Source organism: Lepidochelys olivacea, assembly GCF_965140295.1.
Source record: "Lepidochelys olivacea isolate rLepOli2 genome assembly, chromosome: 1".
Lineage (NCBI taxonomy): Eukaryota > Metazoa > Chordata > Testudines > Cheloniidae > Lepidochelys > Lepidochelys olivacea.
The window spans coordinates 350,387,030-350,672,356 of NC_140411.1; the positions used below are offsets into that span (position 1 = coordinate 350,387,030).

Consider the following 285,327-nt stretch of genomic DNA (forward strand, 5'->3'; position numbering starts at 1 on the left):
CACTTCCCCTTCCCACAGTCCAGTCTTTGTTTCTCAGGTGTTTCCAGGTGTGTTGTTGTAGGGAGAGTGCGGTCCCCCATAATCTCATTTTCCCCCCACTTGCTGGAAAGCTCTTTTGCTGTGACTGGGGTCAAACAGTTCCCACTGTGTAGTGCTATCTCTGAGAGGTTTCTATTGTACACAGTTCCCAGAGTAATCCTTGTGTGCATTTCCTCAATAAGCCATTAACGTTGTTTGGCCTTTTTACGGTCGTACCTGAAAGGCTGCTTGTGGGTGTTTTCAACCTTAGGACATGTTTCGGCAACACATACATAGCCAAACTTCATAACTTCACATAGGACGATAGACAGTAATATTTCATTGGACTATATGGGGTAGCAGATCAAGACTTTTAGATATACAAAGTATACCTTGTGAGATGTCAAAGACATATCTTAATGACATGACAGTGGTGAATATTGGGATGTCAGGGTGTCACAGGGGCGTTCAGGACTAGTGGTGTTTCTCCCTTTGATTGACTGTGTCTACCACTAAGGAGTTTGGTGGGGATGTCTGAATAAAAATATTTTTTGTCACACCTCTTACACAAGGGTGGTGCAGTAGCTGGAGTCTGCCAGATGATTTTTGCAGGCTCCATAATCGCATCATTTATCAGCAGGACTATCTTTGCTGATGGGGATGCCTGGAGTATGTCCATGAACTAATGTTGGAATTCTGGCAGCTGTGCCACAGAAATGTCTAGGGACTCAGCAGCCCTTTTGAAGAGGTCCTGAAAGGATTTGAAATCATCCCCATAATAGGGGGCGGTGGCATTATGGTTTCATCTGGGGATGAAGATGAGATGTGAGTAGGCGGCGAAGTGTCATGCTTGGCTGCATCCTCAGGTTCCTCAGTGTCTTCCTCTTGTGTTTCTGAGGGTGCTGGGACAGTTGGTTAAGGGGACTGAGCTGTTCTGAACCTATACAGGCTAGGGGGCCTATGGTTTTGGGCCTTGTACATTGCCCATGGATCCCAGCATGACCAGTTAGGTGGGAATGGTGGAGGGGGGGGCAGTGCCCATACCATCCTATTATATCCTCAGGTGGTGGGTGCTGAGATGGTCCTGGCTTGGGTGGGGAGTGGTGAGGAGTGTACATTGCTGCATCATCCTCTCTCATCACTGGAGAGAGAGTAGGGGCTGATCCGCAGGGAGTAGGTCAGCTGGCTTGTTAACGATCTGGATGTGGTGCCCTCTGGGCCAAGTAGAGGAGATTCTGGTGTTGAAGCCACCTTCATGCCTCATAAATTGCTGTGGTACCATAAGGCTTGGTGCCAGAGATGGCATGGTGGATGGCCCGGGAGCATGAGTTAAACTGCCAGTGCCAAGCATTTATGGCTGTGTGGCACAAGTACAGCAGGTGGCGCCATTGTACCACTTGGTGCCGAGATCTTTGGCTCTGTGGGTGCTGAGTTGGCAGTTTTCACTTTAGTGTGTGAACTGCCATTACAGCTTGCCTGCTTCAGCTGTAATGCTTCAGGGTCTTCAGCTTGTCGGGAGCCCTCGGTGCCGGACGTTCCCGATGCCTCATGGTCTGGTGCTCTTGGTGCCGGGGCAGATTTTTCAGTAGGAGATTGCTTTCTTTTGGATGACTCCTGGTGCGGGGATGTCTGCAACCACTTTTTTGTAGCCTTGGAACAGGCTCCTTGGCGGCTGTTGTTGGAGCAAAGTCCCTGTCAGAGGCTGCAGCTGGCAACCGTTGGCCGGGGGTGACCTGGACTTGGGGTCGGAGGCTGGCCTCAGGGATTTCTCCATTCTAAAAATCATAGAATATCAGGGTTGGAAGGGACCTCAGGAGGTCATCTAGTCCAACCCCCTGCTCAAAGCAGGGCCAACCCCCAAATAAATCATCCCAGCCAGGGCTTTGTCAAGCCTGACCTTAAAAACCTCTAAGGAAGGAGATTCTACCACCTCCCTAGGTAACGCATTCCAGTGTTTCACCACCCTCCTAGTGAAAAATATTTTCCTAACAGCCAACCTAAACCTCCCCCACTGCAACTTGAGACCATTACTCCTTGTCCTGTCCTCTTCTACCACTGAGAATAGTCTAGAACCATCCTCTTTGGAACCACCTCTCAGGTAGTTGAAAGCCACTATCAAATCCCCCCTCATTCTTCTCTTCTGCAGACTAAACAATCCCAGTTCCCTCAGCCTCTCCTCAGAAGTCATGTGTTCCAGACCCCTAATCATTTTTGTTGCCCTTCGCTGGACTCTCTCCAATTTATCCACATCCTTCTTGTCGTACGGGGCCCAAAACTGGACACAGTCCTCCAGATGAGGCCTCACCAATGTCGAATAGAGGGGAACAATCACGTCCCTCGATCTGCTGGCTATGCCCCTACTTATACATCCCAAAATGCCATTGGCCTTCTTGGCAACAAGGGCACACTGTTGACTCATATCCAGCTTCTCGTCCACTGTCACCCCTAGGTCCTTTTCTGCAGGACTGCTGCCTCGCCATTCGGTCCCTAGTCTGTAGCGGTGCATTGGGTTCTTCCGTCCTAAGTGCAGGACCCTGCACTTATCCTTGTTGAACCTCAGATTTCTTTTGGCCCAATCCTCCAATTTGTCTACGTCCCTCTGTATCCTATCCCTGCCCTCCAGCGTATCTACCACTCCTCCTAGTTTAGTATCATCTGCAAATTTGCTGAGTGCAATCCACACCATCCTCCAGATCATTTATGAAGATATTGAACAAAACCGTCCCCAGGACCGACCCTTGGGGCACTCCACTTGACACCGGCTGCCAACTAGACATGGAGCCATTGATCACTACCCGTTGAGCCCGACAATCTAGCCAACTTTCTACCCACCTTATAGTGCATTCATCCAGCCCATACTTCTTTAACTTGCTGACAAGAATACTGTGGGAGACTGTGTCAAAAGCTTTGCTAAAGTCAAGAAACAATACATCCACTGCTTCAGGATTGATTCCTTGAGGACCTGCTCCATGATTTTTCCGGGGACTGAGGTGAGGCTGACTGGCCTGTAGTTCCCAGGATCCTCCTCCTTCCCTTTTTAAAAGATTGGCACTACATTAGCCTTTTTCCAGTCATCCGGGACTTCCCCCGTTCACCACGAGTTTTCAAAGATAATGGCCAATGGCTCTGCAATCACAGCCGCCAATTCCTTTAGCACTCTCGGATGCAACGCGTCTGGCCCCATGGACTTGTGCACATCCAGCTTTTCTAAATAGTCCTTAACCACCTCTTTCTCCACAGAGGGCTGGCCACCTATTCCCCATGCTGTGATGCCCAGCACAGCAGTCTGGGAGTGGACCTTGTTCATGAAGACAGAGGCAAAAAAAGCCTTGAGTACATTAGCTTTTTCCACATCCTCTGTCACTAGGTTGCCTCCCTCATTCAGTAAGGGGCCCACACATTCCTTGGCTTTCTTCTTGTTGCCAACATACCTGAAGAAACCCTTCTTGTTACTCTTAACATCTCTTGCTAGCTGCAGCTCCAGGTGTGATTTGGCCTTCCTGATTTCATTCCTACATGCCCGAGCAATATTTTTATACTCTTCCCTGGTCATTTGTCCAATCTTCGACTTCTTGTAAGCTGCTTTTTTATGTTTAAGAGCCGCAAGGCTTAACAGTGAAATCCAAGCTGGTCGGCTGCCATATTTACTATTCTTTCGACACATCGGGATGGTTTGTCCCTGTAACCTCAATAGGGATTCCTTGAAATACAGCCAGCTCTCCTGGACTCCTTTCCCCTTCATGTTAGTCCCCCAGGGGATCCTACCCATCAGTTCCCTGAGGGAGTCGAAGTCAGCTTTCCTGAAGACCAGGGTCCATATTCTGCTGCTTACCTTTCTTCCCTGTGTCAGGATCCTGAACTCAACTAACTCATGGTCACTGCCTCCCAGATTCCCATCCACTTTTGCTTCCCCCACTAATTCTTCCCGGTTTGTGAGCAGCAGGTCAAGAAAAGCTCCCCCCCAGTTGGCTCCTCTAGCACTTGCACCAGGAAATTGTCCCCTACATTTTCCAAAAACTTTCTGGATTGTCTGTGCACCGCTGTAGTGCTCTCCCAGCCGATATCAGGAAGATTAAAGTCGCCCATGAGAACCAGGGCATGTGATCTAGTAGCTTCTGCGAGTTGCTGGAAGAAAGCCTCATCCACCTCATCCCCCTGGTCCGGTGGTCTATAGCAGACTCCCACCACTACATCACTCTTGTTGCTCACACTTCTAAACTTAATCCAGAGACGCTCAGGTTTTTCTGCAGTTTCATACCGGAGCTCTGAGCAGTCATACTGCTCCCTTACATACAGTGCTACTCCCCCACCTTTTCTGCCCTGCCTGTCCTTCCTGAACAGTTTATAACCATCCATGATAGTACTCCAGTCATGTGAGTTATCCCACCAAGTCTGTTATTCCAATCACGTCATAATTCCTTGACATCACTAGGACCTCCAGTTCTCCCTGCTTGTTTCCAAGGCTTTGTGCATTTGTATACACACATTTGAGATAACCTGCTGATCGCCCCTCATTCTCAGTATGAGGTAGGAGCCCTCCCCTCACAGACATTCCTGCCTGTGCTTCCTCCCAGTATCCCGCTTTCCCACGTACCTCAGGGCTTTGGTCTCCTTCCCCCGGTGAACCTAGTTTAAAGCCCTCCTCACTAGGTTAGCCAGCCTGCTTGCGAAGATGCTCTTCCCTCTCTTCGTTAGGTGGAGCCCGTCTCTGCCCAGCACTCCTCCTTCATGGAACACCATCCCATGGTCAAAGAATCCAAAGCCTTCTCTCCGACACCACCTGCGTAGCCATTCGTTGACTTCCACGATTTGGTCTCTACCCAGGCCTTTTCCTTCCACGGGGAGGATGGACGAGAACACCACTTGTGCCTCAAACTCCTTTATCCTTCTTCCTAGGGCCACGTAGTCTGCAGTGATCCGCTCAAGGTCATCATTGGTGCCACGTGGAGAAGCAGGAAGGGGTAGCGATCCAAGGGCTTGATGAGTCTCGGCAGTCTCTGTCACATCGCGAATCTTAGCCCCTGGCAAGCAGCAGACTTCTCTGTTTTCCCGGTCAGGGCAGCAGATAGATGACTCAGTCCCCCTGAGGAGAGAGTCCCTGACCACCACCACCCACCTCCTTCTCGTGGGAGTGGTGGTCATGGAACCCCCAACCTCAGGACAGCGCATCTCATGCCTTCCAACCAGCGGAGTCTCCTTCTGCTTTCTCCCCCCAGATGTATCATCTGGTCCACTCTCCATAACGGTACCCATAGAGAGAACATGAAAACTGTTACTTACCTGTGTCTGCGTTGCTGGTACCCAAACATTCCCCCTTCTTCTGGGGGTCACATGTTGCCAAGCTTCTTCGCTGGCCTCTTGGCTCCGCTGTGCAACCTGCTCTAAATCTTTAGAGCTTTGTGCCCGTAGAAGCATATCCTGACTTTTATCCAGAAAATCCTCAGATTCTTGTATGCAACACAGGGTCAATATCTGTTGCTCCAGACCTTCAATCTTCTCTTCCAATATGGATACTAGCTTGCACTTTGTACAGACAAAGTCACTTCTGTCCTGTGGAAGAAAGATAAACATGGCACATCCAGTGCAGGTCACAATAGCTGAACCCCCCCCACCCCTTCCATATCACCTTTCTACTCTGAGCTTCCTCAGAGAAGTTGGCAAGATGTAAGCCTCACTGGGCTCACTCCAGGCAAACTCCCAGGCAAATTCCTGCTGTGTGCTGCTCAGCTGGTTCACCGCTGCTCATGAGGAGCTTCAGTTGGAGATCCCTGACTTTTCTTGTCCTGGCTGTTAGCTTTCTGCAGCGTGGGCACTTTTAAGTAATGTGCATCTCGTCGAGGCAGCGGACACACTGAGCGTGGCCGTCAGAGATCGGTATGGAGAGTCTGTAGGTCAGGCAGTGTTTAAAACCAGGTGAGCCTGGCATGCCTGACAGAGTTGGTCCCTTAGAGAAAAACGTTAAGGCTAAGGCTGTACACCTGTCAGAGAGGTGGGGGAGGGGGGTGAAGGATTTTTAATGAAATTAAAGAAATTAGGGTAGGGCAAGTGGATAGGGAAGCTAACTACAACTAAGCTAACATTACCGCTATGAATTATCCACTAATTTTTTTCTGAAGTAAAAGAGGGTGCTGCTGATTGCTCTGACTCAAGCCAAAGGTGGTAGAGCAGGAACTGTGGGGGGACAGTTGGCTATGCACTGCTATGTAACCACTTGGGAGTGGCGCGAGACGGCTACTGTGTGTGCGCGGCCCAACCGGGCACTACTACCACAAATCTCCAATTCAAGTGCAGGGTCTCAAGACACCTAAAGTGGAGCACCTACAGGGACACTCCTTGAAGAAGGACACGTGGATACAGACAGATGGTGGAGTATAAAGAAATCATAGAAGATTGGGGTTGGAAGAGACCTCAGGAGGTCTAGTCCAACCCCCTGCTCAAAGCAGGACCAACCCAACTAATCACCCCAGCCAGGGCTTGGTCAAGCCGGGCCTTAAAAAGCCACTAAGAATGGAGATTACACCATCTCCCTAGGTAACCCATTCCAGTGCTTCACCACCCTCCTAGTGCAACGATGCTGCCTCTGGTGGGACACAACTGAGAGCATCAATTCAGGACAAATTGCTTAGAGCAGGGCAGTCACAGCCCCAGGCTGGTGGTTCTCCACCTCTAAGGCACACCAAACCAGCCAAACAAAGAGGACTTTGATCTCACCCCACTGGTTAACCATAAATCATACAAGCAATTCCCTTAGACACTCCAGTTTCCCAGTATCACCACCACTCGTTATGGGGGTGAATGGTTATGAAAACCAATGCCACAGTAAAAGAAAAAATGTTCTCACGATCTCAAAGGACAAAGCCCCAGACCCAGGTCAATATACAAGTCAGATCTTAAGCCACAAATCACACTGTTGCCAATCCTTTAGAATCTAAAATCTAAAGGTTTATTTATAAAAAGAAATATGGAGGAGAGTTAGAATTGGTTAAATGGAATCAATTACATACAGTAATAGCAAAATTCTTGGTTCAGGCTTGTAGCAATGGTGGAATAAACTGCAGGTTCAAATCAAGCCTCGGAGTACATCCACAGCTGGGATAGGTCATTCAGTCCTTTGTTCAGAGCTTCAGTTTGTAGCAAAGTTTCTCCAGAAGGAAGAAGCAGGATTGAAGACAAAATGGAGATGCTGCTGCTGCCTTTTATAGTCCTTTTGCCATGTGGCTTTTGCTTTCTTTGTTCCAACCACAAGCCACGCAGCACATGGCATGGAAAAACCTTAGAGTTCCATCCATAGGCATGTCTCTGCATGCCTGGCTGAGTCACAAGGTGTATCTGCCTTCTCTCAATGGGTCAATTGTATAGCTGATGGTCCTTCATGGGCCATCAAGCCAGCGCGGACGCCACATTGTCTGGAGTGTCACCCAGAAGCTTAGCACAAGTTTGAAATAGACAGTATAGAGATGCTTATAACTTTAAATACAAAAATGATACATGCAAGCAGATAGCATAATCATAACCAGCAAATCATAACCTTGTCATAGACGTCTTACTTAACCTCTTTGTAGAAGATTGGGTGCCGCTATATGACCTTAGTTGCAACAATGATCTATACGGTCAGTTTATGTCAATAACGTCACACCTAGTGAAATAGTTTTTCCTAATATCCAACCTAGTTTTCCCCCACTGCAACTTGAGACCATTGCTCCTTGTTCTGTCATCTGCCACCACTGAGAAGAGCTAAGCTCCATCCTCTTTGGAACCCCCCTTCAGGTAGTTGAAGGCTGCTATCAAAACTCCCCTCACGCTTCTCTTCTGCGGACTTAAGTCATGTGCCCCAGCTCCCTAGACATTTTCATGGACTCTCTCCAATTTGTCCACATCTTTTCTGAAGCGGGGGCCCCAAACTGGATGCAGTAGTCCAGATGTGCCCTCACCAGTGCCGAATACAGGGGAATAATTCCTTCCCTTGATCTGCTGGCAATGCTCCTACTAATGCAGCCCAATATACCGCTAGCCTTCTTGGCAACAAAGGCACACTGTTGACTCATATCCAGCTTCTTGTCCACTGTAATCCCCAGGTCCTTCTCTACCGAACTGCCACTTAGTCATTCGGTTCCCAGCCTGTAGCAGTGCGTGGGATTCTTCTGTCCCAAGTGCAGGACTTTGCACTTGTCCTTGTTCAACCTCATCAGATTTCTTTTGGCCCAATTCAACAATTTGTTCAGGTCACTCTGGACCCTCTCCCTACCCTTATGATCTTAAACATAAAAAAGAAGCTTACAAGAAGTGGAAGGTTGGACATATGACCAGGGAAGAGTATAAAAATATTGCTCGGGCATGTAGGAATGTTATCAGGAGGGCCAAATCGCACCTGGAGCTGCAGCTAGCCAGAGATGTCAAGAGTAACAAGAAGGGTTTCTTCAGGTATGTTGGCAACAAGAAGAAAGCCAAGGAATGTGTGGGCCCCTTACTGAATGAGGGAGGCAACCTAGTGACAGAGGATGTGGAAAAAGCTAAAGTACTCAATGCTTTTTTTGCCTCTGTTTTCACTAACAAGGTCAGCTCCCAGACTGCTGCGCTGGGCATCACAAAATGCGGAAGAGATGGCCAGCCCTCTGTGGAGATAGAGGTGGTTAGGGACTATTTAGAAAAGCTGGACGTGCACAAGTCCATGGGGCCGGACGAGTTGCATCCGAGAGTGCTGAAGGAATTGGCGGCTGTGATTGCAGAGCCACTGGCCATTATCTTTGAAAACTCGTGGCAAACCGGGGAAGTCCCGGATGACTGGAAAAAGGCTAATGTAGTGCCCATCTTTAAAAAAGGGAAGAAGGAAGATCCTGGGAACTACAGGCCAGTCAGCCTCACCTCAGTCCCTGGAAAAATCATGGAGCAGGTCCTCAAAGAATCAATCCTGAAGCACTTGCATGAGAGGAAAGTGATCAGGAACAGCCAGCATGGATTCACCAAGGGAAGGTCATGCCTGACTAATCTAATCACCTTTTATGATGAGATTACTGGTTCTGTGGATGAAGGGAAAGCAGTGGATGTATTGTTTCTTGACTTTAGCAAAGCTTTTGACACGGTCTCCCATAGTATTCTTGTCAGCAAGTTAAGGAAGTATGGGCTGGATGAATGCACTATAAGGTGGGTAGAAAGCTGGCTAAATTGTCGGGCTCAACGGGTAGTGATCAATGGCTCCATGTCTAGTTGGCAGCCGGTATCAAGTGGAGTGCCCCAAGGGTCGGTCCTGGGGCCGGTTTTATTCAATATCTTCATAAATGATCTGGAGGATGGTGTGGATTGCACACTCAGCAAATTTGCGGATGATACTAAACTGGGAGGAGTGGTAGATACGCTGGAGGGGAGGGATAGGATACAGAAGGACCTAGACCAATTGGAAGATTGGGCCAAAAGGAATCTGATGAGGTTCAATAAGGATAAGTGCAGGGTCCTGCACTTAGGACGGAAGAACCCAATGCACAGCTACAGACTAGGGACCGAATGGCTACGCAGCAGTTCTGCGGAAAAGGACCTAGGGGTGACAGTGGACGAGAAGCTGGATATGAGTCAGCAGTGTGCCCTTGTTGCCAAGAAGGCCAATGGCATTTTGGGATGTATAAGTAGGGGCATAGCCAGCAGATCGAGGGACGTGATCGTTCCCCTCTATTCGACATCGGTGAGGCCTCATCTGGAGTACTGTGTCCAGTTTTGGGCCCCACACTTCAAGAAGGATGTGGATAAATTGGAGAGAGTCCAGCGAAGGGCAACAAAAATGATTAGGGGACTGGAACACATGAGTTATGAGGAGAGGCTGAGGGAGCTGGGATTGTTTAGCCTGCAGAAGAGAAGAATGAGGGGGGATTTGATAGCTGCTTTCAACTACCTGAAAGGGGGTTCCAAAGAGGATGGCTCTAGACTGTTCTCAATGGTAGCAGATGACAGAACGAGGAGTAATGGTCTCAAGTTGCAGTGGGGGAGGTTTAGATTGGATATTAGGAAAAACTTTTTCACTAAGAGGGTGGTGAAACACTGGAATGAGTTACCTAGGGAGGTGGTAGAATCTCCTTCCTTAGAGGTTTTTAAGGTCAGGCTTGACAAAGCCCTGGCTGGGATGATTTAACTGGGAATTGGTCCTGCTTTGAGCAGGGGGTTGGACTAGATGACCTTCTGGGGTCCCTTCCAACCCTGATATTCTATGATTCTACCCTCCAGTGTATCTACCTCTCCCCACATCTTAGTATCATCTGCGAACTTGATGAGGGTGCAATCTAACCCATCATCCAGATCATTAATGAAAATATTGAACAAAATCGGCCCCAGGACTGACCCTTGGGGCACTCTGCTTGATACCGGCTGCCAACTAGACATTGAGCCATTGATCACTACCTGTTGTGCCCAATGATCTAGCCAGCTCTCTATTCACCTTATAGTCCAGTCATCCAGCCCATACTTCTTTAACTTGCTGGAAAAAATACTGTGGGAGACTGTCCCAAAAGCTTTGCTAAAGTCAAGGTATATCGCGTCCACTGCTTTCCCCATATCCACAGAGCCAGTTATCTCATCATAGAAGGCAATCAGGTTGGTCAGACATGACTTGCCCTTGGGTGAATCCATGTTGACAGTTCCTGATCACCTTCCTCTCCAAGTGCTTCAAAATGGATTGCTTGAGGACCTGCTCCACGATTTTTCCAGGGACTGAGGTGAGGCTGACTGGTCTGTAGTTCCCCAGATTCTCTTTCCCTTTTTTGAATATGGGCACTATATTAGCCTTTTTCCAATCGTCTGGGACCTCCCCTGATCGCCATGAGTTTTCAAAGATAATGGCCAATGGCTCTGTAATCACATCAGCCAATTCTCTCAGCACCCTCGGATGTATTGCATCTGACCGCATGGATTTGTGCATGTCCAGGCTTTTCTAAATAGTCCCTAACCTGTTTTTTCACCCCTGAGGCATGCTTACCTCCTTCCCATGCTGTGCTGCCTGGTGCAGCAGCCTGGGAGCTGACCTTGTCTGTGAAGACTGAGGCAAAAAAACAAAACAGCATTGAGTACTTCAGCTTTTTCCACATTATCTGTCACTAGGTTGCCTCCCCCATTCAGTAGGGGTCCCACACTTTCCCTGACCTTCTTTTTGTTGCTAACATACCTGTAGAAACCCTTCTTGTTACCCTTCACATCCCTTGCTAGCTGCAACTCCAGTTGTGTTTTGGCCTTCCTAATTACACCCCTGCATGCTCGAGCAATATTTTTATACTCTTCCCTAGTCATATGTCCAAGTTTCCACTTCTTGTAAGCTTCATATTTGTGTTTAAGCTCAAAGATTTCTCTGGTTTCAGAGTAACAGCCGTGTTAGTCTGTATTCGCAAAAAGAAAAGGAGTACTTGTGGCACCTTAGAGACTAACCAATTTATTTGAGCCTGAGCTGTAGCTCACGAAAGCTTACTTCATCAGATGCATACTGTGGAAAGTGTAGAAGATCTTTTTATATACACACAAAGCATGGAAGAGGTAGTATTTTTTCATGCTTTGTGTGTATATAAAAAGATCTTCTACACTTTTCACAGTATGCATCCGATGAAGTGAGCTGTAGCTCACGAAAGCTTATGCTCAAATAAATTGGTTAGTCTCTAAGGTGCCACAAGTACTCCTCTTTTTTTTTTTTTTTTTTTTAAGATTTCTCTGTTAAGCCAAGCTGGTCGCCTGCCATACTTGCTATTCTTTCTGCACATTGGGATGGTTTGTTCCTGTGCCCTCCATAAGGCTTCTTTAAAATACAGCCAGCTCTCCTGGACTCCTTTCCCCCCCTCATTTTAGCCTCCCAGGGAATTCTGCCCATCAGTTCCCTGAGGGAGTCAAAGTCTGCTTTTCTGAAGTCCTGGGTCCATATTCTGCTGCTCTTTCTTCCTTTTGTCAGGATCCTGAACTAGACCATCTCATGGTCACTGCTGCCCAGGTTGCCATCCACTTCTACTTACCCTACCAATTCTTCCCTGTTTTGAGCAGCAGGTCAAGAGGAGCAAGGCCCCTAGTTGGTTCCTAACTTTCTGGATTGTCTGTGCACTGCTGTATTGTTCCCCAACAGATGTCAGGGTGATTGAAGTCTCCCATGAGAACCAGGGCCTGTGACCTGGAAAGTTCTGTTAGTTGTCCGAAGAAACCCTTGTCTACCTCATCCTCCTGGTCTGGGGGTCTATAGCAGATGCCCACCATGACATCACCCCATCGCTCTCACGTCTAAACTTAACCCAAAGACCCTCAACAGGCTTTTCTCCAGTTTCACACTGGAGCTCTGAGCAATCATACTGCTCTCTTACATACAGTGCAACTCCACCTTTTCTCCCCTGCCTGTCCTTCCTGAACAGTTTATACTCCTCCATGACAGTGCTCCAGTTATGTGAGTTATCCCACCAAGTCTCTTATTCCAATCACATCATAGTTCCTTGACTGTGCCAGGACTTCCAGTTCTTGTTTCCCAGACTTCTTGCATTCGTGTACAGGCACTTAAGATAATTAGCCAATTGCCCTACTTTCTCAGTAGGGATCAGGAGGCCTCCCCTGTTGCACCCTCCTCCTTGTGTTTCCTCCCAGTACCCCACTTACCTCAGGGCTTCGGTCTCCATCCCCTGGCGAACCTAGTTTAAAGCCCTCCTCACTAGTTAGCAAGCCTGCCTGCGAAGATGCTCTTCCCTCTTTGTTAGGTGGATCCCATCTCTTCCTAGCAATCCTTCTTCCTGGAAGAAAATCCCATGGTCGAAGAATCCAAAGCCCTCTCTCCGACACCACCTGCATAACCACACATTTACCTCCACAATTCAATGGTCCCTACCTGGGCCTTTTCCTTCAACAGGGAGGATGGACGAGAACACCACTTGCGCCTCAAACGCCTTTATCCATCTTCCCAGAGCCACATACTCTGCAGTGACCCACTCAAGGTCATTCTTGGCAGTGTCATTGGTGCCCACATCCCCAGTAAAATAATAAGACCATATTTGTCAGCATGATAAAGTCATGATCTCTCCACACCAGCAGCCTAACCGTTGTCAAGATTTTTGTAAGTGTCACAGAAAAGGTGAGTTGAGGAGGGCTCTGAAGGTGGATAATAAGGTGGCTTTGCAGATGTTTAGGGCGAGCCCTCCCAAGCGTGTGGGGCAGCATGGGAGAAAAAATGAAGGGATTTGTTTGAAAATGTAACAAGTGGCCAATGGAGGCTGGTTATGTGGGCCGACTGGAGGTGAGCATGAACAGTGCCTGAGCAGATAGGTAGGTGGGGCTTGATTGTGAAGAGCCTTTAAAGTGAGTACAAGCAGCTTATGTTTGATGCAGTGGAGAAGAGAGAGCCTGTGATGGGTTCAGTCACAGAGACCCCCTTGAGACTGTCACCTGGTGTGCTGAGACTACCTCTGCGCTCGTTTTCTCTGCCAGTTTGGGCCTCCAGAACCCTGCCTTCTTGAGCCAGACACACAAGCCTGCTGCAACACAGACCCAGGGTCTGCAGTTTTGGGGGTGTGGTTCAGACTTAACTGAGAACAGCTTAGTAAGTGCTCCTGTCTCCAGCACTGAGACACCCAGCTCCCAATGGCATCCAAACCCCAAAGAAATCCGTTTTTCTCTGTATAAAAGCTTATACAGGTTAAACTCAAACTGTCCGCCCTGTATAACACTGATAGAGAGAGATGCACAGCTGTTTGCTCCCCCAGGTATTAATCACTTACTCTAGGTTAATAAATAAACAAAAGTGATTTTATTAAGAATAAAAGTAGGATTTAAGTGGTTCCAAGTAATAACAGACAGAAGAAAGTCAGTCACCAAGTAAAGCAAAAACATGCAAGTCCAAGCCTAATATGTTAAGAAACTGAATACAGGTAAATCTCACCCTCAGAGATGTTCCAATAAGCTTCTTTCAGAGTAGACACCTTCTTAGTCTGGGCCCAGTCCTTTTCCCTGCTACAGTTCTTGTTAGTTCCAGCTCAGGTGGTAACAAAGGGGATTTATCATGACTGCAGCCACCTTTGTTTTGTTCCACCCCTTTTATAGCTTTGGCACAAGGCAGGAACCCTTTGTCTCTCTCTGGGTTCCCACCCTTCCTTCTAAATGGAAAAGCACCAGGTTAAAGATGGATTCCAGTTCAGGTGACATGATCACATGTCCTGTGAGACTTCATTACCCACTCGCTGGCACACTATACAGGAAGTCTTACAAGTAAACAGAGCCATTTACAACCAACTGTCCTGGTTAATGGGAGCCATCAAGATTCCAAACCACCACTAATGGCCCACTTAATTAATTGCATAATTACAGTAGGACCTCAGAGTTACATTTCATATTCCTAGTTTCAGATACAAGAATGATACATTTATACGAATAGGAGGACCGCACTCAGTAGATTATAAGCTTTTTAATGCTACCTTAAAAGAGACCTTTTGCATAAAGCATATTCCAGTTACATTATAAACATATTTTATAAAAATATGGAATGCAACGTTACAGCGCCATTGGAGGGATTCAAAGGAGGGATTCAAGCAACAGGCTAGGAAAATGATCTATGCAGCAGCATTTTGAATGGATCTAAGCTGGTAAGATTGCATCTGTCAAGGCCGGAGAGAAGGATGTTATGTCAAAACATCTTCAGGTTACATCAAAACACTATCATGCACATCACTGTTGTCATTTTACATGAAAATGCTATCACATTGTGTCAAAAGGACAGCACACAACAACATTGTATTAGATACAATGATATCACATTGCATCGGATGTGTGACCCTAAGAGCTACTCAAAACCCCCTGGCAGAGGACCCACTATATTGTGGCACTTATCAGGCCTAACACACACACTCACTACCACCCAGTACACTTGTCAAGGTTCCTTCCCCACTCTGAACTCTAGGGTACAGATGTGGGGACCTGCATGAAAGACCCCCTAAGCTTATTCTTACTAGCTTAGGTTAAAAACTTCCCTAAGGTACAAACTTTGCCTTGTCCTTGAACCCTATGCTGCCAGCACCAAGTGTGTTAAACAAAAAACAGGGAAAGAGCCCACTTGGAGACATCTTCCCCCAAAATTTCCCCCCCTCCCCAAGCCCTACATCCCCTTTCCTGGGGAAGGCTTGATAAAAATCCTCACCAATTGGTACAGGTGAACACAGACCCAAACTCTTGGATCTTAAGAAACAATGAAAAATCAATCAGGTTCTTAAAAGAAGAATTTTAATTAAGGAAAAGGTAAAAGAATCACCTCTGTAAAATCAGGATGGAAAATACCTTACAGGGTAATCAGATTCAAAATATAGAGAATCCCTCTAGGCAAAACCTTAAGTTACAAAAAGACACAAAAACGGGAATATCCATTCCCTCCAACACAACTTATTTTACCAGTCATTAAACAAAAGAAAATCCAACGCATGTTCTAGCTCGATTACTGACTAACTTAACAGGAGTTGGAAGCTTGCATTTCTGATCTGTTCCCGGCAAAAGCATCACACAGACAGACAGACCCCTTTGTTCCCCCCCACTCCAGATTTGAAAGTATCTCGTCCCCTCATTGGTCATTTTGGGTCAGGTGCCAGCAAGGTTACCTTAGCTTCTTAACCCTTTACAGGTGAAATAGTTTTGCCTCTGGCCAGGAGGGATTTTATAGAACTGTATACAGAAAGGTGGTTACCCTTCCCTTTATTTTTATGACAACACTGCAGTCAGCATATGTGTTCAGAAGGTATCTTGTAAGGGATCATATGTAAACTGGTGAAACACAAGTCAAGAATATTGCTGTGGGATGTATATACAGGATATGGATAAAGAATTATACGTGTGTGCTGGAAATATGTTCTTAAAATGTGTTTGGGAGGTAGTGCATAAAGCATGCCTGCCCTAGACAAAGGAGAGTGGATTCCCCTGCCTGACTGGTTTGCCTACAGGCAAAGAACAATGACATACATTAACATATAAGGTAAACAAAGCAATGAAGCTAACAAGCGGTGGAGGAAAGAGTTTAGCAAGCACATCTGGGGGACAGAGCCTGCACTCCAGGAAGCCTTCCTTGCTCTTAAGGCAAAGACAATGGACTCTGCAAAATATAAGGTGAGCAAAAAGACATTCTAGTTATCCATCCCTTAGGGAACCAAGGGGACAGCACCCTCTGAGCCTGTGAAAAGTGGAACCTCCTATCTGAATGGCTGGTGTTGCTGGTAGCTTGATGGAAGTGAGAAACCTGCACAGGGAAAGATTGTAACTCACTAGAATTATATTTTAGGCACTAGAAAGCATGTTTTGGTTTGTTTCATATGTAACCATACCATCTTCTCTCTTGCTTAGCCTTTTATTTTATTTAAAATGAATTTTGTAATGTGGTGTTACACCACCGTGGGTTTGGCTCTGGTGGCTACAGTTTCAAGCTTAACAGAGTTAGAGTCTTTGGGAACACAAACACCAAGGGTAGTGACCACACAGACATTCACAAGTACAAGGTCCAGACTGTTTTACAAGTTTTATTAAAGATACAATTAAAGTTATGATTACCCAAGTGTAGTGAAGCAAAGACTCACCAGCATGGCACCTCCTGCTGGTCATCTTGGGAATTAGCTCTTCAGCCTCAGAGCACCTTCTGCTGGCCGGTGTCTCACCTACCTCAGGCCCCCGTATCCCTCCCAGACCCCAGTGCCCTTTACCTTGAAATGCTGTCCCAGAAGTGCCACACCACGCTCTGGGTCTCCCCTCCCAGGGGAACCCCCAACCCCCTCACCCACCTTGCCTCAGTGGCTACTGCCAGTTCTCATCTAGCCCCCGTTCACTGGGACAAACTGCAGTCTGTCATGGCCACTCATCATTGGCAAGGAGGTTGGACCAGCTGCCTTTGCCTATCTCTGGGCTGCACCTCCCAGCCCCAGTACCTGCATAGGCCTTAACCAGGCTGGAGCTCCCCAGCTCCTCTGGCCTTTCCCCAGCCCTGCTCCACTCCAGGGTCAGAAGCTAGAGAGAGACTGACCTAGCTCCTTCCTGAGTCCTTATAACAGGGCTAGGTGTGGCCTGATTGGGGTGTGGCCCCAGCTGTGGCTGCTTCCCTAATCAGCCTGGCCTTTTCTCTCCGGAGCGAAGTAACTGCCCCGGGTGACGAAGTGGGACTGTTCTTGATGTTTCCTCTGAATACTGTAGGGGTACCTCAGTTTCCCCTAGGCATTTCTTAAGTTTAGGTGGTGGGATAAGGCAGGGGATGTAATTGTTGCAGACTACAGGGCCAGTGTACATAAATGGCCGACACTCTGTCTCCTGGCAACTGATGGCCTGGCCCTTCCCCCCTGCAAGGTGAGAGCTGAAGGGTTGGAAAACAAAGGAATCAGGTGACCTCCTGGCCCGGGAAAGGGACAAAGCCCAGAGGAGGAGGGGCTGGAGGGGGAGTCAGTTGGGGGCTGGCTGGGGGCGAGGAGTGAAGTGCAGACGGGGTTGTCTGGCTCACTACCCCCCAAAATGGACCCCGTTGAGGGGTCGTGTTCTCTGCACCTATAAGCTCTGTGTTAGACCATGTTCCTGTCGTCTAATACACCTCTGTTTTACTGGCTGGCTGAGAGTCACATCTGACTGCGAAGTTGGGGGGCAGGACCCTCTGGCTTCCCCAGGACCCTGCCTGGGCAGACTCGCTGGGGGAAGCGCATGGAGGGCAGAGGAGGCTGAATCCTCCGAGGTCAGATCCAGGAAGGTGGAAGCCGGGTGAGCTTTTTGCCCTGCAGACAGGCTGCTCACAGAGAGGAGGCTCCCCCAGAGTCCTGCCTGGCTTCGTAGGGAGCAGTTCCAGAGCATCGCCCGGGGATGCCGGGACACCCCACTACATCAAGCTTACAGAAATTCTATACAGACCTATGCACAAGTTACTAAAAGGGCTTCTAAATTTAACCAGCCAAGAGTGGCGCCTTAGGCGCCGACTCCATGGGTGCTCCCCCCACCCCCCACCAGGCTTCCCGCGAATCAGCTGTTCGCGCGAGAAGCTGGGGCAGGCTGAGATGCAGGCTGCGGCTTCCCGCTCAGGCCCAGGGAGGCGGAGGTGAGCTCGGGTGGAGGGTGGGGGGGGTGCGAGGAGGGCCGCCCATGCCGCAGCAGGTAACCGGGGTGGGGAGGGCGCAGGGGAACTGCTCCCTGCCCCAGCTCACCCTTAGCCACCCTCAGCCTGAGCGGGAAGCCGCCGTCTGCTTCTCAGCCCTCCCCGGCTTCCCGCCGAACAGCTGATTCGCGGGAAGCCGGGGGAGGGGGTGGAGAAGCAGAGCGGGGCGGTGCGTTCAAAGGAGGAGGAGGAGTGGCAGCTCCCCGCCCCGCGCCCGGCCCCAGCTCACCTCCCCTTCTCCTCCTCCCCTGAACGCACCGCCCTGCTCTGCTTCTCCGTCCTCTCCCCCGGCTTCTGCAGACTCAAGTGGAGAACCAGTGTTGCTGGCCTAGGCGTTAATACACTGCTGCAGGGCAGAAGTGAGGGTGGCGTGGTCTGGTGTTGCCACCCTTCCTTCTGCCCTGCTGCTGGCGGGGCGCTGCCTTCAGAGCCGGGCGCTTGGCCAACAGACTCTGCTCTCCGGCCGCCCAGCGCTGAAGGCAGCATAGAAGTAAAGGTGGCAATACCGCAACCCCCCTAAAATAACCTTGATGGCCAATAACCTTGATGGCCAATAACAGAACACCACTGGTCATCACATACAGCCCCCAGCTAAAACTGCTCTAGCATATTATCAAGGATCTACAACCCATCCTGAAGGATGGTCTCTCACTCTCACAGACCTTGGGAGACAGGCCAGTCCTCGCTTACAGACAGCCCCACAACCTGAAGCAAATACTCACCAGCAACCACACACCACACCACAGAAATACTAACCCAGAAACCAATCCCTGTAGCAAACCTCATTGCCTACTCTGTCCCCATATCTACTCTAGCGACACCATCAGAGGACCCAACCACATCAGCCACACCACCAGAGACTCATTCATCTGCATGTCTACTAATGTGATCTATGCCATCATGAGCCAGCAATGCCCCTCTGCCATGTACATTGGCCAAACCGGACAGTCCCTATGTAAAAGAATAAATGGACACAAATCGGACATCAGGAATGGTAACATACAAAAACCAGCAGGACAGCACTTCAGTCTTCATGGACATTCTGTAACAGATTTAAAAGTAGCTATACTTGAACAAAAAAACTTCAGAAACAGACTTAAAAGAGAAACAGCAGAACTAAAATTCATTTGCAAATTTAACACCATTAGTTTGGGCCTGAATAGGGACTGGGACTGGCTGGCACATTACAGAAGCGCTTTGCCTCTCCTAGAATTGACACCTCCTCATCTATTATTGGGAGTGGACTACATCCACCCTGATCGAATTGGCCCTGTCAACACTGGTTCTCCACTTGTGAGGTAACTCCCTCCTTTTCATGTGTCATTTCATGGCCTGGGAACTACAGGCTAGTCAGCCTCACCTCAGTCCCTGGAAAAATCATGGAGCAGGTCCTCAAGGAATCAATTCTGAAGCACTTAGAGGAGAGGAAAGTGATCAGGAACAGTCAGCATGGATTCACCAAGGGTAAGTCATGCCTGACTAATCTAATTGCCTTCTATGATGAGATAACTGGCTCTGTGCATAAGGGGAAAGCAGTGGACGCGATATACCTTGACTTTAGCAAAGCTTTTGGGACAGTCTCCCACAGTATTCTTGCCAGCAAGTTAAAGAAGTATGGGCTGGATGACTGGACTATAAGGTGGATAGAAAGTTGGCTAGATTGTTGGGCACAACGGGTAGTGATCAATGGCTCCATGTCTAGTTGGCAGCCGGTATCAAATGGAGTGCCCCAAGGGTCGCTCCTCGGGCCGGTTTTGTTCAATATCTTCATAAATGATCTGGAGGATGGTGTGGATTGCACCCTCAGCAAGTTTGCAGATGACACTAAACTGGGAGGAGAGGTAGATACGCTGGAGGGTAGGGATAGGATACAGAGGGACCTAGACAAATTAGAGGATTGGGCCAAAAGAAATCTGATGAGATTCAACAAGGACAAGTGCAGAGTCCTGCACTTAGGATGGAAGAATCCCATGCACCGCTGCAGACAAGGGACCGAATGGCTCGGCAGCAGTTCTGCAGAAAAGGACCTAGGGGTTACAGTGGATGAGAAGCTGGATATGAGTCAACAGTGTGTCCTTGTTGCCAAGAAGGCCAATGGCATTTTGGGCTGTATAAGTAGGGGCATTGCCAGCAGATCGAGGGACGTGATCGTTCCCCTCTATTCGACATTGATAAGGCCTCATCTGAAGTACTGTGTCCAGTTTTGGGCCCCACACTGCAAGAAGGATGTGGAAGAATTGGAAAGAGTCCAGCAAAGGGCAACAAAAATGATTAGGGGACTGGAACACATGACTTATGAGGACAGGCCGAGGGAACTGGGATTGTTTAGTCTGTGGAAGAGAAGAATGAGGGGGGATTTGATAGCTGCTTTCAACTACCTGAAAGGGGGTTCCGAAGAGGATGGATCTAGACTGTTCTCAGTGGTAGCAGATGACAGAATGAGGAGTAATGGTCTCAAGTTGCAGTGGGGGAGGTTTAGGTTGGATATTAGGAAAAATTTTTTTACTGGGAGTGTGGTGAAACACTGGAATGCGTTACCTAGGGAGGTGGTGGAATCTCCTTCCTTAGAGGTTTTTAAGGTCAGGCTTGACAAAGCCCTGGCTGGGATGATTTAGTTGGGGATTGGTCCTGCTTTGAGCAGGGGGTTGGACTCGATGACCTCCTGAGGTCCCTTCCAACCCTGATATTCTATGATTCTATGATTATATAATGCCTGCATCTGTAATTTTCACTCCATGCATCTGAAGAAGTGGTTTTTTACCCATGAAAGCTTATGCCCAAATAAATCTGTTAGTCTTTAAGGTGCTACGGGACTCCTTGTTGTTTATGTGGATACATACTAACACGGCTACCCCTCTGATACTATTTAAAGAAGTGTTGTTTACTACTTCTCATAACACAAGAATTAGGGGGTCACCAAATGAAATTAATAGGCAGCAGTTTTAAAACAAATGAAAGGACGTATTTCTTCATACAACGCACAGTCAATCTGTGGAACTCCTTGCCAGAGGATGTTGTGAAGGCCAAGACTATAACAGTGTTCAAAAAAGAACAAGATAAATTCACAGAGGCTAGGTCGATCAATGGCTATTAGCCAGGATGGGCAGGGATGGTGTCCCTAGCCTCTGTTGGCAAGAAGCTGGGAATGAATGACAGGGAATGGATCACTTGCTGATTCTCTGTTCTGTTCATTCCCTCTGGGGCACCTGGCACTGGCCACTGTCGGAAGACAGGATACTGGGCTAGATGGACCCTTGGTCTGACCCAGTAGGGCCATTCTTATGGTCTTATGTTATGTTCCCATTGAATTAAATGGTAAAATTTCTTTTGACTTCCATGAGTGAAGGTTCCAACCCCAAGTTTGTTAACTGTGTTTTAAAACACAGTTTGAGTTTCATTTATTGCAGACTTTGCTGGTAAAGTAAATTAAAACAAAGTAAATTCTCTTCTTCCTGAGTCGTCTGACAGGCAGGATGCATTTTTCTTAGGGCGTGTCCATATGAACAGTTAGTGCACTGCAAGATGGGGTGTAAATCAACCTTGCACTAACCTATCACATCCTAACCATCTGTGTAGACCCTGCTCTACTCGGCAGCTTTTGCCGACAAAACAGTGGAGGTGCACACACTACAAAGCTACTTTGGCTGGCAAAACTCTGCTGTTTTGCCGACAAAATAGAACCACCTTGCCAAGAGGCATAGAGCTTTCTGCGGCAAAGTTCAAACGTCAAAGCATCAGTGTAGATGCTGCCGTTCATTATATCACCAGAACTGGCCTCCCCCAGTATCCCACAATGCCTGCCACGACTGCTTTGCTCACTGGTTTGAACTGAGCTGCCCTGCAGGCATGTGCCCCTCTTCTTTCAAAGCTCCAGGAGGTTCTGACAGCTGATCATGCCGCTCCACTTCATCAGCAAGGAGCAAATCATTAATGTGGAATCCTCCTGCTCTCCCCCGCACTATGAACACAGCAGCTGAAAATGGGCTCTTCAGTCTAGCAGACAAAGGTCTAACAAGGTCCAATGGCTGGAAGCTGAAGCTGGACAAATTCCGATTAGAAATAAGGCACCAATTTTTACCAGGAAGGGTAAATGACTACCAGAACAACTTGCCAAGGGCCATGATGGATTCTTAATCACTGGAACTTTTTAAATCAAGGTTGGATGTTTTTCTAAAAGATCTGCTCTATTTCAAACAGGAATTAATTCAGGGAAGTCCTATGGCCTGTGTTATATAGGAGGTCAAACTAGATAATCACTGTGGTTCTTTCTGGACTTATCTATGAAACTATGAATATCCCTGCTAAAAACTTACTTCTTCCACAAGGTCTGGAATTGGGGAAAATGGAAAATATTAGATGATGGAGTGGGGCACAAAAATAGCCAAGAGGAATTCCAAACTCCTGATCTCCTGGAGCATTTTGACTTTTTATATCTGATTTATTATTAACTCTTATGATTATTTGTATTACAGTCAGAGCCAGGGGCCACATCTAAGATTAGGTCCCCGTTGTGCTAGACACGGCAAAAACGCATAGTCCCTGCCATGAAAACCATCTAAATAATCAAGACAGGCAAAGGAAATATTATGATTACTTTTTCATTTTACAGGTTTCAGAGGAGCAGCCGTGTGAGTCTGTATTCGCAAAAAGAAGAGGAGGACTTGTGGCACCTTAGAGACTAACCCATTTATTTGAGCACAATATTTTATTTGAGCTCAAATAAATTTGTTAGTCTCTGAGGTACCACAAGTCCTCCTCTTCTTTTTTCATTTTAAACTCTCTGGGACAGGGACTTTCTCAATGCTTGCGCATTGTCCAGTGCCAATCACATGGTGCTTGACAAATAATAAATAAAATTAAAATAATACATTTTTGCATACATCGTACCAATGGGTACACATAGGCTTCTGGTGAACCTCATCGATGTGCCTGTATTTCTGTTGCCTTTCTTTATGCCAGAGTTAAATAGGAAATTTAAATAGGAAATGGTTGATTTTTCCAGTACTCAGGCTGATCGGGTGCTTTTTGGGAAGATTCTGAGTGAGAGTATTTGAGATGGGAAGTTGAATTATGTATCAACTAATCCTCAATTTGACCTCAATTGCACTAGAAAAAAAAATCTCAGTTGACCAAACCTGGTTTTAAAACATACATAAGTTTTGTCTTCAAATATGGCATGACATTTTGCTTGGAATAAAATAACGTTAGTACACGTTGTTGTCAGATGCCACCGGTGTGGTGCTCTGCTCTAATTGATGAAGATAACGGTCGGCTGTGTGCGTGTGTTCCCTCTGTGTGCTGCCCCGGCTCCGCAGATCACTGGGACAGGAGACCCCGAGAGAACCCCCAGTGACCACAGACTCTGATAAGGTTCAAAGGCACCTGGCCAGGTTTATTGTCAAACGAAGCACAGGAACAGTTCCCCACAGACAGGGCCGGTGCAAGGATGTTTCGCGCCCTAGGTGAAATTTCCACCGTGCGCCGACCCCCACCCCAGCCCACTCCACCAGCTCCCAGCCGCGTTGCTCCGCTTTCCACCACCACCGCTGGTCAGTTCGGGGGCAGGCCTGACCTCTTCATCCAAGCCCCCTCCCCCAAGCGACAGTGCTGGGAGCTGGGGGAGTGGAGCGGCCTGGGGCTGGGTCGCTCTGCTTCTTGCTGCCACCGGTGAATGCGGGGGCTGGTAGATCCGACCCCTGCTGCCAGCGCCAGGCCCCCCGCTAATCCCCCACACTGCTCTGGGCCTCCCTGCCCTGCTGCTGCACCCCACAGCTCCTGCCCCTGCAGCCCTTGAGCACAGCCTCCCCCCCAGAGGGGCTGGCCCCCCAGCAGAGCAGCTGCTCCCCCCACAGGGAGGGTGCAAGTACTTGGGCTGTGTAGAGCACCACCATAGATAGGGACGGCCCTGCCTGTGCAAATCCATTTAGAGCCAAAGAGGTTACAAACATGTCCTTGAAGTCAGAATCTGAAGACAATGGGAGTTGCACAGGTGTAACTGAGGAAGCAATATATCCAGCAGAACCTCTGGCACTAGTGACCACTTGTGAGATGGGAGGAACCCAGCTTGACAGTCAGAGACCAGTGTGAGTCTGAGGGGCTAATAGAGAAAACAGGCCATATTTTTAAAGATATTTAGGTGCCTAGTGGGATTTTCAAAAGTATGTAAGTGCCAAAAACCCATGACTAAATACTGCAGGTGCCTAAATTCACTCGGCACCTGTCATGGAATGCTAAACTGTATTATATTATCAAACCATTAGGTGGCATACTGTGTAAAATACCCTACTTAAGCTAACCTCAGCCATACCTGACAGAGTGTTAAAGGATCTTACACTGAACACGTCTGGAGTGTACAAGCAAAGCTCCATAGCCAGTCCACTTCTGGTACAGAGGGACATGACATGGTGTCAGGAGTAAACTAACAGAAAGAAAACACCAGCAAAGGCTGCAGACAGAAGGAACAGCACCAAACGTTGCAGGATCTCATCCACATGCCATTCTTCAATGCCCCAGAGAACTTCAGCTTTGACAAACCTTCACAATGAAAAGACCGGAAGCAGGATTTTGCAAGATTTTGCATTGCTACCAAACTGTATAAAGAAACTGGAGATATCCAGGTATTAACTTTAATTTATACGATGGGTAAGCAAGCATAGCGTAACTTTAAATCCTTTGGCTTTACTGAAGACAGTCATAAAGATGACTATGAAAGGGTTCCAGCTAAGTTTGATGCATTCTTTATACCTCAGAGAAATATGGTGTATGAAAGAGCATGTTTTCATCAGAGAATTCAAGGACGAGGGGAAAATGTTGAATGTTTTCTAAGAGTTCTGTATATATTGGCTGAAAAGTGTGATTTTTATGGGAGCGCAAATAATGAAAATATCAGAGACAGGCTGGTTATTGGGTTAACAGATAATAACTTTTCACAAAAAGAACAGGAGTACTTGTGGCACCTTAGAGACTAACAAATTTATTTGAGCATAAGCTTTCGTGAGCTACAGCTCACTTCATCGGATGCATCAGCTCACTTCATCGGATGCATCCAATGAAGTGAGCTGTAGCTCATGAAAGCTTATGCTCAAATAAATTGGTTAGTCTCTAAGGTGCCACAAGTCCTCCTTTTCTTTTTGCGAATACAGACTAACACGGCTGAAACTTTTCACAGCAGCTACAAATGAAGAGAGCTTAACCCTTGTCACAGCTATACAGAGAGAAAAACAGTCAGAATTAGCCAAACAGAACAAAAGGCAGGAGCAATTTGAAAAACCTGAAGCTAACTTAGAAGCTATAAACAGACACTTGAGTGTTAAAAGTATGATCATAAAACCCGGGAGGCAAGGAGAGAGAATGCCCAGGCTAAGAGGGACGAATTCCAGTCTACATGCACAAGGTGTGGAAAAGGTCCTATTCCAAGAGATGATGCATGTCCAGCCAGAGGCACATGGTGTAATAATTGAATGAAATATGGACATTTTGCAGCTGTTTGCCGCACCAAAGCAGTGAGACAATTGACTCATATTACAGACAACCCAGAGCCATTGTTTCTGGGATCTATCAGGTGTGATGATATAGAGCCTGCCTAGAGAGTGAAACTGAATATTCCTGGCAATGTTGTTGTAACCATGACTGTCCCAGGGTATTAGAGAGACAAGGTGGGTGAGGTAATAGCTTTTATTGGACCAACTTACGTTGGTGAGAGAGACAAGCTTTCAAGCTACACAGAGCTCTTCTTCAGGTCTGGGAAATGTACTCAGAGTGTCACAGCTAAGTACAAAGTGGAACAGCTTGTTCCTTTAGTTGTGACACTCTGAGTACATTTCCCAGATGTGAAGAAGAGCTCTGTGTAAGCTCGAAAACTTGTCTCTCTCACTGACAGAAGTTGGTCCAATCAAAGACATTACCTCACCCACCTTGTCTCTTGAATATTCCTGGCAAGACTATTTACTTTAAAATAGACTCTGGAGCTGACCTCACAATCATCTCAGACGGGACTTACTATCACTTTCAACCTCTCCCTGAGCTGAAGTCACCTGACACAGCTCTGACTAACCCTGGAAGTATTCTGAACTGCCTGAGCCAGTTCACCAGGGAAACAAGTTACAAAGACAAAAGCTATGCATTCAGAGGACATGTGGTCAAAGGATCAGAGACCAACAACCTCCTCAGCCGTCGTGTGGCAGCCATGATCAGACTAATGAGAAAGGTGGAAGAACTTGATGGAGGATTTGATGATATTGGACTTTGGAAGGGAGATCCAGTACAAATCAACTTAAGAGACCAGGCTGAACCATACAGTGTGCAAAACCCCCAACTGGCGGTGAAAAGAGACCTTGGAAGAAACTAGCTGCAGATTTATCTGAATTCAGGGGACATTATTACCTGGAAACAGATCTTAAGATGTTTAAAGAAAACTTAGTTTGACAGCAGTCTGTCTGGCAAGAAATCACTTATCAATAGTTGTGGCTGTGAAATCCCTCACTTCTTTATTGTTTTGTCTTTATGGTCCCCACTTCTCTGTTGTTTATCTGTATGGTCTCGGTCTGGTTCTTTGATTGTTTCTGTCAGTTGCATAACTAATTTTGTTGGGTGTAAATCAACTATGGTGGTGGTGACTGATTGGTTAAGGCAGGGGTCGGCAACCTATGGCACACGTGCCGAAGATGGCACCCGAGCCGATTTTTAATGGCACGCTGCTGCCTGCCGGGTCCTAGCCACTGGCCCCACTCAGCCTGCTGCCGAACCCAGGCCGGGATCCCATTAGGCAGCAGAGTGCCATTAAAAATCCTGCCCGCCCTGGCCCGCTCTTCTCCGCCCCACCCCCACCCCGCGGGGGCAGAGTGAAGAAGCTGGGTCCTGCCCGCTGCTGCTGCAGGGCAGGCAAGGTCCCTGCTCCCCCGCCTCTTCCCCCAGTGTGCTGGGGCCCTGCCCCTCCTCCTCTCCCTCCTTGCCGCCCATCAGCTGATGGCCCTTGTGAGGGAGGGGAAGAAGCGGAGCCGCAGCACGCTCGCTGCCCGGGGAGGAGGCGGAGAAGAGGTGGGGATGGGGCCTTGGGGAAGGGAGGGTGGAATCAGGGCTTATCTCCTCCAGCCCCCTGCCGTAAGCCGCTCAGGGCAAGGGGCTGGGAGCACCCCCATGACCCCAGCCCACACCCCCAGCCCTCTGCCCTGACCCCTACACCTCCCCCCCACACCCCAGCCCCCTATCCTGACCCCTGCACCCCCCACACTCCCAGCCCTCTGCCCTGACCCCTGCACCCCCACACACCCCAGACCTCTGCCCTGACCCCCGCACCCCCCACGACTCCAGCCCTGACTGCAGCACCCCCCCCACATACCCAGGCCCCCACACTCCATGCCCTGACTCCTGCACCCTCCTCACACACACCCAGCCCCCTGCTCTGACCCCTGAACCCCCCACACATTCCCAGCCTCTGCCCTGACCCCTGCACCCCCCACATTCCCGCCCCCACCCTGAGCACCAAACGGGAGGTCCTGTACCCCTCGTGCCAAATGGGAGCTGCCCAGGTAAGCACTCCACACCCAAACCTCCTGCCCCAACCCTGAGCCTGCCCCCCCTTTCTAGCTCCTGGCCAGACCCTGCACCCCAACACCCAGCTTGTTCCTTCACCCCCTGCCCTGTGCTCAGTGCACCCCCAACCTCAGCTCAGTGCAGAGAGAGAGGGCCGGGATCCCAGACCAGCAGCGGGCTGAGCGGGGCTGACAGCCAGGACCCTAGCTGGCAGGAGCCGGTGGACGGAACCCCAGACCGGCAGTGGGCTGAGTGGCAGCAGGCTGAGCCGCTCAGCCCACTGCCGGTCCAGGGTCCTAGCCACCAGCCCCGCTCAGCCCACTGCCGGTCCGGGGTCCCAGCCACCAGCCCCGCTCAGCCCGCTGCCGGTCCGGGGTCCCGGCCGCCGGCCCCGCTCAGCCCGCTGCCGGTCCGGGGTCCCGGCCGCTGGCCCCGCTCAGCCCGCTGCCGGTCCGGGGTCCCGGCCGCCGGCCCCGCTCAGCCCGCAGCCGGTCCGGGGTCCCGGCCGCCGGCCCCGCTCAGCCCGCAGCCGGTCCGGGGTCCCGGCCGCCGGCCCCGCTCAGCCCGCTGCCGGTCCGGGGTCCCGGCCGCCGGCCCCGCTCAGCCCGCTGCCGGTCCGGGGTCCCGGCCGCCGGCCCCGCTCAGCCCGCTGCCGGTCCGGGGTCCCGGCCGCCGGCCCCGCTCAGCCCGCTGCCGGTCCGGGGTCCCGGCCGCCGGCCCCGCTCAGCCCGCTGCCGGTCCGGGGTCCCGGCCGCCGGCCCCGCTCAGCCCGCAGCCGGTCCGGGGTCCCGGCCGCCGGCCCCGCTCAGCCCGCTGCCGGTCCGGGGTCCCGGCCGCCGGCCCCGCTCAGCCCGCAGCCGGTCCGGGGTCCCAGCCACCGGCCCCGCTCGTCCCGGCCGCCGGCCCCGCTCAGCCCGCGGCCGGTCCGGGGTCCCGGCCGCCGGCCCCGCTCAGCCCGCTGCCGGTCCGGGGTCCCGGCCGCCGGCCCCGCTCAGCCCGCTGCCGGTCTGGGGTCCCGGCCGCCGGCCCCGCTCAGCCCGCTGCCGGTCCGGGGTCCCGGCCGCCGGCCCCGCTCAGCCCGCAGCTGGTCCGGGGTCCTGGCCGCTGGCCCCGCTCAGCCCGCTGCTGGTCTGGAGTCCTGGCCGCTGGCCCCGCTCAGCCCGCTGCCGGTCCGGGTTCCTGGCCACTGGCCCCGCTCAGCCCGCAGCTGGTCCGGGGTCCTGGCCGCTGGCCCCGCTCAGCCCGCTGCCGGTCCGGGGTCCCGGCCGCCGGCCCCGCTCAGCCCGCTGCCGGTCCGGGGTCCTGGCCGCTGGCCCCGCTCAGCCCGCTGCCGGTCCGGGGTCCCGGCCGCCGGCCCCGCTCAGCCCGCTGCCGGTCCGGGGTCCTGGCCGCTGGCCCCGCTCAGCCTGCTGCTGGTCTGGGGTTCTGGCTGCCGGCCCCTCGCCAGCCGGGGTCCTGGCCGCAGGCCCCGCTCAGCCTGCTGCCGGCCTAGGTGATCGGAACCCCAGACTGGGAATGGGCTGAGCGGGCCAGCGGCATAAGATCAGCATTTTAATTTAATTTTAAATGAAGCTTCTTAAACATTTTGAAAACCTTGTTTACTTTACATACGACAATAGTTTTGTTATATAATATACAGACTTATAGCGAGAGACCTTCTAAAAATGGTAAAATGTATTCCTGGCACGCAAAACTTTCAATTAGAGCAAATCAATGAAGACTCGGCTCACCGCTTCTGAAAGGTTGCCGACCCCTGGGTTAAGGGATTGTTTTACAATACAGTAGGATTGGTTAGAGAATTGTTGAGTAATATTTTAGTAAAATGATTGGTTAATATACAGCTAAGCAGGACTCCAGATTCACTATATAAACTGGGGTCCAAAAGGAAGTTCTTTGGCACCAACTCCAGGACACAGCTCCAAGATCAGAGCTGCCAGGCCTCAGCACCCTGCCAATCACACCGTGCAGAAACTGGAGTCCTCAGGTGACCTGATCCTGACTGGCCACCAAGAAAAGTTCATCGGCCTTATTGGGAGTGGTGAGTGTTGTGTGCTTCGTGTGTGCATTCTGATGTGGTGACTGTTAATAAACAGAGGTTAAGGATATTCCTGTGTAAGGCTCTTTCACGGGTAAAAGACCCTGTAAACCCGCAAAAGAGTACACCCTGAGCCCTATGAACTGGGAAAGGGTGGGGTGCTTAAATTTACAGGGTTATGCCTTGAGCCCATGGGAGGGTAAAGGTGGGTTCCCTAGAGTGTGCAGGGGCGACTGGTTTGTATAATTGTTGGTGGTGCCCAGAATGGGTCCAAGTCCTGTGCAGGTCCCTCTCCCCCCCCCCCCCCCCCCGCACCACCGGCCTAAGGCTCTGGGAGGGAGTTTGGGTTCGGGGTCTGGGCTGGAGCAGGGGGTTGGAGTGCGGGGAGGGGCAGGGGGGACTCTGGGAAGGCATTTAGGTGTGGGGTGTGGGCTCTGGGCTGGGGCAGGGGGTTGGGGTGCAGTTGGTGGTGTGGGGGCCAGGCTCTGGGAGGGAGTTTGGGTGCAGGGTCTGGGCTGGGGCAGGGGTGCAATAGAGGGTGTGGGGGGCAGGCTCTGGGAGGGAGTTTGGGTGTGGGGTCTGGGCTGGGGCAGGGGTGCAATAGGGGGTGTGGGGGGAAGGCTCTGGGAGGGAGTTTGGGTGTGGGGTCTGGGCAGGGGGTTGGGGTGTGGGATGGGGTGCAGGGGGCAGGCTCTGGGAGGGAGTTTGGGTGTGGGGTCTGGGCTGGGGCAGGGTGTTGGGGTGTGGGAGAGAGTGAGGGGTGCTGCACTTACCTCGGGCGGTTCCCAAAAGTGACCAACACCCCCCTCTGGCAGCAGCTCCTAGGCGGGGGCCCGGAGGGGTCTCCACGTGCCGCTGCCCGCAGGCCCCACCCCCACAGCTCCCATTGCTGCAGTTGGCAGAGTTGGCACTCGGGGTGGGGGCAGTGTGTGGAGACTCCCCCACACACATGCAGAGACGTGCTGGCCGCTTCTGGAAGCGGAGCAGGCAGGCAGGAAGCTGCCTTAGCCCTGTTGTGCTGCTCGTGGTGGCAGTGGGGGCCCCGGGCCCTTTTAAATTGCCCGGGGGTGGCAGGTGGGGCTGGGGAAGAGACCTGGCCCCGAACTTTGGTGGAGCCAGGCCCCTGTGCTCTCATATTGGTGGAGCACGGGCACCACGGGCCCATAGAACTCGTGGCCCCTGAGCGTGTGTGTAACAGAGAATTTTGTGCGGGTAACACTGATGGGAAGACAAACCAGAACGACTGTTCCAGTAAGATCCTATCTCCAGCCACGCAGAGAGCAGCCAAAGTGGATAAAAGGGTTTCTGAACACTTTAACAACAGACATCACGCCGAGAACTGCTGGGTCTCAAACCCGGTGACCGGGTTTGTGCCAAACTGGATGGAGAAGAGGGAGGGACAACTGCAGCTGTCGAGAAATACAAAGAATTCAGGGCCCAGATCATGTGACTGAGACTGCCAGTGAAGAGTGAAATAGAAACTGTCGACATCTGCAGTTTGTTATGCAGAAAGAAGAATCAACAGGTCAAATGCTACAGACTGTAGGTGCAGAACGAGATGACGAAGATTCAAGGATTCCAAACCGTCATTGCAACTAGCAGACGGCCAGAGGCCCAAGTTGTTACGCATTCAGGTCGTGAAATTCGAAAACCAGCACGATTCAGAGACACTTGACAGCCTGAGCCGACCTGAACTTGAAAGAGAGCGCGACAGTGTAAATACTGTATGTGGTAGGAATGCAGAACTGACAAGGAATGCAGATGTAATCGGAGGCTAAACTGTGTTATACTCTTCCACTCCAAGGTGGTGCTCGGTGCTAACCTCAGCTAGGCCCCAGGGTACAGTCAAGCACCTGACGATGAACGCCGCTGGAGCGTACAAGCAGCGGGTGAGAGCTGGATTCGGGTCAAAGAGGAAAGGCCCGCTTGCTGAAAGGCAGGAATCTGCTTTCTGTAGCAGGAATGTTACATGGAGAAGCATAAGTCACTTAGGAGGGTCTGGAGACTTGGGCTGAAGTCGACTGGATTTATCACAGATATTCCCAAGCCAGGAATGCAGCTGGGGCAGCCATCACAGCATCCTCTGGCTTCCCACTAGTGCTGGCCCACAGTGCATCTCATGGAAGCTTCTTTGACTGACGTGGCGCTTCCTCTCCTACAGCAGAGGTCGCTGTGTCCCACTAGCCACGTTGGTGCGACCTGTCAGTAGGACAGGGATGCTGAGATAAGAGAGGTTTCAGAGGAGCAGCCGTGTTAGTCTGTGTCCGCAAAAAGAAAAGGAGGACTTGTGGCACTTTAGAGACTAACCCATTTATTTGAGCCTGAGCTTTCGTGAGCATCCGATGAAGTGAGCTGTAGCTCACGAAAGCTCAGGCTCAAATAAATGGGTTAGTCTCTAAGGTGCCACAAGTCCTCCTTTTCTTTTTGAGATAAGAGAGTGGATTGGATTTGAGAAATCACTGCTGATGGCTTTCAGAGGGAACCCCAAACCAGAGCTGTGACCGCTCAAGGCCCTGAGAGATCCCCCGGCAGTTTTCATCAGAGTGGAGGGGTTAGCCGTGTTGTTTCCTCCCCTTCCCCATCAGAAAGCCCTGCTCCAGGAATTGCAGGCTACCTCCAAAAGTCTCAGTTGGATACAGGGTTCCTATTCACAGCCTGCTTTAAACTGTTGCTGTGCAATGTTAAACAGCTTCCACGTTCCACCCCAGAAGTGACTGCATTGCATCAGTTGGTGAAGTGATCCCTCTGGCCAAACAATCAGTGTGTGAGTTCAGTGGTCCCGCTGTGTTTCAAGATCTGCTTTATTCTCCATTGGGCTCCAACAGGCAGCCTCTGGTGCATGACAACAAGCGTTTCCCAGCACCCTGCCCAGACTCTCTGCTTGGGAAGCTCAGCCCTTAAAGGCATGACCCCCTCCCCTGCATCCAAACACCACAGAGCAATTTGCAAATATTTTGTTAATACAAATTGCAAGTTTGCTTTGGGACTATTCGTCGTGCCACACAGAGATGCACTTTAATACTACAACATTTAGGCACTTGAGCAAAACCAAAGGTATTTGTTATTCACAAGTGTTCAGAACACCACAGGGTTTGTTCATGAAACCTGCAAGTTTCACAGGTTTTAGCTTGAATGATTAGTCATCTGGAAACTCGTACTGGAAAGTTTTTTTTGTCTCCCATTATCTGCTGGTTTTCATTCGTTAGTCTCATGTTTAAAATGTTGCAGACATCTGTTCAGGGAGCACTAGCCACACCATGTGATTTAGGTGACCAGTCACAGACCACAAAGAGCGAACAGTGGCCACTACCTGCTGGCAAACAAGCCATCGCTTGCCATTTGTGTGCGTAAGCTCAGTGTATGACTAACTAATGTGTGCACAGAAGTCGGTATTGGGTCATGAACAATTTGTGAACAGAAAGGGCCAAATGCATCAGAGCATATTTCCAGCAAATAATGTGTCCCGCTCACCTTGTCCGTCTGGTTTATACAGATCTTTGGTGGGACTCTGCGGGGAGACAGGTTATAATAGATGCCTGGCCTGATGCTGGGGGGATGAGCAGGGATGCGGGCAGGGAAATGACCAGCACTGCTTTAGATCAACGAAGAACCTCCACCTGCTAAATCAGGGCAGGATGTTGCCTTTCCCTCAACGAGTTCAGCAGAACAGAAGCCAGGAGTGTGCAGGAAACCCCCCTGAATTGAGACTCGTGGGTGGGGGGTGGCTTGCTTTTTACACTGGGGCAGGCTGCAGCATGGACTCTGGAATCGAGTACGTCTGGTTAACCGGAGAGTAAACTCATGCCGGCCATGGAAACATGCAATGCAGCAGGAGGCAGCTGAGGGTGTTACTGCCCTGGGGCAGGGGGATGGCTTTTAATTCTTCTTCTTCTTTTCTTCCAGGAAGTCCAGGCTCCTGCGGGCGACAATCCATGTAAGTACCCAGCCACCTTTGCACAGTGTTTGCTTTGCAGAGCGAACCCCTGTCTGACCCGAAATTGGAGCGTGAATGGACAAACAGGTGCCTGGAGTAGAGCTGGGGACATGAGGAGCCAGCCCAGCCCACTGACCGGCCAAGTCCTTGATGCTGACTCTGACTAATGACACTCGACTGTCTGGTGTGCAATGCCAAGACCGATGGTTTAGAGGAGGCAGCTCTGGAGGGTCACTTCACATGGGGTATTGCTATGTGAACCCAAAGGGAACGGCAGGTAAGAGGGAGGGTTTGGGTGGCTCTGGGGCTGGGGAGATGCCCTGAGAGAGATCCTATTCCCTTGCTGCGCTGTCCTCCGGAGAGCTGCGCAAGGAGCTGTATCGGCCCAGGGGCTGTCCACCAGCCGACTGTGTTCTCAGGGCGCAGGGCACACACTGTGCTAGCTGACAGACACTGGAGGGATCACAGCTAAGGGGCAATGGCAAGGCAAAGACACCGGAGCCGTGGTTTCTGGGGTTAATGGGATCTGGTTTACACGGGATCGAGGCCCTGATCTGCCTTCTCTCTCTCTCTTTCAGTTCTTTGCTGTCAGTGGTGGGATGCTGATCAGCCAGGCTGGGTGGAGAGCTGCAGCTGGACTGTAATCGGGGGCCAAGGCTGGGGGCAGGGCTGGAGCAGAGCTGGGGGTAGAGGGGGCTGGGTGGTGCTCCCCGTCACCCCCATGGGGGCTGGCCTAGGGCCTGCTGCAGCCCCAAGCCTGGTCTCTGGTCAGACGAATCCTGTCTCTGGGTGTTGGACACATTGGTCTCCTGGACTCTGGGCTCAAGCCTTCGCCAAGTGAGGGAGGAGTTATTGTTCTTGTGAGGTTCTGGGTGAGCCAACTGGCAGGTCCCCACCCCCGACTGCATGGCCTTTTCCCCTGTGAGTGCGTGGTTTGAGCCCAGAACCACAAAGATACTTTGGTGTCTTCACCCTGGCCATAGGCGCCTAAGGCCCAGTTTTGGCTTCGTGAAACTCCCACCGAACCCAGTGTCTCCGGACTCACTGGGTACCTAGTTTTCAGGGGGAAAGGGCCCCTCAGTTCACACCTCGGCTCCGGAGTGATGGATAAACTGGGGGAAGATGGACATTCGGCCGCCTACGTCGCGGGCGGGACCTGGTCTGTAGCAGCGCTTGGAGGCCTCCCGCAGATCAGAGCCCATTCAGAATCCAGCTGCTGGAGGAGGCCATGGTCCCACCGCCAACCCCCTTGTATCTTCTAGCTCAGTGGTTAGCGTGCTCTGGCTCTCCACTGTGGTTAAATCATGATTAGAGCAGGGGGATGGGCCCTGGGTCTCCCACCTCCCAGGTAGATCCCCCAACCAGACGACTCGAATCACTCCCAGTCTCTCTCTGGCCCAATGACTGCTCCACTGAGGGGGAGGGTGGGGCTAGCCTGAAATCAACCAGACGAGGGGGGCTCCTGCTAGGGTTTGGAGCTCTGACCAGTCGGGGGTTTTGCAAACCATATTTGCATTCACTGGGCTTTGTGCTTTGTCATTTGAATCCCAGCCCCCCTGGTCTATCACGTATAAAACACGCTTTCTAGCTACGTGAGGTGCCTGTGCTTTGTGTTAGGGACAGAACAGTGGATAGTTATTCCCACCCCTGCTTTCTTTCCAGCCGTGAGTTTGAAACGCGCAGCCTGGATCTGAAACCGGGCTAAGTGAGATCACCAACCCTCGCGCTAGAGGAGTCCACTGCCTCAGTCTTTTATTTCTCTGGGGTCACTGCAGTGCAGCTGAGGTCCTTCCTTAATACCAGGCAGCTTTGAATTGCAGCGCGAGGGGGCCGCTCTCAGCCCTGGGTTTAAGATGGAGACTCGAGAGCGGATTGCTGGGACCCGCAGGGCCGCCAGGGGAACTTTCTGTAATATTGTTGGCAGTGACTCTGGGCTGGGGAGAGCTACTCCATGGGTGCAGAACTCTTAAAAAGCTGCTCCTGGGGCAGAGCAGGAGACACCAGGTGCATGTGTTGTTAGGATATAGATATTCAGGCCTGTCTGCAAAGGCCTAGACTCTAAGAATTCAGGTGTATTCTTATCACTTGGCTAGTTCTAGAGGTATAAAACAGAGAATCAAAATCACTGTCTGCTGGTGTAAGGGCCTTCTCTCACTGTCACAGTCTGAGGCCCTGTGCTTAGGCTAAGGCCTTTGGCTAAGCAGCAGAGGCAGCCATAAGCTGGGAAGTGACCGGTCACATTCTTACAGTTAAAATTGGTTAGTTAAATTTCAGTAAAATGACAGGTTAAGGTTTAGCTAAGCAGAACTCAAGTTTTACTATATAGTCTGCAGTCAATCAGGAAGTAAGGGTGAGCATGGGAATAGGCAATGGGGGGTGAGGAATTGGAATCATGTTTTGCTAAGGGGGGGATGGGAACAGGGACACAGGCGTAAGGCTCTGTGATCTCAGAGCTGGGAAGGGGGACACCGAGGAAGGAAACTGGAATCATGCTGGCTGGAAGTTCACCCCAATAAACATCGAATTGTTTGCACCTTTGGACTTCGGGTATTGTTGCTCTCTGTTCATGCGAGAAGGACCAGGGAAGTAAGCGGGTGAAAAAATAAGCCCCCTAACATGTGTCACGTAAGGTAACTGTCTGGGTGGGATGAATGGCTGCAATTCACCCATTTCAACTGAGAGTCCGGAAAGACAATGGGAACCCCAGGACTGAACAAGTAACACCTAACGAGGGGAAAGTCCGACAGGCAGAAGGTGTGAACCCAGCCTGGGTCTGCAGGACAATGGACCGAGAGGTGACTGGAGGCTGGGATAAAAGCTGGCCCTTGGAGACACCAGCTCATGTGGGACTGGGAGACAGACAAGGACAGGGACAGAGTGAGGAAACCAAGATGTTTTCTTCAGGAACATGGCTGAAGGGATCCCTGCCTTGGCCAGTTTGGACAACGTCTTAACCTTTGGTTCTCTGTGCTGACCTAAGGACTTCCCAGGGCTATGTTGCAGTTGACTAATAAACCCTACTTTATTTGGAAAGGGCTGCCTGGTGTCACTGCAAATACTTGCAGAGGTGCACTGGCCCCTGGAGAGCGGACAAGTCTCACAGCACAGGCTGGAGCCCAGGGGCTCAGCCTTGGGGCTGCTCAGGCCGGGTGGCCTCCCCTTAAGAAAGAGTGGGAGCCCTGGGGTGTCTGTCACAGTGAAGCAGTTCCTCCAAGGGGCTGTTTTAAAGCCAGGGCGTAACATCCTGTGGGGCCATGACACCCGTGCTCTCATTCAGCGCTTCATGAGGTAAGATTCAAGTATCGAGTTCACCTGGCAGTTCTTGTCATGGGGGTTTTTGTGGGCTCCCGTGCTCGTTCTGCGGTTCCCGTCTCGCTGGTTTTCCATGCAATTTGCCTTTCTCCCGGGCAGGACAGGTGTGGAGTCTTCCTTTAGCTCCCCTTCTCCTCAGGATGCTGCCATCTTGAATTGCCTGACCCCAGCTGAGAGAGACACATGGCAGAGGTGAGGTTCAAGACTGCAGGGCACCTCCCTTCTAGCTAGTCCCAGGGAGTAACGCAGCTGCCTTAGCAACTCAGCCCCTGCGCAGCCCCCGCTCTCCGCAGGAGTCGCTACAGAGCTGTGGCTCTCAACCTATTTACCACAGTGGGCCGCATCCAATACTACCGCTACGGCCCTGCGGAGGCCACATGGGCTGCAGCGCTCTGCTGATTGGGCCACAAGTGGCCCGCGGGCCGCAGGTGGAGAATGCCAGAGAAGACGGTGATTGCGGAAGTTTGATGCTGACTGAATCCCTTTGCATCTTGGAGTACGTTAGTCGTGGCTCTTCCGGGCTCCAGCTCAGTCAGGGGTTGGGTAAGGGCGTGTAGCTGTCTGGGTGGTTATATTTTCCCATAAGCTTTTTTAGGGTCAAGGAGCCATTTGCAGGGCTATAACACAACCTCTGGTAGTGCAGTTCCTAGCTGGTGGAAAGAGAATGAGGAAACCAGCTCTCCTGCCATTTCACCCCCACAAATAGCTCCCTACAAGTAAAAAGAAAAGAATATCCTGGAATTTGTGCGTTCCCCCCACAGGGTATCAGCATTGCTGCACAATCCAAAGCGACAGCCCCCGGGATGGACATCTACCCCTACAACAGATACAGGAGTTGTGACAAAGTGGGAACTTTCTTAACGTTTTGCATGAATATGGTGTGTGCCTCAGTTTCCCCATATGGTGCACAAGTATCTAGGTGGGGCGGCAAAGCTGTGTGATCTTGCAGAGGCCCTAGCGGGCAGCTGTGAGTGCCATATAGCTACTGGTGCACAGACAGTGGCCAGCGCTCTGTCCTGCAACTGATTGCTTGGCCCATCCTCTGCAGGAGCCAGCCGGAGGTGTTTGAGAACAGAGAGAGAGAGAGAGAGAGGTGGAGCCCAGGTGACCTGTTTGCCTGGGAAAGAGACGAAGGAAGGAGGAGGGGCAATGGGGCACGACTGAAGGTGGGCTGCTGCAAGCTGGTCAGGCTCTGGGTTTGGACTCAGTGGGAGAGCCCAGGGCTCTCGCCGCCCCCAGGATAGACTTTGCTGCAGGTTCCTGTTTCTGTGCAAACAAAACTCTGTTCTACGCTATGTTCCAACTGATTAATAAACCCTCCTGTGTCACACGCTGGCTGAGCCACCTCCGACTGTGGAGCTGGGGTACATGGGGGCATGAGGCTGCCCCAGGTGTCCCAGCCAGGTGGACTCACTGTGAGGAGCATGGACGGGGGGCTGAACGCTCCGAGGTCAGACCCGGGAGGAGCTGTAGCTAAGAGGGCTTGCCCTGGTGAGAGCGCACCCTGAGGGGTGTCACACTGGCCCAGGGTCCTGTGGGACCTCTCAGAGAGTGGTGCCAGAGTCCCAAGCCAGGGCACCCATGACAGGAGCAATGAATGCGTTAGTTAGCACCCCCCAGCTCGCTACAGAAACTACAAGGCGGCTCACTGGCCGCAGAGGGCTGGGAAAGGGCTGACAGCTCCTCTCCTCAGAGCTACGCTCTCCCACTCCTGCAAACAGAGCAAGGAAGTAACAGAGCTTCAACCAGGAGCAGGAGGCTATCCCTGCTTCCAGCCAGCGTCTCTGGCCAGCAAGCCATCCCTGGTTCACCACCGGCAAGAGCAGGTCTGACGAGATTTAGTGGCTCCCTGAATAAGCCCGACTCCTACAGCTTGACTCCGACTGTCAGGGGATGCCATGCAGGAGACAATCCAGTCTCAACAGTGGTATCAATGTCACTTCCCAGTGAAAGGCAGAGACTTCACAGCAGGGAGAGGAGGAATAAAAGCTTGTTCGAGACACAGTGTCCAGGTTGTGGAGTTTTTATTTTACAGGGAGGTCGTACTGGGCACTAGCAAGTTATAGACAGGCTCGGCTGTGCTTCGCGTCCAGTGCCTTAGACAGAACCATCCAGCTACACTTGTTTTTCCTGTTTGGGTGGTCACCTGCCCTGGTCTCCACATGGCTCTGACAGAGCCATCTGAGGACGGGTTTCGACCCTCCCCTAGGAGGCCAATTCCAGAGCAGCCATTACTGCCCACCTCACTCTGCCATCTGGGTCCCTGTGCCACTGTCAATCCACAGAGCTTCCCATGCTTCAGGATTTTGAATGGGTGATTACAAACCCCTTTGGGAGGGGTTAGAGCAGCGGTCCCCAGAGTGCAAGCACAGTTCTTTGCCTAATGTAGTCAGTACATGGTCATCCTCAGCTTGACTACACCCAGTGCAGACTGCATGGCCTGCTCCAGGTCCAACATGCAATGATGGTCTTGCTTGGCTGAAGATGAAGCACTGAGTGCTCAGACAGGGAGTGTCTGGAGGCCACATCCATATTGTCATGATGAAGAGGGCTGCGTTCTGCTCCACTCTGCTGCGTGTTAGCTCAGCCTGCTGGCAAGCTGCCAGCGGGACAGTGCACCTGGAAAGACGTCCAGGGGCATCCAGAGTGAAGCTTGTCTCACTGCCTGTCAAAGTGATTTTGGTCTCCTGCCTAAACCTTCTGAGCTAATGGTGTCTTTGACTGTATGTTGACTTCTACTAATCTGAAGGCTTGAAGCACCACAGCCAGCTGCAAACAAATGCCTTTCAGGATGTCGATAAGAGGATAAGTCAGGTTCCGGACGCTGCAAAGGACATTCAATAGGAATAGCAGCAGGGGCTGCAGGAGGCTGTTAAACACGCCAACCAAGAAGGGCTTAAGAACGTGATCTCCTACAGTTGTCAGCAGGCCCACCACCAAGACCTGGAGGGAGAAGATGGATTTTGGTTAGTTGTTTACAGAGTTATTTATATAGCTGAATATATTCACTAACCAGCAGTATGTACTGTATCCAGCCAGGTGTAATGGAACTGCTGAGTTTATGAATAATTCGTGCAGGACAGTCCACTAGCAAGGACCCTGTGAACAGACCAACCATTGAGGTTGATGGTATCCAGATACAAGCTCAGGCTGGAGGGAAGTTCTCCATGCTGAGAAGGGGGAAAGCAGACAGAAGAGGCCAAGAGATTGAGGGTAGAAGGAACAGTTGAGAAATCTCCATTTGTCTCCACCACAGAAAACGATAGCCTCTGTGTAGTACAGAAAAATCCAAAGTCACAGCAAAGGTGAAACTTCCCCAGGTATTACAGAGCATTGGTAACTGCTCTAGGGGTTAAGATGAAAACTAGCTTCCCATTACAAGCCTGGTTTTCAACCCCTTAATCCAAAGGAGCAAATCCTTTTGAAACTCTATATGACACATCTCATCCCAGGGTAGAATCTGACTGAAGTACTGGAAGGGAATCGGGAGTTTTATTCTTAGGGCTGTAAACATTTTTCCATCATTGACTGTGACAAATTTCCATCCCTTTTCCTAAGCTAGCTTTGGCTCATTCGTCTCCCAAACAGCTGGGCCTCCAACCTCCAGAGCCACTTTGCTGCCTGAGCAGAGGCACCTTTCGGTGTTTGGGGAAGTGACGGATTTATAGCAGGGTTTTGTTTGAGAATTTCTTAATGTTTGTGTTTTGAATGTGAGATTCTTCATAATCTGCATTTCTCTGTCTAGACAACGTGGGGGATCAAGATACTAGTCTTCCTTTAACTCCTTTTCTGGAAAGCAGGGAGAGCTTCCAAGCATGGCATGTTTGCTTGTCTTAGACTGGACAGTTCTTTTATGAATCAATTTCTTTGGTTCCCAAAACCAATCATGCAGGTAAAATTAGCCAAATGTTGGAAGTCCCTGAGCCCTCCAATTCCTAGAACACACCCTTCTCTCAAAGGGAAGAGGAGTTCCAGACGCGCCTCAGACTTTGAGAACGTTCCTGAGGCTATGCAGCAAAGGCCACTGGCCTCAAAAGCCACAGACTCCACAGGGGTTATCCTCTTTTCTATATAGGAAAGTAAGTTGTGTTCCCTGAAGGCCAACATATCTCTGGACCCCATTTACCCCGCCCCTGCGCTGGGAGTTGTTGACTTCACTATTTAGGCTAGGGCTTAGGTTACAAAGGAACCAGCACTTATAGAAGGAGAAAGTGGGATACATACACCCCGCATAGAAGACCTACTGCAAGAGGGTCAGCTCAAGGAAAACCTCTCCCCAGCCACGATGCTTCACTCACACAGAATCCACCCTCTCCTGCATACCCAAACATCACAGAAAAGCATGTTTTGGTTAGAGTTTGGCAAGTACTTAAAAGAAGCCATGTTGATAAAGCAGAGTCAGGACTTTCATTTTTGAGTTTTCCATTTCTCCTCTTCATCCACCCACAAACCTAAAGCCACCCCCTGTAGCATCAACTCCTAGGAAAGTTCTAGGGAACATCCTGTTTCCTTCAGAGGACTGAAGTTGTGCCCACCTCTACCAATACAGTCCCACATTATGTCTGGGCAGACTATGGTTTTAAATTGAATTGGGATAGGCCAAAGGCATGTGACCAAAAAAGGATGAGGTCATGAGAAAGAAGAGCTAGTATATTAAACTTACAGTGACCATTGGAAATACCAGTGTTCTCTTATTTAAGGTTTGGGCTAAAGTAATAGGCATAAACCACAGTTGATTGGGTACCAGGTGCAGTAAATAATTGGATATAAAAGAAAATCTTTCATCTGGCCTTAGGTAAGAGCTGATACTTGGCAATGACATCACTTGTTTGTTAAAGTGTACTGAAAAGTAAACTCTTAAAGGGTTCATTGCAAATACCTGTCTGACCATGCTGGAGCTGACCTATATGGGTCTACGCACCCCATTTGTGAGTATCTTGCTCAAATGTTTGTAAATGTTTTGTTACTGTTTGGATGTAGTAAATTACTTAATTAGTTAGGCATGTTCAGAGCAATTTCGGCCTCTAGTTTAACAAAGGAAAGTAAGGTTAAATCAGTGTCATGGTCGTACCCTGCAACAGTGAGGATGATGGAACCCCACCATCACAATCTGATCCACCTAGGGTGCTGCCAGAGGTGCCTTTCAAGGAGCAGGGAGGCCAGTGGAGCTCTGGGAAGGGCCCTGCTCACCTGGAACACTGATTTGCCGAGAAAGCGGACCAGCTCAATAAGGAAAACAAGGACCACGTTCATCAAGATCCTCAGCAGGCCAAAGAATTCCCTCAGGTTTTGCTGAATCACCTTCTCAGAGCTGCCAAATGGAGAGGAAATACAGGTTCTCACGCTGGCAGGAAAGACCAGGCTCTTTGGGAATGAATCATGCTAGCTCTGCCCTGGGTGTTACATCAACACAGAACTACTGTAAGAGTAAAATGACCCCCGAGCCCCACCTACCCACACTAGGGGCCAACGTTTTCAAACGTAGGTGTTGAGCTCCATATTCAGGCACTTAAATAAGTGGCCTCATTTTCAAAGATGCTGAGCACTCATCACCCAATGAGCCTTGTGGGTACTTGGCCCCTCTGTCGTCAGGCTGCTTATTTAGGTGTCTAACTTTAGGTATCCAAGAGTCAAAGCTGTGGTCAGGAGCTTGAAGAACCCCTTCCCCCATCCCCATCCTGCATTTGATTAAGCTGCCCAAGGGCCCAAAGCAAGTCAATGGCAGAAGCTGGAACAGAACACGGAGTCCTGATTCCCAGTCCCCTCCTCTAGCCACACTCCCCTTCACATACACAAAACCTGTCTCAGCCTCTGACCTTTCAGCTAAAAGCAGCTAGATTATTTTAGTCTTTCAATATTACTCTTTATTAGCTGGCTGGACAGGTTGTTCACAAGCAATGCAAAAAGTTCTTCCCCCTGGGCTGAGCACAATTCGTCCACAGCACAGTGCCCTGCTCATCCAAGAAGGGAGAAGTCAGCTCTCAGATCTAAATAAGTCTCTCACATGGCAATCTGGAGTACTACCGACAGGCACCATCAGAGAGGATGAACGATTCCATAGCTTATAGGGAAAATCCAAGTCTTAACTAGCCCTTACCATTGAAAACTGCTCATCTATGAAAAAGAACGTTATCTTGCAACAGCTCATAGATAGCCTTCATGTATTACTGCAATGGTATAAGAGATCGTTATTTGTGGTGGTGGTAAAAATCTCTCCGCTGCATTGTGCAATACTTTCACCAGCCTACCTTCTTCAAACATTCTGTTCAATAATTGTCCTGTGACAGTAACGGCCAGAGCAGGATGCCTGACTCTGCCATTCAGCAATTTGACTGAGAAAGAGATGCATCCTCGCTGGCTCAAAATGATTCGTTCCTTTACATCAGGAACAATAGGAGGCTCTGGAGGCTGGCCAGATCAGGGTAATGGGTTATGAAGACTTCCATCTCCTGGTAACTAGCGAACCAGTGACCCAGAGTTGCTACCATCTGCTGGGAGCTCAGTGGCCCGCCAATGTGATACAGCAGTCTAAGTTGGAGTCCCCATTACAAAAGACACCCAGAAAATGCACTGGCCTCATGTTAGGTTGCCTCAGAGAGAAGCTGGTTACAGATGTGCTGTATAGGGCTAGATATCATTAGGGTTATTGCACCCAGAATCCTAGCGGTGATCTTTCTCAGAATCATAGAAATGTCAGGCTGGAAGGGACCTTGAGAAGTCATCAAGTCCAGCCCCCCCCTGCCCTGTGGCAGGACCAAGTACACCTAGATCTTCCCCAACAGGTGTTTGTCCAACCTGTTCTTAAAAGCCTCCAATGACAGGGATTCCACAAATGCCCTAGGAACCCTATTCCAGAGCTTAACTGCCCTTAGAGTTAGAAAGATATCCTAATATCGAACCTAAATCTCCTTTGTTGCAGATTAAGGCCAGTACTGCTTGTTCTGCCAATAGGGGACTTGGAGAACAACTGATCAGATCCTGCCTCAGCTGTCTTGTCTCAAGACTAACCATGCCCAGTTTTTGAACCTTTCCTCACAAGTCAGGTTTTCTAAACCTTTGATCATTTTTGTTGCTCTCCTCTGAACTCTCTCCAACTTGTCCACGTCCTTCCTAAAGGGCGGCACCCAGACCTGGGACACAGAACTCCAGCTGAGGCCCCGCCGAGCAGGACAATGACTTCCCGTCTCTTACATACATTTCCCTACCTTTCCAGGGCAGAGTTGAGGTCAGCGAGAAGGGGCTGGGGAAGAAGACACCCTTGCACTGCTACTGCCTTCACTGTACCAAAGAAGTGCAATTTTCAGGGCCACTAGTCAACGGTCCATTCATTTTAGAAGGGAAAATAAATAAATAATTCGAGACAGCTGCAGGCGGGGACTTCCCACAGGACAGCGAGTGCTGGTTACCTTTCTGCCAGCTTCATCATGTAGGCTCTCTCATGATCTTTCTTCGGCTGGTAATAATGTCTGTTTCCATAGTCAAAGCAGTACATGCAACTGGAAGAGCCAAAAGCGACACAGTTGTTGGGGACCCTGGGGCATGGCCACTCGGTAACTCGAGGGGATGGAAGACCACGAGTGTCGATGAAGCCCCCTCGCACGAGGCCCAGGTGTCCTTGGCCCCCCCTCCTGCCAGGAGGCACTCGCAGCAGCTCTGCGTACTAAGCCCAAGTGTCCTTGCCCCCACCCGCCTGGAGGCACTCGCAGCAGTTATGCTGAGAATCTGCAACAATATGCTGCAGAATCAGGCTGCCTGAAACTAAGCAAGGCCAAACAGGGCAGATATGGACGAACAATGCTGAATAAAGCAGCTTTATGTATAGTTTAACAAATGATACAGAGAACCAGGGAACTAGCTGGGAACTGGATTGGCTGGCTATATGGATACTTGGGGCAGCTTGCTATTGGATAAGTATGCTGGGAAAAAGGATGTATAAAAGCCTGTGTAACTTCCTGCTCTGTTTCAGAGTAACAGCCGTGTTAGTCTGTATTCGCAAAAAGAAAAGGAGTACTTGTGGCACCTTAGAGACTAACCAATTTATTTGAGCATGAGCTTTCGTGAGCTCACGAAAGCTCATGCTCAAATAAATTGGTTAGTCTCTAAGGTGCCACAAGTACTCCTTTTCTTCCTGCTCTGTGTACAGGATTTGAGATTCAAATCTCCCTGTACCTATTTGAAGCTTCAAATAAACTTTTCTGCGTCTCCACCCCCTTGTGATTATTGGGTGTAGCACACCGGGTAACGAACCACTCAAGCTGTTGTTCAGCCTCTCGGCACTGGGTGCCGGCAACACAGTGAACACCCACAGTGTGCAACTGTCTACCTTTCACACTGTGAAAGCTGTCAGAACGGGCATCCCAGACGCTCCAGAGCCACCATTATCAACAAACAACGTTGCACACTAACTCTGGATGGACTGGGAGGGTGGGGGGGGAAGGGGAAGGGAGGAAGCTATATGCGGCAGGCACCACAAAGATGTCCACAGACCATGCTATTAATGGAGGGGAGTGTGCCCTCTAATGGCACAACAGAGAAGTGCTCTAGCAAGGCTCTGTGCACAGAATTTTTTGTCCAAAAGGTTTTTCTCAAGAGTTTTAACAAACATCTACTTAAATGGTGATTATCTGAAAAGTGGGGTGGGGGTGGGAATTCCACGGTACTGTCCCTCAGTGACTCAACAAATGTATTCAGTTTGCCAGTAAAGATGTTTCCCGCCCCCGCATCCTCCCCGCAACTACCAGTTCTGCAAAGTTCCTTGATAATAGAGAGTCAAGCTGGGCTCTTTCCATCCCATGGGCCCCCCACTAACAGTTCTACAGGCTGAATTATGTTCTCACTGACATCTGTGCCACTCCATTAGCTGCTTGCACAGGTGTAACTGGAGCTTAGCAAACCATTCTGTTGCTGACACCTGAGAAGGAAAAGACTCCAGCTTGCTCTTCCCTAGCATGTTGGTGCTGCAGATCTAGTAAAAATAAAAAGCACCACAAGAATGTGCAAACAGAACTCTGAATATACAAAAGGAGCAGCCCTGTTGGGTAATATGTTACCACTTTTACAATCGCTTTTCAGAGGACAACACTTTTAATCACCTTTGTCTGCACTGGTGAATGTATAGTTTGGCAATACTGGCCTTAATTAAAAAATACAAACTGAAGAAATGATTGCCAATTGGATGAGACCTGGAAGGCCCTGGAGGTCAAAGCTTTGGCCACCCCTTTTTCAGGCTGCTGTGGTCACCTCTCTGGGGTGGATCATGGTAGCTGTTTAACAGAACACAGCAAGTGTTTAGAGCAGGAAATGGAAAAAAAAAAAAACTTTCCAGTTGAAAATGCCGGTGAAGTTTGAGGGCTGGTCTACACACAGAGTTACGTCAGCTTAACCACATTGCTCAGGGCTGTGAAAAACATCATGTCCCCTGCTATGCAATTAAGCCGACCTATGCCCTCCTGTAGACACTGCTAGGTTAGCAGAAGAATTCTTCCACTGACATAGCTACTGCCTCTCGGAGAGGTTGATCTACTACAGGGACGGAACAACCCCTCCAGGTGCTGCAGGGAGTGTAGTAAATGCCTATGCTACAGAGCTGCCGCAGTACCACTGTTGCGTTTCTAGTGTAGACGTACTCTTAGGTAGGAAAAATACGATAACCCATATTGGGGTTTGGCTGGAACACCAGGATTAATACCGCTGTTACTGCAAGAAGTGCTCTACAGCTTTAGAAACCAGAGGCGACAGGAACAGCCTGGGAATCTGTCTGTGTGCACTTATGGATTCCAGTTAGATTTTACATTTACACCCCTATGGGGGTTGTTCGCAGCATTGTACCTCTTGTGTTAAAAGAAGGGGGACTGGGCCTCTGCCCTGAATGGGACAAATTCACAGACCATCAGTTGGTTAATAACCTTGCCCTAGCAGGGCAATGGAGGCTCCTTGGAAGGGCTATTGACTTTCTAATGACTTATCAGATCCATCCCCTCTGAAACAAAGGGGTGTATGGAGGTGAACCTACCACAGCTGGGGTCCAAGGTCTCACACTGGGGCTCATGACCAAACCCCCTCTTATAAGCCAGAGTGCTTCAGTGAGCGCTTGAGCAGAGAGAGCCCAGAAGCAGAAGACTAGGCAGCAGGAGAGGGGGTGCAGAAGAATCTGGGGTTCCCTGGAAGACACTGACTAAAACCCAAAGGACTCTCTGGAAGGGTGAGGAAACTGAGGCAGGTCCTAGCATACAGGTGTTTGTTGTTTCTTATAGATCTATGTATCTCTTGTGCTCTCTCTAATAAAATGAAAGTGTGTGTATTTAGTAACACCTTGGCAGAGGCTGCATGTTACTTGCTTAGGGTACGCCTACACTAAAAAATTAAGTTGACATAAGTTCGGTCGGCCTCCAGCTACCGCAGTAATTAAATCAGCGCACACTGCATTCCTTCTGTTGGTGGTCTGCGTCCTCACCAGGATCGCTTGCACCAACTTACGTGGCACATCGTGGGGCACTGACAGGCAGCGTAAGCAACGCAATGTCGACATGCACACGGCATCGAGCTAACTACATTGACTTAAGTGCTACGTCTCTCGCGGAGGTGGAGTTATTAGGTCGGTCTAGTGGGCAACTTACTTCAGCGTGAGCAATGTTACAGTGTAGACGCTTACAGAGTTCAGTTGATGTAAGCTGCTTTACATCAACTGAACTCTGTATTGTAGACCAAGCCTCAGACTGTCACTTAGTCCCTCAAAGGGGAAACCACAAACCAGAGGGTCCAAAGCTTTTGTGGAACTCTGGGAGCAAGTAGCTGCTACTGAGGAGTTTGGGGAGAGCAGTGGTAGTTTCAGGGCCCAGGGGTCCCCACTGCCAAAAGGGGTGTCAGACATGGGGGCTGCACCTGTACTGCCTGACTAGAGGTTCAAAGCCAGAGAGACAGTACCTAAACTTCATCCAGCCCTTGCAAGCCAAAAGCCTGTGGGACCCAAGGTTTGGGTGCAGTACAGCAGCCTGCTGAGTGTCCAGGAATGGGAGCTCATCTAGGGGTGTAACACCACATATGCTCAGGACAGAAGTTATGCATCATCTGAAAGATGGTGCCTCCAGCAACACTGCGCTCCTCTCTCCCTGAGAGGGAATGGGGCTTGGTTCACTACCCACTCTGACTCAATGACCCAGTCTACCTTAATTAGTTTGGGGGAATATAAGAAAATCGCATACCAAGGGATGTTGCTGCAGTCACCAAATTCATCCCAGCCTAGAACTCCCTACTAGATGCCCAACTCCCAGTATTTAGGAATCAAAAACGCCCTGAGAAGAGGGGAATGGGAGAGCGAGTCCACAGGAAAGGGAAACAACAGGTTAGAGAGGCCTTTTCCAGGAGCAAGAAGGGAATCAAGCATTTCACTTACTGGTCATCTTTATAACTAACATCTGTTACAGTCCCCACTTTAACTCCTTCCTCCATGGGACAATCAAGCTTTCTATACAGTGGCTCCGTAGTGAACCCATAGTTAATCCAACCAAGCTGTCAAAGAGAAGATACAAAAGTATACATAAAACATATTAAACTATTTTACTCTATCCAAAACTCAAGGACTGTTTCTAACACAATTTCTGGAAGAGAAATGTTCTTTGCATTCCTGCGCTTTTGGATGGCTTTTTTTTTCTGATAAGCTCATTAGTTTGTTCTTGTTGAATAACACACTCATGCTGTATATGGTTCTTTGTAGAATTAGAAAAAATAGACCTGAAGTCTCCCCTATAAAGGGCAGTGTAGATGCAAGGGCATGACTTCAGGAGATGGGGGGGGAGAAAGAATAAAATCCTCCCCAGTAACTATCATTCTGGGGAAGCAACTCCTCCTTGAATGTACTGATGGTAAATGACCACGGGAATAAACTACCAAGGGAAATGGTGGATTCTCCATCACTTGATGTCTTCACACCAAGACCGGATGCCTTTGTGGAAGATGAGCTTTAGCCATACAAGTCACTGGGCTCAATACAAGGGAAACTGGGGGAAACTGACCAGGAAGTCAGAGTAGATGACCAGACGGTCATCTTCTGGCCTTAAACTCAAAAGGGAATTGGCCACTCTTGGCAACATCAGAAGCTCTCCTTGTTCAGGGGTCTATTATTACCACTCCTAACGACGAATACCATGCTTTATGTCCAGTATCAGTCATTCATTCAGTTCTTGACCTGCTCTGCTGTGACGGTCAATGATGGGGGTTTACATGGGGGCACCCACCTGTCCACTACGAACAGGACTGAGATCCACTAGCTCACTTCAGACCCAAGTGACAGCCGTGACGATAGCAACTTCCAAGCTGGGTTGGCTGGGAACCAGTCACAACAAGCGAAAGGCTTTGTACCCCAGTCCTCTACAGTGAAGGGTTGTAAAAACCAACCCTCAGCAGCAACATCACCACATGCCTCAAGGAAGTGCTGGTACTTCACAACCTCTAACTCTGTCAGAGAAAAGACACGACGAAGTGGGGGGATAGGATAGAGGTCTGTCAGATCACAAATGGGGTGGAGAAAGTGAACCAGGAAGTGTTATTTACCCCTTCACATAACACATGAACCAGGGGGTCACCCAATGAAAGTAAGAGGCAGCAGGTTTAAAACAAATCTAAGGAGGTATTTCTTCACACAACACAGAGTCAAACTGTGGAACTCATTGCCAGGGGATGTTGTGAAGGGCAGAAATATAATTGGGTTCAAAAAGAATTAGGTAAGTTCCTGGAGAATAGGTCAAATAGCTATTAGCCACGATGGTCAGGGATGCAACCCTATGCTCTGGGAGCCCCTAAACCTCTGACCACCAGATGCTAGGACTGGATTGGATAAATGCCCTGTTCTGTTCATTCCCTCTGAAGCATCTGGCCACGGCCACTGTCAGAAGACAAGTTACAGGGTTCGATGGACCATTGGTATGACCCAGTATGGCCATTCTTATGTCATTTAGGAACTGAGGCCCTATATAGGATGGCATGGTGCCATCTTCACCTTTAGCAAAAGAAGGTCCAGCTCTGGCTTCATACAGTTAGTTGTACCCTCTCACACCAGGAGAGAATGTGGTCCCCAAGTGAGAGTGAAAGAAAAAATGAGCGTGCATCAATGCTAGAGTTTACTGTCCATGAATAGGCCTGGGTAATGTACCTACCTATTGTAGGGTTAGCCATTGTGCCCATCACTATAGCAACCAAGCACTGAACAGCTCTCCCGGGGATGACTTGTATACAGATGAGATCCACACCAGGATTGAGGTGCATTGGCAGAGCTGTGCTGGGACAGCTGGCACAACACAGCACCTGCTCACCATGCCAGCCTAAGCCACTTAGTTCCTCATTTCCAAAAGCCCAGCTTTCTTCTGCTCTGTTCTCTTTTAAACCAGCTGACCAAAATGCTGGATGGACTTTATAATAAAGACAGGCCCAAGTATCAAAGCTCCCTTGAAGCATGTGCATGCGCATTAGAGGTCGGGGTGGGGCACAGAAGTTGGGGTCCAATGTATTGCTTCATCTCTGGTTTGCAAGGGACTTGGTAAAGTACAAACACAGCCAAGTTATGATTTGGCTCTGCAGAACGGCATGGAGGCCTGAATATGGGGCCCACAGACTGCATTGGGGCAGAACTCTGAATATGCTCAGGCGTACCTTTTGGGAGTAGAGGGCAAAAACCCTTCAACATAGATCAGTCACTGCTCTTGCAGCTCTCTGATCACCATCACAGGTTGGCCAGGACCTCTAGGCAGAGTCGTCTCAGCTGAGAGAGTGCCATAGAGACACAAAGTATTGGAGTTTTCAGAAGTCAAGTGACTTGGAGAGAACTGTGCTGTTATCCTGAGATACACCCAGCTTTTGGATAAAAGGAGTTTTTAGGCACAGCAGAGAACCAGACAGGGTTTCCAGTCCAACCTCAGACACAAGTAGAAGGTAATCTAGTGGTTAAACCTCTTCCTAAGGAGAATTTTATGAACTAAGCAGACATTTCCGGAAGACAGAGCTCTTCAAAATCCCCTTCAGAAATGAAAGCCAAACCTCTAATCTCCATTCTGTTAGCACAACAGAGGTCCTGGATTGAGAGGAACATCCCAGTTTGGGCTGATCAAGTGCTGAAAGAGTCTGCAGAACAAATGACACAAGGATGAGCAGCCCCCCTCTAGAGGCTCCCACATTTCTTTTTACAGGGAGGCACTTTCATATCAGGGTTAGCGCTGAGCCCGAGTGGGGACAGGACAATTCGAGGGCTGGTTGAAGGCATCCAAGGATAGTCACACTCGGAAAAGTATCTTCGATTGAAAGCTCTTGGCACAGCATCTGCCTGACCCTGATCTGAGCTTTTGGGCATTACCGTAAAACAGATAATAAATATGAAAACTATGAAATAATAATCAGCACTTCACTCTTCACTATCACCTGGAAAAAATGCCGGACTGAGAGAGATTTAAAGAGCTCCATCAATTTACCTTATCCAAAACCAAGATCAAGAAGAAGATGGATCCCAGCCCACCTCCTAGCTGCTTGCTCAGTTACCAGTGGGGATGCAAAGAGCAGAAGATTTTCAGTGTTTAGGTAGGTGTTTGCAGCACTAGCTATTGGGGAGAAAATAAAAAATCATCTATTGACTTGTAAACTAAGCACTCTGGCTCCTCAATCACAGCCTGAGGCTGCCACTGCTCTCACCTCTCCAGATCCTTCTGCAGCTGGGGTCTCTCCTGCTGACGTTTACTGTCATGGCCACTTTTGGCATCATGTGCCAATTTGATCACAGCTGAGTTTACACCAAACACACTCTGCTTTCTATTACGCTTGTCACTCCAGCAGCCAACCGCTTCCATTACAGGGATTGAAACACAAGAGCAGAACAGGTGTAGCTGATCAAAGGCTAAGTAGAAAAGAAGAGGTTCCTCGAGAATGCCCCCGGACAGCTTGCAGAGGCCATGAAGTAGCTGCACAGGATGTGGAGTTGAGAGTCTCCAGTGGCTTTGTGGATGAGTTATGTGTTCGCCAACTGGGCTACAACGCCGCTTGAAGCCTCAGAGATGTTTAGCTGCTGTAACAGGAGACCAGAGACCCGTGTGAGAACCATTGAGCTCTACACAACACAGCTCTGCAGTCTAGTTGGCTCCGCAGATCCGGGCCCCACAGAGGGATACTGATATATTTTAAGGTACCATTTCAGAATCAATTACTCTAGCACAGGCCAAGTCTATAAATCGCTACAGTTAACTTGTGCACTACATTATGGATGCATGTGTGTTGCTAGGCAGTCCTGGCCAGAGTCTGACAGTAAGATGGCTGCAAACGCTGCATGCTGTAGTGGCTAGGCACAGTGCGGCACATGGAGGTCGCTTCCGACACATATATATCGAAATAGGACTCTCACAGTCCTATGCTGTACTGAATTGGGAACTGCCAGATGAAGCTACAGAAGGCTTTGGGCAGCCTCCACGCAAGTGGGTACAGATGATCCGTTACCTCTTTCAGTTCCTCTTCACGCTCCACTACAGAGCCCTCAGCCCACTTCCTTCCTGCTCCTCCCAGTGGAGGGGGAGAGTTCCTCTTCTCAAGCCCAAAGTTGTTCTTGTTCCCTCTGCCATCTGGGAAGCAGGGTAGCTGGGTCTGGTTTGGAGAGGATTCTAGACAAATATCCCAAGAAAGGAAACAAAGAGGAGCGTTAGAGTCAGATATGGCCACCAATGAAGTCTGGGCTCGAGGGGGGTGGGGCTTGCAGGTTTCTTCGTTTTTTTCCTCTCTTTCTTTGGAAAAAGAAATGCAAACAAGTCAGTAGCTCCCCCACAAGCAACAGCTGGCTGAGTCAGGAATCAGATTTCACAGCAGCTGGGAGCTTAGCCAGCCTCCCATTCCACCAGCACCATGATGATCACCACACATTTCCTTTAGCATCACCACAGTCTATCAGATTAACATAGACTGCCTGAAACCACATCCCAACTGGCTGGTTGCATCATACTGAAGTCACACTGCCCACCTGCTGCATACATCTCACGATGTCGCTAGCTAAATCATGCACCTCCGGCAACGCAGGCCTCCCTCACCAGAGACAAAGCAGCTCTCCCTTAGCTTGTGATAGCAGGTTTCTTCCTACCCCTGCCCCTTTGCTTTTCCTGCCTTTTTCCAGGCTGCATCTTGCACGTGAACTCCCCACCCCAGTACCCAAAGCAATATCAAACTATTCACTCACATCCCTCCTTAGCACTCATTTCTTCTAACAAGACTCACTTTGTGTAGTGTTCCTTGCCAGAGAGAAGAGGCAGAACTAGGCTGCGATCAATACAAAGGGGACTCTTCACTGAGGCAGCAGGACACAGACAGTCCCTGTGGTTTTCCCTGACTCTATAGCTTCCAGACTGACTGACAGACACAATTTGTGCTACCAAGTGTCACTTCTCATCTCCTGAAATCCTGGCCTGGACCATGCAGTCATGGAAAGACCTGCTGACTATGCTAGTGGTATCAAAAAATCCTCCAGTTGCCTAAAGCCTCTCACAGCTGACTTGTTTGGTCTGCAAGCAGCTTGGGACAGAGAACACATCTTCCTGCATGGAGCATGCTGCAGGCACTTAATACATCTTTGGAGCATGTCACTGTGTCTTCCAACTCAGAGCAACAACATACCCTTTGCATTTAGGTACTGCCTCCAATGTGCTAGGCACGGTCCAAACACACAATCCCTGCCCTGAAGAACCTATGATCTAATAATATTTGGCACTTATAAAGCTGGGCCAGTATCATCACCCCATTTCACAGATCGGGCAAACGAGGCAGAGAGGTGAAGTGACCTGCCCTAGCTCTCACAGGGAGTTGGCAGCTGAGTCATGAATAGAACCAAGGAGTCCTGGCTGCCAGCCCCACTCATATACAAATTACAAACAGATACAGTCAGCAGCAACATACAGCCTTCTCCTGCTCAGTGACCGTGCCTGGCCTGGGCCAAGTTACCTTCAGTTTGTGTGCTCTTGGTAAGGGGCTGCATCCGCCTCGGACTTTTGATCTCAGACCGAGCCTCTGAGTTGTCACACTCCTCTCTTTTTTCAGCTGGTGCTACGGCCAGCTTAGCCAATGGTGGTGGATCTCCTGTTGGAAAGTAAACAGTACAGGCTCTCTTTTTGTGAAAGAGGCAATGAAGAGGCATTCAGGGCACAGACAGAAGACTGAATGGATAAGAAAGGAGACAGTGGACAGAGTTTAGTACAAGCTCTACCAAGGATCATCTAGTCCACCCCCTACCAAGCCAGGACACACTCCCCAGATAGGGGATGGTATCACACTCTAAACCAATCATCTTTTACTGTTAGGTGGTTACCTACTAGTCAGACAATATTAGACTGCAGCTGTTCACTCCTCACTCTAGTGCCAGGTACCACCGTAAGCCATTCTTCTCCCTCTCTAGAAGTCATTCAACTTTCAGATACTTTTAGAAGTGTGTTTCCCTTGGGCATTGCCTGGGCTAGTTGGACATGTCTAGTTCTCACAGCTCTTCCTCACATATCAAACCCTCCAGCCTCGTCATCAATTTCTCTGTACTCTGAGTTGCCTCTAACTGATCTTTGCATCTCTCTGGGACTGAAGTGATGCTCAGGGGGGCGGAGACAGGACAGCTGTACCTTTCTCCAGTGCGTTCTGGCAAAGGGCATTGACAACATTCATGAATTAAGCCACCCACCTTCCACCTCTTCTGTGCCAATTCATTCATTGATGCATCTCCCTTTCCACTCATCTCAGCCAGAAAAAGTCCCCTGCTCACATACATAGCATGACCTGGTTCTCTATTTCAAATTTGGCTTCTGCTCTCTGATGCAATTGGATGGTAGTCATGCACAAGGCCTGAGAAAGGGTCAGCACACAGTCATTTGGAAACTAAGAAGTAGCTAGGATACCAAGTGGCTAGTTCACTGTAGCTGCCATTCTGCCCCAATCTCAACTTCTATACGATTTTTACACTCAGGCAGGGTGGTCACTGCTAGCTTGTCTCTGTCCATGGAAAATTCCTGAGTCCACTGGATTTTCAGACAAAGCGGAAGCGCTCTTTCCCTCCACGGCTTTGTTTATACCTTACAAATGCTGGGTACATTTCAGAGCAGGATAGCCTCTTGTGGAACAACATGCTTACTCCGCTCTAAATGCGCTCCTCTTGCTCCAGCCTGGTTTCCAATGACAGAAATGGAGCAACTGGAGTTTAGAGGTTTGGTTAATCTCTAATGTTAATATATTTCTGCAACAGGATCCAGCTAACTGAGAGATCCTGTAGAGCAGTGGTTCCCAAACTGGGGTTCGTGAAATGTTACAGGGAGTTCTCAGGAAAAATTTCCCTAATGGCGGACAGAGCTCTCCCTAGGGACCTTGGGCAGCACGGGGCCAGCAGCCCAGAGCCTTTGGACTTCCAAGAGCTAAGCAGTTCAAAGCAACCATATCTATCACACTGAGGAGATTTAAACTTCAAGACTCCTTATAAGAAATGGAAAGGGAGGGGGATGTTTTTTGCTGTTTTTAAAATTAAATAGGCAACTAGTATTGTTTTTAAAATTATTATGAAGAACAAGTTTAAGCTTTGCTGTAACGTGTGTTGTTTGCCTGGACTGCTCAAGACCTGAATGCTTGTGTAGGAGGAACTCTTTGAGTTGGCTTCTTAAATACCTTCCTGCTGTTTCACATCTGATACTCCTTGGTGAAACATAGGAGCCTTGTCTTATAACAGGCTTATTCAAAGTGATACAAGCTATGAAAGTGGGATCTTGGAAGAGTGTTGCCGTTTTCATAATGTAATAAAAATACTGTAATAATAAATAGTGTGTAATAAGCATGTCATAAAAACAAATTTTATGTTTCCAAGATCACTGCTTTTATAATTTATACTCAGATAAAGGAGAAAATCCCTGGAAATATTCATTTTTAGGAGGGGGTTCACAAGACTTGACATTTTAGTGAAAGGGGTTCACAGGTTGTTAAAATTTGGGAACCACACAGAGAAAAGCAGAGCTGGAATATTTTTTAGGCAGAATAAAGTATGCAAAGCACGGTTCCGGTTCTTGTAGAAGGACTTCAGGCAGAATCATTCCTTCGATTGTGAGGGGTCTGGGTCGGTATCTATGTTTTTGTCTTGTTTTCTTGATGTTTTTATTTACCTTGAGCATGTTCTGTTGAGCTGGACTCATAAACAAAGGCTCTCTGATTTTTCACGGAATGTTGATGAGATTTAGCATCTTTGGGGTCTTGATCTAAGAGAAATTAAGGAAAACAGGTACAAGAAGTAAACTGTCTACTGAGCCAAGCCACAGCCACTCACATGCCCCAGAGATGGCCACAGTAAAGAGTCCTGAATGGAACAGGATCACTTTTTTCCAAATCAAGAAGTTATTCCAGTCCTGGGTTCCCCACGCACACAGCAATTCTGACGTCCCTCAGTCCTGGCCCACAGCCCTTCTGGTCTTCTACGCTTGCATCCCCACACTGCTCTACCAATGCATCCCTCTACTCCTGAGCTAGAACATCCTCTACTGCTGAGAATCTGCTCAGACCAAGCAAACCCGCCACTCAGGTTGAACTGTGCTAATCTTGTGGCAGTTTGGGAAGGTAGAATATGCACAAGGCTGAGAAGAGCACAGCCATATAACAGTACATTGAAGGTAGTAGAGGGTTATATTTGTGTCTGATGCAGAAGTCATCTGTAAGTGCCAGTTACTCAGATGTGCTCTGTGCCAGCCCATCGGATTGGTGGGAAGCTGGTAAAATTCACTGATATACGATTTGTATATTTTTAAAGAAATCAGCTTCATAAAAAGATGAGATCCTTTAACAAAGGCTTTGAGCAGTGGGGCTGGGGTAAGGGGTAAGGAGAGCGTGGAGCTGCAGCAAGCTCAGCTCTCCAGGCCAGGGTTGACAGGACTACCATACTTGGCTCTGCTGCACCCTCTGTGGGCAAGCAAGGTGCAGGACTGATGGCCTCACAGGTATGTCTACACTGGAGCTGCAGGTGTAACTTCTAATCCTGGCAGACAGACCCGAGCCAGCCGCGATGGACTAGCATGCAACAAATGGAAGTACTGCTGCAGCAATGTGGAAGGCTAGCAGCCTGAATACATACACAGGGCTTGAGACAGGAGTGTGCTCCAGCTCCAGAGTAGATTAAGAGCCCCATCCAGTTCTTCAGCTTCCCCTGTCAGGAAGATGCTGGACTGGAAGACAACTCCAAGTGACTACAGAACATGAGATCTGTTCTCCAGGCCAGTCAGAATACAACCCAATAATGACAAACCTGCCTTCACATCTATCAGATAAAGTAATCTGTTACAGTTTCAAACAGGACCTGAAAGGCACCCTACAACCTCATCTTCAGGAGAGTTCTGGGGACATCACCTATCGAAATTCCCTTAAAGTCCTCAAACGGAGGTTTCTTCTGATCCACTCTCCTGCTTGCCACCTTTTTCCTTGGTGCCTGAAGATGGCTCTCCCCCTCAGCAGAGGCTCTGGACACTTGCGAGTGGGTGAAAGCAATATTCATCCATGAACTGTAGAGATTAAAGGTCTAATTAGGAAAATAAAGGGCTACATACATAGAATCATAGAATATCAGGGTTGGAAGGGACCTCAGGAGGTCATCTAGTCCAACCCCCTGCTCAAAGCAGCACCAATCCCCAAATAAATTATCCCAGCCAGGGCTTTGTCAAGCCTGACCTTAAAAACTTCAAAGGAAGGAGATTCCACCACCTCCCTAGGTAATGCATTCCAGTGTTTTATCACCCTCCTAGTGAAAAAGTTTTTCCTAATATCCAACCGAAACCTCCCCCACAGCAACTTGAGACCATTACTCCTCTTTCTGTCATCTGCTACCACTGAGGGTATGTCTACACTACGAAATTAGGTCGAATTTATAGAAGTCGGTTTTTTAGAAATCGGTTTTATATATTCGAGTGTGTGTGTCCCCACAGAAAATGCTCTAAGTGCATTAAGTGCATTAACTCGGCGGAGCGCTTCCACAGTACCGAGGCAAGCGTTGACTTCCAGAGCGTTGCACTGTGGGTAGCTATCCCACAGTTCCCGCAGTCTCCGCTGCCCATTGGAATTCTGGGTTGAGATCCCAATGCCTGATGGGGCTAAAACATTGTCGCAGGTGGTTCTGGGTACATATCTTCAGGCCCCCGTTCCCTCCCTCCCCCTGTGAAAGCAAGGGCAGACAATCATTTTGCACCTTTTTTCCTGAGTTACCTGTGCAGACGCCATACCACAGCAAGCATGGAGCCCGCTCAGGTAACCGTCACCCTATGTCTCCTGGGTGCTGGCAGACGCGGTACAGCATTGCTACACAGTAGCAGCAACCCCTTGCCTTGTGGCAGCAGACGGTACAGTACGACTGGTAGCTGTCATCGTCATGTCTGAGGTGCTCCTGGTCGCCTCTGTGAGGTCGATCAGGAGCGCCTGGGCAGACATGGGCGCAGGGACTAAATTTGGAGTGACTTGAGCAGGTCATTCTCTTTAGTCCTGCAGTCAGTCCTATTGAACCGTCTTATGGTGAGCGGGCAGGCGATACGGACTGCTAGCAGTCGTACTGTACCATCTTCTGCCGAGCAGCCATGAGATGTGGATGGCATGCAGTCCTTCTGCACCGTCTGCTGCCAGCCAAAGATGTAAAAGATAGATGGAGTGGGTCAGAACAAGAAATAGACCAGATTTGTTTTGTACTCATTTGCCTCCTCCCCTGTCTAGATCACACTGCACTCACTCACAGAGAAGGTGCAGCGAGGTAAATCTAGCCATGTATCAATCAGAGGCCAGGCTAACCTCCTTGTTCCAATAACAACGATAACTTAGGTGCACCATTTCTTATTGGAACCCTCCGTGCAGTCCTGCCTGAAATACTCCTTGATGTACAGGCACCCCCTTTGTTGATTTTAGCTCCCTGAAGCCAACTCTGTAAGCCATGTCGTCAGTCGCCCCTCCCTCCGTCAGAGCAATGGCAGACAATCGTTCCGCGCCTTTTTTCTGTGCGGACGCCATACCAAGGCAAGCATGGAGGCCGCTCAGCTCACTTTGGCAATTAGGAGCACATTAACCACCACACGCATTATCCAGCAGTATATGCAGCACCAGAACATGGCAACGCGATACCGGGCGAGGAGGCGACATCAGCGCGGTCCCGTGAGTGATCAGGACATGGACACAGATTTCTCCGAAAGCATGGGCCCTGACAATGCATGCATCATGGTGCTAATGGGGCAGGTTCATGCTGTGGAACGCCAATTCTGGGCTCGGGAAACAAGCACAGACTGGTGGGACCGCATAGTGTTGCAGGTCTGGGATGATTCCCAGTGGCTGCGAAACTTTCGCATGCGTAGGGGCACTTTCATGGAACTTTGTGACTTGCTTTCCCCTGCCCTGAAGCGCATGAATACCAAGATGAGAGCAGCCCTCACAGTTGAGAAGCGAGTGGCGATAGCCCTGTGGAAGCTTGCAACGCCAGACAGCTACCGGTCAGTTGGGAATCAATTTGGAGTGGGCAACTCTACTGTGGGGGCTGCTGTGATGCAAGTAGCTCACGCAATCAAAGATCTGCTGATATCAAGGGTAGTGACCCTGGGAAATGTGCAGGTCATAGTGGATGGCTTTGCTGCAATGGGATTCCCTAACTGTGGTGGGGCTATAGACGGAACCCATATCCCTATCTTGGCACCGGAGCACCAAGCCGCCGAGTACATAAACCGCAAGGGGTACTTTTCGATAGTGCTGCAAGCTCTGGTGGATCACAAGGGACGTTTCACCAACATCAACGTGGGATGGCCGGGAAAGGTGCATGATGCTCGCATCTTCAGGAACTCTGGTCTGTTTCAAAAGCTGCAGGAAGGGACTTTATTCCCAGACCAGAAAATAACTGTTGGGGATGTTGAAATGCCTATATGTATCCTTGGGGACCCAGCCTACCCCTTAATGCTATGGCTCATGAAGCCGTACACAGGCAGCCTGGACAGTGGTCAGGAGCTGTTCAACTACAGGCTGAGCAAGTGCAGAATGGTGGTAGAATGTGCATTTGGACGTTTAAAGGCGCGCTGGCGCAGTTTACTGACTCGCTTAGACCTCAGCGAAACCAATATTCCCACTGTTATTACTGCTTGCTGTGTGCTCCACAATATCTGTGAGAGTAAGGGGGAGACGTTTATGGCGGAGTGGGAGGTTGAGGCAAATCGCCTAGCTGCTGGTTACGCGCAGCCAGACACCAGGGCGGTTAGAAGAGCACAGGAGGGCGCGGTACGCATCAGAGAAGCTTTGAAAACCAGTTTCATGACTGGCCAGGCTACGGTGTGAAAGTTCTGTTTGTTTCTCCTTGATGAAACCCCCCGCCCCTTGGTTCACTCTACTTCCCTGTAAGCTAACCACCCTCCCCTCCTCCCTTTAATCATTGCTTGCAGAGGCAATAAAGTCATTGCTGCTTCACAGTCATGCATTCATTATTCATTCATCACACAAATAGGGAGATGACTACCAAGGTATCCCAGGAGGGGTGGTGGAGGAGGGAAGGAAAATGCCACACAGCACTTTAAGCACAGCACTTTAAAAGTTTACAACTTTAAAATTTATTGAATGACAGCCTTCTTTTTTTTGGGCAATCCTCTGTGGTGGAGTGGCTGGTTGGCCGGAGGCCCCCCCACCGCGTTCTTGGGCGTCTGGGTGTGGAGGCTATGGAACTTGGGGAGGAGGGCGGTTGGTTACAGAGGGGCAGCAGTGGCAGTCTGTGCTCCAGGTGCCTTTGCTGCAGCTCAACCATACACTGGAGCATACTGGTTTGGTCCTGCAGCAGCCTCAGCATTGAATCCTGCCTCCTCTCATCACGCTGCCGCCACATTTGAGCTTCAGCCCTGTCTTCAGCCCGCCACTTACTCTCTTCAGCCCGCCACTTACTCTCTTCAGCCCGCCACCTCTCCTCCCGGTCATTTTGTGCTTTCCTGCACTCTGACATTATTTGCCTCCACGCATTCGTCTGTGCTCTGTCAGTGTGGGAGGACAGCATGAGCTCGGAGAACATTTCATCGCGAGTGCGTTTTTTTTTCTTTCTAAGCTTCACTAGCCTCTGGGAAGGAGAAGATCCTGTGATCATTGAAACACATGCAGCTGGTGGAGAAAAAAAAAGGGACAGCGGTATTTAAAAAGACACATTTTATAAAACAGTCGCTACACTCTTTCAGGGTAAACCTTGCTGTTAACATTACATACATAGCACATGTGCTTTCGTTACAAGGTCGCATTTTGCCTCCTCCCACCGCGTGACTACCCCCTCAACCTTCCCCCCTCCCTATGGCTAACAGCGGGGAACATTTCTGTTTAGCCACAGGCAAACAGCCCAGCAGGAATGGGCTCCTCTGAGTGTCCCCTGAAGAAAAGCACTCTATTTCAACCAGGTGACCATGAATTATATCTCACTCTCCTGAGGATAACACAGAGAGATAAAGAACGGATTTTGGTTGAATGCCAGCAAACATACACTGCAATGCTTTGTTCTACAGTGATTCCCGAGTACGTGTTACTGGGCTGGAGTGGTAAAGTGTCCTACCATGAAGGACGAAATAAGGCTGCCCTCCCCAGAAACCTTTTGCAAAGGCTTTAGGACTACATCTAGGAGAACTGCAAATGCCAGGGCAAAGTAATCCTTTCACATGCTTGCTTTTAAACCATGTATAGCATTTTAAAAGGTACACTCACCAGAGGTCCCTTCTCCGCCTGCTGGGTCCAGGAGGCAGCCTTGGGTGGGTTCGGGGGGTACTGGCTCCAAGTCTAGGGTGAGAAACAGTTCCTGGCTGTCGGGAAAACCGGTTTCTCCGCTTGCTTGCTGTGAGCTATCTACAACCTCCTCCTCATCATCATCTTCTTCGTCCCCAAAACCTACTTCCGTATTGCCTCCATCTCCATTGAAGGAGTCAAACAACACGGCTGGGGTAGTGGTGGCTGAACCCCCTAAAATGGCATGCAGCTCATCATAGAAGCGGCATGTTTGGGGCTCTGACCCAGAGCGGCTGTTCGCCTCTCCGGTTTTCTGGTAGGCTTGCCTCAGCTCCTTCAGTTTCACGCGGCACTGCTTCGGGTCCCTGTTATGGCCTCTGTCCTTCATGCCCTGGGAGATTTTCACAAAGGTTTTGGCATTTCGAAAACTGGAACGGAGTTCTGATAGCACGGATTCCTCTCCCCATACAGTGATCAGATCCCGTACCTCCCGTTCGGTCCATGCTGGAGCTCTTTTGCGATTCTGGGACTCCATCATGGTCACCTGTGCTGATGAGCTCTGCATGGTCACCTGCAGCTTGCCACGCTGGCCAAACAGGAAATGAGATTCAAAAGTTCGCGGTTCTTTTCCTGTCTACCTGGCCAGTGCATCTGAGTTGAGAGTGCTGTCCAGAGCGGTCAGAATGGAGCACTCTGGGATAGCTCCCGGAGGCCAATACCATCGAATTGTGTCCACAGTACCCCAAATTCGAGCCGGCAACGTCGATTTAAGCGCTAATCCACTTGTCAGGGGTGGAGTAAGGAAATCGATTTTAAGAGCCCTTTAAGTCGAAATAAAGGGCTTCATTGTGTGGACGGGTGCAGGTTTAAATTGATTTAACGCTGCTAAATTCGACCTAAAGTCCTAGTGTAGACCAGGGCTGAGAACAGTCTAGATCTATCCTCTTTGGAACCCCCTTTCAGGTAGTTGAAAGCAGCTATCAAATCCCCCCTCATTCTTCTCTTCCGCACACTAAACAATCCCAGTTCCCTCAGCCTCTCCACATAAGTCATGTGTTCCAGTCCCCTAATCATTTTTGTTGCCCTCCGCTGAACTCTTTCCAATTTTTCCACATCCTTCTTGTAGTGGGGGGCCCAAAACTGGACACAGTACTCCAGATGAGGCCTCACCAATGTCGAATAGAGGGGAACGATCACATCCCTCGATCTACTGGCAATGCCCCTACTTATACATCCCAAAATGCCATTGGCCCTCTTGGCAACAAGGGCACACTGTTGACTTATATCCATCTTCTCGTCCATTGTAACCCCTAGGTCCTTTTCTGCTGAACTGCTGCTGAGCCATTTGGTCCCTAGTCTGTAGCAGTGCATGGGATTCTTCCGTCCTAAGTGCAGGACTCTGCACTTGTCCTTGTTGAACCTCATCAGATTTCTTTTGGCCCAATCCTCTAATTTGTCTAGGGCCCTTTGTATCCTATCCCTACCCTCCAGCGTATCTACCTCTCTTCCCAGTTTAGTGTCATCTGCAAACTTGCTGAGGGTGCAATCCACACCATCCTCCAGATCATTTATGAAGATATTGAACAAAACCGGCCCCAGGACCGACCCTTGGGGCACTTCACTTGATACTGGCTGCCAACTAGACATGGAACCACTGATCACTACCTGTTGAGCCCGACAATCTAGCCAGCTTTTTATTCACCTTATAGTCCATTCATCCAGCCCATACTTCTTTAACTTACTGGCAAGAATACTGTGGGAGACTATGTCAAAAGCTTTGCTAAAGTCAAGGAACAACACATCCACTGCTTTCTCCTCATCCACAGAGCCAGTTATCTCGTCATAGAAGGCAATTAGATTAGTCAGGCATGACTTGCCCTTGGTGAATCCATGCTGACTGTTCCTGATCACTTTCCTCTCCTCTAAGTGCTTCAGAATTGATTCCTTGAGGACCTGCTCCATGATTTTTCCAAGGACTGAGGTGAGGCTGACTGGCCTATAGTTCCCCAGATCCTCCTCCTTCCCTTTTTTAAAGATGGACACTACATTAGCCTTTTTCCAGTCATCTGGGACCTCCCCTGATCGCCATGAGTTTTCAAAGATAATGGCCAATGGCTCTGCAATCACATCCGCCAACTCCTTTAGCACTCTCGGATGCAGCGCATCTGGCCCCACGGACTTGTGCTCATTCAGCTTTTCTAAATAGTCCCGAACCACTTCTTTCTCCACAGAGGGCGGGTCACCTCCTCCCCATGCTGTGCTGCCCAGTGCAGCAGTCTGGGAGCTGACCTTGTTTGTGAAGACAGAGGCAAAAAAAGCATTGAGTACATTAGCTTTTTCCACATCCTCTGTCACTAGGTTGCCTCCCTCATTCAGTAAGGGGCCCACACTTTCCTTGACTTTCTTCTTGTTGCTAACATACCTGAAGAAACCCTTCTTGTTACTCTTAACATCTCTTGCTAGCTGCAACTCCCGGTGTGATTTGGCCTTCCTGATTTCACTCCTGCATGCCCGCGCAATATTTTTATACTCCTCCCTAGTCATTTGTCCAATCTTCCACTTCTTGTAAGCTGCTTTTTTGTGTTTAACATCAGCAAGGATTTCACTGTTAAGCCAAGCTGGTCGCCTGCCATATTTACTATTCTTTCTACACATCGGGATGGTTTGTCCCTGTAACCTCACGAAGGATGCAGATGAAGTTTCCCTCCCCTCGGGTTAAAAGCCAAACCTAAATTATTCGTGACGATATCTACAACCCCGTCAGTAAACCTGTGATCTAGTTGCGCAGATTAAGAAGATATTTGAACCAGAAGGGGAGAAAAATCAGCTGTCTGCGTTTTGTGGCTGTGTAAACAATTCTAGGATGGTTGGCCACGTCCAGGTGATTTGGAACATGAACATCTGATGTTCCGTCAAAGAGAAGTTCTCTGTAGTTGGTGCTGCAATGCTTCCATCCGATCCCCACACGAAGGAATTCTCGTGTACAGCAGGGATACAGACTGACTGCTAGTTTGCCATGCAAAATCTCATAAACCTTATGGTGAAGTCCTTGCACTATCTCCAGCTGATCCCCACTCAGCCCCTTGACAAATGCCGAGTTTATGGCTCAGTTCCCACAGCTCCGCAGATGAGAGCTGTTGTGCTAACTGGGCCTACAAATTTACCCTAATTGTGAGTTAAACTGTAAAATGTGAAGGAACATTTATAGAGCGGGTAACAAAATGGAGAAACTAGAGCTACTGGTGCAGGAAGTGAAGCCAGATACTATAGGGATGTCAGAAACATGGTGGAATAGTCGCCATGACTGGAGTACAGGTATTGAAGGCTATGTGCTGTTCAGGAAAGACAGAAATAAGGATAAAGGTGGTGGAGCAGCATTGTATGTTAATGATGAGGTAGACTGTAAAGAAATTAGAAGTGATGGAATGGATAACACAGAATCCATTTGGGTCAAAATCACTTTGGGAAAGAAAGCTACTAGAGGCTACTCTAGGATAGTGCTTGGGGTATGCTAAAGACCCCAGGATCCAATCTGGATATGGATTGACACCTTGTTAATATTTTTAATGAAATAAATACAATTGGAAATTGTATGATTATGGCAAACTTTAATGTCCCAGATATAGATTGAAGGACAAGTGCTACTAGTAATAGCAAGGCCCAGATTTTCCGGGTTGTGATAGCTGGCAGATGTCTTCATCAAACAGTCATCGAACCAACAAGAGCTGATGCCATTTCCGATTTAGAATTGGTGAGTAGTGAGGACATGGTTTGAGTGATCATGAGCTAATTCAGTTTAAACTGAATGAAAGGATAAACAAAAACAAATTTGCACATAGAGTCCCTGATTTCAAAAGTGCAAACTTTAAAATATTAAGGGAATTAGCTAGGGAAGTGGACTGGACTGAAGAACTCAAGGATCTGAATGTGGAGGAGGCCTGGAACTACTTTAAGTCAAAGTTGCAGAAACTCTACCTGCATCCCAAGAAAGGGGAAAAAATTCATAGGGAAGGGTTGCAGACTAAGTATCACAAAGAGGTGATAAAGAGAAAGCAGAAAGCCTACAAGAAATGGAAGATGGGAAGGATCAGCAAGGAAAGTGTAGGGATAAATGAGAACTGCTAAAAGCTAAGCAGAGTTGGACCTTTTAAAGGAAATTATGTCCACCTAAGTTAGGTTGGCGTACAGCCGATGCAGTAATTAAAGGAAAGAAGAAGTAGGATCGCCAAGCACTGAGGATGGGGTGGAGATTAAAGATAATCTACGCATGTCCCAACACCTAAAGAAATACTTTGCCTCAGTTTTTAATGAGGCTAAAGAAGAGCTTAGGGGCAATGGCAGGGTAGTTAATAGGAACGAGGATATGGAAGTAGAAATTACCATATCCAAGGTGAAAGACAAACTCAAACAGCTTAATGGGACTAAATTGGGGAGCCTGGATAATCTCCATCCAAAAATATTAAAGGAACTGGCACATGAAAATGGGAGCCCAATAGCAAGAATTTTTAATGACTCTGTAAACTCATGGGTCACGACTGGAGAATTGCTAACATCGTATCTATTTTGAAGAAAAGGAAAAAAAGTGATCCAGGAAATTACAGGTCTCTTAGTTTGACCTCAACTGTATGCAATGTCTTGGAACAAATTTTGAAAGAGAAAGCAGTTAAGGACATAAAAGTAAACAGTAATTGGGACAGAATATAACATGGGTTTACAAAACGTAGATCATGCCAGACCAACACGATCTCCTTCTTTGAGAAAAAAAAACTGATTTTTTTGACAAACGAAATGCAGTAGATTTAATCTATCTGGATTTCAGTAAGGCATTTGATAGAGTTCCACATGGGAAATTATTAGTTAAATTGGAGAAGATGGGGATGAATTTGAAAACTGGAAGGTGGATAAGAAACTGGTTAAAGGGAAGACTACAATGGTCATACTGAAAGGTAAACTGTCAGGCTGGGCAAAATTTATTAGTAGAGATCCTCAGAGATCGGTCTTCTTATTTAACATTTTTATTTCTGATCTTGGCACAAGAAGTGGGATTGTGCTAATAAAATTTGCAGATGACGCAAAATTGGGAGGTATTGCCAATATGGAGGAGGACCGGAATATCATACAACAAGATCTGGACGACCTTGAAAACTGGAGTAATAGAAATGGGATAAAATTTAATAGTGCAAACTTATGCACTTAGGGACTAACAAGAAGATTTTTTTCTATAAACTGGGGATTTATCAGTTACAAGTGACAAAGGAAGAGAAGACCTGAGTGTGTTGGTTGATCACGGGATAACTATGAGCTGTCAACGTGATTGCGGCCATGAAAAGGGCTAATACAGTCCTAGGATGCATAAGTGAGGTATATCCAGTAGAGACAAGGATAACGATACTAACACTTCCAAGGCACTGGTGAGACGTCATCTGGAGTACTGTGTGCAATTCTGGTCTCCCATGTTTAAGAAAGTTGAATTCAAACTGGAATAGGTGCAGAGAAGGGCTACTAGGATGATCCAAGGAATGGAAAACCTGCCTTGCGAGAGGAGACTCAAAGAGCTGGAGATATGACTGCTCTCTATAAATATGTCAGCAGGATAGATACCAGGGAGGGAGAGGAGTTATTTCAGTTAAGTGCCAATGTGGACACAAAAACAAATGGATATAAACTGGTTATCAACAAGTTTAGGCTTGAAATTAGACAAAGGTTTCTAACCATCAGAGTGAAGTTCTGGAACAACCTCCCAAGAGGAGCAGGGGAGGCAAAAAACCTAACTGGTTTCAAGACTGAGCTTGATAAGTTTATAAAGGGGATGGTACAAGGAAATTGCCTACAACTGCATGCAGCCGATCGGCAACTGCTGGTAGCAAATATCCCCGAGAGCCGGTGATGGAGCACTAGATGGGGACGGTTCTGAGTTACTAGAGACTTCTTTCCCAGGGTCTTGCCCACATGCTCAGGGGCCAGCTGACCATCATATTTGAGGTCGGGAAGGATTTTTCCCTCAGGTCAGACTGGCAGAGACTCTGGGGGTTTTTAGTCTTCCTCTGCAGCATGGGACACAGGTCACTTTCAGGTTTAAACTACTACAAATGGTGGATTCTCTGTAACATTAAGTCTTTAAATCATGACTTGAGGACTTCAGTAACTCAGCCAGAGGTTATGAGTGTGTTACAGGGGTGGGTGGGTGAGGTTCTGTGGCTTGCAATGTGCAGGTCAGACAAGATGATCATGATGGTCACTTCTGACCTTAAAGTCCAAGATACCAGGCCAGAGAGAAGGAGCCAGATGACGTTTCCATCTCTACTGGCTAAATCCAAATACCACCTGGGATATCAAACTTTGTCACACACCGCCCCCACCCCTTTGTGTATTCTTTTCCTTCCCCACATTATTTCTTCTCCTTCTCATCCCTCCCTCTCCTTTTTACTTCTATTTAATAAGAGTCTGGCTTAGCTGGCCAAGACTGCATATTTTGCAATTCTGCTGTAAGCCTGTGAGCAAAAAAAGGCAGCTACATGCAATGCCTTAAACAGTCTGAAGCTGGGACAAGTCTGCCAAGTCTCTGAGGGTATCCCCACACAGCAACTAGACACCTGCAGCTGGCCCGTGCCAGCTGACTTGGGTTCGCAGGACTCTGGCTGTGGGGCTATTTCACTGCTGTGCAGACCACTGGGCTTGGGCTGCAATGCAGACTGTAGGATCCTGCGAGGTGGGAAGGTCCCAGAACTCAGGCTCCAGCCTGAGTCTGTAACTCTACACAGCAGAGAAACAGCCCCGCAGCCTAAGCCCCACGAGTCTTCTTTGCTGTGTAAACATACTCTGTGTAAGCATACTCTGAATGCCTGACCAGACAGTGTGCTGGGTCTGTGTTTCTCAAGCAGTGAGGCTGCAAGAGTCAATACCAGAGCCAGAAGCTGCATTTTGTCTCTTTGCTGTCCTTTTCTCTCCCCCTTTTGTGTTTATTCCTCTTGTCTTGTCTTCTAGGAACCAGGATTGGACCTGAACAGCAGCAGCAGCAATGACAGAGCGAAGTCCTCATGTTGCTCTGGATATTTCAGGAGCTGCACTGCTCTGGAGTGAATGTGTCCAACCCTCCTTAGCCAGAGGGATGGGGCAGTCATGGTAACGTGTCTTGATAGTAAGAGCAAATACAGTAGAGCGAGAGGGAAACCCACGCGGGGAAAGAGAAAAGCTATGAACCATAATAGCACAACTACCTCTCCAAAAGGCAGAAGAAAATCTCCCAGTTTGGGCGGTGCTAGTTGGGGATGGACCTACCCATCCTGCTGTGGAACTCCTGCTCCATTCCCTTGATGGCTTTGCTGCTTCTTCTGTCCCTCCTCTTCCTGACTGCACAAGGACTCGGTAGCACCAGCCTTGGGAAAGATGCAGGATGTCAGCAGTCTCATATTGCTAACCAAAACGTTTGTATCACAAGGTGAAGACACCAATTTAAAATTGCTCTTTAAAACAAGGCATGCTCTCCTTCGCTTGAGATACATTACAGCACCCAAGGAACTAGCTAGGGTTATAGATGGGGAAAGAAAAGGAGGACTTGTGGCACCTTAGAGACTAACCAATTTATTTGAGCATAAGCTTTCGTGAGCTACAGCTCACTTCATCGGTTGCATTCAGTGGATAATACAGTGAGGAGATTTATATACACACAGAACATGAAAAAATGGGTGTTATCATACACACTGTAAGGAGAGTGATCACTTAAGATGAGCTATTACCAGCAGGAGAGCAGGGGCTGGGGGGAAGAAAACCTTTTGTAGCGATAATCAAGGCGGGCCATTTCCAGCAGTTAACAAGAACGTCTGAGGAACAGTGGGTGGTGGTAGTGGGGGGAAATAAACATGGGGAAATAATTTTACTTTGTGTAATGACCCATCCACTCCCAGTCTCTATTCAAGCCGAAGTTAATTGTATCCAGTTTGCAAATTAATTCCAATTCAGCAGTCTCTCATTGGAGTCTGTTTTTGAAGTCTTTTTGTTGTAATATTGCAACTTTTAGGTCTGTAATCGAGTGACCAGAGAGATTGAAGTGTTCTCCGACTCGTTTATGAATGTTATAATTCTTGACATCTGATTTGTGTCCATTTATTCTTTTACGTAGAGACTGTCCAGTTTGACCAATGTACATGACAGAGGGGCATTGCTGGCACATGATGGTATAGATCACATCGGTAGATGTGCAAGTGAATGAGCCTCTGATAGTGTGGCTGATGTGATTAGGCCCTATGATGGTGTCCCCTGAATAGATATGTGGACACAGTTGGCAATGGGCTTTGTTGCAAGGATAGGTTCCTGGGTTAGTGGTTCTGTTGTGTGGTGTGTGGTTGCTGGTGAGTATTTGCTTCAGGTTGGGGGGCTGTATGTAGGCAAGGACTGGCCTGTCTCCCAAGATCTGTGAGAGTGATGGATCGTCCTTCAGGATAGGTTGTAGATCCTTGATGATGCGTTGGAGAGGTTTTAGTTGGGGGCTGAAGGTGATGGCTAGTGACGTTCTGTTATTTTCTTTGTTGGGCCTGTCCTGTAGCAGGTGACTTCTGGGTACTCTTCTGGCTCTGTCAGTTTGTTTCTTCACTTCAGCAGGTGGGTATTGTAGTTGTAAGAATGCTTGATAGAGATCTTGTAGGTGTTTGTCTCTGTCTGAGGGGTTGGAGCAAATGTGGTTGTATCGTAGAGCTTGGCTGTAGACGATGGATCGTGTGGTGTGGTCTGGGTGAAAGCTGGAGGCATGTAGGTAGGAATAGCGATCAGTAGGTTTCCGGTATAGGGTGGTGTTTATGTGACCATCACTTATTAGCACCGTAGTGTCCAGGAAGTGGATCTCTTGTGTGGACTGGTCCAGACTGAGGTTAATGGTGGGATGGAAATTGTTGAAATCATGGTGGAATTCCTCAAGGGCTTCTTTTCCATGGGTCCAGATGATGAAGATGTCATCAATATAGCGCAAGTAGAGTAGGGGCATTAGGGGACGAGAGCTGAGGAAGCATTGTTCTAAGTCAGCCGTAAAAATGTTGGCATACTGTGGGGCCATGCAGGTACCCATAGCAGTGCCGCTGATTTGAAGGTATACATTGTCCCCAAATGTGAAATAGTTATGGGTGAGGACAAAATCACAAAGTTCAGCCACCAGGTTTGCCATTACATTATTGGGGATAGTGTTCCTGACGGCTGGTAGTCCATCTTTGTGTGGAATGTTGGTGTAGAGGGCTTCTACATCCATAATGGCCAGGATGGTATTTTCAGGAAGATCACCGATGGATTGTAGTTTCCTCAGGAATTCAGTGGTGTCTCGAAGATAGCTGGGAGTGCTGGTAGCGTAGGGCCTGAGGAGGGAGTCTACATAGCCAGACAATCCTGCTGTCAGGGTGCCAATGCCTGAGATGATGGGGTGTCCAGGATTTCCAGGTTTATGGATCTTGGGTAGCAGATAGAATACCCCAGGTCGGGATTCCAGGGGTGTGTCTGTGCAGATTTGTTCTTGTGCTTTTTCAGGGAGTTTCTTGAGCAAATGGTGTCGTTTCTTTTGGTAACCCTCAGTGGGATCAGAGGGTAATGGCTTGTAGAAAGTGGTGTTGGAGAGCTGCCTAGCAGCCTCTTGTTCATATTCCGACCTATTCATGATGACGACAGCACCTCCTCTGTCAGCCTTTTTGATTATGATGTCAGAGTTGTTTCTGAGGCTGTGGATGGCATTGTGTTCTGCACGGCTGAGGTTATGGGGCAAGTGATGCTGCTTTTCCACAATTTCAGCCCGTGCACGTCGGCGGAAGCACTCTATGTAGAAGTCCAGTCTGTTGTTTCGACCTTCAGGAGGAGTCCACCTAGAATCCTTCTTTTTGTAGTGTTGGTAGGAAGGTCTCCGCGGATTAGTATGTTGTTCAGAGGTGTGTTGGAAATATTCCTTGAGTCAGAGACGTCGAAAATAGGATTCTAGGTCTCCACAGAACTGTATCATTCTGGGGGTGGAGGGGCAGAAGGAGAGGCCCCGAGATAGGACAGATTCGTCTGCTGGGCTAAGAGTATAGTTGGATAGATTAACAATATTGCTGGGTGGGTTAAGGGAACCATTGCTGTGGCCTCTTGTGGCATTGTAGTAGTTTAGATAGTTTAGTGTCCTTTTTCTTTTGTAGAGAAGCAAAATGTGTGTTTCAAAGTAACAGCCATGTTAGTCTGTATTTGCAAAAAATAAAAGGAGTACTTGTGGCACCTTAGAGACTAACCAATTTATTTAAGCATAAGCTTTCGTGAGCTACAGCTCACTTCATTGGATATAAGTGGCTTGTCTAGTTTTTGTAAAGTCCAGCCACGAGGAAGTTTGTGTGGAAGGTTGTTTTTTAATGAGAGTATCCAGTTTTGAGAGCTCATTCTTAATCTTTCCCTGTTGCTGTAGAGGATGTTGATCAGGTGGTTCCACAGTTTCTTTGAGACCGTGTGGCACAAGCTGTCAGCATAGTCTGTATGGTATGTATGGTATGATGGGAAAAGAACATTAGTCTTGGGCCATATGGGGTGGGCAGGTGTTTACTACATTTAGACAAAGTTCCATATCATGCAGTTTAGACTCCCCTCCCCCCTCACGTAAGGGCCAACTTTAGGCATCTGCACCTCCTGCAGAGGCCCCAAATTCTCCTAAACACCACCCATCTCCTGGGACCAATGAAGGACTGATCTCTAGTGCTAATTTCCTAGGGTTTGGTGTCCTGTCCAGTTTTAAGGGCCCCAGGTGATGGAGCTTCCATGATATCCTTGATGAGACTAGAATCCACAAGCTAATCCACATCACTGCTCCAAAAGTCCTTCCTGTAGAAAAGACTGGTCTAGTAGCCTTAGGTGACTGTGGACCTTGAACTCCTGAGTTTTGCTTCTCGCTCACTGTAATGCTTGAGTAAATGACTCCCTTCACCCTGCATCAATTCCCCAACCTGTGAAATGGGGAAGATAGTCCTTACCTAGCTCACTGGTATGTTGAGAGGTTTAGCATCAGTGAAGTGTTTTGAAAAGCTTGAATTTACCATGGCCAAATTATCTCCCCTGATCTTCCCTTCCAAATCCTCTCCATTCCCTGCAGCCTCTGTAAGGATGGTTGGCACCATCACCACCCTCACCTTCATTCAGGCCCATAACCTGGGAGTTTCCTTTCATTCCTCTCTCTCCTTTCCCCACATATGCAAGTCATATCCAACTCTTGCCACTTCTTCCTCCATAACCTCTCTATCTCTGCAGCTAAGAGCTCATGTCCAGGCCTTTATTTCCCATATCGACCTCTACAACTCCTCCTCTTCTCTGGCCTCCCTGCCATCCACTTCACCTTCTCCAGTCCACAAAAAGGTCACTGTGCATTATCCCCTTGCTTCTTTAGAGTCACTGATTGCTTAGGAGTCCCAATAATTCATGAGTGAAGGACTTCACCCCTGAGTACCAATTAAAGTCAAGTGCTGCAGCTAAAATCTTACCAAGAGTTCCGACACTGCTAGCCTTCCATATGGCTCCTCCTCACAACTGGAAGAAGAACGAGAACTGTCCCAAGGACTGCTCAGTGCATCAATGTCCTGAAATACAGAAGGAGGCGTCCAGGTCAGAGCCCACTGCACTTTCAGGCAGTTATATTTTGATTTCCTAACATCTCTGTGTCATTTCAACAGGATATGGTGTTCTCCTTCAGCTGCTGCAGAGCGCTGCGGCCAGTAAACAGGTGGTGCTGTGTTCCATCACAAAGGTAGCTGCATTTCAACATGGGGAAGTCACAAAGTAATTGCTATTTTTATGGTCCATAAAATGCGTTGAAGTCCTCCTGCATGAAAATTGCCATACTGGATATCAAAGATATAAGACCACAGTGAAGGCTGACCAATAAGATATTAACCCTGCAATGTTCAGGAAGATTTTAATCATTTCCGGTATGCTTTGCAAGGGTGGTAAGCACATTATATCTTCCATACACTCACCAGAACTGGTCTTTTGCTAACAAGTAAACTAGTTAATTGGCTTAAATATAAAATATACGTGAAAGTAAAAGGTATGGAGTTGAAATGTTAAAACTTGACAGATCTGAATATAAGTCCGTGTTGTTTTAAGCTTTCAAGACTGGATTACCTAGCTAGAAGGCCAGATATGGATTGCTAACTGCATTTCATTTTTGCACTGTACATGGTGAAAGATGCTGTCACTATATACAATGTGGAAGAGAAATCACCATGATAATTACTGTAATGAAAACTGGAAGGAAAGTTTGTGGTTGGAGCCAGAAAAGCAGCTATATTTAAAAGTTTCCTTCTTACTCAAGCAATCTTCTCCTGTGTATCTCTGAGTCACACTGTAGCTGCTCAGTTCACTAACACAAATTGCTCTCCCAACTACAACAATGCAGCTATGGCTGAGAGGTGGATTCTGATCTGCCTCGTGCATTCCACACTATGCTGGAAGACCTGTCAGCTGAGAGCCTGACTGCTACCTTCCCAAAACTCTTCTGGCTGCTCTTCCATGTGACTCCCCACTCTTCCTCTATTCACATAAATGATCCGGGAGAAGCACGAATACTGCCACGAATACTATTACTCAGCATCACGAATTATAATGCAGACTTGGAAGTGAGTGCATGAGTCATAATACCATAGACCATATAATGCAACAATAGCGAACTGATTCAGTAACAGCCTCTGCCTTATTCTCTTTTTCCAAGTCTAGCCACTACCACTTCCTAAGATCAGTTAGCTATTTCAGGTTAAGGATTTTAGACAATAAGTTACAGTTTCGTTACTGTGCGCAAACTAACTTTGTGTGCAGATTCCTTCTCCCATATACAGATACCACCTCTCTTGCTTTTCCCCATAACCCTGAATCCATGGCAGACTCCTCAGCAAAGATGCAGGTGAGCAGTGAAGTGAACATGTTCTAACTCTCACATGGCCCTAGGTCTGACTAAGCGTTTCCACTAGAAAACAAACAAAATTTGGGTTATTCTGGAGAAGTTTTGCGCTGAGGTTTTCGGTTTACTTGGATGCTGAGCTCAGGGGGATGAACTGGCATCAGAAAACGAGCACCACGCCAAATCATAGAGTTCTGCACCATCACACTCACAGGGCAGAGATCCAGGAAGAGGGATGGGGCCAAGCGTCCAGCTTTCAACTGGAATGCCCGGTCAAAAAGGGACCCTGGTGGCGGTGCTGACTGGGCTGTTAAAAGTCTGGTCAGCAGTGCAGCAGGGGCCCAGGGCTAAGGCAGGCTCCCTACCTGCCCTGGCTCTGCACTGCTCCCAGAAGCGGCTGCCAGGTCCCTGTGGCCCCAAGGTGCTGAGGCAGCCAGGGAGGCTCCATGTGCTGCCCCCACCCCTTGTACCAGCTCCGCAGCTCCCACTGGCCGGGAACCATGACTAATGGGACCTGCAGGGGCGGTGCCTGTGGGCGTGAAGGCAGCATGCACTGCGCAGAGCTGCCTGGCCGTCCATGTGCCTAGAGGCCGCAGGGACCTGGCAGCCGCTTCCTCGGAGCCATGGTCATCGCCGCTAGGACCCCACACCCCTTCCCGCACCCCAACCTCCTGCCCCAGCCTGGAGTCCCCTCCCACCCCCACCCCCACCCCCAGGTAGAGTCCTCATTCCTCCTGCACCTCAACCCAAAGCCCCCTCCTGCACCCCAAACCTCTCATCCCTGGCCCCACCCCAAAGCCCACACCCCCAGCCCAGAGCCCATACCCCCTCCCACACCCCAACCCCCTGTCCCAGCCCAGTGAAAGCGAGTGAGGGTGGGGAAGAGCGAGCGACGGAGGGAGCGGGGACGGAGCAAGCGGGGGCAGGGCCTCGGAGAAGGGGTGGGAGATGGGAAGGACAGGGGTGTTCGTTTTTGTATGATTAGAAAGGTGGCAACCCTAGATGGGGAGGGGTGTCCCTCTGTGGCCCCAATTTTAAAGGCACAGATGTGAACGCTCCCTCACATCTGGGACCAGTTCATAAACTGAGAGGCAAACCCCATGCTGCTCCTGCTAAGGTTATTCCTGGGGGTACGTACCATGTGGCAGGCCTGGCTGCCGCTTCCTTCCAGGAAGTCTCTGGGAGCTGCCTAGCAGTGCAGAAGGGCATGGAGCGGGGGTTGTAGGTGGGCAACTGGAGTGGGCAGAGGGTGACACCCAGGGGCGTAAGGGGGCCTAGCACCTGAGGGAGGACTTAGGGCAAGGAAATGGAGACGGTGTGGGGGTGAAGCTGAGGCTGAGAGGCTAGGGGTCCCGAAAGGGCAAAAGCCGGTACTGGGCAGGCCTAGGAAGTGGAAGGGGCCTGGAGTCGGGGGGGAGCTGGAGCTGCCTGGGCAGTGGAGGGAAGAGATTGGGGTGGTCTGGCGCTTGGGGGCGGGGGAGCTGGAGCTGCCTGGGCAGTGGAGGGAAGAGATTGGGGTGGTCCGGGGGGGGGAGAGCTGGAGCTGCCTGGGGAGTGGAGGGAAGAGATTGGGGTGGTCTGGCGCTTGGGGGGGTGGGGAGCTGGAGCTGCCTGGGCAGCGGAGGGAAGAGATTGGGGTGGTCCGGCGCTTGGGGCGGGGGGACTGGAACTGTCTGGTGCTGAGGAGCAGAGGAGTCTGTGGGATGGGGCGGGGGGCTGCAAGGAGGCAGCTGGGGTTTTCTGGCACTGAGGGGCACTGCGGCCTGTGGAGGGGGTCTGGTTGGGGTGGAGCGGGGGTGGGGCTTTCTGGTGCAGAGGGGAGTGGGCCTGCCTAAGGGGGAGGTGCCGTGCCGTGCTGCGACTGGCTGGGGGTGGGGCTGTCTATGGGGGAGGGACCGTGTATGAGGGGGCGTGTCACCACTGGCTGGGGGCGGGGCTGTCTCTGGGGGTTGCTGTGGGGGAGGGGCTGTCTCTGGGGGTTGCTGTGGGGGAGGGGCGGTGTCGCGGGTGACGGGGGGCTGGGCTGTCTCTGGGGGTTGCTGTGGGGGAGGGGCGGTGTCGCGGGTGGCTGGGGGCGGGGCTGTCTATGGCGGTTGCTGTGGGGGTGGGGCTGTCTATGGCGGTTGCTGTGGGGGAGGGGCTGTCTATGGGGGTCGCTGTGGGGGAGGGCGGTGTCGCGAGTGGCCGGGGGCGGGGCTGTCTATGGGGGTCGCTGTGGGGGAGGGCGGTGTCGCGAGTGGCCGGGGGAGGGGCTGTCTATGGGGGTTGCTGTGGGGGAGGGGCTGTCTATGGGGGTCGCTGTGGGGGAGGGCGGTGTCGCGGGTGACGGGGGGCTGGGCTGTCTATGGGGGTCGCTGTGGGGGAGGGCGGTATCGCGGGTGACGGGGGGCTGGGCTGTCTATGGGGGTGGCTGTGGGGGAGGGCGGTGTCGCGGGTGACGGGGGGCGGGGCTGTCTATGGGGGTTGCTGTGGGGGAGGGGCTGTCTATGGGGGTCGCTGTGGGGGAGGGGCGGCGTCGCGGGTGACGGGGGGCGGGGCTGTCTATGGGGGTTGCTGTGGGGGAGGGGCTGTCTATGGCGGTTGCTGTGGGGGAGGGGCTGTCTATGGGGGTTGCTGTGGGGGAGGGGCGGTGTCGCGGGTGGCTGGGGGCGGGGCTGTCTATGGCGGTTGCTGTGGGGGAGGGGCTGTCTATGGGGGTCGCTGTGGGGGAGGGCGGTGTCGCGGGTGACGGGGGGCTGGGCTGTCTATGGGGGTCGCTGTGGGGGAGGGGCTGTCTATGGGGGTCGCTGTGGGGGAGGGCGGTGTCGCGAGTGGCCACGGGCGGGGCTGTCTATGGCGGTTGCTGTGGGGGAGGGGCTGTCTATGGGGGTCGCTGTGGGGGAGGGCGGTGTCGCGAGTGGCCGGGGGCGGGGCTGTCTATGGGGGTTGCTGTGGGGGAGGGGCGGTGTCGCGAGTGGCCGGGGGCGGGGCTGTCTATGGCGGTTGCTGTGGGGGAGGGGCTGTCTATGGGGTCGCGTGGCGGGGGGCGGGGCTGCCAGGTAACCGCCGCACGTAGCTCCCGTCTGCTACCAACGGCCGCCCGCGCCAGGCGGCCCCCAGTGAGAACTGACCAACCCGCGGCGGCCAATCGTTGAGCCGGGCTGGGTGAAAGGGGCGGAGCGATCTCAGGAGGCGAACCAATGGGAGCGGAGAAAAGCGAAGGGGCGGGGACAGTTTCATAGCCCTCGCTGGCGGCCCAGAGGAATCCGGGGAGGCCCCTAGTCCCCCTTCCCGCTGCATCCCCCGCCTCCCCCTCGCGGCGCTGAGCGAGTGCCCAGGTGCATTGTGGGTACGCGGGTCGGCATTGGCCAGGGTCCGGGCGGGGCCCGGCCAGGGGGGCGCAGGGCTAGGAGGGGGCAGGGCCCAGGAGGGGGCACGGCCCAGCCAGAAGGCCTGGGGGGTGCAGGGGCAGGGCATAGCTACAGGGCTTGGGGTGTACTGGGCTGGGCAGGGGAATGTGCAGGGCTGGCAGGTGCAGGGTATAGGACAGGGGGGTGCGGGGTCAGGAGGGGACAGGGCCTAACCACAGGGCCTGGGGTGTGCAAGGCTGGGGTGGGCACCCGTGCAGCCAGAGGACTTGGGGGTACTGGGCCTAGGACAGGGGTAGGGATGTCCCAGGATGGCGGCACTGCAGCCTGGCTCCTTCAGCCTAGCCCTGTCTCACTCGAGCTGTGGGAGCAGCTCCATTAGCTGCTGGGAGTATTGGGCTGTTACCTCTCTGGACAGGAAGTGGATGTGATGCGCACGCTCCACCAGCATGTGGCAGCAGCACTGACCCTCGCAGAGCCCATCCCTGCAATGCTGGAGTGAGGTGATGATGCCTGGAGCCATGGCACCCTTGGTGATGTTCACGAGGGGAGCTTCCCCCAGGGAACTACTGCATGCCAGCTACTCATCAAGGTCCTGCCCTACTGAAGTCAGTAGGGACGTTACCATCCACATTAACTGATGCAGGCTCAGGCCCCAAGTCCAGAATCTAAATACCCCAGGTGTCAATAACCAGACACTGACATAGGGCATGAACTAGAGGTAGGACTGCACAGTCAGGACCAAAAACAGAACAGGGATATGAATGACATGAACAGCAATCCTCATGAAGTGAACTATTCTTAATCATATCACAAACAACCAGGCTGGCTACATATTCATATCCTAGATTGATGGCTGTGTCAAATAGAGGTCCCCAAACATCTAGGCCTTGTAACTTGTATCCTGTAACTTTAAATTCATTATTCCTAGGTGTGGAAGGATTTCTTTTTTTTATTGGTTGATGTCGGTAAAGCTTAGTTTCCCTGTACACTCCCAAACTGACAACAAAAATATTTTCAGCGATAACAATAGAAATGTACAGACAGGCAATGTAAGAAAGATGCTGCTTGAGAACTTACTGTGGTTTAGAATGTTGAATGAGGCTTGTTACAAATGGACTAGCGTATGAATAGTGAACAGGTGTGATTTATTGATTTAAGGATATTTAATTTGTATGATTTTGACAATTTGTGTTTTAACAGTTTGTAAAGCTTTGCCTTTTTGAATATCAGTGTCTATTGTCCTTAGTCTGCGCCCCCCCCCATATCCCACAATTGAAAATTTAAACGGATAAAAATCTAAAAAAAAATGCTTAAAAATAAACATTGATATCAATCAAAATTATAAAAAAGTTAAATTCTGCCAAGAGTAATTATTTTCCAGTTTAATTTCTCTCACTTGACTTAGTTACATGCCACTTTGTGTCCCAGCCAGCAATCACACCAAAATATCACTGATTTGTTAAGTAACCAAAATAAACAAATCCTGGACACTTTAGAGTCTTTAAATCGGGATTTGACATCTTTTTAAGAGGAGAGAGGTTTTGTCTGGTTAAACCACAAGTTATTGGCCCTGATACAGGAATCGCAGCATGAAATTCTATGGCCACGTTATGCAAGAGGTTAGATTAGATTATCATAGCGGTCCTTCTGGTGTTAAAATCTGTGAACTTCCTTTACATCACCTCCATTTGACAAATGAGGAGAAGGTGGCATGTTGAGGAGAAATGACCCACACAGCAAGTCAAGAGCAGAGCTAGGAACAGAAACCAGGAGTCCTGATTCCCTGTCACCAAGCCAATATCTATGTTAAATTCAACATTACCTTTGAAAAAGAGGAGATAAAAGTCTGTGATTGTCAGTCTAGTATTTCTGACATCTTTATGGGGAAACTGGAGACTTGCAGCTTGTGTGGGAGGTTTTCTTCATGTGTCTATCTCTGCAGCTAGAACGGGTCTGATGACTAAATTCATTGACACAGTACTGTGGAACAGCTCAGGTACTGTCAGAGATCCCCTGGGCTAAATCCCAACCTTTTATCCAAATTAAATAACATTCCTGGTCAGCCTCAACAATGCACGTGAAGCTGATCAAGTCAAGTAAATGAATATTTTACATTTCTGTGGAACTTTTCAGTTTCAGATATTTAGAAGTGACTGGCAACAGCTGTTTGGTGTGTGGAAACACTGTGCAACCTAACTATCGTGGCTGCTGCTACAATACCAGCAGGAATAGCTGGGAATATCTTGCTCTGAAATACAGCCACCCTGCTGTGAGTCAGGAATCTGGGACATGGATCAACAGAGAGAATTTTGGACCAAGGACTTCAGAGCAAAAACCCTACTTATGAAAAGTGCCATGGAATCCTTAATACATACATAGAACAAACAGAATATTGGCACTCAAGGTCTCATCTAAAAGACCTTCATGCAGTAAACTGCATGGAGCTCATCAGTTTATTGACCTTGGTTGGAAGGATGAAGAGCTAGGGGAACCCTGCTGGAATCTGAAGCTGTGATTTCATAGAATCTGAGTGTCTGGGGGCTCCTGGTTAGCAGTTGCAAAAACTGCTTTAGCTAAGAAAACCTATAATTTCCTACCAAAAACTCTTTGGTGAGAGGCTGGAATATTTTAAGCTGTGCAAATCAGAATTCTGCTTCGTTAGAACGGAGTTCCAGCTTGTTGCTTTTAAAGGAATATGTTCCAAGGGAAGTCTTGTCTCGAAAGGAAGGTTTGGAAAGAAGATGTAGTGGAACAAATAAATTGTTTCAGTTCCATTCTCTTCTGAGCCCCAGATCCCTGCCACGTACTGAATGGCCAGCAGAGAGGGATATCACTCCATTCCCCTTTGTGTAGGATGGCAGGCATGGAAATCTCAATTTGCGGTTAAGTTTTGACATCAGGATTAAAAAGAGTTTAATCGGGTTAATTTCACTTCACCAGGTGACTGCTGCGTGGGTGGGACACAGCACGCACTGAGTTCTCTTGAAAACACTTCAGGCTTCTACTGGGCCTGGAGTAACTATGATGTGCTCAACAACAGCTTACACCCAGTGCTTAAAAATACCTCCAATGGTATTGCTCCTTCCTCTTTCTAAAAAGTGTCACAACATCTTGGACAGCTGCTTGTGAGATGGACACCAGCTGGAAGACGGGACCTCAGCCTAAATTCTCTGAAGCACAGCATCTCTCTGAAGCACCCATTGTGCTATGCTGCAACACAGCTGTTCTTAAACGGTGGCCCCTGGACCAATTGGTAAGCCTCAGGGCATTTGGTCCCCACCTAGCGGGCTGGCCACATAGGGCTGGCTTCTCCTCCTTGTAGGCAGCTTCTGCACTTCATCAAAAGCTAGTTTCAAATGCTATACAAATCTCCCCTGAAGAAGTGGTATCCCAGTGTGAGAGACTCACCCGAGCCCACCTTGGCTCGCTGGGTTTACTAACAAGAGTGTGATGCCAATGAGCCACACCAAGGTTTCCACTTGGGACGGAGCTTGGATGAAGGTACCTAGAAGAGGCCAGTCAACAGCTGGCCAAGGGAAGCCATTTTCTCCACGGAAGAGGAGGGCTGGCAAGGGTTCCCAGGCACACACTGAGTTTGACAAGAGAAGCTTCATCGTGAATGAAGGGCTGGAGTGGATGGGCTGCCCGTGCGGGGGAATAGCTCCCCCATCCAGGTGAAACTCATGTCTCAGTCAGTCCAACTCAACCGTACTGGGGAGGTGAGGGGCTGGCACAGATCTCTGCCTAGATCAACAGGTGGCACAGGGCAGGATACCTAGGGAGAGGGGCTGGCCCAGGTGAGCGGCTCCCCAGGCGGGAGAGGGGCTGGCCCAGGTGAGCGGCTCCCCAGGCGGGAGAGGGGCTGGCCCAGGTGAGCGGCTCCCCAGGCGGGAGAGGGGCTGGCCCAGGTGAGGGGCTCCCCAGGCGTGTGAGGGGCTGGCCCGGGTGAGCGGCTCCCCAGGCAGGTGAGGGGCTGGCCCGGGTGAGCGGCTCCCCAGGCGGGTGAGGGGCTGGCCCGGGTGAGCGGCTCCCCAGGCGGGAGAGGGGCTGGCCCGGGTGAGCGGCTCCCCAGGCGGGTGAGGGGCTGGCCCTGGGCGGGTGAGCGGCTCCCCAGGCGGGTGAGGGGCTGGCCCTGGGCGGGTGAGCGGCTCCCCAGGCGGGTGAGGGGCTGGCCCTGGGCGGGTGAGCGGCTCCCCAGGCGGGTGAGGGGCTGGCCCAGGGCGGGTGAGCGGCTCCCCAGGCGGGTGAGGGGCTCCCCCTGGGCGGGTGAGCGGCTCCCCCTGGGCGGGTGAGGGGCTGGCCCTGGGCGGGTGAGCGGCTCCCCAGGCGGGTGAGGGGCTGGCCCAGGGCGGGTGAGCGGCTCCCCAGGCGGGTGAGGGGCTGGCCCTGGGCGGGTGAGCGGCTCCCCAGGCGGGTGAGGGGCTGGCCCTGGGCGGGTGAGGGGCTGGCCCAGGGCGGGTGAGCGGCTCCCCAGGCAGGTGAGGGGCTGGCCCTGGGCGGGTGCGGGGCTCCCGGGCGGCGAGGCGGGGCTGGCCCCTGGGACGTCCCGGCAGGGGGTGCGGCTGAGCGGCGGGGGCGGCGGCCCCGCCATGCGGAAGTGCTGGGCGGCTGCTGCCGAAGTCAGGAGCCCGGCCCGGCTGACAGCGGCCCCCGGGCAGCGAGGGGAGCAGCCCGGCAGGAGGGTCCAGGAGCCTCCCGGCGCAGGGTGAGTCGCGGTCCCCTCCTCCCCGGGCTCCGAACCCCCCCCACGCCCCGGGGCCCCGTGACTCCCACCCCCGAGTGCCCCAGCGCCCCTCCCTTGCTGGGGGAGCCCCTGAGTCCCTGTCCTGTGCCAGCCCTAGAGCCCTATGCCTGTCCTGTGCCAGCCCTAGAGCCCTATGCCTGTCCTGTGCCAGCCCTATGCCTGTCCTGTGCCAGCCCTAGAGCCCTATGCCTGTCCTGTGCCAGCCCTATGCCTGTCCTGTGCCAGCCCTATGCCTGTCCTGTGCCAGCCCTAGAGCCCTATGCCTGTCCTGTGCCAGCCCTACAGCCCTATGCCTGTCCTGTGCCAGCCCTATGCCTGTCCTGTGCCAGCCCTAGAGCCCTATGCCTGTCCTGTGCCAGCCCTATGCCTGTCCTGTGCCAGCCCTATGCCTGTCCTGTGCCAGCCCTAGAGCCCTATGCCTGTCCTGTGCCAGCCCCTGCCCAGGGCCAGCCCCTCCCTATGCCAGCTCCTCGTGTGTCCAGGCTCAGCGCGGACAGGTGGGGGGCTGGCACAAGTGCCCCGGGGAATGGCGCCTCTATTTATTGGGGTGAAAAGTTTCCTGGACCGGGACCCCAACCCCGTGGGAGAGAGAGAAACTGAAAGCTGGTGGGTCCCCAGCTGAGGGGCTGGTGGGAGCTGAGGCAGCCCCCTGCCCCCGGGAGCTGCTCTGCCCCCACCCCCTGGTGTCATTAGCGCAGAGCTCTTGATCCAGCCGATATTGTTTTTTCAAGCTGATCCAAGTGAGGTGCGGCACAAGCGGGTTTATCTCTGAGTGCTGGAAACACAAACCTCCCAGATGGGCTCACTTCTCCTCACTGTCCTGCTTCTTCCTCACTGAGATAACGCACTCTGCTCTCCTGAGTCGTGTGTGGGCACACAAGCGCGCACACGTGCTCTCTCCCTGCAGAGTTGTGTGTGTGTGTGTGTACATACACTCTCTCCATGCAGGGTTGCATGTGTATACACACACGCTCTCTCTCTCTCTCCCTGCAGAGTTGTGTGTGTGTACACTCTCCCCCCCCCCCCAGGGTTGTGCTCTCGTTCTCTCTCTCTGTCTCTCCAGAGTTGTGTCTACACACAAACCCCTTGTGTACAAATTAAAGGAAGCCCCCCCCTTCCCCAAAACAGCAGGTGGGGAATAAAGACCAAAAGTTTCCTGCTGCCATTGGCGTGCGGCACAGACCTAGCAGGCTGCTCCGGAGAGCAGGACCTGCCGTGGAGATGGGCCCAGAAGGGTCCCATGCTAGATGAAGAGAGGGAGTGGGGAGAGTAGCAGGAGACCGCGCTGTTAGAGGGTTTACTTCTCACAATCAATGCAAGAGCTTTAATTGGGTTATTCCCCCTTGTGCCTATTCCTCTGTGTGCCATGTTCCCACCTTCCCCAATTCCCCACAGAGGAACATTTTTTCCCCATGTTAAGCTATTTTTCTCAGCTCAGTGACACATAGGTAGTGGGCAATCCGCTGGCAAATACCTAGGAGAAGCAGGATTAAATTAATAAAGACCCTGGCAGACAGTGTAGGTTTTACTGACAGTTTGTCAAAGGAGTTTTCAATGCTACAATGAAGACAAAATTAGGAAAACCCATCACACAATGTGGCTTTTAACCTTCCCCTGCCAGGATAGTATTCAACCGCCACAGCCCGAGAGAGGCAGCTTGTGGCACTGAATTCTAACAAACAGGAAACAGACGAGTGGGATTTGCTGGGCCAAGGCGAACAAATTGGAAACGAATAACAACTTTTAAAAATTCTCTCAGTGCCAACAATTGAGGGGTTTGTTAGGAACAAGGAGATGAGATTTCTTAAAAAAAAACAAAAACAAAAACAAACCAATGCAAATGTGACCGTTAGTTCGCGAGCCTCCCTTTAAAAAAGAGACAATTAGGATGAATATGGGGGAAACTCAACAAAAGCACAGTCGTTGATCGTATAACCCCCACCCAATCCTGCACTGGCTGACGGTGGCTGGATTGAATGTCATAGGCCTGCCCACCTGTCGTCTCTAGAACTTCAGGATAGTTTTTTTCCTATCAATGGCAGCTTCACAGAGATGGTGGTGGTGGTGTTTACCTTTCTCCAAAGCAACAGGCCCTGGCCATTGCCAAAGGCAGCAGCATACCAGCCTAGATGGCTCACCATGCTTCTGGACGAGTTGCAGCAGGGTTAACTGGTCATCCCTCCCAGAGCCCAGTTCTCCTTGTAATAATAAACTCATCCCTTGAATACAGGTGCTAGGAGGTGAAAGGGGAGTTCCCCTCCTTAAGCAAGGCTGTAATGACAAACACAATGACCCAGGCAGGGTGGCACAGTAGAAGCTGGTTCAGAATGCTGAATTTGTCATTTTAACAGCATGCTTCCCTGTTCCTTTCAAAAACCTAGCCCAGAATAGCAGCTGGAGGGTGGGGGAAGCCAGGCTGTTGCAGCAGAAAGGGGCAGGAGGACCTGAGTCACACACTAAACAGGGACCTGTGTGTGGATGTAAGTGTTCAAACTTGGGTGCTTCTAGCCAGACACAGAATAAGGACACTTATTTAATTGCTTAAGTGTGGATTTAGTTGTCTAAATATAGACACCCAACTCTGAAAAATGTGACCATAATATAATTGCCCAGGATAGCGTATATAGTCCTGCAAAACTTTAGGGACCAATCCTACAAGGCTCTCCTGGACAATTCTCCCTCGGATAATATTGCCTAGGAGAGCCAGTATTAATTGACAGCTGCTGTTAAGGTTTCATTGCTCCCAGAGATTACACTATAGATTCTTTGGGAGCTGGGATTGTCTCCCGGGGTTCTGAAATGTACATGTGTTTTTATTACAAAGGTCTGAAGTCATCTGCAAAACAGCTAATCCGAGTTCCCTCTCTCTACCTAGGTATTTAGATACTGTTGAGTCACAGGCACAGACCTATGGGAAAGTGAGAGACTTAAGTACTGCAACCTAAGCTGGGTGTCACTCTTGCCTGCCTGGGGTTTGGTTGCTTGCATATGAATTCCTTCCTTTTAACTGAGCTTCTGGTACTGCAAGATTTCCAAGACAAGGCAAGACATGTGGTCTGTCCAGCACCTACCACGGTGGGGCCCTGATTGAGGTCTCCGGGGGTTACTTGCGGTACAAATAAGAGGGGAAATGAAGGGGGTTGTTACGGACATGGCTAGGCTGTTTATACTCCTCCTCCCAAAGTTATGGCGTTTTCACGCTTGGTAGCTGAAAACCCATGTCTATTTCTGATGATTTGAGGAAGTGTCTCTCTCATTTTTATTTCAGATACTGAAGTTAGAAAAAACCCCAACCCGAATTTCAAATTCCCCTCTCTAACATCGAATTCAAAGCCAGACCTCCATGGGCTTCCAAGAAGTCTTGGGCCGCCTCTTCTCTCTTTCCGTTCTGTGAACTACCTTAGGTAAGTCCACTTGTCTTTTGCACATTAACTTTATGAAGGTGTCCGCTAGTGGGAAACATCCAGGCAGGAATTGATAGTGGTGTAGTGGATGTTGTATTTTTTATCTCGACCTGGTGTCTGCAGCACTGTTACCGACTAGAACAATGTGGTTATGAATGGTTAATTGCGGCTCAGACCGGGAGCAGAGCTGTGTGGGAACTGTCTGTTCTTGTAAGATCATTGTTCATGTTTAATTAACAGGTGGGAGAAGGGGTTGTAAATAAGAACCTGTTACCATGTCACCCAGCTACAGACTGTGGTCAGGTCAGAATCAAGGTTTAAGGATTGAGATAAAACTCAAGAGTCTGGAGTTAATGAAGTCGGTTTCTCCGCCTTCCACCTCCTTTAAGAAATAATGTAAAGGGACACGGTTGTCTTGAAAATCGGATCTATCTGAAAATGTTGGACCTACGATAGTTAAAAGTAGCACATAAGACTAGGAAACCTGAGAGACGTTCGCAGAAAAGCAAATCTCTGTCTTTGCGCTTTGTCATGTGGCATTTTACAGGGCTCTGTAGAGTCAGTTTCGCTGTTCCTCTTTACAGTCAATCAGTCGCTTGGTGTTTCCCTTGCTGAAAAGAAATGTAGCGTTTTTTAAATTAACTAACTTCCAGAGAATTCCCATTTCTGATGGAGTGCCTTGTATGCATCCAATGAAGTGAGCTGTAGCTCACGAAAGCTCATGCTCAAATAAATTGGTTAGTCTCTAAGGTGCCACAAGTCCTCCTTTTCTTTTTATTCCTATGGCTGTATTTTGAGAATGCCTAGGGATCCCCCTCTGGGAGCAGGACCACATTGTGCTAGTTTATGTACAAACACAGAACAAAAATCTGGCCTGGAGAGGCTAAACTGCCTGTGAAAAATGAGTGAGGCACACAAATATTTTCCTGGGTTCTGCTTACTGCGGTTTCAGCCAGTCTGCCCTTTCCTCACATTAAATGGTCCCCGCGCAGCCACCTCCGAGCAACGTGATTAAAATGATCTGGGGCTCATTTCCATGGGTTTCCACACGGGGAAGAGCCTGAAAAGATTGGGATCATTTAGTTTTGGAAAAAGACAAATAGTAGATAATACCCACTCCTGCCATGAGCGTGGGGGACTGGACTAGATGACCTCTCGAGGTCTCTTCCACTCCTATGATTCTATGATCTCTTAAACTAGCCAAGGCGTGTTAAATTTGATGTTCCGTTTGAGGTTACTGGCTAGACCTAAATGAAGTAGCGGGTGTGGTTTAAACTGAGAGCGATCATGAAGATGTGCATGAGATGTTCGTTTACAGAAAGAATCAAAGGGGCTTCCAATAAATTCCAGCAGCATTAATCTTTGTCAGCACGAACAGGATGACTGTATGAATTTCATATGGTAACAGGGATGCTGGCCAGCTGGGAGGTTGAGAAATCACCTCCCACCTTTGTGAATAGAGCCTCAAAGGGAATTTTTGCCTGATGCCTTGTCCAACAGAATGGCGGTAGAGAGTGAGCTGGTTTGCATGGGAGGACAGGCTCTCTGAATCGGCGTTGCAGGGAGATTCTCTCTTGTCTATTTTTTTTCCTTAGTCCTATTCTCAGGAACATACAATTTGCCAGCCTAGATCAGAACATGAGTCCGTAGAGCTGAATATCGTGTCTCTAGCAAGGGCCAGTGCCTGCAACTTCAGAGTTGAAGTCCCTATGAGATGTCTCATCTGCCCCATTACATGGTATTGCCATTCCTGATATCACCTGGGGATCAGCCTGGGGCTGGATGGCAGAAAGCCTTTGCAAGCTTAGCCTTCCATCTCAGCACATCTGAGCTCTGGCCAAGGCCCTACAGAGCCCTGTCTCTGCTGTATCTCTCCCCTCTTTTCCACTCACTTGCTTTCCTCTTTCCTGGTGTCCCTCCCTCGAACCTTCTTCCTTCGCCAGTCATCCCTGGGTTCTTCTCCTCCACGCTCTTACCAGGGGCCCGTGCACTTGCACTGCATGGCTGTGATGAAGTGGGAATGTTCTTAATGTTTTCTCTGAATACTGTATGGGTGCCTCAGTTTCCCCTAGGTATTTCTTAAGTATCTAGGTGGTGGGATAAGAGGGTGTGATTGTTGCAGAGCCCTAGAGGGCCAGTGTGATGGTGTCTGCACAGAGAATGGCCGACACCCTGTCTCCTGGCCACTGACGGCCTGGGCCTCTCCTCTGCAAAGGTGCCAACTGAAGGGGTTGGAGAACAAAGAGACCAGGTGGCCTCCTGGCCTGGGAAAGAGACAAACAGAGGCCAGAGGAGGGGCGGGAGAGTTTCAGTTGGGAGCTGGCTGGGGAAATGGAGGGAGGCCCAGATGGTGCTCTGGCCTCCCTGCCCCCCAAGATGGACCTGACTGAGGGTCCTGTTCTCTGTACCTACAAGCTCTGTTTTAGACAGTGTTCCTGTCGTCTAATAAACCTTCTGTTTTACTGACTGGCTGAGAGTCACGTCTGACTGCGGAACTGGGGTGCAGGGCCCACTGGCTTCCCCAGGAGCCCCACCAGGGCAGACTAGCTGTGGGAAGCGCATGGAGGGGCAGAGGAGGCTGAATGCTCTGAGGTCAGACCCAGGAAGGTGGAAGCCGGGGGAGCTGTGTGTCCTGCAGACAGTCTGCTCCCGGAGAGGAGACTCCCCCAGAGTCCTGCCTGGCTTTGTAGGGAGCAGTTTCAGAGCATCGCCCGGGGATGGCGTGACGGTGGCTCTGCTGCGTAGGATCTTGGAGGCGGGGACTGGGTCTTATTGTTTGTCTTTTATGCACCATCTCTGAAGGCCGGGGTTCAAATCCCACTCAGGTGATGCAGTTGGGAGGGAAACAGCCTCCTGGAAAGCTCAGGACCCTCCCCTTCCCCTGCCCCCCAGCCTGCTGCATGTCTGTGTGTGGACATGGGGCGAGCTGGGGGTTGAGTCACTTTGCTGACATATTCTGTGGCTCTTGCTTTCTTTGTTCTTAATTTGCCTGTTGTCAAATGTAGGAGGTGGGCAGGTGCTCAGAACGGAAAATCAAGGCCTTCCACGTGCAAAGGGAGACATTCTGAATGAAGGGAGGTCGCCGGAGGTCCCTGTCAAGAGGAATTGGGCAGCCACAGATGTCTGTGGGCCCAGTTGGGTTCAGGTGCATTGGCAGAGGGTGGCTGGGGGCTCAGGCCTGCAGGAACAAGGGTCTGGATTGAGGGGCGTGGCCAGAGGAGGCCCAAGGCATCAGCACATCTGTGGTGGGGGAGCCCCAGGACTGGAGCAGCAGCAGGTCTGGTACCTGAGCCCTGCTTGCCGGAGACCCAGATGGGGTAGGAGTGATGGTGTACAGGTAAGCGGGCTGGCGTTTCTCCACCATGCACCTTGTAGATGGAACCAATTCACTTTTGGAGCGATGGTTTTGTTTCCTTACCCGGTTTCTGCAATGAGACAGATCTCCAGGGAGAGCTTGGGATTTCGTTTCCCGCGGGGCTTGGCCTCTCAGAGAAAGACCCAGCTTGCAAATGTGGGGCTCCCGGCTCTTTACTCACACGCCAGTTGCTTCACCCGTCCGCCCGTCACATCCGTGGTTGCTGCTGTAGCAACCTATGTGATGTCACTGGCCGGGTTCTGAGACCTAGATGTGATGAAACAAGCAGAGGCTTAAATTGCCCAGGGGGAAGAAAGGCAGGGAGAGAGCAGGACTTCAGATAGGCGGGGGAAGAGCCATCAAACTCGGGAACCTGCAGCTCATCCAGAGCAAAAGTATTGGCCACCTCTCAGCCAATCAGATAGCAATATGCAAATCTCTGCTTGCTGGCTGGCTCGGAGGAATATTTTTTCCCCATGTCAGTGTAGACCCTATGCTGCTTACCTTGACCGTTACTGGCTTTCAGGGGCCGTCCCCCGATGCCCCACGCTGACAGTAAACTCAGAACTGCGCTCCGGGTGGGGGCGCGCACCCCGCCACAAGGAGCCGTGTGGGGACCCGCACAAGCGATGGAATAACCTCCGGGGCTGCGTGCCGACATACGTGAGGTTGATGCAATTTTGTGTTGGAGACGTGGCCTAAGAAGAATGGCTGCAGAGTGATGTCCATGGGCTCGGCCGCAGGACTTGCCAGTGCGTTTGATGGGACGCTGAGCGTGTGCCGGTGGGGACGCTGCCGTCAGGTTTCCGTGATCAGCAGGATGTCCTGCCCCTCGAGAAAGAGCGGTCTGTGTCTGTATGGCCCGGTGACTAGAGCCATTCCCCCAGGCCATGCTTGGAGCATGCGCACCTTCAGCTGGCCTCCAAATGTGCCCCCTTGTCACTGGGTCCACTCGCTGCCTCCTGGTTGCTCTGGGGATTAGCTTTGGCCAGGCATTGCGCCCGCCTCTGGCAGCATCCCTCCTGCCCTCTGCACCTCAACCCTCTGTGGTCCCTCTTCGTGCCTTGGCCCCTCCGGCCAGGTCACTGCGCGCTTCCCCTTCCGGGGGTACCAAAGTCTCTCTTGACACATGGACTCTGGCAATCTTCGTGCTCACTGCCCAGCCTGTGCCACTTCCCCAGCGGCCAGCAGGGGAACCCAGGCCCACCCACTGCTCCGGGTGCCAGCCTGGGGACCCCGTATCTGCAGCTGTGGCCTGCTTTCCTGCAAGAACCTGTTGCTCCTTCCTACAGTGCCTGGGCTTTATACAGGCCCCTCCTGTTCCTGCCCAGCTAAGCTGCCTGTCTGATCAGTCCCTGCTCCCTGGCTGCTCCTCCAGGTGCTGCCTGGGCAGTTAATCTTGCAGCTGCACCCGATTCCAGCCAGGGAGGATGGAGTCAGCAAGCGGATCCTGCCCTACTGAGTCAGCCTGGCCTGAGCCCCGTTGGCAGGATTCCAGGGCCACTGGAGTAACTCCTCGCTCTTACAAAACCTGCCATGGTGTCGGAGACCAGGACATGGTGGTCATGCCCAGGGGTTAGAGCAGGAGTTGGTGACTGGGACTGGAGCCGGAGGCAGACATCGGAGCAGAGACTCAGAGCAGGTTACCCTCACCTGCAGTGAGGCAAGGCAAGGGAGGAGGGGACTGGCAACCCGGAGGAACAGGTCCTATCGCAGCCATGGGCGAATGCTCTGAGCAGCCCCCAAACTGCTGCTGCGGGGCACGGTTCCCACCAGTCAGGCAGCCGACTCCAGGTCAGCTGCACTCCTGTAGGTTGCTGGAGCCTGACTCCAGCTCCTGACCCATGGTCTCAATAGCGTCTGTGCACTGACTCTGTTCCCTGGGAAGGCTGAGGGGCCAAGTCTAACGTGCCGAGATTCAAACCTGTGAGTGCGGAAACTCTGGGCGTGATGCTATTGGCTGCCTGTGGCTCTGCCAATATTTACTGTCTAGGTCAATTCTTGTTAATCTCGGCAGTAATCTTACCCGGCACTCACCGAGCACTTTACATTTCCAAAGCGCTGAGCAAACTTTGGCTGGCTCCCAATGACAGTCAGAAATCTCTCTGAGGGCTTGGGGTTAACACTCTGCTTCAACCAGGAAACCCAACTGCTCACTGAGCAGCACCATGCAGAGCAGATCCCAGGTCACGAGGGGAAAGGGCTTGAGGATCATTCCTGGCCCCATTTATACTGAACCCTCCCACAAAGGAAAACCCACAGTTCAGGGGTACTGGTAGCTTATCCCCAGAGTTTCAGGGCTGGAACTGAGGTTACAAGTTGGGACCGAGTTGTTGGCAGAGCAATGTGTAGGGCGCCCAGAGCTGGCATAGCAGGGGCTGCGGGTCGGGATTGAGGGGCACAGGCAAAGCAGTGGGGAGTGGGGGGAGCCCAGAGCTGGGATAGTGGGGGGCTGCGGATCAGGAGTGAGGGGCACTGGCAGATCTTGGGGAGGGGGGAGCCCAGGGCTTGGAGAGCAGCGGGCTGCGGGTCGGGATTGAGGGGCACCAGCAGAACTGTGCGCGGAGAGCGTGGAAGAACTGGAAACTTGAATCTGTTTTCTCAATGTAATTTATTTGCCTTGATGGTTTTTGGTTACCTGGCTTTCCAAGAATGTCCGGGTCCTGGTACAGTAACAATAACCAGCTGCCAGCAAACCAGAGCTTCCCTCTGCCTGCTCTCCTGGGAGGATCAGAAGTGCGGTGTGTGAAAGCAGGCGATTCTGGGCAGAAACCCGGTGGACAAGGCAGTTGCAGCTGCCCACAAGTGATTCTGTGTTTCTTCGGGCGGTGTGGATGTGGGGGGCGGGGGTCAGTTATGCAATTACATGACTGGCCAGAAAGATATAGGAAGAAGCGAGAAAGGAGCAGAAGAGTAGAAAAAAGGAGAGAGAGAGAGGAGACAGGAAAGTGGACCATAAGGATGAGGTCTGGCTATGTGGAAACATAGGTAGGTGACATTTATGGCCTAGAGTACAAGATCATAGGTGCACTTAGGAGAAAGAGATCTCCTCTAAAGGGTTGCTCCTTGAGGGGTGTGACTGTCTCCATGATGAGAGACAAGATCTCCTGCGTCCAGCCCCTTGGTCTTTCCAGGGTGCAGGGAGGCTCCCTGATGGGGGTCTCGCGACTGATGCATAACAGGGAAGGCTCAGAGCTTGAAAAGATACCGAAAGGAGGCCGGTGAGCACAGGAAGCTGGTTGGTGAGAGAGAGAAGCCAAGCTCTGTTTTGCAGTGGGTCAGAAGGGGTCCTGGCATTGACTGAGCCAAGGGTAGCAAATACAGGTTTGCCCCCAGATTTGGTGACCGTGTCTAGAGGGAGCGTGTTGCATTCTGGGCTGTGCCGGGGCAGAGTGTCACAGCTGGAATATTGGGAAAGGGGCTGATTTTCCTCCTGCATTTGGCAGCTGTCCATGGTTACACACCCCCTGCTTCGGGCTGTTGGCTGTGCTCTGCGTTGGCTGTTCCGGCGGGGCTGCCGGTGGCGATGGGCCCCTTGTCAGGGCGCTGGAGAGCGTTCTGTGAGCACGCGTGGCCTGCGTTGGAGTTAGGAAAGGTTCTGCTTGCAAAGAGGGGATGTTTCCTCACCTATTGTGTGTCATTTCCTTTCTGGCTGTGACTAAGCACCGATCTGAAACCTCCACTTCCCTTCCCTGCCATGTGGCAAGAACTCCCAGGGCAGGCGTCTGACCCACCAGGCAGGGCTGCCCTTGGCAAGCCGTCCGACGCGAAGGGACGCCCAGGAGGCCAGCTGCCCGCCACGCAGCTCTGAGCAGCAAAGCCCTTGGATGTGAGTTTGCACTGTAACTGGGTTTGTTAGTGTGTGTGCGCACGCGCCACTGCCCCCCTGCTGGATGGAATCAGAACTGCTTGTGCATGTGTCCTAGGCCTTGCACTGCTAATGGCGAGTGGAGGGTCTCCTTTGGCTGAAGAGATAGGGGTGTTGTGGAGCAGTAATAATAGATAATATGGAGATACACCGATCTCATAGAACTGGAAGGGACCTTGAAAGGTCATAGAGTTGAGTCCAATCCCCTGCCTTCACAGGGGGACCAAGTACTGTCCCTTATTTTTGCCCCAGATCCCTAAATGGCCCCCTCAAGGATTGAACTCACAATCCTGGGTTTAGCAGGCCAATGCTCAAACCACTGAGCTACCCCCAGTAAGATCAGGGTGCTATCCCCGTGGTGCTGTGACGTTCCAGATGCACACAGGGTGCAGCCTATGTCCCCGGCTGGCCAGGATTTTGTTGTTGTATGTTGTATTTTGCACTCTCCAGCGTTCGTTACCTCCTTCTCTTAGCAGCTGCTCACAAGCCTCTCTTACCAACCATTCCTAGCCCCTTCCATGTGGGCCAAGGCTGGTTTCCGCTGCCCCAGCACCATGTGTGGTGGCCAGCCCACGGCCAGAAGCTGTTTGCAGAGCACGGCAAATTTTATTGGTCCTGCAAAACCCAAGCACTGCACCGCACGTTCCCGAGCACTGTCTCTTGGCACCGTGTCTAGTAGCCAGCTACACCTGGATCCGCACACCTCTCCTCCAGAGCGTGCTCTTCGTAACTTTGCGGCTGTTACTTCTATGTTCGTGTAAGTACCCTGGTGCGGGCGTGGCTAGCAGAATGCTGCACCCCCTGCTGGTTGGTTGTGGAGCCCGGAGCGTGACCAGATAGTTTTTTAAAGCAACGGCAACCATGCAAAGTTCTGTTGTCTCTCAATGTTCCCGTCTAACCCTTCCCTAGTGGGAGGGGTGGGACTTGGTGACCTTTTCTGTTCCTAATTGCTTAGCTCAGCCAGTATCCTGCCCTGCCTGTTACTGGTGGGTTGGTGCCAGTTACTACAAATATTCGGCCAATTAAGTATTTTTTAAGTCTTTCCAAAGATACCTGTTTTTTAAGAGTGCAACTTAAATTATTTCTAGAATCCCCACAAGCCTGGAAAGTCCCCTGTCGTCCCCCATGCTGGTCATGCGGTGCAGGGTAGCAAAATGTTGGTAGCAAAGTTCTGCTTTCAAGTAGCTGTACTGTGAAGTCCTGGGAGGGCATGAATAATGTGGAAGAAGGCTGTTTAAAGAGCAGTGAAGTGCTGTTCCCTCTGGCTCTGGGAGCTGAAAGACAGATGCGGGAACTGGATAAGGGGAAGGCTCCTGTTTTTTCCCTCTGCACATGCCCTTAAATCTTGGTACATCAGTTTCTGCTGCAAGCCTAGAATCTGTTTATTGGCTCTTCATCCTCATGCATCAGGGCATAAACTGATCGGCAGCTGGGGTCAGGAAGAGGTTTCGTGGGAAATGCATGGTTGTGGGAGATGAGGAGGCATTCTGATATCCTCTGGAGCAACTAGCACCAGCCACTGTTAGGTACAGGATGCCAGACAAACTGGACCACAGCAGTGTTTGCACAGAGCTGACCCCAATTCCTACTCCCCCTTGCTCAGCTGCTGGCATCGATTACCCCAGTTCCCTTGCCTGACATCTGAGGGGTGAAGAGAGCTCTGCAAAGAGTGACTCCTAGCTGAAATCAGCTCTGGCTGAGAGTAGCTAAGCATGGCTTCTACCACTGTCTATCCAGTACCTCCCTTATAGCCTGTCTCCATGCCTCAGCTTCCTCCTCTGTACAGTGGGGCTAGTGATATGCACTCATCACCAGTACAGGGCCTATGGCACACAGTCAAGCAAGCCTGCTTCCATCCAGGAGATGGCAGCTCTTTGTATTCCAGTAGCACTGAAAGGCGCCCACCAAGGGTCCTAGTGTGCCAGGTGCTGTACACACAGATAAAGGAACACACAGTACGGTCCTTGCCCCAGAGAGCGTCGAAGGTGGGCTACAGCAGGTGGGTGACACCAAGCGTACAGGCAGGAAGATGGACATGGTGCCCAAGAAACAATCCCGTTTCGTGCACTCAGCAGCAGGCCCACGCTGGCCAGGTGTTTGGGGCCGGTTTCTGTCCTTTGTTCCACACTCTGAGGCAGAGCTTTTCCCTGTTCATCATCAGCTCCCTTTCTGCTTTGGGGATTCCTGGTGAGTGTGGCGTGTGTGTGTGTGAGACAGAGGTGGATTAAGGTCTCCTGAGGCCCTGGGCTGGAGCAAGGGTGGGGCCCTGGTGCTGGAACCATGACCCTGCCCCACCCTGTCCACCTGCGGCCCTGCCCCTTCTGCCTGAAGCCCCGCCCATGGCCCCACCCTGTTCCATCCCCTTGCCCATGGCCTGCCTCCATTCCACCCCTTTCCCCACAGCCCTGCCCCCCGCTCACTCCTGTCCATGCCTCTCTCCCCCCGCTGCAGAGAGCAAGAGCTCCTCCAATCCTGGAGTCATGGCGAGGGAAGATTTTTCCGGGGCCCCCAAATTGGCTGGGGCCCTTGCGCATGGGCCCTGTTGGCCCGTGGGGTAATTCGCCACTGGCATGTGTGGTGTGAATGGCACGTAACTGTTTGGTTTTTTTAAGTCTCTAAATCACTACCGCATGCTTAGCTCTCCCGAGAATGGAAGCGAGAGAACTCTCCTAGACAGTCGTTTTGTTCTGGCTTTGTACAGCTCCTGGCACGTTCGAGGTTTTCCCCATTTTCTTCTTACCTGCGTCCCAGGAAGGACTAGCTCAGCCAGTTGTTTTCTGGCCACTGGGGCTGAGCGGAAGCTGCAGCAGGTTCTAGTCAAGCAGAGCGGGGCAAGTGAGGGTGTCTTAAAGGAGAAGGGTGGCACAGAGTTAAGAATTGCACCCTAGGTCGTGTCTGAGCCCTGGTTCAGCGGGGAACTTAAAGGCAAGTGCCTAACTTTAAGCATATGAGGAAACTTAGTGAAGTCAGTGGAACTACTCATGTGCAGGGCAGCGATATTCTTTTTGTGGGAAACTGAGGCACAGAGAGACTAAGTGGCTTGCCCAAGTTAAACAGGGAGTCTTTGGCAGAGCCAGGAATTGCATCCAGGTCTCCCAGCACCCTCCCCACTAGATCTACCCCGGCCCCATCAATCAGGAACTTCTCATACTGCACTATGGCAATTACCAACCTGACAGACTCATCCTGAAAGGTATTTTGGTGCCTAACTTCTATTGGTTTCAGCCTTTGAGGATCCAGGACTTAGCAAATTTCACTTCTAAGCCCCTTTCTTCCTCCTGCTCATTACTCTGTCCACTGTAATGGCCCCCGGAGTGTATGTGGGGATCGGGGCCACTGCATTGGGTGGACAGGATCAGAACTGTGTGCCCTAGTCCTCTGTCTGTCGCTTACCATTGCTCTCGTGACAGGGGCCCGTGTTTTCACAACAGCTTGGTTGTCGTTCTCCAGACTGACCCTAGCACCCAGCACAGTGACAAATGCCCAGTATTACAGGGACAACATCAGTCTAACCGGGACATTTCCACGTGGAAAGCTGCACCTAACAGTAACTGACAGCGCACTGGATAGTCAGTGTCAGTTTTCCTCTGGGTAGTCAGCTGTTTGGAGAGAGTCTTCCCTGCAGAAACAAGGACAAGAACTACATTTGCTAATTTAAATCAACCTGCTCTGTTACAAAGAGGAAACCTTGATTTAAATAAACAATTTTAATCATGTTTTGCATTTGCACTTTTTATTTTTCTAAAGACAGGTTAGTTCGCGTTGGCTGGTAACCATTAAAACACATTGATTTGCAGCCTTTGTGCTAAATTCGGGGCTTCTTTTTGCTAACCAGGAGGATATGCTATATTGAGACACTTTTATTTAAGCAATTATGCAGTTTGAAATACATTTATTCATCTTCTTAATTTTTACATTTTTATTAAATTAGAAAATGGGGAATGAAACGTTTCTTATACAATAGATGATTAAGTTTAACTTGGATGAGAATTCAAATTCAATTAAAAATGCACAAAAACACCGTTTTTTCCCCTTAAACTAACTTAAAAGTGCTGGATGCTTGAGAAAAAACAATTGATCAAAAAGTTTATCAAAACATGTTTTGCATTTAAAACTAACGAGTTATAAAAGAAAGGAAGTATCTGCAGTTAGTGAACTGAATGGATTGTTTCTAGTCACCACATCCCTCAAGGTTTTAGAATTAGTAGAGCTCATCCTCTCACACCTAGTTTTTATTTACAGATTGGGAGAGGAAAACAAGCTTTCCTGCTTTTGCATCTCCCAATTGGTTTCTTAATTTGAAGGAACTAGTAGTCATTGAACTGACCTAGCTGAATAAGCTGATCTGAAGAAAATATTCTAAAATAGTTTAGAATTTCAGCAAACTCGGGTTCCAGGTGCTTCACCAGCAACTTCTACCGGTTCAGTGGTCTGACTTTCTTTAAAACTTGGCAGCGAACATGTACTGCTTCATAGTATTATTTCGTATTTAAATTAAATGATGTTGATAGATTATAATAAATGTAGGCCTTAACATAGGTCATCAATTTCAAATGTAATTTATGTAATTAAAAAAATATTTATATACATTTTAAAAAATCCAATGTTTTAAATGGATTTTTATCCTTTGGTTTGTAAGAACAGTTCGGGCCAGGTGAGTCCAACACCACCAGATATGGGGTGGCTGTTAGTCCTGGGGAGAGTTTGCAGATCCTTTTGGAAGGGGACGAGACTTGAAGTGGCCGTTGTCCCTTTAAGTGTCGCTGGCCCCAGTGCCCACCCCGGGGCACTTCCTCATTCCTGTGCTCTGCAGAGCAGCTGTTCCCTCTCACTGCTTCCTGTTGCCTAACCAGGGTTTATTCCATAACAACGCTTTACTCTTCCCTGTGGTCGTGTATTTTCCTCGGGAGGCTTTTTGGAGCAGCGCTCTCTGTAGCTTTTCATCAGCTCTACTGAATTAGCCTCACTTTTCCTCCTGATGATTGTTGTTGCTCTTCTTCGAGCTCCTTCCTCTTGGTCTGTCTCTCTGCTGCGGACGTGCTGCAGGCAGAATGTAAGCGGGTGGCTGCATGCGCTCCATGTGTGCCCCCTACAGGCCCCGGCACTGTGGGTCTTGGGTCACTCCAGTGCGAAGGGAGGGCAAAATGCTACCCGGTCGGGATAGACTAGCCTTGCACTGACATTGAATGCTCAAAAACCATGAGCCAGCCCCGGTCCCCCACCATCACCACCGCGGTCATGAGACTGGCTTAAAAAACCCTTGTGATTAAAATAAATATAGGCAGGGTTCTTTGCAATTGCCTTCTGGTTTCGATGCTGTTTGGGTCACATTTTCAGGCTTTTCACAACCACCATGGCTAGAAAGGTACCTGTTTTTTTTTTTTTTTTTAAATGGCAGCTGATATTCTCCTGCATTCACATGACTCTAGGAACTGGTGCTTTAAGTTAAACACCTGCTGTCACGAGAGATGGCCATCTGGCACCTGTCGTAAGAGGTGACACCAGGTGCAGGGCCCCAGAGGAATTAGCCCACAGTTGGCACTAAGACAAGTGGGGTAACAATGAGCACATCACAAACCATGGCTATGTATAGGGCCCTACCAAATTCACGGTCCGTTGTGGTCAATTTCACGGTCATAGGATCTAAAAAATCATAAATGTCTTGATTTCAGCTATTTAAATCTGAAATTTCATGGTGGTGTAACTGTAGGGGTCCTGACCCAAAACCGAGTCCGGGGGGGGGGTTGCGGTACCGTTACCCTGACTTCTGCATTGGTCCCGGTGATGGCGCTGCCTTCAGAGCTGGAGAGGGGCGGCTGCTTCCCAGGAGCCCAGCTCCGAAGGCAGAGCCGCCGCCAGCAGCAGCGCAGAAGGGAGGATGGCCTGGTGTGGTGTCGTCACCCTTACCTCTGTGCTGCTCCCGGCAGAGCGGGGCCCTCAGTCAGCAGCCGCTGCTCTCCAGCCCTGAAGGCAGCACAGATGTAAAGGTGACAATACTGCAACCTGCCTAAAATAACCTTGCCACCCCCCTGCAACTCCCTTTTGGCTCAGGATCCCCAATTTGAGAGAGGCTGTGGGATCTGTATGGTATAGGGTAAAAGCACCCACAAGACCAGATTTCACGATCTGTGACGCATTTTTCATGGCCGTGAATTTGGTAGGGCCCTAACTACGTATGCACATAAAACCCGTGCTTGTCGGTGGGGCCTATCCCAGCCTCCGACTCCTTCACTTGCAAATAGCACATGATTGACATGACTGTCGCGTGTGTATCTGCGGAACACGTGCCTTGATCTAGCTGGGAGCTGAGATGCACACCGGGAAGCGGTTTGACTTGAGGGGGAGTTTGCTGTTGGGGGAAGGAGTCCATGGGTGTGTTTGGCTGGGCACATGAGCCGGGCTGCGGGTGGATGTGAGCGTCGACTCAGCAGCTGTTTCGCTGGATGTGCAGTGGTTCTGTCCAAAGGAAATGCGCTTGAGCAACCTCGATTCTTGGGAAATCAAATGTTTGTCTTGGGAATAAAATAATAATAGCCTGCATTCCACCACTCTGACGCTTGCTGATCAGTGCCTTACGCCGCGTGCTGCCCCACAGACCTCCCTGCGGCTAGTTACTACTAAACGGGAGGACAGGTGGCAGAATCTTGCCCAATAAGTTGAGGAGTTGCACACCCATCACTGAAATGCAGCCACCTCTGGGGTGGAATGTGGGAGCTGCTTCACAGTGGACAGTAACGCTGGAGAAGAGTTTGAGACAGGAAGTGAAGCCTGACACTCTTTGGAGGGACCCTCCTCTCAGGTTAAAGGCAAGGGACCAAAAAGAAACCTGGGGTTGCTTGAGTTCAAGGGAAGAAACGGGCCAAAGAAGTTAACGTAACCCAGTCACTGTCCAGCATCAAACAGTGTTAAACAAGGTCCTGAGTTTGGTGTACAGAGATCTATGTCTGCTTTCCACAATGGCAAAGGCAACATCCAACATCCCGTTAGCCTTTACTAAAGGTATGGAAAAGGGAGAAAACTAGTTCAAGCCTGTGAAATGTATTCTCTTAAGTGAGGCTTTCCTTTTCACAGCCTCCCATGTCCCCTTTCCCTTTAGCTGGGGAGAGTTTTAGAAGGAAACCCCCCCTTGTTTGACCAGCCCTTAGGTGGTACCAAAGATGGGGGTAACTGTCCTTTGGGGGAGAAGAGAAGTTCTATTCACTGAGATGGGCTGGCGCTCGGGTGACCAGATGTCCCAATTTTTATAGGGACGGTCCTAATATTTGGGGCTTTGTCTTATACAGGTGTCTGTTACCCTCACCCCCATCCTGATTTGTCAGACTTGCTATCCGCTCCCCCTAGCTGGAGCGGTTGTTTCTGCTTTTTAATGTCTGGTCCTGTTTCATCCCAGGTGGTGGATGGGATTCAGCTGGAGCCAGTAGGGGTGGCTGTGTCATCTGGGTCCCTCTCTCTGGCCTGGCCTGGTCTGGTCAGGACATCTGTTAGGATTGGCACTAAGGTCAGGGGTCCCAGGAGCTGGGGTCGGGGGTGGCTGCCAGGATGCTGATGCTTGTGTGTCTGTCCTTCTGTCTGTTCTTTTCCCCCAGAGTCTCTCTCTCTTTAAGGACCCCAGAAGGGAGTGGTGGGTGGAACAGCCCATCCCCGCATTATTTTGTCCACTAATTAGGCCTAATATCCGACACACCAACTTCAGTTTGTTAATTTCCGGTTCCACATCTTCTGTTTTTAACTAGCATCGTTTCAACAGTCCTGGGATTACAGCGACATGGGTATACACTAATCCGGTTTCTCTCTCTGGATTTCTTGCACCTGTTCCCTTCCACGGTGGTCGTTGTACACAACGGTGATGTTCGATGACTGTATGCTCGTGGTGTGTGTATGTAAACTCCAATGTATTCAGTGCAAGGGAGGTCACAGCTGTGTGCCCAGAGCTGGGGGTTGCAGGGTGGGGCCTGGACTTTGGGTGGGTGATTAAAATACACACGGAGCAGCCTGTGAAGAGCCCCGCAGGGACCAAGGGTTGTGCGGGGGTGCAGTCAGCACCCACCAGGGAGCTGTGCCAGTTGGGGGAAGGGGCTCCCCATCGTGTGGGGTGTCTAAGATCATACTAGACTGGAGGGAAGAGCTTTCCCCAGGCCCTGGGCTAGGTGGAGCCCCCGCCACCCCACCTCCCCGGTGGGTGTCTGTCGCTCTCCTCCCCAGGGGACGAGATGACGTTCCTGTTTCAGGGCTCTTGCCAAGCTGCCTGAGGGCATGGGAGCAGCGGGCTAGGTGAGGCTCCTCCCCCAGGTCTACAGGAGACGCGTGCTTGGTGTGTCGCCCCACGCCCTGCCGGCGCCAGGTGGCCTGACCAGCCCGGCGACTCGCCCAGCTCGGGCAAGCTGCAGCAAGCAGAGAGCCTCCCTGCCCAGCCCAGAGACCCTCCCGCTCTGCAAATACCAGGGTGTTGCGGGCCCCCTATAGGGCATCATCCTACCTCAGGGCTTGGCCTACCCTCCCGGAGCGATAGGTGTGCAGCCCCCTCCATGACTGTCTCCTCTCCAGGCTCGGGGCTGTTCAGTGCTCCCCCCATCCACCCTCCAAGCTTCGATGGGCCCGAGGGCAGGGCGCCGTGTGCCCCACACCCGGTGACCTGCTCCCATCGGTGCAGATTGCACAGGGCTGGGCTTGGCACTCACCTCAGAGAGAGTGAAGGAAACGCTGAGGACTGGCAGCAAATGGGGAGAGTCGGGAGCTGTGCAGCACGGCAAGGAGATCCCCTCCTCCTAGGCCCTGCCAGCCCCGCCCTGCCCATGTGGGCTGGGCTTTCTTCTCTCCTTTCCCCTGGCTTATTTGAAATCCTCTCTCCAAAGAAGCTTGGAGCGGAGGAAAAGTCCTGCTGCGTCTCCTCCATTTCCAGCGCCTGAACCCCTCCTCCTGGCAGCGCCGTTGTCCCAGAGCTGAGAGGAACCTGCCCTCCTGGCGCTGCCCCCGCATCAGCCATGCTGTAGCCAGTGTCTGCCAGCTGGCAGCTGTGAAGCCTGGGAGGGAGCAGGGGGAGCTCATGCAGAGTGTGGGGTTTTGTTTGTTTGTTTGTTTGTGTGTAGGACCTACAAAAACTGTCCCTTTTTTTTCTCTCTTGGCAATAACAGGACTTGTTTTCTGTGTGAGAAGGTTCATAGATTCCAGGAGTTGAAGGCCAGAAGGAACCACATTAGCTCACCTAGCCCATCCTGTATCACGGGCCATTACATTTCACCCCGTTACCCCTGTTTTGAGTCCAATAACTTGTGTTCGGCTAAAGCAAATCTTCCAGACAGGCTGCCAGGCTGGATCTGAGGACCCCAAGCAATGGAGAACCTTCCACGTCCCTTGGTAGTTTGTGCCAGTGGTGAACCACCTTCCCTGGTCACAATTTTTACCTGATTTTAATTTGTCTGGCTTCCGCTTCCAGCCAGTGGTTCTTGCTCTGTCTGTCTTCATGAGAACCTGGTATTTTCTCCCTTTGCAGGCACTCAGACTGTAAATCGAGTCACCTCTAAATCTTCCTTTGATCAGATAAATAGATTGACTCTTGATAGTCTCTTGAAGTCTAGATAGTCTAGATAGTCTCTTGAAGTCTCTTGCTGTCAGGCATTTTCTCCAGCCCTGCAATCGTTTCTGTGGCTCTTTTCTGCACCCTCTGCGATTTTCAACTTCCTTCTTAAAACGCAGCCCCCAGAACTGGGCTCAGTATCCCAGAAGTGGTCTCACCAAGGCCGGGTAGAGAGGTAAAATCGCCCTGCTGCTCCTAGGCACCGCTCCCGTTCATACATCCCAGAATTGCATTCGCCTTTTTGTTGCCACAACATCCCCGTGGGAGCTCATGTTGAGCTGCTTAGCAACTGTGACCCCAGAGTCTCTGCTTTCGAGGATCCCGGCCCCCATTCGCGTCCTGTGTTCCTTGTTCCTAGAGTTGTAACTTGTACAAACGTTTTGTTTGCCTGGGCCCAGCTTCCCAAGCGATCCAGATCGCTCGGTCTGACTTCAGGGCTCCGCTGGGAACCCTCCCATCCAGTGTTGGCTCCCTGTTGACAGCTCTTGTCTGAGATCTGTTAGCTGGTCAGGCCCTAATCCAGCGTGCCCTGTAATGCAGTGCTAGCTTGGGGTCCTCTGGGGACCTCAGGGTCACAGCCAAGCAGCCTCGTGGCAACCTGCTGATATGTCGGGCCGTGGGCGGCTGGCGCTGGGGTTGTTTCCGCAGGCCTGTTTCGAAAGGCCTAGCAGCTGGCTCTCGGGGTTTGTTTTTTCCCTCTGCGTCCTCAGCAACAAGGCCGTGTGCATGCCCCATGGTGCCCTGCAGGGGAGGCCAAAAGAGGAAGCAGGACTGGAAGGAGAAGCTGTAGACCAAGTGCCCGGGCACAGGGAGAGAGGTGGTATGGAGCCCGTCCCTGGCAGAGCCCCGGGGTTCATACAGCTCAGCAACCCCTGCTCCCGCCCCATCGTGAGCCCCCTGCTCCTGGGAGCCAGCAGCCCCACCCCATGCACTGGGGGACCCCCCCAACATAAGCCAAGCAGGAGACCCCACCCTGCAGTACCACCAAGAGGTCCCCATCCCAGCTGACCCTTGCCCCAAATATAATTTGAGCCAGGGCACCCCTCAGCCGGGATGCCCCTTCCCCCACCACATGGACTGGGGCCTGGATCCCCCATCCCTCTGGCACAACCTGCCCCCATCCCAGGAGGTGTCCCAGCTGGCCAGGATCACACCATGGAGGTGTGAGTGGAGGCCCTGGCAGCAGGGGAGGAGCGAACAAGCAGGCCCCGCCACCTAGAAGCAGCAGCCGCTGGCCTGCATTTGGGATGGGATGGCTGGCACGGCAGTCACCTTGGGAGAAGTGGGGCATCCCAGGGGAGTGGGGGAGGGGACGGGGACTCTGGGCTCACAGGAGAAAGGAGCATCTCAGTTCACACCGTGTGTGTGCAGGCGGGGCAGGAGTTTTGGGGGGCTCTGGGGGTGGGGAATGGGCCCCTCACGACTAGGGCACTGCCCTGAATCCAGCTTTGCTTGGCAGTAACGGGAAGGCAGCAGGTGCTGGCAGGTTGGCGGCCTACATGAGATGAATTTGTTGGGTCTCTGCCCAGTTCCTAATGAGCAGGTGTCTGCATCAGAAAACATCCCTGTAGATGACACCAGCTGGCCCCCTCCTTGGCAGTCCCAGCAGAGAGGCCGAGGACTTGTTGGACCTGGAGCCCGACCTCCGTGCTCATATGGTGGGAACAGAGTTGCCCCTGGCACTAAGAATTTTTAATGCAAAAATAATATTCCAGGTCATCTATGGGGTTGAAATTTGGTTAAGGGGACAAATTTTGGCCTTAGAGATTGTTCAAAATATTTTTTTGAGGAGACTTTTATTTCTCCCAAAGTCTACCCCTGCCTCGTTTTTACATGCCAAGCTGGATGTTCTTTCTGTAAGTAGTAGAGCTTGCATTGCTTTTCTTATATTTTGGTTTAAAATCTGTCCCCTTCCAGATTATAAATTGCCCCTTCTTTGCCTCCAGGAGATGGAGGAACAACCTGTGTGCTCCTTATTTCCATGGTATAACACTCACCAATTTATCACAGCTGTGTTGGCTTTTTCTGCTACTCACTTTATTGTCAATATCTTTTAATTGATATCATCAGCTGCTCAAACAGAACATGACAGCCCATACTCAAGAAGAATATCTGGCTATGACTCATGATTCCAAGTTTGCTTTTGGTTTTTTCCTTTGAAGATGGCGTATGTCTTTGAACTATATTGGAGTGAGTTCTCAAACCCCTGTTGCTTAAGGCACAGACTCAGCTAAGATTCCATACCATGGAAACTGCTGTCCTTCAAGCTGTTGAGAAGTTCCTTCACATCTTCGGCTTTGCCGATGTAAATCTGGAGTGCTGGAGGACCTACCTCACTCTCTTTTGGATTTTAGAATTTTCCAGCTTCTGAGAGCACGCGGGATTTTACCTCTTGTGCAGGAAACGAGCTTTGATCACCATCTCCAAGGATGTTTTTAGTTTCTTCTCAGTCGCTGGCAGTAATCAAATCAGTGGCAATCTTTGCCCTTTTAGCATTGTGCTGAAGAAGAGAGTTTTTATTAGGCTCTGACTGACATTTTAATGGATCATGTATATCGGTGTTTCTCACCGACCGGTTCGTGGACTGGCGCCCGTCCCTGAGATCCCCCTGACACAGTTTAGGAAGGCAGCGAGCCCGTCTATGGTATCGAAAAGGTTGAGAAACATGGATATAGATGTGGTTACTTTAGATTTGTAGGTTTGTCTTTTTGTATTCGCAGCAGACGTGTCATAGGTAAGGCTACGATTTAGTCACGGAGGTTGCGGAAGTCACGGAATCCATGACTTCCAGCGACCTCTGGGACTTCAGCCCGCAGTGGTGGGGAGCTGCAGGGTCACCTGTTGCCCGCGCGGGAAAGGGAGCTTTAAGGTACCCCCATCACCTCTAGCGGCCCCCGGAGCTCCAAGCTTGCTGCAGGCGGTGGGGGTACCCTACAGCTCCTGGACGCCGTGGGTGGCGGGGGGAACCCCTGAGCTCCCGGCCGCCGCGGGCTCCCGGAGTACGGGCAGCAGGGGCACCCCAGAGCTCCTGGCTGCTGCAGGCGGCGGGGGCCCCAGCAGCTCCCAGCCATGGACAGTGGGGGACCCTGGAGTGCCGACACGCAGTCCGCGGTGGGAGCTCCTAGCCGCCGTGCAGCTGCCCCGTTGCAGGTGGTGTGGGCACCCACAGATCCCCATTTTGTCACGGATATTTTTAGTAAAAATCAGGGACAGGTCACGGCTTCCGTGAATTTTTGTTTATTGCCTGTGACCTGTCCGTGACTTTTACTAAAAATATCGGGGACCAAATCTTCGCCTTAGTCACAGGGCGATTTAATAAAATTGACTTGAATAAAGAAAGAAGACCAGGCTGGACAAACCCCCAGCAGAGATGGTCCAGGGTTACTTGGTCCTGGCTCAGCGCAGAGGGCTGGATTTGGTGACCTCTTGAGGTCCCTTCCAGCCTGACAGATCTGGGGGTCTGTGAAGAACGGGGAAGGGAGGACTCTGCCTCCCCCCCACTATTATCCCTGCCCTTCCCCCTCCCCTCATTCCTTCCCCCTTAGCTCTGCCCTCTCCCCTGGGTACCTGGTCCTGTAACAGACTCTCCCTCTCTCTGTCTGCAGGCTAGTGGCCGGCGTGGCCCTGCGGGCCGTGAGTCGCCATGAACACGCATCCCCGTCGCATCCGCCTGAAGCCCTGGCTCATCGCCCAAGTGAACAGCAACCAGTACCCAGGCTTGCAGTGGGTGAACCCCGAGCGCAAGCTCTTCTGCATCCCCTGGCGCCACGCCACCCGGCACGTCCCCACACAGGACGACGAGAACACCGTTTTCAAGGTGACCGCCCAGGGGGCCTGTGGGATGCCAGGCTGGGCTGGGGGTACCCTTTGGGGCACATGGCACCCAGCTGACATGTAAGGAACGGGGTTGGCTGGTCATGCGCGCAATGCGACGTGACCCCAACTGGGACTCCCAGGAGCTGCTGCACTGGGGCAGGCTATGGGTCCCTCTGCCCCCTTGGGATGGGAGGTTCATGGGATGGCATAACCCCCTGGTGTCCCAGAATGCACCCTGCTAGCTGCATGGGACTAGCCACCAGGCCGCTCAGTTAGCCGCCTCTTGAGGTGTTTGAAAAGGCCTGTTTTCCCCCCCTGTGAAACGGGGCCGATCGTACCAGCCTCGCAGCAGGAGGCGTGATGTCCGCACCCCTTTTTGAACTGCCCTGTGGACGCAGCTGCGAGGGGTGATGTGCTGCTGTCAGCCAGGCCCGGAAGCCCGTGGCATTTTATGCCAGCCGGTGTCACTGCAGAAGCCGACACAGGCTCTGGCCCTGGTGCTGGCCCGCCAGTGAATTATACGTTGTGTCAGGAGAGCATCTCCGAGCTGCCTTCTCCCCAGGCCACCCCCTGGCTGCCCCTTGTCATCGCTCAGCCGATGGCAGCTCAGGAATGAAACTTTAATCAACTGACCATACAGGCGAAAGCTTGGATTTCCTGAGCTCCTAGCACTGGGGCTGGGCTGGGGCTTGACCTATGTCTGTGACCACCCCCCTACCCCATGAATCCCAACCTCCCAGGCCTGGGCCAAGGAGACTGGCAAGTACAATGAAGGTGTAGATGAGCCGGACCCAGCCAAATGGAAAGCCAACCTGCGCTGTGCCCTCAACAAGAGCCGCGAGTTCAAGCTGATCTACGACGGCACAAAGGACACGCCCATGCAGCCCTACAAGATCTACGAGGTGTGCGAGGGCCACCAGCCCAACGGAGGTACCAGCAGCCCGGGCAAGGGGGATCCAGGGGATAGAGTGTACTCAGACTGTCAGAAAGCCCCTCGCCAAAGGCTCTTGAGCAAAGTAAGCTGTCGTGGGATAGGAGGGAAGGTTCTCTCATGGATTGGTAACTGGTTAAAAGATAGGAAACGAAGGGTAGGAATAAATGGTCAGTTTTCAGAATGGAGAGAGGTAAATAGTGGTGTCCCTCAGGGGTCTGTTCTGTGGCCAGTACTGTTCAACATATTCATAAATGATCTGGAAAAGGGTAAACAGTGAGGTGGAAGAATTTGAAGGTGATACAAAACTACTCAAGATAGTTAAGTCCCAGGCAGACTGTGAAGAACTGCAAAAGGATCTCTCAAAACTGGGTGACTGGGCAACAAAATGGCAGATGAAATTTAATGTTGATAAATGCAAAGTAATGCACATTGGAAAACATAATCCCAACTATACCTATAAAATGATGGGGTCTAAATTAGCTGTTACCACTCAAGAAAGATCTTGGAGTCACTGTGGCTAATTCTCTGAAAACATCCACTCAATGTGCAGCGGCTGTCAAAAAAGCGAACATAATGTTGGGAATCATTAAGAAAAGGATAGATAATAAGACTGAAAATATCATATTGCCTCTGTATAAATCCATGGTTCGCCCACATCTTGAATACTGCGTGCAGATGTGGTCGCCCCATCTCAAAAAAGGTATATTGGAATTGGAAAAGGTTCAGAAAAGGGCAACAAAAATGATTAGGGGAATGGAACAGCTTCTGTAGGAGGAGAGATTAATAAGACTGGGACTTTTCAGCTTGGAACAGGGACAACTAAGGGGAGATACGATATAAAATTATGACTGGTGTGGAGAAAGTAAATAAGGAAGTGTTATTTACTCTGTCTCCGGGGTTGTGAGTTCAATCCTTGAGGGGACTGTTCAGTTGATCTGGGACAAAAAATGGTGATTGGTCCTGCTTTGAGCAAGGGGTTGGACTAGATGATCTCCTGAGATCCCTTCCAACCCTGATATTCTGTGATTTCATAACACATGTACTGGGGGGGTCACCAAATGAAATTAATAGTCAGCAGGTTTAAAACAACAAAAGAAAGTATTTTTTCACACAAGGCACAGTCAATCTGTGGACCTCCTTGCCAGAGGATATTATGAAGGCCAAGACCATAACAGGGTTCAAAAAAGAACTAGATAAGTTCATGGAAGATGGATCCATGAATGGCTAGTAGCCAGGATGGGCAGGGATGCTGTCCCTAGCCTCTGTTTGCCAGAAGCTGGGAATGGGCGACAGGGGATGGATCTCTTGATGATTCTCTGTTCTGTTCATTCCCTCTGGGGTATTCCCTCTGCCATTGGCCACTGTCGGTAGACAGGATACTGGGCTAGATGGACCTTTAGTCTGACCCAATATGGCCGTTCTTATGGTAAGGGGGGACTGGGTTGGGGGAGGAGGGGAACTGGGGGCAAGCAGGGTACCTGGAAAGGAGGCTGCTGGGAAAAATGAGGGTTGGGGTCCTCTTTTCTGAGGGGGGGGCAGGGAGGATAACACCCTCCCTGCCCCCCCGCCGCCTGGGCTTCTCTGGCCTATTTCCCATCTTCGGCGGCCCCACCTCAGAGCTGCAGAGGCTTAGGCAGGGGCTGCCTGGTGAGCCCCTCAGTGCTTGGGGGGGGCTGCCTGTGCCTCCACCCAACAAAAACCCCACAAACAGGCCCCACAACACCTCCAGCCCCCTCCAAAAACCAGGCCCCGGGACCCACTGCCCCTGCAACCCAGCTACCAGGCCCCGTGACCCCCCTTCCCTCGCCTCACTCAGCTACCAGACCCCATGACACCCCATCCAGCAAACTCACCCTGCAAACAGGGCTCGTGACCCATCCCTGACAACCCAGCTAACAGGCCCCATGACTCCCCACCAAACCCCGGCTAACAGCCCATGTGACCCCCCCCCCGCAAGCCCTCAGCCCCCTGCACCCCAACCCCATGCCTCAACCTGCAGCCCCCTCCCACACTCTGAGTCCATCGGCCCCACCCTGGAGCCCCCTCCTGCACCCCAAACCCCTCATCCCCAGCCCCACCCCAGAGCCTGCACTCCCAGCTGGAGCCCTCACCCCCTCCTGCTCCCCAACTCCATGCCCCAGCCCTGAGCCTCTTCCCGCACCCTGACCCCCTCATTTCTGGCCCCACCCTGGAGACTGCACCCCCAGTTAGAGCCTGCACCCCCTCCCGCACCCCAACCCCCTGGCTCAGCCCAGTGAAAGTGAGTGAGGGTGGGGGAGAACAAGCCACTGAGGGAGGGGGAATGTAATGAGTGGGGGGTGGGGTCTCAGGGAAGGGGCGGAGCTAGGGTGTTGGGTTTTGTGTGACTAGAAAGTTGGCAACTCTACCCCCACACACTCGCAGCACCCAGCTAACAGCTCCCATGACTGCCCACCCAGCAAACCCGCCCTGAAAACAGACCCTCTGACCCACCTCCCACAACTCAGCTAACAGGCCCCTGGACACCCCCCAGGCCCTCCAAAAAACAGGACCCATGACCCACGCCCCACAACCCAGCTAAGAGGTTCCGTGACGCACCCCAGACACCCTCGCTCGGCCCAGAAAACAGGCCCCATGATCCCGCCCAGCTAGCAGGCCCTGTGACTCCAGCCTCACCCCCAACTAACAGGCCCCATGACTCCCACGTGTGGCTTGCTAACCGCCCCCGTGTCTCCATTGTAGACTCGCTGGCCGGGGAGGATCACACCTGCTGCCTGGGCGAGGAGGATGAGGAGGTGAGTGAGTGAGGGGGTTGGTGGAGCTGGCCAGCGCGTGAGTGTGGGTGCAATAGGGCCAGAAGGCTACTAGCCATTACACACTTCGCAGGCTGCCGGAGCTTGCCATTGAGTGTCCCCTGAAAACCCGGGGCAGAGTGCTGCGCTTGCCCCACCTGCTGAACAGCGCTGCGTCGGCTAGCCCACGGGCTGGCTGCCGAGGCCCTGGGGTGGGGGAATCCCTTCGGCTGCATGGGCACGCCCTAGTGTTGCCAGGCGTCCGGTTTCCAACTGGAACCTTCAGTCGAAAAGGGACCCTGGCAGCTCCGGTCAGCACTGCTGACCGGGCTGTTAAAAGTCCGGCTGGCGGTGCTCCGGGGCTAAGGCAGGCTCCCTGCCAGCCCTGGCTCCATGTGGCTCCCGGAAGCGGCTGCTATGTCCAGCTCCTAGGCACGGGGTGGCCAGGGAGGCCCCACCCTGAGGGCCGGCTTTGCAGCTCCCATGGGCCAGGAGCCACAGCCAATGGGAGCTGTGGGGGCGGTGCCTGCAGGGGTGGGCAGCGCGCAGACCCACCTGTCCACACTTTTGCCAAGGAGCCGGACATGCCGGCCGCTTCCGGGAGCTGCCTGAGGTCAGCGCCCCCTGGCTGGAGCCCATACCCCACACCCCCTCCTGCACCTTAACCCCCTGCCCCTGCCCTGAGCCCTCTCCTGGAGCCTGCACCCCCTCCTACACCCCAATCCCCTGCCCCAGCCCTGAACCCCCTCCCTCACCCAAACTCCCTCCCGGAGCCCGCATCCCCTCCTGCCCCCGCCCTGAGCCCCCTCCCGGAGCCCGCATCCCCTCCTGCACCCCAACACCCTACCCCAGGCCTGAGCCCCCTTCTGCACCCCAAGCCCCTCATCCCTGGCCCCACCCCAGAGCCCGCACCCCCAGCCGGAACCCTCACCCCAACCCCCTTTCTCAGCCCTGTGAAAGTGAGTGAGGGTGGGGGAGAGCAAGCGACGGGGGGGGATGGAGTGAGTGGGGGCGGGGCAGGGGTGTTAGGTTTTGTGTGATTTGAAAGTTGCCACCCCTCCTCTGCCCCCTCCCCTGGGTCTGTCACAGGCCCCTGGGCGCCCTCCCCCAGTAACCGAGCACCTCCTGTCTCTCTCACAGCTGCAGAAAATGACGACGCTGACAATAGTGGGTGAGTGCTGGGGGGCCGGCCGGGGTGCCTGGCAACTTGGGGACGGGGCTAGCAGGGCTGGTCTGCTCCCTCCATCTACTTAGCCCCGGGGACAAAGCCACTCTGCTCCCCGGTTAAACCCCTCCCTCCCTCGGATGCCCTGCAAGCTCGGGCAGTGCCCAGGCCCTGCGGCAGGCGATGGGGCTGGTGCCAGGTGCCGGCGTGGCCTGAGGCCGGGGATGGTGATGGAGCAGGGCGACCTCATCCAGCTCGTGGGCTGGGATGCCAGCCGGGGCGTCTCTCGGCCTTGCCCCGGCCCATTGGCGGGGTCACTGCGGCCCAGTTGCCCGGGGCCAGCACCCCTTGGTGCAGAGTCTTGTCACCCCTGAGCACCCCCCTGCATTCCATAGGGCTCTGAGGCCCTTCCTCTCCCTATGCTGTCCTCATGCCTGAGTCTGCCCCCTCCGCCCCTGCTTCGCCCGGACCCCCGCCTCCACAGGGGAAGGAGAAGGGGCTGTGACTTGGTGTGGGGTCCTGCCGGCTCAGCCCCATGGGCTCCCCCTGCTCTGTGCCCAGAGCCACCTGCAGCCGATCAGGGAAGGTGGGGCAGAGGAGAGCGATGCACTCAGCAGCCTCCAATGCCCCCCGCCCCAACTCCAACGGGAGCCTGAAAGCTGTGGGGAGAAACACAGGGTGGTCCCTCTCTTCCCCAGTCACGGGCTGGGTCTGTCCCCCAAGCAGACAGTCCCAGCTACCAAAGTGCCCTGGGGGCTTGGCTGGCACAGCAAGATCCCACTCCAGGTTGGGGGCTGCCCCTCTTTTACCCTCGATCCACCCTCCCGTGTGGGGCACTAAAGGACCAGCTCCCATCCGGAAGGGTCAGTTGTTTTCCTCCTTTGCTCTCCGTTAGGGTGAGGGCCCTTGCACCAGGGTTGCTGGAGAGCAGGAGCCGTGTGCCGAGGGGGTCCCGGCCCGCTGGCCCGCCCCCAGGGCCTGGGTGTTGGGTGTCGTGGGCTGGAGCCGGCATGGCTGGCGATGCCAGCGGCTGGCTTGGGCTGACGAGGGGATCCTGAGCCAGGGTGTTTTGCTGTCTTGCAGATGGCAGCCAGGGCGTGGAGCCACTCCCCTCCTACGTGTGGCCGAAGCAGGAAGTCCAGTATCCCAACGCCTGCGGGAACGGGTCCTTCCCGCCGCTGGGCACCCAGGAACTCCTGCACCCGGACGTGTCGGCACCTCCGCCTCCCACCGTCGGTGCCTTCACCGCCGGGGAGCTGCCGGCCCAGAACCCTACCGGGAGCATGCCGCTGGGGGGGCCGGGCAGCCTGCAGAACCTGCCCCCCGCGGACGTGTCTCTGCAGCCCATGGAACAGTTCATCCCCGACCTGCTCATCAGCCCGCACATGCTGCCATGTAAGACCCCCCTGCCCGCCCGCTCTGCCTGGGGCTGCCCTCCCCATCGGTGCTTCCTTGCCCTGTCCCTTCTAGTCTGGGGCGCGAGCTCCCCGGGGCGCGGGCTGCATGCCGTTCCCTCCGGACAGCACCTAGCGCCGTGACCAGGCCGGGGGAGAGGCTGAGGGGAGGTAGCGGCGTGATGGTAGCACAGGGTTATCAGGCCCCCCCCCCCCGATTGCCCCGGCTAATGGGCTTGTCTCGCTCTTCCCGCGGCCAGTGACCGACCTGGAGATCAAGTTCCATTACCGCGGCCGGCAGGCCAGCTCCCTGACCATCAGCAACCCCCACGGGTGCCGGCTGTTCCACAGCAGCCTGGAGCCCACGCACGAACAGGTGGACCTCTTCGGGCCCGTGACGCTGGAGCAGGTGCGGTTCCCGAGCACCGAGCACATCCCCCACGAGAAGCAGCGCTTCTACACCCACCAGCTGCTGGACGCCATGGACCGGGGCCTGATCCTGGAGCTGCAGGGACAGGACATCTACGCCGTCCGGCTGTGTCAGTGTAAGGTCTTCTGGACGGGGCCCTGCGCCGGCGAGCGGGCCGGCCCCAACCCCATCGAGCGCGAGAGGAAGATCAAACTCTTCAGCCTGGAGAGCTTCCTCAACGGTGAGCGGAGGGGTCCCTCCGCATCCTGGCGCCCCGGCCCTGGCCTCCCCACGTGGCTTCTCTGCCCCCAGCTTTCCTGGCTGCCATTCCCCTAGGGCCCCTCTCCTCTGGCCCTGGCCCTGGCCCCTCCCACACGGCGGGAGGGCGGGGCGGGGGGGGGGGGGATTGCTAGATGCTGGGCGGCGGAGGGGATTAGAAATGCCACGGGGTCCCCGCCCCTCATGCTGTGTCTCCCTGTGGGGCTCCCTAGGGCTCATCCTGTTCCAGAAGGGGCAGACCAGCACGCCGCCCCCCTTCGAAATCTTCCTCTGCTTCGGAGAGGAGTGGCCGGACCAGAAGCCGAAGGAGAAGAAACTTATCACTGTCCAGGTAAGGGGTCCCCCACCCGCTCTCGCCCCTGGGAGCAGGGCCTAGGGCCCAGCTGCGGTCCTGTCTGCTGGTTTGGCTCTGTTAAGGACTCTCTGCCCTTGCTCCTTCCCAGTCTGCAGCAGGACACGCCAGCCATGGAACTATGGCCCTTCCAAGCTGGGGTGCCTGATGGCCCAGCGCCCCGGGCCCCTGGACTGCACTGAACTCCATGCACGCAGGCCAAGGCTAGAACGAGGACGCACCCGCAGACCCACATGGGCCCCCAGCAACAGCCCAGAGAAGGCCGAGTGGTTGGGACCGGGGGGCGCCTGCAGCTTGCGAAGGGGGAGTTGAGGGCCAGGCGTGTGTGCGATACCCTTCCCGAGCAGGGGGTCACCAGAGCATCTCGGGCTGGGAGTGGGGTGACCGATCAGTACTTGGACGGGACACTCGGTCACCAATTCCTCGCTGCTCCCTCATTCAGCAAGCCCCCTGGTCATGCCGACCGCTCCGTCCCTCCCCTCCCTGGGCCAAGCTCGGAGATTTTCACACTGCCTAATCGCAGCCCTGGCCTGCTGGAAGGGGTGGAGACGCAGCAGCAAGAGGAGGCTGTTACCCGGCAGGGTTCAGCGGAGAGAAGGGAACATGCTCGGAGCAGGACTGTAGCAGGGACTCCCGAGCGGGGGCTGGGTAACTCAGCCCCGGATCCTTCCAGGAAGTGGGGGCAGACAAGGGGTTGAGGCTGGGAAGGGGCAGGGGTGAGCAGGCTGCAGAGGGGAGCGGGCTAGCTACGGCCTGCTGTTTGTTTGCCACCCAGGTCGTGCCAGTGGCCGCCCGCATCCTGCTGGAGATGTTCTCTGGGGAGCTCTCCTGGTCGGCGGACAGCATCCGCCTGCAGATCTCCCATCCGGACCTGAAAGACAAGATGGTGGAGCAGTTCAAGGAGCTGCATCAGCTCTGGCAAAACCAGCAGAGCCTGCAGGCCCCCCCGGCCTCGACCCTGGAGCCAGGCCCGGGCCCTTGGGCAATGCAGGCCAGCAGCATGCAGCAGTGAGGACGTGGGCACGTCGCAGACACTCACCCGCTTCCCCTCCCTCCTGAGGGGCGCCCGTGTGAGCCTGGCCGTGCACGCCAGCCCCAAGGAGGGGGAGACGAGGCAAACTGATCTCCACTGCTTCAGCTACAGGGCGATGCTCCGCCGGATCCGTCAGCGCAGGCTGCCCCCCAACCTCCCAGCTACCAGCTGTGGCCCCCAAAGGGGCTGGGGGGAGGGGGCTCTTCCTGCATGGGATGGGTGGAGGCCGGCCCACACCATCGCCTGCTGGGAATACGCTAGGCTGCGGGCCAGGCCCCACCTTGCCAGAGCACTGCAGGGCCAGGCCATGCCTGCCATGGAGGAAAGAGACTGGGTTAGACCCACAGCCCTGGGCATTTATGGGAACTCTGCCTGGGGGGTGGGCAGCAGGTGCTGGGGCCTGCTGAAAGGACAGGCCCGGCCGTTGGGCCTGATCCAGCCCGCGGGCGCGGCTGAGCCAGAGGCGATGCTGCATTCACAGTGTCCGGGAGCTGGCGTCACGGCCCCGGGAGCTGGCCTGGCACAGAGATGCGGCAAGGGAAGGGCTCAGCTGTTAATAAAAGCAACCACTTGCCTGCGTGCGTGGGGCGTGTGTGAGGCTTCTTCTGATGGGGGCCGGGGGAGAGGACAGGAAGGGAGCCGGCCCGATGAGCGTTCAGCGTAGGGAAAAGCACACGCTGAGCCCCCAGCCCAGAGCTCCTGCGCTCACCGAAACGCCCCCCCCCCCAGGGGAAGAGGAGCTAGAGTGTAGCAAGCCCAGGCCTAAGGGCCTGCCCGGGGCTTGGCCGGCCAGGACCACGGGCAACCTTTGACCGGCGGATTCTCTGCCTGCCTCAGCAGCCAGGGCGCGCGTGCAGGCCCAGCCGACCGCCTGCAGCCGTGTGCGCGTCGGAAACTGACCAAACCGCCCCGGTTCGGGCTCCAGCACGGTGGCTGGGGCGGGGCCCTGCTGCTCCCCAGCCTAGCCAGGCCCCCAGGGAGCCGAAGCCGGGTTAGTTGCAGCCAGGAGTCTGAAGTGTTAATGACTTGGCAGCTGCCGGGCAGGTTAGCCCCCTCTTTACCATTTGTAGCTGCTGGGCCGTAACCTCCTCAGCAGCGGGGCGCTTCCCCCCGAGTTTGTCACGGCTGCGGCACCGGCTGCCTGACTGAACAAGTGGGGCTGAAAAAGCCCCAGCAGGCACAGCGGTGTCTACGTTCCCTTCCCCGCGGCTTTGGCCTGGTCAGTTTTAGAGGCCAGGCAACAGCCCTTCCTTTGAGACAGGCCCCTGCTTGGACGCTGGGCTCGGCGGGGTTTCCGCAGACCCCGACTGCTCTGGCTGCGGCCGAGCGCCTGTGGAGACGTTTTAAGCCGTTTGCCTCAGGGTAGAGCATCATGCAAAGCACGTGTCCCTACGTACCAAACCCCCAGCGGAGCAGGACACGGGCCGACCAGCCAGCCCATGCCTGTGTTGGCAGCTAGACAGCAGGGTGCCTGGTACACAAACCTGGGGTCGGACAGTCCTGGTGTCCCCGAGTGATGCTCTGGGCCTGCTCCCTATGAAGCCAGGCAGGACTCTGGGGGAGCAGCCTGTCTGCAGGACACACAGCTCACCTGGCTTCCACCTTCCTGGGTCTGACCTCAGAGCATTCAGCATCCTCTGCCCTCCGTGCGCTTCCCCCAGCGAGTCTGCCCAGGTGGGGTCGGGGGGGGGGGGGCAGAGGGTCCTGCCCCCCAACACCACAGTCAGACGGGACTCTCAGCCAGCCAGGAAAACAGAAGCTTTATTTGACGACAGGAACGTGGTCTAACAGAGCTTGTAGGTGCAGAGAACAGGACCCCCTCAGCCGGGTCCATTTTGGGGGGCAGTGAGCCAGACAACCACGTCTGCACTTCACTCCTCCTCCCCCTCCAGCCCCTCCTCCTCTGGGCTTTGTCCCTTTCCCAGGCCAGGAGGGCACCGGATTCCTTTGTTCTCCCACCCTTTAGTTCTCACCTTGCAGGGGGGAAGGCCCAGGCCAGCAGGTGCCAGGAGACAGAGTGTCGGCCATTTCTGTACCCTGGCCCTGTGCTCTGCAACAATTACCCCCCCTTATCCCACCACCTAGAGACTTGTAAATGCAGAGGGTCTGGTTACCTTTCCTTGGCTGATGGAGGGCAGGAAGATGGGCAAACATAACGGCCATACTGGGTCAGACCAAAGGTCCATCTAGCCCAGTATCCTGTCTTCCAACAGTGGCCAATGCCAGGTGCCCCAGAGGGAATGAACAGAACAGAGAATCAGCAAGTGATCCATCCCGTCACCCATTCCCAGCTCCTGGCAAACAGAGGCTAGTGACGCCATCCCTGTCCATTCTGGCTAATAGCCATTGATGGCCTATCCTCCATGAATTTAGCTAGTTCTTTTTTGAACCCCATTATAGTTTTGGTCTTCACAACATCCTCTGGCAAGGAGTTCCACAGGTTGACTGTGTTGTGTGAAGAAATACTTCCTTGTTTGATTTAAACCTGCTGCCTATTAACTTCATTTGGTGACCCCTGGTTCTTGTGTTTGAAGATTAAATAACACTCCCTTATTTACTTTCACCACACCAGTCATGATTTTATAGACCTCAATCATATCTCCGCTCAGTCGTCTCTTTACCAAGCTGAAAAGTCCCAGTCTTATTAATCCCTCCTCATACGGAAGCTGTTCCATGCCCCTAATCATTTTTGTTGCCCTTTTCTGAACCTTTTCCAATTCCAATATATCTTTTTAGAGATGGGGAGACCACATCTGCATGCAGGATTCAAGCTGTGGGCGAACCATGGATTTGTAGAGAGGCAACGTGCTATTTTCTGTCTTATCTATCCCTTTCTTGATGATTCTGTTGGCTTTTTTTTTTTGACTGCCCTTTTTTAAAAATTGGCCTCACATTAGCTGTCCTCCAGTCATCTGGTGCAGAAGCTGATTTACATGATCGGTTACAGGCGACAGTTAGTAGTTCTGCAGTGTCACATTTGAGTTCCTTCAGAACTCTTGGGTGATACCATCTGGTCCTGGTAACTTTACTGTTTAGTTTATCAATTTGTTCCAAAACCTCCTCTATTGACACCTCAGTCTGGGACAGTTCCTCACATCTGTCACCTAAAAAGAATGGCTCAGGTTTGGGAATCTCCCTCACATCCTCAGCCCTGAAGACCAATGCAGAGAATTCATTTAGTTTCTCTGCAATGGCCTCATCAGCCTTGAGTGCTACTTTAGCATCTTGATGGGCCAGTGACACCCCCCCCCCAAGTTGGTTTGTAGGCTTCCTGCTTCTGACAGACTTAAAATTTTTTGCTATTACTTTTGAAGTCTTTGGCTAGCTGTTCTTCAAATTCTTTTTTGGCCTTCCTAATTCTATTTTTACCCTTCACTTGTCAGAGTTTATGCTCCTATTTTCCTTACTAGGATTTAACTTCCACTTTTTAAAGGACGCCTTTTGCCTCTCACTGCTTCTTTTACTTTGTTGTTTAGCCATGGTGGCTCTTCTGTGGTTCTCTCACTGTTTTTCAATTTGGGGAAAACATTTAAATTGAGCCTCTATTACGGTGCCTTTCAAATTTCCATGCAGCTTGCAGGGATTTCACTTTTGGCGCTGGACCTTTTAATTTCTGTTTAACCTCATTTTTGTGTCGTTCCCCTTTCTGAAATTAAATGCTACGAAGCCTGAGCCTAGCAAAGTCAGTGGCAAATGAGCACCAGCTGGCACTGCCAAACACCCTGGGTGGATGACAGTTGATGTTCAGTGCACATGGGCCCTGTGCTGGCCAGCTGAGGGAACTACTCACCAGCACCTCCGAGCACAGACCTACGATTCCAAAAGATGAAAGCCCTAAGCCAGGCACGTTCACTGCCTTTTAGCCCTGGGCAGGGCAGGGCAGTTCCAGCCATATGGCCCTGCAGGCAAGTGTCAAGGAGAAGAGCTATAGATTTGCTGCTTGGGTAGTATTTAATTGTGGCTCATTCAGCCACGATGGCCTAGCATATAAACCTTTACCAGGCTCCTTTGAGCAGTCCCAGGCTGCTGTATTGTTAACTAGATCTCTGGCTGCAGGAGAGAACCTTGCTCACCAATACGCAGCATGGGAAGCTCACCTGGTGCTTATGAGTCTCACACCGCGGCTCGCTTTGACTAGCCGGATGGTACAGCGCGGGGGCCTTGAAGGCACGCTGCTTTTACACAACGGACACCAGAAGGCAATGAAATGGCGGTCACGCTCAATCACCCTGCTCAGAAGCTCGCTGCAGTGCAATTAAAAAAAAAAAGGCACCTTGACTCTGATCCTCTTTGGTCGTTTACTTATTAAGTCATAAAATCCAGCAATTCCCACCAGACCTGGCCTGCATTAGTGCGAAGTAGGGAGGCTGCAGGGTAATTTCAAAAGGTACGACCTAGGATTACAGCGAGAGCACAGCAATACAGCCAGGTTAGTGAATGCTACTGTGCCAATCAGCGTGCAAGGGAGAAGCGAATTCTCTTCCTCAAGTAGCAGGAGCCAAGGTGGCTGGAGAAGAGGGTTAAACTGGGATTGAGTCTTGTGACTAAAGCACTGAAAATTAAATATCACGGCACTTGGCACAGTCCCTTCCAACCGGTTACTACAATCCGCCTTCGCTGGTACTACCCTTTAAGGGTAATGGGGTCTTGCTGCCAGTTGAAGCACGCGGACAGATCCAACGGTTACCGGGATTTCGGAGCCAGGGCAGCAGCCAGGGGCAGTCCCGCTCCTCGCCGGAGGCGTCCAGACTGGTTCAACAGCCAGAGACATGAGGCACAAAACCGACATTTTAATTTTTTAATTTATTTTTTTGTTTTTTTCGTTTGTCTTGTTCTCGAGATGGCTACAACACCAGACGGAACAGCATGCGCTCAATTCTAACGCCTGCACAGGGTCTCGGGTCTTGTCAATGTAAGATTCCCCAGGGAGTCGTTTCCAAATCTGTTGAGTAAAATAGTCAGCCCCATCACTGCGACCTCGAGAGCCCTTCTCCTCTCTCCCCCTCACAGTAAAAAACCCAAAGAAAACCAAATTTAAAAAAAAAAAAAAAGAACCAAACTAAAAAAAGAAAAATATATATAATATATAACAGTCTATCGCAGGCGGTTTCTCCTCCCGGAGGCCGACAGATTGATGGCATCAGATTTAGCGAGGGGGGTGCGTAAAGAGGGCAGGGTGGGGTAAGTTTAAACTTCCAGAGCTCTGGAAGTGCGCTCCACAGGGGCGACCAGCGGGATCCCCACGGTGCTGCGTGGGGGAACCCACTCCTCCGGATTGCTCTTTTAGAAGGGGTAAGGGGGAGTGGAGGGAGCTCGGGGAGTTCCGGAAGTGGGCTAAAAACCTGGGTGCCTTCCCCCCTCCCAGTGCAGACAAGGGGTTTTGCTAGGTGTGTATTTTTAATCCCCACGGTTTCCTTAAGTAAATTTTATTTTATTTTTCATTTCACAGAAAGTTTTCTACTTTGTTTGGTGTTTTTTTTTTGTTTTTTTTTTGTTTTTTTTTGCTACCAGGCAATTTTTTTTCCCATTCTTGTTTCATTTCTCTCTCTCTCTCTTTTTTTTTTTTTATTTTTTTGTTTTTTTTAAAGCGAGTCCATCAGGAAAGCAGCGTCCCCCCCACGATGCCGTAGGTCCGGCTGCAGCCATCTTTAGTCAGGTTGAGTTGCCCTCCCACTCACACCCAGTAACGTCACTGGCTTGTTCTGGCGGGGGTGCGTCTCTTCGGGTTTGACGATGCGCACTAGAGTGAGTGAAAGCCCTCGGCCACAATGAAGTCTGCTGATTGTGGGACATTCTTGGTTTTGTTATTTCCTGTCTTCTAAATAAAAAGACATTCCTGGAGGGGGACAGAAAGCAGAGTCAGGATTTCCAGAGCAAGGCGATTTATGGCTACGAAGAGAGGCTCCCACCTGCCCCAAAGAGCTCACCGCCTAGAGAGACGCTCTGGACTCCCGAGTGCCACAGGGCCCAGTTTACTGCTGGAAATACAGAGTAACTCCACGGCTGCGACAGAGCCCAGAGGCTGAAAGTTGCACCGAAGGCACTAAACAAAGCTTTTATGGTCTTTAATTGACTGTTGGTGAACAACAGTCCTGGGATGAGCTTCTCTAGCCACATGGACAGCAGCAATGCCCGAACCTGCCCCCTAGCCAACATGACTCTCTCCTGACCTGAAAGGCCCCCTCGAGGAGGATGGATTTAGAGCTTGGTCTATTTGCCGAGACCAGGGAGTGCTGCTGATTTGTCACCCATCCATTGGGAACTCCCACTGAGTTTCATACTGACAATCAAGCTGCCCTCAGATGCTCAAGACGACTCATCCATCTGGGCTGAATTGGAACGTGCAGCCTTGATGTGAAAGACCCCATTATCCCAAGCTGTCACCGGCCCTTTACAGATGAAACAGCTGCTGAAGCTAACAACTGGGGGGTGCCAGCAGGTGAGGGCAGCTCTAAGTCAGCAGGGCCACATTGCACACATCACCTCTGGCTAGAAACCCTGGCTTCCCACCAGCCAGCACTCTGAGGCCCAGCAGGGCTTTCACAGATTGCCGTCCCCCTGCCTTCTGGGACAGCAAATGGCCTCAGGAGTCCATCACCCACAGGGTGCTGGATTATTTTGTCCATCAACCCCTGGCTGTGCATTGGCTCCATGGCACATGCCAGAGAAACGCTCCAGAGGTAGCTACTCCCTTTGGTTACATGTGCAACACCTGGTAGCCGGTGTCCGGGGATGGGCTCAGCGTGTGGGCTCAGGGTGAGAACGCAGATTGCGTCTGAAGTCGAGGGTTTTCACACATCGGCCACTGACCAGCCTTTCACCCCAGACATGGCCTAGGATGGATTCACTTCGATACATGGGCCTCAGGCTGTCTTCTCCACCACGGTGACCCAGGATTCTCACAACCAGCCCCCTCTTGGCATTTCTCAGAGTCACCGCTCTTACCACCCGCTGGCAACCAAGGGGTTAATTTGTGCTACAGGCCCCAACCCTGCCCTCCCTGAAGTCGGGGACAGCTCACCCAGCAGGGTGCCCTTGCTGGGAGGTGTCCACCGGACCTGGAGCGCGACCAGACAGCATCTACTAACCTGGAGACAGGCACAGAGTGGGCGCGCAAGCTATCGAAACAAGCGGGTGAAGTCCCTCAGGGCCCAGCACACTTGTTTACATTCCTCAGCACTGAAAGACAAGGGTGGCTGTTAGGGGAAGGGAAGATCCAGGCCCTTGCCAGGGAAGGCTGAGTTGAAGCAGAAGCTGGGAGATGCTACAGGAAGTCAGGCCTGTGCAGGCCCCTCGTTCCCCCCGACACAGACAGCAGCGGGCTGCGTCACAGCTGCCGATTTCCCACCTTAGCGACCTGGGGCCGAGCGTGAACTTTACCGACCCTCCAGGGAAGTGTCTGAACACTCAGGCAGCCTGACCGGGCTTCAGCGAGGACACACTGGGTGCGATCGTGTGGTCCCAGCACAGGACTGGGGGTCAGGGGCTCCCGGGCGCTGGCGTGAGTGTTTCAGTTTTCCTACAGGCAAAGAAGGAACGCTGCCTGCTGCCTCCCAAGAAGGGCTGGGAGGACCAGGCTGCAGAGATGAGAAAGCTAAGCAGGAAAACATCCAACCGAGAAGGGGCCTTGATAGAATCCCAGAATGACAAGGGCCCTGGCCCAGCTCCGGGCCTCTGACTTTCTGACTGACGGCGACACAAGGCTGGCGTTTCACAAGGGCGTGAAAGAGCTGGAGGAACAGGCCGGGCCATGCTGAGGTGATCTGCCCCTTTACCGCTGGGGGGGGGGGAACAACGCCCATGTGCAGGCCCGGGCAGAGCCAGCAGCCCAGGCAACCTGGAGCTGCTGAGTCACAGGGCAGAGAAGACCAAGGTGAGTGTTTGAGGGCAACGTACAGGCCTGTGAAAGCCCAGTGGGCGGAAGGAATCCCAGAGCTCGTCCTGCTTCGGAGCAGGGCAGCCAGTCACCTAACTCCCTGCGGTTTCCCTCCTCCATGTGACACTGCATGGACTCACGGAAGAGGAGAGAAAGCGATGGAAAAGGAGGGGACTCTAGACCCCAGCTGGGGCTTTCTGGCATTCCTGATCACTCGGGACACAGACTGCGGCCTCGGTTTGCACAGAGCTCTCATGGGCTTGGAAAGTCAAGAGCGGATTCTTCCCCCAGGAAACCCAGCCCAGATACGCTGCACAGGCCCTGGCGGAAGGACCCCCACTTGTGTGCAGCCCGCCCACAGGATGAAGGGGAAATCACCAGAAATCAAAGGGTTAATGGGGGTGGCGGGGCTGGGAAGGGTCACGAAGCCTCCAGGGAACAAGCTCCTTCCAACCACCAGTTATGTACCAACACTGCACAATTCGAGCATTAGCCTGCTAAACCCAGGACTGTGAGTTCAATCCTTGAGGGGGCCATTTGGGATCTGGGGCCATTTGGGATCTGGGGGCTGGTCCTGCTTTGAGCGGGGGGTTGGACTAGATACCTCCTGAGGTCCCTTCCAGCCCTGATATTCTGTGATTCTAAGTAAGCAGGGCTGAAGGGCACTAAGGAACCAGAGTGCTTGCAGCACATACCGCAACAGAACAGCCAGACACCACGGTGAGGGGCACGTAACAATCAGTTCTGGAGTGTAGTTGGTTTAGAACAGGAGGCAAAGAACAATATCCAACTGAACTCCTCTTCCTCGCCTAGCCTGGGCAGCAGAATGGAACTGCCCAGTTTAAGAACATAAGAACGGCCTTACTGGGTCAGCCCAATGGCCCATTTAGCCCAGTGTCCTCCTTCCGACAGTGGCCAGTACAAGAGCTTCAGGGGGAGTGAACAGAATAGAGCAATTTTACAGAGATACATCCATCTTCCCCTCCCAGCTTCTAGCAGTCGGATGCTTAAAGTCATCCAGAACATGGGGTTACATCCCTGACCACCATAGCTAATAGCCACTGATGGACCTATCCTCCATGAACTTATCTAGTTCATTTTTGAACCCAGTTATACTGCTGGTCATCACACATCCCACGGCAATGAGTTCCACAGGTTGTGTGTTGTGTGAAAAAGTACTACTTGTTTGCATTAAACCTGCTGCCTATTCATTTCATCGGTGACCCCTAGTTTTTTTTGTTTTGTTTTTATTGTGGGTGAGGGTAAATAACTCCTCTATTCACCTTTCCTGCACCAATCATGATTTTACAGACCCTCTATCATAACCCCCCTAAATCATCTCTTTTCTAAGGTGAACAGTCCCTGTTTTTTTCCGTCTCTCCTTGTACAGAAGCCATTCCACACCCTCAGTCATCTGTGTTGCCCTTCTCTGAACCTTCTCCAGTTCCACTCAGACAGCGTGACCAGAACTGGACACAGTATTCAAGGTGTGGGCGCACCATGGATTTATAGAATAGCATTCGGATATTTTGTCTTATTTTTCATTCCTTTCCTAATAGTTCTTAACACTTCATTCGCTTTTTTTGACTGCTGCTGTGCGTTGAGCTGAAGTTTTCAGAGAACTAGCCATGATCCCACCAAGATCTCTTCCTTGAGTGGTAACAGCTAATTTAGAACCCGCCATTAGATACGTGTAGGTGGGATTATGTTTTCCCATGTGCATTACTTTGCACTTATCAGTGTTGAATTTCATCTGCCAGTTTGTTGCCCATCACCCAGTTTTGTGAGAACCCTTTGTAACTCATTGCAATCTGCTTTGGACTTAACTATCTCGAGTAATTTTGTATCGCCTGCAAACTTTGCCACTTCACTGTTTGCTCCCTTTTCCAGATCATCAATGAATATGTTGAACAGCACAGGTCCCTGTACAGACCTCTGGGGGACCCCACTATTTCCCTCTCTCCAGACCATTTATTCCTACCCTTTGTTTCCTATCTCTTAGCCCGTTACTGTTCTAGGAGAGGACCTTCTCTTATCCCAGGACAACTTAATTTCCTTAAGTGCCTTTGGTGAGGGGCCTTGTCAAAAGGTTTTCTAAAAAACCATGTACACTATATCCCCTGGATCCCCCATACCCACATGATCATTGATTCCCTCAACAAATTTGAATAGTTTAGTGCTTGGGCAGGACGCTGGAGCTACCCAAATGTCTGAGAGCTGCAGGGGTCACAGAGGCAATGAGTAAGCTCTCAAAGATGAGCAAGTCAAAGGGATACCAGGCCGTGGAATTGATCGCTGACCCAAAGCATTCTCTTAAAACCAAGAGAAACTGACATCTATTCCAAATGATGGACCTCGCTACCCAAATGGCAGAGCAGCATCTTCACTCAATGCCTTGTAATCAGACACCTCCATTGCTTGAGATAACGGGAGCACCCAAGCAATCCACTTGCAGAGAGTTCTATCAGACATCAAGGCCAACATTTTCAAACATGGAGGCTCTCAAATTCCCATCTCAACATGGGACGTTATTTTCAGAGGGGCTGAGTCATCACAGCTCCCACTGAGTCAACCTCTCGGAGAAGCCAAGTCACAGGCATCAATCCTTTCACAGTCACAGAATCCGGGGCCACCTGTGCCAAGGCAGAGACTCCAGGTTAAACAATCAGTGCTTCGGTTTTCAGGACAATCACAGGGACAATCTGCGTTGTAAATGACAGGGATTGGGTCAGTAGCTAGCTGACTGGCCAAGTGACTGGAATCGTGTGGCCTAGCTGTCGGAGCTCTGGAACAACTCAGGTCTAACCCTGGCAGCTGCAGGCTCCCTCTGTGACTTGTAAATGGAAGATCAGTCTTTCCTCACAGGAGCGGGATGCGTGCATACGGGGCTATATCATTTATAAGTATTATTCCCGTTAGTTGATGCTTTGTGGTCTTGCTCATCTGTAAGAGCTTTTCCACTCGTTGCCTCAGTGACCCAAAGTGCAGGGGCTGACAGCAGGGGGCAGGTTGATTCTAAGTTTACCTTTAACGCTTACATAACAAAGGAGGATTTTAGATTGGCCCCTGGGTTTTACCAGCGGAGATCCTGCAAGTACCACAGAGCACTCTCAGCACAAGAAGCACCATGGCAGACTCCTGGGCCGCTGGCTTTAGTGGAGGTACTAATTCTTTGTAAGGGACACCTCTGGCAGCCCTTGTAGAACAATGCAGATGATCGCTGCATTTGGGGTCAGGAAGGATTTCCCCCCAGGTCAAATTGGCAGAGCCCCTGGGGGGTTTCACCTTCCTCTGCAGCCCGGGGCGCTTGTTGATTTCAATTAAAGTATATAGTGGATTCAAGGTAGCTTGAAGCCTTTAAACCATGATGTGAGGACTTCAGTAACTCAGCCAGAGGTTATGGGTCTATTACAGGAGGGGGCGGCTGAGGTTCTGTGGCCTGCGATGTGCAGGAGGTCAGACTAGATGACCACGATGGTCCCTTCTGGCTTAAAAAGTCTCTGACGATTGAGCGGACAGTCATACAGAACAGCCCAATGGCTGGCCCTAGATAGGTGCGTGGGGGTGACTCATGGTAACACCTGTGTGAACAAGGGCATCCTGCCAACAGGGAGTTCACTCACCTAGTCACCTCCTTGTGAAAGTCCGTAAGTTGTTTGTGCGTCACTTGGATGGCTCCCCCGGTTGTTTCCTTTGGTAAACCCTTCAGTGAATTCTCTAGCCAGCGACAAAATGTCTGGAGAGGGAGGGAGGAAGGAAAAAGTTAAACATTTTATTGCTGTAAAAAGAAATCTAGACCAAGTTTGGGTTCAGGTGCTGGCAGGCCCTGCATCCCCAGGCAGCGTTGCTAGTCAGCCTGTTAGGAAAGAGGGCCTATTTTTAAGTTTCATTTTTACGCGTTGTCTTTGTACAGCCGGAATGAATCATTCCAAGCAACTACTAAACCCTGCTTGTGCCCAGATACTGCTCGGAATGATTCACAACCCAGCAGGGACAGATTCAGCTCGGGTTGAGCAAGGACTGCGTTTTGTTGCAGCGGCTATCAGCCCATAGGCACCTCAAGAGCGCAATCTTCCTGTGCTGGCTGAGAACTGAGAACCCACTTTGGAGGGAGGGTGGGGAGACAGGATCGGCGGTAAGTCTTGAAGCAGGAAGGAGTAGGAACGAAGTAGAGAGAGGGACAAGCCAGCTAGCAAGAATCACAGAGCTAAAAGCGCTGGGATTGGAGCACTTGAGGGAGGTGGAGTAGGGGGTGGGTGCTAATCTTCACCGCTGTAATTGAAGAGGAGATGCGATTTTTTTTTATTCAGGCTGGTGAAATTGACCCTGGATGTTCTGACAGCTACTAATCGCTTGCCCCACCTTTCGTTCGATCCCATCCCCTGAATCCCCCGGGCAGGCCAGTTTCTCCCCGTGCCAACACCGGGCTCAAGGCAGTCCTGCGTTAGACTTCTACTACATTTTCTTTCCAGGGGCTGCCCGGCCAACCGTACCGGCCTGTCGATCTGCATGATCTCCCAGAGCACCTCGGCTACGTCGGGCAGGGTGTAGGGCGGCAGGCAGAAGCAGCAGGTGTGCAGCAGCTGGCTCACGAGCTGCTGGCCCAGCTGGTTCATCACTTGCCCGATCAGCTCCTTCCGCAGTTCGAAGTCCTCCTCGTGCTGCAGAGGGAAGAGGGGCCGCGTGAGCAGTGCCCAGCATGGTGGCCTGGGGCACATTTCCACCTCTGCATCCCTTCCCACCTCCCAGCGCTATTTGCTCATCGAGGCCGAACTCGCTGCAGTGACCGACGCGCCGGAAAGGTAGCACCCTGGGTTCCGGTGCTGCCCGCTGGCACCGAGCAACCTGGCATAGGCAGGGCACGAACACCGGCACCAACTGCCCTATGGCCCCAGCAAGCAACAACCGGCCTTTTGTTGCACGTGGCCTGAGTGAGAGCCAGGAACCAGGCTCCTGGGGCAAGGGGCCAAGAGGAGAGACCAGGGCAGCGGCGGTTCACCCTTAGGAAGGCATTTCCTCCAGCAGAGCACTACGTGAGCGACGCTGCTGGTCTGGTTAACCTGGGAACAGCACTGCAGGCTAAGGCTCCCCATGGGCAGGTGGGAGTCCAAATCTCACCTGGCTTTGAATGGTTCATCTGTCAGCTGCAATTCCAAGAGCAACACAGATAAATGCAACAAGCAAAGCAACACCCAAACCAGCCAGCCTCTCTCTCAGGTGGGGGTAAAGCTCAGCTTCCCCGAGCCGACTGGGCAGGGCCGTATGTGACCCCACCACTAGGAGAAGAAACGCTGGAATCACTCACGTCATTGGCCACCCCGGTGTGGACAAGGTCACGCAGGAATTTCATGACGCTGCAGTTTGCGTCCCGATGGTCCAGGGTGGTGGAGGCGATGGCCCACTGCAGGATGGGAATGATCACCTGGCTGCGGAGCAAGGTGATTGGGCTGCGCTGGATGAACCTGGGCAGGGCAGAGAGAGATCAGGGCGCGATCAGTGAGGTGTGAGCTAGAAGGCAGTTTTGCTTGGCAGGCTGGTTTGGACGGACGCCCCAAGGACACAGCCGCAGTGGGGTTCAGAGGAACGTTCCCTTCCCTCCAGCGCTAGTCAGAGCAAGACCCCGGAGCCTCCAGCTCCCACCGCCCTCCTGATTCACAGGCCAGCCCCAGAAGGCAACTTCCTGACTGCAAGCTGTACTGCACTGCCCCCTGCTGGAGACTAAGTTATCCTCCATGCCGACGGCTGGAACTCGAGGAACCGGGGAAAGTCCCGACCACTTCCAAATCCAAGGTCACGCTGTGCTGCAGCCAAAGCACCTACGGCAGCTACCGAGGCGCCTGGGCTGGCAGGGGACTCTGGGGGACGTGCATGTGCTGCGAGGGTGGCTTTCTTGTGACAGTTATTGACGAGCCTCGATTCGTGGGTGCAGTGGGCAGGCCGTTCTGATAGGATTGTGAACATTAACCTAAGGGTACCAGGGGTGGGGGGGTTGCCATTTGTACAGCTTATAAATCCAAAGGAAGAGAGGGAATTAAAGATGGAAGCTCCCTCTGCCTGGGAAGCACTCAACCGCCCACTGAGTAAGGAGCAGAACCAGCCAGACGTAAAGGAGCAATCCCGTGTTTAGGCGGAGTGGTTACCTGGTGGCTAGCCGGAAGAGGTCGTCCACGGTGTCTGGGTGGTTCTGAAGGCCATTCTGCTGCTCTAGGAGCTGGAAGGTAGGCAAGCACAGTGCCTAGGAGAAGGGGTAAGGGGACTGGTTAATTAAATTAACGTACTCCATGATCTCTAGAGATGGCATGCGACACTGAGTCTGTCATAGATTCATAGATATTAAGGTCAGAAGGGACCATTATGATCATCTAATCTGACCTCCTGCACAACGCAGGCCACAGAATCACACCCACCCACTCCTGTGAAAAACCTCTCACCTATGTCTGTGCTACTGAATTCCTCAAATTGTGGTTTAAAGACTTCAAGGAGCAGAGAATCCTCCAGCAAGTGACCCGTGACCCATGCTACAGAGGAAGGCGAACAACCTCCAGGGCCTCTTCCAATCTGCCCTGGAAGAAAATTCCTTCACGACCCCAAATATGGTGATCAGCTACACCCTGAGCATGCGGGCAAGATTCATCAAATCTCAAATCTCCAATAGCCAATGAAGATAGCTTCTGGAATCCAGTTAACATGATATGAAAGGAGTCACAAATGAATACATATCAGTGTACTGAGGCAGTTGAATAAGCTACACTCTGGCTTTTTACATGGTGGGAAAAAGTACATGAGGAAACCCTAGTTAAGCTAGCCAATAAATTCCATTACCCTTTCTCCCACTTAAGTATACAGGCCATCAGTTATGACATGGAAATGAGGAATTCACATTTCAATTTGTCCTCAGGGTGTAGGCAGAGAAAGGAGGGAAGACGAGACAAGGGGGCAGAGGGAAGAAGAGAGAGGGGGCATGCTCACTTTGCAGCATGCAGGCTTTTCGGATTACAATGGGGCACTGTTGCGGGGGTGTCTGGTGGTTTACAGAAGTCTGAGCTCCTAGATCCAGGTGGAAGCAAAACCGCGGAGGCAGAGCACCTGGTCGCTTAACTCTCTCCCAATTTTCCTGGTCTCCCTGAATCATTCAGACTCACCCACGCAGCCAGGAGTAATACCGCCCACACGCTTACAAATCGCCTTGCATTTATGGGGCTCAAATCACTTTACAAACATTAACTTAGCCTCAGGGCCCCGGGGAGGCAGGAATCAGTCTCCCCGTTTTAGAGACAGGAAACCTGTCCAAGGTCAAACAGTTCTGGGACACACCCAGGTGTCCTGACTCCAGCTGTGGGGCCTAAGCCATAGGACGGTCCCTTCCATGCCCGTACACAAGCAGTGCATTAGCTGGGAGGAGCAGTGAGGGTCCAGTGATGGGGCTCCATGAGCGGCCGGGGTCCCCACAAACCAGTGAGGTGTAGCTGGCGGAGCCCTGACTTCTTGGCCGCTCGCTAGCCAGCAGGTGCCAGAGATGCAGAATGGAGACAGCCAGGCTTAACCTTCACCCAGTGCTGGGAACGCATAATGCCCCAAGCACGCAGATGCTGTGTCTGAGCCAGTCACAGCTTGGGCAGTGCCTAGATCAGGGAGCGAGCTGCGCTTTTAGAAGGAACGTTATGGGTTCAGAAGCACCATCAGTTCCTTATCCCCTTCCTCCCACCGCCCCCCCACTGGGTGTTTTGATTTCCTGTGCTGGATCCATGTTTATTTACCAGCACAGGGGGCCCACGCTGGGAACCAGCACCACATCAAGGAATTTCAGGTGGGGCAGGGGCTGGTTTGGGTTTCACTGACCGGGCATTTGGCACAGTGCAGCAATCCCTGCCACTGGCACTAACCACAGCAATCGACACGAGAGAAGAGGGCATTTAAACAAAGCGTTCCTCTTTTTGGCTGTTTACACAGCTGCCGTCTGGGCGGGAGACGTGCCCCATATCAGGTCGGGACCACTGTGAACATCAGACAAAGGTCATACGGAAGCACCCTGGGGAAAGCCACAGCAAGCTCGGTCCAGCGTCCTCATCTGCACCAAGGGATGCGGCTGCACCAGCTGCTGAACAGGGGCGAGTCCCAAGGGCAGCCCAGCGGAAATATTATCTAGAACATCTGAGCGACTTAGGAGCTGAAGACCCATTTTCAAAAGCGACACTTGGAAGATGAACTCCCATCGGCTTTCAGTGAGAAACGCACGGAGGGGAAAAAAGGCATCAAAAAGCTGAAGCCTAGTGGGACGGCAGGGAGTGGGTACCGTTTATACACATAACTGGATGTGCCTTCATGACACCTACCTGCAGCATGTCCAGCAGCCCCTGCCGGCAGCCTTCCTCCATCCCGTACTCGTCCACCAGGATGCTGCCAAGGTACAGGAAGCAGGAGTGCTGGTGTGCCTGGTACACGTTCACCATCTGCCAAGGACACAGCAAACTTACTCCAGCTCATGTTCCGCTCCAAGACACGCGGCCGACGTCAGCTGGCCCCAGCCAGGAGCTCGACAGAGCAGATGTGTGTCCTACCACCAGGAAGCCCATGGCCTGGCCAGGTTTCCAGTCCCCAGTGGCGATTCGCGTGCAGTACAGGAGAAATTCTCCCCTATAAAGGGCCAGCTTGGCCCGATTCCCCAGTCTCCGCCCTGACAGAGGCCTATCCCTGAGGCTTCAATGGAGGGTGGCTGCCCGGGCCCATTCCCGTACTTAGCTGTCCCTGGAGAGCGGGGGGCTTCCCGTCCAACCGCTGTTGACAACCAACAGTTGCCCAGAAGTAGGGCTGGTTTCCCATGTCATTAGAGCAGCCGCATGTGTACTCATGAAGCCAGCACGGCTTCCTCTTACGTCGCACCTGGCTTCGGTATTTATAAAGCAGTAACCACGAGAGTCTCCCCCAGCTCAGAGTTACCTGTGCACCGTGACCTGTTTACAGGTATTCCAAGTGTCACACAGACTTTTAACCGTCCCAGACCTCCCAGCCTCCTGGGGGCTGTAAATCTCACCCAGGGGCTCAGCCACCTGACCAGTTGTGAGATTTCGCTTTCTGCGCACACCGATTCAAGACACCCCGACCGGGCGAGACGCTCCCCCACCACGTGTCTCCCCCGGGCGCGCTCACCTGCGTGACCAGCGGCTGCAGCAGGGCCGCAGACCCTTTGCCGACACAGCGGACAGCAAAGCGCAAGCACCGGCAGCAGCGTTCCACAATGCGGTTGTCGGCACGATGTTTGTTCAGGGTCTCCGACAGGACCGGCCAGATCTGAGTGAGCACAACAGGGAGGGCTCAAGGTACTCGGGAGGGACCCCACAACCACCCCAGTGACTACGATACTCTGTGTCCCGACAGTCCCCAGCTGCTGGCAAGACACCCCCTCAGGTACACCACCCAACTGCCAGGCAACCGAAGCTGCGGGCACCTCCTGGATGGAAGGAGTCCTTCCCGCGCATCCAGTGACCCCGGCTCTCACACAGCCATGGATCTCAAAGCACTCGACAAAGAAGGGGCTACAACGTTTTACTCAAGGTTTGCCTTAATTCCTCTATTTACCAAGGAAAGGAGTGAAAGCAACTAGGATACAAGCCCATTGATTCTTCATGCCCAATTTCCCCCTCCCAGCAGTTCTACAGCAGCCTCTCCTCTGATTACAGGGACAAGCCAGCAGTGACTGTACGTGGGGATCATTCCTGCTCACCAGCCCAAAGCCAAAGCTACACCTGTGGAGACCAGATCTGCCCCGAGCATTCAGTGACGGGGACACACCCCAATTCCTGGCTAGACGCGTACGGAGAAGGATGGCCCCAGGCCTGGCACCGATGTTCACTTACTTCCTGTATGACTTTTTGGCACGGATGGGTCTGGCCATTTTCTACAATGGGGTTGGTATGCCTGGGAAAAGCAACAAAAGGGTCAAGTGCCTTTTTAAACACGAGCTATTCTGTGTTAACTCAGTGCTGGTGAAACACACCTGGGTGACAGCCCTGACCACCGAGGGCCTCCATTCCCCCCCAGCACACGTACTGCATAAACACAAACAGAATACGCTTCCCACATCTGGAGACACGACCTGGGAGTGGGGGAGGGGAATTTAATCTCTTTAGCCCCTCTGACGAGAGGACAGACAAGAGGGTCACCTTGGGGGCTGGTTCTGGGGCTGCAGACCCATTACGTACTGGACTCCAGCACATTTCCCAGCCAGAAGAGTCACTACTGATAAGGCTGTACTTTATTGCCTGGTTTCCGGTTCGAGGCAGGGCATTACACACAGTAACTATGGCATGGGGTACACAGGAGCCCACCTGGCCCTCTCCACAGCAGAGAAAGTTACTTATCCTATAGTAACCAGAGGGCCTTCGAGATGCGTGGTCCCTATCTGTAGTCCACTGTGCGTACGCATGCGCGCCACACACTCAAACGGAGAATTCTGGAAAGCAGCTTCCATTGGTCCACGCAGGTGCCATTGTCTCCTCGTTCCTCCAGCTGAGGAGATATAGGGCGGGGCGCCCTGACCGCCTTTCCAGTTCCTTCTCTGCAGCTAATTCAAGACTGCTCGGAAGCAGAGGGGAAGGATGTGGAGGTAGACTACAGACAGGGACCACACATCTCAAAGAACCTCCAGTTACCCAAACGCAGCGGTTCTCAAACTTTTGTACGGGTGACCCCTTTCACATAGCACGCCTCTGAGTGCGACCCCCCTTATAAATTAAAAACACTTTTTTATATATTTAACACCATTATAAATGCTGGAGGCGAAGTGGGGTTTGGGGTGGAGGTTGGCAGCTCGCGACCCCCCCATGTAATAACCTCGCGACTCCCTGTGGAGTCCCCACCCCCAGTTTGAGAACCTCTGCTCTAAGGTAAGTAACTTTCTCTTCTTTAAGTGCTGGTCCTGATCTGTATTCCACTGGCAGCGACTGACCAGCAGGACTCAAGGCAGATGGGGGGCCTGCGGATGCAGACAGCAGAGCTGTTTCAGGGAATGCTGTCCCCAAGCAGGCGTCAGCGGAGGAGTCCTGCACTGAAGCATGTCTTGGGAGCGTGCGGAAGGAACTCCATGCAGCTGCTTTGCAAACGTCAAACAGAGTCACTTCTTGAAGCGATGCCATTGACGTGGCTTGCGTTCTTGTCGAATACGCCTCACCCCAGGTGGGGGAGGAAGATTAGATAGCCGAGAGAGTAAGATACAGCCAGAGATCCATTTGGAGATCCTCAGAAGATACTGCTTGACCTGGGACTCTTCCCGCTACAGCGATAAACAGCCTAGGAGATTTTTTGACTGGCTTTGTCCTTGTGCAGGTAGAAAGACAAGGCTTGTTGATGGGATGGAGTCTTCTTCAGATGTGTGGTGTTTTGGAAGAGACACAGTTAAGTGGCCTGACTGGTTCAGGTGAAACAAACTGCTTTGGGGGGTGAGTTTAGAATGTAAAACACAATGAAATGGTCTCTACGGAACACGGTGTAAGGAGGATTCACCATCAGTGCTCCGAGCTCACCCACCTTCCTGGCTGAGGTGACGGCTACCAGGAATGCAACTTTCATGGGAAGGACAGACATGGAACAAGTAGCGAGGGGCTCAAAGGGAGGCCTAGTGAGGACCCAAAGAACAAAGTTTAAGTCCCATTGAGGAACAGGTTTCCTTACTGGCAGAAAGGTTTGGATTAGACCCTTCCAGAATCTGGTACTCAGTGGGTGAGTGAAAATTGAGCAACCAGCAGAAGGTGGGTGAAACGCCCTGATTGCTGCCAGGTGGACACAAAGAATTGATGGGAAAAGACCCACTGTGTTGAGAGAAAGAAGATAGTCCAGAATACGGGGAATACCCGGAGCTTCTGGGCATTAAGTTTTTATTGCACCCAGATAAAGAAATGCTTCCCCTTGCTACGCACCGTTTTCTAGAGGAATCTTTTCACCTGTTGGTAAGGATTGTTTGCCCGGCTTCTGAGCATGAACGTTCTAGAGTTTGAGCCCAACCAAAAACCACGCCCTGAGATGGGAGTGCTTATGGGTTGGGGTGCTTGGGGCAGATCAGAAAGGACCAGATGATGACATGTGTAGGAGACTCGGGAACCACAACTGTCTGAGCCAGTTGGGACTGATGAGAGTGTCTTGTCCAGACGAATGTTCTGTAAGACTCGATGTGGGAGTGGTAAGGGAAGGAAGGCAGAATTCAGATGGTCTGACCACAGAAGGAGAGCGCTGCCCTGAGAGCAATGTCCTAGGCCTCGTCTGGAGCAGTGTACGTTGCACTTTGTTTGTCAGAGGCAAAGAGACCGTGTGGAGGTTCCCCATCAAGCAAAACTACTGTTTACCACGGAGGCATGGTTGATAGCAAAGTGTCTGCTGAAGGAGTCCACCAGCAGATTTTGATTTCCTGGACGGTGAACTGCTGACAGGGTGATATCATTGCTGATGTACCAATCTCACAGAGTGACCACTTCAGCACACAGGGGAATGGATCCCACTCCTCCCTGCTTGTTGATGTAAAAGACGGTCGTCGTCATATTGCCTGACACTACGAGGACTTGGGGACCTGAATGAATGTGAGAAAGGGTTGGGCTGCTCTCAAGTTCCAGAATATCGCTGTGCATCCTGGTGTCTCAGGATGTCCAAATGCCTTGCGCTGTCTGGCTGTCCACGTGAGCTCCCCAGCTTAAAAGGGAGGCATCTATAGTGACTGTCTGGTGAGAGGGGAAGGAAGGGAACGCCCATGCATGCCTGGTGGGGATACTTCCACCACAGTGGAGATGACGTTACTTTAGTGGGAAGAGTTCCTATGGCGTTCATGGACTGTTGGTTTGGGGAGTACGCTGTTCTGAGCCATGGCTGAAGGCAATGAAGATGGAGTATGGCAAATGGTGCGATAAGCACAGATGAAGCCATGTGCTGCAGGATGGAAAGACATTCTGATTGCTGTTTGAGGGTGGTTCACGACCTGTTCTATGAGGTCCTTCATCGCTTGGAATCTGTGCACTGGCAGATAAGCCCTTGCCATGACTGACTTTAGGGAAGCTCCGATGAAGTCTACAGTTTGCACTGCAGTGACGACAGACTTTTCTGAGTTCATGCCGACCCCTAGGGAAGACAGGAGTTAGAGCACTGGTGAAGTCGACTCATAAGCATCTTGATATGTCTTGGCAATGAGACAGAGATAGGGGAAGATGGTGAAGCTGTGACACCTCATATGGGCTGCTACTACCAAAAAGAACTTGTCAGAGACCCTAAGGGCAGTAGCAAGACCAAATGGGAGCGCTCGGTGTTGAAAATGGTCAGGGGCCACCATGAACTTAAGACAATATCTGAGTGGGATGAATGTCCACGTGAAAATACGTGCCCTTCATATCAAGAGTTGTAAACCACATGCCCTTTTCCAGGAATGGGATCACAGATGCCAGTGTGACCATGCAAAATTTCAGTCTGTGAATAGAAGAGGCTGAGATGACACAGACTGAGGATAGGTCTCCAGCCCCCCTTCTTTTTTGGTATCCCGAAAGCATGAAGCCATGATTCACAGTGCTGCACCTACTGCTGATTGAGCAGTGGGCCTGGCAACCAACTTGCCTTCCTCAACGAGAGCTCGTAACGGAGCTCCATCTTGTTGTGGAAGCTTGTCCAAGTCCATGAATTTGGAATAGTTCAGGTAATCATACTTTGGCAACAGTACTTGGTAACTGGCTATTCTGAACTGAAGGCTAATAGAAAGGAAGACCTTCCTTCCCAATAAAATCAATGCATTTACCCTCTGTATTGACTGGAGTAGGTCTAGGATGCTGCTGTCTAGATATCTCCATGGCAGTCTGGACAACCAAAGAGTTAGGCACAGGATGAGAAAATAAATTCCACCCCTTTGGCTGGGACAATATGGTGTTTTTCTGCCCTCTTCGGAAGGGGTAAAAGTGACTGAGGTATGCCAGACTGTTCTAGCTCATTCGTTAACAGGAAGTGCTATTCAGCTGGATCCAGACGTTTGGAGAACTTCCAGAAGTTTACATTAAGGATCCTAAACTTCCTCCAGGGAGATCTGTAGCTCCTCTGTAACCTTACACAACAATTCCTGGAACTGCTTGCTGGAGGGATGGGTATCAGAGTGACTGCTTCATCCAGAGATAAGGACGGTCTCCATTGGTACCACCGGATCCTGCTCATAAACTTGCTCTTCCATGGGGCCAGAGGAAGCTCTGTCTGTCCTCTTGCAGAGGAGGGATGGACTGACTCCCTCATGGATCATGTCGACTCTGGAAGATGGTCCAGGTCCCTGGGACTCCAGAACAGACAGTAGGAGGGGTCAAATGGGGGGTTGTGGAGGTCCCCAGGGCATGGGGTACCAATGGTTCTGAGGTAGGTAATGAGATAGGCGCTGGTTCCAGGCTGGCCTGGGTCCTTTGTCTGGGAAGGCGTGCACTGGAGGAAGTGATGTCGGTTCCTTGGGTAATTCAGTCTCCCAAGGGGAAAAAAAAAGCCAATTCTGAATCCATTGGCCAAACCGACGGTTCCGCAGAAGGGAAAAGACGCCTGGACAATGGAATGGGAGACAGACTCCTCCGACAAACTGCATCTCCTGGTAGAGTCAACGCCTCCCTCATGAGGGAAGGACCTTATGGTGATGGAGACTGGAGATCAGGGAGACCAAAAATGTCAGATGTAGCGCAAGATTCTGTTCGCCCCAGAATAGGAGGTGGTCCGTCTGCCTGAACCAACGGAGCCGGAGGAGTTAGTTTGTGCCACAGTCGGGTGAGGCAGTACTGTTGGTGGTTGAGACTCTCTATGGTTGCCTTTTGCCAGTGCCAGAGGCATTGTTGCCAGCAGAGTGGTCTGGTGCCAATGGAGCCCTGGGTTTGTGGCCCTTTTTGTCATGTCCCCGAGCCGACTCATGGCACAGGCTGAGCAGAAAGACTTGCTTGACTTAGCAGGGTTGTATCTGGCTGCTTTGAAGTGGATTTAGAGGAGAATTTGCTCTTGTGCTTATGAGAGCACTCCCGGCCCACCTGACAAGGAGTTCATTCCCTCGCTCCTAAGTCTGACTTCACGGCATGAAATGCACTCCTTGATGAGTCAGGCCAATGTATGGGGTGTCCCCAAGCTGGGGCCTGACTGCAGCCTCATGACCTTCTCCATTAAGTGCTTCTTCAGAGGAAGTTTCCACTCCTCACAGGTATGACTGAGGAAAGAGCAGCAGACAGTAAACCTTGCTGCAACGTGAGCTTCCCCCAAGGATACTAAGATATGTATGCCTGTGACAATGGACGCAGCTCAGTGAATGGTGGGACTTTCCATTCCCCACTCGGCTGGACAAAGACACTCCCTCTGAGCTACATCTTTATACCCTGATACAAACAAGTTAGTTACGGTCCCTCTGACATAGTTAGTTACTGCCCCCTGACGTGGCTAGTTATCACCCATCACCTTGTACATGTTGGTTTAAAACAAACATTTTTATTACGTACTGTTATCCTGACCTTATCTTTCAGGAGGGGTCAGTGTGTTCCTTTTATCCTTGGGGAATGTTTTTGAACCATCCTTGATATTGGGCTGTGTTTGCGTGAGCACTCTGTGTGTAGTACTTCTTAGGAATGTGAATTTCTGCAATATCAGCCCTGTTCTTGCCAGATTCTGTGAGCAGGTCCTGCCTCATACCAGGCCTATGATAAAAGGGCTTATGTCTCAGGCTCTCTTCCTACTACAAGAAGGAACTTGAGAGGCGGTTGGTTTGTTTTGCCCTTTATCTCCTGGGTTGGAAGCACAGGACAGCGAGGGCCCATGTGTAGATCAATGGACACTGCTTTCAGGAACTCTGACAGCAGGCGCCTGGATACATGCATACCCACAGTGGAATAACATAGGGCGAGTGCACTTGAAGAAGAACGTATCGTTTTTACAGACCTTTGTAAATGAGAACCTCTGGCTGGTTCAGGGATTTTAAGTTGATCTAGAGAGATCAGCAGGCCCCTCCCAGCCCCCAGCAAGACAGTCTTACTCAGGAGCTCCCAACAAAGCCTGCATTAGTCCCCACCTCTCTTACCTAAATATGACAGCCAGTCGATCTAGGGGCACAGTGGGGTCTGAAGACAGGCCATTGCTCGGCTCCTGAGACAGCAGCTGGAGAAACAAGCAAAATTAGCTGAGATTTCAGTGACCATACGGAGCTCCGTTCTGAATGGCTGTTGTCCCGAGAACACAAAGTAAACTGACAGGTTTCAGAGTAACAGCCGTGTTAGTCTGTATTCGCAAAAAGAAAAGGAGTACTTGTGGCACCTTAGAGACTAACCAATTTATTTGAGCATAAGCTTTCGTGAGCTACAGCTCACTTCATCGGATGCATACTGTGGAAAGTACACAAGATCTTTTTATACACACAAAGCATGAAAAAATGGGTGTTTACCACTACAAAAGGTTTTCTCTCCTCCCACCCCACTCTCCTGCTGGTAATAGCTTATCTAAAGTGATCACTCTCCTTACAATGTGTATGATAATCAAGTTGAGCCATTTCCAGCACAAATCCAGGGTTTAACAAGAACGTGGTGGGGGACGGGACAAGGGGAAATAGGTTACCTTGCATAATGACTTATGGGGGAGAGAAAACCTTTTGTAGTGGTAAACACCCATTTTTTCATGCTTTGTGTGTATAAAAAGATCTTGTGTATTTTCCACAGTATGCATCCGATGAAGTGAGCTGTAGCTCACGAAAGCTTATGCTCAAATAAATTGGTTAGTCTCTAAGGTGCCACAAGTACTCCTTTTCTTTTTACAAAGTAAACTGTGCCTCTTTCACACCTCACAAGCAATGTTCATGTCTCAGACTCCCCATGTTCTGGCCAATGCAGAGCAGAAGACTCTTCTGTTCGTAGACAGAAGTGGGGAGTATCACACTATGAGCCTGAAGGGAGAGATATGGGACTAGGGCTTGTGAAAAGATTTGAGTGGTGACTAGTCTCAGCTGCACAAGATGGGAAGTTCCTACTACCTACGGCTTTTCCATGGGGCATTCAGAGCTTACTTGACATGGATTTCAGACAGAATGGCAAAGGAGAGCCCTACCAGGAGGAGACAAACTGATCAGCTGGTGAGCACGCCTCACAAGTTACTCACATCAAACTGTACACCACACTTAACTCAGCTTCCACAACAGAGAGGGAGCCATTCAGCCCACAAGGCTCCAAAATGGCAGGTCATTTTAGGAATGACATATGGGAGTATCCCATGCAATCTTACTTAGCTGCCCGTCCCCTCACTTCCCAGCCCTTTCCACTTTTTACCTTCCTTTAGCCAAGACTCCAAATGAAAAGGCATCGTGGGCTACTTATACTTCAGGGATGGGTAAGTGGCCCGTGACCACCATCAACTACACTGTAGGGGTACAGTCCATAGAGACTATAGATTTCAGCATGCAAAGATCCATCTTGATCACAGCAGAGATGAAGCACTGCATGCTGGGAGATACAACATGAGGAGACTAGCTCCATACTGAAGCTGCAATCGGCTACATTTCATGCAAATTGGCTCATGTATTTACAACACTTTCAAGCGTTCTGCAAATCTGGTTCTTACACCTATTTAAGTTACTATGCTCCTCTCTGAATCAGATCCTCAGCTGGTGTCAATCTGTGTAGCTGCACTGACTTCAGCGAGCTACAGCAGCGTATGCCAGCGGAAGTTATGACGCTGTATTTTCAGATCTTGCTTCACGCTGTTGTCGTTCCCACGTTATTTCCCCATGCTCAGAATAGTAAGTTGCTCAGTGCTATGGCACTTGTAGAACACTGCAGCCACAGTGGAAGTTTTCTACTGAGCAACACACAGAAAATTCCTACTACAGACTGGCATAACCAATCCAGCTGCAGAACAAGGCAAAAGTTCTGCAACTGCAGTGCCCCGAAGTACCTTTTTCAGTGCCATCACCTGAACGGCACACAGTTCGCTGAGGCACTCTGCTATCTTTTCCAAGGGTAGCCGGGCAAGAACTAATGCTGTCCCTGGAATGCAAGAGGAAAAGAATTCAGGGAGAAGGTCGAGTGGAAGTTTAGTCAGTTTCAGACACTAAATGAACAAGTTTCCCCACATGGATCCAACTGCAGCAAAATCAATTGAAAATCTCCCTACACACAGCAGGAAAAAACATCTAATAATATCCACATGTCCTGACTGGACATGAAGTTATTACCCGTCAAATAAAACACATTCCTCTGAATATACCACAACTTGGCATTGCTGCTTCATTTGGATCAGACGCTGAAATGGATGTGTGGGATGGAAGACGAAAGATGCCGGCGTGCTGGAGTAAGAGAAGAACCTAGATGAATGAAAAATTTAGCAACCCCACTCAAATCACACTTGTGACCGGAAAAGAAAAGCACGATGCACCATTGAGCTTAGAATAGGCACAAAACATTTCTGTCATAGCACGTCATTATGTAGTAAAAGCTCTTTATATTTCAGCCTAATTGCAATAACCCTGGAAAATTACACACTTTTGGGGGACGGAAAAAAAAAGTAAAACCTTATACTACAGCATTTTAGGGGTCTTACAGTCGGTACAAAATCAAACACCACTTGCATTGCCCCGTCACTGCCCATTGCTGTAAGGGCCCGTGGTAACAACAGCATCTTACCTAAAACGTACTCAGAGCACAAACATAAAATGATATGCAAAATGTGTTAATGCAACATAAAGGGTGCAGTCAGGCACTGGTCAGGAAATGCACAAGTTAAGGTTGCAACAGCAGCAGTCGTTTTAGCCAAGTGTCACTCAGTGCAAGTTTCCTGGCATGTGTTTTACAACGTAAATTGGAAATTGCATATTAAACCAGAAAACATGGACAGCGTTACCTCTCCTTGACATGGCCAATACAATACTGCTGAGGAACCTTCACTTTGCCCTTTCCTAACCATGCAATTCAATGTTCTGGTATCAGAACTCACGAGTATTTAAACTCCCTCAGTGCAATGTGTTGTTTTGTTTAAAGAAAACAAACCCTCCAGGCAGCACAAGTGCTAGGATTGCCTGAAACCCCTTAAAAAGAATGTTAGATGCAAGGTCCTGCAAATCTTTAACGCAAGGCACATTACAGACGCACAAGCAATTAAACAGCTAACGACATACATTGATAAGTACAGTAAAAGCTAGGTTATCCGACACTTTACCAACTGGAAAGCGCTATAAACCGGCATTTCTGATCTTACTGAAAGTCCGGTTTATAGTACAGTTGGTGCAGGGCCGGCAGGTGGCTCGGCTTGCTCGCCCTGCCCCGCCCCAAGCGCTGGCCCCACAGCTCCCATTGGCCAGGAATCGCAGCCAATGGAAGCTGCGGGGGCGGTGCCTGTGGGCGGAGGCAGCGCACAGAGCTGTCAAGCCACACCTCCACCTGCAGGCCAAGAGCTCCCATTGGCATGGTTCCCGGCAAATGGGAGCTCCGGAGCCCGCGCTCGGGGAGTGGTGAGTACACAGAGCCGCCTAGCCATGCCTCTGCCTAGGAGCAGCAGGGACATGTCGCTGCTTCCAGGGAGCCGCCTGAGATGAGCGCCACCTGGATCCGGCACCCCGAATCCCCTCCCATGCCCCAACCCTCTGCCCCAAGCCTTCCTGCACCCAAACTCCCTCCCAGAGCCCACGCCCCTCACCCCTCTCACGCCCCAACCCCGAGCCCCTTCCCAACACCCAAACTCCCTCCCTCTTAGTTAACCAGAAATTTTTTACCTACTGGCACCCTCTATTCCCCCAACATGCTGGATAACAAAGCTTTTACTGTACTTCTGAAAGACAGCTTGCTGCTTGAAGACCTTAATGCAAGTTGATGGCTATTGACATACATTGAAGAATGAACATTAAAAACTGCACGAGTGCAAATCAGTCTGTTTCCAGAAGTACAAAAACTTTTGTTTTCCACTGTGCATGAGCCGAAGCCAGTTTCCATGAACTCAGAACTATTATCAGACTAGCTTCAAATTCGGTCCCATTGGTACTTAAGAATATTTTCATGCTACATGTCAACGTTCTACCAGAGTCACTGAATGAAGTGTGGCAGTAGGTTTTAAAGCAGAAAACCTGTATTTTTCTACTTCTTCTTCAGAGCTGAGCATAACTGAAAAAATTCTGATCCAACTTTCTTTAAAACAAAAACAAACAAAAAAAAAAATCACCTTTGGGCCAAGAATAGGCATGGAAAATTCTGGCCTGAAAGTGATTTGGTCAGAATTCACTGTGATTTGAGAATGTCAACTGAAGTGTGACACTGGGGGCTGTAATACACCCCCTCGGTGACCCTCACAATATCGAGTGCACGTCTGCACTAAGCAGTAAGTCCTGACAGCGGTGTCTGGGCATGTGAGGAAATACCTTTAAGGAGTCCCACAGCAGCCTCTGGAGACAGCATGAAGGAGTCGAGGGAGCGGGCAATCTCCAGCAGGCCGTTAAAGTGCTGAGCCATATGGTCCCGGCATACTGAGCATATATTGTGAATAGCTTTGGCAGCAGCAGAGGCCAGTGACTTTTCACAGAGACCTTTCATCAAGTAACCCAGCACAGGATCTGAGAAGAGAAGAAACCCACAAGGAGACACTGGATTATACAGAGGACTCCCACAGCTTCATTTTCTGCCTCATTTTAAGAGGCACACTGGTTTATCTGTCCCGCATTGACCTTGGAGAGGTCACATTTCCCAGAGGGAAGCCAGCTGAAGTGCAGAGACTGAGCTAGTGTCAACGGCTAGACTCACCCAGGAACTGAGGGTTTCTGTCCACGACTTCACTCATTTCTCCCACCAGCTCGATGCTGGTGTAGCGGACAGCAGTGTGTACGGATTCGGGGAGGCGCACCACCCCCTCCAGCACCTCCACCAGCGTCGGATTGTTCTCCCTGGGGACAGAGGACAGTGGTTACTCAGTATCTGGCACAGTCAGTCCTATTCCCAAGCAAGAAACCGACAGTTTCAGCCTTCAAATAGCAGAATCGATGGAAGTACCAGCTAGATCAAGGAACCATGAGTCGCTACCCTGAGGAGCCTGGATAGAAAGTCTGGACACACCGCCCAGCGGGGGCCAGTATCTTTAACAATAACTGTAACAATACTCAGCACTTAAACGCTATTCAGTCCAAGCTTTACACCGGGGAGCCAGAGCCAGGGGAGAGGACCACCAAGCTCCAGAATACTAGCGGCAAGAAAGAGCAGCAAGCTGAAGAAGAGTGAATGAGAAGAGCCATCTGGTAAGAGCCAGGGTTATGGGGCAAGACAGAGAGGAAAACACTCAGCAAGGAATTCAACGGGCATTCCTGATTAACCCTGAGCGGCACTTGTACTCAGATCATTGTGGGGCTCCTACTTGGATGCACACAGGACCCTTCCATCGCCACCCACTCCACTGGACACAAAAAGCATCTCTAAGATACAAGGAATCCAACTCATCAGCCCGAGACATCATCTGTTTTATCCTGCCCTGTTCCATCAGCTATGCCCTGAACTAGGGGAAGTGCGCCTCCTAGTGGTACCAGAAGGGAATTCAGCCCTATTGGTGGAGGTGTCTCACTCCACCAGCATGCCTGTGTTTTCAGCTGTTAACCAAGTAATCAGCGACCAGGAGGAGCCACAGTGGGAAAGGCTGTGTTCAGAGGAACAAGGGTCAGTGACCCGGGAGACACAAAGCAACAAGATGGTCAAGCTCTCAGAAACCTCCATCACTCTTGCTACAGGGGAATGACGTTAGAAAGGAGAAGAAGAGCAACACGATGAGTTTTGATGCTTGGCAGTCTGAGCCGGTGAATCTACAGGCAACAGACTAGCAACCACCTCCTCCCTGGAGCACCTGCCCTGTAGAGACCGGATAGATTTGTTCTGGCAAAACTCGAACACCTTGCCAACACTTAATTTAGCCTTCCCCTCCCCTGTTTTGCTAGTCCTCTGTGACTCAGTCGTCTGGTGTCAGGGCATCCCAGACAACAGAGAGCGCCAGCCTCCAGGGACCGGCGCAGTTACGGAACTCCTGCCCTTCCCCTCTACCAGCCGGAAAGCAATGGCCTTCCGGATCCTAGGGCCGCTGCCTGCAGGGGATGCGCCAATAATCGTTTTACAGACTCGTGATGCGAGCTGCAATTGAAACAGTACTTTACAGAGTTGTTCCCTGCCCTGAAGGGCTCCCCGCCTTCCACAAGCCAGACGAGAGATACCAGGCAGTAACATTGGGAGGGATTTGAGGAGCAGAGGGCATTGGCGGATGGCACTGGCTGAGGGTGCATTAAGGAGAGGGGCTGGGAAAGAACAGAGAATGGGGAGAATGAAGGCAGAGGCCGGGTGATGCACGGTCCTGACGGTACACAAGGAGGGAGTCCAGCACCGAGGTATCTGGGGCTCCTCACTTACGTTTCACATCAGCAGTAATCTCTCTCTCAACTGAGGAGCCCTGTGGCACACGAAGGTCTCTGCATGAGCTTGCAGGACCTGCATTTTTAGTGGGTAAACCTGACTTGCTGGTTGGGGGGACAGCGGCTCAAGCGCTACAGACAAGAGCAACTCAGGGCTGCTCAGGGTATTTTCAGCCGTCCCTGAATCTTGGCAACTGGTTCTCCTGGGGGGGTCCTGCACCCCAGTGGAGGCACAGCATTCGTACCTGCCGCAGATCTCTTGGCTCCCGCACAGAACAATGAGGGAGCAAAGAAATCTGTGGGGAAACACACACCCCTTCCGCGGCAGCCTGGGAGCATCTGCTGGGAGCAGCTGAGAGCAGATCATCGGGGGCGGGGAAGCTGGGCGTGCATGTGCCCCTGGAGAGACATTAAGGGGGTGGGGCTGGGCGGGTGCCTGTATGAACCAGTGAGACAGACTCACTCTGTCCTTCTCGCTCGCCGTTGCTGTGTCCTGGAGGCGTAGGGCTGGGTGAAGCAGGCTCTGTCCCTGAGGCAGAGCAGAAATGTAACAACTAAGCAGGCAGGCTGCTAATGTTCCCAATGTTAGTTAATTGTTCCTATTCTTAGCCAATTCAGGCTCCTATATCTTGCCAGAGCATGCAAAGGAGCCTTATTGTAAAGGACACTGAGGGAACCCTGAGCTAGGAAGGGCTCTGGGCTTTCTCGTGTTTTTTCCCCTATGCCAGAGAGGGGGCACAAGGGGGCTAGATTACAGCTGAGGATCTATTTCACTTATCCATTGGAAAAAAATGCAGGACAATGATTAGCGAAACTGTCCGACTTCCATGTGTGAAAGTCTGAGCAATTCAAAGTGACAGTCTGCTTCACAGAACACCAAACAGCAAACCAAAACTCCTGTAATTTAAATGAAAATCCAGGATTAGAACTGGAATGCAGGGTCTTGGTTACTGTGTGTTTGTAACTTAACTTTCAGGTGTTTAGGAAATGCTGAACAGCTACTGCGACTGTTTTTCTGTGTGATAGTTCAAATAAATTACCAAAATAAGTGAAACTGGTGTGATTATATTGCATTATTTTGACAAATAAAATATGCAGAATTGTGGATGTTTTGGTGCAGAATTCCCCCAGGAGTAAACTGGTCAGCTGCAGCCAGAGCCCCGAAAACAAATGGGACGAGCCCCTACACCCAATCTTCACAGAGGCAGGCAGTGCCTGATACTCACTGGTCAACGCTCTTGGCTATAGAGGCCATGATGAAGAGAACAGCTTCCGTCACCTCCCAGGGAGGGTTCCCATCCTTCAAGGTAGCATAAAGCTGTGGGGCAGAGAGAGTCGGTCACACAGGAGGATTAAGAAAGTCAGGCAGCAGCAGGGTAGCACCTCTCCTTGGGAAGTGGCAGAAGAACCTGTTTGCTCCTCTCCTCCTAAACTGCTTTCCCAGCACTCTCTGGAGCCTGGTTCTGCACCGAGGCTGATCTAATGCTCACTGCTAGCGCCGCGGTCTCAGAGGAGGCCTGAAGTGCGCTGAGGCCTGTGACAAGACCCACTCGGCGGCAGCTCCTGGAGGCGATCTCACCCCGCCACCAAGAACCAGCTTTTATCACACAGCGGAGCGACTGCAGCGTCCTCACTGCTGAACGCCCCGAGGGGCAGCGTAGCATGGCGTCAGCCGGCAGAGAGGAAAGGAACCTGGGAGACGGCCCCTGGGGCCCAGCCAGACCACACAGTGGTGAACGTGACAGGATATGCAGAGATCCTTCATTTTGTCAAGGAGGGGAGAGTACACGCTCCACTGTAGCTGGAGTGGGCTCTGAACTAACAGCGAGTGGTAGGGGACACGGCAATCCAGGATCAAGCCACAGGAGCCGACTCTGGCCAGCCTGGTGGAGGTGAGCAGCCAACACCGCCACAAGGAGAAGACACGGCCTCTCAGGGTAACAATCCATTCACAGAATATGGACATTACATCATCCTGTGCGTGCAAAGCCACGCTAAACATGCCCAAGGCAACAGAATCCCCTCCGAGGCAACTTATCCAGCGCCACGGCAGCATTACTAGGGGCTCACCTGGGCAAAACATTCCACCGATCCAACCAGGAAGATCAAGTCCTTCACCAGGTCCGAGACCCTCATCCGGAACTCCCCGAAGTCATCTGTCTCCTCCGGGACACCCTCCTAGCAGAGATTTAGAGTTGGAGGAAGTGGGGTTACAGCAGCTAAGGGGACTTCCAGACCCTAATTCACCCACAGAGCAAGGGAAGGGCAAGACAAGCTATTACATTAAGCCACCCTAAACCATGTGATCCTCTCTGCCATCTCAGCCGAAGGGGATTTCAAGGGATGGAAAGCAGGAGCACCAACATCATGTCAAGCGAGGTGTCTGGGGCTCATGATTGGCCCACTCCACACATCCTGCATTAACAGGCCAGATCCTCTCCCCGCACTGAGCTCCGGAAATAAAGGCAAGCTCTCAGACCCATGCAAAGTCTCCGGGAGGTGGGGGAATACAGCCGGGGATGGCACTAAGTATTCCAAGCGGCTCAGGCTCCTTCAAGAAGGGAGACAGTGACCAGCGGGGAGGACAGTCAGGTGAATGTGCTCAGCCTGCAATTCCACACTGGCATTTCAGCTGGGGGAGAAGGGGACCCAAGAATGGCAAAAGCAAAAATGAGACCTGCCAGCACCCAGCTCCCCCATCATACACTTGCCCACCCAAGAGTCATTCTAGGGCAGCACAGCCACCAGACCTCTCTGCCGGAACACAGGCTGGCTTGCTGAAGGGAGGGGTTGTCAGATTAGGCCCTCTAAGTATATGGCAGTTTTCGTTACTGCCCAATCCCGTCATTTCCATCCCTAACTGCAGATGGAAATGAGGGGGGTGGGCGGTAACGAAAACTGTTATGTGCCTGGTTCCTTAGCTAGCCATTACATGCAGAGCCGTTACATGCCTGGTTCCTTAGCTAGCAGTGACAATCAGCGCGTGGGGAAGGTGAGCTGCATTTCACCAGCCCCCCCATGTCCAATGCAGCCTACTGGAGCAGGGGAGGAAAAAGGAAGAGAGCTGAACGCAGCCTTACGTGGTCCGGGTCAAGCTGACAGTGTCTGGCCAGAGCATGCAAAAGCCTCTGGATGTAGGCTTTGAAGATGCTGTGTATGACTGCATCATCTGTTTTGTACAGATGCTCCCCCAGTCTGTACCAGAAGTTAAAGGAAATTTCTACCACCTGTTGGGAGAGGAAAAACAGCCACTCGTCATTTTCACAGACAGGATTTTGCCCCCATCCTCCTAGTGTGGAAAGTCGTCAGAAGGCTGCTGCTGAAAAGCACCGTCACAGGCTCCACACTTACACCTGCAGCCTCAACAAAGCCACGAGCAGCTCCTTCGGCTTCACAAACCTGCATTTTTCGCTTGTTGTTTAAGCAGTTGATTTAAAAATCAAACAAGTTAGTGCTGGGACAGCGTTTGGATGAGTGACCCTGCAGAGTAACAGTGAAGATGTCCCCACGCTGGGCATACTCTGGCCTAGGGAGCCATCCCCGAGCAAAGGGGGTAATTCAGCCTCCTGGCTTCAAACCTCTTCAGATACTAGTGTGTCTTGCAGCAGTGGATAGAGCTCACTAGGAGCTCAGCTGAAGTCATCAGCTCATTTCATGTAGGTCAAACATCTGTCAGACAGAAACCTCCACCCCCTCCTCGCTCAGGCATGAGTCACCCCAATAACCATGGAAAGATAATGTGACTCACATCCCAAGGCCTGGGCCACACATAAAAACTGCATCTAAGAAAGCACTGCACCCTGAGTGTGGACCCAGTTACATGCACAGACGCATGCTTTATATCGGTATAACTGTGTCCATATGAGGGGTGGGGTTAGTATAATTATCAGCCAAAAGCTGACAGTTATCCTGGTACCCAAACTGTGTGCAGATAAGGCCTAAGGGACTTCTGTGTATTTGAAAACCCGCACCTCTAGAAGTTAACAGCATGCTAGCCCACTTAAAACCCAGTCAGTCCAGTTTCTACTTTTCTCATGAAGAGAGACTAATTTTAAAGGCTTGACTCCTCCATCAGTAAAGTTCTATGTCCCAAATAAAGTGACGGGTGCATAGGTAGTTATGAAACCAGGTCTGGCTGGTGACATGTATTAGTGCTATATGTAACGAGCACCAATCCATAAATCAGTACCTCTGTGATGGGGGCACATTTACTGAACACAGATCTGAATAGAAGGGGCACAGCAAACACAACTAAAGGTCAGTCAGCAAAATTTTAGTTAATCAAACTGTCCCAGGGGATATCCCAAGAGTGGGAGATCTGGGGAAATCCCACATCTTACATGTGATATTTTGCTATTCTGAGCTTCAGGTGGTGTGCAAAAGGTGTGCCGGGGGGAGAAAGCGAGGGGAGATGAGATCACTCATCTGATTTGGGTGGATATGCAAGAAATTACCGCTACATTGGAAGCCTCAGAGAACATTTACCTACGTGGAACATTGAAAAAACCCATTACAAGGGCTAGCCTTATGGGTGAGCTGTGGTCAAGAGGCAAGGAGTGAGGCGGGCCTGTAGTGTGAGGCAGCAGAAGCGAGCTAGGGGCAATGGGTCGGGGGGAGGCAGCAGAGCTGGGAGCAATGAGGGTGGGGAGCAGCAGGGGCCAGGGGAGGCACCAAAATACATGTTCACCCAGGAATCTATTCTCCCTAAGGCGGACCCTGACTGACTACTGCACAGAGAAGATGCAGGAAGCAAGATACAGCTCCTAGCAGGTGAGAGGTTTAAAATGCTTTCAAGCAAATTGATGAGGGACTTTTCCTTACCTCTTCCATCAGGAGAGGCTGCCTCGGGTTTCTATCTCAGGCACAGACGAGTTAAACAATACCTTCTGCATCACAAATTCAGAGCAAGGCTTTCAAGGCCACTATGGAACGGGACCTGAAACCTGCCCAAACTCGCTAGGCTATAAAGAAAAGCTTTCTGAAGATCTGATTGAGGAAGAAGAGTGAGTAACGCACTGAGTCCTACCTCATACTGTGGATGGCCTGCACAGATCAGCAACAACTCCAGCGTGCGCAGGTCCCCCAGCCCGTGGCCTGGTGAACAAACAATTTTATCCAGAAACGTCTCACAGAGTTCAGTGAAGACACGGCAGTAATTGAGAACCCTGTTGAAGGAAGTGAAGCAAATCATGTTTCACATGCAAATACCCAGTGATATTGTAAATACAGGGAGAAACTGTCTCCTACTTATGTACAGCATTAGCTTCCTGCAGCTAACATGCACTAAGCAGTCATCTCAGAGGCAGGGGTACACTGAATCCTTCCATTTCAGCAGCCTTTTTATCCAGAGACGTTTTTAATTCACCCCCCAAATTCAGGGAAATGGGGTTACAATGTGCTGAAGAGCATCATAGTTGTGGGAGTTATGTGCTTAACAAAATCTGAACTAAGAACGGCCATCCTGGGTCAAGACCAATGGTCCATCGAGCCCAGTATCCTGTCTTCCAACAGTGGCCAGAGCCAGATCCTTCAGAGGGAACGAACAGAACAGGGCAATCTCGAGTGATCCATCCCCTGTTGTCCAGTTCCAGCTTCTGGCAGTCAGACATTTTGGGACACCCAGATTATGGGGTTGTATTGTTGACCATTTTGGCTAATAATCACTGATGGACCTATCCTCCAGGAACTTAACTAATTCTTTTTTGAATCCAGTTATGCTTCCAGACTTTGCAACATCCCACAGCAAGGAGTTCCACAGGTTGACGGTACGTTGTGTGAAGAAATACTTCCTTATGTTTGTTTTAAACCTACTGCTTATTAATTTCATTTGGTGACCCCAAGTTCTTGTGCTATGAGAAGTAGTAAACAACACTTCCATATCTACTTTCTCTACACCAGTCATGATTTTACAGACTTCTATCACATTCGCGCCTTAGTCATCTCTTTTTTAAACTGAGCACTCTCTCTTTTTAATCTCTCCTCATATAGAAGCTGTTCCAGACCGCTAATTATTTGTGTTGACCTTCTCTGTACCTTTTCCAATTCAAATATATCTTTTTTGAGATGGAGCAACCAGAGCTACATGCAGTATTCAAGATGTGGGCGTACCATGGATTTATAGAGGGGCAATATGATATTTTCTGTGTTATTATTTATCCCTTTCCTAACATTGCTAGCTTTCTCCCCCCCCCCCTTTTTTTTTTTTTTTTGACTGCTGCTGCACATTGAGCAGATGTTTTCAGAGAACTATCCACAATTATTCCAATACCCCTTTCTTGAGTGGTAACAGCTAATTTAGACCCCATCATTTTCTATGTGTAGTTGAGATTGTTTTCCAAAGTGAATTACTTTATACTTAACACTGAATTTTATCTGCTATTTCGTTACCCAGTCACACAGTTCAGTGAGATCCCCTTGGAACTCTTTGCACTATCTGGAATAATTTTGTATTCTCTGCAAACTTTGCCACTTCACTGTTCACTCCCTTTTCCAGATCATTTATGAATTTGTGAAACAGCAGGTCCCAGTACAGATCCTTGTATTGACCTCTCTCCATTGTGAAAACTGACAGTTTATTCCTACCCTTTGTTTCCTATCTTTTAGCCAGTTACTGATCCAGGAGAGAACCTTCTCTTATCCCATAACAGTTTACTTTGCTTAAGAGTCTTTGGCATGTGAAACATCTAAGGCTTTCTGAGAGTCCAAGTACACTATATCCACTGGATCCCCTTGTCCACATGTTTGTTGACCCCCTCAAAGAACACTAGACTGGTGAGGCATGACTTCCCTTTACAAAAGCCGCGTTGACTCTTCCCCGACATATTGTATTCATCTATTTGTCTCATAATTCAGTTCTTTACTCTAGTTTAAATCGATTTTCCCTGTACTGAAGTCAGGCTTACCGGCCTGTAATTGCCGGGATCACCTCTGGAGCTTTTTTTAATAAAAAATAAAAATCGGGGTTACATTACCTATCCTCCAATCATTTGGTAGAGTCTGTTTTAAGTGATAAGTTACATATCACAGTAGTTCTGCAGTTTTACATTTGAGCTCTTTCAGAACTCTTGGGTGATACCATTTGGTCTTGGTGACTTATTACTGTTTATCAATTTATTCCAAAACCTCCTCTATTGACACCTCAGTCTAGGACAGTTCCTCAGATTTGTCACCTAAAAAGGACAGCTCAGGTGTGGGAATCTCCCTCACATCCACTGCAGGAAAGACCAATGCAAAGAATTCATTTAGCTTCGCTGCAACGGCCTTGTCTTCCAGGAGCGCTCCCCTTTAGCGCCTGGATCATCCAGTGGCCCCAGTGCGTTTGGCAGGCTTCCCACTTCTGAGGTACTTAAAAAGAAACATGCTGCTGTTAGTTTCTGTGTCTTTAGCCAGTTGGTCTCCAAATTCATATTTTGGCCTTCCTTGTTACACTTCTACACTTGCCGTGTCAGAGTTTATGCTCCTTTCTATTTCCCTCAGTAGGATTTGGCTTCCAACTTTTAAAGCTGCCTTTTTGCCTCTAACTGCCACTTTTACTCTGCTGTTAAGCCATGGTGGCATTTTTTGGTCCTCTTACTGGTGGGGGAATGCATTTAGTTTGAGCCTCTATAATGGTGTTTTTAAAGAGCTTCCCTGCAGCTTGCAGGCATTTCACTCGTGACCACTCCTTTTAACGGCCGTTTAACTAGCCTACTCATGTTTGTGTAGTTAGCCCTTTCTGCAGGCGTACCATGGATCTATGTCGAGTGTGATATTTTCTGTACTATTATTTATCCCTTTCCTCATGGTTCCTAACATTGTTAGCTTTTTTTTTTGACCGCCGCTGCACACTGAGTGGATGTTTTCAGAGAACTATCCACAATGATTTTAATACTCCTTTCTTGAGTGGTAACAGCTAATTGAGTGTAGTTTTTAGTAGTCATTTTTGTGTAGTTAACCCTTTCTGCGGTCAAATGGTACTGTGGTGGGCTTCTTTGGTATTTTCCCCTCTACAAGGGTGTTAAATTTAATTACACTATGGTTGCTATTACCAAGTGGTTCAGCAATATTCACCTCTTGGACCAGATCCTGTGCTCCACTTAGGACTAAATCAAGAATTGCCTCTCCCTTTATGGATTCCAGGATGTGCTGATGAAAGTGAAGACCACTGCCTGGTCTAAATTGGGTTCCTCAGAGTGAAACTTTAATACGTACCCAGGACAACTATGAGACTGTGGTTCAGGAGAAAGTTTAGGACATCCATCTCCATCGCTGCAAACAGACCCCAAGAAGTCTACCAAAATCAACCTCAAATGCATTCGGCACAAGAACAGGACATACAGTACCAGAATGGAGGGACTGTGCAACAGCATATGATACACAAGTACGTGAACCAGCTTTATCAGCCTTGAATTTTACAGCAGCATGTCACAGACAGGGAGGCAATTTGTGTTAGAAGACAGGATTGCTGTCCTGGAAATATCTTTAGAAAACAATTTGAGGGGCTGAGTTGAACAGCAAAAACCTGTCCTCAAACTAACCAGCTTTGCTATTCTGTTTGAAGGAGGAAGATCAAAACCAAGACCACAGAGACAGTGAGGGCTGATTGCCGAATGTGAAGTCTCTCCGTTTGCCATCTCTCAGTTCCCGAGGACCGACAGCACAGCATTGTGTAACAGACAGCATGGCCGAGTGGGCTGAGCACAGGACTGGGAGTTCTAATGGCAGTTCTAGGAGTGATCTGGGGCATGATCCATGGAAAGCCACCACCCTCTTCACCTTCATTTTCCCCTCTGATAGTGCTGACTTCAGAGGGAGGTAGCAAGGAACACTGGCTGCAGGGCGGGGGAGAGGAGACACTGCCACAAGAGATCTGCCAACTCACTTCCCATCTCTTGCCTTTGTTTCTCCTTTTACCCTTTATTCTGTCTTGTCTCTCTGCACTGTAAACCCTCTTATTGTGCTAGGCACTGTACAAGCAGAGTGAGGCCTTGATCTTGGTTGGAGCAGCTAGATGCTAACATCATAAAACCAACAAGAAGGGCTCTTTAACATCGGCACAGAACTCTGTAGATGGAAGGCAGGACAAGTCCCATGCCGTAGCACTCACAAGGCTGGTTTTCGTCCCTCTCCGGAAGGCTCAGCCATTCCACTCTCTGTCTCTCATCACTCCATGAGAGGCGCACAGCGGCACGTCTTCTGCTGCCCTTTGATAAGAGCAAAGCACCAGCGTGCCTGCAACGCTCCCTCCTGCCTGCCCAAGCTCAGGTTGCTCGCCCCCGGCAATTCTAGCCTGGCGTACTGACGGCAAAGGGAAGCGCCATTAACTCAGCCATCCCTGTTCTGTGAGCAATCATTTGCATACGACACTCCAGAGCGCTGCACAAACACAGCCGATCCCAAGAATAGCTCTGAACAGACAAGTTGACAGTTAATTATTGCAGCTCTCCCCCCTCTCCAGGAACACCGGAGGCTCATTTGCTTACTTGTCTAAATCCTCCCGGGCCACAGCCATGTGATAGGCGGCCTCCAGCGTCAGGACTCCCTGGAAGAGCTGCAGTGCGAGGGGCAGGTTGGTCTCCACATTTTCAATAGCATAGAGAGCCGAGCACACACAATCAGAGGCTGCCTCGTGCAGGTTTGAGGACGTCTTGTCTTGTCGCTGCAGGACAGAAGGGGAGGAAAGGAGCCAGGTGACTGAGGAGCGATAAACAAGGCTGCACCTAACGAAGCTTTTGTTTCATCTCAAATACCAAGGCACGTTTCTTAATACACAGCTCTCCCCACACCACCTCCTTTGCCTGCCCTGCATAGCCTGCTGCTGTACCCAGGGGGCAACTGACCTTCGCCTCACGGAACCCTTCTGGCTTCTCTACATGGCACGTAAAGAGGTGGAACAGAATGACTCAAATCTCAGGTTTGAGATATTTCAGCACCATGGAAAAATTGTACTACCCCTTTCTCCTTGGGTGGTGAAGCGGAGGGGAAACACCCCCCTGAAGTGCGGATAAAATACTGGTTTTATTATCCTGGTGGCTTAGGGTGGGCCCTGCCTGGTAAACATTCATGGCCATTGTGCAAGGCTCATTTCACAGAAGCTTTAATAGCTACGATAGGGCTGGGGGCAATTAGGAAAGGAGACAGGGCTGGCGTACAAAGAAGGAGAGAGCAGACAGCGAAGAGGAGCGGAAACAAAGGAATAGCAGTAATCCGGTGCACACCTATAGATGCCCTTTCATAAGGGGATCCTCAAGCATTTTGCAAACATTGAATAATTAAGCAGCACAATCCCTTGCGAACAAGGAAGGGCAGGGAGAAATTAACTGCAAAAACTATCATTAATGTAACATGCAGGCTGAAAAGCTGAGCACTCAGAAGTCAGAAAACCCCAGAGGATAACAGTTTCTATTGCAACATTAACTCAGACTTGTTTCATGCATTAAGGGCTGTCTAGTCCTCTTTCCATTGTTAAATGGGAACCTTAATTTGCATTTTTGTTTGCTTAGATTGTATCGTGCAACAAATGCAAAGCAAGTTACCCGTTTCATAACGGCATAATAATAAAACATTAGACAATACCTCATCCATGCAACAGGTCTGAGTGAACAATGCAGGACGAACTGGTACCATTTGGGAATTTCTGACTTCTGTGTGCTTAGCTCAGCTCTTCAACTTTCATGTTGCATTAATGCAAGTTTTTTACATTTAATTTTCCTGTTTTACTGGAGCTCTTTGGGGTTTCCATACATATGGAGAAAGAACAGCTAACTCAGGAAAGTCTGAGTTAAAGGTGTCAGAAAAAGGAGGGATAAAAGCGCAGTACTGTACATGAACAAAATATTGACTTAAATGTTCAGAACTTGGAAAATCTACAGCCAGTTTTGTTTCTTTGATGAGGATTACAAACCAAGCCAAGTTTTATGCTTCTAGCCTTGAAAGTTAACGACGTTTGAATATTTTAAATCCTGTGCAGATGGAGAGAACTTTATTCCAACACTCGCCTAATGCGAACAAGTGTTAAAGGCACCTTGCTCAAAGCCTTACAAAACAATTCACCTTTAAGCATAGTGAATTTCAGCCAGGAAGAACTGTATATGAGGGATGCAATGTTGTAGCCCTGTCAATACCAGGATATTAAAGATGCCAGGTGGTGGAGGTAATTTCTTTTATTGGACCAACTTCTGCTGGTGAGAGAGAAAAGCTTTCAAGCCACAGATTCTTCAGGTCTGGGAAAGGTACTCCGAACGTCACAGCTAAATGCAAGGTGGAACAGATTGTTTAGTGTAAGTAGTTATGCTGGTCCCTTAGAATATGAGCTAACTACTTATGCTAAACAATCTGTTCCACCTTGCGTTGAGCTGTGACGCTCAGAGTACCTTTCCCAGACCTGAAGAAGAGCTCTGCGTGGCTCGAAAGCTTGTCTCTCTCACCAACTGAAGTTGATCCAATAAAAGATATTATCTCACCCACCTTGTATATGATGGAGAAAGTTATGAGCTCCTAAAAAGGGAGATTAGTATAAAACCTTGCACTCATTCTTACTTTAAGTGGTCAGTAACAGCAACTGATAGCAATGTTCAATTCGCAGGTGGGAAGCAGACAGAAGTTGAAGTCAAACTTACTTCAAGTCATAAAGAACATCAGTGACCGAAGCTGGAATGGAATCCAGGAGCCCTGGCTCCCAGCCTCATGCTCTAAGAACTCGACCAGTGGTCCCCAAACTGGGGGGGTGCACCCTCCTAGAGGGGCACAGAGGAATGTTTGGGGGGAAGGGGGTGCGGTGGCGAGGTCCAGGCCAGCCCCCACAGGGGGCAGGGCAGGGAGTGCCACCCACCCCAGCTCCTCCGCGGAGCCAACTGGACAGTAATGGAGAGGGAAGCACAGACCGATTCCATTACTGGTAAGAGGGGGGTGGGGCACGACAGGGAAAGTCCACCAGTGAACTAGACAAAGTGGAGCTGGAAGCGCCAGTGAACTAGACAAAGTGGCCTCTTAATAGAAGTTGAGAAAACTGATGATGAATGGGCGAGACTGTGAGAACAGGAGACCAGATCGACTAGAATTTTGTGAACTTCTTTGCGGAGGTACTGTCTGCCAGAAAGTATAACTGAGTTTGCAAAGATTACAGGATCGTGTGGTTTCTGCAATCCAATGCCACCCCACTCCCACTCCAGTCCTGCCCTGGACCAATGTGCTATAACTGGAAACAGTACGGTGAGCCATTTCATGACCCATCTGGGGTTAAAACTGCTGAATCCCAAGCTACACAGAGGAAGGATTTGTTGCAGTAGGGCTTTCGACAGGAATGCAGGCAAAGGGAATAACGGAGTCCAGGGGGCGAGAAGGTGTCTTACCATCTGCTTTAATTAAAAACGTTCATACCACTCAGATCAAGGACTTTCAAATGCAGCATGAGAAGAAATACATGGTTCTTTTCACTATCTGAATAGCTGGAGGTTGGGAGTGTAGACGGATGATGACCCTGATGATCACCCTGAAGAAGGTGCAGGTTTCTCCCTCCTCTATGGTACACAGCCAAACTGGAGAACAGGTCTTACATTCACATTTTAAGTCTACTGTGTTTTTGGCCCAGGGCCTTCACCTATCCATCCCCCAATAATCCCTTTGCAGTTCAGAAAACCAAGATTTTGTTTGAGTTGCTCTTTTCCCCACCTATTTCACTCTAGAGAAATGGAGCGAGGTTTCCTCCCCGACTCCATGAGCCACAGTCCTTTGCTGTTCATTTCTCTTACTCGGTAAAGGCTAAAAATGACATCTTCAACCCTCCCTTTCACCATGCTGTGCTTGGGGCTAACTTCACCCCAGTCTGCTCACAAAGAAACTTCGCCATTCACCTTCATGGTCTCTGACCCAGAATGGAATAGGATCAGATTGGAAATTCACAGAGAACGTAAGCATCACCCCCTTCTCCACTTCCCTGTCCAGTCCCAAGTTCAGCATTCAGTGCAAGAATGCTGGCCCATGTTCTAGGCGTATCTCAGGTCAGCGACAGCAGCAGCTGGTTCCAGAAAACTGGAATCCTAAACTCGGGACTTGACATGTGGACAGAAGCAGCACTTAAACTGGACGCTTGCTCTTAAGAGAGTCCTGTGCTCCTGTTGACACCCACTTCTCCAAATTGCCAGTTCTTGACAGCCTTCAGGCTGGAAATCGAGGGGGCACTAAGCAGAGCTATTTGGGGCACTGGGGAAGAGCTAGCGTACAACCAGCAGCACAGTGGGATAAGAGATGGGTTGGGTCTCATACTCAAGACAGAGAAAAGGGCCCAGGAAGGGGAGTAAACTTCTCTTTATGACCCGCCATGCAGACCACCAATGAGCTGTCATCCTAGTGTGCCAAAGTTTACAACGGATTTGTAACAAATCTGCACAGGGATTTCAAACTGATTTAAAAGTTTTGCTGCTCCTCTCCTGGTAAAAAGTTAACATCGTTCTTCCCGGGCAGAGAGGAGCTCGGTCAATGGCCTGAGCGAATACTCACCAGCACCTCGAAGAGGAGGGACAGTAACTTGCTGTTGGCCATGAAGTTACTATCCAGAACTCCCAGGTTGAACCAGCTCCCCAGGCAGCGGAAAATTTTCATGAGCATCTTCTCATCGTTGCCTGCTTTCTCTACACAGGTCATCTGGGGAGAAAGAGCAGGGACGGAGAATTGGTTAGAGACCCGAAGTTACCAGTTCGTTTCCACAAGCACAAAACTGACGCCCTCCTGCGTTCAACAGGTTTCTGGAAGCTGTGAACAGAGAGGATCAGCGTTTCAAGGTACGCAGCATCCATGGCGTGATCGTTGAGGGATGAACTGTATTTAAAAACCAGAATTCCCCCACACCCATCAGTGTCAACGTGAAGAGATTCGTCTATATCACTAAATGACACCCCACGCCTAAAATCAGCCTCTCGAGAAAAGCGCATGGCAAGAAACATGAGCCACGTACTATACCCGGAATGTCAGTCTGGCAGGACAAGTGAAGGAAGCACGATCGAGATAGGAGATGACTTGAGCCCCCCCGCCCTGCCTAAATAGACAAGCCCCCCACGTGATCTAGGGACTAAACCAAGCACATCAATTGACTTCAACTGCAGTGACAGCACATGGTGAGAAAAGCAGCTTGGAATATGTTCACCCCTCCACAGCACATCAATTTCCTACAGGGTCCTGTCTCAAAGATAGATGAAGCCCAGCCCTAATGAGCTTCCTATTTGCCAAGTCTCAAGTTAAGATTTCCTTATGCTCACTGCTGCAAAATACACTCGCATCACTAGCGTCTCGGTGATGGCTTTGAAAGGTAAAAGGCGTCGTTCAGGCCCGCTTGAGGACAATCATTACACCATTGTGCCGCAAGAAACTGGGGAGTTATTTCTGACTGTGGCTGGGGGCCCTCAGCCTGGGGGAGGGAGAGCCTTCTGTTGTTCATCAGCAACCCCACTGACAAGGTTTGCCAGGACCCATCCAAAGGGGGCCCTTTCCGTGCGAAGCTAGAAGAACAGCCTCATGTTTTGCCCAGTCAGGGCTTGAGTGGACCCTGGACCACCCCAGCTCCAGGGAGAATGGAGCCTACAAGTTTGACAGTGTACCTTAACTTTCCATACCAAATGGAACCTTGACAGTGTACCTTAACTTTCCGTACCAAATGTTTCAAGAGGGTCATGCTTACTGGTCACTTGATAATCTAGTCCAGAAGGCTAGTAGCTCTGTACATTATTACAGCCTCTAGAGGACTCCAATAAACCCTCTGTCTTATTAGACAGAGGTTTTATTAGGACAGCAGGGGGTCTACTTAGCTCATGGAGAAATCACACAATTTTCATGGGTTGGTCACGGCATAAATGGAAAATTTCGCAGATGGGTTACATATCCCTGAAATTCACTATTTAGACTGCGATGAACCCAAGAAAATGGTGCAACTTCTCCCACAGCATTTCTCAGACTAGGGGTCCAGATCCAAAAAGGGGGTCAGAAGCCTATTAGGGGGCCGCAGTATTGCTACCCATACGTCTGTGCTGATGCTGGGGGCTGCGCTGCCTGGGCGCCAAGCTCTGCCGGCAGAGCGGAGAGCGGCGGTTGCTGGCCGGGCGCCCAGCTCTGAAGGCAGCGCCACCGGCCAGCAGCTGCAGAGAAGGGAGGGCACGGTATCGTCATCCTTACGTTGGCGCTGCCTGAAGAGCTGGGCACCAGGGCAGCAGCTGCTGCTCTCCGCTCTGCCTTCAGAGCTGGGTGGCTGGAGACCAGATTTCTTGGTCCGTAATGCAATTTTCACAGCAGCGAAGAATTTGGTAGACCCCTAAATATAAGTAACTTAAAAAAATATGAGCTAAATCCTATATGAGTTATATATATAAGTTAAATCCTAGACAGAGACACCCGATTTCTTTTTGCTCTTCAGGCAGCTCATTAAAATGCTCACTCTGGACTTTGGAAAGGAAATTTGGGTGGTCTGAATACAGAATCTTTAATATATGCAGAGCGCGCCGGGGCAAAGCAAACACATGGGTGGAGTCTGCCTGGCAAAGCAAACAAATGACAGGCTGTCCCACGATTTTCTCTCAGAAGGCATATCTGCAGACGGACCACCAGCAGATATCACCAGAGAATTGCCACCGTGCTGCCAAAAGCCACTTTTCCTTTCAGACTTCAGGAGGGTCATCGTGGTGGAACATGCTCAGAGATTCTACCACTGGGTCCAGCTGGCCTGCTCATGATCCTTTATGATCCACCATCAGCTTTTGACTAACCCGGGCTTCCCACGTCATCTCTACTAAGACAATAAGCAATCAGAGAGACATGAGCTTGCTCAACTAACCAATTAACTAATCAGACAGCCGGCTTCTCTCTCTTCACAGAGAAAGTGCCAGAGGTGGCTAGAGCGAAAAAGCAGCACAAAGTTTTAAGGGTAACACTTCTGCAGATCCATAAAGATAGAACTTAGGCTTTAAACTAGGTTGGAATTTAAACCAGCTAATTCTAGTACAGGCTCCAGGGTGAGGTTCTGTGGCCTGCAAGGTGCAGAAGGTCAGACTAGCTGATCACGATGGTCCCTTCTGAAAGTCTCATAGACTTTTACAGTTAGAATCTGGATTAAACCAACTGGCAAAATTAGGAATGTGTTCTTCACGGCCATCCTTATATACACAGGTGCATTGTATGGTGTGAGTTGTTTTTTTTTCTGGGGCGGGGTGGGGGGAGAAGAGAGGGGAGAAAGAAAGAGCAGACACATAATCAATCTGCCTCTGAAGCATTAGATATTGGCCACCGCTGGACATGGGATACCTAACTGATTGGACCGGTCTGGTCTGACCCCATGTTCCTAACCTCCCCTGCTCCTGTTCTTGGCTATACATTTGTATGGAGGCAGCCTTTTTGAACTTTTAAACTAAGCGTTAAGCTACCAGTTAAATTTGAAAAGAAAAGAATTAAACTTCAAAAGCAGTTTGAACACAGGAAAATGAGGAATTCTGGACAGCAAGGTAATAAACTGGGGGATGAGTGCAGTGCCGGGTCACACCACAGAACAGGGTTAACCCCCATATTATTTATACTCCTGGTGAATATTTTATTTGTCAAAATAATGCAATATAATCACACTGGTTTCAATTATTTTGGTAATTTATTTAAACTACAATATAATAGATGGAGAAGAGGAGTGGGGAGCACTGGCAAAAATCCCCAACCCCCGCCCAGTAATGTAACTAGGTTTGACCTTTTATTTCTAGTTATTAGACAACAAATATATGCAGCCATAAGCTCAGTGTCACATCATAGGCACCTGAAGAGCAAGTGAGGGCTGGGGAATCAAACTCACAATTTATAGTGACTACTGACCATCTCCAAATAGATCAGTAGCAAACAGTTCATGGAGCACATTTTGATAGGAAATTTTTTCAGTCCAAAAATTTAGTTCAGTTCTAATCACTAAAGCACCATAAGCATTTCTAAGGCCATACTGTCCTTTACACCACTCTGGCAATGTAAAGGAGCCTTAAAACTTTTACACCTGTTTTATACTCCTGCGAGAATTCACAAAGACAGTGGGAACAATTCACTAAGCAGGCAGGCTGCTACATTCTGCTCTGCCTGAGGGGACAGAGCCTGCCCCATGCCTATCTCCTCAGAAACACCCCAATGCCCTCTACCCTTCCATGCCGAGCATGCTGCAATAGGAAGCGAGAGGAACAGTGTCTCTCCCTCTCTCACATGCATGACTGCCAAGCGCTCCCTGCAGTGATTTATGTCTCTACCAGCTGATCCAGGAACCCAAAATCGACCTGCCTGTGCTGCCAGGGATGGGCGCATGACCGCTCTTGCAGTTTCCCTATCAGAATTCATTTTTCTGCGGGGGACATGAATTCTGCGGGGGACATGAATTCTGCGCACGCACAGTGATGCAGAATTCCCCCAGAAGTAATTATTTAGCATCTTCACTGATGAGCTGGAAAGAGGAAGTAACCAGCATGTTAACCAAACAAATGAAACTAAACGGTAGGGAGTGAAGAGTCTGGGGAAAAAGTTACAAGCAACAACAAGGACACAAATACAAGGACCTAGACTGAATAAAAAGGAGCTGAAAATAAAGTGAGATTTAACACAGGAGAGATATGGAAAGCCGGGGAGTCAAGACAAACACAAGACTATATTGGACAATGAACTGGAGGTGCTTGTTACGGGATAGCAAAGAAAAGGGCAACATGCTCCATATGATTTGGAGATCCTTTGGGGCAGAAGTACCCCATCACATTGCAGGAAGCCTCTTTATGGCTTCAGAGCACAACCAGAATACTATGCCCAATTCTGAGCAATCAGGTATCAGAAAGATACAAACAAGCTGGAGGCGATCCAGAGAACAAAAGGAATTAGAAATGGGCAAGAGAGTTGATTCACAAAGTAAGGTTAAATAGTCTACATATGGCACAGCTAATCAATGGCTAGAAGGGAACATAATAACTGTCTGCAAATAACAAAGGGTGTAGTATCAAACTGAGAAGGGAATTTGACTAGGGATGCTGGAACGGGGGTGGGGGGAGGGGCCACAGCCTCATCACTTTTAAAAGAGGGAAGGCGGGGCCTTGGGGGGGAGTGGGTGGCACGAGGGGCAGGGCCATGGTTCCGACACCAGTGTCCCCCTTACTTTTAGGGCACTTCTGCCACTCCTGAATTTGACATCTTATGAAGTTCTGTAACTAGGAGTAGTGGCATTAAAGAGTGCACAGGAAAATTTAGGGTGAGCTTGGTCGGGTGATGGAATAATTCCCTCAAAGGAAGTGGTGACCCACATCACTGGTGGCATTCAAAACTGGATTAGACAAAGTGCTGAAGACACCCTGGGGAATGAACCTGCACTAAGCGAGAGGTGGTTTTAAAGGTGAAGAAGAAGAGAGGTATGCAGATCCGTTCCAACTCCAACAGCTACGAAAATGAGAAAAATTATGGCCAGAGTTGAAGCAAAAGGAAAGCAGCTGGAGGAAAAGACTGGGGAACAGACAGCAAAGCAGACACAGATGCAAAGGGCAGCGAAAGGAGAGAAACAGAGAAAGCATGGGCTGCAAAGCAAAAAAATAATTTCTGTTACCATCTATTATAATTATAATACATCAAAATGCAATTCCATCTGGGGTTCTAGGATATTAACAGCCTTATTATGCACAGCTGGGGGGCATGTTGTATTTCCCATTTAAATAAGCAATGTGAAATGGTAAAAACTAATGAGGAGCTCTGCATTAATGTGTGTGGGGGCTGTATTTCAGTACAGCCTGGAGCTGGGTGGGGAGGGGTCCAGATTGGTCTCTCTTGAGTATTTAGTTCAAACAATTTAGTAGGAAACGAGTAAAGCATCCTTGGGAAAACACTGACTGAGTAAAGTGGGGCTGGATATAGTCTAGTCAGCTCCTTTCAATCTCTGTGAACTGCTTTGGAGACAGGTTGATTCATTTCACTCCTCAAACCCAAGTCACAAGCCTTGTTGAGCACCAATGTCCTCAAGCGGTTAGCTCCCTGGAGAGCCTGGGCTCCCCTCAGTGGCACACCAGTGGGAAAACATCTAGAAATTCACCTGTGGATGTTGATTTTTCCATCCAGGTACATTTTTGCAGTTGCCACCATATAGGATCCTTTGGGTGAACAGTACGGGAGCATTGGGAACATAAGTACACCCCTGTACCCTGATATAATGCAGTCCGATATAACGTGGTAAAGCAGCGCTCCGGGGAGCGGGGCTGCTTTACCTCATTATATCCGAATTTGCGTTACCGCAAGCGGTTCCTCTGCGCCCCACCCACCACCTTATTTGCTGCGGCCCCCCCTACCCCAGCTCACCTCCGCCTACGAGCGCGCCGCAGCTCCGCTTCTCCTCCCTCCCAGGCTTGCTGCGCCAATCAGGTGGAGCGGAGGTGAGCTGGGGTGGGCTGCAGCACGTAAGGGGCAGAGGAACCACTCCCCACCCCAGCTCACCTCCGCCTCCTCCCCTGAGCGCATTGCTGCCGCCGCCCCGCTTCTCCCCACCCCCCCACAGACTTCCCGCACCGAACAGCTGATTGGCGTGGCAAGGCGGGGGTGGGGGAGGGGAGAAAGGTGTACATTTCTTCAAGGCATTGCACGAAGGGCATGGGTAAGTCAAGAAAGAACTCACAGTAAAAATAAGATACATAAGATGTCCTTTAGGTAGCTGTAAACCCTAAAGTGCTTATTCTGACAAATCAATACCTCTTATTCGAGAATTACTTTAAAGTTTCTCTCTGCCAGTCTCCTTTTATATTAAAATAAGGTAAGTGAATGGTCTGAGATCCCTCATCTTTTTATAATCTATAAATAAGGCCCTACTTAATTCACGGTATTGCAGACCCCACAGGTGGCCGACAGCGGAAAAAACAATGGACATTATTACTTTTCCATGATTTTCCATGGCTTGTCCACAACTCAGCCACGATTCAAGTAGGGCCTTATGTCTAAACGCATTTAGTGCCAGTGAGAGCTGCTAGACTGACAGCCCAGGAGGCTGAAGGCCTTTAAGCACAGAACAAAGAGTGGCAGGGCAAGTTTCCTCCCCACATTGCCCCTCACTAACGTGTCTCAATCCTGACCTGGAGAAACTAGCTGGAGGGGTAGTTAAGTATCCATGACCAAACTCATTCCTTGGCCTACTGCTTACAGCTGGGGGCCAGCTGTGCTTTTTTGTTTGACTCTCATCCGCTAGGGACTGGAGAGAGCAACTAGTTTCATACTGGCGCTGTTAGGAGCCCTGATAGCTTCCTGATCACTTCCAACCCGGGCTAGATCTGAAATAGTCTCACCCGAGCAGGCTGATTTGTCACATGCCTGCATTCCAGGTGATCTACTTACTAGAAGGGAGATCACTGTACTGGAGTAATAAGCCAGGTCTTCAATGATTTCAGTACGGCGGTTGGCTCCAATGCGCAAAGATCGGCTATTAACCTCCTCTGGTAGCACCGTGAGGATCTCCAGCAGAAAGGGCAGTGATGTCACGTCGTTACTGTACCTGAAGCAGACAGAGTGGAAAAGAGGTGAAATGGCATGGAGAAGAAAGGGGCTCGCCAACATGCACGATATCGAACTCCACAAGCGTCTAAGCACCTTTAACACCACAGTGGGAGAGGAGAGGAATCTCACTGGAAGAGATTCTGGACAGAGTTGTCCGAAAGCACATGGTCTGGATTCATGTCAAAAGCAAACGTTAGGCTATGAAATAAATGAGCATTACCGACCCCGGTTTGGGGTTTAGTTCTCCCACCATAGTCGGAAGTGCCTGTCAAGGAGGATGACAAAAAACTCTTGTTCTACAAATACAAGCAGTTAAGTCCTATTACATGCAGACGCCGCCAACAATGATGTCATGCAATCTCCATTTCACATTGCAATGGCTTTGTCGAGTGGAAACTTCGCACAGCACCTGCACCATTTCACGACAGCGCCCTGGGTACGTGCTGGCCTCATGCAGTGACAAGCATTGCTGGATGTGGATCCTACTTTGAGCTCCAGTTGCTCAGTGACAGTACTCAGCCCTAGCAAGAAGCGAAAGGAATGTCTCACGACACTAACTAGCTACAGTTGCAACCCGTGAAGATGCAGCATTGACTGGCTTGAGACTCCTGATCAACCCTAAACCAGAAGGATACGCCAGCTATGCGCACGAGAAAGGGATTGTAAAGTAATACAGAAATGGAGCTGAGGAAGACTTAGACCGGAGCCCCAAAAAAGCATGCACGGCTTCCATCACAGATATGTCTATAAACTGACTTGCCACTCGCCTCACCTAGAACACTTCACGACTATAATTCAATTGGAATCAGGAGCTACTTAAATTATCAGTCACAGAAAGGTTATTTTCTAGCACTTTTTCAACTCTTTTGTATCCGTTGTGCTTTCAGTGCAGTTGTGCTTTCAGATCATTACCTTTCTTTTCGCATTCCTGTAGGCCAAGTCTTGTAGGAGTGGAGTGATTTGTAGGGTTAATATTTCTATAAAGCTTAATGATATAAAACAAATACTTACTTTTCCACCAGTGTCTGTACACAGCCCTTCCAAGAAGCCATTTGTAGGGCGAGATCTGCTATGGCTAATGCCAGCTAAAATGTGGGGGAGGGGGAAAAAAAGAACAAGTCTAAGACCAGTGCTAAAAACACGGAGTGTCCAATTTGTGCGGCTAGACAGGGGGAAAAACATCCAGTTTCTGTTCAGCAACACTGGGAGAAGTCAAACCCTCTGTGAAGGAAAGCCAGACCCCTCCAATCTCATGGGAATCTCACAGGACTTAGTAGCCACGAGCCACAGTACTATTTCTCTGGTGTGTAAGCAGCAACAGAATACTCATAACCAATGCACCACTCCACCAGGACAGAAGGGGCTGCGTGACTTTTGCTGGGCACATCATTTAGTCACAGGTAACAGTCTCATTTCCTTCAGGCTGAGGGGTCATAGGGCCTTCAACTCACCTTTCAGACTGAGGCCAGCACTCTCCCACCCACTTGCAAACTGCAGTATCTGATCCAGATGGCCAACCATCTTCTCCATGGCTGCAAACCTTCTCTCAGGTTGGCTAGTGGAGGCTGCATCATACACACTATTCCCTAGAAACTTAGCCAGTCTCCTTGGTAGCACTGTGAGGTTATTTGCATTTAATTTGGAACTGAAGCCAGGTACAGTTCCTCTGCTATAAACAATTTTCATCCAGGCCCAACCTTGCCTGCACAGAAGTCAAATGCAAAATTCCCATTGACTTCAACCAGTGCATGATCAGACCCTGCAGGCTGATCGAGGACCAACAGGTAGCAAGGTTGATTTGGACTTCATAGGGATGTAGTGACAAGTGCTCTGCAGTGTCACGCAGGAGAGCTAAGTTGACAGCATGAAGGAATAATTAGTTCAATATCTAAGATGAACACAGGCCTGGGGAAATGGTAGCACCTCACGTCAGAGACCTTCCAGTCTCTGAGGGTGTTTTGATGGGTAATTCAATGTTGTTTTCATAGCTGAGCAGGGAAAAGATCCTTGTATAGCAGCTCCGCCCATCACTCTCCCAAAGCAGCACAGAAAGGGGTAAAATAATGTATTAACATATTGAATCACTGCTGAATTCATCATCGGACAAGAAATAAACTAAGCTGAGCCTATAAATGGAGATATTGCTCTGACTGGGTCTAAAGGGCATTGATTTTCCTTTTCTCCGTTTTTCCTGCTCCACGCTAAATGAAGAAGAGCCAGGGCACATGAATGCTGGATTTCTGAAAGCCAGCAGTGAAAAACTTTAGTTATGATTAAACATGACTAGCAGCATCTATTTCTTGCCCTTTCTCCTAAACAAGGCAGCAATTATTGCACAGAATGGATTTGACGGGGCAGTGGTGTAAATGTTACAACGTGTCCACAATGCATATCTAATTAAGGCACTGAATTATTCATCCTTTATTACGGAAAGGTGGTATGCAACTGCCTTGAGAAATGCTCCTTTTCCACCCCTACACCAGGAGTAACACACAGTTTACCTGAGTTACAATGACCGGTGACAGATCTTTCAAGTTCTGGATGTGGGACAGTAAAGAGTCCCGCAATGAAGCATGCGAGTCTGTGGGGAGTTCATAGAACGACGTCTGAATCTTCATCTTCATGGTCTGCGCTGCGAAGTAGCATGATTCTACATCCTGCCGGATCTGTAGCAACTGGTCTGAGATCTCCCACGCATGAACCTAAAGGCAAATTGGAACATTGCCGTCAAGCAGAGAAAGACATGGAATAGAACTCAGATTAGCTAAACATTAATTGGCAGGGTTTTTCGAACAAAATGGACTTTCCACAAGTTTAAGCATCAAGTCTGTAAAAGGAAGAACCCAGAATTCCTGCAGTTACAACTCCCTTGTTCTTAGCAAGACTATCACCAGAAGTGTTGAACTGGGGACTCCCTTCTGAAGGCGTTGCTGTCAAAAGTGTCAGTCACTTAGCAGAGGCTGGTTACACAGAGATGCCAGGCTCAAGCACAACGTGAACCAACTTCACCTCACGGTAAAAGAGCAAATCATACACCTGACATGGGAACTGCTTAGCATTTCCAGTAAGGCGGCTACTTTGGTGATTAAACGGAGAGTCAGCTTTGCCAGTGGACCTTGGTTTACACAGGCAATGCTTACTGCACTTCCACTCCTGTTCTAAAACGGCGTTCATTGCCAGATGTGTGACAAATCACAGTTCAGCAGCACAAGACGCGCTAGCCATTCACCAGCAGCACCATTCACCATACAGCCTGAAGCTGCAGTCACCTGGGACTTTCCAGACCCGCTTCAGAATCCCAGCTGGGCCTTACAACACATTTCCTGGACCTTCACAAGTGACTAAGAACCGCACCTGAGCTGTTGATAGCTAAATGAAGTCATTTCATGGGGTCAGGGGAGAGAGAGAGGGAACAGAAATTACAGGAAAATATTTTAGTAATAATCATTCTGCAATTAGCTCTTAGATCTGCGAACGAGACTGGAATGCAGCTCACACTCCAATGACAAAAACGGCCAGATTAGCAAATAATGAGGTGGCCAGGGCAGTCTTACAGAGCGATCCTGACATCCCAGTAAGCTGGGTCCTCTGAGACAAACTGTGTTCTAATACAGCTGAGCCAAGTGCAAAGCGACGCATCTAGGAACCAGGAACATAAGCCACAGCTACAGAATGGTTCCCGGGGAGGAACCAACATGAAAAGGGGCTAGGAATCACAGTAGACAAGCAACTCAACCTGAGCTCCAGGTGCAATGCTGTGGTGCAAAGGGCCGTGCGATACTTCGACGTATAAGCAGAAAAGCGGTGAGTAGGACTTGTGACGTACAAGAGGTCAGACTAGATGATCTAATGGTCCTGTCAAGCCTTAAAACACACAAAACCTAGGTTAGGTTATCATCATTCCAGAGTGAGTCATGAAAATCAGACCTACAATTCCTCTGTTTAGTTAGCGTGGTATCTGAGCTCCAAATGCACTCTCTCCTCTAACACAGAGAGATCACTCTTTGCCAGCATGCAGTAACAGTAGAACTGCCCCTTCTCGTTACGTCCCTGTAACAAATCCAGTGTGCCGGGAGGGCTGTAAAACGGGCACATGGTGGAAGTGCAACCCTTTCCCCATTTCCCCCCAAGCCCCAAACTCCACTCTGATGTTGCACACTGCATGAGACACTGCTGCTCACTATGCCCTGGGCAGACTGCTCTCTCCGCCGCCCCATCCGAGGAGCCACACACGTCCCAAAAAGCCTTCCAGCCCTGTGCCCGGAGCACTGTGCTGCGTTGGATCAGCGTGCAGCTCTACCTCAGCAGCAGCGGGATGCCTGCTGCTTGGCACGGTTCTGTTTTACCGCACGCTTTACGTTCGCATACAGGACTACGCTACAGTAACCCCGGCACCTGGGAGCAGAACTCATTTCCCCTCCAAGCACCCCACGCTCAACTCGCGTTCTCCACATCTCTCTCACACAGCATCTGAAGTCAGAATTGTCTTTAGTCTACAAGCCCATCATCGTTCAAACCTGGGAGCCTAACCCCCAGCGAGATGTCTATGTGAGCTTCAACAAGGGCAAAGTATGGTTTCCCATTGTAACATCTTATAAAAGCGTGAGCATTCTGGTCAGCAGGCACAAGTTTTCTGTGCAGCTCTCCTACAAAACAACGCTTGAGAACCCAGTGGGGAATTAGGACATTGTCATCACAAATACATTTCGACTTCACAAAGTGCGGTTACACTCAGGACCCACCCCCATGGGTGCCTGAAGGAACACAGGCCATATCTACGCCACAGCTGTGCTGCCATAATGTAGACACTCCCTACACTGACAGAAGGGGCTTTCCCATGGATGTAGGTCATCTGTCTCTCCGAGAGGCGGTAGCTAGGTTGACAGAAGAATTCTTCAATGGACCTAGCCGTGGCTACACGGGGGGTTAGGTCGACCTAACTACGGTGCTAAGGGAGCAAAATCTTTCACAGCCCTGAGTGACGTATAGCTAGGTCGACCTAATTTTTAAGTGTAGACCAGGCCTGAGCCTTCATTTCAGGATGCACCTGACACAACGTAACTGCAGACCTCATTCCAAGATGTTTGTTTCAGCTATACGCATTCTCTTCGCAGTAAGGCGTGGCAGCTGAAATCTCACGCCAGAAGCACTTTAAAAAAAAAAATCTGAAAACGATTTGCACATATTGTGTTTAATACGAACCGCACAGCTTTTTACATTCCCAATACAAAACAGAAATGCATCCAACACTTGTGCCTTTTTCTTCATTGACAATTCTATCATTTCTGTCTACTAATGGACCATTGTATTTATTCCTTTTGTTCCTAACATACTTTTTAAGAAAACTGATTTTCCTTAACTCTGCTGGCTATACATTTCTCCTTGTGCCCTTCTGTTTCCCTTATCAATTTTCTACAATCACTAGCTTCTGATTTATATTCATAATCACTATCAACTTCCCCTTTCTTCCATTTTTATATGTTTTGTTGTTTGTAGTTGCTTTCGCTTCCCCACTAAACTGGATTGGTTGTTTAGCCAGAGAAACCTTCTCTCTCAGTTGTGGCTTTTTAGGCATCCATTAAAATGTTCTTCTACAGTTCCCAGTTATCATTCACATTTTTCTGTTTAAATTCTTTCCAACAACTGATCTGGCTCAACTGTTTTCTGTTTTGTGAAACTGGCCCTTTTAATGCACTAAGTATATATATTGCCAGTTTGGATTTTATTCTAGTCACATATTACAAATGTAATCAAGACACAATCACAGAAATGTAGGACTGGAAGGGATCTCCAGAGGCCATCCAATCCAGTCGCTGGCAGGACCCAGTACACCTAGCTTAGACCATTCCTGTATTTCCAAACAAATATTTTTCTAACCTGTTCTTAAAAACCACAAGTGATGTGGAATCCACAACCTCCCTCGGAAGCCTACTCCAGAGCTTAATATCCTTCTAGCGAGAAAGTTTTTCCTAAAATCTCCCTTGTTGCAGATTAAGCCCATTACTTCTTGTCCTGCCATCAGCAGATATGAAGAAAACTGATCCCCGGCCCTTTTGTAGCAGCCTTTGACATATTCAAAAACTTACTTGGTCCCCTCTGAGCCTTCTTTTCTCAAAACTAAACATGCCCCGTTTTTTTTAACCTTCCCTCATAGGTCAGGTTTTCTAAACTTTTTGTTGCTCTGCTCTGGACTCTCTCCAATTGGTCCTCACTTTTCTTAAAGTGTGGCACCCAGAACTGGACACAGCACTCTGGTTGCAGGCTCACCAGCACCAAGTAGAGCAGGACAATTGCCTCCCGAGTCCCGCATAGAACACTTCTGTTAATGCATCCCAGAATATTAGCTTTTTGCATAACTGCACCATATGGCTGACTCAAATTCGATTTGTGATCCGCTATAACCCCTCCCCCAATCCTTTTCTGCTGTCCTGTCACCTAGCCCAGTGGCTCACAACCTTTCCAGACTACTGCACCCCTTTCAGGAGTCTGATATGTCTTGTGAACCACAAGTTTCACTTTGCTTAAAACCTACATGCTTACAAAATCAGCCATAAAAATACAAAAAAGTGTCTCAGGACACTTACTGAAAAATTGCTTACCTTCTCATTTTACCATAGAATTATAAAATAAATCAATGGAATATAAATACTGTACTTACACTTCAACGTATCCTAGATACAGCAGTATAAACAAGTCATTGTCTGTGTGAAATTTTAGTTGCTACTGACTTCACTAGTACTTTTTATGTAGCCTGTTGTAAAACTAGGCAAACATCTAGATGAGTTGATGTACTCCCTGGAAGACCTCTGCATATCCCTAGTTGAGAACCACTGGCCCAGTTATTCCTGATTTTGTAATTGTGCAGTTGGTTTTTCCTTCCTACGTGTAGCACTTTGGACTTGTCTTGATTGAATTTCCTCTTGTTGACTTCAGACCAATTCTCTAATTTTTCAAGTTCATTTTTCAATTCTAATCCTGTCCTCCAAGGAGCTAGAAACCCTTCCCTGCTTGGTGTCATCTGCAAATTTTATAAGCATACTCTGCACTCCATTATCCAAGTCTTTAATGAAAAATGATCATTTGTGCCTAAACCACCAACTTTTGGGTCTGTGATCATTTTTTCTTTACTGTCAAGCTGAAGTCTAATACAGAATTCCCTTGTGTTGGATGCAAAACTTTTTGAATTAGAAAACCGTTATGTAGAAGGTTTAGAAATCCCTAGAACGTTTTAGTACTGGCACCCAGATTGAAGTCCCCTGGGGAAACACAGCTTTTCCTCCAATACATTACAGATAGGAGCTTCAGTTACCGGTCATCCTGTTGTGTGATTCAGTGATTTGCTGCAGATACCAAATGAGGGCAGGCCACTATATTTCATAGGGGAGAAAACAAATGGAATGACTTTCCCAAGGCCACAAATCTATGTTCGGGCCGAGATTAGAACTCAACTGGTTGGCACGGACTTCTGTAGTCTTGAGCAAAGCAAGATCTAATTTGGATACAGCAAGGATAATTCTGGGCGCTTTACAGTAAGGAAGGAAGACAAGGCACCAGCTCCCGAGACTATAACCTAAATATTAAACATGTTGATATATTTCAAAGGCATTTTGGCCCAGAAAGCAATACACATGCAGCAGCTGCATGCTTTCTGAATGTGCACAACAATACACAGACATGAGACTAATGGCAAATCAAAAAAAAATTCAGCTTGTTAAAGGAGCCCCAAGATATTACTTTGGGCACAGTTACGAACAAATAGGGTTCTGTTCAGCTCCTATATCCCCTTTGCTTTAAATACCAGAACAAAGGAAATATGCATCAAAAATAAAATAAAGATTTAAACCCAGAAGCACCTGGAAATTAGGAGTTAATACTGAAACTTCTTCAAATTCACCCCTTGGTGCCTAAAGGAGACAGCGGGGGGAAACTTACATGCCCTGATTAGCTGCAATATCTAGACACAAGGTGAGTTAAGGACAGTTTCATCCTTTGCTTTGACTTCTCTGGATTTTGTAGATTTAAGAAAAGTTCTTCATAGAGCAGTTACTCTGCAGGACTGGATTTCATTCTAAATGCAGGTCCCCCCTCCCTTTCCATGCATAGTGCACTTGCCCAAATGATCTTTGTCTCAAACACCAAACTGGCATTTGCTCTGGAGGCTTTCATGTCCAGTGCCACTGCAGCCATCGCAGGCAGGGCACTGCTCCTGAGACCAAAGTCCAACACACCTTCAGAAGGCAGACTGCGTCCAAGGTGGACATGCTCATGCATCCCACAGGGGCTCATTTTCAAAGGGTACTGAACAGGCCTGAATCAATTACTAGTGATTTTGGAAGAGATTTATGGACCTCTCAGGTGCTGCCTCCCTTAAACCAGATGTCTTTGCTGTCTGAAAGTTCTTCATCTTTCAGTCCCTCTTTTCCAGCTGCTATGTACATCTGTGACAAAAATCTACTAAAGGCATTCTCTCTCATAAACCCAGCTATCACCAAAGCCTCATTACACGAAAGGCCTTGCCCACTGTTTGAAGCAGCAAAACATGTTCCAAAATGGTTCTAACAAAATCATGCTTGACCAGTGTTTACAGACATAGCTGTAAGCTAGCTGGACCTCCCAGCCCAATTTGGACAAGGAGAGTTGAAATAATTTTAGACTAATCACACCAGACTCCAAGGTAATCAATCTATAGTAAGAGACATACCAACTGCAGTCTACAGATCACCAATGGTCAGCAGAGCCCTTCTCGGTCATCTGCAGAATTAAATATATTGAGAACTGCGTAGTGGGAGGGATTGAGATGCTGGGAGTGGGTCACGAGAAGGTCTTAGCTCGTGGCCCATAGCACAAAGGCTGCAGAACTTACTGCATGATTGACAGTTTAACTGTACAGACAAGTTCACAGTCTAACACGATTGTTACAATTTTAGTGTTTGGAAAGGTTTCCAACTCAGTCCCAACAGCCCAGACATGGGCTAAAATGAGGCATTTTCGTGGCCTGAATTAACTCCAGTATATCTAGAAATTATATAAACCCTTCACAGCAGGCTCCATCCAGGAGATCGATCTCAGCAGGTTTGCTGGGATTCCAGGCAATACAAGTTAAAATATTTTTCATACTAGAAAATTAACAGAGACTTTTAGAAACACTGTAGCAAGATCAGAAACAAAACTGAAATGTAACTATGCAACAGCAGAAGGGGTGAGGGAAGACCTTAAATGGACACCATCAACTTGGGGGGGGGGGAGATCACAATTTTCTATCTGCAATAGCCGCAACAAACATTTCAGAACGCTGCAACCAGCAAAAGCGTCCACCTCCTTTGTTTACTTTGTGAATTGCACTAAACCAACTGTACAGTCAGCGCTAGGGAGAAAGTGATGTAACTAAAGAGACCCTCTGTCACAGGCCCTGCTCTCCCACCCTTTGCAAGCAGTTCTCACACACTCGTACGGCTACTCCCACTCTGTCACAGGCCCGTATAAAGAAAAGAGCAGGAAATCCTCGTATAAAAACTGTAATGGATTTTTTTTTTTTAAAGTAACTCGGGACACAGAAGATGCTGTATCAGGAACTGGACTTTTTAAAATTTAGTCAGTCTGAAAAAATGTGAGTTGATGTCGTCCCCGGCACATGACGGCCGAAGTAGTTCCAGGGGAGATAGTGGAAATCACCAAAATGCAGTGGCTGTTTGGGTTCCAACTTTAACCATTCAATCTCTGAGGCCACAGGAACTGGGAGCTTTCTATAGGTTACAGTCAGTTTGGGGACAGAGAGTGGCATATCACTGCAATGGAGGCATTATTAAGTGGAAGCAGGACTGTCCTAAGTGGTCCTAGCTCCTGTCTTCAGATGGTGGATGCTCTCTCGAGTGGGTTTCAGGAAGGATGAAGACGCATCCCGAGGAGGGACCATGTAGCAAGTTACAGATGCACTCTTCTTTGAAGCTGTGATGATAAAGACTCAGCATTCCCCCTCACCTACATGTACGCTCTGCTCCTGACTAGACTCCCAAGGACGCGTCCAGCTGTAGGAACGAACGGGCCTGTCCATAGGGTTATATGAGAAGCCCCGGGTTCTCCCACTTTCGTGATCATGGTAACCCAGGTATCCTAACCAAATAATGTGGGAAGTTACATTCTGACTCCATAAGTTCCCACTGAGTTTCAAAAAGGTAACAACATTCTCTGGCCCAAATTATTCTACAGCATTGTTGTTTAACATCTGCAGTATCCCACCTCAGAGGCAGTCTTCATCACCAGAGAGAGAGAGATCTTTCTTGTTCTATTCAGTTCGGAAAAACCAAGCCCAGCACGGTGTCTGAACTGTTTAGAACACCCTTTGGAATTACTTTAAATGAAAGGAAGTTTATTAAAAAAATAAGATGGCTTCGTAATGTAAGACTCTAAAATAGCCTTGTCAAAACAGAGAGGTTAAGGGTTAAGATAAAGTTCTTTAGTCTTACATGCAAAGCTCAAATAATTGGTCAAATTTGCACCTATCAAGGTTAAGACTGGCTACAGGTCTGGTTTCTTCAATAAATCTTTTAAGAGTTATACATAATCTTGCTTGTGTAGAAGATTTTTGTTTGGTCCCTGCAAGTACCTTTGTCATACTGGGGTCAGTATTTTACAACAGACATAGTAAGGGTTGAGAACTAAGGGAGGACGTACAGTGCAGAAAGGGAGCCTTAAAGCTTCAGACTCCTCATCCGTAGGTTCTAAAGATCCACACCCAATAGGCTTTGTCTCAAAGAACCAGCTTCCACAGACAGATAAAACAATAAACCATTTGAAGCGTGACATCTAGCAACAACGTGAAATATGAGATTTACGTGGCTGTAACAAGAGACACGGGTAAATAAGGGGACTGGAGAACTGAGAGACCATACTCACACAAAGATGTAATACTGCTTGCAAAGAGGCAATACCCTCTCTCAGTTTTAATGAGCTGCCAGATTAAAATTCATAAATTTAAAAACCTACCTTAGCAAACTTAACACCTTCGAACAACAGAAGTGAAATCTAATTTACTATTCAACTGGTTACTAGTAGTCTGCCGAGTAAATCAGCTCTGACAATGAAAATAGACTTATTTCAAATCAGTTTCACTTTCTAGTTTGTAAATACATTAGGGGAACACCATGTTAGTCTGTATCAGCAAAAAAACCTGAGGAGTCCTTGTGGCACCTTCGAGACTAACCGATTTATTTGGGCATAAGCTTTCGTGGGCTAAAACCCACTTCATCGGATGAATGCAGTGGAAAATACTGTAGGAAGATATATATACATAGAGAACATGAAAAAAATGGCTGTTGCCATACCAACTGTAATGAGACTAATCAATGAAGGTGAGCTATTATCAGCAGGAGAAAAAAAAAACTTTTGCAGTGATAATCAGGATGGCCCATTTCAAACAGTTGACAGGAAGGCGTGAGTAACAGCAAGGGAAAAAATTAGCAGGGGGAAATAGTTTTACTTTGTGTAATGACCCATCCACTCCCAGTTTCTATTCAAGCCTAATTTAATGGTGTCCAGTTTGCAAAATTCATTCCAATTCTGCAGTTTCTCATTGGAGTCTGTTTTTGAAGTTTTTTTGTTGAAGAATTGCGACCTTTAGGTCTGAAATTGGGGGAACAATATCAGATTGCAAACAGGACAGAAGATTAGTAACCCCTTCTGCCACACTGAGGCCTAACTAAGCAGGTGGCAAAACAAGTGCCATCCTCTCTCTCTAACTGGTCAGAAAAATAGCACCGTCTAATCACGCACAGATCTGGCTATGGCGATTCACATTCATGATCTCCAGGCAGTATTATTCCAACCAAAATCTAGGAACGAAGCCACATCCACCCACAGAAGTGCCAACTTGTTGGCAATAATTTGTCTGCTTAGACACACAGGTTGCCATAACACCACCGCCCTGGCGCGTCACGCTCTGCACTGGCTCCCTGCTGCATACACGTCCACTTCAAGGCCTGATAGTCAAAGCCATCTAGGAGATCGGTCCTAACTGCCAGAGATGGCCTCTGCCTCCATATTCATGGCCTCCCACGAGAGCTTCATTCCACCTGAACAAAGGAGTCTATTAGAAGGGCGGCACACGTGTTGACTCTCCACAGGAATTGGCCCTCAACCACCACAGTCACTTCCATGAAAGAGAAAGCAGATCTCTCTGCTTTCAAAACTCGCTTCAACTCAGCTTTCCCTCCGTGTGTTATAAAAACACAATATACCCACTCTTGCCCCCACATAGCCTATAAACTGATCAGATTATTTCTCCAACAGGCTGGGGAGGGAGAGGTAATGCTATGTCTATTTCAAACACTTGGGAAGCACTTACACATTGTATGATAATGATGTAAGTGTCTAAACAGATTCAATCTTCCAACAAGGCCTTGCTCCCTGGACTGGTACAATCCACAGTTCTAGGGGGAAGAGCTGGCGGTATATATAAGAGCTGTGTGATTTAGAATTAATTCTGAGAGGAGTCACATCTAAAAAGGCTGCCTTAGATAAGAGGTTGAGAACAATGATAAGAGGAAAAATTCTTGTGGCTCCTCAAAGCCACCTACACACAGGACGCAATGTCTGAAGATATCAGTGAACCGTATTTTCCGCTTCTGCACAAAAAACAACAAAACACACAAACAGAGACAGGACCCTTTAAGAACCCTAACACACCTGTAACTGCATTAGTACAAAGACAAGCATGAAACGGATATCAGCACTGTGCAACGAACATGTGTGAATTTCATTTCTAAAATGCCACAAATAACCCCCACACATCTATTTCTACATTCACATCTTTTAGGAACTCACTGATTGGTTGGGTAAGGAAAGGAAGTGCAGCCTTATTTGCTACTGGACAAAGCCTCCCACGAACAGGAAGAGAGACTGGCACATTGCTTCCAATCTGCACCGAGTTCAGACTGAATGATTGAAAACACAAAAGCCTCCCTCTCAAATTAAAAATTCAATGGGGTACTCACCAGGTTAAAAGCTCTGTATTTACTTCCACTAGCAGCATATTAAAATAGAAGCATTTTCAATATTTACTTCCCACACTTTATAAGGTTTACATTCTCCATTTCTCTCTGTTTAGACATTGAAAAGAAACTAGCCAGTTTCACTTTTGTGGACAGTCTGTTTCTAGTATATTTCATAGATGTCTTAGTGTTTGGGTTGCAAAAACCTACAGGGGAATGTTTTTCCCCCTTCCAAAAAGCTTTCTACTGGAATTTTGAAAAACAGTCATGGAATCATTTCCAATGGCATCAGTTTTGTAAAATGCTTGTTTTTACAAAGCCTAAATCCACGCTAAATTTCATACATCACTATCTTTTTAGCTGATTGGGAGGAAAACGTGGAGGAGGGAGAGGGGAAGTCTACACTGGAGTTAGCCTTGAAAGAATAAAGTAAATAAAATTATACTGCTATAATCCAGGTTTAATTTCACCTTTTTTAAAAAAAAAGTGTTAGTTAACCGGCATTAATACCAATCCACACGGTCTTCTGAACATCAGATGCCTGGGAACGCAGCTCTCTGTTGCAAGTATATATTGCACACTATTTTTATGAACTTGTTCACACAGATTGGAAGCTAGCCAAGTAGCAGTAAAACAGAGACTCCTCCACGGTGGAGGTCCTATTCTGAAATACACATTTATCAAATGAGCAACGATCGCGTACACATAACATCTGCATTATATAGATAAAAATAAACTCAAAACCTCCAGGAGATAGCATCTTTTATTTAACTCAAAACACAGGGTGCAGATTTTTTTGGCCCAGTGGCTTCTGCATTTTGTGGTTTAAAGACCTTGGAATACTCCCTACAGGTGAGTAGACCCCAAGGCCATGCACAGAAAGTCTTGAGGTTGTGGAAAGCAAACTTCTTATAAGACACTCCCTTAGCTAATTTCCTACCCACATGCATTACATTTCTGGAATAAGTGATAGTTTAAAAGAAAAAGAAAAACAGTGACTTCTGAAGGAAGGAGCAGACGGACAAATCTGAACAGCTCAAATAAATAACCAGAGAAGCACAATGCTGACTTAGATACCTTCAAGGGGAGGAACAACTAGACACAGAACCAGACAAATCAGGGATGGCATAGTATTTACCAGAGGTGGTTACCACCCTGGGGAAAACTAGTTAGTCCCAGTTTAAAGCATTTTCTATTTTAAAAACTGTTTCATTAATGCACACAACATTACACTTAATTTTAATTACATACTAAAATCATAGATTCATCTAAAAAGTTTAATCAGTTTTACAGCTATATCAGAAAATGAATGATTGGTTATTTCATTTACCAAAGGTAACTGAAGCAGGTATTTATGAAGTCACTGGGAGGTGCACTATCTCCATTTCAACAGGTTAATCATTAACATTTGGAGGATTTTCTTACCATGCTGTATTAGGAAGAGAATATCACCAGACAGACATTTAAATTGTTTTATTTAACTAAAAACAACAACATTAAGTATTCTGGATTTTTTTCTTCAACAGCAAACATATAATATTTTAACAAAACAAGATATGTCCCTCGCTTCTCACCTTTATCTCCAGACTTCATCCCCTCGTCCAGATCTATTCCACCCCCAACAATCTTCTATTCATTGAACTTTTTAAAACTTTGCACTTTGAGAGAGAGGTAAGGGATTGACTCTGTGTACACAAATTTGCAGAGGGACAATAGAGTTGTTTCTCACCTCTCTGGAGACACAAATCCAGTTTGAGAACTGCAAAACTAAGCGTCTCTGATGGTACCTTCTAGACTGAGCACTGAGTCCCATTGGGTAGATAGAAAGATTAACCTAAATAATCTATAGAGAAGCCTCTGGATCTCATTTACAAAACTTTTCTTAAATATTACATGAATATATTGTTCATACAATAGAATTAGAATTTATAATCCCTAGTCCATGATGAGATATCTTTGAGCTATAATGTATCTTAATTAAAAGTATGTTTAGATACTCAAAAAGCATTTTATCAAAAAAATCTGATTTAAATAAAATAATCCAATTTTTATTTTTTAAAAATAACTGATTTTTATCCACCCTGTTTTAGGAAAATGACAAATAGTGCAGTGTTGTAAGCTTGACAGCATTAAGCAATTAGAAACACCCAGAGCTGCAGATAGCAGTCCAGATCCATTTGGCCAGATAGCATTCTGAAGCAGAAGACCAACTCTCTCATGTAATGGATAGTTTGAGCCTATTCTTCAGTTTTGAATGGAAGTATCCAAAGCTTGAAAAGATTTGTTCTATGCTTGCTGGACACTGATGCAATTTTTCCCAGCTTCCTGATTTAAACCGGGTTTAAGCCAGTATTTACCAGCACCCTGTCCTAAAAGGGTTTTTCCTTGGGAACCTGCCAAAATAAACAGATTAAAATATTAAATAAATTTGCTTCCCATGATGATTCTAGTAAAAATGTCTGATCACATCCACTCATACTGGCTTCTCAGTTGCACTCAATCAGTAGGGCCATATCACATGACTTATGTGCCCATTGGAACCAACCAACACAAGTCAAATATCCAATACTCATAAGCCGCTGATGCATAGTCTAAGCCGCTCTATGGACTATAAAAGTTATTCAGGATAGTTGAGAATAATGAATACCAAGAAACCCTTAATTTGCTCAAAGACAATTTGTGAATGGAAAAAAAGATCTTAAAAACTCAAATTATTCACTACAAATTATTTCCCCAGTTCAGGTTACAAACCGGCATTATTTAAAAAAATAAAAATCCCCCCCCGCCCCCAGATTGGCAAGCACTTGATCAGTGTAAGTGCTGCTTTGAGTATATACAGGATGTTGCTGAAACTCTTAAGTTGCTGGCAGGGTTTGTTAGGCCGATGGTCAACAAAGAGTTGAAGTGGCTCATGGCTCAGAGCCAATTACTTTTATTATTGAACCAACAGGACAAATCAGATTACACCCAAGGGGATTGGATTTGTTCATCGGACATGAAACAAGCCTCTTATTCCAGGTTCATAAACTATGTTGCAGCTTCAACACAAGTTGATGCACTACGGGTATGTCTACACAGCAAAGAAACAAACCAACCAAACCCCACATCAGTGAGTCAACTGGGTCAACTGACTCAGGCTCACACTATGGGGCTAAAAATGGAACGTTTATACTGCCATTTGTAGCCCTGCAGCACAGCCCCGACCGAGTCAGTTGACCTGAGCTCTGTGACTCACTAACATGGTTGTTTTGTTCCCCCACACCATGCCAACGTACACTAAGTGACTGCCATAGAGAGTTAAGTTCTCAGATGGTCAAAAGAAAGGGGGTGAGGAAGGCAGGGGAGACTGTAAAGGATTTTCTGTTTTTTCTATCCTTCAATTAGTTCCTCCCACAAAGTCATAATTACCCAGTGTATAACACTGTACACATAGGAGTCGGGATTCTATTCCTCCCTCTGCCGTTCACTCATTGTACAACCTTAGGCAAGATAACGTCTCTCTGTCCCAGTTTCAAGTACTTTAAGCTCTACGGACGGAGTCCCACAGAACTGCTTGATGGTATTAATAAAAAAGGGCCAGTAAAGAGACGCTGCTCCTTACTACCAAGTCGAGGTAAAGTGCTTGCATTTCAGTGGTGTTTGCTGCCCTGGCTAACAGTTTATATAATGAAATTCAACTCAGAGGGAAGACTGAGAACATAGTAACGGCCAGACTGCGTCAGACCAACAGTCCATCCAGCCCAATATCCCACTTTCTGAGAGGCGGCCAGGACCAGGTGCTTCAGAGGGAATGAACAGAACAGGGCAATTTCTCAAGTGATCCCTGTCATCCAGTTGCAGCTGTTGGCAGTCTGAGGTTTAGGGACACTCAGAGCATGGGCGTGCATCCCTGACCATCTTGGCTTACAGGGCCATCAATTGCTATCCTCCACGAATTTATCGAATCCTTTTTTGAGCGGGTTATACTTTTGGCCTTCACAACATCCCAAAGCAAGGAGTTCCACAAGCTGACTGTGTGTTATGTGAAGAAGTATTTCCTTTTGTTTGTTTTAAGCCTGCTGCCTATTCATTTCATTGGGTGACCCCTAGTTCTTGTGTTATGTGAAGGAGTAAATAAGACTTCCCTACTCACTCTCTCCACACCATTAATGATTTTATAGACCTCTATCATACCACCCCCCCCTTAGTCATCTGTTTCACAGAACTGGCCGGAAGCTCAAAAGGTCATCTAGTCCAGTCCCCTGCACTCAAGTATTAGACCATCCCTGAAAGGTGTTTGTCCAACCTGCTCTTAAAAATCCCCATAAGCTGAACAGTCCCAGTCTTTTAAGTCTCTCCTCACATGGAAGTTGTTCCAGACCCCTAATCATTTGTGTTGCCCTTTCTGTACTCTCTCCAATTCTAATTAGGGTTGTCAATGAATCGCAGTTAACTCACGCGATTAACTCAAAAAAAAATAATTGTGATTAAAAAAATTAATTGTGATTAATTGCAATTTTAACTGCACTGTTAAACCATAGAATACCAATTGAAATTTATTAAATATTTTGGATGTATTTCTACATTTTCATATATATTGTATTGTTTTGTAGCTGAAACCAAAGTGTATATTATTTTTTTACAAATATTTGCACTGTAAAAATGATAAATGAAACAGTATTTTTCAATTCACCTCATACAAGTACTGTAGTGCAATCTGTTGTGAAAGTGCAGCTTACAAATGTAGATTTTTTTGTTACATATCTGCAGTCAAAAACAAAACAATGTAAAAATTCAGACCCTACAAGTCCACTCAGTCCTACTTCTTATTCAGCCAACCGCTAAGACAAAAGTTTATTTACATTTACAGGAGATAATGCTGCCCTCTTATTTACAATGTCATCAGAAAGTGAAAACAGGCATTTGCAATTCAATTTTGTAGCTGGCATTGCAAGGTATTTACTTGCCAGATATGCTAAACAATCATATGGCCCTTCAAGCTTTGGCCACCATTCCAGAGGACATGCTTCCATGCTGATGACCCTCTTAAAAAAAGAATGTGTTAATTAAATTGATCACTGAACTCCCTGGGGGACAATTGTATGTCCCCTGCTCTGTTTTACCCACATTCTGCCTTATATTTCATACTATAGCACTCTTGGATGATGATCCAGCACATGTTCATTTTAAGAACACTTTCACTGTAGATTTCACAAAACACAAAGGTGGTACCAATGTGAGATTCGTAACTGACCCAAGGCCTTCCAAAATCTGATCTGAACAGGGTGTAGAGCATGCTTTCAGAAGTCTTAAAAGAACAACACTCCAATGCGGAAACTACAGAACTCGAATCACCAAAAAAGGAAAATCAACCTTCTGCTGGTGTGATCTGACTCAGATGATGAAAATGAACATGCGCCGGACTGCACTGCTCTGGATTGTTATCGAGCAGAACCCGTCATCAGCATGGACGCATGTCCCCTGGAATGATGGCTGAAGCATGAAGGGACATATGAATCTCTAGCAAATCTGGCACATAAATATCTTGCAACGCCGTCTATAACAGTGCCATGCGAACATCTGTTCTCACTTTCAGGTGACACTGTAAACAAGAAGCGGGCAGTATTATTTCCTGCAAGTGTAAACAAACTTGTTTGTCTTAGAGATTGGCTGAATAAGAAGTAGGACTGAGTGGACTTGCAGGCTCTAAATTTTACATTGTTTTATTTTTGAATGCAGTTTTTTTGTACCTAATTCTACATTTGTAAGTTCAACTTTCATGATAGAGACTGCACTACAGTACCTGTATTACATTAATTGAAAAATAGTATTTCTTGTTTGTTTGTTTTTTTACAGTGCAAATACTTGTAATCAAAAATAAATATAAAGTGAGCACTGTACACTTTTTATTCTGTGTTGTGATTGAAATTAATATATTTGAAAATGTAGAAAACATCCAAAAATATTTAAATAAATAGTATTCTCTTATCAACAGTGTGATTGTGTGATTAATCACGATTAATTTTTTTAATTGCTTGACAGCCCTAATTCTCATGTATCTTTTTGAAATGGAACAACCAGAACTGCACACATATTCAAGGTGCAGGCATATCATGGATGTATACAGTGGCATTATGATATTTTCTGTATTCTCTAACCCTTTCGCAATGGCTCCTAACATTTTTATCTTTTTTGACTGATGCTGTACATTGAGCAGATGTTTTCAGAGACTATCCACAATGGCTGCAAGATCTCTTTCTTGAGTGGTTACAGCTAAGGCCTTGTCTACACTGCCACTTTACAGCACTGCAACTTTCTCGCTCAGGGGAGTGAAACCCCCCCCCCCCCCAAGCGCTGCAAGTTTCAGTGCCGTAAAGTGGCAGTGTAGACAGCGCTCCCAGAGCTGGTAGCTATTCCCCTCGTGGAGGTGGGTTTTGTTTCGTTTTTTTTTTTAATACCACTAGGAGAGCTCTTTCATGTTCAAGTGCTGCATTGCTAGTGAAGACATGCCCTAATTCAGGCCTCATCATTTTGTATATATAGTCGGGATCATGTTTTCCTATGCGCATTACTTTGCATTTATCAGCATTGCATTTCATCTGCCATTTTGTTGCCCAGTCACCAGGTTTCGTTAGAGCTCTTTGTAAGTCACTGCAATCTGCCGGAGTCATTTTACACAGTATGTGTACACTGCATTTAGACACCCACAGCTGGCCCATGTCAGCTGGCTCAGGCTGCGGGGCTGTTTGGGATCAGGCTTGTCTGGGACCCTCCCACCTCGCAGGGTCCTAGAGCCTGGGCTTCAGCCCAATCCTGAATGTCTACACCACAATTAAACAAACAGTCACCCTGAGCCCCTTAGCCCGAGACACCTAGCACAGTCCAGCCATAGACTCTTAATTGCAGTGTAGACATATCCTTATTGTCTGCAAACTTTGCCAGCTCACTGTTTACCCCTTTTTCCAGATTATTTATAAGTATGTTGAACAGTGCTGGTCCCAATACAGACCCCTGGGGGACCCCGCTATTTAAAGCTCTTCATTTTGAAAACTCACCGTTTATTCCTACTCTGTCTCCCATCTTAAACCAGTTACTAATCAGCGAGAGGATCTTTCTTCTTATCCCTTGACTGCTTAGTTTGTTCAATAGCCTTTGGAGAGAGACCTTGCCAATGGCTTTCTGAAAGTTCAAATACACTATGTCCACTGGATCATCCTCGTCCACGCTCGTTGACATGCTCAATGAATTCTAGTAGATTGGTGAGACGTGATTTCCCTTTACAAATGCCATGCTGACTCTTCAACAACACACCATGTTCAGATGGGTCTGATAATTCTGTTCTTTACTATAGTTTCAACCAGTTTGCTTGGTACTGAAACTAGGCTTACTGGCCCATAATTGCCAGGATCACCTCAGAGCTTTAAAAAAAAAAATTGGCATCACATTATCTATCAGTCAGCCATCTGGTCCAGAGGCTTTATTAAGTGACAGGTTACACACCACAGTTAGTAGTTCTGCAATTTCATATTTGAGTTCCTTCAGAACTCTTGGGTGAAGACCAGCTGGTCCTGGCGACTTCTTACTGTTAAATTTATCAACGTGTTCCAAAACTTCTATCGACACCTCAGTCTGGAGCAGTTCCTCGGATCTGTCTCCTGAAAAGAATGGCTCATGCTTGGGAAAACAAGGTTTTGGTTTCAGGAAGATCACTGCAACCTGATGGAAGGCAGGTGAGCTCCTAATGGGACTTCTGGAAGAGCTGCAACAGGTTGCAGTTAGTCTGGAGAGAATAGAGGAATATTTTCCATCTAACCACCTAATTTAGGCGCATTGTACAGAAGAGGCCAAAGAGACTTTTATAGTGGTATTTTCAAAAGGACGCTCATGGTGAACGTTTTGCAGCTACACCTCAGCAAGCTTTTCACTAGCATGGTCTAAATCCTCCTATTACTCTCTGCAACCCAGGAGAGATGAACCATCCATTTTAAAGTGTTTTGCTGCTGCATGACTCACTGCTACACACAGCCCTGAAACTGCCAACACCACTGAAATCGACTAAACCCTCTTTTACAACACAGCCTGGTAAGAGCTGAGTGTGTGTAACCCACCAATAATTATGCAAGGGATTAGTACTGCTTATTAAACACAAACAAACCTCACCCCAGACAGTCCCAAGCTACGTCCACTCTCTCGGCGAAGAAGGCTCATTAAATCAAATGTGAGATCTAGTCCAGCCCCACCACTCACCTCCTATGACTTCGGGCGAGTCATTTCGTCTGTGTCTCATTGTCTCCGTTACGTGGCAATAGCACTTGACTTCACAGGGCTATTAGAGGATTTAATTAATTCACATCTATCAAGCACTTGGGAAGTCTGGATAGAGATGCTGAAGAGTGTGACGTATTATTCCTCAAACCACAAACTAGCAGCTGGAGGAGGTCATACTACTATTGTTAATAGAGGATTAATTAACTTTCAACACCATTCCACCCCTTTGAGGGGGACATTATTATTTCCCTTTTAACACAGAGGAAAAGAAGATTAAAGCAGTGAGATTCCCTCTGTGGCCTGGACAAGTCAGATGTCAGAACAAAGAAGATCTAACTAACTATAAAGTTCACCTCTCTCTAAGTGGTAGTTGAGAGGAATCCTGTAAAGAATGGTTTAGACCAGTGGTTCTCAACCAGAGGTCTGGGGTCCCCTAGCTGGCCACGAGCAGGTTTCAGGGGGTCTGCCAAGCAGAGCCAGAATTAGACTCGCTGGGGTCCAGAGCAGAAAACAGGAGCCCCACTGCCTGGGGCCGAAGCCCGGGGCCCTGCGCCCTGCCACCCGGGGCTGAAGCCGAAGCCTGAGCAATGTAGCTTTGTTGGGGCCCCTGTGGCATGGGGCCAAAGGCAACTGCCCTGCTTGCTACCCCCTCATGCCAGCCCTGGCTTTTGTATGCAGAAAGGCAGTTGTTGTGGCACAGGTGGGCCGTGGAATTTTTATTGCATGGGGAGGGGGAGGGGTGCATAAATAAAACGTTGAAAACCCCTGGTTTAGACTAATGACTTGCTATGTTCGGAACGGAAACTAATTCCACCCCAATCCACTCACTGGACCAAGACCTTTAGCGTTTGGAGGAACAGCTCAGGAGCCTCCTACAAAATCGTGAGTGAGAGAGAGTGTGAGTGAGAGAGAGTGTGAGAGAGAGAGAGAGAGATCTAAAAAAGCAACAGAGCCAGCCGTGCTGTTAACCTGGAGGCGAGCTAGGTTCTCAAGGAAAACATTTGCACTACGACACGCGAAACAGAGAGCACAGTCCGCAGCTAGAAAAAAAGATTTCTGAAATCGCTGGAACAACGAGCTCTCATGAGAGGAGATGCGAGAGTTATGTCTCTATAAGGGGATCCTTTGAAATAGGTCTATCGTCTTGCTAGAAATCCTATCTGCCCCACTGTCTAAGCAGTAGTTTCACAGAGAAATGCTTGTTCAGTCACTATGGATTGCTTTTTAGTGACAGTAACTTAGGTGGGGGAGTCATGCAGAGGGAATAGTTACAGAGCGATCAATTAAGCAAGAGAAGGAAGATAAAGGCTAAAAAGGAAAACTGTGGCCCACTAATTTATTACACCAGGCAACCCCAGATAAATACACATATGAATCATAACCAATAGGAACAAGGCTGGAGCCCAAATCACAAATTTACAACAGGGATGGGACCAGATGATAAACCCCACTGAAGGGAGAAGTTTTGAGCAGGAGATTTGACAGCCGTGCCTGCACTTCTTGATGAGAGATTCTGTAAATTAGAGGGCAAATATAGTACAGTCTACAGAGTCCTACAGAGCAGTCAGCCGGCTGATGCCATTCTCTTTAGTGTAGTGGTGCAGCCCTCAGGGACTTCCAGTCCCAAAATTCAATAAGTCATCTTGATAGAAAGCAGCTCTCCATAGGCTTCCCTCAACTGTTTTTAGTCACGTATGCCCACTCTGGTTTTGTACGGTTTCCCATTTTGCCCGAACGCCTGAATGAGCCTTATTCAACACAGGTCAAAAACCCACCTGTAATGATCACCACACGCACCGTGCTTGTTCTCTTTGTACTGTACCATAACATGCAAGTCTGTCCCCTCAGATTGTTAGCTGCCCTCTAGGGTAGAGATGTAGTAGTTTAATATAGCTCACCTGAGAAAAGCATCTGACTTTGTACTTACAAGTTTAGCAAAACTAAACACTTCTCTTGCTCACATTTTACCTCTGTGTGAACATCCCCAAAATCATTTCTAGAGCAGATCTTTTAGGAGAACACCCAATCTTGATTTTAAAATTATCACCGACAAAGAATCCACCACAGCCCTTGGTAAATGGTTACAATGGTTAATTACTCTCACTGTTAAGCTCATTGTTTGCTGCCATCCTCTCGTTAGTGAGGAGGTGCAGCCTGCAAAAATGACAGGTATACAACACTACGTTTCAATCCGAGTAGAGGCAGTATGCATACTGGGACCTGTCGTCTCCATAGGCTGAAACTCTTATAATACCAGCGAGAGGCAGCACTCAATTTTATGGAAATTAAGTGCAAGTCCTCAGACTCTTGGAAAGTAACCAGTTTGCTCTTCAGCTGGAGTATTACTAGTTACCCAAAACTACACAAATTTGATTCATCCTTTTACTCGATCTTTCCATTTATCAGAACCTGTGGAAACAGTCATAGCTTGGAATGTCTCTGAGATATCTAGGCACTCAGCTTCGTCCCACTACTTCCCATTAAGTTAACAAGGAAAATATTTGTTCTCTGTCACAAAGGCTTAAGAACGTACTAGCCCATAGAAAATTTGGAGCAGCAAGATTGTTAGACTGGTCAATTCTACTACTGCTGCCTAGGTCCTAAGTAGTAGTAAAAACTGACCGGAATACTGGAAAACTTACCGGAAACTCAAGTTGCACTGCGATTCCTTGGAAACTCTGAGCAGCAGCCAAGGACTTTGGGGGAGGATGGACCACACAGGAGAGAGGAGCCAACCACAAGCCAAAGTCAATACAGGAGCACCACTATGGGTAAGTTTGTGTCACGGCTTCTGTGTAAAGGTCCACCTTTCCAAGTCTTCTGTAATCAACATGCTTAGTTGGAGTCCTTTGAAATCAGATGTGTATCAGAAAGGTGCAGGGTAGGCTTAATGACCCAATGTTGAGGTTATTTGAGCTAGGGGTTGCAGAGATTACATCCTCCCCCCCCGCAAAATTAGCCATTTTTCAAAAAGTTTCTAGGTAGGTCCCCTTCTCCCCCTGAGCCAGAGATTGGTCTCAGTCAACTGAGTTTTACCCATGGCACCCACTAAATCTATGGGGGACTCAAACGGAGAACGGTATTTGAGAAAATGTAAACTTGTGCGTGCACAAGCACCAATACAGAAAAATGGTTACAGGGTTTTCATTCCTGTCATTTTATGTTTTAAAGCTTAACTCTTGTAAGTTCTCTAAAATCCAATCGGTTATTCAGATTGCTCTAAAATTTGGCTTGCCTTATAAGGGGCATGGGTAGCATTAGTGATCCAAATGTGGGGTCATTTGACAGAGGGGTTCCCAAGTTCCCTACCCAAAACAGTTTCCTGCTGCTGCTGGGTCCTGTTAAATTAGTGACTGGATGAATCAGACCTCTGAGACTGATGGGCATGAACTCACCCTTCAATGAACAAAACTAAAGGTAAATTAATCACAAGCCCCCACCCAAGACAAAAGGAGTTTTAGACTGACTGGCTGGATGTTGCTATGATCTGAGTCATGGGTGGCAATTTTATTGTGGGTGGAAAGAAATCTGAGTATTTATGGAGGAAAACTGGACACGACTGCTTGCTGGGAGGGGAGTGATATTAGGAGGCAGAGTGGGGGAATAGGGAGAAAGGGGAAGGGTGTCAAGGGAGAGGAGAGGGGTTGGGGGCTCAGGTGAAGGAGGTGCTGGCGCTAGAGAGAGTGGAGGGGTGGGACACTGGGAAGAGAGACATGGAAGTCAGTGGCAGGGAGAACAGGGGCAGCGGCACCTGTCAGCCCCAGTCTCCCATCCCACGTGTGCACTCAGATCTGAGGGGTTCTTGCCTCTCTGGGAGTCTGAGTCCCTTCGCTGCCCCCATATATGTGCCAGGATCTATCGGGGTTGGACCCACCTCACGTGAGCCAGACAGGTTCTGGGGAAAGGCTTACCCTTTTGGGAGGGACTGAGGCCCCCTCCCTGCCCCGATCTGAGTCAGGATCTGGGGTAGTCCTGCCTCTTTGGATGAGGAGCCATGAAGAGGTATACTTCATGCGGATCACAGGCACTCAAGCACCCAGGAGGGGGACGAGAACACCCACTGAGATTAATGGAGCAGGTCACAGTCTCAGAGCTATTGTATTCATCTCCATGGGGTGTTCTCATTGAGGTGAATGGGCCATTTCACACCTTTCAGAGCCTGCAATGCTGCAGATGGAGGTATAAAGGAGGCCTTGCTCTCCATCATCTCTATCTTCCTGTGGCCTGGGCTACACTATAAAGCTAGATGGATACAAGGCAGCTTACAGCGACCTACCTGTGCATGTGTCAACACTCAACTGGTCTCCCACTGATGTAACTGCAAATTGCCCCATTAAGCTGACTGACCCCTGGTCTATACTGCAGAATTACTCTAGTATAACTACATCGCTCAAGAGCGTGAATAAGTCACGCCCCTGAACACAGTTACCGGTGTAGACAGTCTCTCATGGAGTGGGTTCACTAAGCCATCAGGAGAAGCTCTCACCCGTCATTTAAAGAGTGTCTCCATTAAAGCGCAGCAGCTGCACGGATGCAGAACTGTCTGCGTAGCTGTGCCCTGAGCAGCCCCATCTCCCCGAGCAGCATAGAGCCACTGCCAACACGCACAGGTTGACGCAGTGCGAGTGCACACGATCTGAACCGCCCTCCAGCACCTGTCCCACAGTGACCACTCTGGTCACCATGGTGAACTCCGCTGCCCCGGGGCTGCGTAGCCTGGAAGCCCCCCTCCCCTTTAAAGCCCTGCAAATTTCTGAAATTCCTTTCCCTGACTCAGCAAGTGCACCTCCGAACTCTCCTTTGTTGAGTGCAACTGCCAAGCTGCCCATGCTCCAGACACTGGATCCCCTGGGCCTGTGGGGACAAAAGGCTCTGCAGTCACAGCTCCGGACCAGCCATAGAAATGTCGACACCTACGAACAGATTCCTCAGGGGACCCAGGAGAAGGGATCAGGAGCAGTGCTGCATGGAAGCCGAGGAACGCAGCAAACATATCAGAACACCAAAAGAGATGCATGCCATACTCAGCTAAGGCCCCGCAAGTCTTCCCTGCACACCCCCGTGGATACCTCCAAGGGGCCCAAGTCACAGAGCCCTGCCGGGAACAGTGAGAAGGTGGTGGTGGTGGAGAATGAGGAGTTTGGGGGACAGACGACTGGGGGATCCAGCTGTGCAACGAGCCAGGACCTATTTTTGACTCCACCGCAGTCCAGCCAGTTGGGCATGGGCAAGCCTGGTGCAGGGGAAGGAACCTTGGGTAAGTGTAAATTTTCAATTGCAGGGATGGTGCCCCCAAAGTAGCAGGACACATTTCTGACTCAATAATTTACTCGAGAGGTAGTGGTACAACCAAGAGGGACAGTTGGTACCTGCTTTTCATTCCCCACTAGAGACTTAGGCGGGAGAGAAAGGGGCATTTGGAGCAGTGTGTCTATGGACACAGGGATGTCCCTTGAATCCTCCTGCGAGATCGACGAAACTTTCCTGAAGGCAATCTGCAATCCTCTGCTGAAGGTTTCTAGGAAGGGCTGCTTTATTTATTTCTTCCTCCCACATTACTCTGCAATAACTCCAGCAGGCACCATTGCTGTACATAGGCTAACAGCATATGGGCCCAGGCAGCTTCTGGATACCAGCAGTAACTGCTCTCTCTGCCTTTGTTACCCTCAGCAGTGAGATACCAGCTAAAAATCAACCCCGTCTGTGGAAAATGGCACCAGTATTTAGTGTCAATGTCCTATACTAGTAGATTGATGCAACCAGCCAATTCCCTCCTCATTGCCCCAGCCCCAAGTGGGCCATACTCAACATGGCTGGTGCCGCACACAAGCAATCCCAAGCAGAAGTGAGAAGATAGTGCCTAAAACTTTAGGTGAGCAAGAGGAGTGAGTTTGGCAGCTTAAGTTTGGGTAGTGAACAGAGTGACAATGGTACCTCTGGATGTTTTATCTGCAGCTGCTGCCATTGTGGCCTTCAGGGGCTCCCTCTCCACACCCATGGAACAGCCAAGCCAGATAAGGAAAAGACAGACGACGACTTGGGATTTCATGTTCAATGAAATCTTGCAAGCCGGTGCTGGACTGGACTGTGATCACAGGGCCTGGGGGATGAACGTTGTGGACAGCCTGGAGAAGGCAAGAATGGAGAGAAGAGAGACCCAGGAGTCCAAGTATGAAAAGCAGAGGAAGATGCACAGGACATAACAGGGCTTCTCAAGCAGCAAACCACAGATGCTAGCAGGCTCTGGGGCACCTGCACATTCAACAACCCGAGGCTCATGTGCCTCTGCAGCCCACTGTAAAAACTCAATATAGAGACCATCCCTAAACCTCCCTCCAGATTCCATGTGGCATCAGGGGTCACTGAACTTCCCCCACCACTCCACCCTGAGGGACATTAAAGACAATCACAGGTTCACATACATTGACCCGTGAAAGCCATGGTTGTGTACCTACATGAACATAAGTGTTCTTTCCTCTTCATAGGTTCTGTTCTCAAAATTTATTAAGTTTTTAATGTATTTGTTTTAAAACAGCATGGAGTTGGTGGGGTGGTTTGTTTTTGTAGATCCTTTTTACAGAATAAAATTCTATTATTTGGAACATAATTCATCTTTATTAGTTCACAACACATGCTGCTGAGTGCTCAGCAGTTCTGAAAGCGGCCAGTTACCTGTTACTGCACACAACTCATAGGATCAGTCACAAACAAAATTAATAGGTGCACTGACAATGTTATATTCCTACATGCACAGCAACCACCACACAATTCCAACCAGGCCATAAAAAGAGCAGGGCCTGGTAGAGTATACAACACATGTTACTGTGGCTCACTGTTAAAAATGGTCTTTCACAGCCTCCCTGAGCCGGATAGCTCCGTGCTGAGTTCTAATATCCCTTGTATTTGGCTGTTCAAATTCAGTAGACAGCCACTTCACCTCCGCCCTCCACCGGCAGAAACTTTTCCCTCTTTGCTTCTCAGATATTATGCAGGACAGAGCAGGCAGCTATAACCACTGGGATATTTTTCTCACCAAGGTTCAGTCTTGTGAGTAAACAATGCCAGCGTCCCTTCAAATGACCAAAAGCACTTTCAACTGCACCTGCCGAGCTGGTAGTTGAATCCTTCCTTGGTGTTGTCAAGGTGACCAGAGTATGGCTTCATGAGCCAAGGGAGAAAGGGGTACGCTGAGTCCCCAAGAATCACTATTGGCTTTTCAACATTGCCAGTGGTAATCCGCCAGTCAGGAAAAGGAAGTCCCTGTTTGCAGCTTTCTGAAAAATCCTGCATTCTTAAAGATGTGAATATCATACGCCTTCCTTGATCAGCCCACATTGATGCCGGTGAAACATCCCCGGTAATCCACCAGACGGCATAACCATAGAAAAGTAGCCCTTTCTGTTGACGTACGCTGTGGCAAGGTGGTTTGGTGCCAACAGAGGGACGTGTGTGAGGTCTATCGTCCCTCCTGCAGTTTGGTATCCCCACTGCTGCAGATCCATCCATACACCATGTCCTGCACACTGCCCAGAGCCACAGTCCTGCATAGCAGGAGACGATTAATGGCCCACCACACTTGCATAACGGCAACCCCCACGATGGATTTTCCCGACTCCCAACTGACCGGTAACAGTCTGAAATTGCAAGTTTCCACAGTGCAATTGCCACTCACTTCTCCACTGTCAGGTAAGTTCTCATTTTGGTGTCCCTGTCCTGCAAAAGGGCTGGTGCAAGCTCGGCACACAGATCCAGGAATCAGAGTAACAGCCGTGTTAGTCTGTATTCGCAAAAAGAACAGGAGGACTTGTGGCACCTTAGAGACTAACCAGTTTATTTGAGCATGAGCTTTCGTGAGCTACAGCTGTATGTGTGGAGGAATGTGGCCTTATGCATCCGAAAGTTCTGCAGCCACTGCTCATCAACCCAAACCTCCATTATAATGCGATCCCACCAGTCAGGGCTTGTTTCTCAGGCCCAAAAGCGGTGCTCCACCATCTGCAGCTGCCCCATGAACGACACTAACAACCTAGACTTGGTTCTTGCTATGTCCCACTGCAACCTGTCCTCCAAAAAATCATTACCAATCGTTACCCCATCCACTCAGTTCTTCTTGTGGATCTTCAACTACTGCAGGACCGTGCATCCTGTGCTTGCTACACTCATGACAGTAGTGCAGAGCTGTGCAGGCTCCATGCTTCTGTCTGAGACGGCAGACAGTGAGGAGTGTGCCACGGGTTTATGGGATTTTGAAAAAAGGTACAAAAATGATGGGATACAGATATTATGCTATGGAGACAGTTGCAAACTTGGGAAATTGACCCTGTGCTCCCATTTACCACTGTGCAGCTCATTTTGGCCCCATCATGCATTGCCAAAATTTCCCAAAAGACCACCTGCTGGATCATGGCGAATTGCAGTGAGATATCTGCCCGTGGTGCACTGCACTTCATTGACACAAGCTCTCCTATTGAGTATGTGCATCGCTGAAACATGGAGCCAAGAACACACACAAGCGATGTATTACGTGTGGCAGCTGTATGGTGATGTAACTTGAGTTGACATAAGTTTGTATCATAGACATGGCCTGTTTAAAGGACAATGTGCTCTAAAATCTGCACATTTGCATGACTTTTCTTGAAATGTGTTATGCTTTATGGGAGTACACAGCAAGGTTAGTGACCCAAATTTCAAAAAGTTTTTGGGTGGATTTTTCTTTGCACCAAGCTAGAGGAAAAACTAGTGCTGTGATGTGGGTCAAAATGGTCTCAATTGGTCAGTTTTACCCAAGATAGCGCATGGCACCCACTAAGTCTTTGGGGAACCCAAATTGTGAACAGTATTTAAGACCATGTTCACTGCTTTGCTTACATAGATGTGTAGTCTGGAAGAATACAGTGTGCATGCATCAAAGAGAAAAGGCATGAGAGGAGAGGCATGAAAGGCATGCAGCCTCTTTATGCTTGCAGGGGTAGTTTTAGGGAACATGCCAACACCACTGCCCATGGTGAACATCCCACCACTGATGTTTCAAGCCTGAACCTTTGTAGACCTGTGCAACGAATATGTAACAACCTACGTTGCTTGATACGAAAAGATGTATGTTTTGTACCCTCTGATGTGAGCAGAAAGGGAAAGAGCAGCATGTGTACCTTCAAGATCCAGTACGCATCTTTTCAATGCCTCCACCATTTAGCGTGGGTACATGTACCATGCGGACTGAACCTGGAGTGTATCTAAATAATTTCCCGTCAGCTCCAGGGTATAGAAGGAATCCTGAGGGTGAGTGAATGGGTTGTAGAAGGAGGTGAAGAGCTTGCACATTTCAGCAACTGGTGTTGGCAGAGTAAAGGTGTGTGTTACTGGGGTGCATTAGAGCATTGCTGAAAAAGGGTAGGGTTAAGGTTTCCTGGGCATCCTTAACTGTGGATTTCCTGATTTTTAGAACTTTGAGATTTACTCAACTCAACACTCTTAACAGGTCGACATACTACCAAGGAAACTTCACTCTTTATGAATATAGCTTTTTTGCCACTGAATTAGAGTATTGGTCTGTTGAGTTAAAAATATCATCACACTACAACAGGCCCCAGCAGAGACTAGGGGCTATTAAAAGATTACAAAATGGGCCAAGCAGATAAGGGGAAACAGTAGGCATGATAAAAGTTTTAACACAGGCCCATGTGACATTATCATAAGCAAACTAGGGAAATGTGGGTTAGATGAAATTACTAGAAGGTGGGTGCACAACTGGTTGAAAGACAGTACTCAGAGTAGTTATCAATGGTTCACTGTCAAACTGGGAGGATTTATCTAGTGGGGTTACTCAGGAGGTCAGTCCTAGGCCCAATACTATTCAATATATTCTTTAATTACTTCAATAATGGAGCGTAGAGTATGCTTACAAAATCCGCAGAGGACACCAAGCTGGGAGGGGTTGCAAGCACTTTGGATAACAGGATTAGAATTCAAAACGACCTTGAGAAATGGGAGATTTGGTCTGAAACCAACAAGATGAAATTCAATAAAGATAAGCACTTAGGAAGGAAAAAATCAAATGCATAACTACAAAATGGAGAATAACTGGCCAGGCGGTAACACTGCTGAAAAGGATTTGGTGGAGGGCATAGTGGATCACAAAGTGAATATGAGCCAACAATGTGGTGCGGTTCAGAAAAAAAGCTAATATTCTGTTGTGTTTTAACAGAAGTGTTCTGTATAAGACACAGGAGGTAACTGTCCCACTCTATTCAGCACTGGTGAGGCCTCAGCTGGAGGAGCGTGTCCAGTTCTGGGTGCCACACTTTAGGAAAAATGTGGACAAACTGGAGTGACTGCAGAAGAGAGCAACAAAAATGATCAAAGGCCTAGAAAACCTGATCTAGAAGGAAAGGTTAAAAAACACCCGGGCACATTTAGTCTTGAAAAAAGATAACCAAGGGGGAACATGGTAACAAGTCTTCAAATATGTCATATGCTGTAATAAAGAGTCAAGTCAAAGTTTCCCCAAGCCAATGGCTCATTGGGCTGATGCGTTTAAGGCACGTCAGTTTCATAGCCAACGGTACACAAGGACACAAGTACAATGTGGCCAGCATCACATCCGACTGCCTATGACTGCCCTAATCCAATGGATCAGATACCCATTTTGCAGTTGGGTGAACTGGAGGTGGCCCTTCTGTGTCAGATCACGCAAAACTCAAAAGTCCCTTGAAAAAGGTAGGACAAGATGTCGTCAGCTTAATCTGCAGCAAAAGAGATTTATTAGATATTAGGAGAAACTTTCTAACTATAAGGATAGTTAAGCATTAGAGTAGGCTTCCAAGGGAGACTGTGGAATCACCATCATTGGCCAACCTGTTCTTAAAAACCTCCAAACACCTCTCACAGATGGTCTAGGTTTAATTTGTTCCTGCCTCAGCACTAGGGGCTGCACCTGATGACCTCTGGAGGTCCCTTCCAGGCCTATATTTCTATGGTTCTAACCCATTCCCAACAACCAGGAAGCATTGGGTGCAGACAAGACAATATCCTTGAATAATGACAAGACTGGCAACACTTTATATTGGCTTCTAGCTAGTAGATTTAGCCCTCTGACTAATGTCTTGTAACACCGTCCGGACCTGCCTAGCATCAATCCCCTTGAAGATTCAGAAGCCAGGAAATAGTACAGTACTCCAAACTTATTAATTAGTTGAGAGTTTCCCAGCATGTCACTTACAGGGTCCTTAAATGTGGCTTGTAATTGCCATTAGATCTGCCATGTTAGATACAGAGATAGGCTCCAAGAAGTTGCCAGAAAGCTCAGGCCAATACTTCTTGGAAGGGGAGAAGGGAGTCAAATAAGCAGTGTTGAATTGATGCATCTTAACAACACAAAAGAAGGGATGTTTATAATCCCCGCAAAAATGAAAACTCAAGAATTTGTCATTCACATTTCCTCCTTTTCAGACATTGCAAAGATTGTGCAAAAGAAGGAGAGTCTGCCTTTCCTGTCCCCCCATTAAGGAAGTATGCTTCCCTGTGAATGCTCAGGGAGGAAGAGCAGGTCTTTCTGTTTCAACAGACTATTTTTGAAAGAAAGACAAAGCCTAGAAAAATTCACTCACCAAGTTGGAATTTTACAGGGAAGAAGGGGAAAAAACAAACACAAAAAAACCCAACAACACTATTTAGAAACCTAGTGGAACTTTCTGGGGGCTGCTGATAGTTTGAGAACTTTCTTTGAATACTGAGGAGGGAGGGAAGAGAGAAATCCCTTCAACAATACTTAAAATTAAACAACAAGACGATATTAAAATTAGGAAAATAGGAGAAAAAAATCAAAAGATTGCATAGAGTTTGAATAGAACCAATAAGAGGTTACGCATCTAAATGTAAGAAAAGCAGAAGTCTGGATCTAGACAGGAGATAATGGAAGACTTTAACCAACACTATAAACTGACAAGACAAAAGAGGAAGTCTGAGTAGAAAAGCATCAACCACAATACAATACATGATCAATACCACGGGTATTTGTAGCAGGTCTCATCAATAAATTTTTAGGGACTTTCATGGGCCAATTTATAATTGTGTATATATTAAGTCTCTCTCTAGTTAATGCATCCGATGAAGTGAGCTGTATCTCACGAAAGCTTATGCTCAAATAAATTGGTTATTCTCTAAAGGTGCCACAAGTCCTCCTTTTCCCTATTTAAGATACAAAGCAATTTTTATATTTTTATAAAAGAATAGATCTGTTAATAAATAGACTAAAAAGAAAAAAAAAGAGCCATTACAAAGCAAGACATCTCCGTTACGAATAAACTATTAAGACAAAACCACAACAGCAATCAGTAGAGGAAGTGAAGTCTCCCCCTGCTGTCACAATTCACAGCAGCTGAACAGGGCCAAACTACAGGGGAGCTCCGAATTGGAAAAGTACTGGGGTGGAGTCCTAAAGTAACACACTGTGACCCATGTCTGTTTATCTTGCTATCAGAGCAGAGAAAATTGCCTACAGTGAGATGCAAAATCAAATCTTTCTTACAATGGTAAAATAATCCGAATGGTTAGACTACATAGCAAAAATTAGTTTGCTTTACTGTATGTCCTCAACTATACATTTTATCTATTTTTAACCACAACTTGCATATTAGCAAAACTTTTTGTTAACTGCTCCTGAATTTCAGATTCTAACCGGTGTAACACAGTGTAATAAAAATCCTTGTATGTCAGTATAGTACTTTAACATGAGGTTCTTAACTCCTGTTAGTAAAAACGTACGTGTCACAAAAATCTAGCATTATTACAGAACAAGCAGTCTCAACATCAAACCCCCGATCTCACTTCAGACAACACAGATAAGAGGAGAAAATATGCAGTTCTTTCTGGAACAAAGAGATTCTTTCCTTTCAAATATCTGGGACTCCTGAAGGCAACAACTAGAAGCCTGGACTCCGATCATATAAGCTGCAGTCTCCAGAACCTGAGGACTCGCCTGCAGGGGCCAGGGTATATTGTCATTTCCATGCCCACAGAGCTGGTAAAGATCAGCAGGAGCGAGCTCAGGGTTGTTTGCGGTCTAGCGCCACCCCAGATGGCTGCAGTGATCCCTGGGACTCCATAAAGCCCTTTCGGATGCTGGGGGCTGGGACGCCCCAGAGAAACACGAGACTGCTCTGGTTTCAGGCTGGCGAGCAGGGAGGTTCAGAAACCGGAGCCCAGGGGCAGGCTGCTAACCAGGAATCTCGCAGGAGAACCAGTGCCCAGGGCTCCCACGTGGAGCCAGCTCGCCCCCCCCCACAACGCAGAGAGGGCCCGGCGCCCCCTCCCTGTCTCCGGAAGGGGGGAGAGGCCGGGCCCGGGTCCGTCCCCGCCCGCAGACACATTCAGCCCCGGCCTGCTGCCCTCCCCGCACGCGTGGCGCGGACCCGAGAAACCCAGCCCCCGTCTCGGGCCCGGCCCGGCCCGGCGCCCGCTGCGGGACCCAGACCCCGGGGAGGGCGGTGAGTCTCCCGGTCCCGGCCGCTCCGACCCCGGCCTCCCCGCAACACGAGGCCCCCAGCCGGCCGCGCCACAGGCCTCCGCGCGGGCCTAGCCCTGCTGCCAGGCCTCCTCCGGCGCACGGGGCCCGGCCCGGCCCAGCTCCGCCCCCAACGCCAGCCGGCGCCGCGCTGGGGCTCGGGGAGCGCCAAGGCCGGCCGCGCCGCTCCCAGCCCCTGGCCGGGGCCGCCCAGGCTCCGCCGCCCGGGTCCCCCTCGCCGCGGCGGCCCCGCGCCATGGCCCGTCCCGGGTTCCCCCCCCCGCGACCGCCCGGCCCGCGCAGTTCCCCAGGGCGCGCTCCCGGCCCGAGGCCCCGCCCGGTCCTCCAAGGCCCCGCTCCCGACCTCTGCAGCTCCCCGGGCCCCGCTCGCCCTCGCCGAGCTCACCCAGCGCCACGGCCCGGCCCCGCTCGCCGTCCCGGCCCCGCTCGCCCTCGCCGAGCTCACCCAGCGCCACGGCCCGGCCCCGCTCGCCGTCCCGGCCCCGCTCGCCCTCGCCGAGCTCACCCAGCGCCACGGCCCGGCCCGATCTCCCCGGCCCGGCCCCGCTCGCCCTCGCCGAGCTCACCCAGCGCCACGGCCCGGCCCGATCTCCCCGGCCCGGCCCCGCTTCCCCGGCCCGGCCCCCGTTCACCCTCGCCGAGCTCACCCAGCGCCACGGCCCGGCCCCGCTCGCCGTCCCGGCCCCGCTCGCCCTCGCCGAGCTCACCCAGCGCCACGGCCCGGCCGGATCTCCCCAGCCCCACTCCCCGGCCCCCGGCCCGGCCCGGCCCCGCTCGCCCTCGCCGAGCTCACCCAGCGCCACGGCCCGGCCGGATCTCCCCGGCCCGGCCCCGGCCCCGGCCCCGCTCGCCCTCGCCGAGCTCACCCAGCGCCACGGCCCGGCCCGATCTCCCCGGCCCCCGCTCCCCGACCTGCCCCCGGCCGGCCAACTAGTCTCCCAAATGCGGCGCGGCCCGGCCCCGCTCCCCGGCCCCCCGACCTGCCCCCGGCGCGGCCCCGCTCACCGATCGCTGCAGCTCCCCCAGCCAGCAGCTCGCCCGCTCCTTGCCGCTCGGGTCCGGGTCGTGGTAAAGCGCCTGCACCGCCTGGTACACGAGCTGCAGGCTCGGCTTCCCCGCGCTGCCCCCGCCGCTCTCCATGGCTCCGGGTCCCGCACAGGCCGCTCCGCGCCCGGCCCCAGCCCCTCAGCAGCCGCCGCTCCCGGCCGCCGCCATCTCCTCGCCCGGCCGCGTCCGTTACCGGGAGGGGCGGTGTCACCCCGAACGCGGCCCCCCGGAAGCGCGCGGCCCGCGCCCCGCGTTCCGCCCGCCCAGCCAGCCCGCCGCGCGGATACGCGGCTGCGCAGCCACCCCGTCGGGCACCGCCCCCGGCGCGCTTCCGGCCGGTGCCCCCGCCACACCTGTCCCCCGCACCCGGAAGTGACCTGCGCTGAGAGGCGGGAAGGAGGCGCCCCTCCTGCTCGGGCCCCCCTTGCCCAGCCCCGCGGGCCGCTCCTCCGAGTAACCCCCCGCGACTCCCCCCGACCGGGCCCGTCACCTTCCGGGGCGGCGGCCTAGACCCGCTCACAGCCCTGGGGCGCCGCCAGAGCCCCCCTTCCCGGCCGGCCCCCCGCCCCCCAACCACATCTGGGGCCTGCCCAGCCCTCAGCCCCGCTCAACCCCCCCCCCGCCCCCCAACCACATCTGGGGCCTGCCCAGCCCTCAGCCCCGCTCCAGCCCCCCCCGCCCCCCAACCACATCTGGGGCCTGCCCAGCCCTCAGCCCCGCTCCAGCCCCCCCCGCCCCCCAACCACATCTGGGGCCTGCCCAGCCCTCAGCCCCGCTCCAGCCCCCCCCGCCCCCCAACCACATCTGGGGCCTGCCCAGCCCTCAGCCCCGCTCAACCCCCCTGCCCCCCAACCACATCTGGGGCCTGCCCAGCCCTCAGCCCCGCTCCAGCCCCCCCCGCCCCCCAACCACATCTGGGGCCTGCCCAGCCCTCAGCCCCGCTCCAGCCCTCCCCCGCCCCCCAACCACATCTGGGGCCTGCCCAGCCCTCAGCCCCGCTCCAGCCCCCCCCCGCCCCCCAACCACATCTGGGGCCTGCCCAGCCCTCAGCCCCGCTCCAGCCCCCCCCCGCCCCCCAACCACATCTGGGGCCTGCCCAGCCCCCAGCCCCGCTCAACCCCCCCCGCCCCCCAACCACATCTGGGGCCTGCCCAGCCCTCAGCCCCGCTCAACCCCCCCGCCCCCCAACCACATCTGGGGCCTGCCCAGCCCTCAGCCCCGCTCCAGCCCCCCCCCGCCCCCCAACCACATCTGGGGCCTGCCCAGCCCCCAGCCCCGCTCAACCCCCCCCGCCCCCCAACCACATCTGGGGCCTGCCCAGCCCTCAGCCCCGCTCAACCCCCCCGCCCCCCAACCACATCTGGGGCCTGCCCAGCCCTCAGCCCCGCTCCAGCCCCCCCCCAACCACATCTGGGGCCTGCCCAGCCCTCAGCCCCGCTCAACCCCCCCAACCACATCTGGGGCCTGCCCAGCCCTCAGCCCCGCTCAACCCCCCCCCGCCCCCCAACCACATCTGGGGCCTGCCCAGCCCTCAGCCCCGCTCCAGCCCCCCCCCGCCCCCCAACCACATCTGGGGCCTGCCCAGCCCTCAGCCCCGCTCCAGCCCCCCCCCGCCCCCCAACCACATCTGGGGCCTGCCCAGCCCTCAGCCCCGCTCCAGCCCCCCTCCGCCCCCCAACCACATCTGGGGCCTGCCCAGCCCTCAGCCCCGCTCAACCCCTCCGCCCCCCAACCACATCTGGGGCCTGCCCAGCCCTTAGCCCCACTCCAGCCCCCGCCCCCCAACCACATCTGGGGCCTGCCCAGCCCTCAGCCCCGCTCAACCCCCCCCCGCCCCCCAACCACATCTGGGGCCTGCCCAGCCCTCAGCCCCGCTCAACCCCCCCGCCCCCCAACCACATCTGGGGCCTGCCCAGCCCTTAGCCCCACTCAACCCCCCCCCGCCCCCTGCACCCCGCCTGGGGCTTGCCCAGCCCTCAGCCCCGCTCAACCCCCCCGCTCCCCCAACCACATCTGGGGCCTGCCCAGCCCTCAGCCCCGCTCAACCCCCCCGCTCCCCCAACCACATCTGGGGCCTGCCCAGCCCTTAGCCCCGCTCAACCCGCCCGCCCCCCAACCACATCTGGGGCCTGCCCAGCCCTTAGCCCCACTCAACCCCCCCCCCCGCCCCCCAACCACATCTGGGGCCTGCCCAGCCCTCAGCCCCGCTCCAGCCCCCCCCCCGCCCCCCAACCACATCTGGGGCCTGCCCAGCCCTCAGCCCCGCTCAACCCCCCCGCACCCCGCCTGGGGCCTGCCCAGCCCTCAGCCCCGCTCAACCCCCCCGCACCCCGCCTGGGGCTTGCCCAGCCCCGCTCAACCCCTCCGCCGCTCCCCCAACCACATCTGGGGCCTGCCCAGCCCTCAGCCCCGCTCAACCCCCCCCCGCTCCCCGAACCACATCTGGGGCCTGCCCAGCCCTTAGCCCTGCTCAACCCCCCCCCAGCCCCCCAGGGTCTGCCCAGCCCCGCTCAACCCCCCCGCACCCCGCCTGGAGCCTGCCCAGCCCTCAGCCCCGCTCAACCCCCCCGCACCCCGCCTGGGGCTTGCCCAGCCCTCAGCCCCACTCAACCCCCCCGCTCCCCCAACCACATCTGGGGCCTGCCCAGCCCTCAGCCCCGCTCAACCCCCCCCCCGCTCCCCCAACCACATCTGGGGCCTGCCCAGCCCTTAGCCCCGCTCAACCCCCCCCCGCTCGCCCAGGGTCTGCCCAGCCCCGCTCAACCCCCCCGCACTCCGCCTGGGGCCTGCCCAGCCCTCAGCCCCGCTCAACCCCCCCGCACCCCGCCTGGGGCTTGCCCAGCCCTCAGCCCCACTCAACCCCCCCGCTCCCCCAACCACATCTGGGGCCTGCCCAGCCCTCAGCCCCGCTCAACCCCCCCCCCCCGCTCCCCCAACCACATCTGGGGCCTGCCCAGCCCTTAGCCCCGCTCAACCCCCCCCCGCCCCCCCAGGGTCTGCCCAGCCCCGCTCAACCCCCCCGCAACCCGCCTGGGGCCTGCCCAGCCCTCAGCCCCGCTCCAGCCCCCCCGCCCCCCAACCACATCTGGGGCCTGCCCAGCCCCCAGCCCCGCTCAACCCCCCCCGCCCCCCAACCACATCTGGGGCCTGCCCAGCCCTCAGCCCCGCTCAACCCCCCCCAGCCTCCCCCAGGGTCTGCCCAGCCCCGCTCAACCCCCCCGCACCCCGCCTGGGGCTTGCCCAGCCCTCAGCCCCGCTCAACCCCCCCACCCCCCAACCACATCTGGGGCCTGCCCAGCCCTCAGCCCCACTCAACCCCCCCGCTCCCCCAACCACATCTGGGGCCTGCCCAGCCCTCAGCCCCGCTCAACCCCCCCGCCCACCAACCACATCTGGGGCCTGCCCAGCCCTCAGCCCCGCTCACCCCCCCCCAGCCTCCCCCAGGGTCTGCCCAGCCCCGCTCAACCCCCCCGCACCCCGCCTGGGGCTTGCCCAGCCCTCAGCCCCGCTCAACCCCCCCGCCCCCCAACCACATCTGGGGCCTGCCCAGCCCTTAGCCCCGCTCAACCCCCCCCACCCCCCAACCACATCTGGGGCCTGCCCAGCCCTTAGCCCCGCTCAACCCCCCCCGCCCCCCAACCACATCTGGGGCCTGCCCAGCCCTCAGCTCCACTCAACCCCCCCCCGCTCCCCCAACCACATCTGGGGCCTGCCCAGCCCTTAGCCCCGCTCAACCCCCCCACCCCACCTAAGGTCTGCCCAGTGCCACTCAACACCCCCCCCCACACACCCACACACCCACCCACACCTGGGGCCTGCCCAACCCTGCTCACCCCCCCCCCCCGGTCTGCCCAGCCCCGCTCAACCCCCCCACACATACACCTGGGGCCTGCCCAGCCCCGCTCAACCCCCCCCCCCCCCGCACCCGGGCCTGCCCAGCCCTCAGCCCCGCTCAACACCCCCCCCCCGGGTCTGCCCAGCCCCGCTCAACCCCCCCTCATCCCACCTGGGGCCTGCCCAGCCCTCAGCCCCGCTCAACACCCCCCCCCCCCCGGGTCTGCCCAGCCCCGCTCAACCCCCCTGCACCCCGCCTGGGGCTTGCCCAGCCCTCAGCCCCCCCTCCCCCCCAGGGCCTGTCCAGCCCCGCTCAACCCCCCTGCACCCTGCCTGGGGCTTGCCCAGCCCTCAGCCCCGCTCAACCCCCCCGCTCCCCCAACCACATCTGGGGCCTGCCCAGCCCTCAGCCCCGCTCAACCCCCCCGCTCCCCCAACCACATCTGGGGCCTGCCCAGCCCTTAGCCCCGCTCAACCCCCCCCCCGCCCCCCAACCACATCTGGGGCCTGCCCAGCCCTTAGCCCTGCTCAACCCCCCCCCCCCCACACACACACCTATGGCCTGCCCTGCCCCGCTCAACCCCCCCACCCCACCTAAGGTCTGCCCAGTCCCACTCAACACCCCCCCACACACACACACACCCACACACACCTGGGGCCTGCCCAGCCCCGCTCAACCCCACCCCACCTGGGGCCTGCCCAACCCTGCTTACCCCCCCCCCGGTCTGCCCAGCCCCGCTCAACCCCCCCCACACACATACACCTGGGGCCTGCCCAGCCCCGCTCAACCCCCCCCCCCCCCCCCGCACCCGGGCCTGCCCAGCCCTCAGCCCCGCTCAACCCCCCCTCACCCCACCTGGGGCCTGCCAAGCCCTCAGCCCTGCTCAACGCCCCCCCCCCCAGGGCCTGCCCAGCCCCGCTCAACCCTCCTCCCGCCCTCCACACCTGGGGCCTGCCCAGCCCCACTCAACCCCACCCCACCTGGGGCCTGCCCAGCCCTGCTCACACCCCCCCCCCCGGGTCTGCCCAGCCCCACTCAACTCCCCCCTACACACCTGGGGCCTGCCCAGCCCCGCTCAACCCCCCCCCCACCTGTTTGCCCACCCAGCCCCTGCTCAGCCCTCCCATCCTCTCCAGCCCTACTCAATCCTCGCCCCCCATCCCCAACCACACCTGAGGCCAGCCCAGCCCTGCTCAACCCTCCCTCTGCAACCACACCTGGGGCCTGCCCAGCCCCACTCAGCCCTCCCATCCCTTCCAGCCCTACTCAATCCTCCCCCACCCCAATCCCCAACCACAACTGGGGCCTGCCCAGCCCCTCCAGTCCTGCTCATCCCACCCTCCCACTTGAAAGACACCTGGGGACTGCCTTCCCTCTGCCCCTTCCCATCCCCCCAGTTTCCCTACCCCCAAACACACCTGGGGGGCTATGCTTCCTCCCCTGCTCATCCCACCTGGCTGTGCCCTCAAATACTCCAGGGGGCTGCCCTAGCCCCTCCTGCTCGGCTAAAACCCACCTGCCCAGCTCCACACCCCCAAATACCTCTGGGGGCTACCCTCTCCCCCAGCCCTGCTCATCCCACCTGGCTGTGCCCCCCATCCCCAAACACACCTGGGGGCTGTTCTGGGTCTGCCCAATCCACCTAGCTGGCTGTGCCCTCAGTTAAGTGTTTTGCAGCCCCCTACCTTCCAAACACACACGTAACTGGGGGCTGTCCTCCCCCACCACCACTGGAACAACCTCACCCAGCTGTGCCTTCTATCCCTCGGTCAAGTCCTGCCCAGCCCCCATGCCCCAAACACGCACACCTGGGGGATACCCTACTCAACCCACCCTACCTGGCTGTACCTTCAGTCACATCCTGCCCAACAGTCCCCTGAAACACACACATATACATACCTGGGGGCTGCTCTTCTCTGCCCAGGCCTGCCCAGCCCCGCACCCCTTGGGCGTTGCCTGCTCTATTAGTCAAAAACCAATCTCTGCCAGCTGCTAGGCCTGGCCTGCCACTCATCTGGGACTGCTTCTTATCCATATTCCAAGGAGTGTCTTGTTCTTGTCTCAGCTCAGACGAGTGACCCGATTTTAACAGTCGCTTTCTGAATAACGAAAAGGAGGACTTGTGGCACCTTAGAGACTAACCAATTTATTTGAGCATAAGCTTTCGTGAGCTACAGCTCACTTCATCGGATGCATTCAGTGGAAAATACAGTGGGGAGATTTATATACATAGAGAACATGAAACAATGTGTGTTACCATACACACTGTAACCAGTGTATGGTAACCAGTGTGTTACCATACACCACTGTAACTCATGCATCTGAGGAAGTGAGCTGTAGCTCACGAAAGCTTATGCTCTAATAAATTGGTTAGTCTCTAAGGTGCCACAAGTCCTCCTTTTCTTTTTGCGAATACAGACTAACACGGCTGCTACTCTGAAAACTGTAACCAGAGTGATCAGGTAAGGTGAGCTATTACCAGCAGGAGAGCGGGCTGGGAGGGGGGAACCTTTTGTAGTGATAATCAAGGTGGGCCATTTCCAGCAGTTGACAAGAACGTCCGAGGAATGGTGCAGGGGGTGGGGGGAGATAAACATGGGGAAATAGTTTTACTTTGTGTAATGACCCATCCACTCCCAGTCTCTATTCAAGCCTAAATTAATTGTATCCAGTTTGCAAATTAATTCCAATTCAGCAGTCTCTTGGAGTCTGTTTTTGAAGTTTTTTGTTGAAAAGGTCTGCTATCAAGCATTCTTACAACTACAATACCCACCTGCTGAAGTGAAGAAACAGACTGACAGAGCCAGAAGAGTACCCAGAAGTCACCTACTACAGGACTGGCCCAACAGAGAAAATAACAGAACGCCACTAGCCATCACCTTCAGCCCCCAACTAAAACCTCGCCTGCGCATCATCAAGGATCTACAACCTATCCTGAAGGATGACCCATCACTCTCACAGATCTTGGGAGACAGGCCAGTCCTTGCTTACACACAGCCCCCCAACCTGAAGCAAATACTCACCAGCAACCACACACCACGCAACAGAACCACTAACCCAAGAACCTATCCTTGCAACAAAGCCCGTTGCCAACTGTGTCCACATATCTATTCAGGGGACACCATCACAGGGCCTAATCACATCAGCCACACTATCAGAGGCTCGTTCACCTGCACGTCTACCAATGTGATAGATGCCATCATGTGCCAGCAATGCCCCTCTGCCATGTACATTGGTCAAACTGGACAGTCTCTACGTAAAAGAATAAATGGACACAAATCAGACGTCAAGAATTATAACGTTCAAAAACCAGTCGGAGAACACTTCAATCTCCCTGGTCACTCGATTACAGACCTTAAAGTGACAATTCTTCAACAAAAAAACTTCAAAAACAGACTCCAACGAGAGACTGCTGAATTGGAATTAATTTGCAAACTGGATACAATTAACTTAGGCTTGAATAGAGACTGGGAGTGGATGGGTCATTACACAAAGTAAAACTATTTCCCCATGTTTATCCCCCCCCAACCCACCACTGTTCCTCAGACGTTCTTCTCAACTGCTGGAAATGGCCCACCTTGATTATCACTACAAAAGGTCGTCCGTCCGTTTCCCCCCGCTGCCCCGGCTCTCCTGCTGGTAATAGCTCACCTTAAGGGATCACTCTCCTTACAGTGTGTATGGTCACACCCATTGTTTCATGTTCTCTGTGTATATAAATCTCCCCGCTGTATTTTCCACTGCATGTATCCGATGAAGTGAGCTGTAGCTCACGAAAGCTCATGCTCAAATAAATGGGTTAGTCTCTAAGGTGCCACAAGTCCTCCTGTTCTTTTTGCGAATACAGACTAACACGGCTGCTACGCTGAAACCTTTCTGAATAACGAGGCGCTTTGTCCTTACTCCCATCACCACAGATAAAGGGAACCTTATCTGCCTTCTCCAGATAAGATGGCGCTTTCCAGATTACTGGGGAAAGTGGTAACACTTTTTAGCCATTGTTTCTACACTGCTAGTTGGAGAATTAATTTACTGGTTCAGCGCGGCTGAGGCTCCTGCGGGCTACTCAGTGGATTTCTGGGAGCAGGGGGGCAGTATACTGGAAAGCATTTACAGAATTGGGCAAAAATGTCTCACCCATAGTGCATGGCAAGATGAGCACTAAAATGGTGGTTTTTATAAGCTTTATGACTTGTGGCACCATAAAGGCTACACTTTTCATGATTCTCCTTCCCTTCCTCCCCCCCCACTTATATGTCTAAAAATTGAGATTTAAATAGGTGAAAGTCAGCCATTATTAGCATAGTATATTCTATATCAAATCCTTTAGAGATGATACACACTGCAAAATCACTTCCCCCCCCCCCACACTACAATGGAACCACCTCTGACGTTAAAGGTGGTGGCTGTTTAACAATGCATTGCAATGCTGCACAACAATTGAAAGGAGACTTGAATGTCCAGTTGAAATTGCAGTGTGAATGGAGGAAAGTAAAATATAATTATACACACTCATATTTTGCCTGGTCTATGAGTCTAACAACCCTCTCTTGCTTAAACGTCTCATGCCACGATCAAATTTAGTCTTACACCACGGATATTCTAATCTTACCTCCCTTGTACAGCATTTGTCTTAGAAGTCATTGGTGATTGGTGTTCAGTGTGGGTGACGCAGAAGGAGAGGACATTTAGGGGTCAGCCGGTCACTGGATGGGAACAACAGGTAAAATCCTGCCAGTCCATCAACGAGCCAGCCCTGCAGCTGGATAGGATTTTCCTCTGTTAGCAAAGGGGATATTCATGACTGTCCATGAATATCAAGCAGGTTTCATGCTAAGAAGACACAAGCCACAAATCTCCACTAGCTGTTTGGTGGGATCTCTCAGGTTATTCCACACCTCCAGAGTGATTAGAGACAGAAAACAATTATTTGACTGTGGAGTGGCCCAGTCCATGAGGAAAAACCTTTGTAATGGGCTGGGAATGGAATGTATTGTCTGGATATTTTCCTCAGTTACACGTTAGATGGGGGTTGTTGTCTCTTTCTGATCCTCTTCATCCTCCCCCGGGCTATGGAAAAGTATGTCCTCTGTTTCACTCATTCTGTTCATGCTTTCATTGGAATCGTCAGGAGTGGCAGTAATACGTTTCAGAGGATTGCATTGTGCTACACTGTGAATGAAATAATCCTGCATGCAGCAGATATATTGTTAAACACAGTAAACGTACACACTAGAGATCATCCAAACAATATAAGCTTTTTCAACATTTTCAGTGTATAAAAATAATTTGAATAACCCTCAGATCAAGGCTGGGCTTGTCAGTGGAGCCGACTTGGTTTAACATACACTACTAAGGAATAAAAATTATACTTCGGAGGTGTCTTATCCATGGAGCCAATACCAGAGAAGAGCTGACACAGCTAAAATTCAGACTTAAATAGATGGAAGGAAACTTCCATAGTCATGACTAGCAGGATTATGTCAAAGGTTTTGCACCCAATTTTCAGATGCTGCCCTTCTCTTCAGGGACAGCCATAACGTGTTCCAGATAAATAACTCTTGTGTCTATTGCTCTTTGCACTACAGAATAATAGGTAGACCAAGGCAGAGAGGGTTCTGAATAACTGGGTTTACAAAATGTACACAAACATGTGAGCCTAGCTACATATACACACTATTGCTCTGACTGGTTTCTAAACTGGTTTCTGTAGACAACGTATGTCTACACCGGAGCTAGCAAGTGTCATTTCCAGCTGGAGGAGACATACCCACTTTAGCTCTGATCAAGCTAGTGCACTAAAAACAGAAGTGTAGCCATCGCCACAGAAAGGCTAGCTGCTTGAGTACGTACCTAGGGTCTCAGATGGGATCATATTTGGGGTGGCTACTGTAGCAACAATTCTATTTTTAGTGCTCGGAGCAATCAGAGCTAGCACAGACATGTCTGCTGGAGCTGGAAATTACACTAAAACACAGAACACGCTGAGCACCGCTAGAGGGCTCACAAACTATTTAAAGGGATACCCCCTATTCCTATTCACTACCAAATAAGCATTTCAAACCTCCAACCGGGCTTCATCCTGGACATTGGCCAAAACTTTTCAAATCTGAGTGCCTAAAGTTAGATATTTGATTTCATATTTAGGCACTTACCTAACAAGCCTGATTTTCAAAGGTGCAAAGCGTTGCTTGCTCCTTAGCTCTGAAAATCTGGTCAGTTTAGTTAGATGCTTAAATCGGGATTTAGGTGCCTAACTTTGAAAATGTTGGCCCCGTTCCTTATAAATACGAAGGGTTAGATTTAGTATGGAATATTCTATAGTATATCCTATAGTGTATCCTATTCTACCACGTAAGTAGACCCTTATTCCTGAAGTCAACAGTGACTACTCATAGAGAAAAGAGGGCAGACTCTGGCTCCACATAGATAACCACATAAAACAGGAAGTAGCAATAACCTTCACTCATGTTTCACTTTTGTAATTCTCAGTCTCCCATACCTCCAATTATTTATTGTCAGGCTTTGCGATGCTCTGACTCGTTTAAGGCCAGATGCTGCTCTGCTACGTAGGCATAACTCTGGAACAACACCACTGACATAAGTGAAGCTGCTTTGGATTTACACTGATGTGAGACCAGAATGTGGCCTTACAGTTAGGAAGGTTTTCCTGAGATTTAATCTTAATCTGCTGTGCTGTAGTTTGAACCCATCACCCCTTGTCCTGCCCTCTGTGGCAAGAGAGAACAACTTTTCTCCATCTTTTTTATGGCAGCCTTTCAAGACCACTCTCATGTCCCCACTTAATCTCTTCTTTTCCAATGAAACCTATCCAGTACCTTCAGCCTTTGCCCATACGGCTGCATTCCATCCCTTTGAGCATCTTTGTTGCTCGCCTCTCAATCCTTCCAATTTCTCTACATCCTTTCTGTACATTGGTGACCAAAATTGGACACAGTTCTCCAGCTGAGGCCTAACCAACGCTGAGAAGCGTGATACTATCACCTCCTGTGATTTACATGTCATGCCCCTGTTCACGCAACCTAAAATTGCATTTGCTTTTTTTGCAACAGCATCGCATGGCTGACTCATGTTGAGGTTGTGATCCACCAGAACTCCCAGATCCTTCTCAGCAGTGCTGCTACCAAGCCAGTTATCCCCCATTCTGTATTTGTGCATTTGGTTTTTCTTCCCTAAGTGGAGCACCTTACATTTGTCTTTATTGAATTTCATTTTGTTGTCGATAACCCAGATCTCCAATTTATCAAGATCCCTTTGAATTTTAGCGCTATCCTCCAAAGTGTTGGCAACCCCCCCAGCTTTGTGTTATCTGCAAATCTGATCAGTCTGCTCTCTAGACCTACATCCAAGTCATTAGTAGAAATGTTAAATAACACCAGACCCAGAACAGATCCCTGTGGAACCCCGCTTGAGACCTCCCTCCAATCCTGCATCAGTCCATCTTAGTTTGCAGTTGTTTAACCAGATATGTATGCACTTAATGGTAGTTCCGCTGAGCCCACATTTCTCCAGCTTACTTGCTACATGTTAATCATGACAGGACAAATCCAGGCGTCCTTCCTCAGGACTTTTGCTATTCAATTCTAAGCAGACTTTCTCATCAGAAAAAGATTTTCAAGATGCAAAGAGTCACGTGGGTGCAAAATGCAAAACCTGCCTCTAATGCCGTCAGTGCTTTCTGAAACATAGGCTATTTATATGTCATGTATGCTAAGTGCATGGGATGAGAGCCACCTGCCTGTCTAAACTGTTCTGTCCCCAAGCTGATACCCTTTCACATGATCTGGTCATGTAACAAATATAAATGCTTTGGGGACTTCATTGGTGAATTTATAGACAAGCTCTTAGAGCAAGACATAAAAGTCAGGCCCTTCCTTCTTGGCAACATGCTAGTAAATTTCACGTATATAAATAAAAGCAACACGAGAACATTTAGTTCTGTCCAGGAAACGGAGGAGGAACAGGTGGGTGGGTTCTGACCCATCACACGCGTCAGCACTAAAGCTGTAAACACACTGCTGTATGGGATGCTCTTTGCCCGGATAAACAGAAGAGGTCTTTGAGGAACTTTGATCACCAGGGTGAGCTTTGCCTTCTCCTGAGTGCTGAGGAGCAATGCGAGTAACCCAATGCTGAATACAAAGTCAAGTGTTCTGTATTCGCTGTCTGCACAAAGTCAGGGAAAACTGTGAATATTTGGATTTTCTGGATGAGACGTTTGAGTACTGACAGCCGTCCAGGTCGCTGATCTTTGAGCTCATGCTTCAGTCCCACTTCAGATGCATTACTTGAGAGTCTCACTGCTGGATTTTATATAACATGGGTTGTTCTTTGTATTCTCACAAATACAGTTCAACTGGTTTGATTCAGTTACCATTTATTTCCATTGTGAAGGAGAAAGCTAAAACCTAGTGTCACAGTTTCAGGGTAACAGCATCCACACCTCAGTGGTCCACTCCAGGAAAGCTCGGTCAGGGCTTAGGTCTCCAGCCATCACCTGTCTCTGGCAGGGGACCCTTGTTCCACTCCCTTCTGACCAGGGACTTTAAGGCCATACAGCTCCCTGCCTTGTACTGTGATATCCCCAGCAAGCCAGTCTGCCCAATGGCCGGCACCTGTACTTTGCTCTCTCGCCAAGGGCCAGGAACAGCAGTTATGAGTCACCACACAGCTCTTTCTAAGCAAGCACATTCTAACCCTAACCCTATTAAAAACAATAAACAGATTTAAACACACACTAAGCATACCAGGAGTCACCATCAGTCTTACAGTGCCCTGGTAAAGTCTTTCCAGCCCTTCCGCAAGACTTGGGCCCCCCTTGGACAGAAGGTCCTGTCCGTTTGCTGGGCAGAAAGAAGGCCCTGAGTTAGTTCAAGCTCATACTTTTATACCAAACCCCTTTCTTTGTCTCCTAGTCTCCAGAAAATGCAGCTTGAACCAGTCTATGTAAACCACCCCAGGGCTGGAGTTTCTCAGGAGTCATTTACACTCTATGGGGTAGCCGCCCCCGACTGTTTTTAGCTCCTGTAGAAGTTGTGGTTACCTTCCCCCATGGTGGAGAACACAATCGGACATCAACCCAATCCTCAGTTTAATACAGGGAGATGGCGTGGTGTTGCAAAAGCTGTCGCATCTCGTTCCATGTGACTGTCTCCGGCATTGGTGGAATGCTTTGTGGGTCCCACTCACTGCAGCTGGGGATCTGTGATACATTCAGGGGCTCTGGGATACTTCTGTTTATTCCAAGACATGCTCTTTGCTTGTTATAGTTTTACTCAATGGCACTGCTGAAAGTTTAAATAAAAGGAAATTGAATACAAAGGAGCTGATGTTCGCTATAATGTAAACCTACAAGAGCAAGGACATTTGCCGGTAGGCCTCCAGTGTCCTCAATACTCATTGGCATGGTTTGGCTTATTTCACCTACCATACAGAGAAACTTGTGGGAGAGAACGTCTTTGCTTTTGCGGGTTCATGGCACAAGTGTGATTTTAGGGTAGAACGATTTACTCTTTTACAGGCCCCCACGGCACTTCTCGGCACTTCCCTGAAAAGAAGAGTCCTTGCCCTGAAGAGCTCAACAGCTAACCGGCGGATTTGACAGACAAGTAAGGACACAGGTTACCCTGTTGTAATGACGCGGTTGCTCAGTTCAGGCACTTGTTGGAGGGCATGCGTATTTTTAATACGTGTAGAGATGCTAGAAAAGTACCAGGGCCAGATTTGCAGTAGGTCAAACATGGAGGTTTAATCCCCCCTGAAATCAACTGGGTGATCTAAGGGATGAATTTGGCCTTGTAGTTCTTATCCAGCCTGTAACAGGGTGGCCCCAAACCTGGCGTCGGGCCCTGCATTGGCTTCAGTTTCCACACTCACGCGTCAGCCAGCAGCCAACTCACCTGCCAGTGCCTCAGTGATGCCTCCACCTGTCACAACTTCATTGCCTTTCCCAAGGGAGGCGTTTACTGTTCAGTCACAAACATAGTTCAACGTCGATCAAAGCCACGTCTACGCCAGAACGTTTTACCACTGCCAGCATTGCAATGTCACGAGAGCATGTGCACACGTGGCTGCCTTCGCTGGTGGCACATTTGCATTGGTGGGGGGGTTGAAACACCAGTAGTGATCCTGGGAACCTAACCCTTTGCTTCCCTAGCTCATAAAACTGCAGTGGGCTCCTGGACAGCAGCAAGGAGAGATTTAACTGGCATCCGAGCAGGTTCAGGATGACTGTGTTGTGTAGCATTCGGTAGATAGATGGTAAGGATGTTAACCAGGCTGGATCTCATCGAAGAAAATATCCCGATCATTGTCACTGCACGCTGTGTTTTACCTAATATCCGTAAAGCAAAGGGGGAAACCGTCACTGGCAGGGTGGGGGGAAGTGGAAAGGCCGTCTGCTGACTTTCAGCAGCTGCAACTCAAGGGCCCATTGAGGCCCTGGACAGCTGAAGGTGGCCTTGTGCTTTGACCGTGCACCATCCCCAGGCAGCGTGCTGCTTTGTGTTAATTTGTATCCCTTTATGATTAAATGGTAGTTGGCTGGCATCTGAATTGTCAATTGACGGTTAACGTACTGGGTACATCTGGAGAAGGGAGGCTGGTTTTGGAGGTTGCGTGACTGTCTTGCAAGACCAAATAAATACATCTCTATTGGCACAAACCACCACTTGACCGAGCAGTTGTAAGTGATAAAAATACTCCTCTCGATCACTGCAGACCATTTAAAAAGACTGTGTGAGCTGCCGAGCTGCCCTGCATCAGTCCCAGGTCAGTGTAGGGATATTCATAGCAGTGCTCCTTGCTCCTAGTGTGGCGTGCTATGCTGGTGTCATGGGAGGGGATGGGCCTGGGCCCAGAAACAGAATTGTCCATGCTGTTTGCAACAGCTGATGGGGCCTAGGGGAGTTTTGTAGCATCTGCATTTGCCATCTCAGGAGCTCCATAATGTCTTGGCGGATGTCCCTGGGCACCCTCTTGTCCCTCTGCTGGCTCTCCCAGTCTTTCTGCCTTTCCTCCAGAATGTGTCTTCTCCAGTACCTTGTTTCATGCCCCCCCGACTCAGAGCTCCAGAGGAGACCGGAGAACATGCCCTTCCTTGTCCTTTTCTTCTTCCTCCTGCTCAAGGTCAGTTTTTCAGCAAGTGCAGAAGGGGTACCCTCGTTGAGGCCACTGCTAACAACAGGGCAGACAGACATTGTTAGAGTTAAAAGAGTTGGCAGATAGGAAAAGAGAGAGAGAAATCTCCCTAAAAGGCTCCCATAAGGATCTTAATAAAACTATGAACAGCATCAGACTAGCTTCAGAGCCGTTGGTTTTAGGACAGGTCAACAGTTCCCAGCATGGTGAGTGCATAGGGGGCACTTTTCAAAACCGGTTGCCCTGAGGAGATGGGGGTGGTTGGCCAGGCACCCCAGCTAATAACTGGAGGGACAGCACAGTAAATATTACCAAACTTATTACAGGCAGTGGTGATTCTGGCCAATATGCCACTCCTGGGGGTGCCATATGCTGCTGCACTCCTAGTGCTGGTGGAACTCATTGCAGGGAGATGTGGGAAAGTTGCCTACTGGGGTGGAAGAAACAAAGCAGCCCTGCTGAGAAACGTTCAGGCAAATCTCAAAGAATGCCTGCTTCCATACTTCATCGAAATGGTGCCAGATGACTAATGGGAGATCTATGGCAAGATCAACGCCGTACTCCAGAAAAGAAGGGAGGTTACCACGGCCTAGCCCTACAGGCCACTTCAGAGCCAAGTGCCCTGAGTCAGCAACAAACGCCCTCTACTTCCTTCTACTCCTAATTTCAAGCACAGCATGCAAGGAATTTGTTTTGGACTTGAACCACCATACTGAATGTTTTGATACTTGCAGTATGTGTTTGCTGGGTACTTTTAGCCGTAACCCAATCAGATGGTCTGAATGAACAGCTACTGGACTGCGTGCAGGAATTATTTTTCATTTCCTGTGTATTTTCCTTGAATGCTCAGTATGGTTCTCTTTCTCCTTGCGATGAATTGATTTAAGTGGCTAGGAATTCTCTTTGCTCACCCTGGCTGAAGCATGCAGTTGGAAATGTTGATGCGTTGCTTGCAATATTTGTTCTCCTGTTTTGCCTATAACTGGCAGTGCACATTCTAAGAAACCAGCTATGCAAAAGAGGATTCCAAACTTTGTTCCCTGGCCACATGCGTTCAGCACCCGTTTTGAGAGGGGGAGGAGCTTCAAGGCAGCCTGTGAACATAGTGTGAAAAAAGCCATGAATTAAACACGCAAACTCAGCTCCTTTCCCCTTCTGCAATGGGTTCCTCCTCTGGGCTCCTCTGGGCCAGGTTCAGCTCTCCAGGGGGTCTTCAGCCATCACGCCCCCTCCTTGATGAGCTCTTCATCGCTGGGCACTTCTGGGGTTCCATCCTCCAGGTCTCACAAGGGGTCCCCACCAAGTAAGACATCCAGCTCCGCATAGAAGCGGCAGATCTGGGGGGCAGCCCCAGCTTTTCTGTTGGCCTTCTTTGCCTTTCGGAAGGCCTGCCACAGCTCCTTCCCCTTTGCCCAGCATTGGGGCTCATATGGCCATACCCCTGCTGCTGCATCCCCTCTCTGCACACATCTGAACGGACAAATTTGGAGACAGGCCAGTCCTTGCTTGCAGACAGCCCCCTGGCCTGGGACAAATGCTCACCAGCAGGCACACACCACACAACAAAAACACTAACCCAGGAGCCTATCCTTGCAACAAAGCCTGTTGCCAACTGTGTCCACATATCTATTCAGGGACACCATCATAGGGTCTAATCACACCAGCCACACTATCAGAGGCTCGTTCACCTGCACATCTACCAGTGTGATATATGCCATCATGTGCCAGCAATGCCCCTCTGCCATGTACATTGGCCAAATCGGACAGTCTCTATGTAAAAGAGTGAATGGACACAAATCAGACGTCAGGAATTATGGCATTCGGAGACCAGTCAGAGAGCACTTCGATCTCCCTGGTCGCTCGATTGCAGACCTGAAGGTCGCAATACTACAACAGGAAAGCTTCAAGGGCGGACTTCAACGGGAGACTGCTGAATTGGAATTGATTTGCAGACTGGACACCATTAAATTGGGCTTGAATAGAGACTGGGAGTGGATGGGTCATTACACAAAGTAACACTGTTTCCCCACGCTAATTTTTTTTCCCACTGCAGTTACTCACACCTTCTTGTCAACTATTGGAATGGGCCATCCTGATGATCACTACAAAAGGTTTTTTTTCTCCTGCTGGTAATAGCTCACCTTAACTGATCACTCTCGTTATAGTGTGTAGGGCAACACCCATTGTTTCACGTTCTCTGTGTATATATATATATATATATATACATCTTCCTACTGTATTTTCCACTGCATGCATCCGATGAAGTGGGTTTTAGCCCACGAAAGCTTATGCTCAAATAAATTTGTTAGTCTCTAAGGTGCCACAAGGACTCCTTGTTCTTTTTGCGGATACAGACTAACACGGCTGCCACTCTGAGATCTTTGTTTCTGTGGTTCTTCGGCAGCTAGGCTTGTGCTTCCCCTTCTCCCCAAAGATTGAGGCGATCCAGGACTTCTTTCCCGGACCAGGCAGCACCACAAGATTTAGCCAGAGCATTGCATGGAGCCAGCCCTGCGTGTTTGCCAAGGTGGGCTGGTAAGAAGACAAACATTTCAAAAATACCTGGGGACTTTAAAATGAGCTTGGCCTTCTTCTCCTGGTGGCCCCTGGCCTGCAGAGTTCAGAGCTGTGGCCAGAGTGGTCTTGGTTGCAAGGACAGGGGCATTGTGGGACTGTTGCTGGAGGACTGGGGGGAGGGATAGCTCAGTGGTTTGAGCATTGGCCTGCTAAACCCAGGGTTGTGAGTTCAATCCTTGTGGGGGCCATTTAGGGATCTAGGGCAAAAATTGGGGATTGGTCCTGCTTTGAGCAGGGGGTTGCACTAGATGACCTCCTAAGGTCCCTTCCAACCCTGATAGTCTATGATTCTATGACTCTTTTTACCGGTATGGGTAATGGGCGTCTAGACAGATGTTCCACTGGTAGACCAGTGCCGACTGAGGGTGTGTGGCCTTCAGGGAGGAGCTCCCTGGCAGAAGGTCAGGGCTTCCCTGACAGGACTCGAACCTGAGGGGGTGTGCATCAAAAATGTGCCAAAATAAAACAGGTTTTACCAGTCAACCTGTGCAGTGTAGACCAGGCATCTGCTGTTCCCTACGTAGCACATATGCGCAGCGAGGCCCTCTCCGCAGCTGGTGTGGCAAGCCCACTTTCCCTGACCCAGAGTCTCCTCCCCACCGTCCATGTAGGCTTAACACTGGCTGCTTGTTGGTCTTGTATCCACCACCTGGGAGACAGCTGGCTAGTGCCAGGCGAGGGGGGGGAGCTAAATCCAGCTCCCACAAAGGGCCGTCCCCCTCTGTGACACAGACCTCATGCCGATAACGCCCCCCATGGGAGTCAATGGACCAAATTGCTCCATCAACGCCCGGAACGAAGCCAGCACCTGGAGCATCGCTTGAGCGAGCCCTGAGGAGGCATGTGAGTTTCATGACATAAGTGTTGGTTACAGAGTCGCTCCTCTGAAGTGCCAGGAGTAGGATCCTCTATGGTTTCGACTACAAACCAAGTGCAATGGGTAGGATAGAAGAGAAGGGGAAATGGCAGAGGGAGAGGAAAGTAAAGCAAGACTTCCGGGGAACCAGGCTGGCCTCACCGATCATTGTGTTAGCTTTTTTGTTAAGTGGATGGAAGAGTTTGTCTAGTTTCCACCCGGCTGGCTGCTTAAATGCTATTTTCTAACTTCTTCCAGCAGCACCTCGGTGGATTAGGATAGACAGCTCCCTGCTGCGGGTATCCGCTGCTATGTAGGTGTCCGTGTCACATGCTGCCTCGTTTCATTGGCCAGCGCTAATAGTTGGCTGCAGCGAGGATAAAAGCCTACTATTTAGTGACCGTGAATGGAGCTCCTCCTCTGCTGTAGCGACAGGGGCTTGGTCTTTTGGTGCAGAAGGTCTCCAAGTCAGGCGCCCTGCTGAGCCTTACGCCTGTCTGGATGCAGACCTATGCTCAGTGTGTAAATCCCCAGCTACACGGCAGCTATTGCTGTGTCCCTGTGGGTTGTACGGGTGCCCATCATCATGGCCTCTGAGCATAGGGTGACCAGACAGCAAATGTGAAAAATTGGGACGGGGGTGAGGGGTAATAGGAGCCTATATAAGAAAAAGACCCAGAAATCGGAACTGTCCCTATAAAATCGGGACATCTGGTCACCCTACCTGAGCACCTCCCTGGCACAGCAGGGTCCGTAGTGAACTCAATTGAATCTGCTGCTCTTTTCCCCTCCCTGCTTCTAGGAAGCTCTGCTTGGGATAATTCTGGGGGTGAGAGGGGAGCAGGGACAGCATTATTCTGTTGTAATATGGACTGGCCTTACCTGTGTAGATAGGACCCCACCCTCTGAAAGGAGCTGCTCTGTAATCCCAGTAAAGACTCTGGAAGCAGGCCCAGGGCACAGCTCCTTAACATTGTCCCATCCACACAGACAAGTCCAAACCCTGTTACATCATGGCTGGGGCATTTGTCAGTATCAGCTCGGAGCCATGACCTCCTGTGCTGTCTAGTGTAGACATAGTGTGTGAGCTGCGGAGAGAGAGAGAGGTTGAGCCACCACCCTCCATCAGCATCATAGAGCTTCTCTGTCTGCTGAGAAATGGGGCAGACCCACCCCAAACTGGAGGCTATTCTTCCATACGCTATGCCAAGCCAGTAACAAGAGTCAATGTCTCTCTCACCCCACGGATCAACAAGAAGTCAGACATGCAGTCTCCTTAGGCGTTCCAGCCCTTGTGTCACCACCCGCAGACCAGACTTCATCATGAATGGTTATTTAAAACCAATTTCATCAAACAAAGGGTTCTTCTAATCCCAAGAGATCAGCCACTGAGCTAGGTCAATCTATAAATCAGATCTTACTCAATGATCACGCTGTTGCCAATCTATTAGTATCTAATATCTAAAGTGTTATTAATAAGAGAAAAGATAGAGGAGAGAATCAAAATCATTGGTTCTCAATCTTTTGTACTGGTGACCCCTTTCACATACCTAGCCTCTGAGTGCGACCCCCCCTCCTTATAAATTAAAAACACTTGTTTATATATTTACACCATTATAAATGCTGAAGGCAAAGCAGGGTTTGGGGTGGAGGCTGACAGCTCGCGACCCCCTGGTTAAAATGGTCAAGGAAAACAAATACATACACTCATTGCAAAATTCTTGGATCAAGTTTGTAGCAGTGATGGAATGAACTGCTGGCTTGTAATGTCTCTGGTAACTTCCAAAACACTGGAAAGTCCTCAGTCCATTAGCTGTAACGCTCCTGTTAGTGTAAGTCCTTAGTCCAGAGATCAGAGCAGGAAAGAGGCAAAATGAAGATGCTTCCAGGGTTTTTTATACCTTCTCCCATGTGGAGGGAACTTCACTGTCCCAAACAAAGCTCCCAGCACCGTTTGTGGAAAAGTCCAGGCACAAGAGTCCAGAGTCACATGAGCTAGACACATGCCCTTGCATGCTTCGGTGAGTCATAGGAGCAGCTACTACCCATATTCTGGCTAAAACATCCACAGGAAGGCTCGGGAAGGAATAAGCTTCATGTGTTTGTTAATGGGCCATCAACCTGAATGGTCCATTCACAATATGCTGGCTAGACCGGATGCAAACTACCTTGTGTTTTGAAATACAGGTATATAGTCAATATTCATAACTTGAGATACAAAAATGATGCATGCATACAAACCGGATAATCATATTTGATTGGTTGTAACTTTTCCATGGATGCCTTACATGACGTACCTTATATAAGATTTGTTGCAATTATATAACAATGGTAGCAACAATAATATCGAGGGTCATATTTTAATCATAGAACATCACCAAAGCTCTAGCTCTTGCATTTCTTTCTGGGGAAATTCACCTCTCTGGAGAGGGCCAGCACAAAGCCTATGCAACCAGTAAATCCCCAGCTGAAGGGCAGCATAGGCCCTGTGCTCGCTGGCAGCGGAGGGGGAATTTCACCTTCTGTGCATCAGGAAAGGTGCCGATGTGGCTGTTTCCAACTGGCTCCATTTTTTATTCAACCCTGCATTCCTTATGTGTACAAAACTGCCAGGGCTGCAGCGGGTGTGGGATGGGCAGCGAATTCAGGAACAGAGCCTTCCACAGTAAAAACAGATGCAAATCTCTCTGCAGATGAGGAAACTTACAGTGCAGCTTTATTCTCTTTCAACGAGTCCAGATCTAAATCGCTCCACTTCTGGCACCCCAGCCTCAAGGGGAGAGCTGGAAATCCAGCCAGGCTCCTGCTTTTGCCACGGACTCCCACAGCTACCAGAACGGCTCCAACCCCTCAGCGGTGTCCGAGCAAGCGGGACTCTAGCTCACTCTCTGACTGCTGCAGGAGTTCCGCGGGGCAAGAGGGAAATAAATGCTGGCTTGTGTGAGGGGTAGGGAGTCTCGCAGGAAGCAGAGATGTGGAGTCAGATGGGGCCAGTTCTAAAGCTCCTTTTCTGACCATATCTGCCCTTGAGATTTTGTGCAATCACTAGTGTCTTTCCAAAGCAAAATTCCTTTGTGGTTCGGTCTCTGAATGAGTCAGTGATTGGCTAAATCCAAAGAGCTTCCAATCCAGCAAGAGGGCTGCTTGTTAACAGGCCCATCTCCTCCTCTCTGGCTAGCACCTTCTTTTTGTGCCACCACCTGGCCTCCTCTCGCCTCTCCTGTATCTAAGGTCCATGGCCCAGCTTTTGAAAAATAGGATCAAGTGGTTCCGGTCTCAGAGCAGCAACGCGATATAAGGTGCTCCAATTATCGTAATAAATTAATGACTGTCGTTCCATTTATAAACTCCCCTGCCCGAGGGAAGAGCTCGATGTGCTGGGAATCTTCATCTAAAATATATTGTCAGAAAGTAAACTGGCAACTCCCCTCTAAAACGAGTATCCAACCCATGGCCCACGGGACAGATCCTGCCTCCCTGGGGTCCTTGTGTGGCCGATCCAGATTGTGTAGAATCTCAGCTTTTACCTTAACAAGAAGTGTTTAAAAACGTTCCTAGCCCTCAAGGCTGCGAAACAACCTCTCAAAGGTGAACTGATGCCGTGTTGTCTTCCCGAGCCCTGGTTCACGTAGCTGCGTTGCTCATGGATGGTGTCATAAATATAAAGGGAAGGGTAAACCCCTTTGAAATCCCTCCTGGCCAGGGGAAAGCTCCTCTCACCTGTAAAGGGTTAAGAAGCTAAAGGTAACCTCGCTAGCACCTGACCACAATGACCAATGAGGAGACAAGATACTTTCAAAAGCTGGGAGGAGGGAGAGAAACAAAGGGTCTGTGTGTCTGTCTATATTCTGTCTTTGCCGGGGATAGACCAGGAATGGAGTCTTAGAACTTTTAGTAAGTAATCTAGCTAGGTACGTGTTAGATTATGATTTCTTTAAATGGCTGAGAAAAGAACTGTGCTGAATAGAATAGAATCATAGAATCATAGAATATCAGGGTTGGAAGGGACCCCAGAAGGTCATCTAGTCCAACCCCCGACTATTATAAATAACTATTTCTGTCTGTGTGTCTTTTTTGTAACTTAAGGTTTTGCCTAGAGGGGTTCTCTATGTTTTTTAATCTAATTACCCTGTAAGGTATCTACCATCCTGATTTTACAGGGGGGATTTCTTTATTTCTATTTACTTCTATTTTTATTAAAAGTCTTCTTGTAAGAAAACTGAATGCTTTTTCATTGTTCTCAGATCCAAGGGTTTGGGTCTGTGGTCACCTATGCAAATTGGTGAGGCTTTTTATCCAACATTTCTCAGGAAAGGGGGGGTGCAAGTGTTGGGAGGATTGTTCTTAAGATCCAAGGGTCTGGGTCTGTAGTCACCTAGGCAAATTGGTGAGGCTTTTTATCCAACATTTCCCAGGAAAGGGGGGGGGGTGCAAATGTTGGGAGGATTGTTCATTTTTCTTAAGATCCAAGGGTCTGGGTCTGTAGTCACCTAGGCAAATTGGTGAGGCTTTTTACCAAACCTTGTCCAGGAAGTGGGGTGCAAGGTTTTGGGAAGTATTTTGGGGGGAAAGACGTGTCCAAACAGCTCTTCCCCAGTAACCAGTATTAGTTTGGTGGTGGTAGCGGCCAATCCAAGGACAAAGGGTGGAATATTTTGTACCTTGGGGAAGTTTTGACCTAAGCTGGTAAAGATAAGCTTAGGAGGTTTTTCATGCAGGTCCCCACATCTGTACCCTAGAGTTCAGAGTGGGGGAGGAACCTTGACAGATGGGAAACACCCCCGCTCCTGAGCGCTGTACTCTGCCAACCTCACCCCCATGTTATGTTGACGGACGAATGCTTTTGTTGACCTAGCTACCATTGGTCAGTGAGGTGGTGTTCCTCCAGCAACTGGAAAACCCCTTCAGTTGGGGCACACTTTGTCTACACTGCAGGGTTTTGCTGGCGTAGCTATGGCACCATAGGGCATGTCTCCACTGCCGCAGTTACAGGGTCACAATGTAGATGCTTCCTACATCAGCAGAAGGGGTTGTCCCATCGCTATAGTTAATCCTCTTCTCTGGGAGGCGGCCGCTAGGTCGACAGAAGAAGCCTTCCATAGACCTGGCCACAACTACACCAGCGATGAGGTCAACCTAACTCCGGTGCAGAGGGTGTACAGGTTTTCAACAACCCTGAGCGATGAAGCTAGGTCAGTCTATGTTTTAGGCGTGTAGCTCATAGTTTCATGGATTCCAAGCCCAGAAGCGACCATTGTGATCATCTAGTCTGACCTCCTGGCTGTCACAGGCCAGAGACCTGCCCCACAATAATTCCTAGAGCAGAGTTTTTAGAAAGACATTCAGCCTTCATTGAAAAATTATCAGTGATGGAGAATCCACCACGGCCCTTGATAAATTATTCCAATGGTTAAATACTCTCACTGTTAAAAACGTACGTCTTATTTCCAGTCTGAGTTTGTCTAGTTTCACCTTCCAGCCATTGGACCGTGTAAGACCTTTCTCTGCTAGACTGAAGAGCCTGTTATTAAATATTTGTGGATACTTAGAATCATACAATCACAGGACTGACAGGGACCTCAAGAGGTCATCTAGTCCAGTCCCCTGCACTCATGGCAGGGCTAAGTATTCTCTAGACCATCCCTGACAGGTGTTTGTCTAACCTGCTCTTAAAAATCTCCAGTGACGGAGATTTCGCAGCCTTACCAGATATGCCCGTTACTTTGGGGTATGCTCATTTATTAGGGTTACTCTGCAGGGATCTTTAGCTTCGGTAAAAGAAGTGCTTCAGAGAAAATGGGGGAAGCTAAAAACACAAAGAGTAAAGTGCAGAGAGAGAGAGGGAAGCAACCAGCTTAACCATAAAAGTTATTTATTGAATAATAGTGATAACTACACAAGGAGAGCCTAAACCAACATAACAGTTACATTATTAAAGGTTAATACCTGAGGTGGAAAGGAAAACAGCGAGAGAGAGAAAGAAGGGGATCTCACGCACTCCAGGAGGCTTGAACTGGTCAGGGTTCCCAGGTGATGATGTTAGCTCAGGGTCCTGAGAGCAGGAGACAGGCAGAGCCCCCAGCACGATCAGTCAGGAGATGGAGTCCCAGTGGAACTGATGCATAGTTTGGATCAAAGCATCAGAACCCTTACTTGGACATAGGTAGGGGTTTTTGTAGAGAAAATACAATGGTTCAAGGAAGAACACTAGATTTGTTTATGGGTAAACTGATGACATAAGGGTTTTCTTTTGGCTAGACAATAGGAGCTGATCACTCTTGGCTATGGGTGGTGTTTTCTTCCAGAAAGCTCACAGTGCAACTGGGCCGCTTCAGTATTTTGGCTATCAATCAAGGATTCATTACTAGAATTGGTCTGATAATTGCTGAGCAGGGTGTGTGCAGGTGTAGGTTCATTAATATGTGGAGCAGAGATTCCCATGATGCAGTGCTTCTCTGCTTTTCTCGTCCCAGAGTTCAGTGTGGTTCTCTGTTCTCCATTCTGTATGCAAATTGAGTTGTCTCCCTGTCCCATCTTTCATGCAGATGAGGCTAGGGGAGTGGCCTCTGTTCTCCATTCTGTATGCTAATGAAGATGTCTTAATCTTGTCACCCTTGTCAGGGGGGGTCTAGGTGTGTCTCCCAACGCCCTTCACTGCTCTCTGAAAGTTTTTTCTCTGATGGGTTTTGGTTTAAGAAGAAACTGGTGATGGTGTGCGTGGGGGGGAGGTGTCTTTCATAAGTCAGACAGGCTGGATACTGCACCCTGGTTCCCGAAAAACACAGAGCTGACTGGTATCACTAGGCAATTTATTCCGGTGCTTCACCACCTGGACAGTTAGGAAGTTTTTCCTAATGTCCAACCTAAACCACCCTTGCTGCAATTTAAGCCCATTGCTTCTTGTCCTGGCCTCAGAGGTTAAGAAGAACATTTTTTCTCCCTTCTCCTCATTACAACTTTTTATGTATTTATAGACTGTGGGCAAGTCACCTTTTAACCTTCTCTTTGTTAAGCTAAATAGATTGAGCTCTTTGAGTCCATCACTATCAAGTTTGTTTTCCCGTCCTTTAATCACTCTCCTGGCTCTTCTCTGATCCCTCTATAATGTATCTATGTCCATCTTGAATTGTGGGCACCAGAACTGGACACAGGATTCCAGGATTCTGGTCGCACCAGTGCCAATTACAGAGGTAAAATAACCTCTCTGTTCTTACTCGAGATTCCCTTGTTGATGCATCCCGGGATTACATTAGCTCTTTTGGCCACAGCATCACAGTGGGAGCTCACATTCAGCGGATGATCCACCATGCAACCCCCAGCCCATAACTGTGCTGGGATAGGCCTTGGGGTGAAGGCATACCCTGAGTCTGCAGATAGCCTGAAGCAGTGGCTCCATGAGACATGAACGCCTCCCTGCCGCCTTCCCACCCGTTCATCAAACTGGGGTGCTGTATTTGGTGCCTAGATACCATGGTGCGAGGCACTCTACAAATAGATCAGATAGAATCCACTGAGGACTCTGTGCCAGAAGGTGCCCAGATACCACGGTGACAGGCAACTAGACAGATTCTCCCTACTCTCAGCATCTGCTGCTAATATGGGCTGCCAGCCCCCTATTGCTTCTTGGCTCAAGACAGAGGCCACAGCCCAGGGAGTTGACAGGGCCAGGCTAGGAGATGAAGTTGGCATGCAGGCCAGATTCCCGACCCAGCCCTGCCACCGAGCATCTTGAAATCTCCCTCCTCCTGGCCTGGTGTCTCCAGGCTGCATGATCCAAACCCTCAGGCAATTAGCAAAGGTGCTCCAGGAAAGGAGGAGGAGACACGCAGGGAAGCTGAGGCTCTGCAGGCCTGTAAACCCTGGTTCCAGCCCACGCTGTGTCTGGGCTGAGGACAGATAGTGACTCAGCACTAAGCCAGGGCCAGTCAGTGCACGCAGCCTCTGAATTAGCTGATGTGCAGCTGGGTGCACCCAGCCAGTTCCTCCTCTTGCTGTCTGCCCTGCAGCTGCTGCCCCCGGCTTTCCCCTGGAGCTGCCATTTGCTGCATCTCACCCTGGCTGGCGCCCAGCCCAGCCCCTCGCAGGAGCTGCTGTCACATTAGCTGCATGGGTTCGGCTGGCACAGTCGGCTCCTCCTGTAGCTGAGTTTCTGCAAGCCTCACTGAGTGCCCAGAGCCCGCTGCAGGTCAAATCCTCGCCAGGGGTTTGCTTTGGGGCTCCCGGGTGGCAGCTGGGATGACCGATAATTTGACTCTTGGGAGTAAAGCCCAATTCTGGTCAGCCTTCGCCCCCACCGCAGGGATGGTCATGCACAGCACTCAAGATGATGCAATCAATGTGCAGAAGCAACCTACACAGAGATTTTCCTGTTCCTCAGATCTCTGTTACCAAGGGGCTGTGGGAGGCCAGATGGTCATTTTAGTCCAGTGAACATGCCCTGTTACGTCAGCGCGACGCATCTGTCTCCAGGGGGTGCGTGCGTGTCGGGGTTTGCTGCTGTGTGGCTGCTCTCTGGGTTGGTGAGGGTGTACCTGACGGCATGTGGCTCTGGATGTGCACATCTCTCTCCTTCCGGTTCCTCCTTTGTTCTGGGCTGGGGAAGGCTGGGCTGGGGAAGGCTGCTTTGTTAGTCAGTGTTCTTTCTTTTCTCTTCGGTAGACCTCTCGGCACCACCATGATTTGCACATCCTCCTGCCTGGCTGAATGGAGAGGGCTTGTCGGTAGATCTCACTACCTGCATGTGTGCACACGCGTGGGAGACTTCCCAGGTATCCTCTGGCTACAGAGGAACGCTCTTTGCTGGCGATTTGTTGCTGTTTCTTACAGGGGCGCTGGAACAGGGTGGCCGGGGGCCACGGTCCTCCCGCTTTTTACCAGCCATAAGGATGAGTGACGGGTGGAGGGGCGGAGAGCAATGAGTGGGGGTGGGGTCTTGGGGGGAAGCGGTGGCGTGAGGGCGGGGACTCAGGGGACGGGGTGAGGTGGGGCGGGGTCTTAGGGGCAGGGTGGAGGTGGGGCCACGGTTCAGGCACCTGTGGCCCCCCCTACTTTTAGGGCGCTTCCGCTGCTCCTGGTTTCTTACGCCCAGGAATGGCGCTGTGAAGGAGTGAGAGGTTCATCCGGTTTCAGGGTGGATTCTGCAAAACGCCTCTCTGTCCGCTCCTGAAAAGCAGTTTGGGAATTCCCTTAACTCCTCACGCCTCAGCAAATGGCTGTCGACCTCCTGCTGCCCCCTACAGCAAGATGGGGACTCCTTTCTGTCTGTGACCTGTGGTGACAGTCCCATGCCCCCGAATCACAAACAGCTTGTGCCACAGCGGGGCTCATGGTGTCGCTGGGGTGGCACACACCATAACTTTGTATTTCCCGGTTTACAGAGGGCTAAGTGTAGCCACTCTCTGCAGGCTGGATGGGCACGGAGCAGCGCTGGGCAACCGGCACGCTGCATTAACAGTGTTTTGGGCCATTGAATTTCCTTGGTTTTTAAAGAAATAATTTTTCAAAATCTCCATCAACTGCAGCCCAGCTGTCCCCTCTACAGCCTCAGCGATTCTGCTGGCCACAGAGTGCACTGGCTGCTAGAATCATGTGCCTAAAAATGCAAAGTACTCTGGAAAATCACACCAGGGTCTCGGTGCCTCAAGCTGGGCACCCAAAATTAGGGGACGCCCGACAATTTCAGCTTTGATCGCTCTGTGCCTCAGTTCCCCCATCTGTAAAATGGGGATGGTACCACCCTGCCCCACAGGAGTGTTGTGAAGATAGATTCATTACCGGATGTGAAGCGCTCAGATACTGGGGTGAGGGTGTCAGAGAAACACCCCGGAGGAACCGGATAACTGTATTCAATGCAGGGCTGGATGATGTGTGGTAAATAAGGCCAAGGCCTAGGCCTACACATGGAATGAGGACAGGAAGAAATATTGAGCAACTAGCCATTCCTTGACTGAGGCAGGGATGCTGTGGGAAAATAGCATGTGATCCTGTCATTAAAGACTAGCTCATACTACGTGTGCACAAGGAGGCTGAATGAAGGTTGCCTGGGTAACCTTGTTTCTGGCAGTTCCTAACTTTTGTGTGCTTGACTTTGCAGTCTTAATAATGTTCTTTTAAAGCAGGATTACCCCTTTCCGAGCTGAGCAGCCAGCCAAAGTTTGGTATTTTCTTTGATGGAATTTTGCTTATTTGCAAAGAGCGTACCAAATCCTGCTTCTCTGAATGCAGGAGAACCCAAACCCCGGGGAGAGCTTATCATAGAATCATAGATGAATAGAATATCAGGGTTGGAAGGGACCTCAGGAGGTCACCTAGTCTGACCCCCTGCTCAAAGCAGGACCAATCCCCAACTAAATCATCCCAGCCAGGGCTTAAAAACCAAAAAGGAAGAAGCTTCCACCACCTCCCTAGGTAACGCATTCCAGTGCTTCACCACCCTCCTAGTGAAAAAGTTTTTCCTAATGTCCAACCTAAACCTGAGGATGGAGTGGAGGTCAAGGATAATCTAGGCATGGCCCAATATCTAAACAAATACTTTGCCTCAGTCTTTAATAAGACTAAAGAGGATCTTAGGGATAATGGTAGCATGATAAATGGGAATGAGGATATGGAGGTAGACATCACCATATCTGAGGTAGAAGCGAAACTCAAACAGCTTAATGGGGCTAAATCGGGGGGCCCAGATAATCTTCATCCAAGAATATTAAAAGAATTGGCACAAGAAATTGCAAGCCCATTAGCAAGAATTTTTAATGAATCTGTAAATTCAGGGGTTGTACCATATGATTGGAGAATTGCTAACATAGTTCCTATTTTTAAGAAAGGGAAAAAAAGTGATCCAAGTAATTATAGGCCTGTTAGTTTGACATCTGTAGTATGCAAGGTCTTGGAAAAAATTTTGAAGGAGAAGGTAGTTAAGGACATTGAAGTCAATGGTAAATGGGACAAAATACAACATGGTTTTACAAAAGGTAGATCGTGCCAAACCAACCTGATTTCCTTCTTTGAGAGAGTAACAGATTTTTTAGATAAAGGAAACGCAGTGGATCTAATTTATTTAGATTTTAGTAAGGCGTTTGATACTGTGCCACATGGGGAATTATTAGTTAAATTGGATAAGATGGGCATCAATAGGAAAATTGAAAGGTGGATAGGGAATTGGTTAAAGGGGAGACTACAACGGGTTCTACTGAAAGGTGAACTGTCAAGTTGGAGGGAGGTTACCAGTGGAGTTCCTCAAGGATCAGTTTTGGGACCAATCTTATTTAATCTTTTTATTACTGACCTGGGCACAAAAAGTGGGAGTGTGCTAATAAAGTTTGCAGATGATACAAAGCTGGGAGGTATTGCTAATTTAGAGAAGGACAGGGATACCCTACAGGAGGATCTGGATGACCTTGTAAACTGGAGTAATAGGAATAGGATGAAATTTAATAGTGAGAAGTGTAAGGTCATGCATTTAGGGATTAATAACAAGAATTTTAGTTATAAGCTAGGGACGCATCAACTAGAAGTAACGGAGGAGGAAAAGGACCTTGGAGTATTGGTTGATCATAGGTTGACTATGAGCTGCCAATGTGATATGGCTGTGAAAAAAGCTAATGTCGTCTTGGGATGCATCAGGAGAGGTATTTCCAGTAGGGATAAGGAGGTTTTAGTACCGTTATATAAGGCACTGGTGAGACCTCACCTGGAATACTGTGTGCAGTTCTGGTCTCCCATGTTTAAGAAGGATGAATTCAAACTGGAACAGGTACAGAGAAGGGCTACTAGGATGATCCGAGGAATGGAAAATTTGTCTTATGAAAGGAGACTCAGGGAGCTTGGCTTGTTTAGCCTAACTAAAAGAAGGTTGAGGGGAGATATGATTGCTCTCTATAAATATATCAGAGGGATAAATACCAGAGAGGGAGAGGAATTATTTAAACTCAATACCAATGTGGACACAAGAACAAATGGATATAAACTGGCCACTAGGAAATTTAGATTAGAAATTAGACGAAGGTTTCTAACCATCAGAGGAGTGAAGTTTTGGAATAGCCTTCCGAGGGAAGTAGTGGGGGCAGAAGATCTATCTTGCTTTAAGATTAAACTCGATAAGTTTATGGAGGAGATGGTATGATGGGATAACATGGTTTTGGTAATTAAATATTCATGGTAAATAGGCCCAATGGCCTGTGATGGGTTTTTAGATGGGGTAAGATCCAAGTTACCCGGGAAAGAATTTTCTGTAGTATCTGGCTGATGAATCTTGCCCATATGCTCAGGGTTTAGCTGATCGCCATATTTGGGGTCGGGAAGGAATTTTCCTCCAGGGCAGATTGGAAGGCCCTGGAGGTTTTTCGCCTTCCTCTGTAGCATGGGGCACGGGTCACTTGCTGGAGGATTCTCTGCTCCTTGAGGTCTTCAAACTACAATTTGGGGACTTCAATAGCACAGATATAGGTGTGAGGTCTTTTTTAGGTGTGGTGGGTGAAATTCTGTGGCCTGCATTGTGCAGGAGGTCAGACTAGATGATCATAATGGTCCCTTCTGACCTAAATATCTATGAATCTATGAATAAACCTCCCCCACTGCAACTTGAGACCATTACTCCTCGTTCTGTCATCTGCTACCACTGAGAACAGTCTAGATCCATCCTCTTTGGAACCCCCTTTCAGGTAGTTGAAAGCAGCTATCAAATCCCCCCTCCTTCTTCTCTTCCGCAGACTAAATACACTTCTTTGCGTAGAGCTCCAAGCCTCCAGGTTGTCCTGGCTCTCCACCTCAAACTCTCTCTCACACACAAACTGTTCCCCCAAGCACAGCTCCAGCCCCTGTCTTTTAAAACCCCCAGGATTCAGCTTTGACTCAACGTTTTCCTGTGCCTGTGATTTTGGGTGATAGCCACCTGATTACAATGGCATCTTTACATTTATTCTGAATGGAAGGCAACAGCCACAGCTGACTCATTACAAGGTTTAGCCCAACGCACAACAGTTGTACTTTGGGGTGTAATTTTGTAACCTTTTATCATATCCCCTCTTGTTTGTCTCCTTTCCTTTGTTTTTGGTCCCTCTGTAACAGGGCGGTCTGTCCCTGTGGGCCTGGGGCCAGCCCGCCCTGTTTGATTTACAGACCCATCTGGGAAGAGATCTAGTAATTAGCAAAGCTAGTCAGTGGCTCAATGGGGAAGGGGGGCTGGCTGCTGTGTCTGGGCTGGGAAAGAGGTACAGTGTGAGAAACCACTGAGCCCCTGCAGCCTGTGTTGGGCTGGGCCCAGAATGACTTTGTGTTGTGTCACTTTGCGAGTTTTTGTTTGAATTCATAACCTGTGCCCAGAGGGAAGGGCCTGAAAGAGCCTTGGGTGTGATGTTAATGTGACAAAGTTGGGAATTTTCTTTGTGCCTCGGTTTCCCCTATGTGTTGCATGATTCACCTGTGGTGGGACAAGGGTGTTTCATCTCTGCAGAGATGCCTAGAAGATCAGGTGTGACAGCCATCTAGCCGCCTGGACCCAGATAATGGACGGATAGTTTGTAACTTAGCAACTGATGGCCGGGGGGCCACCTTCTGCAAGAAGCCAGCAGGCTATGACTAGTTGGAGAACAAAGTGTTATACAAATAAAATAAAAAACAGCAGGATCTTATTAAAGGGGAAAAGGCAAAATACCACATTTATTGTGAATACAGAAAGAATCCTAGTAAGCAGTTACTTACAGCTATAACATTCCATTCAATTTCATATTTATTCACACATTCATTCATACAAACACACACACACACACACAGGTTCTGCAAGGTTGTTATCATAGTTACCAGCCTTAGAGTTGCTCATGCCAAGCCACTGGCCAGGTGGCCTGGACATGAGGAGGGAGCAGGGCCTCGTCAAATGCACATCTGACGCTCCTGGAAGTTGGTTTGCAGAATCAGACCCCAAAGGTCTCACTTTCTAGAGTCCATTTTTATAGGAATTTCTTCCTAGGCCAGTCTATGGGAATTGCTTCATCATGCTGTTGCTGAATCAATCAGCAGATGGCACATTCCTGACAGTTCCATGCTGCCAGATGTTATCTTGTTCTTTGGTTCTCCCATCCTTGAGGCTGTTGGGTGGATTCCAGTCTGCCCTCCGGGGTCCTCTGGTTATTTCCACTTGACGCCTTCTTCAGCCGATGGACACTGGATTCTTAAGCTGGCACCTCCCTGATCATTCAGTTATTATCCACACCAAGCATCCATCCACATACATCCTGTATCTCTATTTTAATCACAATTGTTAACAAAGCGAGATGAATACAACAAAAGGGCGGGGAGTCTCTGGGTGCTGTTTCTGTTGTTACAGAGTATTGCTTTGAGTCTCTCTCTGTGTGAGTAGTTGTTGTTACAAAGAATTGCTTTGAGAACAGACTCTGTCTTAGAATGTACTAACGCAATTAGCAGCTTGCAAGTTTCACACAAAGAGGGAGAGAAACAGCACCAAAAACCAAGAGACCTCTCAATTAGTAATACCCTGGAATTTAAACTATGGGGAATCAAACTCATTTGTGATTTTAATACAGAACTTCTTTAATATCATCCAACAAAAGGAAGAGAGGTGGAAGCCAGGTGAACCGTTTTGCCTGGTGGGAAACTCAACGAAGGATAGAGGAGGGGCAGCTGGGCATGACTGAGGCTGGACTGTTGGAAGCAGGACACTCTCCGGTTTGGGGTCTCGGGGGGAGACCCTGGGCTCTGGGCTCAGGGTCTGACGAAGATGGACTGAGCTGTAACTTTCTGGATTCTGTGCTAACAAAGAACTTTCCTGCACTGTGTTCCAGACCATTAATAAACCCTCTGTTCTACAGCGCTGCTGGCTGGGAGTCACTGCTGACTGTGAAGTTGGGGTGCATGACTCCCCTTTGGGGGCATGTGAGGCTTCCCCCAGGTGTCCTATTCAGGTGGACTCATTGCAGGGAGCATGGAACAGGGGAGCTCCGAGGTCAGTCCCAGTAGGTGCTGAAGCCAAGGGGGCTTGCCCTAGTGAGAATGCATCCTGCAGGGTGTCACACTGCAGACGGTGCTGCCTGGGTTTGATTCAGAGGTGTCCAGAGCCCCAAGCCTTTGCACCTGTGACAATTAGTCCTTTCTGAACCGGGCAAACAGGCCAGCAGCAGCCCTACCCTCTCTTCCAGGCCACACTCATTCTTGTTGCTCTTCTTTGACCCCCCTCCAGTTCTGCGATAGCCTTTCGGCTGCGGGGACCTGCACCCCGTATCCAGGCGAGGCTGAATGTTTGATTTAGATGCAGACATTATGACATTCTCTGGGTTATCCTCCATCCCCTTCCTGATGCAACCCAGCTTCTTGTTTGCTTTTCTGACTGCAGCTGTACATTGAGCAAAGGTCTCCATTGAGCAGTCCCAATGCCGCCAGCTCCCTTGCTTGGGTTGATACAGTCTGGGCAGAGCCCTGGAAGCTGTTTGGGTAGGTTAAATGTTTCCGTCCCATGTGCATCACTTCACATTTATCAACATTGACCTTCATTCACCAGCCGGTGGCCCAGAGACCATCCTAGGTGAATCTAGTGCAGTCCTGCCTGGTTCTGACTAAGCGAACTCACGGTGTCATCTGCAAGTGTTGCTATCTCACCACTCACCCTCCTTTTCAGATCATTAATATGTTGAACCCAGGACCGAGTACAGAGCCCCACTGTTAGCCTTGGCCCAGGATAAAAACTGACCCCACTCTTTGCTTCTGACTTCCAGACAGTTTTTGATCCAAGACAATACTTTGCCTCTCATTCCATGATGACTACTTAGCTTCTTTAGTAGCTCTGCCGCAGGACCCAGGGGCACCATTTAGGGAGGGCAGGGGGGGCTGGAGCCTCCCCCCACCCAGTTTCATACAGGAGTTGTGCGAGCTCCTGTCAGTGGAGCTCCAAGGTGGAGCTCTTAACTACAGCACTAGGTTCTGCAGAGGAGAGGAGCCTCTGGGGCAGGGAGTCAGTGTTTTGTTTACAAACAGAGGCAGGGTGATTAAGATAGGAAAAAGAAAAGAGGACTTGTGGCACCGTAGAGACTAACCAATTTATTTGAGCATAAGCTTTCGTGAGCTACTGTAGCTCACAAAAGCTTATGCTCAAATAAATTGGTTAGTCTCTACGGTGCCACAAGTCCTCCTTTTCTTTCTGCGAATACAGACTAACACGGCTGTTACTCTGAAACCTAAGATAGGAAAGCGCTGGTGATTAAATTAAGGATCTGGAAGTCCTTAGATGAGCCTGTAAAACAGGAATCTCTGGGAGGGAAGGGAAGGGGTTGTTTTAGAGAGAACATAGGCAGGGACTCAGAAAAAATAAACCCAAGGCCTAGTGTTGCAGAATTTCCGGTGGCCCAGGTTGAGAGGTATATTCATTCACGAGATCTATGCTGTCAGCACAAGTGCTCATATGTCAGGCCACTCGGTCTTCACCAGCCTTTGCCTACCCCTTCTCGCCTCTGGCCCTTGGTATCCTTGGAGTTCACTGTAGAGCTACCCACACCCAGGGTCGCACCAGCATCCTTCTCACCATAAATCTCCTCCCTACAATGGCACACTTTCCATTCACTCCCTCCCAACTGCTCAGGGAGCGACTTGCCTTTTTCTAGATTGTGTTTTTCAGCTCCATGGGCTGCCAGCCGGAGCGGTCTCAGATCAAGGTTCACAGTTCACTTCCTGGTTTTGCCGCAAACTTTGCAAAGTCCTAGGAATGGAATCACTTATCTCCTTGGCCTATTGCCCGCAGACCAACGGGCAGGCAGAACAAGCGATCCAGATCCTCGAGCAATACCTCCATGGCTTTCTCACTTATCGCCAAGCTGACTGGGTGATCCTCCTGCCACATGCAGAGTTTGTGTACAACTCCTCCACCCATGCATCTGCTGACACAGCCCATTCTATGCAACCTGTGGTTTCCACCCTCAACTTCATTTGGCTGCACCTCCAGACTCCCAAGTCCCTGCCACAGCAGACGTAGTTGCCCACTTTCACCAAGAGCTTATCAAGCCCATCGAAGCCTCCAAGGAGGCACACAAACATCATGGCAACTGAAAATGCCAAGTCACACCAATGCTATCTGTAGAAGAGAAGGTCTGGTTATCCTCAGAACACCTAACATCCACCCGTCCTTCAGCTAAATTGGACTATCAATGCCTAGGCCTATTTAAGATTGCGGAACAGATTAACCCTGTAGCATTTAGGCTCCAGTTGCCAGAATACTTGAAGGTCCACCTCATTTTCCACGTGTCTGAAACCTTATGTGGAGAATTCCTTTCCCAGATGCTCTGCTTCACCACAACCTTCCTTGGTCCAGGACCAAAAGGAATATACGGTCATGGAAATTCTAGACTCTAAGCGAGTTCAAGGCCTCTTATCTGGTAGACTGGGAGGGCTATGGACTGGAAGAGCGATTGTGGGAGCTGATAGAAAACATCCATGCTCCAGAACTCAGAGGTTCCATCAGAAATAACCCCTGAAACCATGTTCTGTGGCCCCTCGCAGTTGCCCTTGCCGGGAGGATACTGTCAGGGGCCAGCTTGCAGCAGAACCAGTCTCCTGGCACCCAATGAGCACAGCTGGTCCAATAGAAGCTGGACCACCCCGCTGGCTGCAGGAGTCTGCAGGTTGATTCTTAAGCGCAAGAGCAGCAGCAGCCCAGTGCTGCCCAATGCATTCCTAGCCTGCAGCTGTGCTTGCTCCTGCCCCAGCCTGTATCTGCCCTAAGCCTCCAGCTCCTTCCTGACCTCTGACTCCCAGCTCAGGCCCTTGGCTCCCCCTCCTGACTGCGACTCCAGCTGAGGCTTCGGTCTCTGACTCCTGGCTAGGCTACAAGCCTTGGCTTTGCTCCTAAACCTGCCCATCTGGATTCAGTTCTAACTGGTAGGCCAGACTCTTGCTCCAACCACTAGGCCAGACAGCTAACAACTCGGTCACTGACACCCAGGGATCTTGAAAGGTGTGTTGTGTGGGGTGTTGATCATTGTAGCAGTGAAGATATGTCTGCAGGTTTTGCATCTGTTGTTCTGGCAGGGTCTGGTGCCACTTTGAGTTGGTGGGTCCTGGTCTGTGGGGAGCTTGCTTCTGATGAGCTTGGCGAGGTTGTGGGGTTGTTTGAAGGCCAGAGGAGAGGGTTCAGGAAAGATTTCTTTCAGGATGGGGGCCCCATCAAGCATGGGCTGTAATTGTTTGATGTTACCCCCTAGGGGTTGCAGTGTGGGGTGGTAGGTGACAACTCGGGGTGTGCAGTCAGAGGCCTCCTCCCCCCTGTTCCTGTATTGAAGCAGATTCTCTTCGGACATTTGGGGGGCCTGATCCATGATATAATTGTAAAAAGAACAGGAGTACTTGTGGCACCTTAGAGACTAACAAATTTATTTGAGCATAAGCTTTCGTGGGCTACAATTCACTTCACTGGATGCACAGCATGGAACATATAGTAAGAAGATATATATATATACATACAAATAAGTTGGAAGTTACCATACAAACTGTGAGAGGCTAATTAGTTAAGATGAGCTATTATCAGCAGGAGAAAAAAACTTTTGTAGTTACTTGAAGGCTGCATTTGGCATAGGCTGTTTTGGTTACTGTGAAAGCACTCAGCGCAATGGAAGGAGATTTTCTCTCCAAATCAAAATAAATGTGAAAGTAAAATATGAATAACGGTGGCCCCAAGCACACAGGACGACCCTTGTACTGTGGCTCTCCAGTGTGGCTCGGCAGAGGGGTAAAAGTCCACTCCCAGGACTCCGGCTGCAGGAGCTGGGCCAGAGCTGATAGTTACCTTGTCACACTTAGCATGGACAGTGAAACTCGACCTGGCAGTTTCACTTTGTCGGTGCTCTCACTGTCTGGTCCTCCTGCACTAATGCTGGCATTTCTGGGTTTCCAAAGCCGGTCTTCTTTAAAAGAAAAAGAGGGGACCAGGCAGTTAGTAAATTATTTTACAAAATGGAACTCCTGGGTTGCCACAGCTTGATTGGGCCTCTTTAAAGCACAGGACTGACAGGGGCCTGAGCAAATGGATCCGCAGAAAGCGTCGATCAGGGATTAAAGCAGGGAGCTGGTGACTCAGATTTTCCCTTTCAGAAAAGCCAGGTACAATCCACCGGCCAAAACCCCTGTAATTACATCAGTGCAGAGTTGCTCAGGTGTAACTAGGAGCAGACTGTGACCTGGCATCTTTACAAACCAATGGGAGCCGGCCCGTGAACTCAGCACAGCAAATGCCTCCAACAAAGAGCTTGCAAAGATGTGATGTGACTCCCAGACTCTAGGAACAGCTCCTTGAAGTCCCTGGGATTCCCTCCAAGAGCTTTAGATTTGCTGTTGACCGAGAGGTGACTAGTGCCCTCTGGTGGTGGACGGTATGGATGAACCAAAGGCTTTTAGATGGAAAAACAGTTGTGTGTTTTTTCCTGTAGTTACAATTACTGTTTCCCTGCTGCGTACAGGCAAACAACAAAATCCCAAACAGGTTCCCTGAAGAGCACCAGTCAGATTTGCTGTCTCTCTGGGCTGGAAGGAAGAAAACACTTCACAGTCTCAACTGGGGAGAAAAAGAAAAAAACCCAAATGTAAGCAGTGTCAGGATGAGCTCCACCCTGACATCTGGTGGTGAGGTGTGGCAAGTTGTGGAAAAGAACTTCAGGGGCCGATCTCATTTGCATAGGCACACCCACCCCGCCTAGAATGAGACCATAGCTGCCCAAATGGTCACTTTGGCTGCTGTGGGATCCCCAGTGTCTCTGTTATTGGGGCAGGAAGAATAAATTGTTATTACCCTGATTATGGGAACTGTGCTTGGAACTGTACGTGGCCTTTTGTTATGATGGAGGGATTCACCATCAACTAAGTAGCACTCGCTAGGCAAGGGTCATGGGTTCCAAAACTGTGTGAATGGAGAGAGGCTGGGGACAAGTAGTAATACTTGGTGGCATGGGCCCCTTGGTGAGGGCCTTACATGCTAATTGCACTTCCTCCTCTCTGCACTGTGGAATATCAGAGCTAATTTTGATTTCATTAGAAGTCTAGTTATAGGCTGCTGAGCTCACTTTGGGCAGACAGTGCACCAGCACTGGGGCTCCCCTGCTACAAGCTGAATTCACCTAAGAGCCGAAATCACTGAGTGTTGTGTTAAGTAGTGGGGGAGCCTGAAGCTCTATTGTGGAGCAGTTTGTGGGACGGCTGGTGAAGCAGGTCGACATGGAGCAGTGTGTGGATGGCAGGAGCTGCTTGTGGGCCGTGGAGCTGAGCGAAGGAGTTCGTGGGGCGGCTGGCGGAGCGGAGCGGAGTGCAACTGAGCGAAGGAGTTTGTGGGGCGGCTGGCGGAGTGGAGCGCCGCTATGGGGCGGTCAGCTTCAGATCATGTAAGGTGCCTCTTACCCCCGTCCCATCTCCACCCAGGTTGGGAGGTAAAAAGCTCTGCAGATAAACTTTCGAACTCTGGGGCTGCCCTGACCAGGGACAGAGACTTTGGGGGCATGGGACTTTGGGTGATTTGGGGTTGCTGGACTCAAGAACCAAAGGGAAGAGGGCATGCCCCACTTTGCCTGGGGTGGGTTTTTTTTGCTCATGGGTTGTGTTATGAATCCTGTTGGTGGTGTTTCCCCAACATAATGCCACATTGTTTCTCTCTGTTATTAAAAGGCTTTTGCTACACTCAGACTCTGTGCTTGCGAGAGGGGAAGTATTGCCTCTTGGAGGCGCCCAGCGGGGGTGGTATATATTTGTCCCAGGTCACTGGGTGGGGGCTCGAGCCGGTTTGCATTGTGTTATTGGAATGGAACCCCTAGATATTGAACCCGGCCCTTGTTGCTGCCAACTCTGATGGGCAGAAGGGTTACACGATGAACCAAAGGCTTTTAGATGGAAAAACAGTTGTGTGTTTTTTCCTGTAGTTACAATTACTGTTTCCCTGCTGCATACAGGCAAACAACAAAATCCCAAACAGGTTCCCTGAAGAGCACCAGTCAGATTTGCTGTCTCTCTGGGCTGGAAGGAAGAAAACACTTCACAGTCTCAACTGGGGAGAAAAAGAAAAAAACCCAAACAAAACCCATTTGACATCACGGTTTTGGAGCGGTCGTGAATATTCGAGAATGAGTGTAATGTCAGTCTCACCCCCCGCCAAGGAGTTACCAACACAAAGTTCAGTACAAGCCCAAGTCTCCCTGCTTAAGCCTTGAGGAGAGACAGGAGCTGGTGTCTACAGTAATGACTACTCAAACTTATGTTCCTTTACAAATCAGTTTCATCTAGGAGTGATGACGCATGCTAAAATACCTTAATCACAATTGTATTATTATTGCATGGAAAGAATTAAGCTTCTTTCCCTGCATTTGTAGATTTTAAAGTATTTGGATTTCTTTCAAGTGAAACTTCCATTCTGAATTTCCTTGGTGTGTAATGCTTGCTTTGGGATAATTCCAACATCCCTGTAATGTTTTTTTTTTAACCTTTAGGATACTTATATGTACTCTCAACCATACCTCCATCTCAGTGCAGATTTTAACAAATCTAGAGTTACAAACAGCATCGTCAGAGATGTAATATGCCCTCGCTTCTTTACAAAGTGGGGAATAAGTGGAAAAGTTTTGAAAAGCAGGATTTTAATGAACCTGGAGCTATCTGATTCCCCCTTGAATGAGGGATCACAGTTGCTCAGCTGGGTGCATGAGGGAGCTCAGTTTCCTCTAAAGCATCTGGCCTAGATCCCCATCAGAGACTGGGGAATATCCAACTGCATGGCCCATGGGTCTGTTTAGATGAGCCAAACCCTACGTTACCAGCAAGGTGCTGTAATATTTGCTGTAAAGTGCCAGCTTCCACGCTTCAGAAGTGAGTTAATTTTTCCCCACAGCTGGCCTTGACCATTTGAAACCCAGAACTGGGGATTCACACTGCTGTTACTACTGCCATGTCAAGATCAGACACCCAGGTTCAGGCCTGTTCTACTCACAGTTTTTGTGCTAATTTAGCTATGTTGGGTAGGGTTGTGGCTTCCTACCATAAATAGTTAAATTCGTATGTCAGAGGGACCTCTCAAGTGGAGGGTCTAGCTCGAATGAAACCCTCACAGGTGCTTTTGTGAAGGCTAAATCCGAATTTTAATTTGTCCTTCCTCAGATGGGGAAAGGAAGTGCCCCTTGCATGAAAAAAGCCCACGAGGAATGCAGGTTTCAAAGCCCTGGTTTTCAATATATAATTGTCCCAGGTTCACACTCAGTGCATGAGGTTTAACCCTCCCAGCACCCAGATTCAGATGGCCTGGAGCTTCTGGCACGTCAGTTCCCTTCCTAACAGTTCCGTTGTACTGCACGCAACTTGCCACTCTGAGGATCACTAGGCGGCTTCCCACACACCTGCTCTTCCAGAGCCACTCCCCTCCAGTCAACTCAGGAAAGCTGTTCTGTACCTGGCTTTCCCCCTGTGCTGATTGGCCCAGACTCTGCTTTTCTCACCCAGCCTCCGCTGGTTTTTGAGGATCAAGCCGGGGCAATGAGGTCCTGCTTTTCTTGGCTAATGGTTGTCATGGCAACCCCAACTAGTTTCCAGGTGTCAGCACCCTGAGTGGCTGGAACCTGCTTACTTCCCGGCGAAAGTGAAAATGGAACCAGAACAGGGGAACGGTGCAGCATGAAGAGACATAAAGCAGAAGGGAGGGAACCCCCGTCCCCAAGACTGATAATGTCTCTACTCCATTCCTGTCACATTCACTTACTCACGCCACATGCAACGTTAAGTGTTTTAAAAACCACAGAGACGCCATAAAGGTAAGGAAGGAAAAAACCTCCCCTAACTTATAACACCCCACAAAGCCCCCGGCCCCTCCGTCACATGGTCCAACCTCTTGTGTCGATGCAGTATAAGAATAGCTTATACCCCTTCCCACAGGAGAACATGCTATGCCAGTGTGAATGCATGTAATTGGGGAAGGGGTGCAGAGGTAACACGTATAACTCCATTACACCCCCCTTTTTCCTGCTCCTCACCTCAACACAGGCCACAATTCCATCTTTTCCCAAAGCATTACACAGAGTTAAACCTCAGGGCCGGGCTAGGTAAAACCGGGAACATAGCTGTTACCAGTTCCCAGTCCGCTTCAAAGACAGAGAATCGGACAATTCCTTAGTAAAGAAACATTTAATGCACACCGTGACAGGGTGTACCAGCCCTGCACTGGCTCGGCAGCAGTTAATCACGCTCTGTGGGGCAAGGAGGCAAAGCTCCCCCGGATCCAGCTGGAACCCAGATATAAAAGGGAGCAACTCAGCTCAGTCTGGGCGGACCGCTGAAGGGAATGGAGGCGCGCTGCTGGTTCCCACGGAGGGAGTGCTGATACTCCAAGATGCAGAGGCCAGCCAGACTGTGACGACCAATGACTCCCAGGCACCACAGAGGAAGAAGAGGCTGTGGGACCCCCCCGAGATGGCTAACTATAGAGGAATGGGTAGGAAGTAATCCAGGGGAACCTGATGGGGAACTGGTCATAGAACCGAGGCTTGGCTCAGTGTGTTTTGGCAGGATTCCCACTGAGCAGGTGGCAGGGAAACCCTCCACCGCTAGGGGCCTGGGTTGGAACCCGGTGGTGTAGGGAGTGCCCAGGTCCCCCAAACCCAGCTGCCACCCACCGTGAGGCAGTGGCCCACTTCCCCAGCCACTCTGGCCATGGGGCCACACAGCCCTGACGAGGAGGGCGGTGATATTGATTCTGGGCACTAGCCCCCCAGCCCTGCAAGGAAACACTGCCTTATTGATTCTGGCCACTAAGTCCTGCAGCCCTGCAAGGAAGGGCTGCCTTATTTACTCCGGCCACTAGGCCACATTGCCCTGAAGCTTATGGTGCTCAGTTGGATTGAGCTGTGGGGCTATAATGCCTGCCCCCGTTCCCAAAGGGGAACAGAGTGTACCAGCCCTGCGACACACACAAATATGGTGAACCGTATTTGGAATACTTACGAATAATTTTAAAAACAAAAGCTATTAAGTTCTTATACAGATTCCCCCTCCCCCTTTGTTGCTGTTTGTGTACATTTAAACGCAAGGTTCCAACATACCACCTACCCTTCAGCACCCCCCTACAAACCCATTCCCCTCTGATCTTCTCTCAGGGATGATTTCTCACTCTCTATAGTGCCACCAAAGCATGCAGCTTGTGTCACCTGGATTCTTCCTAGCTGGAGCAGAAAGAAGTGTTTGAAGAGACTGAGATACCACCAGAGCCTTGTCAACAAGTCAAAGTTTGCAAGTGGCATGGGCCACTGTGGGAAGACAAGATACGGGGCTAGACGGACCATTGGCCATTCGTATGTTCTTAAGTCGGGGGTCCTCGCAGCTCGCAGTATCCCAGCCCTTGGGTTAAGAGTTTTGTGACAGGCTCAGTTGCCGGTGAAAGAGAAATGCGTAGCAAGTATCCCAAGTGGTGCAGGGATTGGGATCGACACAGAAAATATCCATTCCCTGGACTTCTCTCAGACTGTCACTAGAGGGCACTACCTTCCCCCCAGAAGCCCAGCAAAGTCAGGTTAAAACTGTGCAAACCCTCCCTTCAAAAAGCGCTGCCCCCTTCTCTCATGAAGTGAGACAACAGGGTCCCAGGTTAACGCAGTTACAGCAGCTACCTGTAAGTTCCATAGGCCCCTTCGCCCGAGGGGAACAAATGCTTCCCTCCCGGCTCTTCCGTCCATAAAGCACTCCAAAGCGGACCAGACGTTATCTCAGTGGAGTGTCCCTAGTAAATGAAACTGGAACAGCGCTGACCTGTATCCAAAGTGGTACAGGGACTGGTCCCCGCCCTCACAGGGGACCCACCTCTAGATCCTGCATCACTCAGCTGCTGACTCCCCCATGCTGTCTGTAACTCCAATATTTATTTATAACCTTCCTCTCCACACAGATCATAGAATCTCAGGGTTGGAAGGGTCCTCAGGAGGTCATCTAATCCAACCCCCTGCTCAAAGCAGGACCAATCCCCAATTTAATTTATTTATTTATTTTGCCCCAGATCCCTAAATGGCCCCCTCAAGGATTGAACTCACAACCCAGGATTTAGCAGGCCAGTGCTCAAATCACTGAGCTATCCCTTTCAGATACCACTCCCTCAAAACAGAGTAAGCTGGAGTGAAGGGAAGTGCAGGTAGGGTTTATTATTCTGGTGGGGTCTGTGTATTTCTCGTGTGATTAAGCAAAGAGAGTTAACGGGGCACACTCACCTCTTGAGCACCACCTGCTGCTGCGAGCGGTACTGCAGCCTTTTCCCTGCTCCTGGCACCCCCCACCTCGCTTGGTGGGTCTTCAGTGGCTGAGCCCTCCAGCCACGTGACGGAATCAAAATGAAACCCTTTCCGGGTAACGGAAGTCCAGCAAAACTATCTGCCCTCACCAGCGTCTTCAGCCCTGGCTCGGAGCCCTTTAATTTCAGCCTTTCGCTTGGGCCTCCAAATGAAATTTGTCCCCTTCTTGGCAAAAAGAACAGGAGGACTTGTGGCACCTTAGAGACTAATCAATTTATTTGAGCATGAGCTTTCGTGAGCTACAGCTCACTTCATCGGATGCATACTGAAGTGAGCTATAGTTCACGAAAGCTTATGCTCAAATAAATTGGTTAGTCTCTAAGGTGCCACAAGTCCTCCTGTTCTTTTTGCAAAGACAGACTAACACGGCTGCTACTCTGTCCCCTTCTTGGGGATACCACTTTGCTGGTGGGGGAACCTGGGCCCAAAGGCTAGCCCAGGTTCCGACCCAGGGACACTCAGCACCTCCTAATAGCCATTGATGGTCCTATCTTCCAGGAACTTATCTAGTTCTTTTTTGAACCCTGTTATAGTCTTGGCCTTCACAACAAAGAGATCCACAGGTTGACTGTGCGTTGGGTGAAGAAATATTTCCTTTTGTTTGTTTTAAACCTGCTGCCTATTCATTTCATTTGGTGACCCCTAGTTCTCGGTTTATGAGAAGGAGTAAATAACACTTCCTTATTTACTTTCTCCACACCAGTCATGATTTTATAGACCTCTATCATATCCCCCTTTAGTCATCTCTTTTCCAAGATGAAAAGTCCTAGTCTTATTAATCCCTCCCAATATGGAAGCCGTTCCATAACCCTAATAATTTTTGTTGCCCTTTTCGGAAACTTTTCCAATTCCAATCAATCTTTTTTCAGATGTGGGTTCCACATCTGCACGCAGTATTCAGGATGTGGGCGTACCATGGATTTATATAGAGGCCACAGGATATTTTGTGTCTTCTTATCTATACTTCGCCGAATGATTCCCAACATTCTGTTCGGTTTTTTGACTGTCACTGCACATTGAGTGGATGTTTTCAGAGAACTATTCACAATGACTCCAAGAGCTTTCTTGGGTGGTAACAGCTAATTTAGACCCCATCATTTTCTATGTATAGTTGGGATTATGTTTTCCCATGTGCATTTCTTTGCATTTATCAACATTGAATTTCATCTGCCATTTGTTGCCCAGTCACCCAGTTTTGTGAGCTCTCTTAAAACCTCTTCGCAGTCTGCCTGAGACTTAACTATCTTGCGTAATTTTGTATCATCTGCAAATTTTGCCACCTCACTGCTTACCCCTTTGTCCAGATCATTTAGGAATATGTTAAACAGCACTGGTACCAGACCAGACCCCTGAGGGACATCACTGTTTACCTTTCTCCATTTTGAAAACTGACCATTTATTCCTACCCTTTGTTTTCTATCTTTTAACCTGTTACTGATCCATGAGAAGACCTTCCCTCTTATCTCATGGCAGCTTACTTTGCTTAAGAGCCTTTGGCGAGGGACATTATCAAAGGCTTTCTTAAAATCTAAGTACATGTTGACTCTTCCCCAGCAAATCATGTTCATTGATGTGTCTGATCATTCTGTTCTTTGCTATAGTTTCAACCCGTTTGCCCGGTACTGAAGTCAGGTTTACCGGCCTGTAATTGCCAGAATCACTTCTGGAGCCTTTAAAAAAAAATGGCCTCACATTAGCTATCCTCCAGTCATTTGGTACAGAAGCTGATTTAAATGATCGGTTACAGACGACAGTTAATAGTTCTGCAATGTCACATTTGAGTTCCTTCAGAACTCTTAGGTGATACCATATGGTCCTGGTGACTTATTACTGTTTAGTTTATCAATTTGTTCCAAAACCTCCTGTAATGACACCTCAATGTGGGACAGTTCGTGTTCTGTTAGTGACTGTCACGGTGCTTTACTGTGAGCTCGACGTGCCCGTGGGGTCCTGTGTGTGCTGCTCACCCTGATGCAGTCTAGAGACAGGAGAAGCAATGTTCCAACACAAAGAAAGAGACTGATTTATTTCTCTTTTCTCTGTAACTTATGTTTTTACTTCATTTACAATAAATCAGATCCACAACAAGCTGGGGAAACTGGTGCCATGTAAATGTAAGTCATGGTCAGGTGAGGTGCGGAAAGCAAAGATGGGAATAATTATATAGACACACAACAGGCACTCAGCAAAATGCAAATGCAAAAACTCAACGCTGTTAGAAGAAACTCCACACCTATTTGCTGTGTGGATATTAGAAGGCAGCAGAGCTGGAGGGTAGGTTTGCGTAGAGACAAGGATGGTTGCACTGTCCCTCTGAGTAGAAACAGCTGCTCAGTATCAGAAGCTAAACTCTGCTCTGCAGTGATGCTTACAAAACACTTGACAATGGCTGGGTAGCTGATGGGCTGAGACCACTGTCCATTTCGCTGACCAGTATTGTCTGCCTCTGCTCCTGCATCTGTCTGCTGGTTCCCTCCTGTTGTCTCTTGTTGCAGACTGTAGACTCTTTGGGGCCAGACACAATGGGGTCCTGGTCCATGTCTTGGCTACTAGGCGTGACTACAAGATAGGTAGCTAATAATAATTAGCAGCAGCAGCAGCAGCATATGCCATAGTCTGAGTCATTTGCAACACGAATGTCATTGTTACACAGGTGGGGAAAGTGACTCACTTCAGAAGGAGGTCTTGGTGTGTCCAGGGAAGGGAAAGGATCCCCCATGTTCTCCAGATCTCCAGTCTCCTGCTCTATTGTTGCCACGAGTGGACTTCCTCCTTTATTCAAGAGAATGACTTTCAGTCTCGTGAATGAAGTCACGTATGGCCTCAGCCTCAGTGGTTTGGGAGTTCTGCTGGAATATTTCTGCCACCTTTTCCAACTTCCTTTTCAGTAGTTGCCTCTCCGGGTAGTTGTCTGGAATGGCGAAACCTGTTTTGTACATCTCAGCTGCCTCCCACACTGACTTCTGCTGGTAAAAGAGGAAATTTCCCCAGTGAAGGCAGACTGCTTGCTGACACTTCTTGCTGAGGCTGGGCATTTCACTCAGGAGATTGAGATAAATCTCTTCTTGGTAGTGAGGTGTGCTTTCTCCATACATTTCAGCTAAAGCCAGCCTTGAAAACACAGAGGCTGGATCTTTCTGCACAGCCTTTTTGAAGGCCTCAATAGCTGCTGCCAATATTTCTTCTCTTCTGCTGGATTTCGCCCCCCACAACTGTATCTTGTAGCAATAACCAAGGTCATAGTGAAGGAGATGATAATTGGGTTTCAGAGAGATTGCTCGCTCTAGAATAGAAATTTTTTTTTTAACGAATTCCCGTTCAAAGAACTTGGCTGCATGTCTCAGGACCTCAGGGTCCAGGCTATTCTGAACAACATCTTCTAAGAGGGCTTCTGCTTGCTGTCTATCCGATTTCTTAAGGATCTCGGCTAAATACACCTTAGCTTCATAGTTTTGCTGCTGTTCAGGGATAATGTCTTCCAACTTCTCTCTGGCTTCATTCCAAGACGTAGAATTGTATGAGTGATCCCATGATGCAAAGGCTGCGATTGCCAACCCAGCAAGAAATTCCCCATTTGCTTCATCTTCTCTTAATGCCATTTGGAAACACTCTGTGGCTTCTTTGCCATTGCGGAAGCCTGCTGCTAGGAGAGACCAGCCTTTCTGTGCATGTATCTCAGGGATCTGAGCTGCATGTGGAGAGCGGCTCTTCAGGGAGCTGCAGATCTTTCTGACCTTGTCCAGGTAAAGTTCAACCAAATCATAGTGGGCCAAGTGATAATAGATCCAGGCGTAGTTACCGTAAATGACCAGGACCTGCCGGGGGAAGTTATCTGGGTGATCTCTTTGCAGAATCTTTTCGGCTTCTCTAAGGCTTTGCAGAGCGTCTTCATATTGCCCTTGCAGGTGGCAGAGATAAGCCTGCATGGCAAGGAGCGTGGGCTGGTTCTGGTAGTGAGTGTGGGCAATCCTGAGAGCCAGAGTTTGGAGGAGGTGAACTGCATCTACCTGGTCTCTGATTTCAAAGTTCCAGGTGAAGTGGCACTGGAGGGCCTGCAGCTTCTCCTTCAGACGCAGAGTGCTGTAAAGAGAGGGGAAAATGAGACTCCATTTGGGCTGAATGAATTTCCACTACATGCTACAATGATGGGGCAGTGATTACAGAGTGACAGGGTTTCTTTCTGGTTAAAAGCAAATTGCTAAGTGGCAACAAAGAACTAAGCCTGGATTTCAGTGTCTGACGTCCTCACTCTCCCATGCATGGGACCAGTATGAATGAGTTGAATCTAACCTTTGTGAAATCCTCTTAGTACTTCCTGTGTCCTAGAAAGCAACACTGCAAAACCCCATGACTCATTGCAGTAGATGCAGCCTGTGGTATTTGTTATGTCACAGAAAGCTCCCCGCTTTGTAACGTCAGGAGAATTTCTCAGGGGGGAAATAACAATGTACAAAACATTTGTTCAAAATGTGTTTCCCTGTTTGAATGCTCCTCCAGCACCAGAGCTGCTAAGTGAGAGTATTTAGAAGTGACTGTTTTGTTGTGCAGTTCACCTTTAGGGCTGAAGCTAGCTATTAACTGGACTATTTGATGCGTGTTATTCCAAGCCAAAATGTACATCATGATGTCACAACACAGAGTTTACAAAACAAAGGGATTTCCCATGTAAGAACTTGGTGAATCTGGAGCTAAGGTTGCAAATGCAGTATGGACCAATAATGTAAGGTATGGGGGTTAACTTTAATAGAAATGTCATTTTTAAGGAGCTGACATCTAGAAAATTGAATCTTCAGGGTGCGCTTAAATCCCCTCAAACATTGGAAATCATCTGGCTGCCCACTGGGGTCATTTATGTCCTGGGATACGTATATGTGTGTGTGGAGAGAGAGTCTCGCACTGACTTCAATGGGGGCCATTTATCCAAGGAGACAGGAAGGGCCTGACTCTCATTTACACAAAGGCTAGTTCCCAACACGCTGGCAGCGTAAAGCGAGTGTAAATAGAAAGGCCCCTTCGCACGGCCAGGGTGCTGTGAAATGGCCGCAGGGTGTGCCTACCCTGCAGTGAGAGGTGGGACCGTAGCATGGGCTGCCCTTCCGGCACTAGCTGTAACCTAGATATCACAGCTAAAAACAGCAGTGACGCTTGGCGGTGCAGGACCTGCAAGCCCGTCTGGCCCCCCGGGTATGTAGTATTGTTTCTAGCCCACATCCGGGTCTGTGCCACTGCGGCTTCACTGCTCGTTTTAGTCCCACTAGTTAGATTAAAGCTCGCACGGGGATGCCTACCTGAGCTAGACACACCTGTGACTGCACTGTAGCCATAACCTTAGTATCAGTGGGAACGGGGCCCACTCTAGTCAGTAGGCAGGAGAGAAATGTAATGGGGAGATTCTGAGGGTCGGCAGAATGTAAATATTCTGTCTCCGGACATTTAATTGAGACAATCGAGGCCTGTTACACCCCTCCCCCTGATGTGCATCCTGCGTGCAGATGTGGTTGCCCCATCTCGAAACAGATAAATTGGAATTGGAAAAGGTTGAGAAAAGGACAACAAAAATGATTAGGGGCATGGAACGGCTTCCATGTTAGGAGAGATTAATAAGACTGGGACTGCTCATCTTGGAAAAGAGACGACTAAGGGGGGATATGATTGCAGTCTATACAGTCATGACTGGTGTGGAGAAACTAAATAAGGAAGTGTTTTTGGGAACCTGAAATATAGTCAGCCTGGAACAAGCACCACACTGAACAATAGAACAATCCTCCCCCCCGCCTTGTTAGACTCACAGGACTCCCCTCTCTGCCTTGCTAGACACATAGCCGCCCCCCCCCCCCGCACTCCCTCCAGCTGTCCCTGCGCTCTGGTCTGGTGCCGGTGCCCTGCGCTCAGGGTGGTGCTGGGGGGGCAGTGGGGTGACGTGGTCTCAGCTCCAGGCTGAGCGTTCACAAGAGCCCCCCGCCCCCCCTTGCAAGCAGCTGGTTCCCCTCCCTGCAGCCTCCCCGGCGCTGTAGCTCCGGGCTCCTGCTGCTGCTGCCTTTTCTCTCTGCAGTTCCTGGGCTGGTCCCATCCCACCCCCCCAGCTGCCCCTTGGCTCCAGCTCCCCAGGGATCAGAGTTAATCTCCCCCCCCCCCGCCCCCCGCAGCCAGGTTTCCTGAGCTGTAGCTCAGGAAAGCTTATGCTCAAATAAATTGGTTCATCTCTAAGGTGCCACAAATCCTCCTTTTCTTTTTGTGAGTACAGACTAAGACGGCTGCTACTCTGAAACACAACGGAGAGGGGGAACAGGGCTGTGGGGGGCACTCTCTTACCGACTCCTCCGTTGATACGGAGCGAAGCCGGAGTGACAGCTGGCCAGAGGGGGAGCTCTCCGTGAAGGTGGAGCGAGGGGAGCTCGCAGGGCGAGGTGCCAACAGTGACCTGCACTAGCCCTGAGAGGCACCAGCCTGGAGAGTCAACAGGACGCAGAATTACCCCAGAGTGACCCCGCCCCAGAGCTTTCAAAGTCGGAGATTTACAGCCCCAGAAATGCGCAGAGGGGGGTGGAAAGCTGCCTGACTTTAGCCCTGGCTGGAAATGTCCCCCCCGCCCAGCGACCCCAATGCTCCTACCTCATTGCGATCCGCTGAGTCCCAGCCCGGCCAGGGGAGGTGACGGCTCCTTTCACTGCCCTGGGTTTCTTCCCAAGGTGTGGACGTGCCCGGTTCTGGGAGAGACCCGAGTTCTGCCCGGGCAGGCTGGACTGTGGCCGCCCGGACGATGCTGCCCTTCTTATGCAGGGCGGGTTGCTAGCTGGGGATCTCACTGGTTTGGCTGGGGAGCTGCATTTCCCCGGAAAGCGGCAGTGAGCAGCAGAAAAGGAAACTGAAACTTAACTTTCCCTTCCACTTGTCAGCTTCAGCGTCCCCTCAGCCTGAGTCGCCACCTGCAGCTCCCTGGGTGACATGGGACTAGTTATGGGGGGGGGGGTGTGGGTGGGGGTGCACACACGCGCTTGCACACGTACAATCCTGGCCTGGGCTTCCCAGCACACGGACGGGGTCACTCACCATCACCGCGCCGCGGGCGCTCCCTGCTAGCCCCCAACCAGCTCCACAGCCCCCTGCCCCGAACCGGTTGCCCGCGTCCCGGCCCCGGCCAGCCCTTCCCCACCACCGGGGGGTGTTCGTATCGCCCTCACGCACTTCCAGGGCCCTGCCTGGGGCACGGAGCAGCGAGGAGCAGAGGGCGATGACGGAGGCAGGGCAATTAGCCAAAGGTGAGAGCTTTGTACCTGCTCCCCCAGGTCTCCGCCTCTCCCCGAACCTCCCCCAGCTTTATCCGCGCAGGGTGCGACTTTCCAAAGGCCCCCCGCCCGGTTTAGTCACCCAGGCCCCATTGGCTGCCAGCGTGATCCCTGCTCCTCAGTCACTTGGGCACTTTTGAAAATGCCTCCCCCACATACAAATGAAACCCTCTAAAGTGAGGAAATAATAGTCAGGTTGTGACGTTATTGACATGACCTGTGACCGTATAGATCATTGTTGCAACCACTGTTATATAGTTGCAGCAAATATTGTACAGAGGTTGTGGTGTGAGGTGTCTATGGAGAGGTTAGGGCTGTCTGGGTAGGATTATGCTGTCTGTATGGGTCTATCGTTGTTGTGGTTGAAGTGATGAACATTGGCTATGTACTTGTATCTCAATGTGCTTGATTCTAAGTAGCCTCAGGGAAGCATTTGGTCAGCTTCTTGAGAAGGGACTATTCTCAATAAGTGCCCAGTCAAGAAACGCTTAACTGACAGTGGACCTTGGGAGACTCCAATTCACATGAGAAGTCTTCCTGGGATTGTTCAAGGTAGCATGTGAGCAATGGCTGCTCTCCCTGTAAAAGAATTGAGTCATGCAGGGACACGTGACTTGCCCAAGTGACTCCAGACACCATCTTGCTGCTGTGATTTTCCACAGTAAGAACAAAGGGGTGTCCTTCCATATGGCAGAGGATATAAAAGGCCCTGGAAATACCTCCATTTTATCTTCAATCCTGTTTCTTACCTTTGGAGAGACTTTGCTACACTGATGCTCTGAACAAAGGACTGAATGACCCATCCCAGCTGGGGATGTTCTCCAGAGACTTTATTTGAACCTGCCGTTTATTCCATCACTACGACTTGCCTGAACCAAGAACTTAGCCATTACTGTATGTCATTGATTCCATTTAAGCAATTTTAGCTCTCATCTATATTTCTTTCTTTCAATGAGTAAACTTTTAGATTCTAAAGGATTGGCAACAGTGTGATTTGTGGGTAAGATCTGACTTGTATATTGACCTGGGTCTGGGGCTTGGTCCTTTAGGTTTGGGAGAACCGTTTTTCTTTTACTGGGGTATTGGTTTTCATAACCAGTCGTCCCCATAACGAGTGACCCTGGTGGTGATACTGGGGAACCGGAGTGTCGAAGGGAATTGCTTGTGTGACTTACAGTTAGCCAGTGGGGTGAGACCATGTGATCTGTTTGGCTGGTTCGGTGTGCCTTAATAGTAAAGGAAACCCAACCTTGGGCTGTAACTGCCCTGCTCCAAGCAATTTGTCCTGAACTGATACTCTCCGTTGTGTCCCGCCAGAGGCTGCATCGTTACCCAGGTTCCCTGTGCAGCCTCATCTCTTCCCTTTGTACTGCCGCATGCTGGTGCGCTCCTCAATGAGACGATCGCGTTCTATCTCCGTGGGGCCCCTGCCTGGTTCACTGCGCTGTGGGGACAGTGTGGGGGTCTCTTCTGTTCCGTCCTACATCGGTTCTTACGCTCTGCTCCTCATTGCAGTGTCTGAGCGCTTTCCAGCTGTGCATTAATTACTGTGACTCACACCTGTCACATGTTTGGTTTCTCCTCTCCCAGAGGGAGAAGCGTCTTTCCAGAGGGTTTTTTAAATATACATTTTGTTTTGTTTCAGAAGGTGGAGGATGTAAAGGGGGGAAGGCCGGTGGCTAGTTGCCATTTCCTTCTCACTAATAGGGAGGAGCTGGCTGTGAATCTGAAGGTGGAAGGCAACTTGGGTGAAAGTGACTACACAGCGATAAAGAGTTTGTGATCCTAGGAGAAGGAAGCAGGGGGAGCAGCAGCATAAAGACAATACACTTAAAAAGCCGATTTCAACACACTCAGGGAATCGTTTGCCTGGTTCTCTGCCCTCGATCGGTAGGGGGGACTGTCCCATCATTGAGGGGTGAGGGGGGAACAGCCAGCACCCTAGGGCCACATCTAGAGCAATTTATTTAAAGGGGATGCAAAGCCGCGGTTGCTCTTTGTTGGGGGGTGTTGATGCCTGAGGCCTGGGCTTGCGAGGGTTAACGGGCCCTGACCAGCTCCCAGCTGAGAGCTCCTTGCTGGAGATGCATAAATGCTCCTTAAAGGGACAAATCCCATCATGTCCCGTGTGCTCCCCAGCCCCGGTCATCCGAGGCTCTCAGAGCAGCCCGAGGCCTTGCCAGCCGAATGCATTCTCCCCAGAGTGAGGCAGGCTGGCAGGGGGTGGGGCCTCACCATAGCCTGCTGCGTTTCCGGCCCAGCTCTTTCTGATTCCTCACGCTCCCTTTAGGTTTCATTTCTCTGCGTTTCAGCTTCCTGATCTCTGTACAAAGAGCTGGCAGGTGCCCAGGACGGGGAGGGGGGGCAGCAGGAGAGACGTCACCCACCCTTCCCCTCTGAACATCCCCCTCCCCACACCCCCCTCCTGCGAACACTTGCACGACTCACATGCATGCCCCTGTGAACACATTCCCCCCTCACACACCCCCCCCCACTGCTGTGCTGGGGCTGATCCTGGCTCTGTGGGGCCCTGCAGAGGGTTGCAGGGGTTGGGTGGCATAGAAGCCGGGCTGCGTCTGCCCCTCATGCCTGGTTTCTGTGCAGGGTTGAGTAACTGGGGTGTCCAGCTGGTGGGAGGGAGCCGCGTTCCCCATGGGCTGTTAACCCTCCGAACCCCTTCCTGTTGTCAGCTCCCAGTGGCTATGTGAGCAGGGAGTGACTGAGCTCTCCTCTAACATCTAGTGATGGGATGGGGGAAAAAGACTTCTGTATTTACATGAGTACGTAAAAGGTTGTTACAAGGAGGAGGGAGAAAAATTGTTTTTCTTAACCTCTGAGGACAGGACAAGAAGCAATGGGCTTAAATTGCAGCCAGGGAGGTTTAGGTTGGACATAAACTTCCTACAGTTGCTGTAACTACAGGGTTTGGCAGCTCCCTGGCACGGTGAGTCGCTCCTGCCCAGAGCACAAGACTAGGAGCAACGTCCGGGTCAAACTGTCGTACAGACATCCACCTTTTACCAAAAAAGCCAAAGAAACAACAAAAAAGATAAGAACGTTCAAAGCACCTTATTTGTGTTTCTATTGCATTTGGGTCTAGTAAACAATAGAGACACCTGTACATTATTTTTATTATTGAGTCTGCAAAATACAAACCCTACATTTAGATAAATTACAATGGCATGGACGTGTCCATGTGCATATTTGTTTGTTTTTCCTAAAGTTAATTAAGTCTTTTGGGAAAAATTGTCAGAGCAGCCACCAGCAAGAGTTGGTGGATGCATGGTGGCCACCACAAATTTTGTTGTGAGAAGGCCTGGTGTAAAGACAGAGCTACTTGACGCAATTGAGAGCTGTTCTGTTAAGGGGTCACTAGGGCTGAAATCACTGATGATGAGCTCCAGCTGCCGAAGCATCGACCTGGTGAAGGACAGTGGTGCAGGGAAAGAGAGCGCCTGAGCAGTGAGGTTTCCCGCTACCCACCGAGCGCTGGGTTCAGTGGTGGGACCTGAGAACGTGGCATCGCAGAGAGCAGCGGGTGGCGGCAGAGAAGCAGCAGCAGCGCCGGGGTGACCGATGGTGGCAGAGGGAAGGGTGGCAGCAGGGTCCGTTGTGCTCGATGCACGTCCTGGGTGGGGGTGGGAGGCGAACCCACATGAAGGCCCCTCTGAGCTCTGGGTCTTTGCTGACCAAGGACAGCCAACTGTGAGTGGGGTGCAGTGGAGGGAGAGGGGAGCGATGTGCTAATGGGACATTCATTCCTCGGACTTTCCCACCAGCAGCTGGGAAACTGAGGCAAAAGACACTGCCCTGTGTTAAAGGGGAAAAGGACTGAAAGGCAAAGGAGGAGTGTGTGTGTGTGTGTGTGTGATAAGAAAAGAGATCCTTATGCTTTCAGTCTCCCTAGGTTCGGCCTCCCTGTCCAGCGTCTGTCATCTGGAAGGATCCCTTCTCCTGCAAAGAGGACCCCTCCCACCCTAAATAATGAGGAGTCAATCAGTAAAGGTAAAATCAAATAAAGTGTATTGAAGGGTTTATAACAAAGAGTGGGAGAAATAAGAAGGGGAATAAAGAGCAAAATTGCACAATACAGTGATTACCCCCAAACTCAACCCTACAATACAGATATAAAAACCATCTTCACAGATCAAAGCGACAGCAGGTGCTTGGGACCTCAATCCTCTGGCTAACGGCAAGGCTTTGGAGAGGAGCTCCAAGGAGTCCCTTGATGTTCCTTCGGGGCCACAGGAAAACAGAACAAATGGTATGCTCAGGAGGACAGCAATGGACGATGAGAAAGGTAAGTGCTGTTTCTTGTCCTCTCTTCTCTTTAGAGGTGAGGAAGCTGTTGGAAGAAAATCCCTAGGATGGATAGATGTCTGCAGGTAAGACCCACGACCCATGACCGTCCCTAGCTGCCACTCAGTTGGACAGCCCTGAGGCCATGTTCGGGGCAGCTTTTTATACACTTGCCCGGGAAACCCCTTAGAAAAGGCGGGAAGCCCCTTCTGGGAAACCCCTTAGGAAAACCAGTTCTGACTGGAAGTTGTTTACAACTCCAGGAGAAATAAAAGAGCGGGAAAATGGACCTATAGCTCACGTGGGCATAAAATTCCATTTTGAAACCAACATGGATTCCTGTAGTCACAAAACATACGAAAATGAACCCACCTAACAAAAGTGTGCTGTGGGGTTGGCTTGGCTTATGATCACATGTGTTTGAATGTGGTTGTGATGTTTTCCCAAACTAATGCTGGGTTCCCTTTCCCTTTCAATAGCAGTTCTCTTTTGTAAAACACAGAGTCAGTGCCTGTGAGTGGGGACGTATTGTCTCTTGGAGGCGCCCGGGGCGGTGTTAAGTTTTCCCAGATTACTGCGGTGAGGGGGCTCGAGCCAGTTCTTTGTGGCAGTGTTAGGAGGAACCCCTAGATATTGAACCTGTGTGGGTGCTGCTGACTCCACCATGCAGAAGGCTGAAGTTACATTGTGGTAGGCCACGCCTAGAGGTGCCACTCAGGTCAGGGCCTGTTGTATTAATTTAGATGGGCCAAAGGTGTTAACTAGTCCTGAGGGAATTCTGCATCAAAAAAATAAAAATTCTGTGCACAGTATTTTAAAATTCTGCAAATTTTATTTGTTAATAAGTAAATGTGGATGCTCCAGTGTGGCAGTGGGGAGCACAGGCCACTGGCTGCACGGAAGTGGGAGATCACGCTGCAGCACCCTCCGACCCCCCAGGACAGGACTCGGCAGTGAGGTTGCTCTGGACCCTGATACAGCGCAAGGGCTGGACCTCCCCCGAAACTCCCAGGGCCCTGCCCCTCTGCACCGGGCACACCAGGTGTGGGCAGGCAGGCTCAGCCCAGCAGGATCCAAGTGTGGAAGGGCTTAGTGTGGGGGGCAGGGGCATGTTTTCTGCACACACAGTGGTGCAGAATTCCCCCAGGAATAGTAACATAACCCAGTCACTGTCCAACACTGACCAGTTGGAAAAAGGTCCAAGGGGTGGTATTCAGGGACCTCAGCCTGCTTAGTACTGTGGCAAATGCTTCCAGCTCTGGTGGGGCCTGATGTTTACACAACCGCTAGAAACGTCCCTGCTTTGTGTGTCTGAGTGGAGATGAGATCAGGAGGAGATGGGTGGGTCAGAAGAGAGAAGAAACTCTGGTTATTGCAGATATCTAGAGGGAGACCAAGTCCTGTCCCTTATCCAAAAGGCCAGGCCCATCCTGCCTCCCTCTGAGGGTCCCCTTCCTCTCCTCCACTGAGATCTGGGCAGTTCAGAACACAGTCAGAGGGGGCTGGATGGATGCCTCTATGCAGGGCCAGGATTGGGACAGAGGAGACACACACAGAACTGCATGCTCAGGAGAGTTTATTCTTGTTGTGGGCTGCAGCCACTGAGGGGAAGGGGCAGGAGTGTAACTAGAACAGACACACTTCGGAGAAGAGAGTTTGCAGCTGGGGAAGTGAGATCTGGTCTCTCAGGGAGGGAGAGGACTGTCCCTTGATGCAGCAAAGGCATCGGAAAGTCTGGGACCTTGTCTGATCATGCCCAAGGAGCCCAGTTCTTTTGCATCCGAGGCGCTGAGCTCCCCCTTCAGGCGCAGGCGAGCGACTCTCCTCGTTAGGGTCGATACTTGCAAACGTAGCCATTTTTCGTATGACAGTCTTTATCATTCCAGTTCTTAAAATGTAGAAGGCAAAACCAATCACTGGGGCAATGGAAGGGCGAGTGGGGCCATTCCTGCCCTTATAGTGATGTCTCTCCTCATTGCACACTGCTGAGAGAAGACCCCAGCTCCTGTGCATGAGGCTGCAAGGATGAGGAGGCTGGAGATGAAGGCCCATGTGTCTCAGACAGGGACAGGCTCCATCATTCCATGAGAGATGCTGTGTAAGAGTGATAGTGGAAGACCCTTGTGACATTGCACCCCATAATGCTTTATGGAAATCTGCTTATGAAAGTAAATAGGACATAACTGGAATATATTTTAGGTAACATATCTCTGCAAAGGTTATGGTCTACTGAATATATCTGTATGCATGTATCATTTTTGTACTCAAAGTTATGAATATTGGCTGTGTACTTGTTTGATTTTAAGTAGCTTTAGTAAGGCATTTGGTCAGCTTCGTTAGAAAGGAATTTGCAAGTTAAGTGCCCAATCAAGAAACACTTAACAGACAATGGATCTTGGAAGACTCCAATCCACATAAGAAGTCTACCTGAGGACGTTCAAGGTAGCATGTGAACAATAGCTGCTACCTGTAAGTTCTGAGTCATGCATGGACATGTGACTTGCCCATGTGACCTAAAACTCCTGTTTGTAGCTGTATTCTACATAGGGAGAGGGAGGGGTGTCCGCCTACAAGAGTCTATTTAAACCCCTAGGAGACCTCTCCATTTTGTCGTCAGCTGGCTCAAGAGATAGCCTCTCCACCCCAAGGGATACCTGAAAGAAACTGGAACAAAGGACCGTAACCATAGGGGTGTGAGTGATTGCTGGACCCAGACTAGAAGGAGCCTAGTCTGCAAAAGAAGCTTACTGAAACATCTCTGAGCGTGAGGTTTCCTCTGTAATCACTTTCTTACTGTATTAGGTTTAGACTTGTGTGCTTTATTTTATTTTGCTTGGTAATTCACTTTGTTCTGTCTGTTACTACTTGGAACCACTTAAACCCTACTTTTTGTATTTAATGAAATCACTTTTTACTGATTAATTAACCCAGATTATGTATTAATATTTGGTTGGGGGGGGTGAGGGGGAGAAACAGCTGTGCATATCTCTCTAACAGTGTTATAGAGGGCGAAGAATCTATGAGTTTATCCTGTATAAGCTTTATACAGGGTAAAACAGATTTATTTGGGGTTTGGACCCCATTGGGAGCTGGGCATCTGAGTGTTAGAGACAGGAACACTTCTTAAGCTGTTTTCAGTTAAGCCTGCAGCTGTTGGGGGACATGGTTCAGACCTGGGCCTGTGTTTGCAGCAGGTAAGCATGTCTGGCTCAAACCAGGCAGGGCACTGAAGTCCCAAGCTGCCAGGGAAAACAGGGGCAGAAGTAGTCTTGGCACATCAGTTGGCAGCCCCAAGGGGTTTTCTGTGATCCAACCCGTCACAACCCTCTTCTATTGTGTTGGAATATGTCTGATGAGAGCACGACGGGGCCTCTTGGTGCTAGGTGCTATGCATGCACATACCAACAGACAATCCCTGCTCCAGAGACTGCACAGTCTAAGGAGACAAGAGGTGGGAGGGGAAAGTGAGGCCCATAGTGGGGAAGTGACTTGCCCAAGGTCACCCAGGAGATCAGTGGCAGGGCTGGGAATAGAACACTCAGACTCGTGAGCATCTGAGGCTGGGCGAATCTGTGTGACTAGCAGAGCCCCATGAAGAATGGGGCTAATTCATGAATTAGCGAGTGAGCTTTCCCTGTTCACCCAGCTCTCTGTCCTATTGTCAGTGAATGGGATGAGACCTACAGCCCCGCTCCACCCCCCACGCCACTCCAGCAACATGGACAGCAGAAAGCTGGCTTAAATGGCCAGCTGGGGATTCCTCTTGCATAGGGGAACCCAGAAGAGAGACATCTGCCTTTGCCCAACCCTGGCCTCCCCAGCATAGGGGACAGGCTGGGATGTGGCGGAAGCTCCTGTGCTCTGGCCGTCCAGGTTGTTACTGCCGCTGTCAAAGCAGTCCTGAGGCTGCTCTAAATTGCCCCGGGGCCAAAATAGCCCCCCGGCTGCCTCCAGAATCAGGGTGCCAAAGGCACCAACTGAAGAACCCATACCCTGCCTGCACATCATCTAGTGGACAATAGCTCTGCTTGGGTCTTTCCGTTTAACTGATTGTCTGGGGCCAAATGTACTGTATGGCCTGCCTTTGACTGGAGCTGAACCTCAAACTGGGATGCGTGGGGGAGGAGTTACCAGGTGAGTTGAGAGGAGAGGGAGTGGCAGTGTGAGCTGAGGGAGACAGGCAGGCTGACAGGACAGGGGGCCATCTCCACAGAGAGAGCTGGAGGGTGTGGCTAGGGTCCTGTCTTGGCTGCTTTGTTGGTGCATGTGTGTTTGAACCATCTGCTTACCCCTGTAATTCAGCAGCTCAGTACAGTACTCGACACCATGATCATTGTTTGGTTCCCCGGTGTTCCAAGCTTTGTAGTGATACAGGGAGCGATCTGTCCACCTCCAGCGTCTGTACTGCAGAGACAGGGGAGAAAAGCCTTTGGGTCCCCGAAAGAAGAGATCTCGATGATAAGGCACCATAGAAACACCTAAACCCAATAGAGAAGCCCCGAGTCTCTCCCACTGCCTGAGTAGGGCAAAGGGCCGTGGGGCAGTGGGTGGGAAGAGACCAGCTCAGGGGGACAGGACCTGGAGACGCTGATCTAATAGTAACCTCATGCAGGAGGTGCTGGGGCGAGGGGGAGGAGCGGAGGCAGGAAGAGGTGGGGTAGGAGTGGGGTCTTGGGGAAGGGCTGGAGTGGGCGTGGGGCCTGGGGCGGGGAAGGGGTTGAGCCCGCCCCCTGGGGAACTCAGGAAGTCGGCACCTCTGCCGAGGGATATCAGAAATACACCCATCCAGTTCTGGGAGCCAATCCCAGCAGCCTGCTAAGCGTCCAGCACAGGTGACCTCAACCATGGCGGGGACAAGTGGCCTAACAGTGGCAGCCACCCTGGAGGGCTGTACCAATGGAGCGAAAGCAGCTCCGTGTTTGTGTGTAGACAAGCCCTTAGCAACAGACGGAAAACGTAGTAAAGTGTCACAAGGCCTGATTCTCATTTACTTCTCACTGACACCGCTCTGGCACTTGTGAAACTTCAGCCTTGGCTCTTAAGTACATAAGAACGGCCATACTGAGTCAGACCAATGGTCCATCTAGCCCAGTCTCCTGTCTTCGCACAGCGGCCACTGCCAGGTGCTTCAGAGGGAATGAGCAGAACAGGGAATCATCAAGTGATCCATCCCCTGTCGCCCATTCCCAGTTTCTGGCAAACAGGGGCTAGGGACACCATCCCTGCCCATCCTGGCTAATAGCCATTGATGGTCCTATCCTCCAGGAACTGATCTAGTTCTTTATTGAACCCTGTTATAGTCTTGGCCTTCACAACAAAGAGTTCCACAGGTTGACTGTGTGTTGGGTGAAGAAATATTTCCTTTTGTTTGTTTTAAACCTGCTGCCTATTCATTTCATTTGGTGACCCCCAAGCTGAAAAATCCCAGTCTTATTAATCCCTCCCCATATGGAAACCGTTCCATACCCCTAGTCATTTTTGTTGCCCTTTTCTGAAACTTTTCCAATTCCAATATATCTTTTTTGAGATGGGGGAACCACATCTGCATGCAGTATTCAAGAGGTGGGCGTACCATGGATTTAAAGAGAGGCAATAAGATATTTTGTGTCTTCTTATCTATCCTTCTCCTAATGATTCCCAACATTCTGTTTGGTTTTTTGACTGTCGCTGCACATTGAGTGGATGTTTTCAGAGAACTCTCCACAATGACTCCAAGATCTTTCTTGAGTGGTAACAGCTAATTTAGACCCCATCATTTTCTATGTATAGTTGGGATTATGTTTTCCAATGTGCATTACTTTTCATTTATCAACATTGAATTTCATCTGCCATTTTGTTGCCCACTCACCCAGTTTTGTGAGATCTCTTTGCGAGAAGACCTTCCTTCTTATCCCATGACCGCTTACTTTGCTTAAGAGCCTTTGGTGAGGGACCTTGCCAAAGGCTTTCTGAAAATCTAAATACATATTGACACTTTCCCAGCAAATCCTGTTCATCAATGTGGCTGATAATTCTGTTCTTTCCTATAGTTAGTTTCAACCAGTTTTCCTGGTACTGTTAAGGAAAAGTTAGCACATGTGACTCCATTTTGGTTTGGGGCCCACCATTGTTTAAATGCCAGCACATCATACACCAGGAGGAGTGATCCTTAGATACTGAATCCCTGTGAAAATCCTCCTCCTTGTCTCCAGCCTGCCTTGACTCCCAGTATCTGGTTTTTGTCAGTCTCTAACTCTCTGTCTCTTGGACTTGATTTGAGGCCTCCCATCCTGATAAAAAAGGTTACTGATGCATGGCTTTAGGACCATGCTGTGTAATTAACATACTGGTATAGCACGAGGAATGCACCAAGCAGGGATAGGTGGTAGATAAGACAAGGGTTTGTTTATTGGCTAAGGTTTCCGATGCACGAAGGCAACATGCTTTGCTAAAAAGTATATAACCTTTGTATAATCTGTACTCAGGGTCCCCTCCTGGCTAGCGGGGGGCACCACGCTCGAGCGTAATAAACTTAGTGTCTTTTGGGAACTCTGCAGTTGTGGACTTTGTTTATGTGCCTCAGACTAGATTTGAACTGTGCGTGTCCTATCAGGTATAATTTGCAGCATTTGTGTGCGTGTCCTACCAGGTGTAATTCGTAGCATTTGTGTGTGTGTCCTACCAGGTGTAATTCGTAGCAGTACTGAAGTCAGGTTTACTGGCCTGTAATTGCCAGAGTCACTTCTGGAGCCTTTTAAAAAAAATGGCCTCACATTAGCTGTCTTCCAGTCATTTGGTGAAGAAGCCGATTTAAATGATTGGTTACAGACGACAGTTAGTAGTTCTGCAATGTCACATTTGAGTTCCTTCAGAACTCTTGGGTGATGCCATCTGGTCTTGGTGACTTATTACTGTTTAGTTTATCAATTTGTTGCAAAACCTCCTGTAATGACACCTCAATGTGGGACAGTTCGTGTTCTGTTAGTGACTGTCACGGTGCTTTACTGTGAGCTCGACGTGCCCGTGGGGTCCTGTGTGTGCTGCTCACCCTGATGCAATCTAGAGACAGGAGAAGCAATGTTCCAACACAAAGGAAGAGACTGATTTATTTCTGTTTTCTCTGTAACTTATGTTATTACTTCATTTACAATAAATCAGATCCACAACAAGCTGGGGAAACTGGTGCCATGTAAATGTGAGTCATGGTCAGGGTGAGATGTGGAAAGCAAAGATGTGTCTATATAATTATTCCCATTACAGGCACTCATCTATGCAAATGCAAAAACTCAACGCTGTTAGAAGAATCTCCACACCTATTTTCTGCGTGGATGTTGGAAGGCCGCAGAGCTGGAGGGTAGGTTTGCGTAGAGACAAGGATGGTCACACCGTCCCCTCTAAGTAGAAACAGCTGCTCAGTATCAGAAGCTAAACTCTCCTCTGCGGTGATACTTACAAAACACTTGACAATGGCTGGATAGCTGGTGGGCTGAGGCCACTGTCCATTTCGCTGACCAGTATTGTCTCCCTGTGCTCCCCTGTCCGTCTGCTGGTTCCCTCCTGTTGTCTCTTGTTGCAGACTGTAGACTCTTTGGGGCCAGACACAATGGGGTCCTGGTCCATGTCTGGGCTCCTAGGTGTGACCACAAGACAGGTAGCTAATAATAATTAGCAGCAGCAGCAGCAGCATGTGCCATAGTCTGAATCATTTGCAACACGAATGTCATTGTTACACAGGTGGGGAAAATGACTCACTTCAGAAGGAGGTCTTGGGGTGCCCAGGGAAGGGAAAGGATCCCCCATGTTCTCCACATCTCCAGTCTCCTGCTCTATTGTTGCCATGAGTGGACTTCCTCCTTTATTCAAGAGAACGACTTTCAGTCTCGTGAACGAAGTCACGTATGGTCTCAGCCTCAGTGGTTTGGGAGTTCTGCTGGAATATTTCTGCCACCTTTTCCAACTTCCTTTTCAGTAGTTGCCTCTCCGGGTAGTTGTCTGGAATGGCGAAACCTGCTTTGTACATCTCAGCTGCCTCCCACACTGACTTCTGCTGGTACAAGAGGAAATTTCCCCAGTGACGGCAGACTGCCCGCTGACACCTCTTGCTGAGGCTGGGCATTTCACTCAGGAGATTGAGATAAATCTCTTCTCGGTAGTGAGGTGTGTTTTCTCCATACATGTCAGCTAAAGCCAGCCTTGAAAACACAGAGGCTGGATCTTTCTGCACAGCCTTTTTGAAGGCCTCAATAGCTGCTGCCAATATTTCTTCTCTTCTGCTGGATTTGGCCCTCCACAACTGTATCTTGTAGCAATAACCAAGGTCATAGTGAAGGAGATGATAATTGGGGTTCAGAGAGATTGCTCGCTCTAGAATAGAAATTTTTTTCCCTACAAATTCTAGTTGAAAGAACTTGAAATTCTAGTTGAAAGGGAAAAATGAGACTCCATTTGGGCTGAAAGAATTTCCACTACATGCTACGATCATGGGGCAGTGATTACAGAGTGACAGGGTTTCTTTCTGGTTAAAAGCAAATTGCTAAGCGGCAACAAAGAACTAAGCCTGGATTTCAGTGTCTGACGTCCTCACTCTCCCATGCATGGGACCAGTATGAATGGGTTGAATCTAACCTTTGTGAAATCCTCTTAGTACTTCTTGTGTCCTAGAAAGCAACACTGCAAAACCCCATGACTCATTGCAATAGATGCAGCCCGTGGTATTTGTTATGTCACAGAAAGCTCCCCTCTTTGTAATGTCAGGAGAATTTCTCAGGGGGGAAATAACAATGTACAAAACATTTGTTCAAAATGTGTTTCCCTGTTTGAATGCTCCTCCAGCACCAGAGCTGCTAAGTGAGAGTATTTAGAAGTGACTATTTTGTTGTGCAGTTCACCTTTAGGGCTGAAGCTAGCTATTAACTGGAATATTTGATGCGTGTTATTCCAAGCCAAAATGTACATCATGATGTCACAAAACAGAGCCCACAAAACAAAGGGATTTCCCATGTAAGAACTTGGTGAATCTGGAGCTAAGGTTGCAAATGCAGTATGGACCAATAATGTAAGGTATGGGGGTTAACCTAAATAGAAATGTAACTTTTAAGGAGCTGACATCTAGAAAATTGAATCTTCAGGGTGCGCTTAAACCCCCTCAAACATTGGAAATCATCTGGCTGCCCACTGGGGTCATTTATGTCCTGGGATACGTATATGTGTGTGTGGAGAGAGAGTCTCGCACTGACTTCAATGGGGGCCATTTATCCAAGGAGACAGGAAGGGCCTGACTCTCATTTACACAAAGGCTAGTTCCCAGCATGCTGGCAGCGTAAAGCGAGTGTAAATGGAAAGGCCCCTTCGCACGGCCAGGGTGCTGTGAAATGGCCGCAGGGTGTGCCTACCCTGCAGTGAGAGGTGGGACCGTAGCATGGGCTGCCCTTCCGGCACTAGCTGTAACCTAGATATCACAGCTAAAAACAGCAGTGACGCTTGGCGGTGCAGGACCTGCAAGCCCGTCTGGCCCCCCAGGTACGTACTTGTGTTTCTAGCCCACATCCGGGTCTGTGCCACTGCGGCTTCACTGCTCGTTTTAGTCCCACTAGTTAGATTAAAGCTCGCACGGGGATGCCTACCTGAGCTAGACACACCTGCGACTGCACTGTAGCCATAACCTTAGTATCAGTGGGAACGGGGCCCACTCTAGTCAGTAGGCAGGAGAGAAATGTAATGGGGAGATTCTGAGGGTCGGCAGAAGGTAAATATTCTGTCTCCGGACATTTAATTGAGACAATCGAGGCCTGTTACACCCCTCCCCCTGCTGTGCATCCTGCATGCAGATGTGGTTGCCCCATCTCGAAACAGATAAATTGGAATTGGAAAAGGTTGAGAAAAGGACAACAAAAATGATTAGGGGCATGGAACGGCTTTCATGTTAGGAGAGATTAATAAGACTGGGACTGCTCATCTTGGAAAAGAGACGACTAAGGGGGGATATGAGTGAGGTCTATGCAATGATGACTGGTGTGGAGAAAGTAAATAAGGAAGTGTTATTTATTCCTCATAACCCAAGAACTATCGGTCACCAAATGAAATGAATAGGCAGCAGGTTTCAAACAAAGAAATGGAAGTATTTCTTCCCACGATGCACAGTCAACCTGTGGAACTCTTTGTTGTGAAGGCCAAAAAAGAACTAGAGACGTTCATGGAGGACAGGTCCATCAATGACTATTAGCCAGGATGGGTAGGGATGGTGTCCCTGGCCTCTGTTTGCCGGAAGCTGGAAATGGGTGACAGGGGATGGATCACCTGAGGATTCCCTGTTCTGTTCATTCCCTCTGGGGCACCTGCCATTGGCCAATGTTGGAAGACAGGACAATGGGCTAGATTGACCTTTGGTCTGACCCACTGTGGCCGTTCTTATGGACTCTGTGGATGCAATTTTGTATCATCTGCAAATTTTGCCACATCACTGTTTACCCCCTTTTCCAGATTATTTATGAAAATATTGAACAGTCCTGGTCCCAGTACTGACCCTTGGGGAACACCACTACTCACCTCTCTCCATTCTAAAAACTGACCATTTATTCCTACCCTTTGTTTCCTGTCTTTTAATCGGTTATTGATCCATGAGAGGACCTTCCTTCTTATCTCATAACAGCTTACTTTGCTTATGAGCCTGTGTTGAGGGACCTTGTCAAAGGCTTTCTGAAAGTGCAAGTACACTACTTCCCCTGGATCAGCCTTGTCCATATATTTGTTGACCTCCTCCGAGAATTGTAATAGGTTGGTGAGGCATGATTTCCCTTGACAAAACCCATGTTGACTCTTCCCCAACAAATAGGATGTATTAGCAGGAGCGTCGTAAGCAAGACACAAGAAGTAATTTTCCACGCTGATACAGCTTCAGCTGGAGCATTGCGTCCAGCTCTGGGCAGCACATTTCAGGAAAGATGTGGACAAACTGGAGAAAGTCCAGAGGAGAGCAACAAAAATGATTCAAGGTCTATAAAAGATGACTTATGAGGAAAGATTGAAAAATCTGGGTTTAGGCTGGAGAAGAGAAGACTGGGAGGGGTCATTTATATACTTGAAAACGGTTATAAAGATTGTTACAAGGAGGAGGGAGAAAAATTATTCTTGTTAACCTCTGAGGATAGGGTAAGAATCAATGGACTTAAATTGCAGCAAGGGTGTTTTAGGTTGGACATTAGGAAAAACTTCCTGACTGTCAGGGTGGTTATGCACTGGAATAAAGTGCCTAGGGAGTGTGATGGCGTGGCTGCCTGCCACTGGCAGAAATGGGGTTAAAAGCAGCCCTACGGAGAGTGAACTGTAGGCAGCCAATTAGAAAGGGGCTGAGAGAAGCAGGCAATCATGACCTGGCAGGCGCATATAAGAAGGGCTGCACGGCGTAGCAGAGTTCAGTAGCCGAATGGAGTTTGTGGGGAGAAGACCAGGCTCTGAGCAGGAAGAAGGAGTGCCAGCACCTGGGATAGAGCAGTGCTGCAAGCAGGGGCTGGGGGAGCTAGGGAGAGCTCTGGGCTGGTTGCTACAACCTGCAGGCTGAGGACCTGAGGTATGGGCAGAAAGGGTGCTGCAGCTACATGGGAAGTGGCCCTGGGACAATGGACTGAAGTTGCCACTGGAGGAGTGGCTGAACAGAGACTGTGGGTCCCCTGGAGGGGGGAGAATACAGAGTGTGGCACGGCCAGAGGGCAGTTGTTAGGATATAGATATTCAGGCCTGTCTGTAAAGGCCTATACTCTAAGAATTTAGGTGTATTCTTATCACTTGGCTAGAGATAGAGGTATAAAAGAAAGAATCAAAACCACTGTCTGCCAGTGTAAGGGCCTTCTCTTACTGTGACAGTTTGTGGCCCTGTGCTTAGGCTCAGGCCTTTGGCTAAGCAGCAGAGGCAGCCATAAGCTGGGAAGCGAACGGTCACATCCTCACATTCCAAACTAGTCACATTGAAATAAGGTGCTATTGGGCTGTTAGGCACTATCAGGACAGGATTGTATTCCTATCACCTCCAGAGAAAGGAAAGTGCCTAGAAAATGTAAAAGGAAACTTAGTTTGATAGCATCCTGTCTGGCAAGAACTCACTTATCAATAGCTGGGATGTGAAATCCTCACTTCTGCATTGTTTTGTCATTATAGTTCCCACTTTGCTGTTGTTTGTCTGTATAATCTCTCTCTGGTTCTGTGATTGATCCTGTCTGCTGTATAATTAATTTTGCTGGGTGTAAACTAATTGAGGTGGTGGGATATAATTGGTTACATAATCATGTTACAATATGTTAGGATTGGTTAGTTAAATTTCAGGAAAATGATTGGTTAAGGTATAGCTAAGCAGAACTCAAGTTTTACTATATAATCTGTAGTCAATGAGGAAGTGACTGGGTGTGGGTGGGGGTGGGCATGTGGGTGTGTGAGATGGGAACAGGGAATGGGGGTAAGAAAATCGGAATCATGTTTTGCTAAAGGGGGAGATGGGAACAGGGAATGGGAGTAAGGAAGATGGAATCATGTTTGGCTAAGGGTAGGAATGGGATCAGGGACACAGGTGTAAGGCTCTGTGGTGTCAGAGCTGGGAAGGAGGATACTAAGGAAGGAAACTGGAATCATGCTTGCTGGAAGTTCACCCCAATAAACATCGAATTGTTTGCACCTTTGGACTTCGGGTATTGTTGCTCTCTGTTCATGCGAGAAAGACCAGGGAAGTAAGTGGGTGAAGGAATAAGCCCCCTAACAGCAATGTCACTGAAGAGGACTCTACGGTTCTGGGAGTGGCGTGGGTCCTGGAACAAAAGTGATGGCAACAAGGCACCACCAGAGGAGGGGGCCCTGGTGAGTAGAGCTAATTCCCATCACAGCCAGCAGGAGGCGCCACAGTGGTGACTCCCATCCCGTCACAGGGAGGTTGTGGAATCTCTGTCAAAGAGTAGGTTAGACAATCCCCTGTCGGTGATGGTCTAGATAATACTTAGTCCTGCCTGGAGTGCAGGGCACTGAACTAGAAGACCTCTCGAGGTCCCTTCCAGTGCTATGATTCTATGAAATTGTGTTCATCTGTGTCTGACAATTCTGTTCCTCATTATAGTTTCAATCACTTTGCCTGGTAGTGAAGTGAGGCTTACTGGACTGTAATTGCCAGGATCACCTCTGGAGCTTTTTTAGAAATTGGTGTCACATTAGCTATCCTCCAGTCATCTGGTACAGAAGCTGGTTTAAATGATAGGTTACATGCATAGGTTTTAGGACTGTACATTTCATTTCTGTTTAACTAGCTTCCTCATTTTTGTGTAGTTCCCCTTTCTGAAATTAAATGCTCCTGTGTTGGACTTCTTTGGTGGTCCCCTCCCCCCAGATATGTTCAACTGAATTATTTTATGGATGCTGTTACAAAGCGGTTCAGCTAGATTCACCTCTTGGGCTGGACCCTGTGCTCCCGTTTAGAACTAAATCAAGCATGTAGAAGCACTCGTCCAGACTCTAGGGAGATGGGGATAAAAATCTCGGAGCAGAAGGAATTATGGTCCTTTTATCCTGTTTAGATTCTCAGGGGCAAAGATTCCTAAACACAAGCAAGAGATCCGCAGGACTAACCTGGGTTAGCCCTAATGGACACATCGAGCTGGCATATTTCATCAGCTCTGGCACCATGTGAATCCTAAGACTGCAACACGTTTTTGTGTGTATGGTTACTTGTTTTAACTTTGTAAATAATGCTCTTATTTCTTTTTCCTGGTTAATAAATCCTAGTTTACTAGAGAAATGTCTACAAGTGTTGTCTTTGGTGTGAGACCTAAGGTGCAAATTGAGCTGGGTGTAAGTGAGTGGTCCTTTGTGAGTGAGACTAACCTGAATATTTTGTGATCTTTGGTGTAAAGCAACCATGTGCCACAGAGCAAGCTTGCCTGGGTTGCGAGAGAGATTGGAATGCCCCAGGGGACTGTCTGTGGCCCCACGGTAAAGCTGCCTAGAGCCTGAGGGGTTCAAGCTTGTCACTTGGTTGGTGAAATCGAAGTATAGAACTCCCAGCCAGTTTGGGGTTTGTGCTGTGGTTCTTAAAAGTCTGCCCTGAGGCTGGTATTCTCACTCATGAGCCACTCCAGCCAGCGTGACAATAAATACGCTTCCCCATGACCCTGCGGAGCCGCCTCCGGGCTCTCACGGCGCAAGGGGGCTTGGAGCTCCGATGGACACAGTTCTCCATAGCCCTGCAGAGCCACCCCTGTGACTGGCACAGCCTCCATCCCTGACACAGAGGGTCGCTCAGGGCCGCATTGCCCTCTAGGCCCTGCCCTCACCAGCCACACTGCCAATGGGTGAAGTTTTCCGCAGCCATTCTGGCTGCTATCTCCCATTACTCTCAATGGGGCTGAAGCCAGCAAGATGGCTGCCATTTCCCTACAGGCTGTCTGCACGTGGCAGGGACGTTGCCTGTAATGAAGAGGGCAGCCATCTCCGACTGTGTTCAGTGAGACCCAAGCCCGGTGCAGCAGAGCGACCACCTTTGTTGGATGGAAGAAAGGGGGGGAAAAAACCACAGGAGAATTAAGTTATGGATGGTCATCATAAGGGCCAAATCAATGAAATAAGGGACAGTCCTATAAAATAAAGAACGGGTGGTCACCCTAACACTCAGAGGCAAACTGTCTGGCACTCCATGAGGGCGGAGTTGGGGGCTAGCCAGGACATGGTTACGTCTCAGGAGCAGCAGAGCCCTGTAAAGGGAGGAGGGTGTGAGGAGCAGCAGAGCCCTAGCTCTCGGGGGCAGGAGGCAGATTTAGGGTTTGTAGGAGGCGGGGGGGACGGGAACGAGGCTGGTGCTGCAGGTGAAAGGATAGGGATGGGATGGGAGAGAGATGGAGGGGATCAGCTGGTGTGTCAGCTGGGGGAGAGCAGGAAGCCGTCCCGGTGTAAGGGGGCTGCTGGCCCCGCACTGACGCTGAGTGGGGTTGTTTGGCTGCCCTCTGCCAATACCGGGGAAGGGCCACGGAGAAATTAGAATCCTGAGACTGGCAGTCCCTGGGGCCAATGGGCAGGGGTCAATACTCTAGGTCAGGCTGATTGACAGGGCGGGCAAGCCAATGAGGGAGTCAGGAGCCTGGGGGCCTGTCCTCCGTGTGCGCTGGAGCTCCCTGAGCCAGGGCAGGGCTGAGCTAAGGGGAGAGCTGGGCAGGAGGCAGAGCTGCAGCAGCCAGGGGGCCAGAGCTGGGGAGCTGGAGCGGGGGTGGTGGTGGAGAGGATGCTGGAGCGGGGGCAGGGGCTGGAGCCGGAGCAGCCCGGGGGTGGGGTGGGGTGGGGTGGGGGGCGCTGGAGCCGGAGCAGCCTGGGCTTGGGGGTGTTTACACAGGGGAGGAGCAGGAAGGGCTGGGAGAGGAATACCCCACAGCTGCTGGGTTGAGGTCCTTGGACTGGCATCCGGGACAGAGGGCGGGCCGGGTTCCCCCCCCAGTCAGTGCTGGGGTGAGACATGAGGGAGAGCCCCTGGGGGCGGTGGGGGCCGTCTGGAGCAGCCTGCGATGACACCCGGCAGGGGCAGAACGTTAACGTGAGGTGGTCGGGGGGGCTCAGGGAGAGGGAAGCGCGGCTGCTCCCCGCGCGAGAGGCCAGGGCGTGACCAAGGGGCTTGACGGGCTGAGTAACCACGGGAAGGGGCGTCCGAGGTAATTCCCCAGATGAGCCAGAAGACGGTGCTGCTGAGGGGTGAGTAGCACCAACCCCGTCACGCCATCTCAGCTCTCCACTGTGCCCACAGAATGGCCGCGCTGGTCCCCATAAAACTGCCTGAACCCCCGTAGCTGGGTCTCCGCGGCTCCTTTCCAGCTCTGAGTGGTGATACATCCATCCACAAACAGCTGCTGGGAGGGGCCCCCAACCCCGGACAGCCCTGGGGCAGGTACCTGCTGACTGCCCAGGTTTGCTGTAGAAAGGGATTGCGGCTGGAAGCAGGGCACCTGCTCTGCGTGCAAAGCAGCCCCCAACCAGATAAGAGCTTTCCTGTGTTTTGCCCCTTCCCCAAGCTCCCCGTGGATCTACGCCCCGTCCCCTCCAGCATCCCCCGACAGGGCAAACCTGCCAGTTCCAACCCCCCTCTCACTCACTCACACCCAGCCTGCCCTGGCTGTCTGCTTATCCCTTCATCGCAGCGCAAAGGGGCCCGTGGTGTTTGGATGCGCCTGGCCAGTTGGCAGCGCTGGGGTGAGCGTGTTCACCTGCACCTGATGGGGTCGCTGTGCCTGAGGGGTTGGAGCACACAGGACCCCGGGGAGGGCTTTTGAACGTGCCAGGTAAGGAGCCTTTACTCCTGTCCCACCCCTTTGTCCATCTCACCCACCTGGGAGTTTAGGGTCCTTTAAGGTAATCCCTTGAGTGCCCAGCAGACCTCAAAGGTACCCCCTTAGCTGTCTAAGTGTCTATGGCTGCTTTTCAAAAGGGCTAGCAGTGTCTACTGAAAACCATGGAGAATCTTCCTCACCTCACCCCACCCCAATGAGAACAATAGAGGATTCCACCGCCCCCCCGTCCCCCTGAGAATACTGCAGGGGTCTTGGACCCCAGCTGAGAACAATGGGAGTTGCTGTGTGCTGAGCTCTTTGGTAAATCTGGACACTCATTTCCACCAAGTGAGCTTCTGAAACTCCAGCCTTGGCTCCTGCTCTATTAGTGACTGTCACGGTGGTTTACTGTGAGTTCGACGCGCCCGTGGGGTCCTGTGTGTGCTGCTCACCCCGATGCAATCTAAGGGCACGGAAAGGAATGTTCCAAGAGGGTGTAATTGACTGATTTCTGTTTTCTCAGTTACTTTTATTGTAAATGAAATAAAACCATAGCAGACCAGTGACAAGCCGGGGATGAAGGTGCCATGTCAATGTGAGTCATTGTCAGTGAGAGGTGCTGAAAGCAAAGATGGGACTCATGATATAGGCACACTACCGGCACTGAGCCATGCAAATACAAAAACTCAACGCTGTTAGAAGAAACTCCACACTTATTTGCTGCGTGGACGTTAGAAGGCAGCAGAGCTGGAAGGTAGGTTTGCTTAGAGACAAGGATGGTCGCACTGTCCCCTCTGAGTAGAAACAGCTGCTCAGTATCAGAAGCTAAACTGTCCTCTGCGGTGATACTTACAAAACACTTGACAACGGCTGGGGAGCTGGTGGGCTGAGACCACTGTCATTTTGCTGACCAGTATTGTCCCTTTGTGTTCCCCTGTCTGTCTGCTGGTTCCCTCCTGTTGTCTCTTGTTGCAGATGGTAGACTCTTTGGGGCCAGACGCAACGGGGTCCTGGTCCATGTCTGGGCTTCTAGGTGCTATCAGAAGAAAGGTAGCTAATAATAATGATAAGAAACAGCAGCAGGATGTGCTGTGGTCTGAACAATTCAGGGAACCCAGAATCATTTGCAACATGAATATCACTGTTACACAGGTGGGGAAAGTGACTCACTTAAGAAAGAGGTCATGGTGTGTCCACGGAAGGGAAAGGAAAGGATCCCACATTTTCTCTCCTTCTCCAGTCTCCTGCTCTGTTGTTGCCACCAGTGGATCTCCCCATGTACCACGGACTTTCATTCTCTTGAATGAAGTAATGTATGGCCTCAGCCTCTGTGGTCTGGGAGCTCTGCTGGAATTCTCCTGACACCTCTTCCAACCTACTTTTCAGTTGTTGCCTCTCCAGGTTGTTGTCTGGAATGGTGAAACCTGCTTTGTACATCTTAGCTGCCTCCCACACTGACTTCTGCTTATAGAAGAGGAAATCCCCCCAGTGAAGGTAGACTGCCTGCTGACACTTCTTGCTGAGGCTGGGCATTTCACTCAGGAGATTGAGATAAATCTCTTCTTGGTAGTGAGGTGTGTTTTCTCCATACATTTCAGCTAAAGCCAGCCTTGAAAACACAGAGGCTGGATCTTTCTGCACAGCCTTTTTGAAGGCCTCAATAGCTGCTGCCAATATTTCTTCTCTTCTGCCTGACTTGGCCTCCTCCAGTTGTTTCTTGTAGCAGACGCCAAGGTCATAGTGAAGGAGATGATAATTGGGGTTCAGAGAGATTGCTTGCTCTAGAACAGAGATTGCTTTTTCTATGATTTCTGGTTGAAAGAACTTGGCTGCATGTCTCAGGACCTCAGGGTCCAGGCTATTCTGAACAACATCTTCTAAGAGGGCTTCGGCTTGCTGTCTATCACACTTCTTAAGGATCTTGGCTAAATACACCTTAGCTTCATAGTTTTGCTGCTGTTCATGGAGAATGGCAACCAACTTCTTTTTGGCTGCTTCCCGATGTACAGGCTTGTGTGAGTGAGTCCATGATGCAAAGACCGCAATTGCCAACCCAGCAAGAAATTCCCCATTTGCTTCATCTTCTCTTAATGCCATTTGGAAACACTTTGTGGCTTCAATGCCATTGCGGAAGCCTGCTGCCAGGAGAGACCAGCCTTTCTGTGCATGTATCTCAGGGATCTGAGCTGCATGTGGAGAGCGGCTCTTCAGGGAGCTGCAGATCTTTCTAACCTTGTCCAGATAAAACTCAACCAAATCATAGTGGGCCAAGTGATAATAGATCCAGGCGTAGTTTCCATAAATGACCAGGACCTGCCGGGGGAAGTTATCTGGATGATCTCTTTGCAGAATCTCTTCGGCTTCTCTAAGGCTTTGCAGAGCGTCTTCATATTGCCCTTGCAGGTGGCAGAGATAAGCCTGCATGGCAAGGAGCGTGGGCTGGTTCTGGTAGTGAGTGTGGGCAATCCTGAGAGCCAGAGTTTGGAGGAGGTGAACTGCATCTACCTTGTCTCTGATTTCAAAGTTCCAGGTGAAGTGGCACTGGAGGGCCTGCAGCTTCTCCTTCAGACGCAGGGTGCTGCAAAGAGAGGGGAAAATGAGACTCCATCTGGGCTGAATGAATTTCCACTACATGCTACAATCATCCCCACCACCATGACAGGGAGCGACACTGCCCCCCACCTCCAGTGAGTACCCCTGCTGCAGGTATCCCCTTCAGCACCCACCAATTGTACCCCCACCCCCACATTCCCTCCCCCTCCCCACTCGGCAGTGTCCTCTTTTTGGGAACCTGAAATATGGTCACCCTGGAACAAGCACCACACTGAACAATAGAACAATCCCCCCCCCCCCGCCTTGTTAGACTCACAGGACTTCCCCCTCTGCCTTGCTAGACACATAGCCGCCCCCCCCCCGCACTCCCTCCAGCTGTCCCTGCGCTCAGGGTGGTGCTGGGGGGGCAGTGGGGTGACGTGGTCTCAGCTCCAGGCTGAGCGTTCACAAGAGCCCCCCGCCCCCCCTTGCAAGCAGCTGGTTCCCCTCCCTGCAGCCTCCCCGGCGCTGTAGCTCCGGGCTCCTGCTGCTGCTGCCTTTTCTCTCTGCAGTTCCTGGGCTGGTCCCATCCCACCCCCCCGGCTGCCCCTTGGCTCCAACTCCCCAGGGATCAGAGTTAATCTCTCCCCCCCCGCAGCCAGGTTTCCTGAGCTGTAGCTCAGGAAAGCTTATGCTCAAATAAATTGGTTCATCTCTAAGGTGCCACAAATCCTCCTTTTCTTTTTGTGAATACAGACGAAGACGGCTGCTACTCTGAAACACAACGGAGAGGGGGGGACAGGGCTGGGGGGGGGGCACTCTCTTACCGACTCCTCCGTTGATGCGGAGCGAAGCCGGAGTGACAGCTGGCCAGAGGGGGAGCTCTCCGTGAAGGTGGAGCGAGGGGAGCTCGCAGGGCGAGGTGCCAACAGTGACCTGCACTAGACCTGAGAGGCACCAGCCTGGAGAGTCAACAGGACGCAGAATTACCCCAGAGTGACCCCGCCCCAGAGCTTTCAAAGCCGGAGATTTACAGCCCCAGAAATGCGCAGAGGGGGGTGGAAAGCTGCCTGACTTTAGCCCTGGCTGGAAATGTCCCCCCCGCCCAGCGACCCCAATGCTCCTACCTCATTGCGATCCGCTGAGTCCCAGCCCGGCCAGGGGAGGTGACGGCTCCTTTCACTGCCCCGGGTTTCTTCCCAAGGTGTGGACGTGCCCGGTTCTGGGAGAGACCCGAGTTCTGCCCGGGCAGGCTGGACTGTGGCCGCCCGGACGATGCTGCCCTTCTTATGCAGGGCGGGTTGCTAGCTGGGGATCTCACTGGTTTGGCTGGGGAGCTGCATTTCCCCGGAAAGCGGCAGTGAGCAGCAGAAAAGGAAACTGAAACTTAACTTTCCCTTCCACTTGTCAGCTTCAGCGTCCCCTCAGCCTGAGTCGCCACCTGCAGCTCCCTGGGTGACATGGGACTAGTTATGGGTGTGTGTGTGTGTGTGTGTGGGGGGGTGTGCACACACGCGCTTGCACACGTACAATCCTGGCCTGGGCTTCCCAGGGCACGGACGGGGTCACTCACCATCACCGCGCCGCGGGCGCTCCCTGCTAGGCCCCCAACCAGCTCCACAGCCCCCTGCCCCGAACCGGTTGCCCGCGTCCCGGCCCCGGCCAGCCCTTCCCCACCACCGGGGGGTGTTCGTATCGCCCTCACGCACTTCCAGGGCCCTGCCTGGGGCACGGAGCAGCGAGGAGCAGAGGGCGATGACGGAGGCAGGGCAATTAGCCAAAGGTGAGAGCTTTGTACCTGCTCCCCCAGGTCTCCGCCTCTCCCCGAACCTCCCCCAGCTTTATCCGCGCAGGGTGCGACTTTCCAAAGGCCCCCCGCCCGGTTTAGTCACCCAGGCCCCATTGGCTGCCAGCGTGATCCCTGCTCCTCAGTCACTTGGGCACTTTTGAAAATGCCTCCCCCACATACAAATGAAACCCTCTAAAGTGAGGAAATAATAGTCAGGTTGTGACGTTATTGACATGACCTGTGACCATACAGATCATTGTTGCAACCACTGTTATATAGTTGCAGCAAATATTGTACAGAGGTTGTGGTGTGAGGTGTCTATGGAGAGGTTAGGGCTGTCTGGGTAGGATTATGCTGTCTGTATGGGTCTATCGTTGTTGTGATTGAAGCGATGAACATTGGCTATGTACTTGTATCTCAATGTGCTTGATTCTAAGTAGGCTCAGGGAAGCATTTGGTCAGCTTCTTGAGAAGGGACTGTTCTCAATAAGTGCCCAGTCAAGAAACGCTTAACTGACAGTGGACCTTGGGAGACTCCAATTCACATGAGAAGTCTTCCTGGGAATGTTCAAGGTAGCATGTGAGCAATGGCTGCTCTCCCTGTAAAAGAATTGAGTCATGCAGGGACATGTGACTTGCCCAAGTGACTCCAGACGCCATCTTGCTGCTGTGATTTTCCACAGTAAGAACAAAGGGGTGTCCTTCCACATGGCAGAGGATATAAAAGGCCCTGGAAATCCCTCCATTTTATCTTCAATCCTGTTTCTTACCTTTGGAGAGACTTTGCTACACTGAAGCTCTGAACAAAGGACTGAATGACCCATCCCAGCTGGGGATGTTCTCCAGAGACTTGATTTGAACCTGCCGTTTATTCCATCACTACGACATGCCTGAACCAAGAACTTTGCCATCACTGTATGTCATTGATTCCATTTAAGCAATTTTAGCTCTCATCTATATTTCTTTCTTTCAATGAGTAAACTTTTAGATTCTAAAGGATTGGCAACAGTGTGATTTGTGGGTAAGATCTGACTTGTATATTGACCTGGGTCTGGGGCTTGGTCCTTTAGGTTTGGGAGAACCGTTTTTTTTTATTGGGGTATTGGTTTTCATAACCAGTCGTCCCCATAACAAGTGGCCCTGGTGGTGATACTGGGGAACCGGAGTGTCGAAGGGAATTGCTTGTGTGACTTATGGTTAGCCAGTGGGGTGAGACCGAAGTGATCTGTTTGGCTGGTTCGGTGTGCCTTAATAGTAAAGGAAACCCAACCTTGGGCTGTAACTGCCCTGCTCTAAGCAATTTGTCCTTAACTGATACTCTCCGTCGTGTCCCGCCAGAGGCTGCATCGTTACCCAGGTTCCCTGTGCAGCCTCATCTCTTCCCTTTGTACTGCCGCATGCTGGTGCGCTCCTCAATGAGACGATCGCGTTCTATCTCCGTGGGGCCCCTGCCTGGTTCACTGCGCTGTGGGGACAGTGTGGGGGTCTCTTCTGTTCCGTCCTACATCGGTTCTTACGCTCTGCTCCTCATTGCAGTGTCTGAGCGCTTTCCAGCTGTGCATTAATTACTGTGACTCATACCTGTCACATGTTTGGTTTCTCCTCTCCCAGAGGGAGAAGCGTCTTTCCAGAGGGTTTTTTAAATATACATTTTGTTTTGTTTCAGAAGGTGGAGGATGTAAAGGGGGGAAGGCCGGTGGCTAGTTGCCATTTCCTTCTCACTAATAGGGAGGAGCTGGCTGTGAATCTGAAGGTGGAAGGCAACTTGGGTGAAAGTGACTACACAGCGATAAAGAGTTTGTGATCCTAGGAGAAGGAAGCAGGGGGAGCAGCAGCATAAAGACAATACACTTAAAAAGCCAATTTCAACACACTCAGGGAATCGTTTGCCTGGTTCTCTGCCCTCGATCGGTAGGGGGGACTGTCCCATCATTGAGGGGTGAGGGGGGAACAGCCAGCACCCTAGGGCCACATCTAGAGCAATTTATTTAAAGGGGATGCAAAGCCGCGGTTGCTCTTTGTTGGGGGGTGTTGATGCCTGAGGCCTGGGCTTGCGAGGGTTAACGGGCCCTGACCAGCTCCCAGCTGAGAGCTCCTTGCTGGAGATGCATAAATGCTCCTTAAAGGGACAAATCCCATCATGTCCCGTGAGCTCCCCAGCCCCGGTCATCCGAGGCTCTCAGAGCAGCCCGAGGCCTTGCCAGCCGAATGCATTCTCCCCAGAGTGAGGCAGGCTGGCAGGGGGTGGGGCCTCACCATAGCCTGCTGCGTTTCCGGCCCAGCTCTTTCTGATTCCTCACGCTCCCTTTAGGTTTCATTTCTCTGCGTTTCAGCTTCCTGATCTCTGTACAAAGAGCTGGCAGGTGCCCAGGACGGGGAGGGGGGGCAGCAGGAGAGACGTCACCCACCTTCCCCTCTGAACATCCCCCTCCCCACACCCCCCTCCTGCGAACACTTGCACGACTCACATGCATGCCCCTGTGAACACATTCCCCCCTCACACACCCACACCCCCCCCCCCCACTGCTGTGCTGGGGCTGATCCTGGCTCTGTGGGGCCCTGCAGAGGGTTGCAGGGGTTGGGTGGCATAGAAGCCGGGCTGCGTCTGCCCCTCATGCCTGGTCTCTGTGCAGGGTTGAGAAAGTGGGGTGTCCAGCTGGTGGGAGGGAGCCGCGTTCCCCATGGGCTGTTAACCCTCCGAACCCCTTCCTGTTGTCAGCTCCCAGTGGCTATGTGAGCAGGGAGTGACTGAGCTCTCCTCTAACATCTAGTGGTGGGATGGGGGAAAAAGACTTCTGTATTTACATGAGTACGTAAAAGGTTGTTACAAGGAGGAGGGAGAAAAATTGTTTTTCTTAACCTCTGAGGACAGGACAAGAAGCAATGGGCTTAAATTGCAGCCAGGGAGGTTTAGGTTGGACATAAACTTCCTACAGTTGCTGTAACTACAGGGTTTGGCAGCTCCCTGGCACGGTGAGTCGCTCCTGCCCAGAGCACAAGACTAGGAGCAACGTCCAGGTCAAATTGTCGTACAGACATCCACCTGTAAGCAGTGTCAGGATGAGCTCCACCCTGACATCTGGTGGTGAGGTGTGGCAAGTTGTGGAAAAGAACTTCAGGGGCCGATATCATTTGCATAGGCACACCCACCACGCCTAGAATGAGACCATAGCTGCCCAAATGGTCACTTTGGCTGCTGTGGGATCCCCAGTGTCTCTGTTATTGGGGCAGGAAGAATAAATTGTTATTACCCTGATTATGGGAACTGTGCTTGGAACTGCACGTGGCCTTTTGTTATGATGGAGGGATTCACCATCAACTAAGTAGCACTCGCTAGGCAAGGGTCATGGGTTCTAAAACTGTGTGAATGGAGAGAGGCTGGGGACAAGTATTAATACCTGGTGGTATGGGCCCCTTGGTGAGGGTCTTACATGCTGATTGCACTTTCTCCTCTCTCCACTGTGGAATATCAGAGCTAATTTTGATTTCATTAGAAGTCTAGTTATAGGCTGCTGAGCTCACTTTGGGCTGACAGTGCCCCAGCACTGGGGCTCCCCTACTACAAGCTGAATTCACCTAAGAGCTGAAATCACTGAGTGTTGTGTTAAGTAGTGGGGGAGCCTGAAGATATATTGTGGAGCAGTTTGCGGGACGGCTGGTGAAGCAGTTCGACGCTGTGCAGTGTGTGGATGGCAAGAGCTGCTTGTGGGCCGTGGAGCTGAGCGAAGGAGTTTGTGGGGCGGCTAGCGGAGCGGAGCGCCGCTATGGAGCTATGGGGCGGTCAGCTTCAGATCACGTAAGGTGCCTCTTACCCCCGTCCCATTTCCACCCAGGTTGGGAGGTAAAAGCTCCGCAGATAAACTTTCGAACTCTGGGGCTGCCCTGACCAGGGACAGAGACTTTTGGGGCATTGGACTTTTGGGACTTTGGGTGATTTGGGGTTGCTGGACTCAAGAACCAAAGGGAAAAGGGCATGCCCCACTTTGCCTGGGGTGGGTTTTTTTTGCTCATGGGTTGTGTTATGAATCCTGTTGGTGGTGTTTCCCCAACATAATGCCACATTGTTTCTCTCTGTTATTAAAAGGCTTTTGCTACACTCAGACTCTGTGCTTGCGAGAGGGGAAGTATTGCCTCTTGGAGGCGCCCAGCGGGGGTGGTATATATTTGTCCCAGGTCACTGGGTGGGGGCTCGAGCCGGTTTGCATTGTGTTATTGGAATGGAACCCCTAGATATTGAACCCGGCCCTTGTTGCTGCCAACTCTGATGGGCAGAAGGGTTACACGATGAACCAAAGGCTTTTAGATGGAAAAACAGTTGTGTGTTTTTTCCTGTAGTTACAATTACTGTTTCCCTGCTGCATACAGGCAAACAACAAAATCCCAAACAGGTTCCCTGAAGAGCACCAGTCAGATTTGCTGTCTCTCTGGGCTGGAAGGAAGAAAACACTTCACAGTCTCAACTGGGGAGAAAAAGAAAAAAACCCAAACAAAACCCATTTGACATCACGGTTTTGGAGCGGTCGTGAATATTCGAGAATGAGTGTAATGTCAGTCTCACCCCCCGCCAAGGAGTTACCAACACAAAGTTCAGTACAAGCCCAAGTCTCCCTGCTTAAGCCTTGAGGAGAGACAGGAGCTGGTGTCTACAGTAATGACTACTCAAACTTATGTTCCTTTACAAATCAGTTTCATCTAGGAGTGATGACGCATGCTAAAATACCTTAATCACAATTGTATTATTATTGCATGGAAAGAATTAAGCTTCTTTCCCTGCATTTGTAGATTTTAAAGTATTTGGATTTCTTTCAAGTGAAACTTCCATTCTGAATTTCCTTGGTGTGTAATGCTTGCTTTGGGATAATTCCAACATCCCTGTAATGTTTTTTTTTTAACCTTTAGGATACTTATATGTACTCTCAACCATACCTCCATCTCAGTGCAGATTTTAACAAATCTAGAGTTACAAACAGCATCGTCAGAGATGTAATATGCCCTCGCTTCTTTACAAAGTGGGGAATAAGTGGAAAAGTTTTGAAAAGCAGGATTTTAATGAACCTGGAGCTATCTGATTCCCCCTTGAATGAGGGATCACAGTTGCTCAGCTGGGTGCATGAGGGAGCTCAGTTTCCTCTAAAGCATCTGGCCTAGATCCCCATCAGAGACTGGGGAATATCCAACTGCATGGCCCATGGGTCTGTTTAGATGAGCCAAACCCTACGTTACCAGCAAGGTGCTGTAATATTTGCTGTAAAGTGCCAGCTTCCACGCTTCAGAAGTGAGTTAATTTTTCCCCACAGCTGGCCTTGACCATTTGAAACCCAGAACTGGGGATTCACACTGCTGTTACTACTGCCATGTCAAGATCAGACACCCAGGTTCAGGCCTGTTCTACTCACAGTTTTTGTGCTAATTTAGCTATGTTGGGTAGGGTTGTGGCTTCCTACCATAAATAGTTAAATTCGTATGTCAGAGGGACCTCTCAAGTGGAGGGTCTAGCTCGAATGAAACCCTCACAGGTGCTTTTGTGAAGGCTAAATCCGAATTTTAATTTGTCCTTCCTCAGATGGGGAAAGGAAGTGCCCCTTGCATGAAAAAAGCCCACGAGGAATGCAGGTTTCAAAGCCCTGGTTTTCAATATATAATTGTCCCAGGTTCACACTCAGTGCATGAGGTTTAACCCTCCCAGCACCCAGATTCAGATGGCCTGGAGCTTCTGGCACGTCAGTTCCCTTCCTAACAGTTCCGTTGTACTGCACGCAACTTGCCACTCTGAGGATCACTAGGCGGCTTCCCACACACCTGCTCTTCCAGAGCCACTCCCCTCCAGTCAACTCAGGAAAGCTGTTCTGTACCTGGCTTTCCCCCTGTGCTGATTGGCCCAGACTCTGCTTTTCTCACCCAGCCTCCGCTGGTTTTTGAGGATCAAGCCGGGGCAATGAGGTCCTGCTTTTCTTGGCTAATGGTTGTCATGGCAACCCCAACTAGTTTCCAGGTGTCAGCACCCTGAGTGGCTGGAACCTGCTTACTTCCCGGCGAAAGTGAAAATGGAACCAGAACAGGGGAACGGTGCAGCATGAAGAGACATAAAGCAGAAGGGAGGGAACCCCCGTCCCCAAGACTGATAATGTCTCTACTCCATTCCTGTCACATTCACTTACTCACGCCACATGCAACGTTAAGTGTTTTAAAAACCACAGAGACGCCATAAAGGTAAGGAAGGAAAAAACCTCCCCTAACTTATAACACCCCACAAAGCCCCCGGCCCCTCCGTCACATGGTCCAACCTCTTGTGTCGATGCAGTATAAGAATAGCTTATACCCCTTCCCACAGGAGAACATGCTATGCCAGTGTGAATGCATGTAATTGGGGAAGGGGTGCAGAGGTAACACGTATAACTCCATTACACCCCCCTTTTTCCTGCTCCTCACCTCAACACAGGCCACAATTCCATCTTTTCCCAAAGCATTACACAGAGTTAAACCTCAGGGCCGGGCTAGGTAAAACCGGGAACATAGCTGTTACCAGTTCCCAGTCCGCTTCAAAGACAGAGAATCGGACAATTCCTTAGTAAAGAAACATTTAATGCACACCGTGACAGGGTGTACCAGCCCTGCACTGGCTCGGCAGCAGTTAATCACGCTCTGTGGGGCAAGGAGGCAAAGCTCCCCCGGATCCAGCTGGAACCCAGATATAAAAGGGAGCAACTCAGCTCAGTCTGGGCGGACCGCTGAAGGGAATGGAGGCGCGCTGCTGGTTCCCACGGAGGGAGTGCTGATACTCCAAGATGCAGAGGCCAGCCAGACTGTGACGACCAATGACTCCCAGGCACCACAGAGGAAGAAGAGGCTGTGGGACCCCCCCGAGATGGCTAACTATAGAGGAATGGGTAGGAAGTAATCCAGGGGAACCTGATGGGGAACTGGTCATAGAACCGAGGCTTGGCTCAGTGTGTTTTGGCAGGATTCCCACTGAGCAGGTGGCAGGGAAACCCTCCACCGCTAGGGGCCTGGGTTGGAACCCGGTGGTGTAGGGAGTGCCCAGGTCCCCCAAACCCAGCTGCCACCCACCGTGAGGCAGTGGCCCACTTCCCCAGCCACTCTGGCCATGGGGCCACACAGCCCTGACGAGGAGGGCGGTGATATTGATTCTGGGCACTAGCCCCCCAGCCCTGCAAGGAAACACTGCCTTATTGATTCTGGCCACTAAGTCCTGCAGCCCTGCAAGGAAGGGCTGCCTTATTTACTCCGGCCACTAGGCCACATTGCCCTGAAGCTTATGGTGCTCAGTTGGATTGAGCTGTGGGGCTATAATGCCTGCCCCCGTTCCCAAAGGGGAACAGAGTGTACCAGCCCTGCGACACACACAAATATGGTGAACCGTATTTGGAATACTTACGAATAATTTTAAAAACAAAAGCTATTAAGTTCTTATACAGATTCCCCCTCCCCCTTTGTTGCTGTTTGTGTACATTTAAACGCAAGGTTCCAACATACCACCTACCCTTCAGCACCCCCCTACAAACCCATTCCCCTCTGATCTTCTCTCAGGGATGATTTCTCACTCTCTATAGTGCCACCAAAGCATGCAGCTTGTGTCACCTGGATTCTTCCTAGCTGGAGCAGAAAGAAGTGTTTGAAGAGACTGAGATACCACCAGAGCCTTGTCAACAAGTCAAAGTTTGCAAGTGGCATGGGCCACTGTGGGAAGACAAGATACGGGGCTAGACGGACCATTGGCCATTCGTATGTTCTTAAGTCGGGGGTCCTCGCAGCTCGCAGTATCCCAGCCCTTGGGTTAAGAGTTTTGTGACAGGCTCAGTTGCCGGTGAAAGAGAAATGCGTAGCAAGTATCCCAAGTGGTGCAGGGATTGGGATCGACACAGAAAATATCCATTCCCTGGACTTCTCTCAGACTGTCACTAGAGGGCACTACCTTCCCCCCAGAAGCCCAGCAAAG

At 50.3% G+C, this 285,327-nt stretch overlaps 6 protein-coding genes and 1 long non-coding RNA gene across 14 annotated transcripts; 2 read left to right on the forward strand and 5 right to left on the reverse strand.

The window, feature by feature from the left end:
- The first annotated feature begins 29,547 nt into the window (after positions 1–29,547).
- On the forward strand, positions 29,548–36,081 carry LOC311532445. Its single transcript, XR_014714382.1, has 3 exons — positions 29,548–29,672; positions 33,573–33,880; positions 34,182–36,081. It is a non-coding gene; the product is annotated as an uncharacterized lncRNA (long non-coding RNA).
- Positions 36,082–39,606: 3,525 nt separating this feature from the next.
- Positions 39,607–75,737, reverse strand: LOC311524931 (uncharacterized protein; the record flags this gene model as incomplete). Its single annotated transcript, XM_084636597.1, has 11 exons — positions 75,651–75,737; positions 73,101–73,196; positions 68,911–69,008; positions 57,283–57,434; positions 56,052–56,144; positions 53,869–54,003; positions 52,384–52,544; positions 48,308–48,423; positions 44,322–44,411; positions 42,106–42,226; positions 39,607–39,858 (listed from the first exon to the last, which is right to left on the reverse strand). The coding sequence occupies exons 1-11, from the start codon at positions 75,651–75,653 to the stop codon at positions 39,607–39,609; spliced, it is 1,317 nt and encodes a 438-aa protein (XP_084492723.1). The 5' UTR covers positions 75,654–75,737.
- A 2,054-nt stretch (positions 75,738–77,791) lies between these two features.
- IRF5 (interferon regulatory factor 5) lies at positions 77,792–115,539 on the forward strand. 7 transcript variants are annotated; one of them, XM_084621638.1, is made up of 11 exons: positions 77,792–77,829; positions 80,803–81,115; positions 85,875–86,010; positions 106,413–106,624; positions 107,364–107,553; positions 110,279–110,331; positions 111,469–111,499; positions 112,577–112,888; positions 113,148–113,537; positions 113,788–113,906; positions 114,703–115,539. In XM_084621638.1, exons 4-11 carry the CDS (start codon positions 106,451–106,453, stop codon positions 114,937–114,939), a joined length of 1,506 nt encoding a protein of 501 aa, XP_084477764.1. In that variant the 5' UTR covers positions 77,792–77,829; positions 80,803–81,115; positions 85,875–86,010; positions 106,413–106,450; the 3' UTR covers positions 114,940–115,539. The 7 variants fall into 7 exon arrangements, with proteins under 7 accessions (XP_084477764.1, XP_084477767.1, XP_084477765.1 ...); XM_084621641.1 differs by lacking the exon at positions 80,803–81,115 and having other exon boundaries at positions 77,810–77,829; XM_084621639.1 differs by lacking the exons at positions 77,792–77,829; positions 80,803–81,115 and adding an exon at positions 78,160–78,362.
- A 4,205-nt stretch (positions 115,540–119,744) lies between these two features.
- On the reverse strand, positions 119,745–201,739 carry TNPO3 (transportin 3). 2 transcript variants are annotated; one of them, XM_084631578.1, is made up of 23 exons: positions 201,453–201,739; positions 168,194–168,394; positions 166,704–166,777; positions 165,534–165,690; positions 158,685–158,828; positions 154,670–154,845; positions 150,235–150,373; positions 148,289–148,435; positions 147,279–147,386; positions 146,435–146,526; positions 143,569–143,708; positions 143,190–143,381; positions 140,738–140,829; positions 138,879–138,955; positions 132,691–132,751; positions 131,984–132,124; positions 131,170–131,286; positions 128,977–129,071; positions 128,142–128,298; positions 127,330–127,497; positions 126,460–126,572; positions 122,049–122,139; positions 119,745–120,796 (listed from the first exon to the last, which is right to left on the reverse strand). In XM_084631578.1, exons 1-22 carry the CDS (start codon positions 201,585–201,587, stop codon positions 122,079–122,081), a joined length of 2,787 nt encoding a protein of 928 aa, XP_084487704.1. In that variant the 5' UTR covers positions 201,588–201,739; the 3' UTR covers positions 119,745–120,796; positions 122,049–122,078. The 2 variants fall into 2 exon arrangements, with proteins under 2 accessions (XP_084487704.1, XP_084487705.1); XM_084631579.1 differs by lacking the exon at positions 201,453–201,739 and adding an exon at positions 169,429–169,550.
- A 44,965-nt stretch (positions 201,740–246,704) lies between these two features.
- Positions 246,705–252,082, reverse strand: LOC311525557 (interferon-induced protein with tetratricopeptide repeats 2-like). Its single transcript, XM_084637797.1, has 2 exons — positions 251,821–252,082; positions 246,705–249,288 (listed from the first exon to the last, which is right to left on the reverse strand). The coding sequence occupies exons 1-2, from the start codon at positions 251,823–251,825 to the stop codon at positions 247,983–247,985; spliced, it is 1,311 nt and encodes a 436-aa protein (XP_084493923.1). The 5' UTR covers positions 251,826–252,082; the 3' UTR covers positions 246,705–247,982.
- A 12,238-nt stretch (positions 252,083–264,320) lies between these two features.
- LOC311525011 (interferon-induced protein with tetratricopeptide repeats 5-like) lies at positions 264,321–266,431 on the reverse strand (the record flags this gene model as incomplete). The annotated part of the gene is made up of 2 exons (XM_084636712.1): positions 264,321–265,188; positions 266,396–266,431. 2 exons carry the CDS (start codon positions 266,429–266,431, stop codon positions 264,628–264,630), a joined length of 597 nt encoding a protein of 198 aa, XP_084492838.1. The 3' UTR covers positions 264,321–264,627.
- A 7,113-nt stretch (positions 266,432–273,544) lies between these two features.
- Positions 273,545–276,953, reverse strand: LOC311528613 (interferon-induced protein with tetratricopeptide repeats 5-like). The gene is made up of 2 exons (XM_084643844.1): positions 276,709–276,953; positions 273,545–275,627 (listed from the first exon to the last, which is right to left on the reverse strand). The coding sequence occupies exons 1-2, from the start codon at positions 276,711–276,713 to the stop codon at positions 274,232–274,234; spliced, it is 1,401 nt and encodes a 466-aa protein (XP_084499970.1). The 5' UTR covers positions 276,714–276,953; the 3' UTR covers positions 273,545–274,231.
- Positions 276,954–285,327: the final 8,374 nt, after the last annotated feature.

Bases quoted from the DNA above. Each gene is read 5' to 3' on its own strand.
- TNPO3 (XM_084631578.1), bottom strand. From the start codon at position 201,587: ATGGAGAGCGGCGGGGGCAGCGCGGGGAAGCCGAGCCTGCAGCTCGTG. The intron at 132,752-138,878 runs GTAAGAGAGGTG...TGCTTTTCCCAG, and splicing joins CGACTGGCTGTCATATTTAG to GCATACCAACCCCATTGTAG. The intron at 132,125-132,690 runs GTAAGTGAACAT...GTGCTCACTCAG, and splicing joins GCCAAAAAGTCATACAGGAA to ATCTGGCCGGTCCTGTCGGA.
- IRF5 (XM_084621638.1), top strand. From the start codon at position 106,451: ATGAACACGCATCCCCGTCGCATCCGCCTGAAGCCCTGGCTCATCGCC. The intron at 113,538-113,787 runs GTGAGCGGAGGG...GGGGCTCCCTAG, and splicing joins CCTGGAGAGCTTCCTCAACG to GGCTCATCCTGTTCCAGAAG. The intron at 113,907-114,702 runs GTAAGGGGTCCC...TTTGCCACCCAG, and splicing joins AGAAACTTATCACTGTCCAG to GTCGTGCCAGTGGCCGCCCG.